The sequence below is a fragment of the Notamacropus eugenii genome, chromosome 3, assembly GCF_028372415.1.
Source record: "Notamacropus eugenii isolate mMacEug1 chromosome 3, mMacEug1.pri_v2, whole genome shotgun sequence".
Lineage (NCBI taxonomy): Eukaryota > Metazoa > Chordata > Mammalia > Diprotodontia > Macropodidae > Notamacropus > Notamacropus eugenii.
Window position 1 is genome coordinate 466,235,914 of NC_092874.1, and position 277,541 is coordinate 466,513,454.

The 277,541-nt window shown below is 39.7% G+C and overlaps 1 protein-coding gene, 1 non-coding gene and 1 pseudogene across 12 annotated transcripts; 2 read left to right on the top strand and 1 right to left on the bottom strand.

Moving 5' to 3' along the window:
• The first annotated feature begins 661 nt into the window (after positions 1–661).
• On the top strand, positions 662–215,813 carry CFAP20DC (CFAP20 domain containing). Of its 11 annotated transcripts, none has more exons than XM_072598796.1 (17): positions 662–950; positions 11,160–11,249; positions 12,314–12,407; positions 16,279–16,351; positions 60,564–60,678; positions 65,416–65,566; positions 71,352–71,516; positions 97,251–97,387; positions 98,758–98,902; positions 104,026–104,142; positions 105,537–105,668; positions 108,192–108,526; positions 131,728–132,111; positions 153,229–153,432; positions 170,233–170,294; positions 208,955–209,046; positions 215,207–215,813. In XM_072598796.1, exons 1-17 carry the CDS (start codon positions 930–932, stop codon positions 215,317–215,319), a joined length of 2,430 nt encoding a protein of 809 aa, XP_072454897.1. In that variant the 5' UTR covers positions 662–929; the 3' UTR covers positions 215,320–215,813. The 11 variants fall into 11 exon arrangements, with proteins under 11 accessions (XP_072454897.1, XP_072454898.1, XP_072454904.1 ...); XM_072598797.1 differs by having other exon boundaries at positions 104,062–104,142; XM_072598805.1 differs by lacking the exon at positions 662–950 and adding an exon at positions 46,771–47,022 and having other exon boundaries at positions 11,162–11,249; positions 104,062–104,142.
• LOC140531174 (plasma alpha-L-fucosidase pseudogene) lies at positions 108,649–112,448 on the top strand (annotated as a pseudogene).
• Positions 215,814–239,430: 23,617 nt separating the features above from the next.
• Positions 239,431–239,553, bottom strand: LOC140497935 (U6atac minor spliceosomal RNA). Its single transcript, XR_011964937.1, has one exon. It is a non-coding gene; the product is annotated as a U6atac minor spliceosomal RNA (small nuclear RNA).
• Between the last annotated feature and the right edge of the window lie 37,988 nt (positions 239,554–277,541).

Consider the following 277,541-nt stretch of genomic DNA (forward strand, 5'->3'; position numbering starts at 1 on the left):
GAGGGCAAGGCTAGCAGGGGCCGGACCACCGACCGCACATGCGCAGTCCAGAACCAGCCTATGCCACGGGATGCCGCTGTTGTCACTGGGCTAAAACCTCACAGAACCAGAGACCCTAAGGTTGTGGGCATGAGCTGCAAGAAAGCGCTCTGGTCCGTCCTACCAGCCCCACCCCCTGGCCAGCGGTCTGCTGCTCCAAGGCCGAGGACTCCCTCCCGATGCTCCGCCCGCTCTGGCTCCCTGACTGTGCCTGGGAGCAACCTCGGCCGTGCGCTCTGACGTCATCGCGCGGCGCCCCTCTCGCTCCGCCCCCTGGCCATCCACTCAGCGCCCCTCCCAGTCCCCCGCTAGCGTCCCGCCCCCTGCCTGTTGAGCCGCGCCCCTCTAGAGCGCGCGCTCGCTCCCAGCCCCGGCGTGGCCGCCGCGGGGCGGCCCCGCGTGTTTACGTCATCGCGCGGCGCCCCTCTCGCTCCCCCCCGCCCCCCCCCCGCCATCCTCTCGGCGCCCCTCCCAGTCCCTCGCTAGCGTCCCGCCCCCTGCCTGTTGAGCCGCGCCCCTTGAACTCGCTCCCAGCTCCGGCCGGGCCGCCGGGGGTTGGCCCCGCGTGTTGACGTCATCGTGCGGCGCCGCGCTGGCCCCGCCCCTCGGCGCCCCGGAGCCCGGGCGTTAGCGGGGCGGGGCCCTGGCGGCAGCACTCGGCGTCGCTCGGAGGCGGGGTCCGCTGGGGCGCGTCTCCGCCCGGCCCTGCGCTGGCGGGCATGCGGTTGGTTTCCCCGGGCGCCTTGTTGTCCGAGAGTTAACAGCCGCCCGGGCGACGCGGCTTCCCCCCAAGATCCCGGGGCGCAGCGGGCGGGCAGCCGGCCATGCACCGGCGCGGAGGCCGGAGAGCAGCGCTCTGAGGCCCCGGCCCCGCCGCCCTCCCTGCAGGGATGTTCAAAAATGAGTACCAGGTAACTGGGAGCCTCCCCCTGCCCTGCCCCCGCCGGGCCCCGCCTCGAACACGTGCGGAAACTGAGGCCCAGCAAGGCGACGTCTCCGTCCGTAGCGGGGCTGGGATTTGAACCCAGCGCCGGTGGGCCGCAGCTCGGAGTTGTGCCGAGCGCCAGGGGGCGCAAAGAAAGGGGACCGCAGCCCCCAGCGCCTTCCGCGCCTCAGTTTCCCCACCGTGGCAGAGAGCGGCGTCTGAAGTCACCAGAACCCCCCCCTGCGGCGGTGCTGGGGCCCCGTAGGACCGTGGATAAGTCACCTTCGCTCCGTGGCGGGGCAGAGAGAGGAGGAAACGGACCTCGAAAGGAGTGCGGGGCGCCTGGGATCGGGGGCCAGAGTCGGAGCCCCAGCCGGGCGGAGAACGAAGGGGAAAGCCTGGGCTCCGCGATCCCGGCCTCCCCCACCCGCCCGAGCCCCCTCCTGTGCGGGGAACGAAGCGCCCCCCTGGCTCCCTGGCACCCGCCTCCCCCCACCCCCACCTGTCTGCCTTGGCCAGCTCCCAGCGATGCCCGTTCTTTACCTGTGTGTGGGTTGTAAAGGCAATTGTGGAGAATTTTGTGGGTTCTGTAGGGGTGGGGAGTGTCCGTGGTGAAAACGCCGACTTTTAAAGCCTCCTGTGTTCTTTCAGCTGGTAATTCTACCACCAGTCCAGTATTATATCCTCCCCGTAACACCTCAGAAGAGGGAGAATTAAGTTCCCTAGTTCCATGTCCTCTCATAGCTGTTTCTACCTTTTATCTTAAAATGACCAGAAACATGTCAACTTTGGGGGGAAAACCCTTCTGTTGGAAAGTACAAATAGCGCTTAAAAGATTTATTTAGTCCACAAGCCTCTATTAAGCACTTACAGTGTGCCATTAGGTTCTTGTAGTAGACGCTTCTCTTTCTCCAAGGTGATTACCATTCAGTGTTTAATTCCTGTGATTTATCATTGAAATTGTAAGTTAGGCCACATCTCCCTACTTTTACCTCTTAGGTTTCCTATGGGGAATGTAGATTTTCCTGAGCTCTGAATGCTTTTTCACACATTTCTGTGTAGAATTGAAAAAAGAAACAGACATGTTCTTTGGTGGTTGGCCATTGCTTTGGGGGGAGACTAGAAACACCATTTTGTTTGTAATTTAAAAAAAAAAACAACTTGTCTAAGAAATGAGTCCAGAAATAGGTGAAATGTGTTTGTGCTTCGTTAAGAAGCAGGTGTAGAAGATGTGAACTCAGCTAGTAGAAGCAGCAATGCTTAATCACATTTTTCTGATTCAGTGGTGGCCCCTGGCGATGAGCCTCTCAGAACAGGCCTCTTATATTCTGAGCTTTGCCAGGCTGGCAGAATCTGCCCAACATAGGGCTCTGCTGCTGATGGCTTAGGGGCACTTGATGCCATGGTGAGACATTGAGCAAGAACATGTAAACATGATCAAACCCCTAAGCTAGTTTTTGGATCTTGGATCTCAGCAAGTTTTATTAATTGGAATGAATGAGAAGCGTATTTAAATTAGAGATTGAGAAGGAATTTCTAGGGCCAGGATGACCCCTCTTTCTTGTTTCCTATCACTTAGTTGCCTTCTGCTGCTATCTCCTTCTTTACCCTTGTCTCCCATGATGAGGTGACCTTACTCCTTACCAGCAACGCCCACCCCACTTGCACAGACATCCCATTCCATCCTTTCTCCTCTGACAGATTGCCCCCTTTTGTCATTCGTCCTCCCTGACTGCTGGTTCATTCCCTACTGCCTATAAAAATACCCATGTCTCCCCTATCCTAAAACACCCTCATCCAGCTGTCATCCCATACCTCTTCTGCCCTTGGGGTCTCCACTTTCTCCCTTTTCCCTCTCTTCTTAACCCCCCAGAATCTGGCGTCTGACCACTTTGTTGCACCTTCATTCCACTCTCTCCAGATCCAATGTCCTTTTTTCAGTCCTTAGTCTTCTTGACCTCTCCTGGGTCTTTTCTCACCTCTCTGATCCCTCCTTCTCTATCTCCTTTGCTGGATCCTTATCCAGGTTCTGTCCTGCGTCCTCTTCTAATCAGCTCCCATGAATTTTATTACTGTCCTTATGCTGATGATTCTCAGATCTACCTGCCCTTATTTCTCTGCTGGCCTCTTTGCAGTCTTGCATCTACAACTGCCTTTCTGAATTTGAGATGTTCTCTAGGATTCTATGTCTTGAACCAGACATTGAGTAGATATTTTAAAGTAAACATCTTGCCCCCTAAACCCTCCGTCTCCCACAGTCCACCTTCCATATGCATGTGAAGGGCATCGCCTCAACCTAAGAATCATCCAAGGCCTCTCACTCACTCCCCATATCCAAGCTGTTGCCAAGGTCTGTCAGTTTCAGCTTTGTATCTGACCTATCTCCAATAGGTCTCTTCCATTGACATGACCCCCACCATGAAGAAGACCTTTATCACATTATGCCTGGACTATAGCAATGGCCTCCTGGTAGGTCTGCTTGCCATAAGTCCCTCCCTACTCCAATGCATCCCCCGTTTAGCTACCAAAGTGACATTCCCAAAGTGCAGGTCGGATCATGTTCCACTGCCTTCCCCCCAGCTCATTTGCCCAGGGCCTCATTTGTCACCCCAGAGCCCTCCAGCCACTCACTACTCTTGTAGGATCTTTTTGATGGTGGCTTTCTCTCCTCCATGTTCACTAGCTGTTCCCTAAATATTGCATTCTGTTGTTTGGCCTTCCCTTTCTCCTTGACTTTGGCTAACTAATCAAATTGGTCAGTTTTTTCTGCTGTTAAGGTAACTTGAGCTCAACAAGGGTAGCTAAGTGCTCTTCTACTTCCTCCCCACCCTGCTCTTTTTTGGGCACCTTCCCTTCTTTCTGGTCCCACCATCATTCACCTTGACAGGGAAGAAACAGACCGAAGCGGAGTAAGACTTGAGCTGCTTTCCCCTTTCTGCACTCAGATTTCATTCTTCCATGTTGTGATTCCAGCCTTTCTTTGACCTTTTCTACAGTGTGCCTAAGAAACCCTATCTTTTTGTTGTTATCACATTTCTTTGGAAATATTTGGTGCATTCAGAGCCTTAATTTCTTGACATTATTTATCCAGCACCATGATATGCAGGTTATGTTCATCTCCATCACCTGCCTTTCTTTTCATCTTTAGGTGTCTTTAAAAAAAAAAAAAATCTTCATTAATTGATGAGTTCCCAGTCATCCTCACCAGTCACCTTAAACTCTCTCTTTTTTTCAAATTCATTAGAATTGTTTGACTGTCTTCAGGATTTCACTCTTGAGATGTTCTCATTTCTTCTGGGTTGACTTCACCTGTAGAATTTGTCTGCAGAATTCTACTTATGTTTCATTTGAACCCTTTGATATCACCTCTGCATATGTCTAGAGTGCACGTGATATGATGTCTAACTTTCCTCTCCACTATCACAAACTCTTAAGAGAGGGACTAGTTGCTTCCCCACAAGGTTGCCATGATTACCTAGAAGTCAATTGTTTCTTGTTAATGAGAATCAGATATAGAGTAGATTTTTCACTTGTTGATTTTCTTTTTCACAAGATGAAAGATCGGTAGCCATGACAAGAAAGTATTAGCTGCTCATGTTTGACCAGTAGGTTGTCAGTAGTCTCTGACTGGTCTCCTGTCACCACTATATTATCTCTCTGTGCTAGGCATCAGATATTTCCTGAACTTATATATTCTCTTTTTCCCTCCAGGTGGTCTGTAGTATATTCTCATGATCAAAATGGCTTCTTTTGTACCTATAGTTGATGTACATGTAAACATTCTCCACCAAGCTTCACCCTCTTCTGGTTCCTGAATTTCCTGACAGGGATATTTATCTTTCTAAAGACCCTGTATCAGGCACATATAGTGAACATGATCTTGTAACAGGCACATGTAATAAAACAAATTCACACATTGGCCATGTCTGATAATGTACATCTCATTCTGCACCTCTTATCTGCCACCTCTCTGCTAAGAGTTGAGATGTGAGCTTCATTAGTCTTCTGAAGTCATACTTGTTCATTTCATTGATTAGAATTCTTATATATTTCAGAGTTGTTCTTTTCATTGCTATAGCCACATTGTGTAAATTTTCTCCTGTCCTCCTTACTTTGATCTCCTTCAGTACCTGCAGATCTTCTCAGTATTCTCTGAATCTGTTCCTTTGGTTGTTAGATTGTAAGTTCCTTGAAGGCAGGAACTGTCTTTTGCCTCTTTTTGTATCTGTAGCACTTAGCACAGTGCCTGGCACACAACAGAGGGTAATAAATGTTGATTGATTGATTCTTTTGGTATAATAGCATTCCATTTACATTTGTATACCATGATTTGTTCACCTGTACCCTACTTTGAATGGTTATTTCTTATACTGGTTCTTTCCTATAATAAAAAGAGCTCTGACAAAATTTTTTTTGCAAATATAAGAGATTTTTATCTCCGCCTTCTTTCCTTTTTGATGTGAAGCTGTCTGCCTAGGTCAAAGAGTAGGCACGGTTGACTTTGGGTATAGTTACAAACCCAATAGGTTTGGACCAGTTGGACCAGTTCACAGCTTCCCCCAACAATAGATTAATGTGCTCCTCCCCTTTCACTTCCTAAATTGCCATTTGCCTTTTTTTAATTATCTTTGATAATCTGATAGGTGTGAGGTAAATCTTAGTGTTGTTTTTATTTTCATTCCTCTTATTTATTAGGCAGTTGGACCATCTCCCATATGACTTGATAGCTTACATTTCTTCTTTCAAAAACTGACTGTTCATATCCTTTGAGCAATTTTCTGTTGGGGACTGGATTTTGTATTTAAGTATTTATATCGATTCCCTGTATTTCTTGCCTGTTAAATATTTATCATAGAATTTGCTGTAAACTGTTTTTGTCTTAGTTAACCAACGTATCATCTACAGAAAAATCATTTTGTTTCTTCTTTATATTTATTCCCTCAATTTCTTTATCTTCTCTTATTACAATAGCTTGCATCTCTAGAACAACATAAAATAATAGAAATAGCAATACAAATCTGCTTCATCCTTTATGTTTTGGAAAGGCTCCTAGTATTTATGAGAAGCAATGCTAGTTCTTGGTTTTAGATAGTTAACAGTTTAACATATTAAGGAAAGGTCCATTTATTCCTATGCTTTTAAATTTTCTCAACCACAAGTGGGTATTTTATGTTGTTAAAAGCCCTTTCTACATCTGTTAGCATAATTGCATGATTTTTTATTAGTGTGATCCTTTATGCGTGTAACTTGCTCTGCATTTCTGGTATAACTTCAGGTGGTCATAGTGTACCATCTACTTAATATGTTGCTGCAGCCATTTTGCTGGGTCCAAGCCCGGCATCTGCCACATAAGGCTTTGTGATCTTGGGCAAGTCCTTTCACTTCTTAATACTCTAGAGAGTCTCAGTAATAATAACATTAATAATAGCTAGCATTTATATTGAGCATTAAGGTTTGCAAAGTGTTCTAAATGTTTTCTCATCTGATCATCACAACGGTCCTTTGAGGGGAGGTGCTATTATGAAATATACCAAGGATGTCACTAGTTCAGTATCTAAGGCAGGCCTTATTTCTATCCCTAGTCATTAAAAATTTGGTTTATAGTTTTAACTTCCTGCTTTTTACCTCCCTGTTTTAGTACCAGGACCATATTTATGTCATAGAAGGATTTTGGTAGGATACCTTTTTTTCAGTTTTTCAAATAGTTATAATGTTCGAGTTACTCATTCTTTGAATGTTGGGGAGAATCTACTTATAAATATATCTAGTCCAATTTTTTTCTTCCTTTGGGAGTTTATTTGTGATTTGTTCAAATTCTTTTTCTGAGAACAGGTTATATAAATGATGTTTTTCTTGTTCTGTTAAGCTGTGTGTTTTATATTTTTGTAAATATGTATCCATTTTATGTAATGATCAATTTTGCGCTTATTTCATTTTATGTGAATTTTCCTTTTGGTTTTGAATTTGCCTCTCCCCCTTATTAAATTAATTAACAGTTTGGGTATTTTTAATCATTTTTAAGGGTTCCATTTTCATTTTATCAATTTTATGATTTTTTAAATCTTTTCTTTGATTTTTCATAATTTTTTAAGAAATGTCGTTGTCCAGTTTCTTAAGTGCATTTCAAAACCTTTGGTATGTTGTCTCATTATTTTATTTGGTGAAATTATCTATTTCTATGATTTCTTCTTTGACTCTTGTCATATTCTGTAGGTTAAATTTGTTTAGTTTGTTTGAGTCATTTCATCAAATTCCTTTTGATTGTAATTCATATTGTATTATGATCAGTAGAGCATGTACTTTTCTTCTTTTCTTCATTTGTCTGGATATTTTTAATGCTTTAGTCTCTGTGGTGATTTTTTGTAAAAGTTCCACACACTGCTGAGTCTTATCTACCTTTTCTAAAATCTTTTTCAGGTCTTCAGTTTCTGTAGTAATTCAGACTTGATTCATGCCTGTCCAGTAATTCATATACAGGACTGGACTGAAATGAGATACTCATAGACTGTCTTAATAGTTTAAAAAAAAAAAAAAAGCAGATTACTAAGCAGATTGAGGTAGACTCAGTTCTCCCCAGTTTCCCAAAGAACAAAAAAAAATGTGTCTGGTTAATAGTGTATTGTCTGGAACAGCAGTAAAATACAGTCTAGGTCTGAAGGCCCCGATTCCTATTGGATTGATTTTTTTAATGCTCTGGGCAGCCAGGAAGACTTGTAAATGGCTCAAGCCTTAGCCACGCAGGCCACTCAGGTGACTGCACATGGGAACATTTTTCCACATTGTGGCAGGATCTTAGTAGACAACACTCCTTTCACAACTTCCTTCTTGTTTTTTTTTTTGTTTTGTTATTTTTTGTCAGGTTTATCTAAGTCTGACTGGGATACGTTGACTTCCCCATCTATTATAGTTTTTCTGTCTGTTTCTCACTGTAATGTGAATTAGCTTTTCCTTAAGTTGTTTGGATGCTGTGCTATTTGACACATATCTCTTGAGCATTGTCATCATTTTATGTTCAATGATGTGTTTGACTCTGATCTAGTTTCCCTGCTTCTCTCTTTAACTAACTAGTGGTGCAGTGGATAGAGCACCAGTGCAGGAGTCAGGAGGACCTGAGTTCAAATCTCACCTCAGACACTTGAGACTCACTAGCTTGGGCAAGTCACTTAACCCCAATTGCCTGATCCTGGGTCACCTCCAGTCATCCTGATGATTATCTGGTCACGGGATTTAGATGGCTCTGGAGGAGAAGTGAAGCTGGTGACCTGCACAGCCCTTCCTCACTCAAAATAAAGTCAAGTGCAAGTCATGTCATCATCTCTCTGATGGCATGGTCTTCTTTGGCAACAAAGGACGAACGTATCATTTTTACCATTGCTTTGTCTGAGAGCATGATTGCTACCCTACATTTTTAGGTTCACCTGAGACACAGTAGATTCTGCTCTGACGCCCTAATCTTAACCTTGTGAATCTTTTACATTTTAACTGTGTTCCTTGTTCTATTCTTTTGGAATGGGCATTCTGCCCCTTCACTTCCCTTAGTATTCTAGGAGGTGGCATTGACCCTTGTTGCAATTCTGATGGGATGACAAAGGTAGGACACCTCAACCCTGAGATCTGCCTGGGAGGAGCTGTCTTGGGCTCTATGCCCTCTCAGAGCCAAGATTCTACTCACTTTTCCAGAGATCATACTGGCTTTTGGCACCCTTCCACTTCTGTGGCCAGAGTGAGTGAGACCTTCTAGAAATTTTCTGCAGTGTGAGTCTGGATGGAGGAGCTTACTGATCATCCCATGGCCTTTGCTGGATATATAGGTTTGAGGATCATCTGCAAACAAATGCTAATTGAACCCATGGAAGCTGATGATCTCTCTAAGTGAGATAGTATAAAATGAAAAAAAGGGATCAAGACAGCTTTGGAACAGCCTCATGGTGCTGCTAGGGTGTGACATGGATGAAAACCAGCTGAGAAGACTGCGAAGGAGCAGTGTGCCAGGAGGACTGGGAGAGTAGTATCATAAAAACCTAGAAAGAAGAGGGAATTGAGGAAAAGAGGTGATCATCAGTTCACGGGCTGCAGCGGTAACCCTGCCTGCCCACGCTGGCCTTTTTACATGTTCTCTTCCAGCATCTCGCAGACTCAGCCATCTCTCCCCACCCCTTTAATCTGTAATCTTTTCCTTTTCTACTGCTCCTAAAAACATGCCATCTCCCTCATCCTTAACAGACCCTCATAAGTCTCTCTGCAAGCTTTCCTCCTCTGTCTCTCCTTCCTTTATCAGCCAAACTTTCAGTAAGATATTCTCTTTGATTGCTTTCATATACTCTCTTTCTGCTCACTTCTTCTCAGAAGTGACCTCATCATGCAAGTGAAACTGCCTTTTCCCAAAGCCACTAATACTCACTTAGTTGCCAAATCTGATTGTCTTTTCTCATTTTTTAATCTTTCTTGACTTTCGCAGTATTTCACGCTGTTGACTCCCCTCTCCAACTAGATACCGTCTATGTTCTGGGGTTTTGGAACATTGCTCTCTCTTGGGTCCCCTCCTACCTTTCTGACTGTTTCTCTTCAGTCTCCTTTTTTGGAACATCATCCACATCATATCCCCAAATTATGGATACCCCCCTAGGGTTCTGTCTTGGACCCTCCTCTCTCGGTGAAATCAGTTCTCATGGCTTTAATTATAACTATGCTGATGATTCAGATCTATAATTCAGATGTATGTATCCGGCCCAATGATCTCTTTAGAACTTCCAGTCTTGTGTTCTTCTGTTTAGATCTGGATGCCCCATAGGCATTTTCAAAACTGAACTTATCTTTCTCCTCAAATCCATGCCTCTTCTAATCTTTGCCATTTCTTTTGTTTGTTTTAAATTTATTTGTTTTCAGTTTTGTACAATCACTTCCATAAATCTTAATATTTTCTCTGACTCCCTACCTCCCTCCTCCCTTTTGGAGACGGCATGCAATCTTATATGTGGGTGGCATTTTGCGTCAAGAGTCCTTTGAGAATGTTTTAGGTCCTTGCATTGCTATGAGAGGCTAAGTCTACCAGAAAAATTCCTTGCAAACTGGGGTCGTCCTTTCACTCAGCATCAGTTCATATAAGTCCTTCCAGGCCTCTCTGAAATCTTCCTGTTTGTCATTTCTTATAGCACAATAATATTCCATTACATTCATATACCACAAGTTGTTCAGCCATCTCCTAATTGATGAGCATCACCTTGATTTCCATTTCTTGGCCACCACAAAGAAAGATACTCTAAATATTTTTATACATGTGGGACCCTTTCCAATTTTTATGATTTCTTTGGGATATAGTCCTAGTAGTGATATTGCTGGATCAAAGGGTATGCACATTTTTATGGCCCTTTGGGCATAGTTCCAAATTGCTCTCTAGAATGGTTGGATTAGCTCACAGCTCCACCAACAACGAATTAGTGTTCCAGCTCTCCCACGTTTTCTCCAACATTTATCATCTTCTTGTTTTGTCATGTTAGCCAATCTGATAGGTGTGATGTGGTACCTCAGAGTTGTTTTGATTTGCATCTCTCCAATCAATAGATTTAGAGCATTTTTTCATATGACTATAGATAGCTTTAATTTCTTCCTCTAAAAACTCCCTGTTCATATCGTTTGACCATCTATCAGCTGGGGAATGACTTGTATTCTTGTACATTTAACTCAGTTCTACATATATTTTAGAAATGAGCCCTTTATCACAGACACTAGTTGCAAAAATTCTTTCCCAGTGTTCTGCTTCCCTCCTAATCTCGGTTGCTATTTCTATCAAGAGTACCACTATCCATCTAGTCCCCTAGGTTAGAAAGTCCAGACAGGTGAGAAACCTGCGGTGTTGAGGTCACAGGTGGCCCTTTAACTGAATCCAAACTTCATAGAACAATCCCGTTAATAAAAGAATTTGTCCTATAAACTTTGGATTCAGTCAGAAGGCCACATGTGCAGGAGGTCAGGTTCCCCACCTTAGTCAAGAATGACGCTGACTCTCTTGACTCTCTCTTGACTCTAACTCTCACTCTTCTCCACATTCTCAAGCTAGAGTGTAATCTACTTTAGGATGGAGAATTTTGTCTTTTTATTTCCCATAGTTGGTCAAGGTTCCTGACGCATCATACATGTTTGATCAATACTTGTTGATTAATTTATTGTTGATTGTTTATTTACCTTTATTTTGTAGGGGGGGCCATTTGTTGAAATCTTCAGTGCCCAGGGCAAAAATCCCGGAGCAAGATGGAAGATCTTTGGCAGTCCATCTGTAATTTGGAAAGTAAGTGTTATAATTTAAATATAACTTCAACCTATAATTTCAACCCATGTAAAATCATTTATGAATGTTAAGAGTGAAAGATAAGAGCTATGAGTGACTTGATTGTAAGATAAACTTATTACTTGCATTTCTTCTAATTTCATAATAAATGAGCATTTATATTTAGCTTTTTTCAAACTTAGCACATTTGAAATTCTTATTGTACCTTGTATACTTTTATTTAATAGGCCCAGATTAATTTTGTTTATAGCAACTTTGTTGTTAATCAAAGGTATCTTAAGTCCCCTTTTGAGATATTTATATCCCTCCTTGTAAGGAAATTTGATAGGTCAAATAAAGTAATAAATTAAACTTTAGGACTTTTCAGTCCTAAGTATATCATGTTACTTGATCACACAATTAGTAACAAAAGATAACATTGCAATTTTCTTTCATTACTTCAAGGATCAGTATGATTACACCTTCTACAATAAAGATTGCAGCTAATATATCTATCAGCCTTTGTCTTTGTGAGTTGCTGTGGTCAAAAGTTCACCGACCAGTACAACCCTCTAGCAGTGAGCTGCTCCATGCTGAACTTTTTAGTCTTTGGATGATAAGCACACAACCCATTGTCTGCTCTGTCTCATCTGGGAGAGCCTTTGAGAACCTGGAGTCCTCCAAATCAGTTGGGGATTGAAGTGAAACCTCCTTTCACTTCCTTATTCCTCTTCTACTAAGTGTAGATAACCCAGAGTAAAGCAGAATTAGAATGAATTAAATTTCAAGAGCTTCTGGTTAGGAATTAGAGGATTTGCAGCAATGGAAATGTTCTTCTAGTGTGGAAAAAAAAAGATTCTGCCATCCAAAGAGAGATCCAATCATGCAAGCCATACATAATCCAGGAAAATCTCATTTGGTTTTTGTGCTTTTTTGAAAACTTGGCCTATTGTGGAAAAACTACAACACACCCTTCTAGTTTCAACTCATTAAGTAAATCTGTCTGTGAATTTGTATCTTTGATTTTATAATGGAATTCAAATGGAAATATCCTTTATTTTTTCTTTTTCTTTTCCATTCTTTAGGAGTTTGATAAAGAAGTTAAAAGTTTTGTCTTTGTCCTTGAAGGCAGTAGTCAGACCAATAAAATTCAGTTACCAAAGGAGAATAAACAGATTCGTAAGTATTATACCAATATGCTAAATACTGCATTCCATTTCTTATTTATTGTTCTGCTTTTCCCACTAAGGGAAATTGAATTCATACTCTTTATTTCAAGGAGAATAATTTTTTCAGAAAGTTTGCCATGATTAGTGGATCACTTTATAATTAGACTAGACTTTGAAATATTTCCCAAACAAGAATTGAAAATCAAATGGAAATTTCCTTGTGCAACAAAAAAAATTGGGGAAATAGTAAATTAGGGATTATTTTGCATCAGCTTTCAAAGAGAAATAAATTGCGGTAGGCATGAGATATACAAAGACAAAAATGAAATAATACCTACCCTTAAGGTACTTGCATTCTTACAGTGTAGGGAACAGACTTTCCTGGAGCATGTTTCTCTGAACATTGATATTCTTCATCATATCAGGGATCACTGAAATTCCAACTCTACATAATTCCCCCCCTTTATTATATATTAAATTATTTATTTCAGTTTTTCTTCAAAGTTTCTATGATTTTTTTATTTATTATTTGTACCTCCAGCAATGCAGATTGCACCCTCTCTCCTTCAGAGATGGTTTTATGAGTTGCTCTGTACAAAAAGAAATATTATTACCTAATGGCCAACCTCTTGTGATGATCTTAAGCTACTCCTTGGATGACCATCTGTCTGTTACTGGACAGTTCCAGCTTGGTAGAACCTTGCCAGATATTATGCTTTGTTAAAGTAGCCTTGGTTCACTTCCACAGTAGTGACAACAATAACTGGCATGTCCATAGCATTTACTGTGTGCCAGATGCTGTGCTAAGCACTTTACAAATATTATCTGCTTTGATCTTCACAGCCATCCTGGGAGGTAGGTGGTGTGATTATCCCTATTTTACAGATGAGGAAACTGAGGCAAACAGCATCAAGTGACTTGCTCAGTGTCACACAGCTACTAAGTATCTGAGGCAGGGTTTGAACTCAGGTCTTTCTAACTCCAGACCTGGTGCTCTCTCTCCTATGCCACTCAGCTTTCACAGCACCATGAGACATCAGAGTAGGACTTGATTGCAGAGGATGGAATTACATGTGTATCAAAAATATTTATTCTATATGGCAAAATTTTGGTGTGAAAGTAGGCTTTAGTTCAATTCCACAAGAATATGTTAAGTAGTATTCCATCAGTCAGTTAAAATGGATTTATTAAGCATCTAGTTATCTGCCAGGCACAGTGCCAGATGCTAGGGATACAAAGACAGTGGGCTTACTATCTGTTAGGGGAAAGAACAGACATATAAATAAATAGGATATATAGGAAATTGTGATAAGTCTGTGTGAAATTTGCAGTGGGAGTCCTAATATTCACCTGACAGTAGGGATGAGGTGACAGGGAAGGCTTCAGGGAGGAAATGGCTGCTGATTTAGCCTTTGGAAGAAGGGAACTGGAACAGGTAGTGTAGTGCTGATGTGATATTCACAGGGCCTATGGCAGCTACGAATGTGACAGCACAGTTCTGAATCGCTAAGTATAACAGCCACTCCATATAGAAGACAGAACCAAAACATTTATTCAGACACTAGAAAGCCAAATCCATCATAGCAACAAAGAAATCTAGACCCAGTAACAATGCAGGGAGCACCACCATCCCCAAGCCTTCCTTCTGTTAGGCTTCCCACAAACTAGCTGTCCCACTCACGCCAGTTGTGGACTGCTCTTTCCCAGCGCTGACTAGTCTGACCAACTTCCTCTCAGCTCTGTTCCAGTTCTGCTTCTTCCTGTTCCAGTCAATCAGCAAGCTCCTCCTACCACAGGCTTCATGTGACTCAAATTCATGTGATTTGGGCTTCTGTGTGACTTAAGCAGGTCTCATAGGTCTACTAATGGATGAAAAAGATCTTCCCATCCCATTAAAAATGCATTAATTCCATTAAAGATACATTAACAATACAGGTAGGAGATGACAGAAGATCCATGTTAGACAAAATGTGTCAAGGCATGGAAATGGTAAAGGACAGGGGGTAGTAGTACCAGGAGTACACTTTAGCTGAAACCTTATATGTGGGAAGGAGACTAGTAGTCAGTAGAGCCAAATATTTAGGTTGGAGCTCCGTTGTGAGAGTTGGTATGCCACAATCAGGAATTCATAATTTATTTGGTAGGCAATGGGGAGTCACTGAAGGTTCTTGAGTACACAATGGAGATGATAATAGTAATGTGTTAGGAAAGGTAGGGTTGGGTTAGATGTGGATGATAGATTCGGGTCAGGAGGATGAGTTAGGTATTCCTTAAAATAGTCCATGTCAGAAGAGTTGAGGTCTAAACTACAGTAGTTGTAGGCTTAACTAATTCTATTTTGCTTTAGAATACTTTTGACCACTCTTTATTTCAGGAGTATTCTATTGCCTAAGGCCTCTTCTGCACTTGCCCCAGATAAACATTTATGAATTCTGTCAATACTGGGTAGCCCAGCCTCTGAAAACTTCCCTAAGACTTTTGGGCCACCTTGTATATATCAAGCTCCAAATTGCTGCATGGTCATGTTTTGGGGGGGAGATGATACTTCATAGGAATCCATCAGTCATAACAACCTAAAAAGAATCATTCCAAAGCACTTTCCAAGTTGCTTTGACCAATTTGTATCTCAGCCTACTGTGCGTGATTGTGCCTGTCTTTTCATAATCCCTTCAACATTAACTATTTCCATCTTTTGTCAGCTTTGCCAGTTTTCTGAGGACCATGTGAAACCTTAGAGTTGTTTTGATTTTTACTTCTCTTATTATTAGTTATTTGGAGCATTCTTTTAAGTAATTGTTAATAATTTGTGATTTTGAGAGCTGTTTGTTCATACCTTTTCACTGCTTACCTACTGGAAAATTAGCAGTTATTTAGTTTTTGAAAGGACAGTGCTGCTAGTGTAATCACCACCAACAAATTGGCATAATGAGAGCCCTTGAAGACTTTGCTTCTTTGGGTGCACTTTGACCTCACTGCCTAATAGTGTCCTGTTATGCTGCATTGAAAGAGAACTGCAGACAATACTCCTCTGTCTCCCACCTACATCAGCCTCCTTGACCTCATAACAGATCTTGGCCTAGGAAGAAGGCAATGTAGCTCGTGGACTGGTCTGAGATCTAAACGAAGAACTGAATGCTTATGTAACTAAGTCCAGTGCTGCTTAGCCAAATCATAAAACATTGTTGCTTTTCCTGATGTCTTTGACTCAACTGAAATTAGGGATGAGGAATCATATTTAAATTCTGAAATTCTAATGCCGGATAAGATTGTGATTCATTTACCATGAGCACATTTGAAGAAGTTGGCATTATAAATGAAAATGTAATTCTCCATTTCATTTGAGTTTGGAAACTTAACCATATGAGCCAGATATGGCTCATCAAGCTTTGGCTTACACAGTTGTCCTAATTGTAATTCTTTTTGTGATTGATTGTTTTTTATTAAGTTGTTTAATAAAGTTAAAACTGCCAGAGAATGAAAATAATTTCCCCATGTTTTTTATGGTAACTTTGATGGAATTCTATAGTTCAGGTTTATGTGCCTATGGGGAATACAGTGCATTGTGTTCATTCTCTTATAACCTAATAAAAATGGTAAGTAAAAAATTAGGTTTTTTTATTTTCATAAAAATTTCACTAAGACTACATATGAGACTTTAAGAAAGCAATGTTTTGGTTAAAGTTTGATTTTATTTTTTTGAATTCTTATTTGCTTTCCCAGGGTTATGAGGCAGCAGCAGTACTATTAGAGCACTTAGTCTATACTGCCAAAATGCTAAGAGATTTAGCCTGTGTATGACAGGTGATTATACTAAAGTGTGTGTGTACACGACTGTCCTAGTTCTCATGACATTGTCCGTTTCTTTTCCCTTCTTATTCTAGTTGGCCTGATCCAGCGGTTTCTTGTACTTCAGATTTACGTGCCCTTGGGACAAGACTTCTCTACTGAATTGCTGTAAGAAAGACCTCATTTCCCTGAATGTTTCATGTGTAGTAGACACTTGATCAATTGAAGCTGGACCAACAGCCATTAATCGCAAGTGGCAGTTTTTGCATTAACGAACAGTGACTTATCAAGTCAACATGAAGTAATTAAGTTAATTTAATCGTAGTTCTTAGATGCCCAGTATATTCTGGTATTTCCTCAGGGATAGAAAGAATTCCTTCTCTTTAAGGAAATAAAAAAGAATTATGATTGTGACAGTAAAGAGCACATAGTTTTAGGGAAAATATTCAGAAAAATTGAGCTACCCATTAAACTGCAGGTAATCAAGGGTGACTTGTATTAATGTTTATTTCCTGTTACTTGCACATATAGAAATATACATATTTTAAATTGGTTGTAACTCTACATTTTAATATAATTTATGTTATGCTTAGAAATATTGTCACTGATCAAGGAGAATGGGATTAGAATAGTCATATTCTTGCAAGGTAGACTTGATGATTTTCTGTTTTAAAGTTTGCCACATTTAAAATCTTGGGGATCATTGCTAGGAGGCGTGGAGCCAAACTGGAGATGAGAGATCTCCTTGAGAAATGGATCATGTGCCTAGTAAGAGTGCCAATGTCCTGGTGTTGTGCTTGAGCCCTGCAGAGGCTAACCCTCTCTAGCCTTGTCCAAGACTGTACTGAGGCAGAAACTAATGCTGGAATGATCAGGTGTGGGCAGCACTGCAGTTTGGCTTGCACCCGTTTTTGATAAGAGAACATGTATAGTGTAAGTGAGGAACCAGGCAGTTAACGGAGGACATCGAAAAGTTTTTCTTACTGTTTTCAGTCTCCTGAGATTCTCATGTAGTCCTCTCTTTTCATTGCTTGAATGGTAGTTTTCCCTACTTATACATTTTTTAATTGAAGGTTATATTCTTCAAGACTATCAGATGCAGTGATATTTCCCGTTTAGCAGAAAAGTAGAGAAATGGGAAAAAATTATCTTTACATTCATATTAAGTATTGGTACGATTAGTGCAAGTTTTTGAATAGCATGTTATTACTACATAATTGGTTTCAATTTTGGTCAATAATTCCCTGCTTTGTTAAGCTGAATGTCAAAGGATGCATTAAACAATCTGGTCCCCAATTTTAATCAGTTTTAAAAGTTTCTGGTCTTTAAGACCAGTGCCAAATGCAGTAAAAACTTAGGTAGCCATAATGCTAGTTCTATTTAACATAAACCTATTTCGTCTCATCCTTGTTGAAGATTTTGTACAATGGTTTAGTAAAAATGGACTCTGCAGACAATAATCTGATTAAAGATCTTATGGTTCCTCTTTGGGTCATTACTCTGTACGTTTATTATGATGGAGTGCGCAACCTTATTGGCATTTGTGTTGTCCCTCAAGGGTTGCAAAGCCCATGCTTCTCAGCCTCACAACTGTATGACATACCTTTTCACAGGTATTATGCCCATATTAAAGATGAGTAGAAAGAGGTTTAGAAGACTCAAATGGCTTCCAAATGACTCACATGGTTAGTAGGTGTTAGGTAATATTTGAACCCAGGTCTTCCCTGACTCCATGACATCACGCCCTTGTGTATTGAGTCCAAGGTCTAACAGGGAATTAGTGTTTTTAAATAAGTCAGATTTCAGCTTGTTTTCTTAAATCATTTCTCCTTCAGAAAACAGAAAAAAAATCAGATCTAATTGAGGTTTCTTGATAGGCAGAACTATTTAATGAAGATTTCACTTAACCATATTTGAAAAAAAACAAACCTGTTTTGTCATTAGAAAATGTTTTTTTCTTTTGGAAATTTTCAGTTAGATAAATCTTAAAGCATTGAAACCATAACAGTAGCTCAAATTCTTGTATTGGCCCAATGCTTTCTCAAGTTCATATAGACTCATTAGCCTCTTGGCCTATCAGATTGAAGAAAGGTCTTGTCAGACCAATTTGTAATTTACTCCCCAAGCCATTTAATTGTATAGGGCTTTCTGTCTTCGTTGGTCAAGTTAAAACCCCCAAAGGTGGAATCATGGATGCCTGAAGGGAAGTAGCAAAGGAACTTTTTAAAAGTTCTTAATTGTCATCACAGTACTTTCTCTTCAGTACAAGGGAAAATGAATGTTTGCCAAGGGTTTTTGTTGATTTGTCTTTTAACTGGATCTGTGATAGGACCAGTGAGGAACTCCATCTACATTGGTACCTTCTCTGCACCTTTTGGTCTTAGGGAATTATCTGGGCATGGGAAATTCAATGACTCATCCAGATAGAACTAGTCAGAATGTGTCAGGGAAAGGCTTGAACCCAGGTCTTCTTGACTTTGAAGCCAGCTAACTATCTGCCATCCCATACTGCCTCTCACTTGACAAGCAGAAGGTTATAACTTTTATTTTTAATCATCAAAAATGTTATTGAAAAAAAGACAAGGTCGTAGAATTGAAGAATTTTAGAGTTAGAGGGACCTTGGAAATGATCTAGTCAAATAAATCCATTATCAAACAAACCTTGAATTGTTCTTTTCAGAAGTAGTGATAACGTATAATCAATTGTCTTATTTTGTTCTCCTTGTGCCAAGAAAAAAAATAAGCAAAATGACTGAGTCTCTTGGAACACAGTCTCATAAAATACTCCTTCTCTTGTCAAAGCTTGTCCTAGGGTCCTCCTGCCTGAAATCTTGTTCTGTCATTATTTTGGTTTTTAGAACAAAACAATTGTATTTCTACTATAGATACAGAGGATTTTGTAGTACCGATGGATGTTAAGAATAACAAAATGTTTTATTTTGGAACAAAGTATGTGTAAGTAATGAATGGGATACTTTGGAAACTGTTTCTTTACCTTATTACTAAACAAAAACCATGTACTTTAAGCACAGACTTCTTCTCTCACATGTGTATTTGGAGATGAGACTGAGATTTTTTTTTTTTAAACACTGATCTCAGGTTAAGGCCTGCTCATAGAAGGGTCAGCAATGTCCAGTGAATTCCCTGTGTTGTTTGTGTGCCTTGAGATCAGTGGACACGTACCTGCTCTCACCCTTTTGGAAGAAGCTGCTACAGTAGTTTAATCTGAGTTCTTGGCAGACTGGACTGAACAAGAATCATGTCAAAGAAGTCATACAGACTATTTCAAGTAAATCATCAGCGTTTCCCTGAAGTACATTGAGGAATGGATCACAGTAAAAAGACTGCTTAGAAATAAGTCTTTCCACTTTGGTGCAAATCTCATTTTTCATACAAACTCCAGTTCTCTTCCTTCAAAGCATTTAAGCTAAATCTGCCTATTATTCCTTAGGCATCTGCATTTTTCAAGTTTTTATATTTGTTACACATCTAGATTGTCAGCAGTTCTTGAATACAAAACATAAATAAATGAGATAACTACATTTTAAAAATGAAGGTGTCTGCAAGAGCCATGGTATGAGGAGGAAGGAGACTTTAGAAAGGAAAGAAAGTATACATTCACAGGGAGAAAATGTGGTTCAAGTCTTTGGATTCAACAACAACACGCATAAAAGCCTTGCCCTTTCCCCAGAGGCTAGTTTTTCCCCAAGCTCCGTTTTCCATCAAAGGAACCTTATAAACCCTATTCCAGGTATTTTAAAAATCAACAGCTATGGGATGCCTTTGAGTCAGGAGAGAAAGGATGAATGAATGAAACATCCAGTAAGCACTTCCTGTGTGCAAAACACTATTCTAAGCAGTGGAGATATAAAAAGAGAAGCACAAACTGGCCTTGCTTTCAAGGAGCTCCTCTTCTAATGGGGAAGACAACACCTAGGGATAGGTTCAGGTACAAGTCAGATGGAAAACTCCCATGTTCTTAAGGGGCAGTGGCACAAAAGATAGTCATGCTTTTTCTTTAACGTCATTTCTACCAACGAAGTCATCAGTTTCTGATATTGCACCATTGAACAGAGTCAAGGTCTTTGGTGACAAGAACTTTCCTTTCTGGGACTCCAGTAGCTGTAGGCCTTGAAGGAGCAGTAACCAGGATGCATCACCCCAGAGGTTGCTTCTCAGGATGCTTGCCAAGGGCACTGGGTTGGAGCCTGGCTTCCCTCAAGGCTCCTGAGGTCAGGTTTCTGGGCTGTCTCCATCAGGATCTGAGGGGAAATGGAGATCAAGATGATGGCAGTGGTGGTTTGCCTTGCTTGACCCACGCTGCTTTCTATCTCTTTCCTGGGACCCTTGCTGCTTCAGGTAGGCTTCAGGTGTGAGTGGCAGCTGTTTGGCAGATGGTACGGATAGCTGGCCCCCTCTGCATAGGCGTAGCTCTGCAAGATGATGACTGTGAGGGCTGGGCTGGAAGCAGGTGTAGTGGTCTGGAGGATATTGCCACTTCCAGGACTTCTGTGCCCATCATCTTACTGGTGGCATTGGCCAGCAGTTATTGCTGGTGGTGAAGAAGATAGGCCCTATCTCCACAGTGATTTCTCAAGCACGCAGATACATCTTGCTGTACAAAGACTTCAGCTATTGGTTGATCAGTACAATTCACCAGAATACCAGAAGTACTACTTTGGAAACAAAGTAGATGTCCATCAGTTGGATGAATGGCTTAACAAATGTACATGAATATAGTGGAATGTTACTGTGCAGAGGGAAATGACAGAATGAATACAGAGAAGCATTGAAAGACTTAATGTGAACTGATGCAGAATGAAGTCAAAGGAGGCAGGCTATGTGAGAGGACATTTCCCTTTACTCTTTTTTAGAATTGGAATTGGGGTGGCAGCTTTCTTAGGTATGGAACATTGAGTTATTTATCAGATTTTTTTCCTGATCAATGTATTGATCGGTTTTGTTGATTTATCTTCTTTCTCTTCCTCATTTTTCTTTAAAATGTTTTCTTTGACATATGAGATGGCTCTCTGGGAAGGGAGAAAGGGAAGGATATAGAATGAGACTTAGGGGATTTCAAAACAAAACTTCTCCATAAAAATATATTTTGAAAAATCCCCCAAATGTCTAAAACTATTGTTACTAATACTGAAATTCTTTTCATCTGCTCATGATAGACTTAGAACTGCTGCTAGAGGTGAGTGTTACATTATTGACTTAAAAACTGGTCTACTTTATCTAATTTTTGAAGTGATTCCATATAAAGTTGAATTTTAGCCATCAGCATAATTTGAGGCTTAACATAGGGCTCTTTCTGGTAAATTTAACACAATAGATTTCCTAAGAGTCAAGCTTGAGGTGCATCGTGGTGGGATGGAGAGAGTCCTGACTTGAGAATCATCAGGCACCTCGTTGGCTACACCACCTATTACTTCCAGTGTGTGACCTTGGGCAAGTACTTCACCTTGGTCTAGATACGTGGTGTCAGACACAAATAGAAATGGATCACATCGCTTGTTGAGTTAGAAAACCACAAATTAGCGTTATATATGTTATATTTTTATTTAATTTTTAAAGTATTTTCCAATTACATCTTAATCTGGTTTAAGTCGGCCCAAGGGAACCTTACATGACATAGCTGGTCTAGGTGGTCTCTCAGGTGCTTTCTACCTCTTAAATCCATGATTCCAAGTTATTAAGTACTGAATAGCTTGAGGTTTTTGTTGACATCCTCTGCTCCAGTTCTGAAGTAGTGATAGATTCTCTAACCAAAATCAGTTCTACAAGAGAACGATGTCTTTAATAGATACCAAAATCCTTCAAAGTTTTTTGAATTGTTGACAAAAACTATTATTACTTTGGTTTTTACAGGGTGGAAAATAGAATAATGTTGATTGATTCAATCTCTGGCTTTCCAACTTTAGTCTTATTTTTTTGTTTTGTTTTTTTTTTTAATAAAAAGTTTTTCTTCAAATACATGTGATGTTATATCATGTTTTTTAAAGGATAGCTCAGGGCAATTTTGAATAATACAACTATCTAACAAGCTTGGGAAGATCTTTTGCTTCTTAAATTTCCTATTGTCAGGATATGAAAGGCATTTTATTTCATAAATATATATTTATACATTGGTAGACTTCTATTATTAGATTCTCACTCCTTAGGGTATGGATTTGGGAATTGCTTTCTCAAAGATTTGCCTTGATTTTTTAATTTAAAAATACATATACAAAACTCAGAACTTGAAACACCAAGAAAAATAGCATTTCCACATCCAGTGTGTGTTCATCCTTCGTTGCCGAAGAAGACCATGCCGTTAGAGAAATAATGACATGATTTTCACTTGACTTTGTTTTGAGTGAGGGAGGGCTGTGCAGGTTACCAGCCTCACTTCTCCTCCAAAGCCATCTGAATCCAGTGACCAGATATTCATCAGGATGACTGGAGATGACCCAGGATGAGGCAATTGGGGTTAAGTGACTTGCCCAAGGTCTCACAGTTAGTGAGTGTCAAGTGTCTGAGGTAAGATTTGAACTCAGGTCCTCCTGACTCCTGCACTGGTGCTCTATCCACTGCACCACCAAGCTGCCCCTCCATAGGCAGTAGAACACAAAAGGAGGAATTCTGTATGAGACCTTGAATCTTCATCTTGCTCTACTTGCTTTAAAAATATGTATAAGAAACAAACTTTACATGTTACTTTCAGAACTGACCTGTTTAGATATACTTCCTTCTTAACTTCTTTCTCTTATCTTCTGTGCCTTTTAGGAAATATTTCAATAGCCCTCTTTCTGGGGGAATGGGGGAATCACTATTGCTGCCCCTGCCCCAAGAAAAATAGAGAAGAAAAACGTCTTATAGCAAATAAACAGTCAAGCAGAATGCATCTGTGCAATGACCATACCCAGAAATGAAAGTCTCTGTACTTTGTGCCCATCACCTCTTTGTCAGAGTAGCGTCATGGTCTTGTAGAAACATGGTTGGCCGGTTTTCAGGTCAGTCTTTCAGTCTTTCAGAGTTGTCTTTATATAAATTGTTCTTACTCTACTTGGCAGTAGTTCATGCTACTGAAGATTCGATAGAAGTGACTTCTGTCATTCCTTATGATGCGGTAATGTGCCACTGCCTTTTGTCAGCCCTTCCTCTGTTGTCCAAAAGGCAGCCTAAGGCACCTTCTCAGCTGCAAGTTCTTTTCTTCCTCCCTTTAAGTTGTAGTTTAAGGATCAAGAAGTTTGTTTAGCTCGTGTCAGTTCTCCCTGTTTTTATCCTTCTCAAAACCTTCCCCTTATACCTGCTCATTTCCCTGTTGATGTTTCTACCCCCCCATTCTGTGTATTTCTGACCCTTCACTCTCCATCTCAGGTAAGAACAAGGTTTACCTGAGGCCTGCTCCCCCTTTCCTCCATGATGAGATGTCCTCACAGCCCCAGTTAGGAGAAGAAGCAAGCACACCCCCTTTTCCTCCTTTCTGCAGTTGTATTTCCCCTGAAAACTCTCAGACCAAAATTAGCCCCTGGGCCTCTGTCTTCTTCTATGATTCCCTCAGTAAGCTTTGAAGATATTAAGGTTCTGAAGAAACTGTTGCTCTTCTCCCCTCCCTGGGATGTTGGCTCCATGATGGTTCAGCTCCTTGCGGCACCTTTGAGGCTTCCTTCTGTGCTTCAGTTGGCATTTCAAGGCTCCTCTACCTAGGGCATTTCTTCAGTCAGGCTTCTGCACACATCCTCTGTTTCACAAAAGCTCTGATTGGTTTTTCCTGTTGGATTATATTCAGCTTTTCAGTTACTCCTGGTTGCAAGCTTGTCTTGTTGGTCTTTTAGGATACTGGGTGTGAAAATCTTCATTTTCATTCAAGCTCCCAGATCTTGTGAGATCCTGGCTCCACTTCCTTGGTCCTCCAGTTCCTTCTTTCTGGATGCTTGCTTTGGATTTGGCTGAGGTTCCTGAGCACTGGGGCTTGAAATCAGGAAGGCCTGCATCCAGATCTGGCCTCAGACACTGACCAGCCGGGTGCCCTCTCTCTGCCTCAGTTTCCTCATCTGTAAATGGGGATGATAATAGCACCTGCCTCTCAGGATTCTTGTGAGGATCAAATGAGATCATAATTTGTAAAAGCTCTTTGCACACCTTAAAGAGCAATTTAAATGTTTGCTGTTGTAATTACTCCTTTCAGAAGGCAATCGATAGATTCTTTCTGTCTTTATACTCTGGCTCTAATAGGTCTAGGCTATGTTCATTTATGATTTTGTGATACACTGTGAACAGGCCTTTTTTAAAAAAAAATGTGATATTAATGGAGTCCAGTGATTTTAAATTATCTCTCCTTGACCTGTGTTCTAGATCAGTTTTCTGATATATCTTACCATATATGTATGTATATTTATATGTATATATGTAGTTATATACGTACAGAAATAGTTTTATGTGCTCCTTATTCTGCTCCCACCTCTCCTCTAGAGTTTTTATTTTTTTTAATATGTCACTTCATTTCTTCTAGGTATTTATGTAGTCCTGTAATCTGCCTATTGTTGTTACGGAGTTAGAGTTGCAATAAGTTTTGATTTTGGATGGTATTTACTTTGATTTATTCATTGCCATAGCTTTCCTAAATTGGGCTTTGTGTCAGGGCCAGGCCCCCCCTCCCTCCTTATATTTTCTGTTGGAGCTCTTGGCCAGGTTCTTAGCCTGGATCTTTGAGGTTGAGAATACTGGTTCTGAAGGACCCCATTTAGTGTCTCAGGCCAGAGCATCCTGGACTTAGCCTGGCCTAGTCTCCACACTGGCACCACCATGCTGGTTGCTGCCTGATAGCATTTCCTTGACTTTCTGACCTCCCCTCTTCCCACCCTGGCCTTTCTCAAAGGGATCCTCTGCTCTGCTTCTAGCCTTGGCTACCTTGTACTGGCACTGGATTTGCTAAGCAGGCCTGGCATGGGGTGTGGAGGTAGGCCAGGCTGCCATTTTCTGCAGTTCTGAGGTGGAAGAAAGCACTCTTGAGTTCTCACTGGGTTTCTTTATTATTTGCTCTGGTATGAACTTAGGGTTTTGTTGAACTAAATCTGTGGGAATTAGGTGGCCATCTTGGCCACCTAATTTCCTTTATGATAACGCTTCCTGAATGGATAGATTACTTTGTATGTAACTGGTCCTTTGAACTCAGATCACCCTGGCTCTGAGGCCAATTCCCTCTCCCCTGCACCACACTGCCTCCTATGTAACAGTGGCCTTAGAAATTTCAAGAACATCAAATTTGTATGCTAACTTCCAACTTCTGCTTTTATTTTTAATATATTTAGTATTTAATTCTCATTATTTTAATTGTATCCAATTAAATGAATGTGCATAATCTGTATATTTCATTACATGCATTAGTAAAATGAGTATTTTAAAACCTTTGCATATTGACTTTCATAATATAGCAATTTTACATACCTTAAAATAGGCTTTATGTAAGAATTTAGATAATACTTCTACAAAGAATGTGCTGCTTCAGGTGGCATGTATCACAGCCACTCTGCATAGGTTCTGTGGAAATATTTTCCTATTCATTTTTATAAAACTTTTTAGTTAATTTTAAATTCATTTCTTGAAGAGAGACAAGAACCCTCAAGCTCTAGCTGCCATGTCTTGTAGGGCTCAGCATTTTCATTTGCTCTGTTCCTCCAAGATGATGGAATGAAAAAAGCAAGCATTTATTAAGTATCTTCTGTATGCAAGGCACTGGGCCAAGCACTCTATAAAAATGATGCCTTTTGATCATGGCAACAACCCTGGGAGGTAGATGCTTTTGTCACCTTCATTTTACATTTGAGGAAACTGAGGCAGACAGAGGTTAGAGGCCTTGTTCAGGGTCACACAGCTAGTAAGTGTCTGATGCCAGATTTGAACTCAGATCTAACAGACTCCATACCCAGGGCTCTACATAAGAGACTACTTCGCTTTTCGTAGAAAAAATTTTGGTTCTTTTGTGTGTCTCTTTTTGATAAGAAATAATGACCACATTGGTTGATAATCTTTCATTCTAACCGGATATTAAATTAGAAGTAAGGGAATTAATGAGGAAAAAACTCACCTTCCCATTTCCCTCCTCCTCATCTTACTGTTTTAACCTCCTTGCACCCAGGCTCCAAGGACCCCTTCTGACCTCCCCTGGGTGCCTCTGCTTCTCGCCAGTGACAGAGCCCTATCTGTTGTCTCCCCCTGCCCCCAGGTCATTTGCCTTAGGCTCACCAAACCTATTCCAAAGCAACAGCCTGTGGCCAGCCATCAACCGTAAACTTCTGGGGCCTCGCTGCCTCGAGTGTCAGGCCTCCACTCATTAGATCTGTTACTAGTTCTGCGTGACCCAGTGGTGTAGTATATGACTCATAATTATCTCTTAGAGTCTCTGCTTAGTGGACAGACCAAAATGTAATCTTTTATAGTCTGAATTTGGGATGTTTGCAAATAATGTTCCATTTATAATGCTCTGTATCTTAAATGCCTCTTGTACCTGTCATTCACTGAGAGCCCGACCCAATTTTATGAACTGAGGCATGGCTACATATTTAATGATAATTCATTCTGTCACAAGGTAGAACACACAGCAAGAGAGTCACTAATTTTGGCCTGATTCTGACCAAAAAGGAAGAAGGAATTTGTTGCTAAAATGTTGTCCCCTCACAGATCGTGCTTTCAAGTTTCTCAGCTCCATCTGTTGTTATGACCTCAGCCGCACACAGGAATGGTCAGCATTAATCTTGTCATGACTCCATCCCTCCCTGAGCTTCACTCTTCTATACCCTGGTTTCTGTTCCCTCTCAGCCTCCAGGCACCGCTTAACCCATCCTTGCTTTTCTCCGTTCCAAATCGAAACCTTTTATTTAGCCCATTTCTTTAACTCTGGACTCCTTGCCATCTTGTCCTTTTGCCCTTATCCCTTTCCAGACCCTGATCCTTGATTCTTCTCGTCTTCCATCTGCTCCACTTTTATTAACATGCCACTGGAGGAAATCACAGCCATGTCGTCTGAGCCCACAGGACCTTAGTTAGGCTGTACTTTCTGAGCTTCCATTGCTGCAGGCTGCTTCTGCTTTTGATCCAGGATTTCTCTAGAATGTGCCCAGAGCCTCTGGTCAGACCTTCGCTTCTCTGGCAGCAGAAAGGTGGGCAAGAAGGGAAGGTTTGGATTCATGCTCGGAGCACACTCCAAGGAAACATTCAAGGAAGAGTTAAATGGTGTTGCCACATATCTAATTAAACAAAGCTGAGGCTCTTTCCTTCCCACTGCCCCATTTTCAATGATGTCTGTCTCCTTTACTCTGCTCTCATGGATATCTCATTACTCCCTGTCTTGTGGCCTTTCCTCAGCCCTCATCATTCTGGGTCTGTCTCTGCGGTGTTTGATACTGTTGGTCACACCTTCTGTACAGATGCTTTATCTTCCCTGGTTTTTCATGACTCTGTTGGCATTTTCTTTCCTTCTTTGTCTCCTTTGTCGTATCATCATCCATATCCTGATCTCCTCCCCTCTGCACAATTTTACACCAGGGCTCTCTCTGCCTTGCACCCTCTCCTCTTCTCTCCTTAGACTTCCTCTGATCTCATCTGCTCAAATAGTTCAGATGAGTATCGCTCTGTAAGTGACCCCCAGACTTCCCTGTCTGACCCTTATCTCTCTCCTGACCCACTTCTCCACCTGTGTGGCCCATAGACATCTCAAATTCACATATCCAGAAAGTTCCGCTTGCAGCCTCATCTTTGTGCTCCCCCCAATTTCCCCATTTCTCTCTAGGGCTCCATCACCATATTTACATTCCCCCAGGTTTGCTTTGTTCTTTACTTTAACTCTTCCTTCAGACCCTACCATTTATCAACCCCTGACAATTCCACCCTGTGGTCTGTGATAAATACTTAAAACTGTGCTCAGTGCCAGAAACGCTACCATCAGGGAGCTTACCTTTGAATGGAGGAGACGGCATTTAAGTAAACAGGTACTTACCAAACTCAGTTGGAAGGGAATTTGATTAGTCTTGAAGGAAGGAAGGATTGTAAGAAGTGAGAGAAAGAAGAGCCTCCCAGCTATTTATGGGATGGATGCTCACTTTGGGGAATGTTGTAAGGGTTTTTGTTTTTTTTTCAAGAACAGAATAGATAGCCTTGAATTTCCTTCTTGGATTCTGTTTCTTAAAGCAGGAAAGTAATTGTGAATCATGGAGCTGAGAGAGACCTTAGATTAGAGGTCACTTTGTCTTAGGACTATAGGATGGTTTGTGTGGAAGGTATCTTAGACATTTTCTCATCCAACCTGAATACATTGTGTGATTTTCCCCAGTTTTTTGGTGGCAGTTTGTGGCAGAGTTGGGAATAAAATTGAAATCTTCTCCATGCAAGTCCAATGTTCTTCCTGAAGATATTAGTAATTATTTGCAAGGCTGAGCTAATGTTAAATACGTTTTATTCATAGATGAAAACTTTTGATTACAGGCTTAAAATGAACTTTCCATCAAATAAAGCAATTAAAAACAAGGAATCTGCACCCTTTTGTTGGCATACACTAGTGATCTCACATTTACGTCTGCTTCATACTTAAAAAGCTATTGTAATAAACTGCAATGATGACAGTTATGTAAAATTTAGTTAAGTTCTGTGCTGAGCACATTGCAATTCTCTGGAACAGGACGAGCGGCTCGGCCTTTTGACATCCATAGGTATTACCATTACACTTTCCCTGAGGTTCAGTGCCACCAGTTTCTAATTAGGGAATTAGAATAGATTTCCCATTGCTCACAATATTCCGTAATTACTTTGATACCACAAAGTGCAGTCTTTGAAGGATGTTTAGAAGTTTCCTCTTATTTTTTCATAATTTGAGAGTAGCACAGATATTTAAAAACTTCTCAATAATCCCCTCATGGTTCTTTTGATGGATAGACATTGTTAATAATAATAATAATAATGATAGGAAGACATTATTGATACCTAGCAGTTAAGTGCAGTAAAACACCAGAACAGCATGTCACCTAGCTAAAAGCAAAATGATTAGTAAAAAACAAACCATGTTTTTAAAGACTTACTCCATGCCTAGTACGACACTAATGGCTGGGCATGCAAGTGGAAGTCTTGAAGGATCTTCCATTCTAATGGGGGAGACGTTGACACTGATAGGTACAAGATACATAGAGAAGAGAAACATGCAGAAAGGAATTTAGAAAACAAAAGAATGTCAGCAATTTTCAAATCCTTTCATTTGCAATTGAAAGTGAAAGTCAAAAGTTAAAAACAATCTAAGGAGTCTAGGAAACAAGACAAAATGAATAATTTCACACTAGTCAGAAACTTAACTGCAGAGCCTTAAAAAGTAAAAAAAAAATCAGAGATGAGAGAAAGCTGCCAAAAGGAGAAGAATGTGGACAATTTATTCTTTGTATTCTCACAAGAAGCCCAATATAATGAAAATGTGAGTTGGATTAAGTAAGAAATGAAAAACTTGTTCACTTTTCATGAATAACAGAAAAGTTGTGTTAAAAGGGGTGACTGAAAACTTCTTTGTAAAACTGAACAGCACAATGGTCGGAGATGACCGATAATTGATAGCTAAAACACTTGATGGTACATGGATTCCTAGCAGTGGACTTTGCCAGTCTACTGTAACATAAAGCTATAATTCCATTTTTCTTAATGGAAAGCCCTGTGTCTTTTACCGAAAGATAAGATGTATGCATTGGACAGTTACATGTTTATGTACTTTATAAAAAGCATTCAGAGTGTATAACAGGAAAACAATCTTTGAAGAAAAGAATATACAAAAAAAAGTTTGTCAGAAAGTTCCAGGGGGTATAAAGAGCAGCTTCATTTTTCATTTGATCATTAATGAACAAGTAGCCCCAAAGTACTGTACAATTTATACTCCCTTTGTTGATTATGGAAAATCTTTTAGCTTCTTTCATCACTTAATCATGTATGTGAAATTAGATCCAGTTGTAGTGATAACACTAGAGTGGTTGTTCACATGGAAAATTAATCTATTTGAAACATGTCATCAACATCACAAGATCAAGAACAATTGATCAACATAGTATTTTTCAGTAATGTAATCTAAGCTTATTATGTTTCTGCCTAACCTTAAAACTGTTATCATCTCTCCCAAATAGTGGTAAGTACAGTTTCCAAATTAAAAAGGGAATTGAACCAAAATATTTTGTTAGTTGATCCACGTAAATGACATCAGACTTTATGGCTGCACTGAAAAATACAGTAAAAAGCTTCTGCTTCTCATGGAAACTCTCTAATGATCTGAAGTTTTAACTTTGACTCTAGAAGTATAAAATTCTTTTAGAAATGAAAAGGAATGATAGTGACTAAATGCTTTGATCTTAAATCTGGAAGTTACATTGAGCCATTTGGTATAAGTGATACCTACACAGACTTTTGGTCTCCTCCAAGAAAGGTACTTTGAACATAAAAGTGCCAAGAAGGCAGTGGCTGAATATGTTAAGGGGTTTGGCAAAACCTGAAGTTAAAATTGAATGGGAAGAAAACCTTTAAAGCAAGTTAAAACTACTAGTATTGATACGCACTTTTGGAAATGTACTATGTACCATGACATGGAGATCCTTTCTATCTTTTTTCTTTGATGCTGCTATGACTGGTTCAAAGGACATATACAGTTAGTGACTTTCTGAGTGTAGTTCCAAGTTGCTTTTTAGAATGACTAAATCATTTCATAGCTCCACCAACAGTTCATCTGCCTTCCACATGTAGTCTAATAATTTTTATTTCACTTTTTGTCATCTTTCTTAATCTGATATGTATGAAGAAGAACCTCAGAGTTATTTTAGTTTATACTTTCCTTTTTGTGATTTGGAATATTTTTTTTTCAAATAGTTATTGAAAGTTTGATTCTCTCCTTTTGAGAACTGCTTATTAATATCCTTAGACCAGTTGTCTACTGGGAAATGATTCTTGTTCTTATATATTTGAATCAGTTCTCTCAGATATATAAATGTACATATATATGTATGTATAGAATATGAGAACTTTATCAGAAAAATTGCAAAGATATTTCCCCAGTTAACTATTTACCTTCTAATTTTAATTGCATTGATTTTGTTTATGCAAAGCTTTTCAATTTTATTGAATCAAAGTTGTCATTTTTATTTGCTGTGATCTTCTCAAATCCTTTGTTTGGTCAAGAATGCTTTCCCTATTCATGGTTGCTAAAGTCATTTCTTTCCCTATTCTTCCAGTTTGCTTATGAGATTCTCTGTGTCTAGCAGACTTGTAATTCATTGGCATAGGGATCTCTGATGAGGATATTCCCTCTGGCTTTGCAGACTGATGTCTACTTTCCATTTTGTATTGGACCCTGAGAGTTGTAATGACTTCCTGGAGGTCATATGACACAGACAGGTTATCTGATAGTTGATACCCCATGAGCTAAAAATGAATGTACTGTCACCAACTGGTGGGAGGCCAGATTTGGCCTTCAAATCATAAAGAGTTTGCCAGCCCCTGCTCGGTACCAGGAAATGCCTTTCATTTAATCACCTCTATTCGATAATTTTAAGAATACAATGTTAATTGATGACTGCATCATGTGTTGACATGCTCTTTACTCTCCTTAATTAGCTATGACGAAGTCATAGAAACAAAAACCTATCATTTCATCATTTTCATTTTGAATGATATGAGCTGGGCAGGCAAGAGCTTAGAAAGTGAAGTTGTTGTGTTTCAGTTTTGGGTTTTTTTTTTTCATTTTACTGTCCAGAATAGATTGTGGGAACAAGAAGTTAACACAAATGATCAAAAGATAAGTGACTTGTGAATAGTAGCTACTTCCTAAATTCTTGTTGATTCATTTAGCTTTCTAGTCTTCTCTAGAGCTTCCACCTTCTTCATGAGTTTGAGGTATTAGGATGAATGCTAGTTGTACCCATATTCAGTTCTGGGGACCAGAAAGCGTTCCAAAACCAACTCGATACCAGCTTCACTCTGCTCTCTCTTTTGATTGCCTTTTTATTTTCGTGTGTTTTATAAATTATAGGTATCATGCAGTTCACATATCAGAATATCTCCTAGACAACAATTTCAGTTTGGGGACAGACATCTTGGTTTTCTGAAGAGCCAGGCTTTAAAAGCAACTTCATTAGTCAAGAAATAACTGGATAAAAGCCTGCCTAAGTCATGGAGCAGGGAAAGCTGAAAAAATCCCTGCAAATTAACATCTGTGTTAATGATTCTTATCTAACGAGCACTTAACTAATAAAATGTTAATGAAAGTAACCAATATAGGGAGACAAAGATGTCATTTGAGATAACTCTCTTTTTTAAAAAAATAAATGTCATTAGTATTATATGTTTTAACATCACTTAAATTTCCCAGTGTAGTCCTCCTCCCATTTCCAGAAAGCTGTCCTTTCAGCAAGATTTTAAAAAGAGGATGAAACAACTCAGGAACATTATGAAGCACATCGGAACAATCTTACCTTATTGCCAGCGCTCAGGCCAAGGAGCCATTCTGTCTTTGCTTGAAGCCTTGTATTGAGACCCACTTCCAGACAGCACTCATTGTTAGGCAGTGTCTCTTTATATCATCCCTGAATTTCCACTTGGTAATGTCTGCCCGTTTCTCCTAGTCAGTCAGTATCGTTGTTATCTTTGTTTTTCAGTTGTTTCTGACTCTTCATGCCTCATTTCTGGTTTTCTTAGTAAAGATACTAGAGTGGTTTGCCATTTACTTGTCCAGCTCATTTTACAGGTAAAAAAACTAAGGCAATCAGGATTAAGTGGCTTGCCCAGGGTCACACAGCTAGTAAATATCTGAGGTCAAATTTGAACTCAGGTCTTCCTGACTCTAGGCCTACCAGGTATGTTTCTGGTGCTGTGTTATGTGCTGGAATTGCAGAAAGCACAGTGGAAGGGTCAGAGAGTTGAAGACTACTCCTATGCCCTTCTTCCTTCTCCAGGCTAAACAAGGAGTTCTTCAACTCCTCTTCATATCGCCCAGCTTTCCAACACTTCACCAACATGGCATCTTTTCTCTTGGTGTTGTCCAGCTCGCCAATGTCTTTCATAAATGGCAGTGACCAGAACTGAACGTGATGCCCATGTGCACTTTGACCAAGACAGAAAACCTGGACTACCACCTTCTTGCTCCTCTCTTAATGATCTCTGGCCAACATGCTGTAGAAAAGGGATTAGGTTTGCTGTTGTCACTCGAGAAGGCAGAAATAGAGATGCTAAGAGGTCAGTGTAGGTTTGACCTGAAGAAAATTTCTTAACATATAGAGCTATAGAAAAGTGAACTAAACAAGCTGCCTTCCACTGCAGCAGATCCTCTCCCCTCCATCTCCAGATGTTTTCGTGATACAAGAGCCTGGACGGCTACTTTACTACTTTGGAGTGGGGATTCTTTTCTTCCAGATGATGTGAGTCTAGAAAGTCAAGGAGCTAGGTGACAGAGTGAGGTAAACCTGGCAAGGTGAAAAGGAATCCTAGAGATAAAGATCAAAGTCCTGAACTTGGACTAATCAACTGTGCAAGTGCACTTGGCGAAGTGCAAGATGAGGAAGGTCTGGTTAACCTGCTGATATAGAGAAGACCTGAGGGCTCTAGTGAGCTGTGTCAGTGAATAAGTTAAAAGCAAGCCAATTTCATCTTCCATATGATAACCTTTAAAATACATCACTGGAATTGTCATGTGCGTACTGCCCTGCCCCCGCTCACATTCTCTGCATCAAACCTCACTTCATCTGAGTGACCATCCTATTACATGCTCTCCAAAACCTGCAGACACTCTGTTTGCTTTTCTCTGGGTGCCCTCTAAGTTGTTTAAAATATGTCATTTCAGGGCATGGGTTGAATTTAATGGCTGCCAAGGAGCCTTCCAACGCTGAAATTCTGTGATTCCCAGACTGTGTCAAAATATCACATATAATCGATGACAATGTATTTTAGAGATCATAAAATTAGTTCAATAATATAGTTAGTATCCAGGGGAAAAGTTGAATTATGTTACCAGTCACTTTGTCTTTTCATCTGTCTTTAGTGATGACTTTAAAAAAAAAAAGGATCACATTATGTTTTATTGTACATATTTTCACAACATATTGTTGCATACATATGAAGTCATTAGGAATCCAGATTAAGGCTGGTTCTTGCATTCTGTTATGTGATTGATCTGATCAACAAAGAAGAAATTTTTCAAGGCTATTCATCACTTTGGGCAGCAGCTGAGCTAAACCTTCTAACTCACTGCTTCAGGCCAGTCATGCAAGATTCCTGTCATAAATATTGAATATGTAAACAACTGTTTAAATTAGTCATCCTATCTGTTGTAAAACAATTTCAGTAGAAATAAAAACTGATCTTTTGTTTACTGGTGTGAAATGGAGAGTGAATGAAGCATTATCCCATGATAAGTCAATGTATTGGTCTTATTGGAAATATTTGAAATGGTTTGATTGAGCTAAATAATTTTCCCCCAAATTAAATGAATAAGGTACCTGACCATGAAATTTATACCATTTTTGCTTTTACATTAAAACAGCAGCAATAAGACTGTAATTGTTAATGCAGCCATCTGTTGTGGATACAGTAGCCAGTTGTTAACTGCTTAGTTCTTTGAGTTTTGTTACCTCTTGGAAGTAGCAAAAATAGCTTAATATTTGGAAATCGTAAAATAGCAGTTGACTTGTACTTGTATCTGTGGTACGAGCTGTAGGACATGGAGTGCATGCAGAAGCAGATAATGGTACTTTTCTGGCTCATGAGGGTGTAAGAAGTATGACATACACTCCCTCCTGTTTGGAATAAGTAATAGATCAAATACCAGCCATATGCCTTGATATCAGAAAACCGTTGTCATGAATTTGGATAAGCTTTAAAAATGGATAACTTTATCCTAAAGGACTTTCTGGGAAATAGTTGTATTTTCTGAAGTCTTTCTTCCAATAGAAAACATGTCTGTAAGGCTACACAAATAACCAACTTACCCTATTTTACAAAGAAAACTAGTATTTACCATTGTAGATATAGTGAGTATGGATTATTCTAGGATCCCAGCTAAAATCTTGAAATAAAAATCTGAGCAAGGATTGACATCATTATCAGAGTTTTCAGAAAATTGAGGATTTTGTTTTTTAAGTATAATCCACTTTGATAACTACTAAATCTTTTGGCTAAGCCCTCATTTTAAGATATATTATACTAGCATAACTATTAGCAAATTAAATTTATAAGGATAAATTAGAAGGATATATAAGGATAATTAATTATGATTGCATGAGTCTATACTATAATATATATTATATGTAATTATATTATTGTTATATTGTGATATAATGCTATAATATAAATATTATAATCTGTACATGCCTTCTCATCCTCTGTGATTTCTGTCATTTCACTTTTTGAAAATTGTAGAATTACAGGGGTAAAGTGACTTGCACAGGGTCATGCTGTTAGTAAGTGTGAGGTCAGATTTGAATTCAGGTCTCCTTGACTCCAGGCCTGGCACTCTATCCTCTGAGGTGTTTAGCTGCCCACCTAGCTCCTAATTCACAGGACTGAGAGGATTAAACAAAAAAATAAAAATGCTTAACACAGTGCCTAGCACATAAAAGGTTATCAAAAAATGTATATTCCCTTTCCCTTCTCTGTTATTTGAAATGAAATTCTATTGTATTCAGATATCATGCCACTGGAATTTGCACTTCATTGGTGTACAGAGGTTTTGAAGGGAAGTAGTAACAAATATGATTGGAAAGGTTGGACCGATCCAGATTCTGGATAGATCTGAAAATCAGCATCCACTTCTGCCAGTTGATTCAGGACCAGGGGGGATGGTGTTCATCTGGACCAGGAGACTTGAATTCATCAAAGACAGTTTAGTTCTCTCTTAGTATCTTTTTTTTCTTGAGCATTCAAGCAACAAGTCCCTGAAAGATGAGGAAAAATGAGAAAGGTTCCACAAGATTGGAGAAAGGGAAATGGCCTGATTTTTAAAAATGGACAGGAACAATCTGCAAAGTAGAGACCAGGGACCTTGATTTTGATTTCTGGGGTAATTCTATACCAATTCAATAAGGAAAAAGGATGATCACAAAGAGCCAGCATTCCTCCCCAAGAGAAGTCATGCCACACTCACCTCATTTTTTGTTTTGTGAGGATTGCTAAAATAGTAGCAATTTTTTTCAAGGCTGCTTTCACTGATTGCAGTGATCTTTGAGCCCAAGAAAAGAAAATCCGACACTGCTTCCATTTCTTCTCCCTCTATTTGCCAGGAAGTGATGCAACTTTAGTAGATTAGTGGTGTCAAACTGAAAAAGAAATAGGAGCCACTGGTCTGTACATAAAGATCCTTGTAGGCTGAATATTAACTTAGTTTAAAAATGCATATTGCATTTTCATTTATTTTATTAAATATTTCCAGGTTACATTTTCATTTGGTTTGAGCTACCCTCAGAAGTATTGTGGGATGCTCACAGCCCATCAATTTGACATTTTTATTGTAAAGAATCAATGAGGAGGCCATAACACCACTATGTTATAGCTGTAGCTGGAGTTTTGTGTCCTGGAGATTACACTTGGGAATTCAAATCAGTAAATGCTTATTAAATGCCTACTTTGTGCCCAGTACAGTAAGTACTGGGGATCCAAAAAAAAAAAAAGAAAGGCAAAGGATAGTCTCTACCCTCAAGGAGCATACTGTGTAACAGGGGAAAGAACATGCAAGCATATAAAAATGAGCTATATATAGGATAATTAGGAAGTAAGAGTAGGGGAATGCTTTCTGTAGGGATTTTAGTTGGAGCAGAAATGGGACAGCATTCCTGGCATAGAGGACAGCAAGAAAAAATGCTCAGAGTTGAGAGAATGGAGGGTATTGCAAAATGCATGTCAAGGAATAAGGTGTAAGAAGACTAGAAAGGTAGGAAGGAACCTGGGGCAAACAGCTTCGAATGCCAAACAGCAGAATAACATCCAGAAGAGGGCTCCAAAATATCCAATATATAGGAACTAGGGTTATTTAAGTGGATATATGAAAGCTTTCTTCAGATAGCTAACGTTTATATAGCTCTTACTATGTGCCAGGCGCATTGCTAAGTGCTTTGCAAATATCTCATTTGATTCTCACAGCAGCCCTGGGAGGTAGGTACTGTTATCATCTTCATTTTACATTTGAGAAAACTGAGAGAGAGCTGAAGTGACCAGGAGTGACTGGGGCTTGATTTGAAATAAGCTGTTCCTGACTCCATGCCCAGTGTTCTGTGCACTGTGATGCCCCCAGATTTTTCTTGTATGGAACACAGAATGAATTCGTTTCAGTCTAACTAGTCACTTTTTGCATTTGGCCAATTCTATTTTTAAGGAGTTCTCTTCAGTGAATTTCTGTATATCTTTTTCCATTTGACCAGTTCTGCATTTCAAAGTATTCTTCCCTTCATTGAATTTTTGTGCCTCTTTTACCATTTGGTCTATTCTGTTTTTTAAGGTATTAGTCAATAACTCCAATTGTTAAGAATGCCTTGAAAAGAATTAGCCAAATGGAAAAGGAGGTACAAAAGTTCACCGAAGAAAATAATTCCTTAAAAGTTAGAATTGGGCAGATGGAATTAATGACTTTATGAGACATCAAGAAATAATCAAACAAAATCAAAAGAATGAAAAATAGAAGAAAATGTGAAATATCTCATTGGAAAAACAACTGACCTGAAAAATAGACCCAGGAGAGACAATTTAAGAATTATTCGACTCCCTGAAAGTTATGATCAAAGAAAGAGCCAGACATCATCTTTCAAGAAATTATGAAGGAAAATGGCACTGTCTAGAAACAGAGAGTAAAATACAAGTTGAAAGAATCTACAGATCACCTTCTAAAAGAGATCTCAAAATGAAGACTCCCAGGAAAATTATAGCCAAGTTCCAGAGCTCCCAGATCCAGGAGAAGATACTGCAAGCATCCTAAAAGAAACAGTTCAAATATATGGAACCATAGTCAGGATAACACTAGATTGTAGCAGATTCTACATTAAACGATTTGAGAGCTAGGAATATGGTATTCCAGAAAGCAAAAGAGCTAGGATTTTAACTAAGAATCACTTAACCAGCAAAACTGAGTATAATCCTTCAAGGGGAGAAGTGGGCATTCACTGAAATATAAAGGATTCTCAAGCATTCCTGAAGAAAAGACCAGAGCTGAATAGAAAATTTGACTTTCAAATGCAAGATACAAAAGAAGCATAAAAAGGTAAACAAGAAAGAAAACTCATAAAGGATTCAATAAGGATAAACTGTTTATATTCCTACATGGGAAAATGGTATTTATAACTCCTATAAACTTTCTCATTAGGGCAGTTAAAAGGAGTATACACAGACAGAAAGCAGAGGAGTGAATTGAATGTGATGGTATGATTATCTGAAAAAAAAAATTAAGGGACGAGAAAGAAGAATTCACTGGGAGAAGGAGAAAGGAAGAGGTAGAATGGGATAAATTATTTAACATAAAAGAGGCTTGAGATTTGACACTAGAGGGGGAAATGCAGGAAGCTGGGAGGGGAGCCTGTGAACCTTACTCTCATCGGAATTGACTCAAAAAGGGAATAATATACATTCTTAGTTGGGTATAGAAATCTATCTTACTATATTTGGGGCAGCTAAGTGGTGCAGTGGATAGAGCACCAGGGCAGGAGTCAGGAGGACTTGAGTTCAAATCTCACCTCAGACACTTGACACTCATTTACTGTGTGACCTTGGGCAAGTCACTGAACCCCAATTGCCTCATCCTGGTTCATCTCCAGTCATCCTGATGAATATTTGGTCACTGGATTCAGATGACTCTGGAGGAGAAGTGAGGGTGGTGACCTGCACAGCCATCTCTCACTTGAAACAAAGTCAAGTCATTACTTCTCTGATGGCATGGTCTTCTTTGGCAATGAAGGACAAACATACATCTTGCCATATAGGAGAGCCCGAAGTGAAGAGGATAAGAGAAGGGGGTAGGGAGTTGGCTGATAGAAGGGAGGGCAGTTTGGGGGAGGTAAAAGTCAGAAGCAACACCCTTTTCAGAATGGACAAGATAAAAGGAAAGAGAAAGGGAGTAAGATAAGTGACAAAAGTAGAATGAAGAAAAATATATAGTTGGTAATCATTACTGTCAAAAAACAATTTACTGTGAATTTCTCTGATAAAGACTTCATTTGTCAAACATATAGAAGACTGAGTCAGATTTATAGAAATAGGAGCCATTCCTCAATTGGTAAATAGTCAAAGGATATGAATGGGAGTTTTTCAGACAAACTAATCAAAGCTATCTCTAGTCATATGTAAGAAAATGCTCTAAAGCACTGTTGCTAAGAGATATGCAAATTAAAATAACTCTGAGCTACTACCTCACATCTGTTAGATTGGCTAATATGACCAAAGGAAAATGACAAATGTTAGAAGGGATGTGGGAAAATTAAAACACTACTGTACTATTGGTGAAGTTGTATACTGATTCAGCTATTCTGGAGAGCATTTTGGAGCTATGGACACATACTCTTTGACCAAGCAATACCACTACTAGATTTTTATCCCAAAGAAATAACAAAAAGGAAAAAGGCCTAAGTGTACAAAAATATTTATAGCAGCTCTTTTAGTGGTGGCAAAGAATTGGAAATTGAGGGGATGTCCATCAGTTGGGAAATGTCTAAAAATGTTGTTGTATATGATTGTAGTGGAATATTATTGTGCTTTAAGAACTGATGAGCAGGAAACTCAGAAAAACATGGAAAGACATATATGAACTGATGCAAAGTGAAATGAGCAGAACCAGGAGAACACTGTACATAGTAACACCAATATTGTATAATGGTCTGCTATGAATAACTTAACCATTCTTACCAATAAACTGATCCAAGACAATTCTGTAGTACTTATAATGAAAGGTTCTATTTATCTCCAGAGAAAGAACTGGTAGAGTCTGAATGTAGGTCAAAGATACTTTTTCTTTACTTTCTTTATTTTTATTGGGGGTTTTTTTGGTCTGCGTTTTCTTTCACGGAATGACTTCCATGGAAATATATTTTGCATGACTATACATGTATAACCTATGTCATTGTTTGCCTTCGCAAGAGAATTTGGAACTCAAAAAATTTTGTAAAATGTTAAAAGTGTTTTTACATGTAATTGGGGAGAATTAAAATATTAAATAAAAAGCTAAAAATATTGGAGCTGTTGAAAAGTGGAATTGGGTACTCCAGGAGTAATAATTTTGTCCATTACTCGATGTCTCCAGATAGAGCCTAGATGACTATTTGTGGGGATAGTTTGTTGGATAGCCTCTTAATGCCAGCCCTAGTCTAGGAAAATGGAAAACAGGAAAGGGTTAAATTGGAAACTGTAGAATTATGGGAGAGAGCCTCTTCATTGGTCTCCACAAGAATTTTGATATTATGGAGGAGACATTTTGAATTTTATTTTATTTATTTATTTAAGTTTTCAACATTCATTTCCACAAAATTTTGGGTTCCAAATTTTCACCCCATTTCTCCCCTCCCCCCACGCCAAAACGCTGAACATTCTAATTACCCCTATTACCAATCTGTCCTCCCTTCTAACATCCCTCCCTTCCTTTATCCCCATCTTCTCTTTTGTCTTGAAGGGCAAGATACATTTCTGTACGCCATTACCTGTATTTCTTATTTCCTAGTTGCAAGAACAATACTCAACAGTTGTTCCTAAAACTTTGAGTTCCAACTTCTCTTCCTCTCTCCCTCCCCACCCATTCCCTTTGGGAAGGCAAGCAATTCAATATAGGCCATATCTGTGTAGTTTTGCAAATGACTTCCATAATAGTCGTGTTGTGTAAGACTGACTACATTTCCCTCCATCCTATCCTGCCCCCCGATTTCTTCTATTCTCTCTTTTGATCCTATCCCTCCCCAAGAGTGCTCCCTCCTCTCACTGCCCTCCCTTCCCTCATCCCCCCCCACCCTGCTTATCCCTTTCTCCCCCACTTTCCTATATTGTAAAATAGGTTTTCATACCAAAATGAGTGTGCATTTTATTCCTTCCTTTAGTCAAATGTGATAAGAGTAAGCTTCATGTTTTTTCTCTCGCCTCCCCTCTTTTTCCCTCCATTGAAGAGTCTTTTGTTTGCCTCTTTTATGAGAGATGATTTGCCCCATTCCATTTCTCCCTTTCTCCTCCCAATATATTTCTCTCTCACCACTTATTTTCATTTTTTTAAGATACGATTCCATCTTATTCAATTCACCCTGTGCTTGCACTTTCTCTCTCTCTCTCTCTCTCTCTCTCTCTCTCTCTCTCTCTCTCTCTCTCTCTCTCTCTCTCTCTCTGTGTGTGTGTGTGTGTGTGTGTGTGTGTGTGTGTGTGTGTGTGTAATCCCACCAACCACCCAGATACTGAAAAAAGTTTTAAGAGTTACAAATGTTGTCTTTCCATGTAGGAATGTAGGTAGTTCAACTTTAATAAGTCCCTTATGACTTCTCTTTGCTATTTACCTTTTCATGCTTCTCTTCATTCTTGTGTTTGAAAGTCAAATTTTCTTTTCAGCTCTGGTCTTTTCATCAAGAATGCTTGAAAGTCCTCTATTTCATTGAAAGACTATTTTTTTCCCCTGAAGTATTATACTCAGTTTTGCTGGGTAGGTGATTCTTGGTTTTAGTCCTAGTTCCTTTGACTTCTGGAAGATCATATTTCACGCCCTTCAATCCCTTAATGTAGAAGCTGCTAGATCTTGCGTTATCCTGATTGTATTTCCATAATACTTGAATTGTTTCTTTCTGGCTGCTTGCAATATTTTCTCCTTGACCAGGGAACCCTGAAATTTGGCCACAATGTTCCTAAGAGTTTCTGTTTTTGGATCTCTTTCAGGAGGTGATGGTGGATTCTTTCAATATTTATTTTGCCCCCTGGTACTAGAATATCAGGACAGTTTTCCTTGATAATTTCATGAAAGATGATGTCTAGGCTCTTTTTTTTTCATCATGGCTTTCAGGTAGTCCCATAATTTTTAAATTGTCTCTCCTGGATCTATTTTCCAGGTCAGTTGTTTTATGATTTCTTGGTTTCTTATAAAGTCATTAGCCTCCATCTGTTCCATTCTAATTTTTAAAGAACTATTTTCTTCAGTGAGCTTTTGAACCTCCTTTTCCATTTGGCTAATTCTGCTTTTTAAACCATTCTTCTCCTCATTGGCTTTTTGGACCTCTTTTGCCAATTGAGTTAGCCTATTTTTAAAGCTGTTATTTTCTTCAGCATTTTTTTGGGTCTCCTTTAGCAGGGTGTTGACCCGCTTTTCTTGCATCTCATTTCTCTTCCCAATTTTTCCTCCACCTCTCTAACTTGATTTTCAAAATCCTTTTTGAGCTCTTCCATGGCCTGAGCCCATTGAATGTTTATTTTGGATGTTTGGGATACAGAAGCCTTGACTTTTATGTCTTTCCCTGATGCTAAGCATTGTTCTTCCTCATCTGAAAGGAAGGGAAAAGATATCTGTTCACCAAGAAAGTAACCTTCTGTGGTCTTATTTTTTTTTCCTTTTTTGGGGCATTTTCCCAACCAGTTACTTGACTTTTGGATCATTTGCCAAGAGTAGGGTATACTCTGGCAATCTGTCAGATCTCAGTTCCTCCAATGTGGCACGATCAAGGATGTACTGATCTGGATGCAGAGAGGGATTTTTGTGCCCAGAATCTTAGCAGTTACCTCTCCACAGCCACCTGGCCTCCAGTTCCCAAGTCAGCAGTGGGAGCTGATTTTCAGATAAGCTGGATGGGCAGGGCCACCATTCAGTGTGAGACAAAGACTAGCTCCCCCAGGGCCTCCACACAGGACAGAGGCAAGACTCAGCTCCTCAATGCCCCCAGGGGTTTTTAGGCTAATATAGGGGCTGAGAACTGCTGGCACCTGCCCAATGTGGCCTCTGCAGGCTATTGCCTAAGGCCAGAGCTATGCAAGGCCCTCATCCCTTCCTGGCCAGCTGAAAAAACTCCATCACTGACCTTTGGCGCCTGTGGGTTGAGGGATCTGAGAACCCGCTGCTACTGCGACTGGGAATTCCGAGACTGGAGATTCCACCCCTGAGGGCTGTTCGTGAGCCCCGCAGCAGGCCCAAGGCTGGGCTGGACTCCGCTCTGAGTCTGGTGCAACAGACGTTCCCGTGGGCCTTTAGGTCACCCTGGGCTAGAAATCTCCTCCACTCTGTTGTTCTCCATTTCTGCTGCTCCAAAATTTGTTGAGAGTCCCTCTCTACAAGTATTTTATGGGCTGTATGGGGAGACCCTGTGTATGTGTGTCTTTCTACTCCGCCATCTTGGCTCCATCCCTCACCTTTTGAATTTTATTAAGTCATTTACAGTAAAATCATTAAGTCATTCATAAGTGAAATACAGCTTAGTGTCGCTACATTTTTTAAAATAGGCATCAAGGAGTACTGAGAGGGAAGAGAAGGAGCATTAGGGTCTGACGGATAGAACCCTGGGGACAGACTTGAAAGATCTAAATTCTAGCCATAGTCTCCCTTATTTTCTGGGAATGTTGAACGAGTTACTAAGCCTCATTTTTGGTTTAGTTTTTTCATTTTGTAAATGGGGACTATAGCTTAGACTTTTTGATTGTCTTATGGAGATCCTAAGTAATAAAGAGCAAATTACATTCATATCTGTCTGTATCTATATATGTACACACACGCACACACACTCTCAGAATCAGATTCCCCAAACCTCAACTCTGGGGAATGAAAATAGAAATTGCAAAGTCAATCTTAGTTGGGAAAAATACCCATAATTTTACTCCATAGGAAAGACCTGGAACTGCTCGTAGACCAAACTATATTGATTTGGAATTTAGCTTAATTTACATTGCTGATTTAAATACATATAGTTTAGTTTTTTCTAAGTTACAGAACTTAGTAGATTATCAGAATGAGGATCAGTTTTGAGTCAGATTTGGATCTGAATTCCAGATGTAAGACTTATAAGCCCATTAAGGTTTTCAAAGGTGATCTCCAGATCTTGGGAAAACTTACTCATTTAGAAAATTTCATTTTCATATTATTGGCTAAATGAGACATGATAGTATTATATGGATTTTTAACATTCCTGAGAAAGGAGCCTTATTCAAATTAAAAATCTTTTTTCAAATTTAAAATCCTTGTTTCTTTCATCTTAATATCTGGTTTAAACTAAATTTCTTCTTAATATTCTGTGCCTAAAAATATATTGGAAAATTCATTCTTACTAATTTTTCACTGCAAGGTAGGAAAGAAATAGAAAACTTTTTTTATTCTATTCTTTTAGGGCTTAAAAAAACAAATCTGTGCTCTTCTGAATAGATGTAAAAATATAAGAATATATGGTGTTTGTTGATATTTTAGAACTGTGGTTATATGGACAACGATTCACTAAGGAAGGAAGTTATATAGTTTTAGGAATATGTGTGTGTGCATGTATATGTGTGCATATGTATGTATGCAGTTATATAGTGCCTAATATATGCCAGGAACTGTCTGTCTATTAGTATTCTCAATTAGTTGTTTTTTCCCTGTTTCTTTGGAAAGTCTTGCTAGCAGGGATTCAAAGGGTTTTTTTTTTAATTATTTCTGCTTTTCGTGTTATAAATTTTACTTTCATGATTTTTGTTCCTCCCTTGAACCATTCTCGAACATCCTGCCGTGGTTCCATTCTCACAGGACCATCTCTCTGCTTCATCAGCTGTTGATTCATTTCTCTTTATCTTGCAGTATTTATTCATATATATATTTGGACTCATTCAGATATCCTGGAGTTTGTCTTCCCTTCTGTTATTAATAGTTTTCCTGTTGATTAGTGTGTTTCTAGAAGCCCAGGAGTTTTCTGTTATCTAAGATCTTTGGAAATTTCAGTCTTTTTTTTCTTTATAGTCTCACTTTTTATTGCTCATTTTCTGACTCCTTCCCCTTCAATGGCAGATCCCCAAAGGATTGAACCTCAAATCTGTCCCAGACCCCTACCATACTAGGGAATATAATTAATTTAGTTTTTAATTTTCAACATTCACTTCCATAAGATTTTGAGTTTAAATTCTCTCCCTCTTTCTTTCCTCACCCTTTTCCAGGATGGCATGCAGTCTGATAGACTTACACATTCATAGTAAACATATTTTCACATTAGTTATTATTATGAAAAGAAGAATTAGAACTAATGGGAAGAACCACAAGAAAGAAGAAACAAAACAAAATAACAAAAAGAGAGTGAATAGTATCTTCCATCTGCATTCAGACTCTAAAGTTCTTTCTCTAGATGTGGATGGCATTTTCCATCATGAGTCTTTTGAAGTTGTCTTAGATCCTTGTATTGCTGAGAAGAGCTAAGTATCAAAGTCATCACACACTGTGGCTGTTATTGTGTACAGTGTTCTCCTGGTTCTGCTCACTTCACTCACCATCAGTTTATATGTCTTTCCAGGTTTTTCTGAAGTCTGCCTGCTCATCATTTTTTGTGGCACAGTAATATTTCATTAGATTTATATACCACAGCTTGTTCAGCCATTTTGGTAATTCATTTTTCACTGGCCTAGTCCCTACCCCCAGGTGACTCCTCGAAGGGACAAAAATGACTATAAGTAGGTCCTCCAGCTGATCCTCATATGACATGGACCATCCTGATTACTCTGTTCTGAATGCCTTTCAGCTTGTTCGTGTCCTCACTAAACTTTGATGCACAAATCTAAACACAGTAGTCCAGATGTGACCTGGCTAGCCCAGAACTGTAAGGAACTTTCACCTTTGTGTGCCTGGAATCTGTGTCTTCTTTCAGGAATCCTTCTACTTCAGTGGCATTTCCTTTGGCTCTCCAAAGCCTTTGCTCTTCTTGAATGTCTTCTTCTCTGTAGGTTTTCATGACATTGCTTCATTCTGGGTCTCTTTCTGCCTATCTGACTGTTCTTTCTCAGTCTCCTTGACTGGATTTTTATCTGGGTCTCACTCTTTAACTTTAGGTATTCCTCAAGGCTCTGTCCTGGCTCCTCTTCTCTTTTTCCTCCCTACTGTCTTACTTTGTGATCACAATAGCTTCCATAGGTTCAGTTATCATCTCTGTGCAAATGATTCCTAGATAAACATATCCAGCACTAATTTCTCTTCTAAGCTTCAGTCCCACATCACTCCATGTCTTTTGGGCATCTTAAATTGCATATCCCATGGGTATCTCAAAATAAGCACATCCAAAAGTTTTCACTGTTCCTTGTTCCCAGTTTTTCTATTACTATTAAGGATACCATCATCTTTCCAGGCTAGCAGCCTTGATGTCTTTCTTGGCTCCTCACTTATTCACCCCACATATTCAGTCTTGTCTTTTGTAAAAAATATTGTGGAGATACTGTTTCCCAGAGCTAAGGCCCAGCAAGCAGGCCAAATTGTTTTATTAAACAGTTCCTCAGATAGGCTGAAGATGACTATTACCACATGAAAAATTTTTAAATAAAAAAATCTATGAAGAATATTTTATTGTTAATAAATGTTAGTGCACAGAGTGCTCTTGAGCACTTTGAAAGAAAGGGGTGGGGCAGAGCCAAGGTGTCAAAGTAGAAGGAAGCACATACACTTAGCTCTTACCCCACAGCTCATAAAATACCTGTAAAGAAGAACTCTCAACAAATTCTCGAGCATCAGAAGCCACAGAACAATGGAGTGGAGGAGATTTCTGTCCCAGAGACACCTGAAAGACCGACAGGAAAGGTCTGTCACTCACCGGAGGTGAAGTAGAGCCCAGCCCTGCCTTGGCCACAAGACACCAAGAGGAGCAGAACTGAGCAGGCTTCAGGGACAGAATCTCCAGCAGCAGCGCAACTCCCACAACCCACAGGCTCCAAAGGTCAGTGAGAGAGTCTTTTCAGCTGGCTGAGAGGGGAGTGGGGTGTTCCCATAACTTAGGCCCCCTCAGGTGGCAGCAGTAGAGGCAGCAGCAGACGGGGCTCCCAAAGCAGGCAGTAGCCTGCATCCATTGTTGAAGGTCTCATCGTAAACCCACTGGGGGAACTGAACCCTGTGTGGTGGCCTTGCCCTCATCTGAGCTGCTGATCTTAATCTCACACTGAATAGCAGCCCTGCCCCCACTGAAAGCCCCTGAGGCTTGGGAGCAGCTCATTTGAATCCCAGCCCCCAATTGCTGGCTTGACAGAGCTGGAGACAAGCTGACTGTGGAGAGGAAACTCAGAAATCAAGTAACTGGCTGGGAAAATGCCCAAAAAAAGGGAAAAAAAAATAAGACCATAGAAGGTTACTTTCTTGGGGAACAGGTGTCTCCCCCCATCCTTTCAGATGAGGAAGAACAAGGCATACTGTCAGAGGAAGTCAAGACCTCTGCCTCCAAAGGTAACTTAAACTGGGCCCAGGCAATAGAAGACCTTAAAAAACAAGTTGGCAGCTTACTAAAGGAGAACCAAAAAAATTCTGAGGAAAATAACAGCTTTAAAAAGAGGCTAACTCAATTGAAAAAAGAGGTCCAAAAAGCCAATGAGGAGAAGGAGGTTTTAAAAAGCAGAATTAGCCAAATGGAGGAAAAGGTTCAAAAGCTCACTGAACAAAATAATTCGTTGAAAGAGAGAATTGAGTTCAGGGAAATGAATGACTTTGAGTTAAACCAAGCAGTTAGTAAACAAAACCAAAAATTTGAAAAAATAGAAGATAATATAAAACAACTCATTGGAAAAACAACTGACCTGGAAAATAGATCCAGGAAAAATAATTTAAAAATTATAGGACTTGGAATGAGATATTTCAGAAGTCAAAGGAAGTGGGATTGAAACCAAGAATCATCTACCCAACAAATCTGAGTATAATACCTCAAGGGAAAAAATGGTCATTCAATGATATATATGACTTTCAATCATTCATGTTGAAGAAAAGACCAGATCTGTATAGAAATTCAAATATAACTTGCTGAATGAGGTCCCTGATAAGTGGAGAGAGCAGTTTCTGTTGAGTATGAGCAGTGAGTTAAAAGAAAGCAAATGCAGGCAACAAGTGACCCTTGCTTTTGGGGGATTTGGTAGTGAAAGGGAGAAGAAACGTGGGGCAGCAGTTTGAGGGGATGGTAGACAAGAGGTTAGGGGATCAGAGGTACGTACTGGCCAGGAAACAATCATTTATTAACCACCTACTGTGTGGACAGTGTTGTGGAAAAAAGAGCCATCTCCTCTAGACACCCTAACAGAGGAGACCATGGGGGGTGGTGTAAAGTAAGAGGAGAGATCCTCTGTTGAGAGGGTGGGAGTGAAGAGCGCTGGGGGAGGTTGAGACAGCTCTCTAAGGAGTGCAATAGAGAAGGAAGTAGAGAGGAGTAAAAGTATTACCTTGGGCAGGGAAGCTAGTCACCATGATCTCTTTCTTGAGCCTTGGAGGTGGGAAAACCCTGGTGCGAATTCTGACTCTGATAGTAGCTATATGATGATCTATCCCGTGTGAGCCTCCGACAGCTCCCCGCTTAGACTGATCTCCTGGAGGCCAGGGACTTTTTTCTTTTTTGCCTTTCTGTATCTTCTGCTCTGAGCACCATACTTAATAGTAGGTGCTTAATAAATATTTGCCGACTGAGGGTGAACTCAGAGCAATTCTGAGCCCCAATCTTTTCACTCCCCCCAACTTGAGTTTAGAAATACATCTCAATTCTAACTCCTAAAGAACTTCCATTAACTTCCCTCTCCTGGCCCCCTTTTTCTTACCCACAGCACTCCATGCCTCTCACTCCAGACATTTACTGGCTCTTCCCCCATGCCTAGAATCCCCTCCCCTCAACTCTTAAGTCAATTGGCTTCGTTCAAGTTCCAATGAAAAACCACCTTCTGCAAGAATCCTTTCCTAGTTCCTTCCTACTAGTGCCTTCCTCTGGGGCAACTGCTAGTTTATCCTGTCTGTATCTAGTTTGTACACAATTGTTGTCATGTTGCCCTCTCTCTAGATTATGAGTTCCTTGAGAGGAGGGAATGTTTCTTACTTCTCTTTGTATCCCTAAAGTTTAGCACAGTTCCTGGCATGTAGTGGGTGTTTAACAAATGTTTGTGGCTGTACTCCACTTGAATTTGGAGGCAGTAGAGAGAACTGAGTTTGAATTCTGCCTAGGAAACTAATTTTAAGAATCTGAGGAAGTTACTTGCTGAGCCTGTCAACTAATCTATAAAACAGGGAGAAAATATCTTACAAGGTAGCTGTGAAGATCTAATGAGATGGTATATAGAAAGGATTTGGCAAATCTGAAGACCTTAGCCAGTGCCATTTATTACTGCTGCTGACAATTCAGCCGTAGTCTCCCACCCATTTTCTTACTCACCAAATGCCTCGATACCACCTTGTTGATTGAAAATTGCCTTGGAGAAATTTGATTTTTAAAGTGTGTGTGTGTGTGAAATTTTCATTTTACAGTAAATTTTAGCAAAAGTAATAAGGATTTAATCATTTATATTGAAAATTAAAATGAGCTTAGGTTTGCTCTTGGATATCCAGATATTCAGTCCTGAAACGTCTCTCCCTTAGACTTCGGGAAGCCTCAACATAGGCTTTGAAATGACATTTGTAGATATCACAATGTTCTCTTATATCACAGACTCCCAGAAGCATAACGACTCATGTTCCTTCGTGTTTCTTTAATAAAAAAGGAAGCTCTGCAAATGACTGATCTGCCTGTGGCAGGAGTCACAAACCAAACACGTGATTTTATGCTATTGATGTAGAAACAGCAGTAAAAAAATAAATGGGTGTAAACCTTTCATTTAAATGGTCCAATTATTTTATTTCAGTCCTCCGAATATTTTCTAACAGATATTTTCACTTTTAAGGAAATGGGGACATGGAGCATGGCTTTTTTTCTTCTCTACAGATAAAAATCTCTTATGCAGAAACAGAAAATGACCAAATAATAGATTTTTATAGTATTTATAAGAGTTTATCCACATCTTTCTATATATGCTATTTAGTGGGGTGCGTTTTTTTTTAATTGAGCTAAAAAAATGACCCTTTAAAAAGGCAATCTCCCTAGAATCACAATTTCAACTTGCTCTTAAGATGTCAGGGAAATAATTGCTAGAAATGTCCATTAAAAGATATCAAAATAAACATTAGAGACCTTTGAGAAATCAAACCACAAAAATAGCAGGGTTTTTCATTCTATACAATCTACCAAAAAATCTTGTCAGAATTATGTCAGCAGGAATCCTAGCTAAGTGTCATGTTTCTAACTCCATAAATGTAGTGCTAGACAGGGCTTCAGTAGCTGCCTAGTCCAACCCCTTGATGTTCCAGATGAGGAAACTGAAGCTGAGAGCTTAGATGACTGACTTGCCCAAGGTCATGCAGAGAGCGAGCCCCAGAGGCACCTTCGGAAGCCAGGTCCTTTCATCCCATCACTCTGCTGTCTTCTCTGACCATACTATTGTCGTATGTCTTCTTTCATGCTCATAACCATGTTATTTGATCATTAACATTGCAAAATACCTGTGAATAGGGAAAGAACAGTGTTCAGTGGCCTTATGGACTTAAGATTTCATTTTCCTTTCCAGAGTAAGGAGATTTTGTTTCCCTTCTAGGATTAGCCCCTTCCCTCAGCACTTTGCTTCCCAAATGCTGCCTAATTCAATTAGGAAAAATATTTATATTTATCAAAACACAATCTATTTTCAATGAAAAGAAATTTTAAACTTGAAACTTTTACAAAATTAAGGCAAATTAAAGGATCCATCTAAAATACATCCACTAGTAAAATGAATAATTTCATCTGTGGTACTTTTTATGTCAAAACAAACACCAAACCTAAAATTAAATCTGTTCGTGTGTGTGTGTGTGTGTTTTCTGTCTTGTGTGCTTTTCCAGCCTTCTGCCCTTGCACTGTCATCTGTAGCATCACTTCCCTGGGCCCCAGTTTCCTCTTGTGTATAAAGATGGAGTTGGGGGCTGATGGACTTTTCCAATTCTTGATCTCAGACCCTGTAGTCCTGCCTCCACCTTTTCCTACCTCTCTTTGTACCCATGGACAAGTCACTTACTTGCTCAGAGTCTCAGGCGAGCTCTCTTGAGAGGATCCTCACCAACATGCAGCTGTTGGCCTCACTCTGTCTCCTCCAGCGCATCTTGTGTACAGGCCATCTGTTCTGTAGTTCACAAGTATTGATAAAGTATCATCTACACCTTTCCAGGTCCAGTGTTGATGCTGGGGTTACAGAAAATAACTTAAGGAGAATTCTGATGGAGGGGATGCACTGCATATCCATCTGAGGAAATGCCAAATAATTGCGGTATAAACATCGATGACTGGGCATGGGGAGGCAAGGAGAGGCCTCTTCTTGGCAGTGGTGCTTGAACTTGGCCATGAAGGGTCATTCCTGGTGCAGGGTGAGCATCCTGTGCAGAGGCCTGGGACGTAAAATAGAGTTCTGGGTGCAGAAAACAGAAAGAAGGAAACTTTAACTAGAACAAGAGTGTGAGGGAGTAGGTGAGGTGAATCTGGAGAGATGGGTGCTAGTTTGTGAAGGCCTTTAATTGTCTCACCAAGGAGGCAATAGGGAGCCACAGTGGGATTAGAGAGGGAAGAGACAGTAGACAGAAAACCATTAGGAGGCTCTTACGGTAGCTCCAATGAGAGGTGAGGAGGGTATGAGTGAGATGGTTGTGGTAGGACTGGAGAGGAGACAGATGACAGGGATGTGGTGGCAGAATTGCTAGGACTTGGCAGGTATTAGAGGGGAAGGGGAAGCAGTGAAGAGTCACATGGGCAACTGGAAAGAAAATGGCACTCGCCACAGCAAAGGTTGTCATGGAGATGGGCACGTGTGGGGGTTGGGGGGACTTGTGTTTTTGCTGCTTAGCTTAGGAACTCACTTCCTTGAGGTGTGGGGGAGGGGGTGTGTTAGGCAATTTTTGTTCTGTCCTTTTTAGTACTAACATCTCTTTGATTAAGGAAATGAAAGTAAATTAAGAGCTGCTCATTTCTGCCCTTCCACCTGAGTAGGGAGCCTGGCCTTTGGATTTCCCCATCTTTACCTGTGCACTTGAATGATCTCACTGACGTTGATATTTCCCTCCACCAATGCTGATCACAGTTCAGCCATGGCAGGTCTGACCTGGGCAAGTCATTTACCTCTCTCAGCCTCAGTTTCCTCAACTGTAAAATGGAGATAGGAGTAGCACCTACCTTCCATAGTTGCTGTGAGGATCAGATGATTATATGTGTCAACTACTTTGCAAGCATTAAAGCCCTCTCCTCTCTTCTCCCTCTTTTTCTTTCTCCCTTCTCTCTCCCTCTTATTCTACCCGCCCCCCCCCTCCATCATGTGAGTGTGTGTGTGTGTGTTAGGTATTATTTATTAAATTTAACAAAGTAGCAAAATTCTTCTGTTTACTTGTGGACCCTTCTATACTTCCTTTTGTTTCTTCTCTGTATTTTTTTAAAAATTTAGTGATGTTCTTTTTTTGGCATGTTCATCAATCATTACCCACTAATTCACCCTCTCCTCTCGCTTTTCCCAGCAAATAGATGCCCTCCCTGGTAACAATACTAAAGCAAAACAAATCAACTCATTATTCATGTCTGAAAATGCATGTGCTATGCATCATTCTCTAGGTGATCATTTTTCTTCCAAAATCAGTGGTGCCCATGCTTCAGCACGGAAGTCTCCTTCAATCATGATTAGTCATTTTGATCAGATAGGTGCGTTTTTTCAGTTGTTTTCCTTGATATTTTTGTGGGAATTGTATCAGTTGTCCTGGTTCTGCCCATTTCATTCCCCAGAAATTTGCACAGGTTTTTCCTGTTTCTCTGAATCTGCCACTGGAAGAAGTGGAATTCCAACTATTAAAGGGAACATGGCTCAGTGACTTAGGCCTGCAAGAGCCACCTGTTCCCTGCTGAGGCCAGAGCAGTCCCAGCCGGAGGGACCTAAGGAAGAGTTAAGAAAGAATCTCTCCCCCCCACCCAGTGAGGCTTAGGAAATGTCAGACCTGATTGATGAGGAAGGTTAAAGAACCTGCTTCTCCACTCACGTGTTTCCTTGAAGTTCTCAGCACCAGTTGATGTAGAGACTTAAACATCACATACGTATTTAAGATTTCATACTACATACTCTGCTGTTTGTTTGTGGTAGGGTATCAATGATAACATTTTAAATCCAGTATTATATAGAAATTGATTATTCGTTCACATTATTGAAAGATGGGCTTTCAGATAGGAGAAATGTATAGGTAAAGACATCCAAGACAAAGAAGAAACACTTCAGCTTTAAGAACAAGTCCACCCTTCAGCAGTGTGCCCTCAGACCTTTCTCACCCTCCCCCACACCAAGTTCATTCTATGCCTGGAGAGAACAGTAATAAATAGTGGGAAGTGACTGTACACACAGGAAGGAACAAAGTGAAGAGGTAATCGGAGCCAATGAGTTCATTCTCTTGGGTAGTTACCACCATTTATTCACATTCTCCCTACACATGCCATTGTGAGGGAAAAATAGTCAATCACAGATGAAAATATAAAATAGAATTGAAAATTGAATTGAAAAGTAATTTTACTTTCAAATGTTTTGCAAATGTAGATGTTAAATGTGAAATGAATACAGTTAATGACCATAGCTGAGAGTTATGCACCTGCTGATCACTAGAATATTATTATAAATGAGGTTGATTTTCTTGTTGACTACCTCATTTTTTCTCCACATGGTCTCATTACTTTTTCTAGCATATGCCTGACCCTTATATATGAATGCTCAAGTACAGAAATAAAAAAATGTATTAACTCTTATGTGACTCTAAAAATGCCTTTTTGTGTACAAGAGAAGTAATGCCATTGCTGGTTTCCCTTCTAAGTATATGAGGTCATGGGGAGGTGGGGGTGGGGGGTGGTTAGAAGAGACAGAGAAAGGCCTGGCCTGGCACAGTTAATGAGGAGCTGTTTCCCTGACAGGATCACTCTCATAACCCCCACCCCAAGAAAGCTCTTGGCTCTTCATCTGTAGTAGTTGGTCTTTTCTCTCCTATAAAGAACTAACTTTAGAACCCCCAATGAGCAGCTCAGCCATCTTTGAGAGTGATTGCATCAGTGACCTGACATTTCATTGGCAGTGCTCCTTCCTCCAGTGGAGGTCGCTGCCCCCCTGGGACAGTTACTGTGGCCAAGCATCACCAGGTTTAACAAAGCCATCCTCGCGGTATAGATTTTCAGTTCGTTGTTGGACCCATCATATTCTGTAACATGTCTTTATATCCAGAGACATAAAGCATTTTGCTGTGTTGTTGAAATGCAAAGGTTTTATGACTTCTTTATTCACTGGAAGAATAACAATCCCTCTCACCCATGCGTGGGATTCACTGCCACTGCTGTCTTTTGCCGTGTATGTCACAACTTAGAGATTCTTTCACAGGCTAGATTTTGTTCATTTACATTAATGTTCAGATTTAGACCGGTCTCCCTGAGGGCCATGCCCCACAAATTCCACATTTTGACCAGTCTTGATTCACCCTTTCAAACCCCATGTCCCTCTGCCTCACCCTGTGTCATCCACACATGGGGCTCTGAGCATCATCCATGAGCCTTTGCCACCTTTATCATCCAGACCTTTGAGCTTTCTGCTTCATTGCTTTCTCCTCCCTCTCTCTCTGTAGAGGATCTGACCTCCTATAGTGGCCAGCCATCAAACAAATATAGTTGAATTGAATTTTCTGATCTCACCAGTTATTAGAGAATTAACAAATGTAAATCAGCTTCTTGTGTGCCAGGTACTGGGGTTACAAGTATAAAGAATGAAACAATTCCTAATTGTCAGGAGCTTTCTTTCTAATGGTGGAAAACAGCACATAGACATACAAATTCATGGAGTGTAAATATAACATTAAAAAATACAAGTACAGCCTGAGCAGTGGAGATTAGGGCCCTGGCAGGGAGGGAGTTGGAAAAGGCTTCACTGCCTCTTAAAGGAAAGGCATTGGTGTGCATTGGGAGTGTCCGAAGGCGCTGGAGTCATATGTCTTGTGAGGCCAGTTTGGCTGAATTTTAAGTGTTCAGTAAGGGAAATGATGCCCCTTGAGGTCAGAAAAGATGATTTGGGGCCAGGTCGTGTTGGGCTGTTAAAGCTAACCAGGGGAGCTTACCCAGGTTACCCAGAAATTCCCCAGGGAATTTCTCCCCCTCAAACTCTCTGGACCTCAGTTAAGCTCATCTGTAAAATTCAGAAGTTGGACTAACTGACCAAGGGCCCCCCTTGGGTCCACTTCCTGTGATCCTGTGTGAAATACAAGCATCACTAATTATTATGCAAAATGACCAACACTAAATGAGGCGCACAAGTGTGTGAGTGTTGTCTCTGCTCCTGCACCCAAAGGTCTTGGCTGTTAGGCATTGTTACATGGTTCCCCTTCTGGTGGAAGTGACCCAATCCCTTCTGCGCTGTAATACTGTAGAACTTTATAATGCTAAGGTATTTTAATGGAGATGATCCTTACCTGTGAGCCTAATTAATCCCTCTCAGTAAATTGTAAACCCTTTGAGGGCCCTCCTGCATCCTGTTTTATATTTCTCCCAGTAATTTGCATAGCATATTGCACAAAGCAGATATTTCTCAGCTTTGTGATGACAGCATGATGAGAGAGTTTATGGAGGAAAAGATCTCCTAACTTTGGGTGTGGTGATGGGGCTGGGAGGGGAAGGGATCAGCAAAGGGTACATGAGGGAGCTAGGGTTTGAACTGGTCCTTAAAGAATCGGTAAAGTTTGAGAAAGAAGGCATGCTATGCTTAGGGAATGGTGTGAGGAAAAGCATAGAACAAATTCCTAAGTTCAGGAAACAACAAGCAGATAGATATTTAGTATTATATATATATATATACTTGAAAGAGAAAATACTATCAGCTAAGGTTCAACCAGTAATTTGTGGCCAGATTGTGGCAGGCCTTGAATGCCCGACTAAGGCATTGAGGTTTCCTGAGTGATGTTCTCAGCACTGGTTTAGCAGGATTCACCTAGCAACAAAGGGAGTATTGAGTAATGCATAAAGAGTAAGTGTCGAGGTCTATAAGACCTGAGTTCAGGTGCCACCTCCAACATATATGGCTCTGGTATGCTGGCCGCATCTCCTACCTTCTCAGTACCCTAGGCACATCTCTGAGAATGAGTTGCAGTGAAAGTATAGATGTGTATTAAGAGAAGGTCTTTGCCAATCCCAACACAAATAAAATCAGAGGTCTGTTTTAAAAGAAAAAATCTAGCAACTCTCTGTAGACTAAGCATGTTTCCAGCCTTCCCTTTCTATGCTCTTCTTTGTCTCTCCCTCACTTCTGCCTTCCCTTTTTCCCCTCGCCTCAGTCTCCACTGCTTTTGCTTTCAAGGAAAAATCAGATGTAATTTGTATGAGTTTGTCAGTGAGGTGGTTGCATTTTAAACCCTTGCTTTGCAAAATGAAAGCATTAAAGAATGCAGGCATCTCTAACCAGGTGTGGAGGATCTTGAGGGGCAAAAGATATCTGAATTCATGTCAGCTACTAGTTCTGCCAACAGCTAGACTAGCCCTACACTTACATGTGAACATCTCCCCAATCACAAGGACAGAGAACAGGGTTTTCTAAAAATAGAAAATGTAAGGGGATTTACAAATTATTGGAAAATGAGCAGGGTACTCTGTAATTATAGGAAACAGGAAAGCCTCAGTAACTTTAAAAAGATTATATTTACAGTATTCTAAAGACAATGGAAGAGAGATCTTTTTTATTTAAATTTATTTGTTTTCAACATTCATTTCCACAAAATTTTGAGTTCCAAATTTTCTCCCCATTTCTCCCCTCCCCCCACCCCAAAACACCAAGCATTCTAATTACCCCTGTCACCAATCTTCCCTCATCCCTGTCTTCTCTTTTGTCCTGTAGGGCAAGATAACTTTCTATACCCCATCACCTGTATTTCTTGTTTCCTAGTTGTATGCAAGAACAATACTCAACAGTTATTCCTAAAACTTGAGTTCCAACTTCTCTTCCTCCCTCCCTCCCTCCCCACCCATCCCCTTTGGGAAGGCAAGCAATTCAATATAGGCCATATCTGTGTAGTTTTGCAAATGACCTCCATAATAGTCGTGTTGTGTAAGACTAATTATATTTCCCTCCATTCTATCCTGCCTCCCCATTTCTTCTGCTCTCTCTTTTGACCCTGTCCCTCCCCAAGAGTGTTAACTTCTAATTGCTCCTTTCTCCCATTGCCCTCATTCTCCCCACCCTGCTTATCCCCTTCTCCCCCGCTTTCCTATATTGTAAAATAGGTTTTCATACCAAAATGAGTGTACGTTTTATTCCTTCCTTTAGTCGAATGTGATGAGAGTAAGCTTCTTGTTTTTTCTCTCACATCCCTGCTTTTTCCCTCCACTGAAAAGTCTTTTACTTGCCTCTTTTATGAGAGATGATTTGCCTCATTCCATTTCTCCCTTTCTTCTCCCTATATATATATATATATATATGTGTGTGTGTGTGTGTGTGTGTGTGTGTGTATATCTCACCCCTTAATTTCATTTTTTAAGATATGATCCTATCCTATTCAATTCACCCTGTGTTCTCTGTGTGTGTGTGTGTGTGTGTGTGTGTGTGTGTGTGTAATCCCACCAACTATCCAGATACTGAAAAAAGTTTCAAGAGTTACAAATATTGTCTTTCATGTAGGAATGTAAACAGTTCAACTTTAGTAAATCCCTTATAACTTCTCTTTGCTATTTACCTTTTCATGCTTCTCTTCATTCTTGTGTTTGAAAGTCAAATTTTCTTTTCAGCTCTGGTCTTTTCATCAAGAATGCTTGAAAGTCCTCTGTTTCATTGAAAGACCATTTTTTCCCCTGAAGTATTATACTTGGTTTTGCTGGGTAGGTGATTCTTGCTTTTAGTCCTAGTTCCTTTGACTTCTGGAAGATCATATTCCATGCCCTTCGATCCCTTAATGTAGAAACTGCTAGATCTTGTGTTATCCTGATTGTATTTCCACAATACTTGAATTGTTTCTTTCTGGCTGCTTGCAATATTTTCTCCTTGACCAGGGAACTCTGGAATTTGGCCACAATGTTCCTAGGAGTTTCTCTTTTTGGATCTCTTTCAGGAGGTGATGGTGGATTCTTTCAATATTTATTTTGCCCCCTAGTTCTAGAATATCAGGACAGTTTTCCTGGCTAATTTCATGAAAGATGATGTCTAGGGTCTTTTTTGATCATGGCTTTCAGGTAGTCCTATAATTTTTAAATTGTCTCTCCTGGATCTATTTTCCAGGTTAGTTGTTTTTCCAATGACATTTCACATTATCTTCCATTTTTCCATTCTTTTGGTTTTATTTGTGATTTCTTGGTTTCTCATAAAGTCATTAGCCTCCATCTCTTCCATCCTAATTTTTAAAGAACTATTTTCTTCAGTGAGCTTTTGAACCTCCTTTTCCATTTGGCTAATTCTGCTTTTTAAAGCATTCTTCTCCTCATTGGCTTTTTGGACCTCTTTTGCCAATTGAGTTAGCCTATTTTTAAAGCTGTTATTTTCTTCAGCATTTTTTTGGGTCTCCTTTAGCAAGGTGTTGACCTACTTTTCATGCTTTTCTTGATCTCTCTCATTTCTCTTCCCAATTTTTCCTCCACCTCTTTTACTTGATATTCAGAATCCATTTTGAGCTCTTCCATGGCCTGAGCCCATTGAATATTTATTTTGGATGTTTGGGATACAGAAGCCTTGACTTTTATGTCTTTTCCTGATGGTGAACATTGTTCTTCCTCATCTGAAAGGATGAGATAATATATCTGTTCACCAAGAAAGTAACCTTCTATAGTCATTTTTTTTCCCTTTCTTGGGCATTTTCCCAACCAGTTACTTGACTTTTGAGTCCTTTGTCAAGAGTAGGGTGTACTCTGGGAATCTGTAAGATCTCAGTTCCTCCAAAGTGGCACAATCAAGCCTGTACACTGGTCTGGGAGTAAGCAGAGATTTTTGGGCCCAGAATCTTAGCAATTTTCTCTCTACAGCCACCTGGCCTCCAGTTCCACCAAGCCAGCACTGGGGGGCTGGGATTGAGTCAAGCTGTGGGGGCAGGGCCACCATTCAGTGCGAGACAAAGACTAGCACCCTCAGGGCCTCTACACAGGGCCAAGATAATAATTAGCTCCTCAGTGCCCCCAGGGGTTTTTATGATCCAACAATGGATGCGGGCTGCTGTGGGGGCTGCTGTCAGAACTGCTTCCCCCTGCCCAATGTGGCCTCTGCGGCCTCTCCTTGAGGCCGGAGCTGTGGGAAGGTCCTTCTCCCTTCCTGGCCAGCTGAAAAAACTCTGTCACTGACCTTTGGCGCCTGTGGGTTGAGGGATCTGCAAACGCTGCTGCTGCCCCTGGAGATTCCACCCCCGAAGTGTCCTTCTGCCAGAGCTGTGCCCTGCGGCCAAGGCTGGGCTGGGCTCAGCTCCACATCCCATGCAACAGATGTTTCCCATGGGCCTTTCAGGTCACCCTGGACTGGAAATCTCCTCCACTCTTGTTGTTCTCCACTTCTGCTGCTTCAGAATTTGTTGAGAGTCCCTCTCTACAGGTATTTTATGGGCTGTGTGGGGAGAGCCTGCATTTGTGTATCTTTCTGCTCCGCCATCTTGGCTCTACCCCAGAGAGATCTTTTAATGAGCTTTTGCTAATTGTAGAAAATTACTGGTGTAGTAGAAATAGGATGGCTAATAATAATGGGAAATGAATTAATCATTGCTTCTAGATTAAAAAAAAAATCCTATAAGGAAATATTATTTCTCCAAGATAAAGCTATGAGGCAGGTAGGGAGATTGCCGGTCTTTGAGGTTGCTGCAGGAAATAAACCTCAATCCTCTTGAAGCAAACCAAATCTTTGTGTTCATGACTGTACTCAGTGTGGACCTGCAGAGTGAGCAGTAAGCAGATCCATGCTCATTCAGGCTTGGAGAGTTGTTGCACTTTCCCTGGAAGGGAAGCCAGCCATCCTGCTTTTATGTCTGTGTTGAAGTAGTTTGGATAGCCTATGGGAAACAAGCAGTGCATTTTCCTATGTAGTGAGTAACAGTATGTCCCCAAGGTCTCATAAGCTGAAAGGGCTGGAGCAGGTAAGATTATTAAAGGCCTAGTGAATTAAAGGTCTTTCCCAGCTGATGTGAATTGAATTCTTTCATAGGCTGTGAAAATCTCATGTGGAGTCCTGAGATAAATCAACATCCTAAGTGACCTTAAGCTGCATCCTTGTTAGCAAGTTTGAATTTAATGTAGAAATTTCAGTAATAATCATATGATAAGTTCCACATTAGCTTCCTATCCCTCCTGTAAAGGGTCACTTTATGAATTATATCATATTTTGTGGGATTTGTAAGGAGTTTTCCAAAGGTGGTTTGATAAATATTTCTTGTTCTTCTCCCTTTTTTTTTTTTCAGGATAACTGATTTAGGAAACATTAAACGAAGATTATATTTATCAACAGTCCATAAGGAGCTTTCTGCAACCCCTCTCCATGCAAAAATTCCACTCTTTATGATCAAGCGCAAAATTGTAAGTACCCTTTCCATTGTCATGTAATTGAAAAAAATTTATATCTAGTGCTAGAAATTCTTAAATTTTAAATGATAACAGTTTGAAGGAATAAGACCTTGTAAATCTCTCTGATCCTGTTGTATAGAGGAATTTGGTTTGTTCATTGGTTTCTAAGAATTAAATTATGTTACCATAACTATGAAGGAAGGAATTTAATAATGCTCCTTTAAATGTATAGGTTCATAGAGCAACATTTGTTAGTTAACATTTTGTTAATATGCAAATTTTGTTGAAATAAACATTAGTCCTTATCTAAATTAGAGTATATATACCCCATGATCTAATGAGAGCAGCGTTGTTCTATTTGTGCCCATTCGTATCTATCCAGCACCCATAAAGGTCCATAAATAATACTTGTGTTACTGAAACATACAGTAGGATTCAGGCAAATCTCTAGTTGGCTGCAGTGAACCTCACTGTTCATCCAAGAGTAATCATATGGTGTGTGCCTTTGCCACCCCTTTTAGCCTTGCTCGCCATGAATGCTTGTTGAATTAGAACCAAAGTGAATATTCTAGAAGACTTCCACTGTCAGTAGAAAGATGATATGGGCACTCTACCCACTGTCCCTGAGGCGAACAAAGGACTGCTTTTTGTGCCCCAGAAGACAGGGAGAGATTTTAGCAGCAAGTGTCTTGTCTCATGAAGCATTGAGAACACTGATCTAGCAAATGCCAAAATGGTTGACCATATGCCTAGTAATTTGTCATTATTTCTCATATTAGATTTTTGTTTCACAGTTAATATTTGTGGCAAATCATTTAGCACTTAGTAATGAGGCTTCTCTGTATTCTTCACTTTCTTTTTTCTAGTGTAATGTCACAATTTGTTTGCCTATTCTCCAGTCATCTATATTGTTTCTGGTTCTTTGCTGTTATAAATATTTTAGTGTATGTAAGTCCTTTCTTTCTGTCTTTGACCTTCTGGAGACAAATGCCTAGCATGTGCTCACTGTTCTGTTCTGCCTTTTAGAAGTTCCAGCTTCCTTGGAGGCTTAACTCAGGTGCCACCACCTACATTAGGCCTTTCCTGATCCCTCTCATGACTAATATCTCCCGCCCCCAGTTGCTTTATAATCTATTTATATATGTACATGTTGTCTTCTCTGTAAGCTTCTTGAAACAAAGGCTCTTTTCTTTTTGCTTTTATTTCTAAGGGCCTGAACAATACTAGTTAATGCTTAATAAATGCTTATTGATTGAGTGGGAAAAATCAACACAGTATGTAGTTGTATCTTACTAATTCTTATCATTTGTCAAGCCATTGGCCCCTTTTTTTCCCTTAATCTTGGATTGTGTTGTCAGTATATTTTAATCCATCTCCTCTGCCTGCCTCTGAATTAAATGGTCAGTAGACTGACAGTTAATGGTAGACAGCATGATGGGGTCAAGAAAGCTGACCTTGGAATCACAGTGATCTGGATTCTAGTCCCATTTCTTCCACATACACACTGCATGAACCCCCAGGAAATTCTCTAAGGTGATAAATTGGAGAGAGGGTACTTGTAGAGGAAATTTGTCACAAGTTCCCTACCTAGTTGAGAATCCCAGGTTCAGTCCAAAACAAACAAACAAAAATTTGTATGTACTTATTAATGTGTATATTGTATCCCTCGATAGAATTTGATCTCCTTGAGGGCAAGGGTTATTCCATTTTTCTAAGACATTTATGATTGGATATATGCATGTTGTCAGTGTTATCTCCTAAAGGAACTGTTTGATTTTTCTTTTGTAGACCCAGCATTTAACACAATTCCTGAAATATAATAGGAGTTTAATAAATATTTGTTGACTGGTTGATTTGGTATGCTCAGATAATGGGTTATCATCCAAAGACAGGTCAATGTTGTTCACCCTTGCAAGGATTCAGTCGTTCCTAGGAGGGTATTTTGGATGTGTCCACATAGCACATGTCACATGCTTCTATTGGTCCTTCTCTGCCCTTGCCGTGGGAAATGGCACTGGAGTGTGATTCCAGCATAGCATTCTGGGTGTACCTACATTAAGGATCTGTATGACATTAAACATTGATCTGAAACAACTGCAGATCAATAAGTCAAGCATTTATTGAGTACCTACTATGTGTCAATCACAGAGCAGAAACTCAGTGAGGCCCTGGAGACACCAAGACAACCATGAAACAGTCCCCGATCTCAAGGAGCTAACAGACAATAACAGACACCAGGTAGCCCTGGATGGAAAGGCACTAACACCTAGTAGGATAAGACAGGACTGGCGTCCTGCAGAAGGTAGCACTTGATCCAACTCTGAAAAGAAACCAAGGACTTCCAAGTGGTGGGGAGAGAGGAGGGAGAACGTTCTAGACATGAGGAACAGTAAATGCCAAACCCTAAAACAGGGAGACAGTTTACTAGCAGTGAGTCATTCTTCTGAGGGATTGGAGGGGGATAGTGTGAGAAGACTGAAGAGGAAGTAAGAGACTAGCTAGGTGGTGAAGAACTTCAGGTGCCAAATGGAATTTGTAAGGAGCCACTAAAGTTTGCTGAACAGAGGGGTGATGTATTAAAACCTTCCTTTGGGAAAATCAGTGGTAATGAAATGAAAGAGTGCAGAGAGATTCAAGGCAACAGCATCAGTTAGGAAGCTAATGCAATCCTCTGGTTGAGAGCTGGAGTGGGCCTACACTAGAGGGATGGCTGTGGGGTGGAGAGGAGAGGATGTAGGCAAGAGATATTTGAGAGATGGAAAGAACAAGGTTTGGCAGCTGATAGATTAGTGGGAGGACTCAGGAATAACATCAGGGAACCAAACTCTAGTGATTACAAAGGATGTGTGCTTAAGATGGTTGTGTGACATCTAATTTAAGCTATCCTATGAGTAATTGGTGATGCAGGAGTAGATCTCTGAGAGAGTAGGACTAGATATATATAGATATCTCTCTATATATAAATGGGAGTCATCTGCAAAGAGGTAATAATCGAACCCATGGTTGCTGATGAGGTCATCAGGTGAGTGAGTGTAGAGAGAAGAGAGGAGGGCCCAGTTCAGAGCTTTGGGGTCCACTCACAGTTATTGAGCACAATATAACATGAAAGATGCCATGTGATGATCCAGCAAAGGAGACTGAGAAGGAGCCCTCCAACAGGTAGGAGAAGCAGCAGGAAAGGGCGATGTCATGAGAATCAAGAGATGAGAGAACGTTAAGGAGAAGAGGCTTCTGAGAGGGCAAGGATGAGGAGAGAGAAAGCCACTGGAGATGAATCTGGAGATCTCCTTTTCAGAGATCGGTTTCACTGGAGTAGTACTTCTGAAAGCCAGATTGCTGAGAGTATAGAGTGAGAGAAGAGGGAGCAGAGGCATCCAGTGTGGATGATAAGGAGAGAGAAAAGAAGATTCTCAGCTTCATGCTTTTGGCCCATTCTTTACCTGTTCTCCTTCCTTAGATCTAATATATAATGTAATTGAGATACCCTGAGTGGCTTTAACATTAAGCTCCCCTTCGAAGACACAGTTCTCACAGCTCATCTGTTGGTTGCCTTTGATCCATTTAAACTCCTGCATGGCCCGTAAGGCTCAGGGCCTACAGTGGTCCCAACCCTGAACACCGTCATCTTGGGAATCTTAATCCTATCCCAAGGGAACAGAGATTAATGTGACTCTTAAAGGTGAGGAGATTGAAGCTTAGAGAGTAGGTAGACACTGAGTAACTGTGAGGGGCAAAGCTTGAGGACCTGTCCTGTCCCCCTCTGCTGCATTGCTCACATCGTCAGATGGGTGAGAAATGACTTCGATTTTCAGCACAGCATGCTTCAGCTGATATACATAACGTTTATAGATAGAAATATTGCAGTTTTGCTTTGTAGAATGACAGTAATTGTGAACTGTGATGAATTAACACATTAATATAATTTGTGTTTTTATATTATCATTAGAAAGTCCTTGTTTCACTTTAAAAACAGGTATTGACATACAGTGCTTAAAATCTTTAAATTTTAAATATTTCTTCTATATAGCCTTTGCCAAGATACTGGGCCTTTTTGTATCCCCAAGTCCTGGTGGGGGGGGTTCTTAATATTCTAGTTAAGTGATCATTTTCTTCTTTTCCTTAACACAACCAGGCCATTTGGAGACTGTTTAAGGAGTCATTTTTGTGATTGTTGAATGGAGAACATTTAACTTCAAGACACTTACTAGCTGCTCAATAAGAAGAACTCTTACCAGGGGTGAAAAACAATCTAGCCCTAGGATGCATTTGGTTATCTGATTACAAATAGCCATGACTCTACTCCAATGCTTGTGTTTTTAGGTGGTTTTATAAATGAATGTAGTCCCTTTGCAAGAACATTGAACTATTTCCCATTCACTTTCAGTATGCCAGTGGTCAAACATGTCGATAAGTAGCTTCCCAATAGCACCAGGTCTCTGCATCCAGTTTTATTTCCCCAAGTTTGCTGGGACTAAGTATAATGAAGGAAGCACGTTCTTAGATGACCAGTTCATAATTGGGATTTACAGTCATCAAGGCTTTGTTTCACACAGAGACATAAAGAAGAGAATGGAGGCTGTTACTTAGGTCATCATCTTGACCAAAATTATCTGGGGAGAAGGTGGGAATTTTCAGTTATTTGAAGTATCTCAAGAATACCTCCATTCCATTTTCTTTACTTTCCTTTTGTCATTGTCTTCAGTGCATGTGTGATTAATGACATCTCTGCGTCTGGCCTCTTCGTTTCAGTGGTGCAATCTGTGCATTGACTTGGTAGCTTTCACCAGTGACATTTTCAAGGGAGCTGTATTCCAGTCTTTGGATGGAATCATTGTCTCTGCAAGCTGCAAACTCCGGAAGATCTTCACTCTGAAGTCCAAGCCTCGAGACACTGCTGATGGTGTGTTTGAACATACATCCACCACCCCCACCCCATTCTCTCTCGTTAGTAGGTTGCTATCCAGTCAGCCAGGCCTCTGGTCTAGTGAGGGAGGGGCAGTGTTACCGGAGGAGCGATCCCTGCCGTGGTGCCATTGATTTCTTTCTATACTCACCTAAAGCATTTCACAGCAGAGGAGAATGTGTACAAGTAGACAGGCAATATTTCTTTTATATCTTAAAGAGTTTTCCTTAAGTTAACAGCTATTATAATATTTTGAACATCTTTATATACATTTTTAGGAAATCATTTGAGAGAGAACATCTTTTCTAATCATGCTAAAATAGAAAAAGGTTGGGGATTATTTTTCCCTCCAAAATTGCTTCAGGGGAAAGTACATGAAGTTAATGCATTCATTCAGTTTGCCTTCACATCTCAGACCCACACACTTACCAGTTCTGCTTCAGCAGCTTTAATCAAGAGAAATGTTATAGATACTTAATGGGCACATACTCTCCACAAAGCACTGGGCAGGGGGTTGTGGAGCCTAAGGACGAAATAGCAGTCATGATAGCTAATGATAGCTGACGTGATCATAACTGGCACCCAGACAGGCCTGTCAGGTTGGCCAACCTTGCATTTGAGCCCCACAGCAACCTCCAAGTAAAGCACTACAGGTGTTTGCCTAGGATTCTGTAGTGAGGACACTTAGAGGGGGATTGAAACCAGGGTCTCTGGTGACTGAGTTTACCGTTCTTTCCCACGTTCCCAGCTGCCTCCCTTGTAACTTTCCCTCTAGTGTTCCTAGGATAAAGCTGTCTGAAGTAATCAGGACTTAGTAAATATTGTTTGCTAGTCCTGAGAAGTAGAGAATCTATCACACAAATAGCAGTGATGATACTTACTGCAAGCATTAGTGCTATCCAGTGACATGGCACCTTGGCAGGAATGCTGGGTCTGCAGTCAGGGATCTTGACTCAGAGTCTGACTGTGATTTTACTACCTGTGTAATCTTGGACAAGTCATTTAAGGTTTTGAGGGACCTCAGATATGTCATCTCTAAAATGAGGGCTTGCACTCAATGGCTATCGAAGATCTCAGAAGGACTTTGATCCCATGGCCATGATTTCATTGATAGCATTCCCTTGGTTTTGGCTCCTCCATAACTTAGTTGTTTTGTTTTGGTTTTCTTAATTAGTCACTAAGACCAAAAACATCATTCCATGGTGGCCAGTCTTTTGGTGATAGGCTTCTCTGTATTTAGCTAAGTTGGACCTTGGACATCAGCTGAACTCTGGTGCCAGGCTGATCCTTGAAGCCTTTCTAACTTGGTAGAACCTAGTAGAATTACTTCCTTGCCTTGGTGGGTCCAGGGTCGCCCTCCTCCCATTCCCCAGCCACCAGGATGAGGCATCAGGATCGTAAAAGAGAAAGTGATTTTATTCATTTTATTATGATTTACCTTTTAATGATTCTCTTCAAAGGTGCTAAGCAATTGTGAAATGTTCCATTTGATTATTTATTTGGGACAGAAGAAAGCAAGCATATATGAAATCATTCATGGTCTAATGATATACTTTCCTTGTTCTGGTGGTCATGGCCTTGAGGCACTCACCCTAGGATCCTGTTTGTTTGCCGGTCCCCATGCAAACTGTTTCCTTTGTGTGCAGTTCTGCTGTTCTCCATTTTAGCCCATGCTGTCCCCTGGGGTTTCGATCTGTTACCTAGATCATCTGAACAAATAATCCGTTTTACTTTCAGGGTATGGTGTGTGCTTAATGGAATACCGCCTGCCCATGTGTGCAGGCTGCATCCACTCCATATAGCATTCCTGATTCGATTGGTTACTTGTGATTTAGGGAGAATATTGTCCTGCCTGAATTTTTATGTAGTGTTTTTTAGATGATGACAGCTTAATGAAGGCCTTACCAGTTAATGAAAAAATCAAAGAATTGACAGTGACATTTAGTTTGGACTGCTCTCAAGTTATTTTATTTACATATAGGATTTCTGCCACCTTGGGATGAATTGCAACAGCTTTAATTTTTAGCATAGCCAGTAAATAATCAAAAGATGACTTAATGGCCTTTGAAGGTGGTGTTTAAGATGGAGTGGAACCTGGTTCAGTTCCATTTGGTTAAGTAAATCATCCCACTCCCCAGCAGTCAGAAAAATGACCAGTCAAGGAGTTTTAGGTTTTGGTTTTATGTGCTAGGACTTTGGAGTTCTTCTTTTTCTTTTGGAGAAGGAAGTGAGGAGCCATTTCACCTCTGCTCCTCATTTCCCTCTGTAGTTACACCCCTGTACAATCAGGCAGCTGGGTAGCTCCGTGAACAGAGTGCTGTACCTGGAGTCAAGAAGACTGGAGTTCAAATTCAGCTCAGATACTTCTTAATTGTGTATCCCTGGGCAAGTCACTTAACCGGTTTGCCTTAATCCACTGGAGAAAGAAATGGCAAACCCTCCAGCATCTTTGCCAAGAAAGCCCCATGACAGCGGTGGTGTGCTGCTGGACGCTGCTGAACAACCACGAAAGCTAGTTGGCTAAGCCGGAGGAACTCCATGAGCTTTTCCAACTCTCTTCTGAGGCTTACAAATCCTTCCAATGTTTTCCTTAAATCTAGGAGAAAGTTCTAGATTATTACGTTTAGGAAATAATCAACTGGATTTAGTCATTGTGGTTTGATTCTTACTTTGATCTTGACTGTGCCCACTTACCCACAGCCAGATCAACCCTTTCATTCCATGAGAAGTCTCTGTAAACACAGGGGTAAAGAGGTATTGCAGAACACAGCTGGATCCTTTTGATGTGAGTTGGAATTTGTTCTGGTCTCCATATTGTGGGTCTGAGACTTAGAGGCCTGAAATTTGATCTGCTCTGTGTTGCCCTGTATCAAAATCTGGTGGATTTTGTCAGGTTAGTGATAGCATTTCACAGGCTTTTTTGAGTTTTTGTGACAACATCTGGAATGGGGACTTAAATGCATTTAAAATATGGGATTTTGACTGTGGGTTTTTTTTCCTTAAAGATCTGTGGAATATACCATAAGAGCAGTCTTAACACTTGAGTTTACATGATTCTTTTTTTAAAGGAATCAAAATAATTCATTCTTTTTTTCTGTGATGCCCTTCAGTATAATCTCCAGAAAGTCATCCCTCTTCTACAATGAAATCTGAATTTACTGTCTATATTGGAATTGAGAAAGAATATATTCTTCATAACCTCAGTAGGGACTTGGGTTAGTGTTTTTGCCAAATGTTTTCTATTTTAATAGTTCATTTGCCCAGTGGTTCCATGTGGTTGGTACTCTGCCATTCATTATGGTACAGCGGGAAGAGTTTTGGACTAGCTCATATGAGAGACACAGACAGACAGACTTCCCTTCCAAAGTGCCCCCCTGGTGCTGGTGTAACTCTGGGCACCCCCTGAAAAGTGCAGATAATAGCCTTGACAACCCTGCATGAAAAACTTTCAGAGCTTATTCAGTGTCTAAGCAGCAGCTTTCTGTGAGGGTGCCATGCATGTCGGAGATGCTCAACAAACGTTGAATTGAGCTATGGTAGAAACTCTGTTGGTCTACTGCACTGTCTTTCTTTGGGAACCTGGCGCTTTATAGTCTAGACAACTCAGAAGTTCAGCTGATTTATACTAAAGTGATTAATTTCTCAGCCTCCATATAGACACTGCTCAGATGCCTGCTCGGGGCATAGAGGTAAAGCCCCAGGAGGGCAGGACCAGCAGAGTAAATGCTTCAGCATCTCCTGCCAAACTTGAGAAGCTTCACACATGGCACGAGTGACGTTGTCTGTGGAGCAAGGTTCACAAGGAGTTTGGATCCAGGCTGAGCATCTTTTAACCACGACTCTCTGTCTAGCTGTGTGACCCTGGAAAAGTCACATAACCATATTCAAGGTGGCTCAGATATAAAATGAGGATAACAAAGCAGCCACCTGCCATGTGGTGGTGATGATCAAATGAGATAGTGGCACCTGCTTGTTCTTCCTTCTCCTTCTAAGTTGTTGTTGTGTTTGTCCTTCGTTCTCCAAGAGGACCAGGACATCAGTAAAATGAGGGTGACATGACTCATACTTGACTTGGATTTGGAGGGGGAGCTGTGCAAGGTCACCAGCCTCACTTTCTCCTCCAGAGCCATCTGAGTGCAGTGGTCTGACTTATCATCTCCCTCTCCTTCTCTCCAAAGGAAGATAAATTTTGATGGCCAGAAGTTTCCCAGTTAACTTGGGCTTTACTGGCTAGATTTTTTTTCTCTCCCTCTCTCCCTCTCCCTCTCCCCTTGTTTCTTCTCATCCATTTCACTCTCAAGCTCATAGATTGGACCACAATAGGTCCCTGCCTAAGCTCCACTTAATGGCTATATTTTGGGCCCTCCTGCCTCAGAGTGAATGTCAGTGGTAATTGTTTCTCTTTCAACTAGCAACCCTGAGGGTCTTCTCCTCCCAGTTTGATGTTTTTTCTTTTTTCTAATTAAAGGGGCTATCCCTTGATTGACTTCTTAAAAAGGCCTATACATTTTGATAACCAGAAGCTCCCCAGTTAACTTAGGGTTTATTGACTAGATTCCTGCCTTCCTGTCTTTCTTTTTCTTTCTCTCTTCCTTCTGTCTTTATTTCTTGTCACCCATTCCACTCTCAAGTTCATAGATTAAACCACAGTAGGTCCCTGCCCAAGCTCCACTTAGTGGCTATATTTTATGCCCTCCTGCCTCAGAGTGAATGTCAATGGTAATTGTTTCTCTTTTGACTAGCACCCCTGACGGTGTTAAGGGCCAGCATCTCCCATTGCATCCTGGGTCATCTGCTGAGTAATATTGAACCAGAGATCTGTATTGGTAGAGGGATGGCTCACACCACTGCCTTTACAGATCTCATAATGTATTGCAGTAAAAATACTAATTTTCTTTATTGAGATTAGAAAATTCTATAAATAGGAAACTGTCATCATCTATCTGTATCATGAAAGTCAAAACATTAACTGAGGTTGTAGACTTATCATCACTTATTCATATTTGTAAGATGCTAAATTTAGAACTGGAAAGGGCCTCCGAGGCCATCCAGTCCAACTGTAAATATTCTTTGTATCAGGCTACTGAGGCCAAGATCCCAGAGGCCAGAAGTGGCAATGATTCCAGTTTTTCTGACTTGCAGTCTGTGGTTTTAGTGTTGCTGTCAGGAATTTCATAAAATCATCACTTTTCTAAACTGTCTTTACACAAAGATGCTTGTAAGCAAAGAATGGTTCAATGATACTTTATGTAAGTCTTCTATTAGGATTTTTCATCAGATTATAGAGAGGGACATCATTTGGGGTTATTTCATTATTGTGGTAGATTTTAGTTATTCACATTTAGCCACTTTGTCTAATTCTAACGATCTAGTAATCAACTGCAGTTTTCATTAATTTTGAGAGCACATCAGAAATGATGCTTTAGGTTCTTGATTCCATTAAAGTGGGTCCCCATCCCCTCCACCAATGCAGCTCATGCCCTCTCCACTGTAGAGGGGGATTTTTATCGTCACGGAGGGCCTTTGATGCGCCCAGCATGCGGTGCATCTGTTGGCGTCTCGTTCTTTCTTAAGTTACACTGACTTTCGTTTTCACATCAGTGTTCAGATCTCACTTCTGACTTTGTAGTACATAATGGGCAAGTCACTGTACCTTATTGTGGTAACCTTGCGAGAGAAAGACAAGGAAAGAGACAGACATAATTATAGATCTGGAGGGCTGTACGTATGTGTTTATTAGTCAATTCACCATTGTAAAGTGAATTTTTTTCTTTATTTCCAGATATATATGGTGCTCCCTTTACATCAGACGAGCCTACAGATATCATTCCTCGAAGTTGCCAATTAACTACAGATGTACCTCAAGTTACCCAGCTATTAAATATGACTAAGCTTCGCCAAACAGAAATGAAAGTTGGAGGTCAACCCTTAACATCAACAGAACCAGGTATATTTTTAGAAACTCAGACTAGAGATGCAGTCATTTATTTAAAGTAAATGAAACACTTGGCTTTTACATTTTGTTGTATAATTGAAGTTAAAAACTGAAATATTAAGTTGTTTGCTAACCAACTAATAAAAGTGGGAAAAAAATTGATTTCATGCTTCCTCTTCATTTAAGCAGGGTTAATTGATTTTTGCATTTATGAAATTTTGAAATTGAGAAAATAATATAGGCTAAAGGCAACCCTAAATAAAGCATTCAGTGTTTTTATGACAGGCCTATTTATTGTTGGTCTATAAACCTGGTGCCATGACTTCATGTTCACCATATGCCTCCAGGCTGCCTTCTTCCTTGTTGTCCTGATTGCTGACCTTTTCCCTCTTTTGAGGAATGTAACTCAGCGTTTCACTTATCTGGTGGCTCACATCTCTGAGCCTTTTGTTAAATCCAATGGATACTCATTAATTGTCTTCTATGTTTTCAGTGCTATAACAGGTATTTGGGGGGCCCTGGTTCCTGTTCTAGAACCTTCATAGGGTTGGGAAGAGAGACAAGAGATACATGATGGAAGTACTGTGCTATAAATACATAAAGGAGAATGGAAAGGGAAAAATCACTCTGGATGATGGCAGGCAGAGAGATTGTACAGGAGCAGCTTTTAACTGAAGACGAGCCATAAGCATGGATTGTGTGAGGGATGGTTTGAAGGCGCCTAGTGTCCTTGAACTAGAGGGTCTGTGGTGGAGAGCCATTAGAAGCAGCCTACCTTGCCTGGCCCCTCCTGGCAGGTCAATTTTAGTTATAGACTGTAGAATGCTGTGCTTGGGAAATGCTTGTGGGTGATCACTGAGCTCTTGTTCTTTTCTAGCTCCATGTTGGGTCTGTTATCTGGCATTCACCTCCTGAAGCCTTTGCCTCCTGATGCCTCCTGTCTTAGAACTTGTTAAGTATGTCTGGTTTTAATGCTCTTTCCCTTTGTGCCTCTTGCACTGTGTCCCGTCTCTTGTTCTTCTCTTTTTGACTTGTCTGTTTCTTGATAGGGGTTTAGAGTGTTCCATTATTGGTTATATCTGTTGGAATATCTTCTCTAATCTTTGGCCTATTCCACAAGAGAGGGTTTAATGAGCCACTGTCCTCCACCCTAGATAGTCAAGGGGAGACTATTGTGTAAAGGGCCTTTAATGTCTGAATGAGGACTTTAGAGTGTATCCGCTGCACATAGATCATTCTAGGCCAGAAATCTACTGAAAGTTGCACAAAATCAATCTGGTGGCAGTGACCACATTGAATTAGAAGGGATTGAGCCAGGTGGCCAGGAACAACAAGAGGCTGTCATAGTCATCAAGGTAGGAGATGGTGGTTTGTGACTGTCCCTGCTGTGATGCTGGCTGTGAGAATAGGAGGGTGTGAGTCTGAGAAAAAAATGAGAACTGGAAAGAAACAGCATGACCAGGGGTCTTGTTACTGTTGTTGAGTAAACCAAAGGCTAGTCAGATGCACTTGAACGTTGTAGAGGAATAGGAATGTGGGAGCATCATTAATGAAAATGAGCAAGCTTCTGTAAACATTTATCTGATGTCTGTTTACTGTAGAGATAGCATGACTTGCAATTAGGAAGACTTGGGTTCAAATTCTGATTCTTCTTAGCTGACTACCTCTTTCCATGTGTGTAGTACCTGCTTCACAGCATTGTTGTGAGACTTACAGGGGATCCGTTTGTTGTCTGTAATCATCGTGTCTGTAAGTGTATTTTTGACACTTTAGGCCTCATCTGTCACCTGTCTTAAACTCTTAAGATAGGGGTAGTAACTTACCTTTGTAGCCAATGGTTGGCATGGTAACTGGCCTTAGTTTAAAGCTTCTTGAGTGCTTTTGCTTCTTTGTGTGATTAGATAGATCTTGGAAATAATCCCATGAGTTGGTGATAGCAAGGACTGTGGTAATGACTAACCTTAGAGGGTTTTTTCAAGAATCAAAGGAGATTCTCTAAAATAGGTAATACAGGTGAGGACTAATACAAAATATGCCAATATAATGCCACCTGAGATGAGTTTAAAATGTTGTATCCTAATACCTGACATTCATAGATCAGTTGGAAGTTTGGAAGGCATTTTTCCAGACATGCATGACCTCCTTCGAGCCCCACACAAGGCCCAGGCTTGTCCAGGGGTCCCACAGCCATTAAGTCTCAGACCCAGGATTTAATCCTCAGGTTCTCCTGACATCAGGCCCAGTTCCTGGGCCTGGGCCTCCATTGTAACTCCCTCTGGAGTCACTAGCATGGAACCAAATGGAAACCATCAAGACTTAAACATTTTTGATGTTGACATTAGTCAGCCAGTCAACGGGCATTTATTAAGTGCCTCCTAAAAGAATTGCAACAAGTTTCTTTTTTGTATCTAATGATGATTTTCAGTAACAAATATTTGTTCAAATGAAATTAGATAAAATTCAGATTTTTAATGCTTTCATTGGTTTTGCTCTATTTCATAATAACAGATGTTTATTTAAATAAAAATACTGCCCTACAATGAGTATTTTTTATGTGACTTTTTACTTTAAAGTTCAAGGAAGCTGTTCTTATGCATTGGATTAAGAGGGCATTTGGGTGTTACCTGCCCCATTAATTCAATTTTCTACCTAAACCAAAACTCCCAGAATTTACCTCAGCCTGTCCAAGGGGACATTAGACTATCTGTGCAGGGATGTAAACATGTTATGTTAATGAATAAACATAAAAATAAAATAAAAAAATAAAAATGTTAAAATGTTACTAAAATTAGCATCTTACTTAAGTTATATACATAAGAGAAGGATTAAAGATGGTCCAGACAGCATATACATTCCAAGAAGCCTTCTTGCAGCTGTCCTCATTTCTGTCCATGCAGTGTGATGATGGCTCTTAAGACTCCTTCACTTAGGAAGCTCACTCAGGATTGGGTGAGCATCTGCTCTAACTTCTAATAGGCTTTGCCACATATTCTGACCTTTTAGCATTTGTTATCTTTTCATTTTGTGCAGTGAGTAATTGTTACACTAGTTGTAGAAAGATTTGGTTTGAAAGCAAGTAGTGTGTGATTCCAGAGAGGTATCACAAGTTAGTTAACATCACTGCATAGGGAAGAGGTCATGTGATACAGGCATAGAAGAAGCTGGGGTTAGAGGCCAGTCATCTGCTCAGGTCCCATCTTTCCACTTCCTTCCTTTGGGACCTTGGGTAAAGTACTTCCCAGCCTCACTTTCTGGTAACTCGAGACCTCTTCTAGCCCTAGCCTATCATCTTGAGACCCAGCACCAATAGTCCATTCCTCTAGCTGACTTTAAGGAATCTCTTTAATTCTCCAGGCCTCAGTTTGACTATCTGTGAAATAGGAATGAGACTTAGACTACCTGTTTTGTTGGATGGCTCTGAGAAACCTGTTCTATAAACCTTAAAACTATGGAAATATAGGAGTTACTATAAGCATATTATTATCATGAATAGTAACATTTTTTAATCGTGGAAATCCCAGAAAGTAATTTTTTTTATTTCAAACAATTTGTTTTTGCATGTCCCAAAAGCTTGACTCCCTACAATGATTGAACTTCATGATGGAATGAATGTCTGCTCTCATGATTGATGAATAAGTGTGGTGAGGCAGTGTGAAGTAGTTGACAGAAAGCTAGCCTTGAAGCCAAGAAGACCTGGGTTCAAGTCCTGCCTCTGACACAGCAAGTCCCTTAACATCTTGGTACTCTCTGCAACTTTCTAAGACTAAGTTGTTGAGAAGCTGCCCATGTGCACTGGTAGAGTGTTTCCTCACCAGGGAGGTCCCTATACCAATGAAATCCTCAATTCAGATCTTGCCCTTCTGAGTTCATTGCCAAAGAAACCCCAAGACAGCAAACAATAGCATCTTGTTTTAAAAGAAAGCTTTTCTTTCTCTTCTTTTTTTTTTTAGTAAGCACAAATACTCCAAAGGTTCTAGAGCTTTCCAGTATTTTGGTAAATGTCATGGAACTTGATAGAGAACACAAATATTTTAAACACATTCATTTATATTTTAAAAATCATTTTATTTCTAGTGAGACATGATATGTGCAGTATTGTTAAAAATGAAAACTTTTTTCCTTCAGTCCCTCCCTTATGAGAGCTAAGGACTGTGAGTAAGCAGAGAACTAGTCCCCAAATGTAATGGAATTGAGAACATGAGGTCTGATTATTTTAATTGAGTAGTTGGCTCACTAATGACAAGATGTACTGGTCCACTAAACACAAATCAAAGCTAGTAATTTAATTAAATGTTAGAAAGTAGTTTGAATGAGCTTCTTTGTTCCTGGGCAGCAACATTAGTGTGTGTCTGTTGGTGGGTTGGTTTTTTGGGGGGTTGGGGGAGGACTTTTTCCCTCTCTGTGGTTCTGGTAAGATGATACTACCTTAAGGGAAAACAATATTTTCCTCTAGAACCATGATGTCATCTTCCTTCTATCTCTCACATTGACAAGATCCTTATTGGTTTAGAGGAGGGTCAGAAGAAGAACAGCAGCTCAACCTATGAAGTATAATCTAAAAAAGAGATGATAGTATTTTATGTTACTGACACTGAAAGAAAATAAACAAGCAGTAACTTATTTCAGATCCATTTCTTACTGTCATTTAAGTTGTGAATAAAATCAATAGCACACTTATTGGGTACATCACTTCACAACCATTGAAAGTGAAAACTTCTACTGCCCTTTCATTCTGAAGAGTTTTCTCATTAATTTGCCTGAAATTCAGTCCAACAAGCATCTATTAAGCTCCTACTACATTCTTATATAAATGTGAAAATGAGATTAAACCCAGGGTCTAAATTAGGGCTAAAAAGTTTGTTATGTGAAAGGTGTCAGTAGCTGTTTTTCAGGGTCACATGAGCAACAATTATGTTGTTATGTGCCAGAAATGAAGCAATTTCATCTGTTTCTGTGGTTTAGGATACTTGGAATCCAAAAGAAGGTTAAAAAAAAGTAAAATCCAGGAACTCTTCCTCCCTAAGCACCTCTTCCTGACCTCCCATGCTATTGGCAGCAAGGCTGCACTAGCAGATTCAAGGATATGACACAGGCTTACATCAAAACCCACTTCTACACCCTGGTCATTCTTTTCTTTCTGTTGCTATAGAGACACGAGCTCCAGGCTGTGGAAATTTCTTCAGGCCTTGGCAGCCAGGGTGGTCAAAGCCCTTCAGAAACAAAAGCCAGCTGGAGGGTACAACCTGAAAGCACCAGTGCTGCAAAGCTCTGAACTTCAGTAGCTCCAGGGAAAGCAAGCTCCGAAATGTAAATGCTGGGACAAAGAACTAAGGAGTAAGCAGAGTGGGACAGGTCACCAGGACTGAACACTGTGCTTGTGGGGAACTATATAACACTCCACAAAGCCTGAGGGAAGAGCACAGCACCTAGTTTGGACCAATTCTGTCTACCCAAAAGCCAAATGGGGCAGAGACCTAGGCTGGTGAACTGAAATGTCAAGTGTTGAGAAGATGCTGAGATGCTTTGAGATCTAGTTTCCAAAGAAACTATGATCAGAGGGGAGGCATTCAGAAGTAAATAATAAGGAAAATAAAAGGGGAAATTACCAAATAGAAATAAATAAATGGAAACAAATATGGATTCCACATCTAGTAAATTAGTTTAGGCGTCTTTGAATAAAACTACAATATGAAAGAAAATGATCTAATGCTTGATGAGGCCGAAGTCACCAACGAAGTAGAGAACATGGAATCACAACACGCTGTTCTTGAGTGGTTTAAAGGAGAAATGAAAATTATGAGATCAGAATTTATGTCCTACACAACAAAAATAATGAACAGAATAGAAAAACTTGAATCTGCAATAGCAAGCCTCACCAAAGAAACAAAAGAGAGAATAATACATTGGGAATGCAAACACACAAAAGAGAAAGACAACCCGAAAGAAGAGAAGCAAAAAATAAAACCTTAAAATGTGCTCACTACACAAGCAAAATATATAGATTTCAAGGCAGGATATGTCGAGACAACCGAAGGATCATAGAGCTCCTAGAAAAACATGCTAGGACAAAAAGTCTTACTACTATAACAAAGGAAATAACAGAAGAGAGCTGCCCAGAACTTGTGGACGTAGAAAATGAAATTCAAATGGAAGGAAATCACAGATTGCCTCCAGGGGAAAACAAACAAAACATAAACAAAAAGCTCATGAATTAGAACTCCAAGAGCCCTAGTGATTAAATTTAACAATTACACTCAGAAACAATTTCTCTAAGACATCAAAAGAAAGGTCTACAAAAGCAAAGAAACCATTCTATTCTGCACCCACTAGAAAAAGAAGGAGAGAATGGAATGATGCACTCTGAAGAGCACTGCAGTTTGGAGTACGGAAGACCAAGGTAACCTGTTCTGCAAACCTGAGCCTAACTATAATAGGACAAAATATGGACATTCAATATAAAGATAATTTTGAAGCATTATTTAGAACTAAAGAAATAATTTGCTCTTTGACTGTCCTAAGCAGCAGAAACAAAGGAAGATTTCATAAATACAGCCAATGATGGCACCAGAATAACAAGTGTGATAGAAATCTGAAATAAAGAAAAATTGAGTTAAAAAAATTCCAAGCATTGGTCAATTTATTAGCAAGGCAATAGTGGACAATAAATGGGATCCTTGGCTCCTCAGTAGCCAAGAATACATCTGACAGGGAAGTTCTTTTGTAGTCAGAAAGAGGAAAATAGACACACAGACTCCTCTGGCACAACAGAGGAGTCACTGCTAAGGACACTTAACCACAATTTGCAGCAGTTTATCACCAAGTGGATTAATATTCTCTAGATTGTCCCATGTTTGGCAATTTCTGAGGATGAACAGGACACTTGCAGTTTACATGCTAGGCAATTCTAACAGATTAAAATATAGCTGAGGATATTGAATCTGGAAACTCCTGAGAAGGAGAACATGTTGGGGGGAGGGTGGCTTGTGTTACAAAATAGGGGATTAATAACTGCAGGCTTAAGGAGTTCAGAGGGAGTTCAAGTGGAAAGTAATACATAGCAGTTTGATTATTAATACATAGTGAACTGCTTAAGCCTTAATAAAATAATACAAAATAAAGTGGAGTATCAGTTTTCAATTCCATAACAGAACCACCAGAAAGAGATTTCTTTTTAAATGTACCCAAGGAAACAAGGGTGAAAGCAGAAATTTAGTAGAGGTAACAGTGAAAAAAAATAAACTTGGAGCATCATGGACAGAACCTGGAAGCACCTTGTCTTCTAGTGAATGCTTCTTTCGTGAGACTACATTACAATACAGGAGGGTACATGAAAGGGAGCTGGGGATTAGAGAGGAGTGAGTGGTAGCTCAGGGTTGACTCACAGGCTAAAAATGATGGGAAGGTGACCACTGGTCTCAGAAAGAGATGTGCCTTAAGTAGAGTCAATAAGAAAGGAAGGGAAAGACATTGAGAAGTGGAGAAAAGGAAGGAGGCCTTACTTTGGAAATGGGAAGGAGTTCCAGTGGTGAATGCTCCTATGGGTGAAAGGAGATGAGTTTCTAATACTAGATGAGCTCTGGAGGAATTTGGTGCCTGAAGTCTTCTTGTCCAAGGAGGGGAGAGTTGGAACCTGTGGGGGTAACACTTGGAGGAACAAAAGTGCATAGACTGAGGGAGATTTCTAGGCAAGTGTAGAGGGGGAACAGATCAATAAGAGACAGTATAATCAGTGGGGTGGGGAGTGGGAAAGGTTACCCACATGGGGCAGTGACCTCTTTGACACCTGCAATCTTAAGCATTGTTCTGAGAGCAAAGCACAATGGGAAAGGGGAATTCATGGAGTAAGCCCTATCAAGTAGCAGAAAGCTCCTGCAGGGCAGAACCTAGAATAAATACCTTGGAAATTTTGATTGTATAAAGAATACTGAGAAAAGAGAGAAATCAGATAATTATAGTGACCTCTAATCCAAGAAAAATATTCTGGAATAGACAGAGAAGGTGGACAAGGAAGAGAATAAATGAAATCTTTTTTTTTTTTTGAAAGGTTGCAAAAATTTGAAATTTAAAAAGCTGATGAGACTAGTTAAAAAGGAGGGGGGAACTTACCATACTAAGAAGAAAAAAAGGGGAGGAGAACTAGATAACCTGATAAAAGAGAGAAAAGCTAATTTAAAAGAAAAACCCTAACCGGAAAAAGGTGTAACAAATGAGAAGAGAGGATGAGCGAGGGAAGAGCCATGGGAACAAGGCAAACTTAAAAGATTAAAGTAGCTGAAGGAATATAATCCTGTGCTTACAGCAGAAAAGAGGGAGGAGGAATCATAACCTGAAAGAAAGAAACAACTTTAGGGATGAGGAAAATATAAATCTAATCTATAACATCAAATATGAATGGATTAAGCAATCCAAAAAATGAAAAAGAATGACAGATTGGATAAGAGAACAAAACTCTACAACCTGTTGCTTACAAGAAATGCATTTTTAAAACAGGCATCAAACAATAACAAAATGAAATAAAACAGGGGGATGGGGAAAAAAATTATTGCAACATCAACTGAATCCAGAAAGCAGGAGTAATCATCATTCTGCCAGACAAAACAACAACAAAGATATTATGCTGAAGTGAACCATATATAAAAAACGAATGTCAGTACTAAACTTATACTCTCCAAATGAGTTAGCATCCAAATTCACGAAGGAAGCAGCTGAACTTCAGTAAGACAGCAATACACAATAGTGACAGGAGGTTTTAATATCCCTTTCTCAGTTTTGGATAAATCTAACAGAATGAGAAACAAAAGGGGAAATATGGAACTGAACAAGATTCTGGAGAAACTAGAGTTAAAAGACTTAGAGCATCTTCTCAATGGAATAATAAAAAAATACATTTCTCATTAACTTTTACAAAAACAGATCAAGTACTTGAGTAAAGAGATGTCACAAAAAAATGTAAAAAGGCAAAAATAGTTAATCCATCCTTTACAGATCATAACACAGTAAAAATAATAATTGGTTTAGGAACCACACACAAAAAAAGTAGAGACCCAAAAGGAGACTTAACAATAAATTTTTAACGAATGGGTTAAGGAACAAATCACAGAAACGATAGTTATGTAAAAGAAAATCATAAGGATAAAATGCCATACCAAAATGTCTATACAACTAAAGCAGTCCTCTGAGTAAAAATCATAGTCCTATAATCATACATTCAAAAAATACAAAGAGAGAAGACTAATAAACTGAATTTGCATTTAAAAAATAGAAAATGAACAAAGAAACCTATAAGCACAAAAGAGGAAACATTAAAAATTAAAAGGGAAATAGATAAGTTGGAATCAAAAAGCCATTGAAATGATAAATAAAGCTAAAATCTGCTTCTAATAGACTAATAAAAGATTAATGAAATTGTTAAGCCCCTAGCTAATCTAAATAAAAAGAAATCAGATGAATAAAATAGCTAATGAATAAGGTGAAATCACAGCAAATCCGGAAGAAAAAGAATAATCAGAACATATGCTTTAAAAAAAACTGAGAATACAAAAGAAATAGAGGAATACCTTATATAAAATAAAAATTATCCGGAGATCAGATAGAGATCTTAAATAATCCATTCTAAGGAAAGGAAATAGATCTAGCTGTAAAGGAACTACCATCAAAGAAAAACCTCCTGACCCTGATGGAAAATTCAGTCAAACTTTGAAAGAACCATTACTATTTCTCAAAGTTACTCTCAAAACCTGAGAAAGAAAACATTCCACAAGAATCATTTTATGAAGCAAATATAGTGTTGATACCTAAAAGAGGAAACATGGAAAGAACCCAAAGGGCAGTATCGTTAATGAACATTGACTCAAAAATTTTAAACAAAATCTTGTCAAATAGTTTACAGCCACTTATCCAAAAAATCATTCATTATAATTAAATGAGATTTATATCAGCAATGCTAAAATAGTTCAACATTAGAAAAACGATCAATAAAATTAATTATATTAAATACAAAAACTTCCAAAACCACATGATCTTCTCAGTAAAGGCAGCTGGGTGGCACAATGAGTAGAGCGTCAGGTCTGGAGTTGGGAGGCCCTGAGTTCAAATGTAGATGCAGACACTTACTAGTTGTATGATCCTGGGCAGGTCACTTAAGTCTGATTGCCTTTCCCCTTCGCCACCCCAAAAAAGCCTTTGACCAAGTATGTCACTGTTTTTTCTTTTATTTATTTTATTCCCCCCCAATTATATGTTGAAACAAATTTTAACAATTTTTTAAGGTTGTGAGTTCCAATTTCTATGCCTCTCTCCTTCCCCTCTCCTCCTCTCTCCCTGAGATACTAAACAATCAGATGTAGGTTATACATATGCAGTCATGTAAAACATTTCCTTATTAGTCATTTTGCACAAGCAGACTTGAATAAAAAAAAAAAGAATGGAAGAAAGTGAAAAATAGCATGCTTCAGTCTGTATTCAGACAGAAATCACTTCTTTCTCTGGAGGCAGGTAGTATGCTTGATCATTGGTCCTTTGAGATTGTCTTGGATCATTGTATTGCTGAGAATAGCTGAAGTCATTCCCAGTTCTTCATCACACAGTATTGTGTTACTGCGAGGAACTTCACCTGGTCCTGCTCACTGTACTTTATATCAGTTCATTGAAGTCTTTCCAAGTTTTTCTGCTTGTCATTTCTTATAGCACAATAAACTTCCCTAGCCATTCCCCAATTGAGAGGCATCCCTTCAATTTCCAGTTCTTGGCCACAACAAAAAGAGCTGCTGTAAATACTTTTTTACAAATAGGTCATACCCTCCCTTTTTTTAATATCTTTGAGATGTAGACCTAGTAGTGCTATTGCTGGGTCAAAGAGTATGCACAGTTTTATAGTCCCGGTTGTTCTCCAGAATGATTGTATCAATTCACATGTCTACCAACAGTGCATTAGTGTCAATGGTACTCTTTCATGATAAAAATCCCGCATTGTATACGCATACAGGGACCTTTTTTCTAACGTCATAAAAGGCATCTATCTAAAACTGAAAGCAAGCATCATAGGCAATAAGGACATACTAGTAACTAGTCTAGTCATTATGGGAATAAAGCAAAGATAACCTGTTTTCCCCAGTATTATTTGATATAATTCTGGAAATGCTAGCAATAGCAGTAAGCCAAAAGAAGGGAATTAAAGGAACAAACATAGGTAGTCAGAAAAAACTATCCCTATTTGTTGGTGATATGATGGTTTACTTGAAAAATCCCAGGAAATCAGCAGAGATGCTAATTGAGATGATTAGTAGCTTAACAAAGTTTCAGGCTACAAAGTTAGTTCTTCAAAATCATGAGCATTTCTATATAATAATAACAAAACACAAGAAGCAACAATAGAAAAGGAAATCCCTATTCCAAATAACTATGAAATGCATAAATTATCTGGGGATTGGCCTCCTAAAGCACACAGAAGATTTATATACTCAGTCACAAGATACTCCTTGAAAAATTAGAAAAAAACCCACATAATGGGATGAGTATTCAGTGTTTGTGGCCAGGCCAGGCCAATATAATAAAATGGTAATACCATCAAAATTAATTTATAATTTTAATGCTATACCAATCAAATTCCCAAAGGGGTACTTTGCTGAGCTTGATAATATACTAAATTCAGTTGAAAAAATGAGAGATCTAGAAAATCAAATCATAAAAAGAAGTAAAGATGAAGGGGGAGTAGCATTTCCACACCTTCCCAAACTGGCCATTTTCTTCCTTGCCAATCTTACACTTAATTCCCGCCTTCTCCTCTCGATCCAGCAGCATTGGTCTTCTGCTTCTTACCCATGATATTCCATCTTTGGACACTTGGCCTTTTCTCTGATTGTCCCCCCTACCAGTCAGACTCCCTCTTCTCACTTCTGTCACCTAGCTCCCTTTCTTTCCTAGTTCCCAACCCCTACGTTGGTGCCTTGCCTCTGAGATTATCCCCCATATATGCTCTGCATATCTTGTTCAGACATAGTGGTTTGCAGGCTGTCTCTCTGGAGATCAGGGACCAGAACTCAGCCCAGGGCCTGCCACATAAGAGGGGCTTCATGTGCTTGTTGACGACAATGATACTCTTCTCCAAGAAGCCTTTCCTATTCTTTATACTCTCTGGAAACTCTCAGTTTCATATAATCTGACATTACTTTTTCCTATTCCATCTGTTCTGTTCTTTAGTTTGCTGACCCATCTATTCTCATAGCAACGATTTGAATTATATTCATGAAATTCTACTAATTATATGAAGAAATCTTAACATTCACTTGATATATGATAGAATGAAAGTCTTGGTTAAGCAGTTTTATAAAGTTACTTAGTAAGTGTAAGAGATGGAAATAGATTCACATTATCTAATCACTAGATTCTATTACTTTTCGTGTAGTGAAGCTTTCTGGGTTTCTTAAGATGATACAATTCTTCATGAGTTAGCATATGAAAATAATATGAAAGTAACCAAATTCAGAGCCAAACATCTAGTATCAAATTTACTACTGATTTTACTGTCAGATAGCACAAGGAAGCTGGAAGCATGACCCCCTCAGTGAGTTGAACATTTAGCAGATTTTTATAGGTTAAGCTTTGAAAACCGTAGAAACTTAAATGACTAAAATAATTAGAACATTGTATCTTGAGACAGAAATTAATGTTTATTTTTTCAAAAGACAATTAGGTTTTACCATTTAACTGTGAAGGCAGGTGCCCCATCAAAAAGTAGCAAAATAATTAATGGTAATATCTTTGACCTATACCAAGTTCATTTTCAATAAACGAGAAAATGAAATGCCTAAAGCAATAATTTAATCTGATCTCTATTTTTAACCTTGTTATTATGTATACTAATTTCCATTCTTAAGGCTATCCTTTTCAGACTCCAAAAAGTGAGAGATTTTGCACCTAAAAATTTCTGTGATTATAAGTTTAATGATTTAGAAACTGTCCACTAAACTTTTTATTTTGATTTGCATTTTCTTAAAGGATCAAATAATTATATTCCAGCTCTGACAATTTTATGATAATAGCAACCTAGCTCCATATGTATTTACATACTTCCTTAATACTACAGTAGTTCTGTAATCTCCTTAATGTGTATATGTCTTCCCTTGGTGCACATGCAAACTGTTCATGTCTTTTCATCTGGAGAAAATCTTTTCTATGTTCTTCCATAGTTCCTCTACAGAATATCTACCTAGTTTTCTGGCTCTTGATCTTTTTCCATTGGGTGGGTCTTGTTGCAGTGTTCAGGCTATTTTCATTGTCTTGTTGTATAATCAGCTGACCCCCATTTCCAGTTGTGCATTTTCTTTTATGTCTCAGATGTAGGTGTCTCTCCCCTGACCTTTAGGTCACTTTGAGTCTTAGGAAGATTATGGTGTTTCCAAATTGGTAACCAGCATCAAAAACAACATATGTGTGAGATTATTTTTATGCCAGAGAGTTCTGGCAGTAGATGAAGCACCTTTCTTTGGCTTTCTTTTTAACTCAGGTTTCAACTCATCACCCATCCAAAATGCCAGCCTAAGATAGCAAAACTTTTAGGCTTGGTCAGTGGACTTCTAAAAGTATGGGATTGCATGGAAAATAAGTTTTTTTCCTCTGTGGCTTTTCGGATTGATCTCTTAATTACAGGCAGCTAGTTGGGCAGTATATAAAGCACTGGATCTGGAGTTAGGAAGACCTCATAGCTGTGTGACCCTGAGCAAGTCACTTAACTTCTGCCTTAGTTTATACATCTGTCAAAAATGGGGATAATAATAATATTACCTACCTCCCATGGTTATTATTTGGATCAAATGAGATCATGTTTGTGAAGTGCTTTGCAACCTTCAAAGCGCCATATTATTATTATTCATTAATATTATTATTGTTAATAATTGTTAGTTAGTTAACCTGATTCAGGGTTGCTTGGCATGGTAGATGGAGAGTAAGTCAAGAAAAACTGGGTTCAAGAAGTGCCTCTAGTCCATACTGGCTGTGGGATCCTTCTCAGGTCACAGGCTCTAAATAATAATGGTCACAGTAACTGTAATCATAATGGTGGTAACTGGCATGTGTATTGTGCTTTAAGTTTTGCAAAAGAACTTTACGTGTATTCACTCCTCTGATCCTTGCAACAGCCCTGTGAGATACAGATGCAGATGGGAAAACTGAAGTCCAGAGCTGCTTGCCCAAGGCTACATGGCTGGTATGTGTCTGAGTCAGGACTGGAACTCATGCTTCCTGACTCTTCCTGTGCCTCTCTAAGACTGTGAGTTGTAGAAAAAGCTCCAGCCTGCATTGGTAGAAGTAGTTTCTTCAGCTGGGAGGTTCTCATAAAATAATATCTACACTCAGGGCATTTACATTCTAGTAGAGGAGATAGGTGCACATAAACATTTATTTTGCCTAAATGTGAAGCTAATATTTAGTAGAATCTCTCTCTTGAGGAGAGGACTGTATTTCATAAGGTATTTAAGGAGAGTTTATTTGGAATAATATTTTAAGCCATGATCTTTGGATTTAAACATAGTTTTTTTGCCTATTTTCAGAAACCCTAGGGAATTTTCTTGTATTATAGTCAGGTTTTTTCATTTGTCATATTCTTCTTGAAGATCTGTGATACTTAATGTATATCTTTAAGTACCATCTTGAAGATCAGTAGCTTTGGTTAATATGGAATTCATGTGTTTTTTTTTAAAGAACATTGTTGCCTTTTCTACCAAATTTTCCTGTTTTTCAATATGTTCATTTTCAAATTTAAGAATCTACTTTTTTGGGAAAGTTCTGAATATATTTGGTATATATCCATTTTTCCTACTGCCTGATAGTCAGGTGGTACAGATAAAGTACCGAGCCTGGAATCAGGAAGACCTGAGTTTAGGTGTGGTCTCAGGCACTTTTTTTTTAATTGAGAAATCATTTGCATATAAAACAGAAACAGGCAAAAATGTCCATTTGTCCTTGTATTTACATTATTACAGTATTTGTCAGATATTTATATTATCCAGCATTTTAGGCAGTACAGTTAAGGCTTTATTTGCATCAAGCTGTGTACTAGTATAGACCATGACTGATAAGAGTCCAAGGTCAGATTTGTGTTACCAAATTACTCTTTGTGTTACCATGGGCAAGTCATCTAAACCTGTTTACCTCAGTTTCCTCATCTGGGGATAATAATAGCATCTACTTCCCAGGGTTGTTGTGAGGATCAAATGAGATCCTATTTGTAAAGGGCTTAGCACAGTGCCTGGCACCTGGTAGGAGTTTAATAAATTACTTTATGATTATTTGTTATACTTATTACTTTGCTGTTTATATCTTTTGTTTCTGTATTGAGAGCTCTGATTTCCAAGGTAAATTTATTTGATTTCTAAAAGGTTTTCTTTTAAAATTCCATTCTGAATTTTTAAAATCGTTTTACCATGATTTCTGGAGAATTCTGAGGATTGTATATTTTATCAGATAATTGTGATAAATTTTCCTTTATAATACATACTTTTTTAGTGTACTTTGTTTTCTTTGGGGATTTATTCAGTTTTCCTTTTGTTTTTATGACTTTCTACTGCTTTATCAAGTTGTGAGCTAGGTTTTTATTTAGACTTTTTCTCTCGTTTGATTTGTCAGCCTTTCTCTTATATTCTCCATCACTCCCTCTGGTTTCCCTCTTCGTTGTTTGACCTCTCCCTCTTCAGTGCTACACAGATGACCGGAGATGTGTTCCTGCACATCCTTAGTTTCTTCACTTTGGGGGAGGGGTGCCTTTCCTGGATGAATTCTCCAGGGAAAGAACTAGCCCAGCTCTAGGATTTCTAGTTCCCTTTCTCTAAAGTCTAATTTTTCTCCTCTGAGCACAGCTCTTCTTCTTTTCCTCCCTTCCAATATATCTGCTCTCTTCCCTTCCCCTTCCTACATACCCCAGTAACTCTCCCTTTTGTTCACGTGGCTAAGTAGAATCAGTGTCTGATGCTGCACCCAATGTAATTTGTTAGAAAATGTTAATGGTACTTAAAACGATAACTTTAGAAAGAAGACATTGACTTGACCAAATATATTCAGGAAGTGAGGTTTTTTTTTTAATTAATTTATTTAACTTTTAACATTCATTTTCACAAGATTTTGGGTTCCAAATTTTCTCCCCATTTCTCCCCTCCCCTCACCCCAAAACGCCAAGCATTCTAATTGCCCCTTTCACCAATCTGCCCTCTCTTCTAACATTCCCCCCTTCCCTTGTTCCCATCTTCTCTTTTGTCCTGTAGGTCCAGATAACTTTCTATACCCCATTACCTGTATTTCTTATTTCCTAGTAGTAAGAACAATACTCGACAGTTCCTAAAACTTTGACTTCCAACTTCTCTTCATCCCTTCCTCCTTGCCCATTCCCTTTGGGAAGAAAGCAATTCAATATAGGCCATATCTGTGTAGTTTTGCAAATGACTTCCATAATAGTCATGTTGTGTAAGACTAACTATATTTCCCTCCATCCTATCCTGCCCCCCATTGCTTCTGTTCTCTCTTTGGATCCTATCCCACCCCAAGAGTGTTGACTTCAAGTTGCTCCCTCCTCCCACTGTTCTCCCTTCCATCCTCCCCCCTACTCTGCTTATCCCCTTCTCCCTCACTTTCCTGTATTGTGAGATAGGTTTTTATACCAAAATGAGTGTGCATTTTATTCCTTCCTTTAGTCAAATGTGATGAGAGTAAGCTTCATGTTTTTCTCTCACCTTCCCTCTTTTTCCCTCCACTGAAGAGTCTTTTGCTTGCCTCTTTTATGAGAGATAATTTGCCCCATTCTATTTCTCCCTTTCTCCTCCCAATATATTTCTCTCACCGCTTATTTTCATTTTTTTAAGATATGATCCCATCCTATTCAATTCACTCTGTGCTGTCTGTGTGTGTGTGTGTGTGTATGTTGTGTGTAATCCCACCAACTACCCAGATATTGAAAAGTTACAAGAGTTACAAATATTGTCTGTCCATGTAAGAATGTAAACAGTTCAACTTTAGTAAGTCCCTTATAACTTCTCTTTGCTGTTTACCTTTTCATGCTTCTCTTCATTCTTGTGTTTGAAGGTCAAATTTTCTTTTCAGCTCTGGTCTTTTCATCAAGAATGCTTGAAAGTCCTCTATTTCATTGAAAGACCATTTTTTTCCCCTGAAGTGTTATACTCAGTTTTGCTGGGTAGATGATTCCTAGTTCCTTTGACTTCTGGAATATCATATTCCACACCCTTCAATCCTTTAATGTAGAAGCTGCTAGATCTTGTGTTATCCTGACTGTATTTCCACAATACTTGAATTGTTTCTTTCTAGCTACTTGCAATATTTTCTCCTTGACCTGGGAACTCTGGAATTTGGCCACAATGTTCCTAAGAGTTTCTCTTTTTGGATCTCTTTCAAGAGGGGATCGATGGATTCTTTCAATGTTTATTTTGCCCTCTGGTTCTAGAATCTCAGGGCAGTTTTCCTTGATAATTTCATGAAAGGTGATGTCTAGGCTCTTTTTTTCATCATGGCTTTCAGGTAGTCCCATAATTTTTAAATTGTCTCTCCTGGATCCATTTTCCAGGTCAGTTGTTTTTCCAATGAGATATTTCACATTATCTTCCATTTTTCCATTCTTTTGGTTTTGTTTTGTGATTTCTTGGTTTCTCATAAAGTCGTTAGCCTCCATCTGTTCCATTCTAATTTTTAAAGAACTATTTTCTTCAGTGAGCTTTTGAATCTCCTTTTCCATTTGGCTAATTCTGCTTTGGAAAGCATTCTTCTCCTCATTGGCTTTTTGAACCTCTTTTGCCAATTGAGTTAGCCTATTTTTAAAGCTGTTATTTTCTTCAGCATTTTTTTGGGTCTCCTTTAGCAAGGTATTGACGTGCTTTTCATGCTTTTCTTGCATCTCTCTCATTTCTCTTCCCAGTTTTTCCTCCACCTCTCTTACTTGATTTTCAAAATCCTTTTTGAGCTCTTCCATGGCCTGAGCCCATTGAATATTTATTCTGGATGTTTGGGATACAGAAGTCTTGATTTCTGTGTCTTTATCTGATGGTAAGCATTGTTCTTCCTCATCTGAAAGGATGGAAGGAGATATCTGTTCAACAAAAAAGTAACCTTCTGTGGCCTTATTATTTTTTCCCTTTTTTGGGCATTTTCTCAACCAGTTACTTAACTTTTGGGTCCTTTGTCAAGAGTAGGGTATACTCTGGGAATCTGTGAGATCTCAGTTCCTCCAAGGTGGCACAATCAAGCGTGTACTAGTCTGGATGCAGAGAGGGATTTTTGTGTCCAGAATCTTAGCAGATACCTCTCCACAGCCACTTGGCCTTCATTTCCGCTAAAGTCAGCAGTGGGGGCTGATTTTCAGATATGCTGGATGGGCAGGGCCGCCATTCAGTGTGAGACAAAGACCAGCTCTCCCAGGGCTGAGGTAAGACTCTGCTTTTCAGTGCTCCCAGGGGTTTTCACGCTCCTACTATGGGAGCTTTTGTATGGGCTGCTGTGCACCCTCTGTGGCTGCTGCCTGCTGCCAGAGCTATGGGAAGGCCTTTCTCCCTTCCTAGGCAGCTGATATAACCCCGTCACTGACCTTTGGCACCTGTGGGCAGAGGGATCTGAGGACCTGCTACTGCGACTGGAGATTCCGCCCCTGAGGTGTCCTCCTCCCAGAGTCTCTTAGCGCCACCTGGCCAAGGCTGAGCTGGGCTCCACACTCAGCTCCGCGTCCGACACAACCGATGTTTCCGTGGGCCTTTCAGGTCACTGTGGGCTGGAAATCTCCTCCACTCTGTTGTTCTCCACTTCTGCTGCTCCAAAATTTGTTGAGAGGCCCTCTCTACAGGTATTCTATGGGCTGTGGGGAGGACCCTGCATAAGTGTGTCTTTCTAGTCCGCCATCTTGGCTCTGCCCTGACAGAGTTTTTAAGAATCAGTATTCAATCTTCAAAGTAGCTGAAAAAGAGGGAAGATTCTAAAATACTAGAAAAGACTTTGGATGTTGATTTGTCTTTCCTCTTCAGTGTGATCAGTATAGAACGACTTGTCCACTCATCATCCTCTGTAATTCCTTCCTGCTCTTCATCACTAATTCGCACTAGAGGATTGCTCCCGTGCTTAGAGGGCTTTTTTTATAATTAGCGCAGCCTTTCAGCTGCCAGTCCCTATTTCATAATAAGCCTGATCATGCCCTTCATGCATAAATTTTGAAAAAAAAGTTAAAAGAAATATGCTGCAACTTACTTACACCTACCGTAGTCTGCCCTTTGCCTTTTGGGTCCTCTGCAATTTATTCAGTATCATAGAGAGAATATCTACGTTAAAATGTGTGCCAAGGAACAGTTTGAAATTGTTGAAAACAATGCACATTTTTAATGCAAAATGTGAGTTGCGACTCAGGATGCTTTTTGCACTAACAAAAGAACCAGTTGAAACAATTAACAGCCCATATACCTGCTTTTCTCTCTTATAAATCTTTATGAAAATGTTGGTGCCCTATATCAAAGGGTATCTTCATTGAAAACCTGAAAAAAAAAAGCAGACTGCCGACTGTTTCTTTACATTAATACATTGAACTGAAACAAGCAGGTCATATCCTACTGAAGTCTGCAGTCAGGCTTATGATAGAAACTTCAGCTCTAGTGTGGACCAGCTAACTCCTGACCTTCCTGTTGCAGACATCCTTATCTTCCCCTTCTATTACTGGTCTCCTCACATGTAAACCCTTTATCTCCTCCTCTGTCATTCTGTACGGCTCCTCCTGCTTATGTATTCAAGTTCTATAGAAAGTTGCTCAAACTGATGCTCTGGACTCACTGACTGATTGGTCAATGTTCTGTGTAGCCTGTGCTTTGGGGGTAATAAAACTGCAGTTTCTACCTGTGTATCATTGATTTGGTTATTGGCAACAATACTTATATTATGCCCTCAAATAGTCTCTTTCTCAACTACTGACAACCCAGAGGGAACAGAGGAAGTTGGATCAAGATTGAGCTTTCTGACCTAGTAGTCCTTCAGCATGCACAAGGTAAATTTTACCTAGGGAGATTTGGGAACAGGAAGGATCAGCTGACTGTAAAAGTTTCAGCCCGAGCTAGAAAATCACATTCATTTCTGACTTCTTGTCTGTATTGTCTGTGTGTCTCTTGTGCCTGAATGATCTTTTAGACATAAACCGCTGGACTCTGGGGTGACCAACCAAGTGGCTACACTGATACCCTGAGGAACAGAGTGATTAGGATTTGAAAGCAAAGACTTTGACTGAAAACTTTGTGTCTTAATTAAAGGGCCTCTTCCCTTTCACCCCATTTCCTGAAGGCAAATAAGCAAGAAACTTGTCTGTCAATAATCATTTATAATTACTTTGCTGTCTTGCCTACCCTCCCTTTCTAAATTCCTAGGAGATCCTATTCTGGTCTGATCTGATGTAAATCTCAAGTGGTCAATAAGATCCCTTTCTGACATCTCATTCTGCCTTTAATAATCAATGATCTTTTATGGATTCCCACGAATTCTATTCATTCAGACCTAGTTCTGATAATTCTGGTTTGTGACAATTGTAGATTTGGAAACCAAATTATACCTTGTTAAATCTACTCCTAATATGAGAACTCTGGCCTGGTTAAACTCTCTTTTTAAAAAACAACAACAAACTATGGTCTGCATTAAAAGCCAAAATACAACATTCTTGATCCTGAAGATAATCTTTTGATTTTGAAATATGGCTTATACTTAAGTTCAACTTGAAACTTCATTCTCAGGTCAGTTCTCTCTGATGTCTATAATTACTATGAGAGAAAGAAAGAGAGAGAGAAGGAGAAGAAACTTTACTTATACGTTATTGAAAATTTGTTTATATTATTTTTGAAAACTAATTGGGGAATTCATTTTTGAACTGACAAGAAAGTGTTTATAAAGCATTTCCAAAACTCATGGTGGAAATGTGGTTTGGATGTTTTGGTAAATATCTTGGTAGGGGGGTTGCAAGCCCTAGGGCTTTTTTTCACACAAAACAGCACACTTCTGTATCATTCTCTCCCTTCCCTGGAGAGTGACAGATTGACAGATTTATTGTTTTAGGGCAAGAGAAAAGGGTGATTTTACAAACTAGAAAATGAACGGAACTGAACCCAATTTAAAAGTTTTATCCAGTGAAGTACAAAAGTGGAAGAAACAAATAGTTTTCTAGTCTGCAGTTTTTAAATTTATCTGATGCTTAAGAACTACCTGTCATTAAATCTTCCCTCCACCTTGGAAAGGAAGAGACTTTTTAAAATCAGAAATCAAATACTTTGAGAATAAGAAAATTTAATTTTAGATGAATGCTTTACTTTAGCATTGTGTTTCTTGTGTGAATTATTTAACAGAATTTAGTTGTCTGGTAAATTCGACCCAAAGGCCCTAAAAGGAATTGGAATAGGGAAGCTCTTAAGAACCTCATTTGGAAATGTTTTGCCTGAATTTTGGAGGTCTCAGGAATTGGATAAGTTATGTTTATTCCAGTAAGGCCAGAGATTTCTTGAAATAGTGGAGAGGTATTTCAAGATAGAATCAGTGGGCTTACCCAGGTGTTGAGTAAAATGCAGGCAGGGGAGAGTCTCTTATTTCCACAGCCTCATAACTTTGACCTGGGAATGCTTTTTCTGGGGAGATGATGTTATTTCTCAAACTCACAGAAGTTTCACTTTCGATAAAGGAACAGTAAAAGTTTTGCAGTTAACTGGTATTTCATAAGAAACTTGTGCTAATTTGCAAAGGGGTTCAGTGGATGAAGAAAAACAGTTTTGTAAAGAGATTTGGATAGGACTGGGAAATATAAAGATGTGAGGGATAGTGAAAGTAGTGAAGTTAAGTGAGCTATGGAATCATTGTGCAAAGAGAACTAGCATTTTGAAGTTTGCAAGACTTTAATCAGAGTCCACAGGAAGAAAAAGAAGTTTGAGGAGGTTTTGGATCTCCTTGAGATTAAAGGAGTATGGAAAGAATTCTATGCTTGTAAATTTGTGAATAATATTTAGAGAAATGCTGGTTAGAATTAGTTTTGAGATTTCTTATGATCTCTGAATTTTATTTCACTGAGACATTATCATTGATGTAGAAAAACAGCTCAAATGATGAGCACAATTTAAAGTTCACAGGATTCTATCTAGTTACATTTACCCAGTGAATTTATTATTTATAAAAATATATTTGCAGAGGATAACCATCTAAATTATAAAATCATGTCCTTGAAGGACCAGTAAGGGGCATATTCTAAATTTTATGTGAGGAATATGCATTCATGTTTTCTATGTAAAAAAAGATTATGTTTGCAACAATTATATTTCAGGAGAGCTGAAAATGTACTTTGAAATGGAGATTTGAAAATCCCAAACCGCCACATTAATCTTTGGCAGTAAACTTAGTAAAGTAATTTCTAATTTGAAGTGGGGGCAGTGAATGGCCCTTGGAAAATGGGAGACTTTGTACGGTGCTATTTATACTGTAAATCCAAACCTGATTTGATTGTCTATCCTCAACAACATTGTAATATAGCCTCGTTTAAAGTGAGATGTGTTTTTTCTCTTAGGACAGTTGTGATGTTTGAAGCAGATCATGATTGAGAATACACTTAAATTTGGTATTAAGATAAAATATTTCTAGACTGGAAGAATAAGAATTATAAGTATAATCTTTATATTAATATTAAGCCATATTGAAATTATTAGAGATCTCTGATATACTATATACCTTAAATGCAAAAATTTTAAATTTATTTTGATAAATTAATTGAGAAAATTGTTATTTGCAGCATAGTTACCATGTGGCTTGAATGGTCATGCGTTCAGCCAGCTTTATAACTCTAAGTGTAACTGGATTATAATTACTCTGTATTTGCCACTAGTATAGAAAGTCAGAATTGATAGATGGATTGAATGAGCTTTTGATTACAAGATAATTCAGAATTGCATTCAGCTAAATTAATGACCAGCAAAAGCTTGTGTGTATGTTTAAAATCCATGATACTGTTTTATATTAATATTACGTTCATAATTTCTTGCATTGTGATTTTCAGGAAACCATGGCAGAAGCAATGCTCTTAGTTTGAAAAATGAGGATACAACTATGTCATTATCAGGGGATACAACTGTATTATTAGAAGATTAACTCCTTTTTTAATCTGAACATTGTGAAATTATGAATTTAAACTATCATTAATAGATTCTTTTGTTATGGTTAAAAATGTCTGAAGTATTTGCTTGGTTATACGTTGCTTTAAAATTAATAATGATGATAATAATAATAATAGATTTGGGGGGAAAGTTTCCAAAAACCTTGTAAATTCTCAGCCATAAAGTTATTTAGGAGCTTACCAAGTCCTTTGGATCTTCAGCCTTGGCATGGTTATAAAATCTTAACAACTTTTGAAAGAAGGAGCTATAAGAACGTAAGCAACAAAGGATATCTTTGTAAAATTTAAAATAGTGACTTGATTTACTGAGAAACTGAGATCCCCTCCTTTCCACCACAAACATTCACAGTCAAAGTGGGGGATGACTTAAGTTTGCTTGTAATATAGAAATGATTTAGATGATAAATTTTCTGACTGTTGACTATGAAAAGTGTAAAATTGCACCTGGAATGGTATATATTGAAGTTATACCTTTACAACGATTTAGTGTTATAGACCCTAGTTTTAAGGATGTTTCCTTTTTACTCTAGAGGTTGTTATCCATGCTTATATTATTTTTCTGGGTTATGAATGAATTATCATGTGTTCCCTTCATGGGTAAAATGTTACAATGTGATTATTTTCTTAATTTTTAATGATTGGTTTTTGCATCATGATGTCTTTAAACTAGAAAAGGCAATGATGAATGAATGCATTTGGAAAGGGATTGTATGTATTTAATAAGTACTGAAGATAAATGTTTTTTATTTAGTTTTAAGAAAATGTTATTGCAACTTGAAAAACAACCTTACCTTGGTAAGGGATGGGGAATCTGTGGCCTCGAGGCTACATGTGGCCCTCTAGGTCCTCAAGTGCAGCCCTTTGACTGAATCCACATGTGGCCTGGAGGTCACAGGTTCCCTACCCCTGAAAACATTAGCAGTTGAACTTGCAATGTGAATTAAGGGTGTTTTGTCCTGGTATGAAAATTGAATATTGTCTAGCTGGTAGCATTCAGTTAAATAGGGATCCTGTTGAATCAGTCCATCAGTACATAGGTTGTGACATCAAAATTAAACATAACGAGAATTGTATTCTAGATCACACTTAGGATAATTCCCAGAGCTTTAAGGATCACAAGCACCTTCTGCCAAATTCTTGTCTTCTTAATGTTAAAAATTTTCCAGTGATGGTTTGTAATTGTGAGTTATGGGATACCATAATCTCATAAAAATAAAAATTTTTAAATTTTTTAAATGAAAGATTGTCCTCAAAAAGATGTGTGGTATGCATAGGCTTTTAGCATGTTACTAGCACTCACTTGTTAAGAAATTAACAAGATGGAGAAAGAATGAATAGTTAGCCTAAGTGGTACATAGACATTCCTGAGATAATAAATGGATAGATGAAGGAGGGAAAAAAGCAAGGGAAGGAGAAGAGGGAAAAGGAAGGAAGGGGAGAGAGGAGACAGGACAGGAGGAGGTTGGAAGATTTTCAAGTGCCAGGCATTGTGCTATGAGGATACAAAAAAGACAGACTGTACCGTGAAGGAGCTTACATTCTAATGGGGGAAGAAGCTAGCATATTAAAGGAAGCTGCAAACCAGTGGAGGGGAAATTGAGGAAAATATGAGGAAGTATGAAGAAGGGAGCATGGTTTTGAAGTCCAGAAAGTCTGAGAAAAGGCCAGAAGAAAAGTAAAGGCAGGCCAGCAGGGCTCTTCCACAAAATAGAAGCATGAAGAGGAGCTCACCAATCGGAGAAGGAGACAGCCTGCTTGAGGAATATCCCAGGGTGAGCAGGCCACAGAAGTGGTTGACTGTTCCAGGGCAAGGAAGACCCAAGGGCTGAGGGTGGTCCAGGAGGAGCAGCAGTAGAGAAGCTGTGGTTTCACAGTCCAGAAAGTCAGGTACAGAGCCAGGAGGAGAAGAAAGGGAACAGGGCCTGCCTTTGTATTGCCCCAATTCTCTGTTCAGGATTTAAGGAAGTCTGAGTACAGATAGCAGAGGACAGATGTGGAAAGTTACAGTCTGTGTCAAATGGCGTGAGTTCTCTCACACCAACAAAATAGTGGATCCATTAAAGTATGTTTTATCCTTTGTTCTGCCTGTCTGCACTCCCAAAGCATTCAAGCCCCTTTCTTCCATCTACAGACTTTTTGTAGCCTTTGAGTCTCAACTAGGTCTTGGCTCTGTCACAAAGCTTTTTTAAAACAAGTTGCCCTGGCTCACATCTCATTCCCCTCTGATTTCATAACACTCTCTTTACTATTTTTCCAACAATGTATCTTTGTAATTTCTCATTCTTTTCTTAAGTGTCTTACAGCTTTGCTAAGTATAATCTGTTTTTACTGTCCAAGACTCAAAAGATTTTTGGTGATTCCAAACTGGGATTTATATTAAGTAACTTCAGGGAATTTAGAATTTGACTTCTTGTGAAAAGACAATTCTAGAGAAACTGCATATCAGCTTGATAGTTATTAGTTTTAATGTAAATTATTTTCAACATATACAATTTAAGTTATTAACGACATTAAAATGTTGAGTAATGTGGAATTGATCATTCTTATTTGTTAATATCTTCATTTTTTTTTTTCAAAAAAAACCCCAACAGATCAATTTATTAACAGAGGATCAGGTAGTACACGGAACAGTAAGAATCAAGATGTCTCTCACATTGCGTTTGGATCCAAGGTGCTTGGACCACCTCCACCTTCTGGTAGAAGACATAGCTTAAGAACATCTGGAGAGGTATGGGAACAGTTCAGAAAACTATGTAAACAGGAGTAGCATGTTGGTTCTGGTATTGAAAAGCCACCTATAATATGCCTATAATATACCCCAAATAAATGCTCAGGAAGCTCTACTTTATGAGAAAAATACAAGGAAATAAAAAAGGTATCTTTTCTGTCTCACATTTACTGTTCGTTTACTGACCCCCTAGTTTGTTACAGTGGGTCAGAATTCATTTACTGATGCCCTTATCCTTAAGGAACTTCCCCCCCACATTGCATTTTTTTTTGCAACTCGTTAATGCTCTTACAATATGTGATTGCATAATACCATTATCTCTGTTTGCACTCTAGGTAGTAATCTCAGTGAGGTTAAAAATCATGTTTTTTCCTAAGCATTTTATTTCCCTCAACACCTACGAAAGAACTCTGCACATAGTAGGGGCTTAATCAATACTATAAGTAAAAATCAATTAATCCAATACATGTCAGTAGCTCAAAATGAACTTTTAGACAGTGTTTTAATGCATATATATGAAATAGGCAGAAATTCAAAGATAAGACTCTACCTGCTGACATATTCTTCCTTTTACTTTAAAACTGGGTTAGACATCACTATCTAGTAAACAAGCACTTTTTTGCACGTTATAATTTTTAGTTCCCCTGAAAGTCTTGCATGTGAAAAATTATATACCTCAGTGATTTTTGAAGTTTCTACTTCTTAAAGAGAACTAAGTACATTTTCATTTTCATTTCTGTCTCTGCTTTTTTCCCCTTCCTACTTATATACAATTATTTACTTTTGCTTAACTTTGTGGTCTTCCTTAACTCTGCCAGAAATGGAATAAATAAAAAAACCTTGTCCTGATCTTTCTACTACTGAGTATGATTTATGCTTTCAAAAACGAAATATATGGAGCAGGCAAGTACTGCAGACTCTGAAAATTCCCACAAGCCTTTCTTAAACATACTTACAAATTCACTGCATTCTTGGAAAGTTCAGACCTTACCAAATAAGCTTAGAGTAAGGTAGCTTTCTCTCTGTGTACTTGAAGAAATCTGGAGATATAGAAAGAGCACTGAATATTTCAGAAAAGAACCTGTATTCAGAACCTTGCCCTGTTACATACTGTGTGATCTAGGGAAAATCATTCACCTTTCAGAGACTCAGTTTTCTCATTTGTAAAAATTGGGAGATAGGACCAGATGATTTAAGGTCTTTTCCATCTCTCCATGTATAATCTTGTTATCTTAAGCAGTTTTTTTGTTTTTCTTTCCATCTAGGTTCTTTTAAAAGCTAAAAAGCTTTAAAATATATTTTGTGAAGGTAAAATAGGTTTCATCAGTTATTTCATCTGACAGTCTCTGATGATTTCTCTTTTCTTATAGACTGTGAAGTCCAGAAGTAGCAGAACTTGTCAGCAGCCTGCTGTAGAAAAACGTATTAACAGGTCAGAAATGTCAGGGCTAGAGTCAGAAGAGCAAGGGGACAAAGAAAATATTCATCTGGAAAAGCAAATTTCATCCGCTAATGGTAAGAAAGAATTCATAATTTCAGCAGTGGACATGTGCTTCTGTTAGGAAATAAATCAATAGAAATATTATTTTAACATTGGAAGGAGTAGGGAACTGTTATTGAAACATGTTTAAAATTCTTAACAATGCACGTAGTTGTTAGTGTGAGTAGTTCACAGTTTTTATACTTTGTTTTCAGTTTGCCCCTGTGGAGAATCTTGTGTTTGGAATAAGAATTCTAAATGAGAACAAATTGCTGCTTTTTTAAAAATCACCATGAATCGATGATTGATGCTTTAAAAAAAGCACAGCAATACATCAATCCATTCTGCTGAGGTTGGGAAGCACGCTCAGAGTTTAAGGGAGTTTTGTGTTTTTTAAGATTCTTAAAAATGATGTTTTTAAGTCTACTCATTTTGAAGAGGCAGCAAACTTTTGAAATTTCTTCATAGAAACTTAATCTTAGTTGAAATGGATATTTTGCTTGCGCTTTATTTTGCAGCATTTGCATCTAATTAGTAACCATTATCATTACAAATATATCCTATGTAAAACAGATATAATGTGTAATAGAAAAGTGATAAGAAAAACAAATATAAAAATTTTAATTGCTTTAAAATTCTGTCCCCTAATCATATGTATAAAAGTTTTTCCAATTTCCTTCTAATCCTAATTTTCACTTCCAGTATCAAACAATCAAATGAGTATTTTGTTTTGAATGTTTTATTATGGAACATAAAATTGGGATTCCGAAGGAATTTGGAAAACCTCTTTATGTATAGTAATTGTTGAGGGCAGCAAGGTGATGCATTGGCAAGTCATGAAGACTTAAATTCAGATCTAGCCTCAAATACTTAATAGCTGTGTGACCTTAAACCTGTCACTTCACTTCTGTTTGCCTCAGTTTTCTCCTCTGTGAAATGGAGGGAACAATAGCACCAACCTCCCAGGGTTGTTGTGAGAACCAAATGAGTACTGTAAAGTACTTTGCAAACTGTAAAGCTTTATATAAATATTGGTTTTTATTGTTATTCTTGTTATTATTTGTTATTTTTATCATCTCATTCCAGAGTATAATATAGTTGAATGAAAATAGTATCCCTTAACTTACAGTTTTTTCATTACAGCAAAATATTAGGAATATTAGAGTTCACAGGTGAAGCTTATCTTTAGGATAGAATTTCAGTTGGAAAATATTTCTCCATGATATTTTCAGATGCTTTTGAAATTTATTGCTTTCCCATTATGTATAAGGAAGTCATTTCAGAATCATCTTCTTTTGTGTAGTCAGCTGGTTTGGACAGAGGTAAAAATCAACATCAGTTTAGAAGAAAGGTTAAAGATGAGAAGACAGCATAGTGAAAAATTGCAGCAATTTTCATCTGACCTATTCATATGATCCTTGAATACAAAAAAATTTAGAAATGGAAAGATGAAGATTTTACCCTTCATTACCACCTTTTACTTGTGGAGTTTTGCTAATGTGAACTGTTACGATAGAGGGAAAGCTAAAAGAACTCAGGGACCCTTTTTCCAGATAACCCTTGATCTCTTTGCCGAGCCTCAAGACACAGCAGCCAGAAACAACCATCATTTAGAATACAGACTCATTTGTCAAACCCTACAGAGGATGTTGGGCAATGTTGCCTCAGACTGTGGTGATAACCAGTGGCTGACAACATGTCTAAGGAGAGCTCAGCATGTAGAAAAGGAGCCCTCTCAGCCCAAGAGCATTCGTCTGTGAATATTGGTGGCAGAAAAACAAGTATAGACTCAAGAGAAAGAATTTATCATTGATTCTCCAACAATCTGTTATCACTATCAAGGATGGAGAAGCCACCATTATTGTACTCATAGCATATCAATCCAGAGAGGCAGAAATGTCACTGAAGAAGACAAAATTGAGAAGCGTGGATGGATCAAACTAAGTACATGCTGAGGAAATCCATGCTGGAGAAGAGTCTTGAAAGTGTTGGTTTTACAAGATGCCAAAAGAGTGGGGAAAAAATTCAAATGATATTAAAATAAAAAAAATTAGAGATGACATCAGTACTTATCAGCCGTATGCCTACTCTTATGAGAATGATCCACGTGTCCTTGACAAAAAGATGAGATGGAACCTTTTGTGAATAGTGCTCTGTAGAAAACTGTATCTTTAGAGTTAGACAGTTGACAAAAAGTTCAGAAGAATACAACATCCTCTTGTGCTCTTGTTTGTTGTTTGTTGATTATCAAAAAAAAAAAAATGAAAGGGAGGAAGAGAGAAGAGGAGGGGTCAGTGAAGCAAAATACAAATGAGGGGTTTTCTTGCCTATTTTAGGGATGTACAAAATTTCTTGACAAATGTAACCACTGATATGTCTCCATTCAGTGACACAATAATTATTTATGTCAGGCAAGGCATGAAATAGAACAGTGCATGCTTACCCACTGTCATGGTAGATGATACTGTTTGTGGATAAAATTATTTTAGATACCTTGGGCCCCAGAATATTTTGGGGACCTTTCCAGTGAGATCCACATTTATTTAAAAGCATGTGATCTAAGAATCATTCTCAAAGCATTAAGAGCCTACTGAGTGCTAGACACTGTGCATTCCACATGGGAAAAACTAAATGGATAAAAACTTCTCTTGTCAATCATATATACAGCATTTTAGCAACACTTTGTGGTGGCAAGAATTAGAAATGGAAAGTGGAAATTCTAGTATATGAATGTAATAGACTTGTAATATGTCATAAGAAATTTTGAGAATCAAAAATTCAGAGAAACTAGGGAAAACTTTGTGTGAAATGAACAGAATCAAGGGGACAATTTGCATGATGACCAGTGTTGTATTTTTTTCGTTTCTAATAAATTTAATACTCTGTTTCCCCCAATTACATGTAAAAGCAATTTTTAACATTCACTTAAAGAAAATTTTTTTAATTCCAAATTCTTTCCTTCCCTTCCTTTCCTCTCCCCCTCGTTGAGAAAGCAAGCAATTTGATATGTTTTACATGTGCAGTCATGCAAAACGTATTTACATGTTAGGATAGCCAGCATTGTAAAGGAAAATAGCAGACTGTAGAGCTCTCAGGTCAATGCAATGATAAGACCAATGAGGAGGCATTTGCTTTCAGACGTGGCCGATTCGTTTACTGTACTTACTGGTTACAAAGGGGGAATTTCTGTCAGGAAATGGCATGTTGGTAAGTATTGATAGAGATGCAAAAGTAGAGACATAAAAACTTTAATACAAAAATGAACAGAATAAAGCAGAAGGAAGTTTGGAAGGGTGCACTAACAGCAGCTTTGTTACTACCATGTTAAACTTAGTATACACTCAGAAAACTATGTAACAGAAGTTCACAGTTTCATATACAATCCCCCTTTTTGATCTTTGTATACTAACACATTCAGGTTTCTTGATAATTATTAAATTCATTATTTTAAAAAATTTAAAGAAAAAACCAGAAATGCCTGTTGTCTAGAGTGATGTTAAGTGAGACGGTGGTCCGCTGAGTTGGTACACCAGTAGATGGATTTGAGATAGTGTCTCAAACAAGACATTGAGTTTAACTCGGATTTGAATGAGAAAGAGGATCATGGATTATATTTGGGACTATACAATGCTTTTAATAATCCTAATTTGAAAGCTTTCTATAATTATATGAAAAAATGCCCTCAATCACATTTGATTAGAGAAATGAAAGCTAAAACAACTCAGAGGTACCAGCTCACACCTATCTGATTGGTTACTAGAACAGAAAAAGAAATCCAACCATTTGGGAAAGCAATTTGGAACTATGCCCAAAGGGCAATCACATTGTGCATACCCTTTAATCCAGCAATATCATTACTAGGTCTGTATCCCAATAAGGTTATAAAAAAGGGGACAGGACTTACATATACAAAAATATTTATAGCAGCTCTTTTTGTGGTAGTAAAGAATTAAAATTGAGGGGATGCCCATCAGGTGGGGAATGGCTGAAAAGTTGTGGTGTAGGAATGTAATGGAATACTACTGCTCCATAAGAAATGATGAGCAGGCCAACTTCAGATTTACATAAACTGCTGCTGAGTGAAGTGAACTGAGCCAGGACAGATTGTACACGATAACAGCAACATTGTGCAGTGACCGACTTTGATAGACTGAGCTTTTCTCAGCAATACAGTGATCCACGACAATTCCGAAAGACTCATGGTGGAAACGCTGCCCACATCCAGAGAAAGAACTTTGGATTCTGAATGGAGATCAAAGCATATTATCTTCACTTTTTTTCTTTTGTGTTTTTTATGACTTTTCCTTTTTGTTCTGTTTCTTCTTTCACAATGTTACTAATATGGAAATATGCTTTTGTGATTGTATAGGTATAATCTATATCAGATTGCTTGTCTTTTTGAAGTGGGGGAAGGGAAGGGAGAGAGGGAGAAAAACTTGGAACTCTCTTATAAAAATGCAATTGGAAAAAATGAAATACTGTTTACAAAAAAAGAATCCTACTTTTCTCCATGGTATAAAAAACTCATTTTTCAATACCACTGTTCTCTTGTCTTCATTGCTAAACTCCCTACCGTGCAATGGAGAGATGTAGACTAGATTCTGATTAGTTGTGCATATTTCCAATATGACCTATGTTCAGGAAGTGGCATAAGGAATATTGAAGTAATATATGACCAGAAAATTAATAGACTCAGTCATATGGCATAAATCAAGGATAGATACCACTCCTGACATAAAAAGATCTACAATGCCTTCAGCACAGTGGGTGGATCTTCTGTAGAAGAACACAGATGAATTACACAAGCTTCAGAGGTATGGATAGGTTTCACCAAAGGAAGCTAGGCACAATTGATGAGATGACGGATCTATTGAAATGAGTTGATTTACATATTCTATCGCTAGGTATTATCTATAAAAATACATATGGTGATAATTCTCCTTCAGAAACGTGATTCCAGAATTTAAGAATGAAAGCCTGTTTCCTATCTAGAACTAAGGTATGCTACTTCTTAGCCATGAGAATATTTAAAAAATAATACTATTAGGTACCTTGTTTTCCTTTTGTAGCATATAATTGTGTCATTTACTAGATTATCTCAAATTCTCATAGTATCCTGTATTTTTGCCTTGTGTTCATTGCTATGGTAATGGTACAGCTGATCTTCATGTTATGCATCCACGTCCCCCTTCAGAACCATCCACGGATAAGAGTAACAGTAGACGAAGATTACGGCTGAAAAGCACCAGCAAAGACAGAACAGAGACGTCTAGTGGTAAGGCACAAGTTTGACACTATCTTATATCTGTCATTTATTCAGAGCAATGGACTCTCTCTCTGCATATTGTAAAATCCAAAGGATGATGAATCAGTTCACTTGTGATATAAATGTCTGTGCTACAGGGATTATGGAAATCAAACTTCCTGTACATAATTGCTTTGTAGGGCTAACAGAGATTTGCAGGATTAGAGGGTGCCATGAGTAATACAGAAGGAAAAAGCTTTCCTCTTTACAAAGGAGAAACCGAGGAAATTTCACTCATTATTTTTCAACATTACATATGTGAAGATGCTGCCAGCAGGCTTTCTTGAAATCTCTGTGGATCACCATCATTTTCTTTTTATTTTCTCTCCTTTTCCAAAGTGAGCTAATGTTTTTTCTCTGGTTGTTGCCATTTAGGCAACTTAGGTAGCTCAATAGATAGAGTATCAAACGTGGAGTCAGAAAGACCCTGGTTCAAATCCTGCCTTGGATGCTTAGTCGCTCTATGACAGTGGGCAAGTCACTTAACCACTGTTGGCCTTCATTCCCTCATCTGAAAAACAGAGCTAATAATAGCACCCACTTCCCGGGGCCGATCCTCAAATCAGTCAAGGCTTTTTATTTCCAAAGTGCTTTGCAGACCTTAAAGCACTAGGTAAATGCTGGCTATCATCATCATTAAAAGGGAGAGGAAAAAGCACTTGACAAGTTACTGCTGTGTGCCAGGCATTGTGCTAAGCACAGTTTTCATTGTTAATTGGGATTATTTCTGGTGTGTTCATTTCCAAACTAAAATGCTTTTTAAAACAGAAATCTGCACATGCACGCGTGCCCGTGCACACACACACACACACACAGAGTCATTCTTATACTGCACTTGTTTGAATATTTAGAGTTGGTAGACAAAAGTCTTAACTCTGCCTTGCTATTTCATCAATCTTTTAAAGGCATTGAACAAGAGTCACTCCTGGAATGCCTTCTTTGCTCAGAAATCACAGCTTAGAAACAGCTGTAATTTAAAAATAACAAACTTATTCTACTGTCATGGCACCAAAGGAAAGGAATTTAAGAGCTTTTTGAAACTTTTTTGGCATTATAAGTGATAAATGTTTGGAGTTCTTATGAATGTTTAATAGTTTAAAAAGTTAGGAAAAAAAGGATCTACTTGAAATGGTTCATTTGATTTTAAAATGGCCTATGAAAGAAAAAAGGAAGTAAGAATCTATAAAATTTAAATCATTACTTAAGAACCACACAGTTGCCATTCTAAAATAATTTTATACTATAATTAAGAAATTTGTAGCAGTTACAGATTTCAAGGGAATTAGGCCTTTCATGTTGTAGGGACTTAGTAAATGTTTGTTGAGTTGAGTTAAAGGTTGTGGAAAATGTTTATTCCAATCAAGGGAGCTCCTCAGGAAACAGCCATAATGAAGATATGACACCAGCCAAGCTCACCACTGTGTCCCATCAAAGAATGAACAGTGCAGTCCCATTAAATGTTAGCAGACATCAGCAGCTATCTCCTCATCAAACAGGTCAGCACCTCCATTCTGTTATATCTACGAGCAAACACCCAGCGAAAAATTTCTCTGTAGCTTGGTGGAAGTTAGATGAATTTGAAATCACAGGAGCTGAACTTGAATCCATTTCTCCTTACTATCTGACCGTAGATCAGTCACATCACTTTTCTGGGCCTGTTTCTTCATCTGTAAAATGAGGGTTGCAGATGACCTTCCAAGCTCTTTCCACCTCTAGACCTTAAGACATTTCTGTTATCCTGTGGGGGAAAAAATGAACACCATCTGATCACTGTATTTTTTATAAATTTCATTTTCTAGGACATAAATGTCTTTCTGCAATAAATACATTCTTGCCCATTGCTATGATAGACAACACAAGCCAAACAGTATCTTGTTGACCTACTCAAAATAAATAGTAAAATGGTAGAGTTTTCTGACTTTTTTTAATTTTTTTATTTGTCACTCCTTCCAAAGATTATCTGTTACTCTCTTTCTGCCATTCTGTTGTAGATCGAACATGGCTGAGATCTGTGGCAGGGCACATCCACATATCTTGCCCAGCAGGTGTGCAATACTTGTAGAAAGGCAAATTGTTTTTGAGCAAAGGGAAGAGGAAAATGAATGAATATTGTTTGTAGTTTGTCAGTCTTATTTATGCAGCGTTGAAACCTTCATTAAAATGTTAGACGCAATTAGAGTCTCTAGCATAAATCTGACTGTGCAGGGAAAACTAATTAGATGTTTAGGTGATCATTCTTGTATTTATCTTGTTTGCTGCAATATTGTGATTACATAGTAATTTACATATTTTCCTAAGAAAACACACCAAATTATTCATTTCAATTGATATGGAAATAATTGAGGTAAAAATAAAATTCCAAAGTAACATGTGGTATTCAGATAATAGAACTTGGAAGATAACTTAATTTTTTTTTAATTTTTGTTACTCAATACTACCTTTGGCACGAGGTCACCAGATTATTTAACTTTATAACCAGTATTCCCATTATAGTTCCTTTACATTCTGTCAGTGTTTCTGGCAGCATGAACATGGTATAGTTAGTTGATAGAGACCCCACCTTCAGAGAAGGGTAGACCTGGATTCTAGCTCTGTCCCTTAAAAATGCTCTGTCTGTGACCCAAGTCCTTCTCTCAGTGCCTAGTGCCCTCAGCCATATTCAGAGTTGTAGAGAAAGTGCCAACATACATTGATAGAAAACTCCCTATGCCAGTGATCCCACAGTAAGCCTCCCAATTCCTGTCTCTATCCTTTTATTTTCCAGTTTAAAGTATCCATTTTAGATATCAATTTAGTATTATAATATACCAGCTTTGTGAGATTTATCTTTGTATGTCAGCCAAGAAAAGTTTTTTTGAACACCTTCAAGGTACCCAGAATCATACAGAGAGGCATTGAGATAGGGAAAGTCCCAAGCTTTTGAAAAATGCTTTTTCCATGAGTCTCTATGTCCCAAATAGACAGGAGCCCAGCCTGGGTAGCCTCTCCCTTGTCCTGCATCAGCCATGTTCTCCCATTCCCAGCCAGTCTCATATTCTTGTGGTCCATGTAGGTCCAAACTGCATTGACTTCCCACAATTACAAGAGGAGACAAAGCCATGGAGAATGTACCAGCCTCCATCGCAAGCATCAGGCATCCTGAAGAGAGAGCCCCTCTGCCTGCCTTTGCCAGCTTTTGTAATATTCCATTACTTGCCAAAGAAAGGGGGAGTCTGTTTGCTCAGTGACCGTAACCATCCACTTACCTCTGCTTAACTTCAGTTTCTTCATCTGTAAAGTTTATCATTCTTACCCTACACAGAATTATAGTGAAGAGAGCCCTTTTTTACTCCAAGAGCCTATAGAACTAGAAAGATAGGGAATGAAACAAGACCTAGGGTTTCCTTCATATAGAGAACTAGAAACACTCCTGTTGCTAGGATGGCACCTTCTCTGCCACTTAGCATCTTGGAGAATGACTCGGAGCCTTCCCTGAGAGGTAGAATAACTTGGTTGGAGTCACACAGACAGACCCTGTGTGTGTCAGAGGTGGGAGGGTGAGCATTTGGGTGGTGTGGCAGGGGGGTGGGAAGCTCATGAGTTGAAAATGATGAGGTGATGCTTTAACTAATACCTGATACCCCTAATTAGTGTCCCCAGTTGGCATTAGAGCCCGTCTTCTGATTCCAAGTGAGAATATTCTTTCTACTACAACCTTCAGTGTAATGCAGGTGATAATTGTTTTAGATGTCTGAATTTCTTGATCAATTTTTCTTCTCTTAACTGAACGAGAATAATGAATTAATTGCTTACCACTGTGGTCATTGATCTGTTGATTAAATATTTGGCACCATTTTAGATGGCTGACAATATTATTGGACTTGTTTATTTTTCTAATTGAGGATGCAGTAAACAATTGTTGCTCTAGTTCATCAGTAGTTCAGTAGGACAGGGTATAAGTCTCAGACCCCTTGCCTAAAGTAACTTTTTATTGAGTAATCTACTAATTATTATCTTCATTTTTTCTTCTGTACTGTCAGATGAGTGGGTATTTCCTGAAAATTATAGAGATCATTTTCGCTTGGACTCCAGCAAACAATCCATAACACTGGAAGGTGATTCCTGCAATAATTCACACCAGTTGCCAGAAAACAGCAAAGAAAACGAAGATAGCGATCAAGGAGAGGAAGCCCAAAGTGTTCCAAATGAGATTTTTACATTTTCCTCAAGGCCAAGGTCCTTGCCTCCCGGAAGGTGTCAGACCATGTGTGCAGAAGGGGACCCCTTTCTGCTGGATCTAAAGGAGGAAGACAGTGGGAAGAGAAGAGGAGCCCAGCTGGAAGACGATTTTCGTGGATGTGACAGCAGTGAAGAGGTACACAGCTTTGTGAATAAATTGGAGGGAGAGTAGCCACCCTTGTTCCTTTAACTTAGCCCCCAGATCAGTGGAATGAGGGGAGAAATTTCCTGCTATTTATAAAAATGCAGCCAATCGGAATGGCCATCAATAGTTACATCTTGTTATTATAGTAATTGACTTTTGCTAATTTTTTATTAGCATTCATCATATTTAGTTTTGGTATAGAAGTGGTTTCAACATTTTAATCTTCATCTCAGAATAAAACATAAAATTCACCTGATTTATTTGATAATAAGACTGATCAAACCTTTCAAAAACATTGTTTTTTTTCCTCTGAGAGTGTTACATTGCAGCTGCTAAGGATACTGAACTAGAAGAGCTTCTTACTCTCATGTCCTTGTTTCATCTTAAACCTTTTCAGGCTACTTATTTTCTGTATGGTCCCAGTGTCTCTGAGATAAACCAGTTCAAGTTTAAGTAATGAGTCACGGATCAGTATAGGATGTTATCTGTTTTAGAATTATTCAGAATATAAGTTTTTAAATATCAATTATGCCCATGGAAAGATTTTTAAGCTCATTAAAATCAAATAACTACACATGAAAAATGATTTTTTAAGAACTTCTTACAGTAAGCTTACAGTAAACTTTTTTTCCTATTTTGAAATGAATTTACCTTTGAAACTGCTTCTTGTTACTTAATGATGGAAATTTATTTTTCCTGCAAAAAAGTTATTAAAAATAACTATAGGCAGTGGACTGTTCCGCAGTTCCCTGTGTAAAGTAGTTTTTATGTAATGCTAAATTACCTGTGGACATGAGAAAGGGAGGAATGGAAGGAGGCTGTTGGCCTACGGAGGATGACACATGGTTCAAGGAGGTGGGGGGGGAGGGCCAGGGACAGAGAAGCAGGGTCAGAAGGAGGAACATGTAGGGGCCAGGATGGAACTGAGGGGAAGAACCTGTCAGGAGCAGACATGTGGTTCTCATGTGGGCAGGTGGATGGAGCAGAACAGAGGCCTACTCTCTGGGCTCAGGAGGTCTAAAACCAACCCTCTGACAGCAGCCCAGTGGTTCTTGCTTTCCCTTGAAGGAGTTTCTTGGTTATTGTTTTTATTCAGTGGGGAAGGGAGGCTTCAGAGTACCAAGTCGAAGGACAAGAGTAGGGAGACAGAGAGCAGAGTACTGTACTGTAACGTTAACATAGGTGTTTTATGGAATGCGGATTTCTTTCCTAAGCCTTTACATAAAGTCAAATTTGCATAATGTGAATTTATATAAAGAAATATCTTTATATAAAAACTGATCATATAAATGTTGGAGATGTGAGAAAGCTGGAACACTGATTCATTGTTGGTGGAGCTGTGAGCTGATCCACCCATTCTGGAGAGCAATTTGGAACCGTGCCCAAAGGGCTACAAAACTGTGCATACCCTTTGACCCAGCAATACCGCTTCTAGAGCTATATTCCAAAGAGATCATAAAAATGGGAACAGGACCCACACATACAAAGATATTTATAGCAGCTCTTTTTGTTGTGGCCAAGAACTGGAAATTTAGGGAATGCCCATCCACTGGGGAATGGCTGAACAAGTTGTGGTATATGAATGTAATGGAATACTATTGTGCTATAAGAAGAGATGAGCAGGCAGATTTCAGAAAATCCTGGAAAGAGTTATATGAACTGATGCTGAGTGAAGGGAACAGAACCAGGAGAACACTGTTCATAGAAACAGCCACAGTGTGTGATGACTTAATTTTGATAGATTTAACCCTTCTCAGAAATTTAAGTACTCTAAAACAATTCCAAAGGACTCATGATGCCGTCCATGTCTAGAGAAAGAACTGTGGAGTCAGAATGCAGAGCAGCAGACTATTTTGTTTTTTTGTTTTGTTTTTTCTTTCTCATATTCTTTCCCATTTGTTACAATTTTTCTGTGCAACATGACTAATATGAAAATGTGCATAATGGGAATGTATGTGTAGAGTCATATTGCATGCCATCTTGGGGAGGGAGGGGGAGAAAATTAAAAACTTATGAAAGTGAATGTTGAAAACTAAAAATACATAAAATTTTAAAAAGATTTTTTGAAAATTAAAAAAAACTGTTCATAAAATCAGAGTTGGAGTGGGAAGGGCAGCAGCCTAATGTCAGCTGGAACTTTGCAGCTCAGGATCCCAGGACTCACAGAGGTGGAGGGACTTGTACCTGACTTGTAAATTCACAGAGCTTCTATTTGAACCCAGGGCCTCCAGCCACATCCAGTGCACTGTCTTGTACATCTCGTTGCCACAGAGGTTAAGTCGAAATAATTATAGAAACATTTAACAGACTGTGCAAAAAACTGGTTGTGAGGGGTAACGCCGCTCGGTCCTGCCCGGGTGGAGAAGGCGCGCCTGCGGTGGACTGCGGCCCCGCTCCGACGGAACATGGGTCTGGGCGAGAGCTGTGGGCACCCCCCACGGCTGCCCTTGGCCCGGCGCTGCTGCTGCTGCTGCTGCCGCTCCTGCAGGGATGCCCCGCGGAACCCAAGTGCTATGAGCCCACCTGGGAGTCCCTGGACACCCACGAGCTGCCCGCTTGGTACGATGAGGCCACATTTGGGATCTTCATTCACTGGGATGTGTACACCGTGCCCAGCTTCAGGAGTGAGTGGTTCTGGTGGTATTAGAGACAGTTAAAATTACCAGAGTTTGTAAACTTTATGAAGGCTAACTATCCTGCCGGATTCACATATGAAGAATTTGCAGTGGAATGTAAAGGAACATTTTTTAATGCCAGCACCTGGGCAGATATTTTGGAGTCCTCAGGTGCCAAGTATGTTGTTTTAACTACCAAACATCATGAAGGTTTCAACCTCTGGAAATCTAATAATTCATGGAACTGGAATTCTGTTGTTAGGGGGCCAAGAAAGGACATTGTAAAAGAAATGGAAATAGCCATTTGAAATAAGACCAAGATGCACTTTGGCTTGTACTACCTTTTTGAATAATTCAACCCCGTTTTCCTTGAGGATCAAGCTAATTCTTTCCAGACAAGATATTATCCACCCTCTAAGTCCCTGCCTGATCTCTATGAATTAGTGAACACATACAAGCCAGAGATTCTCTGGTCAGATGGTGATGGAGATGCACCAGACACCTACTGGAACAGCACTGGCTTCTTAGCCTGGCTATATAATGACAGCCCATTTCAGGATATAGTTGTAACCAATGATCACTGGGGCCTTAATAACATCTGCAAACATGGTGGCTTCTTTACCTGCACTGATCATTATAATCCTGGACACCTCTTGCCTCACAAGTGGGAAAACTGTTTGACAATAGACAAGGAATCTTGCAGTTACAGGAGGGATGCTGAATTCTCTGACTACCTCATAATTGAAGAAATAGTGGAGCAACTAATGGAAACAGTTTCATGTGGTGGAAACTTTTTGATGAATATTAGTCCCACAAAAGATGGCGTTATTCCTCCAATATTTGAAGAACATTTGAGGCAGATAGGAAGCTGGATGCAAGTCAATGGGGAATCCATTTATGGAACCAAACCCTGGTGAGCACAGAATGATACAATCACACCAAGAGTCTGGTATACATCGAAACCCAAAGAAAATCTGGTCTATGCTACGCTCCTTCAGTGGCCATCATCAAGGCTAGTGGTACTTGGTCAGCCCACAGCAACTCTTGGGGCAACAGAAGTGAAATTACTGGCTTATGAACATCCACTTAAATGGACTTCTTTGCCAAATCATGGAATAGTGGTGGAACTTCCAGAGCTAACCCTTGATGAAATGCCATGGAAATGGGGCTGGTCTCTAAAATTGAAAAATGTAAAGTGAATGATGCAAACATTCTCAAATTTGAGGTTTGCCTACATTCTGCTCTTTGTGGAAGAGGAACTTTCTACAAATGAATCTAAGACCGAATCCTTCCACATTCAGTATAAAAAGCAAAATCGAGAACCAGAAGAACAGCCAAAGAGTAGAAGTTGCATCTTGTTGATAAGGGTTTGTTTTGACCCTGAATTGCCCAGTTAATTGCTTCAGTTTTCTAATGTGCTTGGTCATCAGAGAGTTGCTCATGTTAGATTTTGTGTGGGGGTTTAAAGGTAGTGTTTATTTCCCCAAATGAGCTGGCAGTTGATTTCCTAGAAATTTTCACCATTTTTTTCTTAGTTTTAATCCTTTGTACAAAAGCCATCTAGGGCTAATTTAAGCCCCAATTTCTGACCTGAGTGGTAACTCTTCTGTTAGAAACCAGGAAGGCTATTTTTCTGATCCTTTGATCAGAAAAAGTATACTTCATTCTGACATAGGTTCATTATTAACTCAAGAAGAAAATTAAGAAATTACTACTCTTTGTTGCTGACTGGACCAATGTGAATAGCCTCCATTTTGAATGTAGATGTTTTCAATTTGCTCATATCAATCAAATAAATCAGCTACTGGGAACTTTAAAAAAAAAAAAAAAAAAGACGGTTGCGGGTGAATTGTTTCCTGCTTTCTTACTCCTTTGTGGAAGGTATAAGATAAACAATTGGAGTCATACTGATTCTCAAAGCTCCACACCTGCCACGCTCACAGTTAATCTCCAGAAAAATACCCTGATAATTAGCTGAAAATGTCTTTATTTTTTTGAGATTGTTTCTAAAGCAGAATGTATGGCAGCTTCCTTAATCCACAGCATTAATGAATCCATCAGCACTTGCTATATAGTCCAGGCTTGAGGATACAGATACAAAGAATGGAGCCATCCCCACTTCCACAGAGCCTGTATTCTAACAGGGAAGACAGCAAAGATATTTCTGAGTCTATGCCAGACCATGAAGAGGCTAGTAAAGAATTCATGTAAAGAGCTTCCAAGAGCCTGAGGGGAGGAGGTGCACCGCAAACATGGCAACCAGCCAGCATAAAGGATCTCATATGGGCACTGGTCAGTGATTTCCAGTGAAGGTGGAAGTTAGGTTGGGTCCAGGTTGTGAAGGGCTTTCTCAGCTCAGCAGAGGAGTAACTATTTGATCCTAGAGCCTAAGAAGTTAAAAGAACTGGACCTTCTTTTTTAAACTCTGAAAGTCATTAAATTCTGCCAAACAATAATGAGCATTTTTAGGGTTAGGGTTAGGGTTCAGGTCCTGGGGATGCTGGTGCTTCCTTCTGCACTACCCTCTTTTGCCCTCTCCTCCATCCCTATGTGTCTTCTACAGGCTAAATATTTTTTAGATCTTTTCCAGTCTGTCCCATCCCATCAAAACCTGCCTGTTCTTTGTCTCTTTCTCCATCTTACTTGTTCTTTATTTTTCAAAAAGATAATCCACTAATTTTGATAATAATAATAATAACAGCATTTATATAGCGTTCTAAGATGTGCAAAGTGCTTTTCAAATGCTGTCACATGTGATCCTTACAACAACCCCTGGAGGAAGGTGTTGTTATTATCTCCTTTTCACAGAGGAGGAAATAAGCTTTAAGAGTTCAAATGACTTCCCCAGCTACTAAGGATCTAAGGCATAATTGAAACTCAGGATTTCTTACTCCTAGCACAACACAGCCCACTGAACTAATTTGCAATAATGCATTTCTTTTTAGTTTTCAGCATTCATTTTATAAGATTTTGAGTTCCAGATTTTTCTCCCTCCCCTCACCCTTCCCCAAGGCACCCTTCCCCAAGATATAGGTTGTACATGTACAGTCACTTTGAGCATTCCACATTAGTCATGTGAAAAAAAAAAAAAGAATCAGAACACAAGGGAAAAACCACAGGAAAGAATAAAAAGTGAAAATAGTAAGCTTCAATCTGCATTCGGACTCCATGGTTCTTTCTTTGGCTGTGGATAGCATTTTCCATCATAAGTCTCTTGGAATTGTCTTGGATCATTATATTGCTGAGAAGAGCCAAGTCTATCATAGCTGATCATTGTACACTATTGTTATTATGTACAATTTTCTCCTGGTTCTGCTCACCTCACTCAGCATCAGTTCATATAGGTCTTTTCAGGTTTTTCTGAAGTCTGCCTGCTCATCACTTCTTATAGAGCAACAGTATTCCACTACATTCATATTCTCCAACTTGTTCAGCCATTCCCCAATTGATGAATATCCATTCAGTTTTCAATTCTTTGTCAACACATAAAGCGTTGCTATAAATATTTTTGTATATATGAGTCCTTTTCTTTTTCTCTTTCTTATGAGCTCTTTGGGACACAGACCTAGAAGTGGTATTGCTGGCATACACACTTTGATCGCCCTCTGGGCATAGTTCCAAATTGCTCTCCAGAGTGGTTGGATCATATTCACAGCTCCACCAACAATATATTAGTGTTCCAATTTTCCAACATCTTTTCCAACATTTATTATTTTCCTTTTCTGTTATGTTAGCCAATCTGATAAGTGTGATGCGATGTCTCAGAGTTGTCTTGATTTTCATTTCTCAAATCAATAGTGATTTAGAGCATTTTTTTCATATGACTGTGGATAGCTCTAATTTCTTCATCTGAATACTTGCTGTTCATACCTTTTAACCATTTATCAATTGGGGAATGACTTGTATTCCTATAAATTGGACTCAGTTCTCTATATTGAGAAATGAGACCTTTATCAGAAACACTGGCTATCAAAATTGTTTCCCAGCTTTCTGCTTTCCTTCTTTTCTTAGCTGCATTGATTCTGTTTGTGCAAAAACTTTCAAATTTAATGTAATCACAGTTATCCGTTTTATATTTCATAATGTTCTCTGTCTCTTATTTGGTCATAAATTCTTCTCTTCCCCATATATCTGATAGGTAAACTGTTCTCTGCTCTCCTAGTTTGTTTTTGGTATCATCCTTTATATCTTAATCATGTGCGCATTTTGACGTTATCTTGATATACAGTGTAAAGTGTTAGTCTATGTCTAATTTCTGCCATGCTCTTTTCTAGTTTTCTCAGCAGTTTTATTAAGTAGTGAGTTCTTATGCCAGAAGCTGGAGTCTTTAGGTTTGTCAAACAATAAATTAGGATAGTCATTCACTACTGTGTCTTGTGTATATAACCTATTCCACTGATCCACCGCTATTTCTTGGCCAGTACATAGGAGTTTTGATGATTGCTGCTTTGTAATTTAGTTTTAGATTTGGTATAGCTGGATTACCTTCCTTTGCATTTTTTCATTAATTACTTCAGTATTCTGAACCTTTTGTTCTTCCAGATGAATTTTATTATTTTTTCTAACTCTATAATTCTTTCATAGTTTGATTGATATGGCACTGAATAAGCAAATTAGTTTAGTAGAATTGTCATTTTTATTATATTCTCTAGGCCTACCTGGGAGCAATTGATATTTTTCCAGTTGTTTAGATATGACTTTATTTGTGTTAAAAATGTTTTATAATTGTACTCATATAATTCCTGGATTTGTCTTGGCAGGTAATTCAAGTATTTTATATGGTCTATAGTTATTTTAAGTGGAATTTCTCTTTCTATCTCCTGCTGCTGGGCTTTGTTGGTAATATGTAGAAGTACTGATTATTTATCTGAATTTGTTTTGTATCTTGCAATTTTGCTAAAGTTGTTAATTATTTCTGGTAGTTTTTTAGTAGACTTTCTAGTATTCTGTAAGTATACCATCCTGTCCTCTGCAAAGAGCAATAGTTTTGTTTCCTCGTTGCCTAGCCTGATTCCTTCACTTTATTTTTCTTATTACTAAAACTAATCTTTCTTGTACAATAGATAATAATGTATGAATGGGCTAAATTGAGCTCCTCCTTCCTAATATCCTCTGATAATTTTTGTGCATTTTAATTGTCACCTTAACCTTCATCCACCATTAAAAGCGCCTCTGCCTTAGGAGTTCTTTTGCCGCAACACCATGCCTTGTGCATCGTTCTTATGGCTGTGACATTAAACCTGTTTCCATTTGCTTACTGACTAAAACAGTTGGATTTAAATGAACGTTTAATGTTTAATTGTTCCTTCATCTTTAAGGACAGGACAGTGTCATCTTGTCCCTGTGTTCTCAAAAGCTGGCACAGTGCCTGACACACTGTAGGAGCTTAATGCGTGCTTGTTGCCTGATTGGTTGGTCTGCCATGTCTGACTCTGTGATCCTGCATGGACTTTTCTTGGCAAGGATACTGGCATGGTCTGCCATTTTCTTCTCCAGTGACTTACCCAACATCACCTAGCAAGTGAGTGTCTGGGGCTAGATTTGAACTCACATCCTCCTGATTCCAGGCCAAGCGCTTTATCCACTGAGCCACCTGGCTGCCCCTTGGTCCCAGTTGCTCTTCTATAAAAACACTGGTGTTTTGTGGGTCTTAAAATGTAGCTTGCAGAACAAAACAAAGTGGATATTTCCAGTTAACTCTCTAATTAGATGTATGTAAAACACTTTAGAGAATTAAAGCCAAAAAAATCTACCATGGGACTGTCACTTAGATGCGCCTTCAAGTTGTAAAACTGCCAAATCTTCAGTTCATTTAAGTCATATGAGATTGTATTTATAAAGTGCCTGGCACAGAGTAGGTACTATATAAATGCATATTCTCTCCCTTTCCCCCTGCCTGCTGTGTTCCAGTCAAAGTGTCCATCTCTGGTGCCCCAGGCCTGCCATTCCACCTCGCCTCTGTGTCTGTGCTTGCCATGCTCCTGCCTGAAATGCATTTCTTTTCCCCTTCCCCTTCAGCACTTAAAATAGGTGCCATGTGGGATGGGAGAGGTTCTGATGCCATTCATTGGTGCCTTTACAGTGACTTCACATATATTTTGCATATAATTTTCTGCACATATTTCTTACCCCTTTAGAATATGAGTACCTTGAAAGTGGGGGTTCTTTCACCTTTATCTTTGTGTCCCCAGAGCTTAGCCCAGTGCCTTGCAAATTGTATGCACTTCATAAATGCTTGTCCAATAAACCCATGCATGGATCCAAAAAGAAGAGTGTCTTCAATGTTTATTTACTCTGTTCCAAGCACTGAGGGTGCAAGCGCACACTGACAAGATTGACATTTGAATAGTGAGACAGTGATTAAAAGATCAGTGCCTACAGTGGAGCATTTTAGAGTGGGACATCACCAGGGTCCTCACTGGACTCGCTGGCCAATTTATGACTGCCTCCTGAGGAGTGACAGTGCTAATTGGTTACATTTCTCAGAGCTAAAGTTGAAAGCATCTGTGGAAGAAAAGGGTACATAGAGTCAACAATCAATATTTATTAAGCACCTTCTGTGTGCCACACACTGTGCTAAGCACTGGGGATACAGATTTTAAAAAAAAAGGAGCTTATAGTCTAATGGGGAAGATATCCCACAAAAGGAAGCTGATAAGAGGGATGTGCCACAGGGTGTCCTGAGCAGGAGTTTGGACCAAGCAGGGCAGCTGATGGGAAATGAAGTCAAACTTCTGGCTGACTTTATGGCTGCCTTCCAGGCCTCCAGGCAGAGGGGAGGGAGAACAGGGAGTGCTGAGGAGATATTGATTATTAAAGCTGAATCCATCACCATGGTGATGAGCTTATACTTTGGTATATATGGGATAGAGTGATAGAAAGGGGCCAAGAGTTAGTATGAGGAGTCTGGGCCCCTTCTTGGCCAAACTCCCCTCTATTCATTGTTTCCCCTGTGATACTGTCTTGTTTGCTTGTGTTTATATCCCTAACCCTTAGTACAGTGCTTGGCACTTACATAACACCTAGCAACTACTCATTCATTCATTTGTTCATTCATTCATTCACTTATTGCTAGGAAGTACCATGGTTGGAAATGGTGAAACTAACCAAGGTCCTAGAACAAGTGTTTGAGTTGAGTTATTCACTCCACAGAGTGGACAGGCCTGTGGTAGCTCAAAGTGAATGAGTGAAGGAACAAATGGTTGAGAAACCTATCAGGATAAGCGTTCAGTCAGTGAAAGGGGGAAAGCTTGGACAGAAGTTAGATAGAGCACATGCTGCCTTGCCCTAAGCTCTCACTCTCCAAATTAAAGTTATCTTCAGAAATGTATAGGCATGTTACAGGCTTGCTTGGACACATAGCTTTTAAATAAATCATAACTTTTTTCATGACTGACATAATGAAAAGAGTAGTGTAAAATAAAAATAAACAATACCATCCACTTTGACAGAGACTGAAAAGCAGCTTCTGAGTTGCAGAGTATTAAAGTTGTTGGGTATACAAAAGAAAGGGTTTCCCATCTGTTCCAAGAAGGTAGTCCTCAAGAATGCTTTTTAAAAAAATTACAGTACAGCAAGAGCAATTCAGTTTTGTGTATTCTGAAGTTGTTGTCCAAATGACCATCTGCATGTCCTTTTAAGGAATGGGGTGTAACTATAGAAGTGCTCTTTCCTGGGGGAAATCATCTCATTTTCAGGATACATATGCTGCTCCAGTTAATCAGGCAAACTGTATTGATGTTCCTGGCACAATCACACAATTGAATGTTTAACAAACAAATGTTCCTTGGCCTAAAAGAAATATAATCCAAGAGATTTGGAACTTTAAGAAAATGTATTATGTTAAATCACTATATTTTAAATTTCTGATTTAGAGAATCAATTTGTATTTGCTGGATAAACAGCATGACAACTTCTTTAATACTCTGAAAAATTACACTAACCTGTAGGATGAGAATAGAGCATGGGTTTTTAAGTAGCATATAATCAAAAAGAAGAATGTCATCATCTCTGAAATTCATACTAAAGTAGAATTTATAACTTCAATGCATTTACCTTCTAATAACAATCAACAAATAAATTTTTAAAATATATTAGGTAGTTAGAATTTATTATATCACATTTGTAGTTTTCTTATTGCGTCTATCAAAGTAGCATAAGCATTAACAATAAAGAAATATATATTTTTGGAGGCACAGTTCAGTTTTATAAATTTCATGTTGTATCAGAGTTTTACCAGATTATTTTTATTTTTCTTATCTTTACTCCCCATCCCCAAAAGGAAGTCAGTATAAACTAAAATATTATCCAGTATTCATGTTAGTCTAATTTGTTGAATTGTCTTTTCTTTACCCTCATTTTTTCTATTTGACTATAGGGCATATAAGATTTGTCTTGGAATTTATAGGTAAGAAAACTTCTCACCCTTCTTAAATTCCCATGCAATTGACAGTTTCCACCACTCACGTAGATTGGTGGATTTGTGGCCTCATTGTTGTGATAACTCTTCCCAAGGCTCAGATCCTGCTGGAGACACACCTTTAAATTTTTCATGATTCTTAGCAGTGGCCGTCCCACAAATCTTCCATTGATCTGCTATTGTACTAGAGACCTTCCTTTAACCTGGCTTTTTATGACATTAATATGGGTCCCTTGTTATCCTTTCCACTCATCTATCTACCAGCTCACCTCCTTTTCCAGTCCTGCATTTCCTAAATACTGTCTTCGAAATTACCTCTTGTACGAGTCATCACTGATACATGCTGGGATCTCCTAATGCCTGACATCTGCTCTCCATTGTTATTTGGAATATCCCATTTTGATTCTTAGGATGTTGTAGGAGTTGATGATTGCCATTTGGCATCGGCAGATTAATATTGATATTGAAAAAATAGGGTTTTGTATCAGAGGACAGCTTGGGATCATTGAAAGCACTGCTCATTTTTACACTTGCAGTCTAGCTTGCTCCTTGAAGAACTAACCCAGGGTTTTGCCCATACAACATACATGCCACATTCTTCATTCAATAACATGAAACAGTGCCTGAGCGATGGTGGCACTACACAGTAGATACTGAGTCCTGCATGTGATGAAATCAAACATCACTCTACTTAGGCATAGACAAGCAGAAATTGTTTCTTCACCCATGAAAGGAAATATGTGTGTATACCCACATAGACATATATGTAGATATATGTGCATATATATAAACATATACATACACACATGCATAAATGACTTGGGCAAAGAAAAAGTTTCTTTGGATTGGAAATTTCCTTTTTAATGAACTTAGGGGTGTGTGGGTGGGTGGTGGAGGTGGTTTATCTAGTGCCCTGTGATTCTGTTACAGAGGAAGAGAAAGCTTTTCCTCGTTTTTTTCCTCTTTTAGACACCATTGTTGTGGCGCCATGTTTGCTCCGTGTTGGCATCCAAAGGCTGGGGGAGAATAGCTTCAGGTCTCGGTTGGACCCACAGTTCTAAGGAGGAGGAGGAGGCGGCCGGGGCTGTATCAGGTCTGCAGTGAGCAGCAGTGCAGGAAGAACTGAGGCAGAAATCAACAGTCTGAGAAAAATTCCACTTTCTAGATGGGAACCAGTGAAATGGACGTTACCTGCTAATCCTCATGTCAGGAAGGGAAACCAGAGATATTCTGTTCTAGCATGCAACTGATCATATCTGGGAATGGTATTCTATAGAAAAATGTACATCAGTTTGCAGCTAAAATGGCTCTATAAAGATATGAAAGGAACTATGACCCCAATTAGAAACGAAGTGAGTAGATGGAAGATTTCTCACAGGGTGCCCGCCTTCCCTGTCTGGCACACCATCATGATGGTGTCTTGTCTCTGGGATGGAAGGGAGGCCATGATGAAGTCCAAGGATACCACCATTCATAACAAAGCAGGCATAGCTGGTATCACTTCATTATTTTATTGACCAAGTCCTTTACTCTGCCATAAAGCTCATGAAATAAGACATAACAACTTAAGTCTTATTGATTTGAGTAGAGGGTACCTAGTCCAACATGACCCAGGGCCAGCTGTCGTTTCAAATCTTCCTCTCACTAGAAGCCACACACTATTGGCATTTTATACATAAAAATCCATCATACTAGGATGCCGCGTTTTCAGAGGAGGCAGAGTGTTCTTATTAGAAAGACAGACAATCTATGAGAATTGTGGTGGCCACTGTCAAAAGAATTCAAAAGATGAAGTGATGGCAGGGGGACTGTGGTGTTCTGAGAAGGCCCGAGGAGGGCATTCTTCCCAAAGAGCCCCTGAACTTTGATTGGCACACAGTACATTATTCTACAATTTCGTTGCCAGGTAATGGAGGTAGATATAAAATTTAAATGGGCCAAGGAAAGAAGCCCCCTCAACTCAGCTCCATTCCTGGTTGAGTTTTTATACTTACACAAAGTACATGATTGTCTCTATACATATTGGGTATTGGGTACCTTCTAGCGCCAGGTCTAAAAGCCGACCTTGATCCTAAGAAACCTCTTTTCCAGGATTATATAATCCCACACCAGTGAGAACAGATGCAAGGCACAAAATGAGATGGACCTCGTGTTGGTCAAAACCAATTACCAGACACCTGAGCTGTTATACAGTTGCTGCATCTGCCTTGTCACTCCAGTCCATCCTCTCTATTCAACTACCAAAGTGATTTTCCTAAAGCATAGGTCCAATCCTGTCATCCTTACCCAGTAAATTCCAGTGGGTTCCCTTTGCCTCTAGGAGCAAATGTAAAATTCTCTGTTTGGCATTTGAAGAATCTCCTGGCTGTTCCATAAACAAGATATTCCATCTCTTAGCTCCAGGCGTTTTCTTTCACTTTCTCCCATGCCTGGAATGTTCTCCCTCTTTCACTCTGATCGCTGATGTCCATGGCTTCCTTTAAGTCACCACTAAAATCCCACCTCCCCCAGGAAGCCTTCCCTAATCCCTCTTGATTCCAGTGCCTTCCTTCTGTTAGTTATCTCCTCTTTATTCTGCATGTAGCTTACTATGTATGCTTTTGTTTGCATGTTGTCTCTCCCATTAGACTGTAAGCTTCTTGAGGGCAGGGATTGTCGTTTTGTGCCCCCAGCACAATACCTGACACGTTACAGTCATTCTTCAGTTGTATCCAACTCTTCATGACCCCCATCTGAGGGTTTCTTTGGCAAAAATACTGGAATGATTTGATATTTCCTTCTCCAGCTCATTTGGCAGATGAGAAAACTGAGGAAAATAGGGTTAAGTGACTTGCCCAGGGTCATACAACTAATAAGTGTCTGAGGTCAGATATGAACTCAGGAAGATGAGTCCTCCTGATTCCAGGGCCAGCACTCTATTCTCTAGTCTCCCAGCTGCCCCATCTGACATATAGTAGGTGTTTAATAAATGTTGATTGATTGACGGATTGTTAGAGGATGACTCCGAGTCCTCCCACAAAGAAATGGTGGAGTTTTGGATTGTCTGTGGTATGAGGGATGGGGAGAAGGATTGATGCATCTTAGAATGCATAATTGTTGCTAACTTTGTGAGACTATTTCTTTAGAAAAGGTCTCTTAGGAGCTGAGCACCCTGGCACGTCCTCAGCATAGCCAGATTTCTCCCAAGGGCGCATCCACTTGCCAAAGGATGAGGGAATTTGTTGTAGCCGTAACTCAAGCCAAAGTGTTTCATGTCTTAGCTTTCTCTCAACGTAGAGAATGCCATCTTGTTCTTATAGAACGAATGACTTGGCCTCAGTTTCTATGCTGAGACCTAGCTGAGACCAGTGATGGGATCGGGGAAATTGAGAAGGTAGGCAGTTCTAGCATAGTCATTATCAATACGGGACAGTTAGGTGGAGTTCTTGAAGTGCTCTTAGATGGCACTGGCTTGAAGGCAAATCCTTAGTTGTACAAGAAGCCTAAGCTGAAGTAGGATCACTAACAAGGGGGGGAGTGGAAGGAGAATTCTTGGCTAGGATCCAAAGCACAAAAGAGTCAGTCTCATCCACTAGGATCACTGTGGCCCAAACAGATGGCGAACAGAATCAGGAACATGGGATGGATTGCCTTAATTATGATGTAGTTCAAACAATTTTAAAAATACATACTGAGGCAAAACACTGTGCTCAGTGGTCAGAGATGAATAGTGACAATCCCTATCCTTAGGGTGCATTCAGTCTAATTGAAATGAGATGCTTATTCAAGTAACTATAATGCAGTTTAAAACAGTGCATCAGAGAGGTCAGAGTAGCATCAAGGAGGAAGACAGAGAGAAGAGATTACTTCTAGCTGTGAGGAGGAGTTCGTAAGTGTTTCATGAAGTATGTAGTACCTGAACTCAGCCCTAGAAAGAGGCAAAAGGATTTCAGCAGGAGGAGTAGGGAGGACAGTTTCTTCCAAATATGGGATGTTGCATGTGCAAATCCATAAAAGTAGGATGAGATTAAGAAACATGTAAGATATATTGAGGGAGTAATGTGAAATAAGTCCTTTTCATTTTGCTATACACTGGATACTCTATATATACCTTCCACTGTCCCCAGTATTTTTGTCAATAAAACCTCAGATAGGGGTCATGAAGAGTTGGATACAACTGAAGAATGACTGTAACGTGTCAGGTATTGTGCTGGGGGCACAAAACGACAATCCCTGCCCTCAAGAAGCTTACAGTCTAATGGGAGAGACAACATGCAAACAAAAGCATACATAGTAAGCTACATGCAGAATAAAGAGGAGATAACTAACAGAAGGAAGGCACTGGAATCAAGAGGGATTAGGGAAGGCTTCCTGGGGGAGGTGGGATTTTAGTGGTGACTTAAAGGAAGCCATGGACATCAGTGATCAGAGTGAAAGAGGGAGAACATTCCAGGCATGGGAGAAAGTGAAAGAAAATGCCTGGAGTTGAGATATGAGAAATACATGATTTCTCATTTCAATAGAAATTGACATGACTTAAAGCCCATTTGGAGAGTTCTAGATTTCCCAAAGATGTATCATGAATTGTTTGAACAAACTTTATGGAGATTTTCATAGTCTGCATTATTTGCCTGTTACAGATTTCATACGTTTTATTCAGCAGTACAAAGGAAATAAGGACAAATAAGCTTTGTTTTTATTTCATTTTTGAACAACAACAAAAAGAGTAAAGAAGGCCAAAAGTTATGAAATAATTATATAAAAGTGGCAAAGAGAAAAAGACACTTAGTCTTTGAAATGCAAAAACTCCCCAAATCTCCGTCATAAAACTGTTCATAGGCAAGACATTCAGAGAAAATGCAGATCTTAATGTCCTAACATTTGCTCATCATTTCCTGGGATGGTGATACCCAACCCAATTTTCAAGTGCATGGTAGGATATAACAGCAAATTTCTGTCTTTGCATCTTTACCTAAATGTTTATCATCCTGCTTCCCCAGGAAAGTGATTGTCTTTATTATCGTAAGTAGGTTATTTTTTCTCAGTTGCATGTAAAAACAATTTTAATATTTTTTAAATTTGTTTCACATTCTCTCCCTCTTTCCTCATTGAGAAGGCAAGCAATTTGCTACAGATCATCTGTGTGTAGTAATACAAAACATGTTTCCATATTGGCCGTGCTGTAAAAGAAAACAAAACAAAAGAGAAAACAAGAAAAATACAGTTAAAAGATATGCTTTAATCTGCATTCTGACTCAATTAATTCTCTCCCTGGAGATACGTGGTATTTATCATCATGAATCCTTTGGAATTTTCTTAGATCATTGTATTGATCAGAGTAGGTAATATGTTGAACATCCCATACTTGGAATTAATTATCCTCTCAACTGCTCTTGCTTTCCTCTAAGACTGCGTTCAGGTATTATGTACTTCATGAAACACTCTTGAACTCTCCCTACAGCTGATCACCATCCTGTATTGCTGTTACTATGTGTATTGTTCTCCTGGTTCTATTTACTTCACTTTGGATCAGTTCACATAAATCTTCCTAGGTTTTTCTGAAACCATCCTGCTCATTATTTCTTATAGGACAATGGTATTCCATCATAATTATATACCACAACTTGTTCAGCTGTTCCCTAATTGATGGGCATCCCTTCAATTTTCAGTTCTTTGCTACCACAAAAAGAGCTGCTATTAATATTTTTATACATGAAGGCCCTTTTCCTTTTTTTAATTTCTTTGGAATACAGACCTAGTGGTGGTATTTTGGACATAGTTCCAAATTGCTCTAAAGAATGGTTGAATCACTTCACAATTCTACTAACAGTGCATTAATATCCCTCTTTTCCCATATCCCCTCCAATATTTATCATTTTCCTTTTCAGTCATATTAGTCAGTCTGATAGGTGTGAGATATTACCTCAGAGTTGTATTAATTTGCATTTCTCTTAATCAGTAATGATTTAGACCGTGTTTTCATATGACTGTAGGGAGCTTTGATTTCTTCTTGTGAACCATTTATCAATTGTGAACAAATTGTATTCTTAGAAATTTTGAGTTAGTTCTCTATATATTTGAGAAATGAGACCTCTATCAGAGAAAATTGTAAAAAACATTTCTCAGTTTCCTGGTTTGGTTTCCTGCTTTGGTTGCATTGGTTTTCTTCATGAAAAAATACTTTTTAATTGAATGTAATTAGGGGGGTGGAGCCAAGATGGCGGAGTAGAAAGATGCATATACTCTAGCACTTCCCCCACAGCCCACAAAATACCTGTAAAAAATGACTCTTAACAAATTCTAGAGCAGCAGAAGCCACAGAACAACAGGGTGAAACAGATTTCTAGCCAAAGATAACCTGGAAGGCTGACAGGAAAGGTCTATCCCAGGGAACACTGAGCAGAGCAGAGCCCAGCCCTGGCCACGCTGCACGGTGAGGAACAGGACCTGAACAGGCCTCTGGGGCAGAATCCCCAGCAGGGAGGATCCCAGATCCCTCAACCCACAACCAACAAAGAAAGCTTCAAAGGTTGGAGTGGAAGGGCTTTCCCAGCTGGGTGAGCAGGGAGCAGGGTCTCCCCAGCACTGGCCTCAGGCAGTGGCAGAGGTGGCAACAGCAGCAACAGTGAGCAGCAGGTGGCTGTGGTGGCAGTGGCCACGGAAGCAGCCTGGGTCCATTGTCCAAACAGCTCAGCTTAAAGCCTCTGGGGGTCCAGTGGCGGTCCGGCCCCCACCTAAAGCCCCTGGAGGAATTGAGCAGCTGATCTGAACCTCAGCCATGAGTGCCAGACCCTCCCCCACCCACTGCCCCTGGGGGAATTGAGCAACTGATCTGAACCTCAGCCCTGAGCACTGTCCTGGGGGGAGGAGGAGCACTTGGACCCTCCTCTTGACAAAGGATTGCGAAGTCAAGTAACTGGTTAAGAAAATGCCCCCAAAAGGGGAAAAAAAACAAGACCATAGAAGTTTACTTTTTTGGTGAACAGGTATCTCCTTCCATCCTTTCTGATGAGGAAGAATATGGCATAATGTCACAGGAAGTCAAGGCTTCTGCCTCCAGTACCTCCAAAATGAATATGAAATGGGCTCAGGCCATAGAAGAGCTTGAAAAGCAAGTCAGCACCTTGCTAAAGGAGAACCAAAAAAATGCTGAGGAAAATAGCACCTTTAAAAATAGGCTAATTCAATTGGAGAAGGAGGTCCAAAAAGCCAGTGAGGAGAAGAAGGCTTTAAAAAGCAGAATTAGCCAAATGCAAAAGGAGGTTCAAAACCTCACTGAAGAAAATAGTTCTTTAAAAATGAGAGTGGAGTTCAGGGAAGCTAATGACTATATGATAAACCAAGAAGTTACAAAACAAAATCAAAAGTTTGAAAAACTAGAAGATAATGTGAAACATCTCATTGGAAAAACAATTGACCTGGAAAACAGATCCAGGAGAAGCAATTTAAAAATTATGGGACTACCTGAAAGCCATGATCAAAAAAAGAGCCTAGACATTATCTTTCATGAAATTATCAAGGAAAATTGCCCTTGTATTCTAGAACCAGAGGGCAAAATAAATATTGAAAGAATCCACCAATCACCTCCTGAAAGAGACTCAAAGACAGAAACTTCTAGGAATATTGTGGCCAAATTTCTGAGTTCACAGGTCAAGGATAAAATATTGTAAGCAGCTAGAAAGAAACAATTCAAGTATTGTAGAAATACAATCAGGATAATATAGGCTCTGGCAGTTGCTACATTAAGGGATGGAAGGGCTTGGAATAAGATATTCCAAAAGTCAGAGGAATTGGGATTAAAACCAAGAATCACCTACTCAGCAAAACTGAGTATAATACTTGAAGGGAAAAAAAATGGTCATTCAATGATATAGAGGACTTTCAAACATTCATGATGAAAAGACCAGAACTGAATAGAAAATTTGACTTTCAAACACAAGAATCAAGAGAAGCATGAAAAGGTAAATAGGGAAGAGAAATTATAAAGGACTTTCTAAATCTGAACTGTTTACATTCCTACATGTAAAGATAATATTTGTAACTCTTGAGACTTTTCTCAGTATTTGGGTAGGTGGAGGGATTGTGCACACACACATATAGACAGAGAGTACAGGTTGAGTTGAATCAGAAGAGATGATATCCGTGAAAAAATAAAATTAAGGGGTGAGGGAGGAAAATACTGGGAGGAGAAATGGAATGGGGCAAACTATCACTCATAAAAGAGATAAAAATCTTTTTCAATGGAGGAGAAAAGGGAGGAGGTGAGAGGGAGAAAGTGAAGCTTACTCTCTTCAGGGAATAACATGCTCACTAAATTTGGTATGAAAATCTGTCTTACACTACAAGAAAGTAGGGGAGAAGGGGACAAGTGGGGTGAAAGGGATGATAGAAGGAAGGGCAAATGGGAGAAGGGAATAACTTAAAGTAAACACTTTTGGGGAAGGGACAAGGTCAAATGAGAGAATAGGAAAAAAAGGAGGGGGACAGAGTAGGATGGAGGGCAATATAGTTAGTCTTATACAACATGACTATTAAGGAAGTCTTTTGCAAAATGACACATATATAGCCTATATTGAATTGCTTGCCTTCTCAGTGGGGATGGGTGGGGAGGCAGGGAGGGAGAGAAATTGGAATTCAAAGTATTAGAAACGAATATTGAGAATTGTTATTGTATATAACTGGGAAACAAAAAATACAGGTAATGGGGTATAGAAATTTATCTTGCCCTACAAGAATAGAGAGAAGATGGGGATAAGGAAAAGGTGGGGTGTGACAGAAGGGAGGACACATTGAGAGAAGGGGTAATCAGAATGCAAGGTGTTATGGAGTGGGAGAGGGGAGAGATGGAGAGAAAAATTGGAACTCAAAATTTTGTGCAAATGAATGTCGAAATCTAAAAATAAAACTATTAAAAAAATTGAGTGTAATCAGAATTATCCATTTTACTTCTCATAATGCTCTCTATCTCTTCTTTGGTCATAAATTCTGCCAATATCTAACAGATAAACTATTCCATACTCTCTTAATTTGCTTATGATATCACCTTTTATATCTAAATCAAGTACCCATTTTGACCTTATCTTTATATATAACATCTTCATATACAATAGTTTTCCCAGCAACTTTTGTTAAATAGTGAGTTCTTGTCTCAAAAGCTTAGGTCTTTGGGTTTATGAAATATGAGCTTAATGTAGTCATTGACTACTAGATATTGTGTACCTAATCTATTCTACTGATTCACCCTTCTCTTTCTTAATTAGTACCAGATTGTTCTGATGATTACCACTTTGTAAGATCTGGTAGGAGTAGGCTGCCTTCCTTTACATTTTTTTTATTGATTCCCTTGATATTCTTGACCTTTTGTTCTTCCAAATAAATATTGTTATTATTTTTCTAGTTCCATAAAATAATTTTGGTAGTTTGATGTGACCCTAAATAAGTAAATTAATTTAGGTAGAATTTTCATTTTTTTTATATTGGCTCAGCCTGGCCATGAGCAACTAATGATTTAGCTTTATTTGTGTGGGAAGTGTTTTATAATTGTGTTCATATAGTTCCTACATTTGTCTTGTCAGGTAGACTCCCACGTATTTTATATGGTCTGCATTTATTTTAAAGGGAATTTCTCTTTCTATCTCTCCTTCTGGACTTTGTTGGTAATATATAGAAATGCTGAAGTTCTTAATTATTTCCACTAGTTTTTTTTTAGTTGATTCTCTAGGATTTTCTAAGTATACTATCATTTAATCTACAAACAGTGATAGTTTAGTTTCATCAATGCCTGTTCAAATTTCTTTAATTTCTTTTTTTCTTATTGCTATAACTAGCATTTCTAGTACAATATTGAATAATAGTGGTGATAATGGGCATCCTTACTTCACCTCTGCTCTTATAATTAAGGAAGCTAACCTATTGCCATTATAGGTAATGCTTGCTGTTGGTTTTACATAGATAATACTTATCATTTTTAGGAAAACTCCATTCCTATACTTTCTAGTGTTTTTAATAAGAATGAGTGTTGTATATTGTCAAAAGTTTATTTTTACCTCTGTTGAGATGATCAAATGATTTTTGTTGTTTTTATTATTGATATGTTCAGTTATGTTGACAGTGTTCTTAATATTGAACCAGCTCTGCTTTCCTGTTATAAATTCCACCCGATCATACTATATAATCTTTGTGTTATATTACTGTAATCTCCTAGGTAGTATATTATTTAAAATTTTTGCATTTATTATTCATTAGGTAAATTAGTCTATAGTTTTCTTTATTTGTTTTTGCCCTTCTGTAATAAAAGGATTTTGATAGGACTCCATTTCCTATTTTTCGTTTTTTTAAAACTTTTTTCCCAATTGCATATAAAAACAATTTTTAACATTTGTTTTTAAAATTTTTTAACTTTTGATTCTCTCCTTCCTTCTCTCCTTTCTCCCTTCCCTGAGATGGTAAGCAATTTGAAATAGTTTATGTATACACAATTATAATAACATTGTTCTGTCTTAGTCATGCTGTGAAACAAAACAGTAGCCACCATTTTGTACAAAAAAAGGTCCTTTTCCCTTTTTATAATCGCTTTAGGATACAAGCCTAGTAGTGTATTTCTGGGTCAAAGAAGATAAACAACTTTACCATACTTCGAGCATCTTTGCCTATTTTTTCAAAATAATACCGGAATTAATTTTTTTGTAAATATTTGGTAGAATTCACTTGTGAATCCATCTGACTTGGGGGATTTTTTTTCTTAAGGAGTTCATTGATGGCTTGTTCAATTTCTTTTCTAAAATAAGGTTATTTAAGCACTATATTCTTTTAATATGGGAAATTTATATTTTTGTAAATATTTTTCCTTTTTACTTAGATTGTTAGATTTATTGGCATACAGTTGGGCAAAATAGCTTCCTCTTCCTCTCCATTGTAAAAGCTCTTCCTTTCATGCCTTTTTTTATGTGAGATAATTTTCCCCATTCTATCTCTCTTCCCCATTTTTCCAGTGGGTCTCTCTTTTTCATCCCTCTATTTTTTCTAAATCATCTCCTAATAGTTAACTTACACCCGTGACTTCTGTGTCGACTCCTTCTACCTGCCCTAATAATGAGAAAATTCTTAGGAGTCACAATGATCGCCTTCCCATATAGGAATGTTAGCAGTTTAACCTTATTGAACTCTGGATGACTTCTCTTTATCTCTCCCTCTTTACGCTTCTCATGAGTCGTGTACTTGGAAGTCAGATTTTCTGTTTGGCTCTGGGGTTCTCATTAGGAGCGCTTTACAGTCTATATTTCATTAAATGTCTATATTTTCCTCTGAAGGGTTATACTTGGTATTACTGGGTAGGTGATTGTTATAATCCTAGCTCTCTTGCCTTCCTGAATATCATGTTCCAAAGCCCTCCTACCCTTAAAGTGGAAGTTTGTCTTGTGCTGGAAAATTGTTTCAACCTGACCTTTTATTGATTCTGCTACTGCAGAGTTTGATTTGAGGCATTATTTTAAAGTTGTTTGGAGAGGAATTTGTGAGTTCAGATGAGTTCCTGCCTTTATTCCACTATCTTGACTCTGCTTGATAAGTAGAGTTTTAAATAATAATTAGACATTAGCTTACCAACAGGCAGTTAATATGGCTTATGATTTGGGGTCACATCTCTTGCCATAATTGAAAAGATAATAAGAAATATAATTATTCCAACCCATTGATCTTCAGAACTGTCTCAGGATCATTGAGGGGAAAAGGACTAAAATGGGTCCCTTAGTTTATCCTGTGGCATTTTCATGCCTGTGTCAGTGATGACTGGTCATTTCATTTTCCATGTATGTTCAGATCACAAAACTGAAGATGGAAAGCATGTGTATTTTTGGTAACAAGAATGATTCTCTTTTCAAATGGGAATAAATATATTCATGGACTACTATGTGTTACATGTTTCTGGTATCAGAGGTAGCAAATATGGGATGCACTGAGAGGCTGTATACAGAGAATGTACATCCAATGAGCACATCCCAGGGCCCTTATTTAATTTTAAAAAAACAAACAAACTTATTTCTAAAGCAACCATGTTATTATGAAAATCACATGATTCATAAAAATCATAAATTGCAAACTGGCATAAGGGCTTGTACATGATAAGTTGTCCAGTACAAGCTTCTGCTCAAAATTGTTTTCACTTTGTTCCCATATTTTAGGATAACCAGAGTCTATTCATCCATGATACGCCAGGCCCAACAGCTAGCCTCAGCACATCAGGGTTATGTGAATTAACAGTTTCATCAGAGCTGCTCTTAGAAAGGATTCTAGGAAAGGCTGGAAACAGGACATATAAAGGATATATAAAAAGTGCCTGTGTGGAAACAGCAGTATCTGAACCCCAAGACAGTGTTCAGAAGAGTGTGGGGCCTATTCCATGCCTCTCTCCCACTCTAAGAAGGCCTAACTTGTCTAAGGAAACTCCAGGCACCATCACAAAACCAAAGGACTTCCCAGTTTACCACCAAGTTACAGCATCAATAAACAAAACATCCCTAAAAGAAATCCCGGTGGACAGTGCGGGACTGATCGCTGACACACCTGTAAGTGATTTTCCTTTGGTTTACCTGTGTTAGTGTTTCCTTCCCCACACTTTTCCTAGGGCCTCTTGTCCATCATTAGGAGAATTAACATCTGTATTCTTTTCTGGCAGGAAAGCAGCATATTGACAGTTAAAAAATAAGGTAGACTGAGGCACAGAATTACAAGCACAGTCAACTTATTAGTAAACCCAGATTTACCATGAAATAGAATCTCAGATTTCCCAGCTACACTAAGACCCTGAAGTGGGGAATGGCTGCCCTTTTTATCGTTTTAGGGGAGAACAGAACAGGAACATGACTTCTTAGGAGAGAACAAGTTATGACTGGTTAGCAGTCAGGAAATGAGGCTTGCAGAACCCCGCTCCTTTCCCTCCTACAACTAAGAAATGTCCATTGTTTGAGTCCACCTGGGAGGTTAGAGACAGTGGACCAGCCTTCAAGGGTAACAGATTTCCTTGACACAAGAATAGAACGTTCATTAACAAGAGAACTGGATTTCTAAACTTAACTCCTTGTAGACCAGCTGAGTTTCTGAGCTGAGTTCAAAGACAAAGAATCATAACTTAGGCAGTTACAGGACAAAATCAATTAATTATAAAGAAGATCAGTTTTAAAAAAGACAGAATCATTCTGTTTCAACATAAAACATGGATTTCATAGCCCAAAATTGATATAAATCCTTGTATTTTGTTAAACAAATTAATTTTCCCATGTCAGGTTCCCCACAGTGGTGCCTACTCATTGCCTGTGAGTTATAAATACAGACTTTCCTGAAAGGTGAAAACCTGCAAAGTGAAAGTGATAGACTTTCAGTAACAATCTGCATTTAAGCCATATAAACATCATTAGTCAGGGCCTTTGATAGTCTCTTTATAGCATTCCAGGAAAAGAAAGGAACCACAATTGAAGTTTTACAGGAAGCCCGTGTCACAGCCTGAATCCCAGGGCTAGTGTGGCAGCTGTGTGCATGCCCATCAAATTGATTTTTTTCTCTTGTAGTCTAGTTTTTTCTTCTTTTCCTCTATAACTGTACCTAGTAAATTGTGAACAAATGGAGCTGCTTCAAACGTGACATTCAAGCTCTTTTTTTTAAGTTAAAGATTATCTTCAGAAGTCTTAGCGTATGTATCCGAAGTTGAGTCACAGTGTAGAATGATATATATTGAAACATCTGAAGCAGCCTACCAGGGATTACCACGTTCAGCCCAAAAGATGCTAGCAAGGAAAAGACAATGCCTTTCCCCCAGTGGACTCTCAAGGAGGTCATAATGTTCAGTGTAGAGCATGATTCTCTGTTAGGGGATCTTCTCTCTCTCTCTCTCCCTCCCTTCCTCTCTCCCTCCCCTCCTCTCTCCTTCCCCTCCTCTCTCCTCTCTCTCTCTCTCTCCTCTCTCTCTCTCTCTCTCTCTCTCTCTCTCTCTCTCTCTCTCTCTCTCTCTCTCTCTCTCTCTCTCTCTCTCCCTCCCTCCCTCCCTCCCTCCCTCCAGCAAATCATTCAGTGGTTTTAGGTGAGGTGGCTCTTTCCTCTCATTTTCTAAGAGGTAACATAGTTTGGAGTCAGTAGGCATGGGAGTCCTGACTTTGACAGAAGCCTTGTGACAACTGACGTGTTACATAACCTCTGTAAACCTGTTTTCTCATTTGTAAAATGGGAATGGTAACATTCATCCTACCTCTATGACCTAGCTGCTATCATCAAGGTGCTTATCGAGGCACCATAGAGAGACGTCCAGTTAGTGTGATTTTTATTAATTAAAATCTTATCTAAGAAGAAATAGATGATTTTGTTATTCTGTATACCTTCTCTGGCAGTTTCTCCCTCCCTTGTTGATAATCAAGGCTCCCTGGTTGACCGGGACCTCATCTCCCCAGTTGTTTATCAGAAAGAAGTCCCTGCCTCCATGCTGTGTCTTACTCAGAAGGTATGACTTCAGTGCAGCTCAGGAATCTCCACATACCATGCCACCTCTTGTTACAGTAATCCTAAGAATAGCTAACATTTGAGATTATTATCATCCCCATTGGACAGATAAAGAGACTGAGGCAGACGGAGGTGAAGTAAGTGCTTATCAGGGTTCTCCAGCTGGTATGTGTCTGAGGCTGGATTTGAATGCAAGTCCTCCTACCTCCAGACCACTGTGTCACCCCTTTCCCACCCCCACTCCCCGCCTTAGCTTCCCCTTCTTGATTGTAGCTCTCCTCAAACTCATGCTTACAGAGGAAGAAAATTTAAACTAAGAGTACACTGAACATTTAGGGGAAGCTGACACCTGAGTTTCTCTCTGGTCTGTGGATTTTCCCTTGGGTTCCATTACTGATAGTGAGCCAGCTCAGTGGGGTACAAAACACTGTATTTGCTGACATGGCAGAGTGGACCGCACTGAAGGCTGGAGTTCATGCCCCAGTTGGAGATCCCCACCCACTTCAGGATAATGTACACATCCCAGCCCCCAGATAATCTGGGTTTGGGGAGCAGAGGGGAGGGGAGTGGGGGTGGTGATGCAGAAGCAACCTGTACCCAAAAACTTCCCAGCACAGAGGCCTGGGTTTGAATGCCACCTCCACTGTTTAGTTAGCAGCAGGGAGACCACAGGCAAGTTTCCTTGTCCACACAAAGTAGAGAATCCTGCCTGTATTCTTCCTCTTCCCCCATAAGTTGCTCCATCTGTGTGAATGGTTAATAGTCACACTAAGGACACTGCTCCTTAAGACTTCAAACTGCATCTGCACAGAGGGTGGAGAGTTTCCTCACTGAGAGTTCCCAACCCCTGTGAATCCTGTATTTTTTGGCCTGAACCAAAAAAATACATTGGTGTCAGTCCCATACCATCTGTAGAGACTGGATGCGTGTCACAGGAGCACAAGACTTGGAGCCAAAAGGGAACTTAGCTGTCTTGAAGGCCAACCTCCTCATCTTCCATGAAAGACAGAAATTGAGTTCCCAAGTCCACTGTCCAGGGTCCTATATAACACATAGCAGGACAATCATGTGAGGTCAGGGCCATCCCTTCCAAACCCACGCTTAGTTTTCTTTTCTGCTGCCATAGCATTTCTGAATTATGGCTCCAAGTGTCAAACCAAAACTTACTCTGCCCCTAAAGCCTTCCTCTCTAACCTCCCAGCAAAGCAATTGAAACAAAATTTTAAACCCTCTAACCAGTCCTAGAGGACTCCTTCACTTTGTCATTAATCTTTGCAAACTTCTTTTGTGTACAAGAATAAAATGACTTCTCCTGGGTCTAGAGGTCCCTCTGATATGAATAGGAGATACTTTGACATGTCTTTTGTTAGATGGGATCTAGTCCGGTCACCTGTAGGTAAGGATGGCTCAAGCTGCCACTCAGGCAAAGAACCTGGAGCCTGGCGGCTGCAGAAATGAGGAGGTCAAGAGAGTTAGAGGTAGAGGCCCTACCTTTGCTCTAAAGAAAGGTATTCAAAAGAGGCAGCAACAGACTGAGGATTACTATCCTTGTGAAAACCAAATGGCAGTAGAGAATTAGAAGTGAGTGTCTCTGTTCTCATTCAAAATCTATGACTAAGACTCAAGAGAGTGGCTTTATGACATGGGAAATTTCCCATCAAAAGTTTTTATGGTGACATTGAGCAGAAAACTTACCTCTCCCAATGGCCTGATAGAAAGCACAAGTAATCCTAATGCAACTCTTAATGAAGAGGATTTGATGACCCCTTAGTAAACTTCCTACTTGGAATATTCAATTCATATCTTAACAGAGAGCTATTATTAACTTCAAATGATTTTAATTAAGAAAGAACTAGAACCCTTTAGGTTATACTGCTCCCGTGCAGATAGCTGATAATTAAACTTTTCTGCACGTATAACTATGTTCAAACAATTTTGAATGAATCACTCAAATGTTGTAAAATGCAAATGTCATTATGTGCATCTTAAAGATTTAAAGAAAAGATTTCTGCAGTTGCATTTGTCATTTCAACAAGATTGAACTTAATATATGATTATAAGAGGATATTTGGATGAAAAAACAAGCTACAAAGTACAACTCAGATGGCTCATTTAGAGAAAAAAACAACCCTTTTTTACAGAAAAAAAATTGTTTTATGAAACATTAGTTGTATTCTCCATTTTTTATTTCTGTTTGTGGGAATCCAAATTGAATTATAATAGAGTGTTTAGTGATGTTAGCTTGTGTGCCCTATTTCTGTTGCAACCAACTCCTTTAAACCATGAGTCATGAAAATGTAGGAGTAGGTAGATCACATACTTCCATTTTCTTATTAGACTCCAGCAAATTTCTTTTTCTTAAAGTGTTTGTCAATATATTTTAGATTTTAATCACTTTGATTTTCAGTTATTTCTTCCACCTCCATACCCCTCCCAAGGGGACGATCTTCCCTTGTGATGGTAGATACGGTAGAGAATAGTGAATTTTCATAGTTGTATCCAAAAGCAGTTCAGTGTTTCCCATATCTGTAAAATACAGTACCCCAAAAAAGTACTTGATAGGAAATAAAGTAGGTTTATAAAATAGGTTTGGGCTTTTTTTCCCATGATATATTTCCCTAAGGGTAATTGTGGGAAAATAGTCAGGGTCTCTTATGATTGTGAACATCTGAATTTTTTCTCTCCTTCTTGCACTGAAAGATCCTATCACTATCAAGTGACTATTTAGAGGAAAAGACATTGGCAAAATGAGTGAAGAAGCTTCATAGTTTATTAAATGGAAAGGAAAAATCTGATTCTTAGCAGCGTAAATAAAGGGCCCATGTAGACACAGCTTGGGATTAGAACGACTATAGTTTGCTTTTTAATGCAAAGACGCTGTGAAATTTTTACTTGTGTTTTTGATCTTTAGCTCATCATCGTTCCCATTTGAGCATGTGACTAGCCTTTCTTTGAGTGAGTTGTTGTGGTCAGTCTGCAGGGTCTTGAACTCTGCCCTTCCCTGTGTGGGCTCTGAGATCATCAGATTGGAATATCTGAGCAGAAAGGGACATTAGAGTAAAAGTTAAGTAACTTTTCCAGGGTCACTCAACTGGTAAGTGGAACACCTGGGATTTGAATCAAGATCCCAGCACATAATAAACACTTAGCAAATCCTTGTGTCTTCCTTTCCTACCTCCTTCCCTCCCTCTCTCCCCTATTTTTTTCTTTCCTTCTATACTGCGTGTCTCCTTTGCTCAGAGGGAACCTCTTTATAGTGTCTTTCTTTTCCTCTGGTCTGCCAACAGCAGCTTTTTTTTTTTTTGCTAAGTTGTTTAAGATTGACCTCACTTGAAGCAATTTCACTTGGTGACAAATGAAAAGCCCAAGAGACAGTTTCTGGCCAATTAATAATGATTTTATTAATTAGACTAACAGATAATCAATAAGTTGATGGTCAATGGTCTATCTCAGTAACTACAAACAAAGACACAGACATGAATACATAAATACCTTTAGAAAAGGGAGTGCCCCTAAGAGGTAAATAGCCTAATTGGTGAACAGTTGATGGGGGTGGGGGGGAAACTTTCAAATGATGAGTTGGACTAAAAGTCTTCAGCTCCTCCTGCTGAGAATGTGACTTCATTGTGAGACACAGCTGTGTCCAGCAGTCTAGACAAAGGAAGCCATCCCTACTCAAACCACTCGGTTTGGTTTTCTGCTTCAGGAGCTGAGTTACCTTGAATGTAACCTTGAATGTAACCCTAATGGAGGGTTCTAAGGACAGGAGCTTATTTCCTAAGGACCAGAGTTCACCTAGATTAGACACTATTTGTAAGGCCTTTGAGTTCAGTGGGATCCCGCCCAAAACGGAAGAGCATGTACCCAGAGGATTTGGACAATCTCATCTGTCAGCAGTATCCTTCAGAGACTGACTGGCCTACAGGAGCTGGTCCCTGAATGAGGAAATAGAGAGAAAAGCCCTCAAGCCTATTTTATTGATTAGTTATTTTTTTAAAAGGTATTATGTTTTTAATTCCTTATCTCCAAGAACATAGCAATATTCATTGTACAAGTTTGCCACTTAATAAATCTTTGAACTAATGGAGTATGCTACAATACTTCTTTGGGTATTCCCCTAGTAGAGTCTATCAGCTTATTCCTGTTCAGCTTATTAACTGTCACCCACATCAATTTCTGATTTGATAGATATCTTTGACATTCCTTGATATATCTGGGTTCACTGTTCAAAATACAGAACCATAATAATGAAAGAATTAATGTCATTTCCAATATGCCTAGTTGATTACAAAGGAATTTCTCTTAACTTGTTTGAATATTTTGGCTTTTGTCTTGGTGTGCCCTCTTTTACTTTCTCTTTGTTCATCCAGCTGATCCTACTTTAAGTAACACCATAAAGTCACTTTCTGTAGATCATAAACGTCTTGAGGACAGGCACTATTTGGTTTTGTTCTTGCCTTGTGTTCTCACCATCTAGCAGAGTGCCCTGCACACAAAGAACACTCAGCCTCACCTTTCAGAGACCTCTACACAAGTGACTGGGGGCTGTTTTCAAGTTTCCCACCACACATCTTCTCCATCTCCCTAAACATCATTCCACTCAAGAATTTCTCTCTTTGTGGGGGGGTGAGGGCACTGATGGTGATGTTCAATGCTAGTGAGGGCTGTATGTTCACCTGCAGAATATACATTGCTGTTTGGATCAACATGGCTCTATAATATGTTCATAAATCAGAGGTTTTTCAGGTGTGCTCCATGGGAGCCCCAAAACCCTTTCAGGGGGTCCATGATGTCAAAACTCTTTTTATAATAACACCAAGAAGTTATTTATTGGCCTTTTTTGCTCTCATTTGTTCATTGCTATTGGCTTCAGATTCCTCCTTGCAACTCCTTTTAAGAAACTAGCATTTGTCAAAATCAAGGCCACTTAATTTTTTTAAAATATAGTTATTTTTTCATTTATAAAATTCTATTTTAATATGGAATAGGTTTATTTTTGGCATTTTAAATGAAAGTTTTGTGGTTTAATTTATAACACAGTAAATAGTAATAGATATAATAATAGATATGACAAAAACTCTTTGGGTTCCTCAATAATTTTTAAGAATTTAAAGGAACCCTGAGATCAAAACTTTTAAGAACCACTATCATAAATTATATTTAGATTATTTGGGGATATTTTCATGATTGGACCAAGTCGTCTATATCAAATTAGACATTACTACCACTTGGTAATTCTGTAAATGAGTTTAAAAGATTGGCTCCTTTGCTTTATCAGTCAGTCAACACATTTATTAAGGGTATGTTATAGTCCAGGCCATGGGCTAGGTATAAGTTTACGAGTTTAAAGAAGAAAACAGTATCCACCACCAAGGAGCGTACATTTAAATGGAGAGACAGCGAGTGTACAGCATAAATACAAAGTTAATAAACAGAAGTATATATGAAGAAGTTAAACATAAAGGGAGTTTGAGGCCAAGGTACAGGGGAGGAGAGATTAGCGATTCAAGGCACCAAGAAAGGCTTCATTCAAAAAATAGTGCCACAAATGGGCCATTGGCCAACCCAGTCCTTCCTGCTTTCTCACCACCAAATTTCTGAGTATATATACTTAGCTATGTATATATTATATCGCCCCGAGTCGAATGTAAGCACCTCGAAGGCAAGGATTATTTTTTGTTGGATCTTTGCAGTGCCCTCAGCTGATTATTTCCAAGATAGCCTGTCGAAATCTTGTTTGTACATAATTGTTTGCCTCTTGTCTCCCCCATTAGAATATGAGATCCTTGAGGGCAAGGGCTATTTTCTGCCTTTCTTTGTGTCCCCAGTGCCAGGCCTGAAATAAGCTCTTAATAAATACATATTGGATTGGACTGGATTAGATTTGGTGGTAAACTTTGGTTCCCCTTCATCATCAGTGAAGGTATTTACTTCTTCTTAGAAGTAGTCTGCATGATGAATGGGAAAAAACTCCCAGTATTCTTTCTTCTTGAGAATGATGCCTTGCTGACTGCCCAGTGGCCCAGCCCTCTCATTTGTATGTAGGCACAAAAAAGACTGTTTTCTCAGTACAAATTGTGCAAAGACCAGATTATGTCTGAGGGCCTTTTTCATGCTCGCAGTCAAGAATTCAGAAGAAAATTCGGAGGGTGAATGATTCTAATGTCTTTAGAAGCAGTGAAAGGACTTTATGTAGAAGAAAGGACTATCTGCTGGGGGATCTGATGTCACATCCTGTAAAACCACAAACAACTGATAGCATAGTAGATATGGTACAAGTAAGAAAAAGACATGCAATCACAGGTGTTCCCAAAAACTCTCATGGGCTTCCCCTCTCCCCACATACACACACATACTTATACAATTTTCTAAGAAGGTAATAGAACCTTGGAGCAGTGAGATAGCTCAAAGAATAGAGAGCTAGACCTGGAGCCAGGAAGACCTGAGTTCTGATCTGGCCTCAGATACTCACAAGCAGTGTGATGCTGGGCACTTAATCCTGTCTGTCTTAATCTGCTGGAGGAGAAGGAAATGACAAACCATTCCAGTGTCTTTGCCAAGAAAACGTCTCATTGGGAGCATGAAAAGCCAGACACAACTGACCGTGAACCTTATCATTTGAAGCCTGCACAAAGCTAGCGTACTAGCTTTAAGACATTTGTCTTTTTTTATAATGCCTTATTTTTCTAATTTAGAGTGGCAGCAAATGATGTTTTGCCACTTATACATTTTAGTCTATTTGCTAAGCAAGTAATATTTGCAAAGCACCTTGAAATCCACGACTAAGAAAGATGTTATCCTTGTGTAAAGTTAGAAACCATTAAGATAATGCTATTTATCTGGCAACAGTGTAACTGCTTCTAGAGTTTAAATAAAATTTTTCACTGAACAAATGTTTATTAACAGTCAGCCTAGTATAGTCAAAAGTTCTCTGGACGTCAAGTCAGAAGACCTTAATTCAATTATCACCTCCCACACTAGTCATATGACTATGAAAAGGTCATTCATCTTGCTGTGCCCCAGTTTCCTCATCTGTACCAACTTCCAGGTTGTAGGTGGCAAGTGTTCTGTACTCCTTAGGAGCTGTATAGATGTGAGCTATGAAGCGTTGACTGTGTAAGTCTCTGTGCTCAGTGTCATGGGTTTATGATGGGGAGAACAGAATATTCCCTGTTCTCATGGAAGATCTAATCTAGCTCTTAAGTGTATCTGTCATCTCCTCAATGAAACTATTCCCATCATTGGTGCAGATTTCAGCCCAGGAAGGGCCTTCTTGCCCTCTGTTTTCCCATAGATTCTGTGTTAAGGAACTTTTGAATTTGCTTGAAGCCTTCCTCAGGGTCAATATTTCTCTAAGTTTTGAGTCCCAAGACCCTGTTACACTCTTCAATTAAAAATAATTTTTAAAAACATTCTGAGGGGGGCAGAGCCAAGATGGCAGAGGAGAAAGACTCATATACTCTAGCACTTCCCCCACAGCCCACAAAATACCTGTAAAAAATGACTCTCAACAAATTCTAGAACAGCAGAAGCCACAGAACAGAGCGAAAGAGATTTGCAGCCAAAGGTAACCCAGAAGGCCAGCAGGAAAGTTCTGTCTCACAGGATGCTGAGTGGAGCGGATCCCAGCCCTGGCCACGTAGCACTGGGAGGAACAGGACCTGAACAGACCTCCAGGGCAGAGTTCCCAGCAGGAAGAGTCCCAGATACCTCAACCCACAACCAACAAAGAAAACTTCAAAGGTTAGTGTGGGAAGGTTTTCCCAGCAGGGCGAGAGGGGAACAGGGTTCATACAGCAATAGCCCCAGGCAATGGCAGAGGAGGCGGCAGCAGACTGCAGGCAACTGTGGTGGCCAGGAAGCAGCCTGGGTCCATTGTCCAAGCAGCTCAGCTTAAAATCTCTGGCAGTAGGGAGCAGCTGATCTAAACTTCATCCCTGAGTGATGGTCCTGCCCCTACCCAGAGCCTCGGGGGAATCAAGCAGTTGAGTCGAATCTCAGCCTTGAACATGATACTGAGGAGAAGAGGGCCAATAGGACCATCCTTTTGACAAAGGATTCAGAAGTCAAGTTGTTGGGATTGGAAGCTCAATTCCGTGTGGATGGTCTCGGGCGGGTAAAAGTGGGACTTCTAAATCTTAGAGTCTTACGAGGCCCTCCATGAACAGCGGGGATTCGAGAAGGTCAGACTGAGCTAGCTCGGCTAGCTCGGGTATTTCCGCCTCTCCCCGGGAGATACGTGATGGGTGGAGTCTCCCTGCCCTCGAGATTGTCCCGGATTGGAGCACACCTAGTTACCTAACAGCACGGTATTTAGATGCAAACTGTGTGGCTGAAGGTTAAGTAGGATTGAGGAAGCCTGAAAGCTCTCTTAGCACGTAAGGAGCCAAGAGGACAGTAGGCTCCGTTTTCTTCTTTCCTCTCTCCCCTCCCCCTCTCTCCCCGCTTGTACTTCTACTTCCAATCCCTTAAGATCTTAGCCTCCTTAGGAAATCTCCCCCTCTTCCTCCTAAGGAAGATCCCCCTGCACTTGTAACTAGACCCTGAAATAAAGCTCAACCCTTGTTCGACTCTGGAACGTCCTTTCTCTCATATGTGCATCCGGCGTGGCCAGCTGAAGACCTCGGAGGTGAGGTAAGAAAGACTCGGGTAGCCCACACAGGCCTCTAGGTCTGGCATCAAGTAACTGGCTGGGAAAATGCCCAAAAAAGGAAAGAAAAATAAGACCATAGAATGTTACTTTCTTGGTGAACAGGTGTCTCCTCCCATCCTTTTGGATGAGGAAGAACATGGCATAATGTCACAGGAAGTCAAGGCCCCTGCCTCCAGGGCCTACAAAGTGAACTTAAATTGGGCTCAGGCAATAGAAGAGCTTGAGAAGTGAGTCAGCTTACTAAAGGAGAACAAAAAAATGCTGAGGAAATAACACTTTTAAAACGAGGCTAACTCAGTTGGAAAAAGAGGTCCAAAAAGCCAATGAGGAGAAGGAGACTTTAAAAAACAGAATTAGCCAATTGGAGGAGAAGGTTCTAAAGCTCACTGAACAAAATAGTTCTTTGAAAGAGAGAATTGAGTTCAGGGAAATGAAAGACTATGAGATAAACCAAGGAGTTAAAAAACAAACAAACAAACCAAGAGTTTGAAAAAATAGAAGATAACGTGAAACATCTCATTGGAAAAACAACTGACCTGGAAAAGAGATCCAGGAGAGACAATTTAAAAATTATGAAAGCCTAGATCAAAAAAGACCTTAGACATTATCTTCTGTGAAAATATCAAGGAAAACTGTCCTGATATTCTAGAACCAGAGGACAAAATAAATATTGAAAGAATCCACGAGTCACTTCCTGAAAGAAACCTCAAGAGAGAAACTTCTAGGAATATTGTGACCAAATTTCAGAGTTCACAGATCAAGGAGAAAATACTACAAGCAGCTAGAAAGAAACAATTCAAGTATTGTGAAAATACAATCAGGATAACACAGGATCTAGCAGCTTCAACCTTAAGGGATGGAAGGGCTTGGAATAGTGTATTCCAAAAGTCAAAGGAACTGGGATTAAAACCAAGAATCACCTACCCAGCAAAACTGAGTATAATACTTCAAGGGAATAAATGGTCATTCAGTGATATAGAGGACGTTCTAGCATTCATGATGAAAAGACCAGAACTGAATAGAAAATTTGACTTTCAAACACAAGAATCAAGAGAAGCATAAAAAGGTAAACAGAAAAGAGAAATCATAAAAGACTTTCTAAAGCTGAACTGTTTACATTCCTACATGAAAAGATAATATTTATAACTCTTGAGACTTTTCTCAGTGTTTGGGTAGGTGGAGGGATTGTACACACACACACACACACACACACACACAGAGTACAGGCTGTGTTGAATCAGAAGAGATGATATCCACAAATAAGATAAAAATTAAGGGGTGAAGGAGGAAAATACTGGGAGGAGAAAGGGAGAAATGGAATGGGGCAGGTTACAAATTATAAAAGAGATAAGAAAACTCTTGTTCAATGGAGGAGAAAAGGGAGAAGGGGAGAGGGGAAAAGTGAAGCTTACCCTCTTCACATGACCTAAGGAGCTCACTAAATTCAGTATGAAAATCTATCTTACACCAAGAAAGGGGAGAAGGGGACAAGTGGGGTGAAAGGGATGATAGAAGGAAGGGCAAATGGGAGAAGGGAGTAACTAGAAGTAAACACTTTTGGGAAGGGACAAGGTCAAATGAGGAAATAAAAAAGTAAGGGGGGATAGAGTAGGATAGAGGGAAGTATAGTTACTATTACACAACATGATTATTATGGAAGTCTCTTGCAAAACAACACATATTTAGTCTGTATTGAATTGCTTGTCTTCTCAGTGGGGATGGGGAGGGAGGGAAGGAGGGAGAGAAGTTGGAATTCAAAATATTAGAAATGAATGTTGAGAATTATTATTGCTTATAACTGGGAAATAAGAAACATAGGTAGTGGGGTATAGAAATTTATCTTGCCCTACAAGAAAAGAGAGAAGATGGGGATAAGGGAAGGGTAGAGTGTGATAGAAAGGAGGGTACTTTGAGGGAAGGGGTAAACAGAATGCAAGGTATTATGGGGGAGAGGGAGGGAAGAGATGGGGAGAAAAATTGGACTTGTTCCAAAGTGATGTAAAAGCAATTACTATTAAATCAATTGACTGAATTAATTACTGAAACTAAATCAGAGACATCTTTAGTTTGGGGAAAAAATTTTAGTCTTAAGTTTCCTAGAGGCAAGTAAACTTGGGTAAAATTTGTCATAGATGGAAAAGTTAAGGTTTTAGTGGTAAATTTGGTTTTATGATTGTTATTTAATCAGGAACTAGAACATGTAGAGAAAGGCATGTAAGCCACTTAAGACTTCCCTCAAAAGATGTTCTTTAGCCAATGTGAAATTATAGTCATGTCTGAAATCTAGTTATTGGAACTTGCTATTTTAAGATGCTATGGGACTGTTTACCGACTGTTCTTCTGAGTCTAACTCCACATATGGATGGCAAGAAAGGCAGTCTGAGCCTTAAATCCATGATGCCAGTAAGGCTGTGAGATGCTGGTATGAACTGCAAAAGGTGATCTCATGGGAAGGGTGGGAGAGTGGCTGTTCAGCCTGGGCTGAGGTAGGATTCTCCTGACTCAGTTTCCCCACAGACACCTGGCAGACTTTAAGCCTGACTGAATGCAAGTGGACAATCTACTCCTGCCTGGAATTGACATGAGTTTGGGGAGATGTTAGTTTCCTGCAATGTCCCTACTCTTAGTGGCAATTTCCTATACTCAAAAGGTTTGTAAGCTTAATACCAGATCCATTAAATTATAGATTTTTGGTAGGGAAACATCCAAAGTAAGTCTAAAATTAAGCTTTTAGGCTTAGGACTTTAGACCAACAACAACACGTTAGGGTCCTTTAATTCTTAGTAACAGTGTGGAGGCAGTTAGGTGAAGGGCTTGTGAAGTCAGCATACATGGTTATTATTTGTGTCTCAGGTGGTTAATGTTATAAAAAAAAAAATTTGTGGTCTATATTGTAAATGCTTTAAAAGAAGTATCACCTGACCGAAAGTTGGAATTGTGCTATGTGATATGAACTATGTTAAAAATGAAAAATTTAAAAAAACAAATTCTAAAAAGAGTTCCCTTGGTCTCAATAGCCTGCCAGAGGGGGGCCATGATCTCAGAAGGCTGAAGTCCCCTAATCTCAGCCTTTTCACGTGGTATCAGCACCAGGGCAGCCACGTGGGCCTCCACTCCTCTTCCTGCCACCCATTTCCTCAATTATATCCCTTATTCTTTTGTTCTTTATCCATCCATTAACAGCAAGGCCCTGGGTTCGACAGCAACAATAAAGACAAAAGCAAAGTAGTCCCTGCCTTGCTTGAACATGGAGCATGAGGAATGTGCTAAGGCTTGCTCTGCCCACCCTGTATACTACCATGTCCCATGGGGTTTTGTTTTCAACATTTGTGTCTTCATGGAATGACTGGGGAAACATCTGTGTTGAAAAGATGGGGTTTGTATCTAGGAGCAGCTTGAGATCTCAGAAAGCCCTGTATGTTTTCATTTCACAGTCCACACTGAGTTGACTTTTCAAACCTGGACCACTTCATCATTTAGTGCCTCTTCTCAGACACGTGCACACAGAAGCATACACACACACGCGCACACACACACACACACACACACATCCCCACAATATTATTCACAAACAGAAGCTTCTGGAATATTTCTCCCTCCATAGGGACACCCACAGACACCTGGAGCAGGACATTTTGCATGAAGGTGGTAAACACCATTGGCCAACATGTTTCCCTATTTCATACTCTGCTTGAAATTAAACCTGAACTATGGAAATACCCTGATTTTAGCAGTAAGCTGCTGAAAAATTGAAGATTACCAAACTACTCTTTCAGTGTAACATTAAAATGAAAAGTTCAAATCAATGCTTTTTTAAGGAAATGAATTCTAAACCCTGGTAGTAAGCTGAATTTCAGAATGAACTATCATAGCAAAATATAACTAACGTGTTTCCATTTAGGTCATTGATTGTGCGTTATTTTTATAAAATATATCAGTATGTCAAGGCTCTCTGATTTGTGAAACAATGATACTAATAGCAGTTGCCTGTGACTTAGTAACTAAGGCTTAATTGCCTGTAACTCAAAATTAAGTTTACTCACTTGCCAATGGTCACACAACTAGTACATGGGAGAGGCAGGATTCTAACCCAGTTTTTCCTGAATCCACATCCAGCACTCCATTCACAATGCTCTGTATGCTACATCTCTCTTCTACAAAACTACAGCCACTGTGATTCTGGGTCCTTCCCTCCAGTGATTATCTCCATTTGGGTTTTAGATGCTGTTTTACCTTGAGCTTCTTGAATGCAGAGAACTGTCTTATGCTGTTCTTGGTATCTCTATCCCTTAGCACAGTAAAAGAGTTCATTACTAAATGTTTACTAAATGACTGCCTGAATAAAATAGTCGATGTGGTCTTAGAAAACACATTTCAAAATACTTAGGAGCTATTGCACTGTCGCTTGTAAAAATCTCCCCAGAACATTGACATTGTTGCTTTGGAAAGGTGAACAAATGTGAATGGAGTAGAATTTTTCAAGGTTACTCATTTTAGAAAGGAAATTACCAAAGACAGAATTGGGTATGAGTATGCTTAAGGCAAGCTGAATGATACTGACCTAGCACATGTCCTTAGTTCTGTCAGATGGCCTGCCTCCTAATTGATGCTACAGGCTAGAACATTCTTTATACTTAGCAAAACTCTTAGTCCAGCACTCTGGTTTCATCTTCCATTGGTTCTGCAGTTTTTAATCACCCATTTTACACACTTGGAACTCAGGCTAAAAGGTACAAGATATTTTCAGTTGAATTGTGATTGCTTATTTGCTATTACCCTCCAATCTCTGTATGTAGCTACTGTTTTACTTTTTATTCTTATCATTAGTGGATTTTATTCTCCAATGAGCTAATCAGTAAATTACTTTGTAGGAGTAAATTGCTTATCTGTGTGAATTAAGTGAACTTTTTCAGAACCCCATTTGGTAAATGAAAAGTATTTTACTAAAAGTAGTTTAGTACCCTGACAAGACTGTTTTGTATTATTATTATGAACAGATTTGGGGGTTAAGCAAGTTTAGTCAACATTAAGAAAAATAGTACATAAGGCCTAAAATTATTTGAAAATGGCAAGGGAAATTTGAAAGACTTTGGGTAAATGGATATCTCTGTCTTTTTTCTACCTATTATATTTGTGTTTAAAAAACTGGACAGATCACTGTATGCACACTTTAAAAAATTAGTAGATGGAAACTTCTGGATCATGCAGGCAGAAGGATGGAGGACTGAACATTTCCCCTGATTTCCATAATCTCTTACACCTCTGTTGAATAGAAATTATGCACCAAAGGTAAAGCAGCTTAAGCTATTTCCATGGTCTAGGACACCCAGAACACAAAAGGAGTTTTACAAAAAAAAACCAAACTAACCCAAAGCAACAAATTGATACTCACTGACCCTGAATTCACATAGCATTCATTCCCCACCTCCCATGCTACCAGCAGCAAAGCTACACTAACAAATTCAAGGACCAGATACAGACTTAGAACAGAGCCTATGTCTGTACCATGTCCCCCCTCACTCTTCCTAGTATTGTGGAGACCCCGGCTTCAGGTGCAGAAATTTGCCCTAGCTATGATAGGCATGGACCCAGCCCTTCAGGAGCAAAACCTACCCCATAGCAAAAATACTGTAAAGCTCTGAACTTCCAGTGCTAAACCAAAGAACTAAGGAACAGAGAAAGTGGGGGCTGATTACCAGGAGAGCATACTGTGAATGTGGGGAGCCATGCAGCACTCTACTACCCCTGAAGGAAGAGCACATCATCTAGCCAGGGCTGGTTCTGACCATCCAGAAATCAACTGAGGCAGAGACCTAGACTGATGAACTTTAAATTGCCTAGCATGGGAGTAGGCTGAGATGCTGTGATCCAGCCCCCAAGGAAACCATAGTTAGAGGGAAGAAAGAAAGTGAACAAGAGGGGAAATAAGATAGAGGAAAGAAACAGACTGAAATCATCAAAGTCTTACAGAAGAAGAAATTTCAAAGACTTTGAATATAAGCAGATAAATCAACAGGGAAAATAGTATTAGCAGAAGGAAATATGGCCTTCAGATCTAGTAAACAAGTTCAAGCATCTGTGAATAAATACTGCAAAACAAAGAAAAATCATCCACCTCTTGATAGGACAGAGGGTACTATGGAACATGAGGAGAACATGGAACCACAGCATCCTGTTCCTGAGTGGTTCAAAATCTGAATCATGCGAGTAGAATTTATGTCCTGCATAGCAAAAATTATGGATAGAAAAGAAAACTGAAATTTGCAATGGCAAACCTTCCCAAAGAATCCAAAGAGAAAGCAGTAGATTGGGAATACAACTACACAAAAATGAAGGACAATCTAGAAGAAGATAAGCATAAAACAATAGCATGAAAATATGCCAACTGTGCGAGCAGAACACACTGGTCTTTAAAGTAGGATACATAAAGACAGCCTGAAGATAGTTGGCCACCTGAAAGAGTACACCTTGTAAGAAACAATAGAAGAGAATTGCCCAGATCTTCTAAAAATAGAAAAAGAAATACCAACTGAAGGAATTCACAGATAACCTCTGGAAAACAAGTAAAAACAGGGCTGCAAACTCCTAGACGTATAGTAGTTAAATTTAACAATTCAATCTTAGTAACAAGTTCTGCAGATGAACAGGAGAAAGACTTTCAAATACAAATGAAAGAAAATTTAAATAACATAAGACTATTCTGCCACCACCATAAGACATAGGAGAGAATGGAATAATGTCCAAAGAGCAGTGGAGTTCAAGATTCAGCTCATGATGATCTGTCCTGCAAATCTGAAGTCAACTATACGTGAAAAAAAAGATGGACATTCATAATAAAGAGGTATAGGAAGCATGTTCCAAAGAGCTGAAGAGATTATTTGCTTCTCAGATACCCCAAACAGCAGAAATGCAAGAGTAAATAAGTGCAACAGGCACGGATAGCGATAGCGACAGAGTGACAGCAGAGAGGCCAGTGAGAGACATCTTTATACACTATATATACATATATACACATATATACATATGCACATATGTATATATGTGTGTATATATATATATATATATACTTATATACATATGTGTGTGTGTGTGTGTGTGTGTATACACACGAGATACACAGTATGGCAGGGGAAGGCAGAAATCTAGTGGACACAGTGAAGAAGACAAGGGCCCTTATGGCCAGAACCTGGTGCACCCTGACTACAAGAAAGTCAATGTTCTGTTTTGTTTTTAATGGGATAACAGGGAAAAGTACATGAAAGGAGTGGGGAGAAGAGGAAAAGAGAGGACTGTGTGCTGAGATCAGATCAAAAGCTAGTAACAAGGAGAAGGTGATTCCTATGGTCTCAGAAAAAAAGTCTACAGGGGGATGGGGGAAGGATTGAAAAGGGGAGGAAAGGAAGAAGGCCTTACTTTGTTTGGTGGGATGGTGTTCTACTGATGAGTTTTTCAGTGAGCAAAGACAGGTGGTCTATGAAGGGTAATAGGGCCTTACTCTGGTTGTGTTTTAGGGGACTTTGTGTTTGAAAAGTCTAGTCATCCTATATCAGGAATGAGGTTAGTTAGAAACCCTGGGAGCAACTGGACCCAGGGAGGAGAAATTTTGAGACAAATGAGAAAAGAAAGGTAACTAGTGATATGGGAGGTGATATAGATCAATGGCAGGCTGCATAATCGAAGATTGGGGGTGGGGTAGCATGGGATAGTATTCTCTCTGACACTTGCAATAATTGGTATTGTTCTGAGAATAAGGCAGAGTGGAAAAGGGGAATCCACGGAGTAAGTTCTACAAGACAGTGTCAGAAACTGCCTAGTAAGGAGATCCTAGAATGGATACCTTGGAAGCTTTGCTTGGATGAGGAATACAAATAAAAGAGAATCAAGCAGTTATAGGGGATATAAACCAGAGAATAAGCATCTGAAACCAACAGAATGGTTAATGAAAAGAATAAGCAAAATCTTTTGGAAAGGGATAAAAAATGAAATTTAAGAAACTATTGTGTAAGACTAATTTAAAGAGAAAAGGAAGGGGGAATCTGCTTATCTAATTGAGAAGGAAAGGGGAGGATTATTAAAATAGATAAAAGCATGAAAGAAAAAGGAAAGCAAGCAAAAACCCAAAAGAAAAAGAGTAGTAAAGGAGAAGAGGAGATGTGCAGAAGAAAGAACCAGTAGGAACAGAGCCACCTTAAAAAAAAGGTTAAGGTACAGTAACTGAAGGAACATAATCCTGTGTTTACAGGAGAAGAGGAAACTTTTATTTATTTATTTATATACATACCTGTGATACTTTATACGTGTGTGTGTGTGTGTGTGTGTGTGTAGGTATATGTATCTTGGGAAAAACCCAATATTAGAGATAGAAAGGTGGAAGAGAATATAAACGTAACTCTCATGTGCATGGATTAAACAGTCCAATAATAAGGAAAAGAGTGACAGATTGTATAAGAAAACAAAATCCTACAGTTTGTTGCTTACAGGAAACAAATTTAAAAACAAAGAAATACACAAAACTAAGGGGGTGGAAAAGTGTTTTTACCTTTTATCAAATTAATCTCAAAAAAGTAGTATCTGCATTCGTGCTATCTCATACACCAGAAACATAAACAAAAATTTTTTTAAAAGATAAAAAGGAAGCTATATTATGCTGAAAGGAACCATAGGGAAAGAAACCTTCGAAGTCATCTAGTTCATCCCATATGTTTTAAAGATGAGGAAACTGAGACCTGGGAGAAGTGACTTACCCAAGGTCATATAGTTAATTGACAGAGCTGAGATTTGAACTCATGTCTTCTGACTCCAAGTTCTGTTTTCTCACTGTACCACATACCATGCAGCCTTCTGAGAAGGCTAGCAATTCTGACTTAATCATCTTTCATGTGGACCAATGGGAAAGTTACATGAGTAGGACAATTAGCCTCTTGATCCTATGAGACCTCCAAGCCTTCTCCAGAACATTACCCTTATATTTTTTAATATCTCAGTGATTCAGGTAAGAAGTAAACCCAACTTGTCTGTCTTATGGTATAGCACTAGGAAGCAAGTACCCCTCACATTGTAGTAGTTAAAGTATATTTTTGTCAAGGTGTGGGTAGCATTCTTTACCCTAAACAATTTCCAGCCATACAAGCAACATTTTAGAAGTTCTTTAAAATCCAGTTTCATGGAAGCCACGTTTGTCTGTAATACTGTGCAGTATGTCCTACAACAGTAGCAACAGAAAAATGGAGCATTCTGCTACCAGATGTTATTGGAACCAAGAAAAAGGCAAGAAATCTATCTTTCACTTAAATTAAAATCCTGCATCAATTCCTGATGTTAGGAACTATTTACTTTCTCTCTTAAAGATAATGGGTTATAATAACATCCTTGAAAATGCTATATTACTTTGGCACAGTAGAGCACAGCTGAGTGTGGTATTAATCTGTAGTAATAAAGTGTAATGTATACGGTAGCATCAAAGTATAGTAGAGTGTAGCGCCCTATTAAAATAGTGTAATATAGTGTGTTGTACTAAAGTACAGGTATAGTAAAGTATGATGTAGTGTAATGTACAGCATAGTGTAGCGTAATAAAGCATGGAACGGTAAGGTGTAGTATAGTACAGTGTCGTTTTGTCAAGTGTAGCATAGTATAGTAACATACAGTAAGGTACGGTATGGTTAGGTATGGTACGGTGTGATGCGGTGCGGTGTGGTATGGTATGGTATGGGTCTTTGTTGCCACAGATCTTTCTGGAGTCCAGGTCTTAGAAATTCATACCATTGTCTCTTGCCCTTTGATAGCTTGGCCCCAGCAACTGTCCACAAGAGTAGCTTGGACTTGTTAGGTAAAAAGTCTGGGCTAGCTTTAATCCCCATTCAGTACAGCAGGCCCAGAAAGACTCACAGTTTGCTCACCAGCAGGCAGATCTTCTTTTAGCCCCTTGACCTTTCACCTCAAGACCTCAGTTTCCTTCTAGAATGACCCTCTTGTGGCCTGTATCTGTGCCATTGGTACAACATGACATGACATAACAGTCCTCCCACCCCCATCACATACTATCATGTTAATGCCAAATGCTTTTTGATGGCTTCTCAACATCATTCATGCTCCATCTTAATCTGATATGACTTGAATGTCCTTGCTCCAGCCTTTTTTTTTCCAAGTATAACTGCATTTTCACACATTCCTCATTCATACTGCCCCTTTTACAATTTTTGTTTCTGTATGTGGCTGACTTCTGAGATGGGCTTGTATTCTCCACAGAAAAAGAAAAGTGGTATTCAGTAAGTTTTTGTCTAAAGAAATTATGATAATAATTTATTTTTACCAGTTGCTTTAAGACTTACGAGTAGTGTGTACATTATTTCATGTGTTCTGATTTGAACTATTTGTTTGTTGGCAGTTAATTTAATTTGAAACCAAGTCACATTGTATTTTCTGTTTTCTTAATTTTTCCTTCTATGTCTCCTCACTCTCCCTCCCTTAATATCTCTCTCTCTCTCTCTCTCTCTCTCTCTCTCTCTCTCTCTCTCTCTCTCTCTCTCTCTCTTTTGGTAAGGAATATGACTGGACAAACTACCAGCCAAGTCAGATGAGTGAATCGGAGCTGCAGATGCTGGCCAGCATGAGAAGGCAACAGATTGAAGAACTGGAGGATGTCGCAGCATCTCATGGTCTCAGTGCATCTCAGGTCGACAATTGTAACGTCAGCATCAGTAGCAGCAGTGATGATACCACCACCTGGAACTCCTGCCTGCCCCCAGTGAGTCCAAATGTTCTTTCTCCATCTTTGTTTTGCACTGCCCCAACTCAGAAAGTCAGAGCACAAAGGAAGGGTGTTTACCAGCTGGGTCCGTGTTTTTCATTCTCATTCACCATCATTTATTTCTTAATTGTTCAAAGGTATAGGATTTATTCAGTTCAGCAAGTTTTTGTTAAATGTGGACCGGAGACAAAATACGAGCAGGAACAATCCCTGCCCTCAGAGTACTTATGTTCTGTGCAAGGAAGCTGCTGGTCCACAATTAAGTAAATGCAAGATGCAGAGAAGGGCTTTTTTCCAATTGGGAAAGGTCAAGAAAGTTCTTCTAGCAGGAGTGCCATCTGAGCTGTGACTCTGAGGCAGAATTGAGGAGGGGGAGTAGACAGGGGAAGAGCCAGTGATGGAGAGCAGGAGCTGGGCCAGGTGGGAGTGCCACAGGGTATAGGAGAGGAGATAACTTGAAACAGCCTGGGAAGTTGCCTTCACATGTAGAATCAATATCAAACTACTTGCCTTCTCAAGGAGGAGGGTGAGAATTTGGAGCTCAAAATTAATGTTAAAAATTGTTTTACATGTAATTGGGAAATATTTAATAATGAAATAAATACTTTAAAAGCTAAGGTGAAGACAGTTGTGGAAAGTTTTAATATTATACATAATTTTAAAACTATGTACGAAAGACTCATGGAATTAAAAATCCAAGATGTGAACCTGCCCTCAAGGAGCTGGCAGTCTGGTTGGATGTAGTCATGTAACATATCAAATAATCATCAGTTCCCCACAGCAGCCCAGGCCAGCATGAGATTGATTGCCAAATGATTTGAGCAGGTAGAGAGGGCTGGGATAGGTTGAGGAGATCTTGAAAGAGGAGGGCTTGGAGGATTGGAGGTGAAGTCAAGATTGTCCTCCTTCATGGGGTTTTCCAGTTTTCCCCCGAGTGGTGTTCCCTTATGTTAGTTATGCTGTCGTTATAGGAGAAAGATTCAAGCAGGTACATTCCACTCAGCAGTCATGCGTGGAACCAGGATATGAAAATTGAGACTAGAGCAGCAAGTAACAAAGGCATCACCTGAGAGTTGCAAATATAATTTGCAACAGAATTGAAGTCTGGCCTTATAAAAGCCATTGCACAAAAGCAATTTGAACCCCAAGAAGAAAACTGTGGACTCTGATAAATTCTCTTTGTGGAGCAGTTCCCAAAGTGACAGAATAGAGGAGGAGCTAAAGGCAGGATTATTTATGCCCTAAGAGAGCCAGCCAGATTGTTGCCTTGGATACTGTGTCCTGCTCCTCGCAGTTCTGTTCTCTGGCAGCCGGGCTGCATGAGTGCCTTCCTCTCCCAGTGCTGCTGCTGTTGTGTCTAATCATATATGTGTCTTTTGGACAAAATAAGAAGATTGAAAATAATCCATTGTTATACAAAGAAAAAACGTAAGGCCTTACCTTTAATCTTAGAAGATACGTTGGTTATTCCATCAAATTCAGGGTCTTCAGAAATCAGAACTATGTGATCTGGAGTGCAAAAACGCACTAGCAAACTCTGCATCTTGTTCTTTGTCTAAGGCCCAATACAGTCTATAAATATGATCCAAATTTCACTGAGAGTCACAGTGGAGGAACATTGGAAGGGGAGTCATCTAAGAGCTCATCTCTAGCTTCAAGGCAGTGATATGCCAAGGGGTAATGAGATAGTGTCTTTAATTGCTTTGAGTAATGAAGGAAAGTAACCCAGTAATAATATTTGTAATATTCAGTCCTCTAGAGAAAAGCAAAAATAGTCACTGTAGGAATTCTTGTCATCTAGTCATGGGCATTTCTAGGTGGTTTGTTTTTTCCCTTTGTCAGGACCATGATTTCATTGGTGTACAGATCTCCCAGTGTGGGAGTTCCCTCTGCTGGGGCAGTAGGGCCACTCCTCTACAACTTCTAGTCTCCAGGAGTTTCCCGAGCCTCCGAGTAGTCCAGTGACTTGTCCAGGGTTCTACAAACAATGTAGGTCAGAGACAGGGTCTGCCCTCTGTCCATACTCTTCTGCTCTGTGCTATTCAAAAAAATAACACCAACCATATTTAAACATCAGACACTCCAAGAGTGTACGCTTGTGTTGTCCTCAGTGTTTTCCCCTCCAATATATTCCCAGAATAACGATCTCCCTCATCACGTGGTTCAGCGATCAGCAGAGAAGCAGTGACTTGGGGAGGTCAAGCTTGGTTCAACATTTTCCATCATGACTTCACACACATCCCGTCTGAAAATGGAAATGCCCACCCAAAAGAAAACATTGCCTCGCAGAATGTGGGCTTCCCAGCTTTCCACAGCATACAATGAAATGTTTATGAAACAACCCCTGTGCAGGCTCTTAAGATTGAAGTGATACAGTCCTCATTCTCAGGAAGTTCATGAGCTTTTGGGACAAGACTTGCACACAGAGAACCAGGGAAGGTGCTGGGAACAACTTGACTAGGGAGACATCACTGGGGGATTCTGGGAAGGCTTCCTGGAGGAGATGTCACCTAAGATGGGCCTTGAACGAGGGTCTTTGGCAGAAATTGGAAGGAATGAGGCTATTCCAAAGTTAGTTCATAACAAAGAAAGTCCCAGAAGGAGATGGAGAAATGCCCTGTTTTCATTATTAGCAGTATCATTGAGAGTAATATGTGTAAATTAAAATGTGTTTAGATACATTTGTAAATTTCTCAATTAAGATAATTGACGTAGTTATCCTTGTTGCAAATTGTCTTTTTTGGGCATCTCTAAGTACATCAAGTTCCCTGGGAAACCCATTAGACTTTGATAGACAAATTTTTCAGCATTTCAACTTGTAAGGAAATTCAATTAAAATAATTCTTTGCAACTTCTGTGAAAACCAGATTTCAAGTAATCAGTTTTGTTCAGTTTCTGTTCAGTGGCATTCATGACAGCCTGGAGAAAGGAGTAGTGAGAGAGTTCTAATGGATTTTTAAATGAATTTAGAATTTTGAACAATTTTTATTGACATGAATAGAAAAATTAAACCCTGTTAACTCATAAAGCTTTTTTTAAAGAGCAATTAAAGGATAAGATTTTTAGAATAATCATAATGGCAGGTCGAATATCAGGAAGTGTAGCTGAGCTTCCTTACACTGCCCAAGCTCTCCATATCTCCAAAAAAGATTTAGAAAATGTACCAGACTGAGTCCTTATTGGGAAATCCAAGAAAAAAATCACATTCAGTCATTTTTCCAGGCCAAATCCACATAGGGAGAGAGGCAGAAAAATCTGTGGACTCTGGAGATGGAGGTCTATCCTGGCATGCCCGTATGGAGCATTCTAGCTTTGTGCACTGCCTAGTTCTCCATTACAGATCTACGGCTGACTGAGGAGGGAGCCTGTGCCTATGGGTGGCAGTCCAGGCTGAGCAGTGATCATGAGCCCTAGGCTGTATACCAAGCAAGGAGCAAGGCCAGAAGTTTTATGGTTCTCACCCCAGGAGCAGAGTGTGATTTCTATTCAGACTCCAATTCAGTCTGAAGCCTACAATATAATAACAAGGATAGGAATCCCAGACCACAGGGACCCTGTAATTGTGTCATTCTGAACCCCTGCTGATGCACTACAGCAACTCCTCTGCAACTGTAATCTTACAGAGTTGCCTATGCCACTGACAGTCTCAGTGACTTGCCCAGGGTCACACATACAATATGCCTTGGAGATGGAACTTGAATCCAGGTCTCAAGGAATAATAGTCACCTGAGTCCAGCAGCAGTCCACCAGAACTCCGAACAGAAGAAACCCATAGGCATATTCCTCAGACCCAAACCAAGGTCAGGAACTTACAGAGCTCAGATAGCGATGAAGGTATGAGCAGTGAGGAGAGGATAGAAGAGAAGGGTGTACAATGATCAGACTTGGCCCTAGATCAGACCGTTTTGAGAACACTGAAAATTTGCAGGTCCCCAGACTGAGCTGTCCCTGAGATTCTAGACTTACATGATTCTCCAATAAAATAGTAGTGAGACCCTCCCCAAAATTCCCTCTGAGTGCACAAAGCCTGGACCTGACATAAAAGTCTGAAGCCAGAAAGTAAACTAGAAGAATGAGCAGACAAAAAAAAGAGAGAGAATCTTATGATAAAATGTTATTGTGGCAACAGGGACCCTCAAGGCACCAATCTAGAAGAGTGACTCCAAAACAGCTATAAGCAGAGCCTCACATGAGGTCTGAGTTATAAAACTCATTATAAAATGCAGCTTGGGCACAAAATGTTTTATATAAATTGAATGAGGGCACAGGAAAAAAATGGAAAAGAAATGAGACATGTAAGAAAGAAAGGAATTAAGAGCTTGGGTCAAGAGGTACAAAACCTTACCAAAGCCAGAAAATTCCCTGGAAATTAGAGTAAACTAAATAGATGCAGTGACACCTTGACACAGCAAGAAATATTAAAACAAAATCTGAAGACTGAAAAACTAGGAAAAAATGTAAAATACCTAATACCAAAAATAACTGACCAGACCTGGATATCCTGAAAGCCATTACCAAAAAGAATGAAATCATAAAAGGAAACAGCCCAGATCTCTTAGAACTAGGGGACAGTGTGTAAGTAGAAAGAATCCACTGTTCATCTTCTGAAAGAAACTTCCAAGTGAAACTCCTAGGAAAGGATACTCAAAATCCAAAGATTAAAGGTCAAAAAAAAAAAAAAAGATGCTACAAGCAACCAAGAAAAAAAATTCAAGTCCTGAGGAGTCACAGTCAAAATCACACATGATCACACATGGGCACTGTTCTAAAGAAGTGGAAAGCTTAGAATGTGATAGTCCAGAAGACTAACAATCTTAAACTGCTTACATTCTAATTTGGAAAAGTGTCCATGCTTCTGTTCCCTCAGAACCTTATCATCATTAGGTAGTGATAAAGGATATCTAATTAGAGGACTGGGAGTGGCTCTCATATTTTGATGATTTTAAAAAGAAAAACGGAAAGGGAGGGGAAGAGGAACATACTAGGAAGGAAAGAGAGAGAAAGATAGAGAAAACCTTCATCCCACACGTCTGCCTTAAATAATCAGGGAATGTTTCTTCTCTGCTGGTAGGAATATCACAGGTGTTGAGATCTGTCCTAATTTTAACATTGAAGAAGATTCATTCTCTGCTTTGCTGCTGCACCTTTGAGACGGTGAAGCCTTTCCATCTGACTTGCAACTCAGACCTAACGTCTTCATTCCCTACTAGAATATGAGCTCCGTGAGAGCAGGAAATTGCTTTTCTGTTTGAATCTCAGCTCTTTTTCATTCATTCATTCATTCATTCATAGATTTAAAACATTATTCCATTGTAAATAAACCATAAGACCAAACCTCATTACTCTAAGATAATCATTGCTTCAAGACAAATTTTGGAAAAGAATGCTTGACATACATGTAACATAAGCAAAGATGGCCATCCTTCATTCATCCAAGTTAAATAATTCCTCAGCCTAATAAAGAATTAATTCATTTGTGCCTTCAATTCAGGGAAGTGACATGGTACCTTTATCTACGTATCACATTGAATCACTCCCTTGAATTGAAAGTTGGAGAAAAAAAGATGAGTTTCACAAATTGAATTTAGTCAGATGACTGGCATATGGGGGAGGTATTTAAAAATTATTTGAACAATCCTAACTAATAACCTTGGAACATTCTTGCCGTTTTTAATTTTACTTAGTAACACAAAAAATATTTCCTTTGCCTTGTAACACAATAGCATTTTTAACAATGTTCTTTGCAGTCCTTTCTTAACATCCTTCCCACCCTTTTCCAAAAGCAAAGCTCTCTAATCTCAGTGGCCATTCATTGGTGCAAATACTGTTTCCTTGGGATTTGTGCATAGCAACAGCGCCACCCAGAGGATGGTTTGCTGAGCTTCTCGTCTTTGCTGTACCATTTGCTGATTGTTACCTAGCATAGGGCAGTGCCATTTTCTGTGGTAACCTTCTGGTTACATGTATGTTACATGCTAGCACTTGGGCTCTGGCTCATTATGGCTGATTTAGAATTGCATTTCCTCCTTTATGTTCAGGTTCATTAACTGCTCACTACTTTTGAGCTATAATGAGGTTTAAAAAATTGTCCAGAACTGAAGAGAGAGTTGATTTTGCTGAGCTGCAGATAAATCAGATGAGCAGATGTTCTTATGCAACTATAAAAATGACAGACTAAAAACTGTATTTTATGGTTAGTGTAATATCTGTGCTGTCAGAGAAACTGTTGAAGTCTGCAAGTTTCTTAACGGTTGGTTTAAATTCAGTCAACACCTTAAACAAAAAACTGTTTCTTTTTTAGCCTGTTACTTAATTTCTATTTCTGTCACCTCTGATTAAACAGCAGAACTTGATTAACTTAAATATCAATATCTGGATATGTCAACGAGAAGCTTTAAGTTGTAAATCAGTGAGCATCGCGAATGCGTGTCCGCCGTTCATGTTTTGTACTTTTGTGCCTGGACTGAGATGGAAGGTGTTGCTCTTTGAGAACTGAAGCAAGGGTCATGTTACTCCTGTGGCACATTCCCTCCAGGGTGATGGGCTACAGTGATTATGAGCAGTAGGGCAGTGGAGTGGATGAAATCCTCTACTTGGAACCAGGAGGACCTAGGATCAAATCCTGCCCACCTATTAGCTGTGTGACCTTGGACAACCCATTTAACCTCTTTGTGTCTCAGTTTCTTCATCTGCAAGAGAGGATGAGAAATAATCACTGTAGTGCCTTTTCTCACAGAGTTGTTGGAGTTTCAAATGAAAAAAATCTTTATACAGTGCTTTATAAAGCACCCTACTATATAAATAACATCAGCTGTTATTATCATTGTTAATATAATAATTCTAAGGCCATACCCCCTTGTTTCTGTTATCTAAATTACTATAAAAATCAAGGTCATTTCTCTTTATCATGGCTCTTGCCCTGGCACCAAATGAAAGCAAGTCTTTGCGCTATATGTATATGCATACATTCCTGTTTCATGGGGCTGTGTACATATGTATGGAGGGAAAAAGTGGGGAGAGGGAGAGAGATATTTCAAAGTATACTTAGTGACAAGGTTATCAAAATAGTTCATAGATGAAATAGCCTTGTACTTGAACCCTCAGAACACTATTATATCCTTAGTGAAAGATACGTTAATGGAGAAGAGATTGTTCTGACCATCAACGTTGGAAAAAACAAAGTGGATGAATATGACATGACCAGATGTGTAAGCCTACCAGAATAGTGACGACTTGGACAAACTTTTCAGAAGAATAATGAACCAGGCCAAGAGCTCAATAGGAGAATAAATCCAGGCTAGATTGAACTGGAGAAACTGAAATTTTTCAAAAAATATATATATTGAATTGAGGGGAGTAGAGATCCTAGAGTGCCTGAAGGAATCAGATACTTTCCCAAGAGTGCTTTAAGGTTACAAATCATAGCACATCACAACATCAGAAGAATTAAAATGACAGTAACTTAAAGGGATATGAGAAGATGACATATGGTGATTTTAAGCCGGTATGTTACCAGTTACATGTGAAATGGCGTATGAGACATTATCAAGGAAATGAATGACTAGAAAATGGAGGTGAATAATTCACACAGCCTGACAAAAGAGTTGAGAGAGGGACAGAACTGATTGCTTAATCCATTGTTGTTCTCGAGATACTAAAAACCCAAGAGGGAGGCCTTCGGCATTTAGGAAAATGGCTCCACTGATTATGACCAGCATCGATGGAAGAAGCTCTCCCACCAACGACTCACAGATCTAACTGGTCTCTGCATGTTCTCTAGAGCACAGACACAGAAAACTGCCCATTGACAGATCAGAATGCTACACCCAGACGATTAGATGGGCCCGTGGCTAACAGGTTCAATAGACCATTTAAAACTATGAGGATCCTTTAACCCTAACTAAGGCTGCAAGAAATAATGTTCTGTCTTCCGTAGACATTGGTTCAGTGGATACTCTTTGCCTGTCAAAACCAAATTCTTACAACTGAAGTTTCTCAGAATTACCTCTTAGAAAGTATATGGCTATTGCTGTTATGGATCGGTTTAATTATTGCTATTATCAATTTGATTATGATATTAAGGTTAGGGAGACTTTTCATTAGGCAGGAAACCAGCACCCATGAAATTAACCAGTCTGTATATATGTATGTGTGTGTGTGCACGTGCATGCGTGCGTGTGTGTGTGTGTGTGTGTGTGTATGTGTGTGTGTAGGAAGGAAGGAAGGAAAGCTTTATTAAGCACCTACTATGTGCCAGGCACTGTTCTAAACACTTAATAAATATTATCTCATTTGATTTTCACAGCTCTGGCAGGTAAGTGCTTTTATTATTTCCATTTAAAGTTGAAGAAACTGAGGCAGTTTGCTGATGTAAGTTTCCTAATATAAATTGATGTTTAAGACAAAGTAAAAACCTCTTTTAGGCCAAATTTCAGTTCTTCCATGTCCTTCTAAGCTATATTATTTAACTTAAAAGTGTTGACAAGGCCAGACGCTGACTTGTGTGTTTCAGAAGAGAAGACCATTGAAGTCTCTTCCAACTCTGAAATTCTTTGATTCCATTTTAATGCAAAGTTTGTTGCTCAGTCGTTTTCAGTCATGTCTGAATCTTTGTGACCCTATTTGGGGTTTTCTTGGCATTTCCTTTTCCAGCTCATTTTACAGATGAGGAACTGAGGCAGGGTAAAGTGACTTGCCCACACAGCTAGTAAGTATGTGAGGCCAGGTTTGAACCCAGGAACATAAGTTTTCCTGACTCCAGACCCAGCAGTCTATCTACTGTGCCACCTACCTGCCTTTAATACAAAATATTAGTTTTAAATTTTCATAGCTTTTATAACTTTATAAAGTTTTTGGTAATACAAAGTATTAGTTATAAAGATGCATATTAAATCAGAAGTGTCAATCACACAACCCATAAGATGTAATTAGGAAATATTTAGCAAAATCAATAAAAAATAGAATAGAATGTCAGTATGGGGTTTTCTGAGTCTGTATGCCTTCTACAGGCATCCTTCTGTAAGAATTACTGCCCCCCCCATTCTGTCTGAATTTGACAGTTTGAAATATGAATAAGGATTTGCATGTTCAATGATAATCTCAGCCTTGTCATTTTTATTATTTATTATCGTCCTGTTTTATTTTGTAAACAATTACTAGAAGGAAAAAATTCAGAAAAAAAAGTTGAGAGAATATTCTTGACAACATAGCTAGATTATCATTCAGCAAAAGGCTTGATAGAAGTCTCCAAATGCTTTCATGGCTGAGGGAAAAAAAAGAATTATTTGGTCTGGCACAGGGGGGTGTAAACACAATTAATAGGACAAAATTAAGAAAATGGAAATTTTGGCTCAATGGCAAGAAGTCTCCCTGACAGTGAGCCAAAAATGAATTATGGGCATGTCTAAAGTCAGGAGGTGGCTGCTCCATCATGCAAAGCTGCATGTGGAGCCAAGGACTAAGCGGCAGAGCCCACCGAGTTTATTGCCGGAGAGACAGTGATCCTGAACTGGGCCTTTCCCAGACGAGATGATAAGTTAGGACCTTTTCTTAACCTCATTTCTCTTTTTGTTCCCCTGAGAAATAATAAAACCTTAATGACACAACTACTTAGTATCTTGTTCAGGGCAGCCATAAAACTAAATGTGGGGTGTTGCTCTTCTCTACTACGCCCCCAGCTGCTGTGTTATTACACTGTCATTGCTCTGGGGTGCCTCGATCCTCGTTGCTCATGTTGCTCTCAGAGAAATGTCTTTGAAATAAAATACTAAGGATTACAACAGAAACCAATTCTATTGAAGTACAGTTATCAAACTACCAAAAAACTAAGTCCATGGACCCCTGAATTAAATAGGAATATTCAAAGAAATAATAAAGGGAAAGGATTCACTATAAGGAACTTATATCATCTGTGTCCTTGATACATCTAAGCCCTATTAAAACCTATTCATAATGTGAATACATGCCATTATACACTAGTCACTGCATTCTGACGTAAAGGAGCAAGCATAGGACTCTCTAAAGTCAGGAGCATGTTTAGTCCTGGTCCTGACCCCGAGTGCAAATCACTTTCCCTCTTCAGGCATCAGTTCCTTCATATATAAGAGGTAGAGTGCATTAAATAAACTCCAAAAAGTCCTCCAGCTATAAGGTGCTCTGGCTCTACAGTAGACAAGGCTCCTATAAGGGGTCACAAGTGGAAAAAGTTTTAAGAAGCCCTGCTGTAGTCCCTCAATAATTTATTTAGTTTTCAAGCCCTTTGGATGAAGTCTGAGACACACCTACCTGATTCCAATCTCTAGATGATTGTGACTGTGGATTTTTGTATGGGGGGCTGATTGAAGCAACAGCAATAATGATACAACAAGTGCACTGGGGCCTCAATACATTGTTCCTAGAGTAAGGCTGTTGTGAGAGGTAACATTTAGTCAATGTTGAGGCATGTTCCCCATTTATTAACTTCAAGAGAAAAGGATCAAATGACCAATTAGGGCTCAAGATGATCTTGGCATCCAGCTACTTGTAAAAAATAAACCAAAGCCTGAAGGTTAGCCTACGTGATCAGACTCTATAGTACCAGATGTTTTTTGTGAAATATCCTTTTTTAATTCACTCATCAATGTTCAGTGCTCTGTCATCCACTCAGGGCTAATGCCTACTTTTCAGAGAGCAGCCACTATAATCCCCACTAACTATCCTAGAGAAATTGCTGAGATTGAGGCACAAATGTTTATCTGTGTCTTTGAATCTGCAGTGTCTGATCGTACTTTCATGTGCCTTGCCACACCTACAATTTCAGTATGAATATCATAGAATCATCTAATATCATATATTGAGGATCCATAATTTCGTCGAGAGAACTCTCCACCAACTCAGATCTCAGTTCTTCTATACCTTAAATGATTGTCATGAGTGATTAAAAATAGCATGGCTCTGTGGTCAGGTGTGGTGGTGAGCTTCCAAATGTAGCCAAGTTGGGTCACCAGTGAATGGCTTCCTTGAAGAAACAGAAAGCTGCAGCATTAAAATCTAAATATACCAACACTCCATTACGGATGAACTTTGATAACTCTGGAGGGAGCATAGTCTGCCTACATGTAGCAACTTACACATCTGCCTTTGGACATGCTTTTTGTTATTGCTATGTGTCCATGTGTCTCTACAGACATTGACATTGCTATAGATAATCCTGGTAGTTGTAAGTATTGCTTTGGAGGGCACAACTGACCTGCACTACCCTCTCCTTCCCAGCCTCTTTATCTCTGGAGAGTTTAATCAGTCTACTTCAATCATTAGCTCTGGGTTTGTAGCCTGGGGCAGTATAATGATCCATTAAGTCCACATGGTCCCCTTCTCTACTGCTTTATGAAATTTATATTAAATGAAAAGTTAGAAGTAAAATCACAATATTGTAGAACACCTCCCCCACCCCCACCACCACATAGAAAATCTCCTAACGTTTGGATAGTTTAGGCAGAGGTTTGGCTTTCTGTTCCAACTTGAGCTTATGTTTATCTAGAAATAATTCTTGGCCTCTTCGTGGTCTAGACAAATCAAGTTTCAGTAGAAAAACAAGCAGATCAGGCTGTGGCATCTGTAGAAATACTGAGAGAGTTAAGGGGAACTCCCTCAGCCCTTGAAGAGATGGGGACAAGCTGAGATCTGTCTTCCAAGATGGCGACAACGATGGCCTTCCTCAGGCTGCCCCTTTTCCATGGCTGCTCCTCATTTGGGTTGTTGTTCTGTTCTTCCCCATTTAGCTCATTAAACCTAGATAAGGGTGGAAAGTTGGCTCCATTGCTGTACTGCCACTGCTGTTCTACTTGGCTGTTGAGGCCCCTGCTGCTCCCACTAAGTCTCTCTTTCACAATTCTGTGTGTCTCCTTAAGAATACCAGGGCATGAACCAGCTAGAAAATCTTGACACTTGCAAATCACTCTCAGTTTTGAAGGGCCTATATTTGTCCCTCTGACCTACAAGTCCCAAGATGTAAGTCATAGTTCCCAAACTCAAATAAGGGTATGGTTCTCAAAGTCTTTGTCTCAGGACCCCTTTATACTCTTAAAAATTGTTGAAGTCCTTCCCAAAGAGCTTTTGTTTATGTGGGTTATATCTATCAATATTTACTGTATTAGAAATTTAAATGCCATAATATTATTTTGAAAATAGTTTTGACCTCATAGAAGGTCTTGGGGACCACCAGGGGTCTAGTGTAGAGTTGTCAAACTTTTGGGAATCCCTGTAAAACTCTCTAGTGCTGCTGAACTAGATTAAAATGTAATTGGAAGACGTTTAACAAATAAATAAAATGACAATACTACATAGATAATGTTAGCTTGTGGGTTTCCCAAGTCAATATGTGGCCTGTAAGAATCCCTGTTTTATTTTAATTTGACACTACTGGTGTATAGGATACATGAACCAGCCCATATGTTTAAGATTTTTAATAGGGAGATAAAACACATGTACAGAAGAAAATTTTAACAGTGAATAAAAGGGGGAAGTAGAGTATTCTGCAGTGTCAGAAGAAAGATCACTTCCAGCAAAGACATCACAAACAAGCTGAAATCTGTATCTGTGCATATATGGTTTCCTTTCAGACCCTCGTCTCTCACCTGGACTCTTGCAATCTCCTGACTGGCCGTCCTGAACACAGCTATGAAAGGAGTTTTTTGTAGGTGTCACTCTTGAGTGGCTCCCTATTATTTTTAGGATCAAATATAAATGCCTTGACTTGACTTTTTAAAGTCAATCAAACCCTAAACTGCCTTCCCAATGATGTTAGACATTACCCACCTTCCAGTAATCTTCTTTCCAGCCGGACTGGCTTTCTTGATATCCATCACTTGTGGCACCCCATGTCCCTTCTTTTATATTGATTAATGCCTCTTCCCCCTCATATAGAGGTAAGAAATTATAGATCATAGTTAAAGTATGGCAGGTGATCCATAAAGGATAAAAATGGGTGAATAACATGCCATAAAGGTAGATTGAGGCTAAATTATGTCAGGCCTTGAATGCCAAAAGAACTTGGGCTTTATTTCACAGGAAATGGACAGACTTTGAAGATTTTTGAGCAGAGAAATTAGGATCCAAGATTGGCTTTAAAAAGATTAATGTAGGGCAGAGCCAAGATGGTGGAGAAAAGGCAGGGACTCACCTGAGCTCTCCCAAATTCCTTTTCAAACAACTTTAAATAATACCTCAAAACAAATTCTGGAGTATCAGAACCCACAAAAAGATAGAGTGAAAAATTTTCCATCCCAAGAAATGTTAGAAAGTTAACAAGAAAGGTTCCAGAGTATACCAGGGTGAGAGTGTAACACAATTCACCACAGTATGTGAAAGCACACTTCAAACCCCAGCAAATAAGCAGCAGGCCTTGAGAGTGACTAAATCAGCAGAAGCAACACCAGCTTCCAGAACCCTCAGCCTTTGAATGGTAAGGGGATTGGAAAGCTAGTCAGAAGGAGATTACAAGGGTCCCTTTGTTGGGGCTGGGTGCAGGACTCTTTTGCATCACCCACACTGAGATCCAGGTCATAGTCCCAGGATGAGGCACTAATACACCAAAACTTGTCATAATCATAGAACAGAGACCCTGGTCACAGTTTCAGGAAGGAAAAGAGTGTTTGTGGTCACTCATCGACCAGAGATAATCCACGACATCCCTTAGATACCATACATCATCCCACCTTGGAAGAACTAAAAACATACAGACAGACAGAACTATCTTTGAAAACCGATGAGCAAAATACCTAAAACTTGAGACAGTGCTCCCTCTTCCCTGGGAGCAGAGTCCAACTTTAGTGTAAAGTTAAAAGTCAGGAATGGGGAAACAATAAAAAAAAAAAAAAAGATCCTGACCATAGAAAGTTATTATGGTGACAGGAAAGATCAAAAACTCAGATATGAAGACCACAGAGTCAAAACCGTTACATCCAGAGCCTCAGAGAAAAATGTATATTGATCTCAGACCCAAAAAGATTCCTGGAAAAGCTCGAGAAGGAATTTAGAAATTAAATAAGAGAGGAAGAGGGAAAATTGGGAAAAGAAATGAGAATGATGCAAGAAATCATGAAAAAAAAGAGTCAACAGCTTGGTTTATGGTGACACACACACACATAAAAAAAAAACTGAAGAAATTAACACCTTAAAAAGCAGAATTGGCTACATGGGAAAAGATATGCAAAAATTCTTGTAAGAAAAGAACACCTTAAAAAGTAGACTTTTCCAAATGGAAAAGGAGGTAGAAAAGATCACTGAAGAAAATAATTCCTTAAAAATTAAAATTGGTCAAATGGAAGACTTCATCACACTTCAAGAGAAAAATCAAACAAAATCAAAAGAATGAAAAAAATAGGAAAAAATGTGATATATCTCTTGGGAGAAACAAATGACCTATAAAATAGATCCAAGAGAGATAATTTAAGATTTATTGGGCTACCTGAAAAGCCCTGCTCAGAAAAAGAGCCTGGACGTTATATATCAAGAAATTATCAAGAAAAGCTGCCCTGGTATCCTAGAACCAGCAAGTAAAATAGAAATCGAAAGAATTCACCAATTACCTCATGAAATGAAAATGAAAACTCACTGGAATATTATAACCAATTTCCATTGCCTCCAGAGCAAGGAGAAAGTATCCCAAGGAGAAAATATCCCAAATATCCCAGAAAACTCAAATATTATGGCACCACAGTCAAAATAACACAGGATTTAGCAGCTTGTACATTAAAGGATCAAAGGACTTGGAATATGAAATTCCAGAAGGCAAAAGAGCTAGTGCTATAACCCAGCAGAGCTGAATAGAAAACTTGACTTTCAAATACAGGACTCAGGAGAAGGATAAAAAGGCAAACTGGAAAGAGAAGTCATAAGGGATTCAATGTGGTTAAGCTGTTATCTATTACTACATGGGGAGATGATACTTGTTAACTCCTAAGAACTTTATCATCATTAGGGTGGTTAGAAGGAAGCACATGGGTGAGAGCTGAAGAAAATGGGATGGTTATCTAAAAAATAAAATAGGGAGGGGAGAGAGAGGAATGCACTGGAGAAAGGGGAAAGGGAGGGATAGAACAGGGTAAATTATCTCACATTAAAGAGGTGCAAAAAGAGCTTTTACAGTGGAGGGCCAAATGAGGGAGGTAGGGGGAGGGGAGTGATTGAACTTTACTCTCATCAGAACTGACTTAAAGAAGGAATATCATACATACTCAAGGGGATATGCAGGCAGAGGGGGTGCTGTGTGGTGATAGAAGAGAGGATGGATTAGAAGAGGAGGTAATCAAAAGCAAAACATTTTTGAGAATGGACAGGATGAAAAGAGAGAGAGTAGTATATATGATAGGAAATGGGATGGAGGGAATTACACAATTTGTAATCGTAGCTGTGAAAAAATTTTTACAGCAAGTCTCTTTTTAAAAAGCCTCATTTCTCAGATATATAGAGAACTTATTTATAAAAATAAGAGCCAGTCCCTAATGGATAAATGGGCAAAGGATATGAACAGGCAATTTTCAAATAAAGTAATCAAAGCGGTCTATTGACATACGAAAATAGTGTTCCAAATCACTATTGATAAGACCTCATACCTATTGGATTGGCTGATATGAAAATGGCAAATGTTAGGGGGAATGTTGAAAAAACTGGAACATCAGTGCATATAGCAGCCCTTTTTGTGGTGCAAAGAATTGGAAATTGAGGGAATCAGTTGAGGACTAGCTGAACAAATTGTAGTATTATGATTGTGAAGGAATATTATTGTGCTAACTGATGCAAAGTGAAATGAGCAGAACCAGGAGAACATTGTACACAGTAGTTTTAATATTGTACAATGACCAGCTATGAGTAGCTTTAGCTATTCTCAGCAACACAGTGACCCAGGACAGTTCATCTCCAGGTAAAGAATGGGTGGAATCTCAATGCACATTGAACCATACTTTTTCTAACTTACCTTATTTTTCTTGTTTTTTGTTTGTGGGTGCAGGTTTTTTAGTTCCTGTTTTCTTTCACAACATGACTAATACAGAAATATGTTTTTCACAACAGTACATGTATAACCTATATCAAATTGCTTGCCATCTCAGTGAGGGGAGAGGGGAAGAAGGAAGAGAATTTGAAGTTCAAACTTTTTTAAAGAATGTTAAAAATTGTTTTTACATGTATTTGGGGGTAAAAAAATATTTTTAAAAGATTAATGTAGAATATGTATGAAGAGGAAGTAGGGAGAGAGAGAGAGAGAGCCTAGAGACAGGAACACCAACTCCAGTTATCCCAGCAACCTAGGGAAGAGATTATTAAGACCTACACTACATAGTAGCAGCTGTGGCTGAGAGATTTCAGATGCAGATATTAAAAGGAATTAGTCAAGGATTGGCTGTCGAGAGAGGGAGTGTAGAAATAAAAAGGACACAAAGTTTTCAAAACTAGACCACTGAAAGGATTTTCAGAAGAAAAGAAGAGGTTGCAGCCCCATCTCCAAACTTCCTCTGCTAACACCTCCAGTGCAACACCTCATTTTTCTAGATGATGCAAGGGTAAACCACCCTTCCTCCCGAAGGTGGCCCCCCAGAGCAGCTGAACTTCCTCTCCATTTAGGGTTCCAGCAGTCACCCTGAGAGGTTGGGGCTAGTTTTCAATACAGTCACTGATGACCCAATATCAGTCAACCAGTTGATAAAAGTGAGGAATTAGTTGATGAATTCCAAGATGGAGTATGTGCCTAAGAACAGCACTTTTTCAAATAAAACATTTTCAGCAGTATTTTCTAAGTACTCCTTTCACTATGTTTTGCAGCCTGTCAATCAAGGACGTCACTATCAAAAAGAAATGGATCCTCCTTCTCCTTCGAACCCTCGGTAAGCAATCATCAGCTGTCTTAGAGAGGAGAGTGTAAACTCCTTAGAGGATTGACTTGGGTTTTGTCCTGTCTGTTTATCTTAAGAATAAATGCTAATCACAACTTTTATTTTTAACTGGCAAATGATAATCATTATATTTTAAGACTTTTTCTATAACTTTAAAGCATTTAACATTTACTTCTGTGAATTTAGATAATCATTTCACGTTTCAGAATTTCTTGGGTTCGAATATTTTTAAAACCTCAGATTTATAAGGGAACATTGAATAATTTAATAAAACCTCATCATCGTTATTATTCATGACTTACATGGACATACTGTTTTCAAGTTTACAAAGTGCTTTGACAGCATTGCAAGTATTATTGTTCCCATATTCCACATTCTACTCAGAGCAGAGAAGTCCCACAGCAAGAAAGGACCAGACAACTTGGAGAAAGCACAGTCTAAATTAGACACTTACAGATAAATGAATTTGTTTTACTTTCAGTTACACAAGTTACTCAACAAAGCTATTTGTCTTACTTATTAATAAGATCCATAAACTTATCTAATATAATCAATAGATGAAAAGGCTATGAAATTAGTGTCTGCCAACATTGTCCTTTCCTTATAAATAGCCGTTTCTGAAGGACTTCAAGGCAATTTGATTTCTTTAGAATAAATGTTTTTTCCTGCCAATTTGTTTATTTCATTCATTTCTTAGAGGTAGCAGCACAGAAAGGGTAGAGGAGCACCCTTGGAATCAGGACTTGATGCTTTACGAACCTAGTGAAACCTAGCACATCCAGACAACTGTGAGACTCCAAGTTACATGGGAAGTGCCGGTCTCCATTGGGGAAAGGAGTTCCCAGACAAAGAATTCCCCCCTTGCAAGTTAAAACCAGAAAAACAAATGGATTTTCTGAGCAACACCTCATTTTTCTAGATGATGCAAGAGTAAACCACCCTTCCTCCCAAAGAGCATAGACCCTCAGTTAATAACATTGGAATACAAGGGAGGAGCAGTGTGATGTGGGGGAAGGAGCCTTGGATGAGCACCAAAGTGCGTTGGAGCCCAGCTTCTGGGCTTCCCTGCACCACTAGGTAGCAGGGAAGCTTTGGGCCAATCAGTACTGTCTTTGGAGATTTATTTCTTTCCATGTAAATCAAGGGGCTTAAGATGCTCTCAAAGGCTCCCCCCCCAACCTCTGTTGCTGTCTGCTTAGAGCCGCTGTGCTAGCTGAAGCATCAAATAAAGTAATAAGGCTGAGCATCCAAATAAGACACAAAATAATCTCATTACTTTATAATCAGACGTCATATTTTCTTTTGTGGATGTTCCTCATTTGTGGCGAGGAACCTTCTGTATTTAAATTCTTTTAAATTTAAACTGAAAATACTTTCTGCATAAAAATTTAATGTAAGATAGTATACTTGTGTTCCAGAAAATAGCTCTGCAGGTACAAGATTGGGAAGGGGAGGTAATTATAGGTACCTGGAAAAGATGTGGAAGAGTTTCAGAGGCCAGCAAGCTTCCTTGGACAGCAGCCTGACTTGGCTCCTAAAAATGCTTATGCCCTCTGAAGCCATCTGAACAGAGGCACATCTTCCAGGAATAGGCAGGTTCTGGGATCCTATGGCCCTCTGCCCTGGTCAGACCATGCCTGAGGACTATACTTAGCCCTGCGTACCCCCTTTGGAAAGGACCCAGAAGAGGATAGTCAGAATGGTGAAGGGCCTCATCAGCAAAATAGATCACATGCTTTATATCACTCAGAAAAGGTCATTTACATTTTCATTTATTGAAATTAAAAGTCAAATTTCTTCAGAAAGAAAAAAAAAGCAGTCAACTTAATTTGCCATTATGTTATCCACCAGTTCCCCTAGAAAATTGTTTTACAGTCAATCAGAGAATCGGTAAATTACCTATCAGGCTGTTGTGCCATAAATTCAGCAGCCTTTGTGATTTACCAAGAAGGCATTATTGGGCCATAAATATAAAAGGTGATAAAATTATGAGGTCAGCATGTATCATCATATAAAAATTGGAGAAATCGTATCTTGTTAAAAAAAATTTATAACTTATAATTGAAAGCCATGCCTCATGTCTTGACATTTATTTATTTTATATCTTACCAACTATATCCTGGGCTATTATACCCCAGAGTAAAGAACATACTTTAAAGGATACAGATAATTAAAATGGAAAAAATAAAAGAACTCTGAAGGAGCCATAAAAGTAGGAGCCTATCATTCTACGCACTTAACTCAGTTGCCTTTCCAGGATGAGTCTTGGACTCCATCCTGAAAGATCAGCATCTTAGGCCTCAAGAGGAAGAAACATGAGTCTCTGTATGAAACTTGTACACTTTCTACTTCTTCAAATTTGATATTTGGTTATAATGGAAGCAATGGAGTTGACTGTACCTTTCTTGTGAGGGAGAAGCAGCTATCATTGAGGAAACAAAGGCCCATGTACGCAGTGATCCAACGTGGCTCATGGCTGAAGTGTGTTTTTCCCATCATCCACAAAGTTGATGACCTGAAGGAGCTGCCTCCGTATCTGAGTTCTGAGATGAAAACCACGCAGATGTAACAGATATCATCAGGAAAGTGAATGATGGAAAGAGAAGACAGATGTCTCCCCTCAGAATGTAAACTTGTTGAGGGTAGCCATTAAGTAGAGTGTTAGCAAACATTAATATCTCAGCCTTCTTGTCTCATATTAGGAAACTCGCCTTGTTGAGTAACTTGTGTAGCTGGAAGTATTGAAAGTTTATTTATTTAAAAGTTGTCTAATTCAGACCTTGGCTTTTGCCCTTTGTACACCAGGGCCTGGCACACAGGCAGCACCTAATAAATGCTTGTTGATGGATTGGTCAGCCATGTACAAGCGCTAACAGCAGATGGACGACCAGAGTGTTGAACTAGTATCCTTGTCATCGGGTCAGGAGAAGTGGAGTGAGACCTCCAGCGCGTTTGATAGACATTGCTCACCCACAGTACTTGTGTGTGGACCTGGACATGATCAGTCTCCCTGCGATCTCCACTTTTTGAGGGGACTCCCAAATCAGTGAGATCCCACAGCCAGTGGAGTACTGGAGAACGTGAATGAAATCCATCAAACAAGAACCTAAGTAGGGGCCACAGTACATAGAACGTGGGGCCTGGAATCAGGAAGACCTGAGTTCAGATCCAGCCTCAGACACTTCCTAGCTGGGCAAGTCACTCAGCTTCTGTCTGCTTCAGTTTCCTCATCTATAAAATTGGGATGATAACCTCACAGGCTTGTTGTGAAGATCAGATGAAATTCTTATAAAGCATTTAGCACAGTGCCTGGCACATAGTAGGTGCTCTGTAGTTGTTAACTTGCTTTTATTTATTTCTTCATTCAGTTATTTACTTGTTTCTCATTTATTACCCTGTACTATATGATTAGAGTTGTTAAGCCCAGAGCAGGAATCAGGTGATACAGGCAAGAAGAGAATACAAGGAAGTAGAAGAGATGGAGCAGGGAAGTTGGACATCCATCTTGTTAGAGTTGGGTGTCTCTGTTCCAACAGTGTGGCCCTAGGGACCAAACAGGATCTCAAGCCCTGGGTGTCCACACTGTCACGTTACAAATGGCACTGCCTCTTAGAACGGCAGTGGCCTTGACTAGATCCAGAAATGTCTCTTGCAGCCCCAGACATTTGGAGAGAGTGGGTCAGGGAGGCAATGCCACCATCCTCCACACAGAGAAATGCTGCCTCCCTAGACTCAGACATTCTGCCAAACCAAGCAAAATGGATGCCTTGTTCAGGATAGCAGTTTATTTTCAAATGCCTTTTCCTGGTATTCTAGGCTTTGCTGTGTTCTCAGAGCAGCAGGCACATTTATTTATATGTTTGTTTAGAGTCCTCCAAACAGTCAAGGATATTTTTGCTTAGTCCTTGATTTTACAAAATAAGCCATGATTCCCTTCTGGGCAGCGGCTCCTAGAGATGGAGCCCATAATCAGGGCCTTCTTTCAGAGTATGATGACATTTGCTGTTCTTGCTTCAGCTTAGATAAATTGGGAGTAAGAGTAGTGAGAGGCTTGCTAAGTTTCTGGGGGGAAATATCTAAGTAGTTTAACAAATAAAAATTTTGTAAAATAACTCTAAAATACCCAAGCAGAAGTAGATAGCACAGCCTTTAAAAAAAAAATGCATTTCTTATCTCTGTTCTAAAAATGTCACTGTTGGTTGTGTTAGGGCTGGAATTCTTGGTAGCTCTGTCCCATGTTTATGTGCTATAAACGTATTTCTATCTATAATTGGCCGATAAAGGCCTCCAGTCTTTGACAAATGATTAATACGCGCTGACCCTGCTTCCCCAGCTCAGCACAGGCTGACTGAAGCCAGCGCTCTTCTCCTCGGCCCCTACATGGATTACATCCAACCGATCTTATTGTCATCGTTTTTCTCTTCTCTGCAGGCTTGGGGAATTTCCAAATGGAGTAAATTTTATGTCTTTCCTTTCTATTGGTTAATATTTTTTCCAAACAGAAAGAAAATGTATCAAAGAAAATGTATTTTAAAGCCATTATTAAGTTTTATATGCATTTCATGTTTTAACGGTTACCTTCTGTTCTGAGTAGCTTCAAAAGTAGCACTCATTAACAAGTACAAGATTTTAATTCATTTTAATCTGCCAAAATTTTATTAATAACAATAGCTAACATTTCTATAGCAATTTGTGGCTTATAAAGTGCTTCCGAGATTATCTCATTTGATCCCTACAACATCCCTGGAAGTAGGTGCTGTTATTAGCCCCATTTTACAAAGGAGGAAATTGAGGCTGAGAAAGGTAAAGTGACTTGAACAGGACTGCACAGCCAATAAAGGCCCAAGGCAGGATATATTTAGGTCTTTCTGACTCCAAGTTTGTTACTCAATCTCCCATGGCACCAACCTGTCTTTTAAGAGCATATTATATACATAATTCTTGCAGACCATAGTATAATAAGAAGTTTTCATTAAGTCATCAGGACAGATTTTTTTTAAAATACATTACATAGGTTGTCTTTTTTCTGAATCTCAGTTACAGCCGGTAAAATGCCCAGTGCTTGAAGGCAGGGCCTTAGATCAGTTTCTTCTTTGTTTTCTAAGACCTAGCCTACTAGTCTTGCCCACAGTGGGTATTTAACAATTGCTAGTCAAACTGGATTGGATTAGGCTAGGTTAGATCAGATGAGATGGGATGGGATGGGATGGGATGGGATGGGATGGGATGGGATGGGATGAGATTGGATTGCACTAGATTAGATCAGAGTGATTGGGCTGGATCAGACTGGATTGGATTGGATGGTTTGAACAGGTGCCAAATGTTAAGTTAGAACTCTTCACCACAGACCAAGGGCTTGGGGCCCTGCAGTCATCAAATGGAATTCAGTCGGTGAGACCCTTTGAGGAAATTTTTTACCTAAGCCTCTGAACAGATGCAACTAGTGATGTAGTTTTGATTACACAGATTTCAATTTAAGTTATTCTTATTTGGGGAAGATTTTATAGAGGGGTTTTTTTGTCCCTTTGCTGCCACAATAGCTATAATGTAATGGAGCCAAACTCAGCAAAACTGCATCTTCTATCATTAAAGTGAATTTTGTGGAATGAGAGAGGTTTGTTTGGAATTTGCATTTTCACATGTGATTTGAATCAAGACATGCCTGCGATCCCAGAGGACGCTGGGGGGAATCAGTTGAAGCGAAAGTCAACAGGTGGGGGCAGACCACCAAGAAGTCATTTTCTTCTTTAAGAGCGTAAGTGTACAGGAATGAAACACATTTTTTAACTTTGCTAATGTGCATCACTTTTTTCTGTACTATGCCTGTCATTTCCCTTCTCCAAGATTGTCTGCAACCTGACAGAGATGCCTTGGAGTGCTAACAAAGCACTCCTTGCCCATGCTTCAGGCCAGTTCAACTTCAGGCCTTTTCAAGTCTCAGAGAAGTTCCTCATGATTCTTGGGCAATCCCTTTTCTGAAAGAGGTTTCTTATTGATCTGACTTCATCTGGAAGCTCTGAAGAACTTGCCTTTTTCATTCTGCTGGATTCTAATCTTCTTTTCTTGCTCACCCAGGATCTCTTGCTGGTTTCAAAATATTCTCAGGCCTTAGTTACCCAGGGATAGTTTCTTCTTGTCTAGTGAAGTCCCAGTCTGGTCTTCTGCTATATCCAGTCCAAGCCCATGCTCCACCTTTATTCCACACTATCTATGGGCTGTGTAGTTTGCTATTATCATACATATTTAAAAAACAATCAGTGAAGGTATTCAGTGCAAACGAGCTAACATGAATCCTTACTATGCCATGTGACAGGCACTAAGAATTCAAGAACAAAATAGTCCACACTGTCAAGAAGCAGGAAGCAAATGTCCCAACACATGTATGCACAGAGAAATAATTACAAAGTGTGTAGGAAAATAAGGGAGTAGTTTCTAGAGGGAAAGAAGCTAAGGGGGATGGGGAGAAGATTGGCAAAGACCTTCTCTAGGAGGACCTTCTGTCTGACTCCAGAATAGTGCTTTGAAGGAAGCCAGGGAATTCCTGAGTTGTTACTGAGAAGAGGGCCTGGAGGAAGCTCTGGGGAAGAAGCAGAGTTCAATGGCTCCTGGTCCAGACGCAACGCACAGCCATGGCTTGGGTTTACACAGTCTTGTCTTGAACCAGGCCTTCTGAACCGTATTGTGTTGTGGCCCCTGGACAGTCTGGCAAGTCCTAATAAACTCCGTTACAGAACCGTCCTGATTATTGCATAAAGAAAATACAGAGGTCTTCAAAGGGAATCTGAGCTATTGAAATATGATTGGAACTAGAGAGTGCAAAGCAAAATGTCAATGCCAGTGTCTAATTGCGGATTCCGCCATCTTTATAAAAAGTTTACATTTTTTCCCCTATACTTTCATCCAGCTTGGGATGCAAACCACTAATTATGTTAGCTGGGGAGGGAGGAGAGTGAATGCTTTGTCCTTGAAGCATTCAGGGCCTCCTGCATGCTCTGGATCCAGTGTTTCAGGAAAACATGGCAACTCCAAAAGATAAGTTCAGGGGACCCATTAACAATCCTTAACAATATTTACCTGCCCATCTCTCTACATTCTATAATCCATGGCTTACAAGACGCCTAGGGCAGGAAGGAGGGGGCAGAGCCAGGGATTGGGGGAGTAGGAGGTAGGAAAGGAGTGCCAGAAGCCACTTACTTGTACAAAGGCCTGAAGGCAGGAACCCAGATGCCTGACTCAGAAAACAGCTGGCCAGGTAAGAACAGTGCAGTGGAGTCTGCGACAGGAAGACCTCAAAAATAAAACTGGAGATGTGGTTCAGAACCGGATTGGGAGTTTTTCTTTTAGAGATGATGGAGAAGGAAATCTGATATACGTTTGAAGAATATCAGTTTGAAGGCTAAACTAAATCTTTTCAGAGTAACAGATATACTGTTACCCATATCTTATTAAAGGAAAGGCAAACAACTTTTAAAAGATTTAATTGTATTAACCATAATCTTATCATAGCTCTAGTGATTCTTCCCTGTCTATTCATTTAAAAAAACTGCTTTTCTCCTAGCCATCTATTAAGACAAACCTGCCAGAATCTGCAGCTCCAGGCAGTGGAAGGTTGTTGGGCATCGCATGTGTAAAGAAAATAGGATGGTGCTGAATAAGACTAGTTAGAAATTAACTTCAGGTATTTTGTGAAAGACTGTGCCCAAAATAAATGACCTCATTGCATTTGATAAGCTTGAGGTTAAAAAAAAAAACAAAACCACCCAGCAAGCTGATGGACACTTTGCCTAAGTACATAAGTATTTGGACCAGAAGAACAGGAAAGCCTAGTGATGGTTTATAACTGATAAGCTTCATTATCCTTTATGTGATGGGCTTTGAATGGGAATGAACTGGAATTTTGCAGAAGAGCTCCCCTCCTTTCTCAAAGTCCTTAATGCAGTTTATTTGCCAAACTAATAGACTTATAAACATATGAATCAAAGCAATTAAGGTAGAGAAGGGTTTAATATTTTCTGTTAAATTAGGTAATAAAACACTTTCCAGCTTTTTTTCAATTGGCCCACTCAATAGTGGGCCACAAAAACCTACAATCTGGGTATCTCATCAGCCCTACAATGAAAAGAAAGTCAACTTTAAAAGGAAAGCAGCACCTGCCTGTCATTAGAAAAGAATTGTCTGCCAACTAAAATTTTATCTTACCCCCTTTTAGTGCAATTCATCTTTATACAGCTTAATGAAATGATATCTTCTTCCCTGCTAGAGGCTGAGAAAAATCTATTCATTCGCCACAGACATTGGCAGAAAACTATTATATTTAGTGTTTGGACTCCAGGACTGGTGTATTCTCTCCATGTTTTATCATTGCCCTTTTTTTGACCTCTGTAACGAGGTTTGCTAAAACCTGAAATTAGCTTACTTTGCAAAGTACAATTAATTTACATTAGAAGTCCGGGGCGGGGAGGGGAAGTTTTATTTTTATTGCTAGAATAATGAAAGGGATGGGAACAAGTAAGAACCCAAGTGACATTCTATAAATTTGCGATTTTCCAAATCTCAATGCTGGCAAAAAGAAAGTCGCACCAAGGCATACAGTAAATGAAGATATTATGTATTAGGGATGGAATGAATCTGTCACTTTGACGGATTGTGTGGCAAAGAACAGATTAACAGATTACTCATAGTCAGAATGCAGCTCAGTGTGAAAAATGGGCAGGAAATGATAAGTGTTGGTTTGTGCAGATTTAATGATATTTTTAAACTACAATAACACTCTCAGAGTGTAATGTAATAAAGCACTTGCCTTGCATTTTTTAATAATCAACATATTGCCAGTTTGACCTTAAAATAATTTTGATATCCTTCTTAAAATACTTCACTTTCAAATCAGTAAACAGTACTGTCTGAAATACCAGAAACAATGACATTGCCGAAATCTTTAGAAAGCTTTATAGTCAGGATCTTTTCTAAAGCTAGTATTGAAAATGCAGATTTTAATTCATGGGTTTTGCATAATAATGTCACATCTATTTCTTCAGAAGATTACATTTTTTCAACAGAAATTGTGACCTTCCATTTAGAGTTTACATAAAACCCAAACCATTTTCTCAGTGAAAATCCACTGTCAGTGCTGCTGAATTATCTTCACATTTCCAGCGCACTTTTTATACTTGGAAATATTGTTGTATATCTAAGAATGGTTCATATATTTGAATTTGTGTCATTAGAAGCCATGGACTATTTGAGAGTCAAATGACTGAATTATATAATGGAAAGAAAGGCAAGTGAGATAATTCTGGATTCCCATTCGAATCCAAGACCCTGGATTCTTGGGATACAAAAAGATGAACTTAAAAATTCTGTAGAAAACCTTGGTTTTTTAATGTGTGTGGTGTTATTGTTGTCATTTTTTTACTGATAGACATCAAAGCAAAGCCTACTGTATTTTTCAAATAAATTAAAAATTATAATTTGTGTAAAATGGTTTCAATTACATAAAGTGACATGGATGTTTACAGCATTGCCAAGTGTCCAGAATAAAATCTCTGTTGCATATAAACTGTCTAACTATACAACCAAGTTCATATAAAGATTTTAATATGAGGCTTAGGTTATTTTGTATTGACTAACCCTCTCACTCAGCTTCTGATAGTTTTACATAAGATACAATAAACCTTAGAAGCAAAGATTACTCTCCCTTTTGAAGCACTTTGATAGACTCCAAACGCAAGTAAGTAAATACAATCCATTGGAACTCATCCGGCCTCCAAACTTCTCCTAACACAAAGCATACTTAGGTTCCAGGCAGTCATGTTTTACATCCAAGTGAAATTTAACCCAAGGGCTCAGCAGGTTCTATTTGTTTCTGTCTCCCTCAGTGCATTCATATGCAGGTCTTTGGGTAAAGAAATAGGCTTTAAGATGAAGATATAAGATCACAGAGTATCACCCTTAAAAGGGTCTAAAGGTGCCATCTAATGCAATCAAAACCTGAGCAAATCTCCCTCTAATTCCATTGCTAACAAGTTGCTATCTTTCCTTGACACTCTCCCAGGAAGGGGAACTCAGTACCTGCCAGGGCAGCCAGTCGCATTTTTTGACAGTTCTAGTTTCCCTCCTAAACTCTCCCCTCTTTTCAACTTCCCTGTTTCCTTCCCTGCTAATCCCCTCCCCCAGGTCTAAACCAAAGTGTCAGCCTCTACTCCTCACACTCACTCCCCCCATCCAATCTGTTGCCAAGGCCTCTTGATTCTATCTTGGCAACACCTCTTGTAAACGTCCCTTCTCTCCTCTGACACTTGCACCAGCCTGGTGCAGAACCTCATCACCCCAGGCCTAGACCATCACTGTGGCCTTAGTTCCTTTGTACTTGGTTCATCCTCTACTCAGCTGTCACATGGTCCTCCCCAATAAACTCCAGTGACTCCCTATCCCTTCTAGGTTCAAATAGAAAATCCTGTTTGCCATTTAAAGCCTTTTCCTGCTTTCCAGACTTTTGTACCTTACTCCCTTCCATGTATTCCATGAGCCTTATTCTTTCTCTGGTCGAGGACAAAATTCTCCATCTTCTGGCATCATAAACTTTCACTGGTTCTTCCCCATACCTGGAGTGCTCTCCCTCCTCCTCTCACCTCCTGCCTTCCTTCAAATCACAGCTAAAATTCTGCTTTCTGCAAGAAGCTACGAGAAGCCCTCTAATACTTACACATCTTATTTGTACAGTTGTTTGCATGTTGCCTCCTCATTCAGTTGTGAGCTCCTTAATGACAGGGACTGTCTTTTGTCTTTTTTGTATCCCTAGCACTTAGCACAGTGCCTGGTACAGAATGGGCATCTAATAGATTCTTACTGACTCGATTTGAGTCCTATCATTGGAAAGATTTCCCTTACATCAAGCCTGAATTGCCTTCTATAACTTTTACCCATCTTTTGCTAGTTGTTCCCTTTCTGACCAAGCAGGAGCAATTTAGTTCTTCTAGTGGGTGGCCCGTCAAATCCTAGATGTAGATACAGCTACCTTATCCCCCAAGTCTTCTCCATTATAAATAATGCTACTTCCTTCAGCCACATAGACCTTGGTATGGCTCACCCTCCACTGAACTCACTCCAGTTTGTCAGCATTTCTCCTAAAACATGGCATTTATAACTAAACAATACTGCAAACACTGCCTGACTGAGGCCAAACCATCAACCCCCTCCTTCTGGACTGCACAGCACCCTCAGGCAGCCCTTCCTAGGCTCCCTAATGCCATGCACTGCCAGAGTGCATGCATATCTTTTTTACCCTTCCAGTAGAAAGGCACAGTGCTTATAGACCACAGTATTCTTTACATTGTCAAATAGGGACATTGCTGACTTTCCTGTGTCACAGGGGAGGATGGGAAACTATTATGATGGGAAGACAAAGGGTCAGTCAAAATGTTCACATGAAGAGGACCACACACAGCTCTCCATACGCCTCTACTAAATCTCCCTCCTTAGAATGCCATGGACCCTTTAAGGGTAGCCATGATCTTTGTCCTCCTCTCTGTAAGCCTAGCACTTTTTGCATAATATCTTTCAGAGACCAGGCATTTAATAAGAAAAGCTATGTTAAATTTGAAGTAGGAATCAAATAACCATCAGGGTGCTATCCAATTAAAATCTAACTGCCCACCTTGTTTCTTTCTGCTGAATCTCACATACCAACATGTGCTTCTCTGGCTAATTTGCTCTCAGTTTTGTCAGACTTATGGTCAGAAATTTTGAAAGAACCAATAAAATTTTTGATGGATTTTCTTTCTTTGTTTTTAGCTGATGTGTTGACATTAGTGAACTGAGTTATGTTTTGTTACCCTTGTTGGGGGGAAGTATTTTTTTAAAATTTCATAGGATCATAGATCTAAATTGAGAAGGAACCTCAGTTGTGCTTTGAAGGAGGCTGAGGAATTCTGTGAGGTGGAGATGAGGAGGCCGTCCATGCAGACGTGACAAACAGCCTGTGCAAAGTCAGAGATGGAACTGAGGCAATACCCTGTATGGGGAACAAAAATCAATTTGATTTGTTTGGGAGGGAGAGTTGAATGAGGGGAGTCCAGAAAGAGAAGTTGGAGGTAGATCAGGAAGGGCTTCAGATGCCACAGTCTGCATTTGTATTTTTTAGCCTAGAAGGTTTAGAGAACCACCAGAGCTGCTTGAGGAGGGCAGGGGTTGGATCAGACCTGGCCTTGAAGAATGTCAATTTGGCAGTTTTGATTCAGCAAGTTATGTGAGTGGAAATATGGTCTTCTAAAAAGCTGTGTCTCCTGGGGTTAAGAAATAGACAGTTATCCACAAAAGCAGCTGATCATTGAGTCAGGAACACCTGATTTGAATCTAGACTCAGATCATTACTAGCTGTGTGACTCTAGAAGAGTGATTTAACTTCTTCTGCCTCAGTTTCCTCCACTGTAAAATGGGGGTAATAATAGCACCAATCTCCCAGAGCTGTTGTGAAAATAAAGTGAGAATATTTGCAAAGTGCTTTGCAAAACTTAAAGCACTCTATGAAAGAATGTCTGTCCCCTTCTCGTTTCACATCACAAGTACCCCCTCTTTCCTCAGTCAACTGAAGATAGAAACTGCAGGTCTTTTCACATCAGGATCCTTTACTTTACTGTCCCATTACTGTCAGCTAGTCTAGCCATCACTTCCATGAACTGAGGGGACTCTACCTGGGATTCACTGTTGCAAAGATACTCACTTTTTTCATTCATTTCAGTTGTGTCTCACTCTCCATGACCCCATTTGGGGTTTTCTTGGCAAAGACACTTAAGTGGTTTGCCATTTCCTTTTACAGATGAAGAAACTGAAGCACACAGGGTTAAGTGACTTGCGCAAGGTCATACAGATAGTAAGTGTCTGAGGCCAGATTTGAACTAGAAAGATGAGTCTTTCTGATTTCAGGCCCAGTGCTCCATCTCTTGCTCCATCTAGCTACCAGAGTGACATCCTCACACTAGCATTCTAATTAGAACTTGAGGTTTGATTTTTCTCCATAAACTAATCCATGTTTGATATTTGCCGATACTATCTGTGCCCAACCCGTGGTAGAGCATTCTGAGCTCGTAATGGTCTGATCAGCCACAGTTAAACACAATGAAATCATGGTGATGTTATTTTGGTCCTTTTTGAATATGAAGGACAACAGCCACCAACCAGCTATACTTATACTTCCCTCCTTGTCCTCCAGCATGTGTCACAGCAGTGGGAGGAACTGTGATGGCAAGCAAAAGTAGGATATTTTGCTGTTTTTGTTTTAGTGTAATCAAGTGCCTCTGATTGAATCTTACCTTTATCAACTAAGAGTCTTTACTCGGAGTAAAGTACAGAAGCAAGAGTTTCTTTAACTAAAAACAGTATATGTATTTGTATTGTTAATTATTTTAATGTGATTAAAGATCTTCCCCACCCATTAATGGGCCTGTCCATTAAGGGGAGTTTGATTGGGGAAAATTTGTAGGAAGACCCACACCTTTTGTTAAGTTTCTAATGAGGCACTGGTTCTCAAGGGTTGTGATACCCTCTGGCTGTAAAAAATGTATAAATATTCTGAGGGTGAGGTTTTACATTGGGGTTTACTGACTGGAAGTGTTTGTTCTGCCAGAGGAGATTCTGGGAAGCCTCTAAAAAGCCCCTCCTCCCTTTGAAAATCCAGATGTTGGTGCTTTCCTCTCTGGTAACTATGGTCAGACAATTGGTTCTGTCTGTTGATCTCTCAGGCATTTGGAAGCATGTCTGTTGACCTTTGATTTCTCTGTATTTTCTTTGAAGTTCAGGGTGCTGACTTTGTCCCCTGAACTAAGTGAATAATACATGTGCTTGTTGACCCCTCAAAAGTTGCCTTTCCTTTTATAAATGCAGATCTAAGAACCTGTGATAGCAGCCCCCCCATGTATATTGGGGTGCTTACTGATATAACAAACTTCATGGCCTTTTGTATGTTCAACAAGTACTTTGGCCATGTGTAGATCTTGCTAATTGAATAAGGTAAATGTTCCTGCTTGCCTTCCGTTACCTAGGTTTCTGTTTTTTGTAGTAAATGTTTTAAATACCTAGGGCACATGCACATGAAACTGCTTCCATTGTCTCAAAGTGATATAGTCAGCCTTCATTTAGTTCAGCTGGAAAAGAGGAAGGAAACCACCTGCTGTCCAACCTCTTAAAGTCTGGTTTCCATCCCTAGCCCTCACATGAAACCAGTGTCTCCATGGTCCCTCTGCCCCTAGCCCAGTTCCCCAGGCTTAGAACATCAAAGGCAGAAACTTTCATTTTTAACTTCATAACCTCAGAACCAACCCAGAGCAGGTGCTTAATAAATGCCTGCTTGATTGAATGACTCTAGTGATGTCCCCCTTCTAACATTACTTATGTGAACTAACAGAAGGAGATTTCTGGGCTCACAGTCTGATTTTGCCACTTCTTAACCATTTAGGTGAGGCCTTTAGCCTCTCCAGCTTCCTCATTTGTAGAGTGGAGCTCCGCCTTCCTCCTCCATGGGGTTGTGATGAGACCACGAGATAGAAAATATATTAAAATGCTTGGAAAACCAAACAAGGTTTAGTTAAAAGTAGTAGCAGCAACAATAATGGTCATATCATCATCATTATTATTGTTATTTTCTATACCCAACTCACTAAACACTTCAGTGCTAAAAATTAGAGTTAAATGATATGGGAGAAATACATAACATTTCCTATATGTGGGTATATGCTGCATCTCTCAGTTAGTTTACTTTGCATGTGTTTGCATGTATTTGTATATTGCTCTGTGTGGGTACATCTTGGAGTGTAAGCTTCCTGTAAAACATGTTCTACAAGCAAGTTACCCAGCAGCCAGAAAAACACAGTGCATCAGTGTGGTTAAAAAAGAAGGGCAGGAGGAACCCCTGACCGTGGCGGCCATAGTGATCTGTGACTTGGCCGAGCTGATGTCCTTCCCAGCTTATTCATTAGAACGGCAGTTCTGAACCTTTTTGTATGTCATGAACCCCTTTGGAAGTCTTGAAGAGCCTGTAGACCTCTTCTCTAAATAATGTTTGCTTTTCTAAAGTACATGAAATAAAATATATAGGATTATAAAGGAAATCAGTCATTTGGAAATCAATCATGTCATCAAAATATTTTTTAAAACCAAATTCACAGACCCCAGCTTAAAAACTATCTACACCAGAAAGACCTGGTCCTTAATGAAATTCTGAAATTATATTCTACTAGTATGTTCAAATAAGATTTTTACCCTCATATCTAGTTTAAGAAAACTACCCAATATTCAGTAGTATCACTGTGTCACAATATTTTTCATTAACTAAAACATTACAATTAGTATCACATCATGCAACAGCTGAGAAATAATATGAGCCCAGCTCAGGAGCTTGTCACTTTTTCCAGGGCTTTGTTTTCTTTTGCATCCATGCCAATATTGGGTAAAATTAAATTGTCATTCAGATAGCAGTACTTTCCTTTTCTCATAACACTTTGATTTTACTATTGAATTGGGGCAGGGGGGTGCATGTAGAAAACAAAATCCAGTCAGTTCATAAGTGGAGTGGTTTTTTTTTTTGTAGTTTGTCAGCATTGATGGTAAAATTGCTGTCCCTGCTTCATTCTTCAAACTCATACACTTAAATTAAAGCATTCAGTTAAACCCAGACTGCCCTTTCTTTTCCATATAACTACCTCAGAGTCACATTGCTCTTTCAAAAAGAAAAAGTTTGGATGTCATGTTCTTTTTATTCTAGCTGTAAGGTAATGAGCTATATTTAAAGTTAGAAAAATCATTGACGTTTCCAGTTCCTGATGTGACATGGCTTACATCAGGTGGCTTGCCAAAAATTACCATCAGTGCTGTGATCCTTAAAATACACAACTGTGGAATTACTTCAGACTGGGTCTTTTTTTCTGTAATTTGCAGAGTTACTCCTACTCATTTAATCATCAGAATGATTACCATTCAGTTTTATAATTATGCCTCAGTCTTTTGGTTTATTTGAATGCTCAGGGAGAAGACAGGCAGCTTGCAGGGAAAGGTGGAAAAAATCTTGGGAGATAGAGGGCCCAGAATGAACACCCAGCTGTTCTTTCTACTCACACCAAGGGTGACCTTAGGCAAGTCACTTCTCCTCTGTGGTGAGGTGTGGTGTCTCTTCATCTGTAAAAGGCCACCAGGGAGGGTTGTACTCTGTGACCTCTGAGGTCTTGTACAGCTCTAGATTTATAAAACTCTAAATATTCTGGAAACTCTATCTTTTACATGTGAGCTCTTCTTGCTGGATCTGAGGAAATTTGTCATAAAGACCTCAGTGTTCCATCAGTCCCTGGTGAGAAATAGCTTTGCCTCTGTAGGTCTTTTTAGGATCACAGAATTTCCATTTGAGAAGGACCTTGGTGTCTTTCTAGTCCAAACCATATTCTCCCCCATAACATATCCAACAAATGTCTTCATTGGAAGATCCACCCTCACCTAATCCAGTCATTTCCAGTCATTCCAGTGGGGAATAGAAAGAGAAAACAAAAACCAGAGCCTGCTCTCGAGAATACAAGTCTTTCGAAGCCATGTCCGTGTTAGCTTGAAGAGGAAAGAGAAGGGGAGCGAGCACCCTCCTCAGCAAAGGCAGCATCCATTTATCCTGCACCTGGTAGGTGTTAGTAGCTGGAGGAGAGAAAGATAGATCCAAAGCATTTCAGCCTTCAAGGAGATGAAATTCTACACATAAACAGGTATATACATGTGTGTATACACACATATGTAATTATATACATTTAATTATAGCATGTGTATGTATGTATATTGTAATTAGAGGGAGAGAGGGTGAGCACTAAGGGCTTTGGAAAAGCTTCTGTAGAACTTAGAACATGAGCCAAGCTCTGAAGGAATCGAGGGATTCCAGAAAGTGGAGGTGAAGAGGGAGCATGAAGTCCAGGATGTGGCGGAGGGAGGAAGGCAAGGGGGCAGGGAGGATGGGGGGAAGTGGGGAGGCCTGGAAGCAGGAGAAGGAGAGTTGATTTCAAAGAACAGCCCCTAGGTCAGTTTGGCTGGGATATAGAGTATATATACAATATATAATCAAATGTAATGATACAGAGTTGACTTAAAGAAAGCTAAGTCAGGGACAGAATTTTTTCCCCATTTTATCTCAATAATTTCCTCTTTATGAAGAGTTATAGAACCTTGTATTGTTTGTCGCAAAGTTCAAAAGGACGAAGTCCTACTGGAAATCCAGGATTTTGAAATGATTTTGTGAAACTTGAGACAGAGGCTCCCAAGGGAAAGCTTTGCAACCTCTAAGGCAAAGAGTCTGTGATGAAAAGAATGACTTCATTCATTGCTTCTGGCTAAGCCCCAGTGGTCCAAAGACAAAGATGAAATGGTCCCTGCCCTCAAGGATCTGGCTTTATGGGGAGGGAGGAAGCAAAGTCAATATGAAATCTGGGAAGGTAAATCATAAGGAATGTGGACAAGAAGAGGCACTTTGCAACCGTGGGCATCAGTGACCACAGCTTAGCAGCTAAACTGCGATGAGCACTGCTGGGAGGCTCGCTGGCATGTCCTGTCTGGTCTTTTGTATTATCTGCAGGTCAGCAGTCTAAATTTTCACATGAACTACATTGTAAATACTTGGTGGTTCACATTTATTTCATCCACCTCTTCAGACTAGCAGAAGCAAATGGAGTCTTTCTCATTTTTGTATATGGCTTTCATTACCTCACTGTTTCACAAGAATTCTGGAGCCAACTAGAAGCTACTGAATGGAACCACGGAGCAGTGGCATTTCTTGAACCACTCTTTAGAAGATCTTTCTGGGTTGCTGCTATCAGTGCCCCTCCTTGAGAGAGGTCTACTTCCTGTGCATTTTGACAAAAAGCCATTTACCCTGATGAAAATGCTAGGAAAAAGAATGAAAAGAAGTTGGAAGCATTCATTTCTTTGTAATCCACCTTAAGAAACAGTTATGAAAGAGAACGGTAACATTAAATTAACCTACCTTGGAATAGTCAGAGAAAATAGCTAGTTTCCAGTTGCTTTAGAGAGTGGCCAGTACACGTCATTCTGCTGTTTAACATTCAACTCTGTTCATCTGGAAGGCCATAGATTGTCTCTTTTCATGGTGATTGAATTGATTAGAGCCCCAGGCCTTGATAGCCAAAAAAAAAAAAAAAAAAGTGTCTCTAATTAATCAGACGATGCTTGATTAGTTTTTCTGTTTTGAGGAGATAAACTGACTGCTTCTTCAAGAAATTTCACCCCATATAATTCTCCTTCAGGGAAAAATAAAGGGTAAAGGAGACTTATGTTGAATACCATTGAATACCCCATGGGGCTCTCTTATGTTCTAGCAAGTTTAAAAAATATTTTTAAAAACAGCTTTCAGTTTGAATTTCTTCCTCTTTGTACATACACACGAATGCACTCCTTCTGTGGCTCTCATAAGAGTTAGCATGAAACCCTAGAGTGTGGGGTTTGGGTTTGAATCCCAAGTCCTACCATTTACTGCCTATGGAGTCTTGGGCAGAATACCCTCTGAACATTTGTAAAATAAAAAGTTAAACTAAATGACCTCCCAGCTCCAAATTTTATGATCCTATATTTCAGGTATACTTTTAGTCCATCTCACTCTCTATTGTAAAATGTGTCCAACTTTTCCTGCATCTGCCTTCTTCTTCAAGGTGAACCATCAAACTGTCAGAACTTAGCATTGTAGATTTTAGCCCAGATGCCATTTTGTTTTCAAAACCAGGCTAAGGAGTATATACATCATATGGAAAGAGCCATCTTTGCAACCATGCCAGCCTCTAGATAGCGCTTTGATTTTCTTGAGTTTTCCAGTGGAAAATTTCTGAGCACACTTATATTTAATTTCTTTCTTAAAAATATTTATTTTTTTCATTTTTTTTATTTTTAGTTTTTAACATTCACTTTTATAAGATTTTGAGTTTTAGATTTTCCCCCTCCCCCATCTCCAAGACAGCCTGCAATCTTAATATAGACAATACATGTATGATTATATTATACATATTTCCATGTTAGTCATGTTGTAAAAGAAGAATCAGAACAAAAAAATATTTTTTCCAATTACAAGTATAAACAGTTTTTAGCTTTTTTTTTTTTAATTTTGAGTTCCAAATTAGCTCTTTCTCCTTCACCTTCATTGAGAAGGCAAGCAATTTTGATATTGCACATGGCATGTGCAGCCATGCAAAACATTTCCATATTAGTCATGTTCTGAAAAACATACAAAATGCACACAGAGACACACAAGTAGATTATTGATCTGCATTTAGATTCCATCAGTTCTTTCCCTGCTGGTGGATGCCATTTTTCCTCATAAGTCCTTTGGAATTTTATTAGATCTTTGTATTACTAAGAATATCTAAGTCATCCACAGTGAATCACCATATAATACTGCTATTACTACTTGCACTGTTCTCCTGGTTCTGCCTACTTCATGCTGCATCAACTCATGTAATTTTTCTGAAACCATCTTGTTCATCATTTTTTATAGCACAGTAGAGTTCCATCACAATCATATACCGCAACTTGTTCATCCATTCCCCAATTAATGGGCATCCCCTCAACTTGCAAAAAGAGCTGCTGTAAATATTTTTTGTACGTATAGATCCTTTAAAAAAAATCTCCTTGGGATGCAGACCTAGATATTCTATTGCTGAATCAAAAGGTATGCACAGTTGTATAGGCCTTTGGCATAGTTCCAAACTTCCACAATTGTTAAAACAGTCTCAACTATTTTACAATAGTGCATTAGTATCCTACTTTTTCCACATCCCCATCCAACATTTATCATTTTCCATTTCTTCCTTATTAACCAATCTGATAGGTTGTGAGGTGATACCTCAGAGTTGTTTTAATTTGCATTTCTCTAATCAATAGTGATAGAGCACTTTTTCATAAGCCTATAGAGCTTTTATTACTTTGTCTGAAAACTGTTCATATCCTTTAACCATTTATCAGTTGGAGAATGACTTGTATTCTTATAGATTTGACACAATTCTCTATGTATTTGAGAAATGAGGCTTTTTTCAGAGAAACTTGCTAGAAAAATTTTCCCCGTTTTCTATTTTCCTTCTAATCTTGATTATATTGGTTTTGTTTATGAAAATATTTTTAATTTATTGTAACCTGAAGTATCCATTTTACATGCTTTAATCTTCACTGTCTCTTGTTTGGTCATTATCAAAAAACTTTTCTGTAAAAAAATTTCCCCAGTTTTATGCTTTCCTTCTAATCTTGGTTGCATTGGTTTTATTTATGCACAACATTTTTAATTTAATGTAGTCAAAATTATCCATTTTACATGCTGTAAATGCTCTGTCCCTTGTTTGGTCATAAATTCTTCCCTTAACATGGATCTTACAAATAAACTATTCCATGCACCCCTAATTTGCTAATGCTGTCACCCTTTATGTCTAGATGATGTGTCCATTTTGAACTTATCTTGGTATATGGTGTGAAATGTTGGTTTCTGTCTAGTTTCTGCCAAACTGCTTTCCATTTTTTCTAGCAGTTTTTGTCAGAGAGTGAGTTCTTGTCCTAAATACTGGGGTCTTTGGGTTTATTAAACACTAGGTGACTCTGGTCATTACCAGTGTGTTGTGTACCTCATTTATCCCACTGATCCACCACTCTTATCTCTTAGTCCGTACCACCATGTTGTTTTGATGATTATTGTTTCATAATACAGTTTGAGATCTGATACAGCTAGGCCATGTTCCCTCATTTTTTTCATTAATTCACTTTTTGTTCTTGACCTTTTGTTCTTCCAGATGAATTTTGTTTTCATTTTTCCTAGCTTTATAAAAAAAAATTATTTTGGTAGTTTGATTGGTGTGACGCTAAATAAATTAATTTAGGAGGAATTGTCATTTTTATTATATTGGCTCAGCCCATTCATGAGCAATTAATATTTTTCCCAGTTCTGATCTGAGTTTATTTGTGTGAAAAGTATTTTGTAGTTGTGTTCATAGAGTCTCTTGACAGGTAGACTCCCAAGTATTTTATAATGTCTTCAGTTCTTTGAAATGGAATTTCGTTTTCTATCTCTAACTGCTAGACTTTGTGGATAATACATAGAAGTACTGATGTGATTTATTTATATTCTACAACTCTGCTGAAGTTGTTAATTATTCCTACTAATTTTTTAGTTGATTCTCTAGGTTTCTGCAAGTATACCATTGTATCATATGCAAAGAATGATAATTTTGCTTCCTCACTGACATTCTAATTCTTTCAATTTATCTTTCTTCTCTCATTGCTATAGATAGCATTTCTGGTACAATATTGAATAATAGTGGTGATAATGGGCATCCTTGTTTCACTCCTGATCTTATAAAGAAGTCTCCTAGCTTATCCTTATTAGCGATAATGCTCAGTGATTTTAGATAAATACTACTTATCATTTTAAGGAAAGCTCCATTCATTCCTATGCTTTCTAGTGTTTTTAATAGGTATGAGTGTTGTATTTTATCAAAAAAATTTTCTCCTTCTATTGAGATAATCCTATGATTTTTGTTGGTTTTGTTTTTTGTACTGTCAATTATGCTGATAGTTTTCCTAATATTGAATCAGTCCTGCATTCTTGGAATAAATTCTAACTGGACATAGTATATATAATCTTTGTGATATATTGCTGTAATCTTGCTTGTATTTTTTTTTTTTTTGCATCAATATTCATTAGGGAAATTAGTCTGTATAGTGTGCTTTCTCTGTTTTTGGTCTTCCTGGTTTAGGTGTCAGAACTATATTATGTCATCAGAGAAGTTTAATAGAACTTCTTCTTTGTTTATTTTTCCAAGGAGTTTATATAATATTGGGATTAATTGCTCTTTAAATATTTGGTAGAATTCACTTGTGAATCCATCCTGGGGATTTTTTCTCAGGGAGATCATTGATGACTTGTCCAATTTCTTTTCTAATAAAGAGTTATTTATTCTGTTTCCTCTTCTTTTAATCTGGGCAATTTACCTTTTTGTAAATATTTGTCATTGGGTTTTTTGCGTATAGTTGGGCAAAATACCTCCTAATAATTGCTTTAATTGCTTCTTCGTTGGTGGTGAGTTCATCCTTTTCATTTTTTTATACTGGCAATTGGTTTTCTTTTTTTTTTTTTTTAATAAAATTAACCAGTGGTTTATCTAGTTTATTATTTATTTTTTTCTCCATAGAACCAGCTCTTAGTTTTATTTATTAGTTCAAGTTTTTTTTCAGTTTTATTAATCTCCTTTGATTATTCAGGATTTCAATTTAGTGTTTAATTGGGGGAGTTAATTTTTTTCTTTTACTAGGTTAATTTTTTTCTTTTAGCTGCATGCCCAGTTCATTGATCTGCTTTTTCCTCTCTTTTATTGATGTAAGCATTTGGAGATAGAAATTTTCCCCTAAGGACTACTTTGGCTGCATCCCATAAATTTTGGTATGTTATCTTATTGTTATTATTCTCTTTAATGAAATTTTTGATTATTTCTATGATTTGGTCTTTGACTCATTCACTCTTTAGGATGAGATTTTTTAGTTTCCAATTAATTTTATCTGTCTGTCCATAGTCCTTTGTTGAAGATACTTTTTATTGACTTAGGATCTGTAAAGGGTATATTTAATATTTCTGTTTTTGAGCATTTGATTGTTAGACTTTTTATGCCATAATACATGATCCTTTTTTGTGCACATGCCATGTACCATTATATTCCTTTCTACTCCCATTCAATTTTTTCCAGGGGTCTGTCATATCTAATTTTTTTAGAATTCTATTCATCTTCTTAACTTCTTTCTTGTTTGTTTGGTTTTTGTGGTTATATATATCAAATTCTGAGAAGGGAAAGTTGAGCCTCCCCCCCACTAGTATAGTTTTACTATCTGTTTCCTTCTATAATTCATTTAATTTTTCCTTTAATAATTTGAATGCTATACCTTTTGTTGCATATGTGTTCAGTGTTAATGTTACTTCATTATCTATGATACCTTTTAGTGAGATGTAGTTTCCTTGATTAACTCTTTTAATTATATCTGGTTTTGTTTTTTCTTTGTCTGAGATCATGTACTATCCCTGCATTTTTACTTCCAATGAAGTATAATAGGTTTTGTTCCAGTCCCTTAACTTTTCTCTGCGTGTGGCTCTATGATCCCAAGTGTGTTTCTTATAAACAGCATTATGTCAGATTCTGGTTTTTAATCCACTCTGCTATCCACTTTAATTCTGTGGGTGAATTCATCCCATTCATATTCACAGTTATGATTACTAACTGTATATTTCCCTCCATCATGTTTCTCTCTGTCTCTGTCTCTGTCTCTCTCTCTCTCTCTCTCTCTCTCTCACACACACACACACACACACACACACACACACACTCATTTCACTTTGTTCCTTTTCGAAAGTGTTTTACTTCTGACCACCTGCATGCCTAATCCATCCTCCCTTCTATCAACTTCCCTTTTCCCCTTTATCTACCTCCCCTCATGTTTCCCTGTAGGGTAAGATAGATTTCTATATCCTGTTGAGTATTTATATTATTCCTTCATTGAGCCAATTCTGATGAGAGCAAGGTTCAAGCATTGCCTACTACCCCCACTTATTCCCCTTCACTATAAAAGGTCTTTTGTATCTCTTTTATGAGATAATTTAACCCATTCTACCACTCCCCCTTATTCCCATGTATCCCTCTTTTTTCACCCCTTAATTTTGGGGGGTTTTTGGATAGCATCCCATCATAGTCAACTCACACCTGTGCCCTCTACAAATACTTATATATACATATATATATACATATATATACATACACATATACATACATACATACACACACACACACACACACACACACACACAAAATGAGGAAGTTCTTAGGAGTTACAAAATAATCTTCCCATGTAAGAATGTAAAGAGTTTAGTCTTATTGGAATCCCTTATGATTTCTCTTTCCTGTTTACTTTTTTATGCTTCTCTTGAATCTTGTATTTGGAAATGATATTTTCTGTTCTGATTTGGTCTTTTCATCAGGAATGGTTGGAAATTCTCTATTTCATTAAATATCCATTTTTTCCTCTGCAGGATTATGCTCAGTTTTGCTGAATAGGTAATTCTTGGTTATAGTCCTAGCTCTTTTGCCCACTAGAATATCATATTCCAAACCTCTTGATGCTTTTATGTAGAAGCTGCTAAATCCTGAGTTATTTTGATTGTGGTGCCACAATATTTGAATTGTTTATTCTGTTGGGTTTTTTTCGGTATTCTTTTTTACTTGAAAACTCTATAATATTGAGAGTTTTTATTTTGGACTCTTTCCAGAGGTGATCAGTGGATTCTTTCAATTTCTATTATCCTTTGGTTCTAGAATATCAGGGCAATTTTCCTTAATCTTCTTGAAAGATGTTATCTAGACCTTTGTTTTGATTGTGGCTTTTAGGTAGTCCAATAATTCTTAAATTATCTTCTCAATCTATTTTCTAGGTCAGTCTTGATGTCTAATGGAGTCATTAGCTTCCACTTTCCCAGTGCTAATTTTTAAGGAATCACTTTCTTAAGTTGCTCTTTTGTGCTTCCTTTTTTCATTTGACTACTTTTGCAGGGGTTATTTTCTTCAATTAATTTTTGTACTTTTTTTCCATTTTTGTGCTTCCTTTACCAAACTGTTGACTTTTTTTCATGATTCATTTGCATCACTCTCATTTCTTTTCCCAATTTTTTCTTTACATCTATTTGATTTTGATATTTCTTTTTGAGCTTTTCCGGGAATTCTTTTAGCAATTGACACCAAATCATTTTTTTCTTTGAGACTTTGCATGGAGGTGTTTTAGTATTGTTGTCTCCTGAATTTGTGTTTTGATCTTCCCTATCACCATAGTAACCTTCTGTGGTCAGTTTCTTTTTTGTTGTTGTTTGCTCATTTTTCTAGTCTATTAATGTTGAACTCAGCTTCTGGAGTAAAGAGGGCACTGTCCCAAGCTTCGGGGCGGGGGAGGTTCCTGCTGTTTTCAGAGTTAATTCTGGGTGCTTGTTTGATAAATCATTCTTTATTTGAGCCTTAAGAGAAGAATTATTTGCCACACCTGATGGGTGACAGGCTCATAACTTGTCTCTGGATATTATGTGTCATTAATATCTTCTGAACCTAAGAGAAAATGCTGCCAGAAAGAAAAGAGGCTTGAGGTTGTTGAAAATATAGAAAAGCATGTTATGCAGTTATACTTAGTTAGATGCTGTGATTTCTTGAATGACTTGCCACCTGGAGGGAGTTGAACCCTCTTTTTATGATGGTTTTTGCCAAGGATCTCATCAAGGAAAGAAGCTGTAGGAGTCACAAAAAGGCAGAGATTTTGTTTTCTGCTTTTACTAGGACTTGTGGCACACGTCCACCTGTATCATGGGCAGTGACTGTCTGGGCCTGATTTAACACTGACTCACCACTTTCTCCAGGAAGAGGCCCTATCATGTTGTGAATGTAACAGTAATAGAATAGCCCTCTCCAAGTGACATAAGGAAAGGAGAAGTGACTGGTCATCACAGCACTGGCTCCCCCAACAACCTTTGTGGTGCTGCTGTGTAGTCTGCCTACTTCCTAATGGTGGACCACCCTCAAGCTTCAAACCTCTAATCTACCCTGTTCTAAACTCTCCTCTATTCTCTCTCCATCTGAGAATTTACTGATTCTCACAACTGAAGTAATACTCAAACAAACTTCAGTTATATCCAAAACATATTCTATGCAAACCAAGCATGTAATCATTCACCTATCCAGAAAAGAAAAAATTAATGTCCTTACAATTCAAGCTTCTCCTCTTAGCTCCACCACCATTCACCTCATTTGTTGTCTTTGAGGCCTACCTGTCCCTCACCCTTCTTTCACTGTTTATCAATTTCTAGCACCTCTGGCAACATCAACCTAGTGTAGGTCTTCAGTATCACCCATCTGTATGCTCCCAATAGTTTCACAAGAGATCTTTCCTTTTTATTGCTCTTTCTAACCTATCCTTCATACTAATGCCAGAGTAATATTTCTTACGTCTAGGATCCGCTCGTGAAGTTCCTCTACTCAGACAATTTCTGTGGTTCCCTTTGGCTTACCAGGTGGAGTTCAGACCACTGTGCCTGGCATTCAAGATCCTCAGTAATCTGGCACCTTCTTTATCTTTAAGAACTGCCAAACAAAAGCTGTTCCTCATTTTGTCACCACCACTATTCACCATGTGGGCACATTCTACGTTCTAGCACAAAGAGGCTAACCTGCCCTACTGATTGTGCCTTCTAGTGGCTCTCCACCTTTTGTGGTCTTTGTGCGTGTTGGCTGTCACTAAACCTTCCCAAACCTCTCATGAATATGAAAGGAAATAAATTCTGGAACTTACCATGCATATGCACAAAAGAAACAAATACTTAATTTTAAAGAAAACTATTCAATATGTAGCATTTCTAGTGTCATGATGGCATTTTTTGTTTATTGTACACAGTCAAATTAGGAATTCCTTTATTTCTCAACAGTTTTATTGTTTTTGAAAGCTATATGCATGTGTGGTGGAGGAGAAGAGGATATCTCTACCCCCATATAAAAAGTTCAACCTTCAGTGTGTTTCCTGCTTAAGATTTGATTGAAAATAGGACTGAGATTTTCTTTCAATCTGGTTCCAGAATATCAGGGCAGTTTTCCCTGATAATTTCATGAAAGATAATGTCTAGGCTCTTTTTTTGATCATGGCTTTCAGGTGGTCCCATCATTTTTAAATTGTCTCTCCTGGGTCTGTTTTCCAGGTTGGTTGTTTTTCCAAAGAGATATTTCACATTGTCTTCTATTTTTTTCATTCTTTTGGTTTGGTTTTATAATTTCTTGGTTTCTCATGATGTCTTTAGCTTCCATCTGCTCCATTCTAATTTTTAAAGAACTATTTTCTTCAGTGAGCTTTTGAACCTCCTTTTCCATTTGGCTAATTCTGTTCTTTAAAGCATTCTTCTCCTCATTGACTTTTTGGGCCTCTTTTGCCATTTGAGTTAATCTATTTTTAAAGGTGTTAATTTCTTCAGCATTTTTTTGAGTCTCCTTTAGCAAGCTATTAACTTTGCTTTTCATGATTTTCTTGCATCGCTCTCATTTCTCTTCCCAATTTTTCTTCCACCTCTGTTACTTGATTTTCAAAATCTGTTTTGAGCTCTTCCATGGCTTGAGACCATTGCATATTTATTTGGGAGGTTTTGGATGCAGAAGCCTTGATTTTTTTAGGTCTTCCTCTGATGGTATGCATTGTTCCTCCTGATCTGGAAGGATAGAAGAAAATACCTTCTCACCAAGAAAGTCAGGTTCCAATCACCTTAAGATATGTATTATCTTTGTGATCGTAGGCAAGTCACTTAACCTTTGTTTCCCTCAGTTTCCTCAACCATAAAATGGGGATAGTAAAAACCCCACTTCCTAGAGCTATTGTAAGGATACAATGAAATATTTGTAAAGTATTTTGTAAACCTTTGGTGCCGCTAGTCTTTGGTGCTTAAGTCTAGCTAGAGTTAGCAACAGGAGTAGCCCTCCTTGTCATCCAAGTCTTTTTATTCTCATTATTTACCATACTAGTAAGAGCTTAATAAACATTGACTGCATTTAACCAAATCCCATTATGCCTCAGTGACTGCAGGGATCCCCTACTACATATATATGTATACATATATACGTATGTATACATAACCCTGCCTGTAGTCTTTGTCTTACTCCTATGCATTCTGCACAAGGTGACTTGTTTAATTTACCTAAAACTCCACTTTTGTCACATCATATTTCTCCTTAAGATTCTACAATGGCTCCATTTTGTCATTTGTATCGAATCAAAACTCTTCATCTTTGCACTTAAATATGGCACTACCTTCTGCTATCTCCCATAAAATGGACCTACCCCAATGAGTTTAGTCTCCTCACTGTCCCACACAGTTCATGCTCCTTCTCCCGTTCTCCCTCTTGTTCCCATTCTTTCCCTTGCTAGCCTCTCCTGTCTTATCTGCTCATTCAGATATCACTTGTCCTTCAAATTCTAGCTTTCAGATGGCCGTCCCCAGATATGCCAACTAAACCTGACCTTTCCCTGACTTCCAGGAGCACTTCAAAAAGGGGATACGTCTTTTGGCTCGATTATTTTCTTTATTGTTCTCTATGAACCTTGAAACTCAGCCCAGCCCGATCTCCCTGCCAAACAGAAAGATATGGTTACAAGGCAACATTGGTTTACAGCATAAACCCATTTTCAGACATCAGAAAGCTGAGCATGTATTTGTGAGTCAGTCCCAGTGTATTTATGGATGCAACTGAAAAGAAGGGAAACAAACAAATGCAAACTGAAACAGATTTCTTTGGGATGAGCATTTCCTGTTATCATTGAGGATGGAGAATACATTTGAGCTCTTAACACTCAGTTCCTGATGAGGAAATGGAAATGAATGATATCTGAGAACAGAAAGTTGGGAAGAGCTGCTGGCCCTGGCCAAGCTCACGTAGATATAGCCCATGTTAGAGGTGACACTGTGTTTCATAAAACTCTGAGACACATTTGCCAAAGATGTTTCATTCTGTCATAGAAAAGAACCTTTTCAAACTCCAAAAGCTGCAATTAAACTCTTATGATTGCTCTGTTGACATCACAGTGTTGATTCTATCAGTCAGCACAAATCACCAAGACCTCCTCAGTGGACTTTCCATTTGCGATTGGTCTAATAATCTACACAGAAAAAACTAAGTCAGTGAAGGCACTTCTTATCCAGGGGATATCTTGCAGTTAGTTAGATGGGAACCCCATCATGTATGTGTGTGTGTATCCATCCAGGACAGGCCTTGCAGATGGACAGCGAATTAGGTAGGCAGACCCAGAATTGAATATGATAAAAAGAGCTGTGTTTAATTGCATTTGGGAGATAATGCATCACAAACCATGCATGGGCACAAAAGCCTGTCTTTTGGGCACTTAATATCTCCTGATGATGCTCAATGGTGCAAGTCATGGAATAATGCCATTGTCTCCAAAGAATCAAAATTACAGATAGCCCAAAGGGTGGCAGAGAGATGAGCCAGGTACACGCAGGCCACAACATTCTACCAATGATATAAGTAAGATATCCATAATAGGCAGCATGAGACAGCCTGGTTGTCGTTTTTGTCCTTGCCTCCAGCTTGGAGCGGGCATGTAGAAGGTGCATATTGGTTGATGAAGTGAGTAAGAGAGAACCAGTGAACTCCCATGTGCTGGACCAACTTGGACCAACAAAATGTTAAAAAAAAAAAAAAAAACATGAGGAAACCCTGTGAGTTGATCCTCTGTGGAGTATATGTGGGAGGAACTAGAGAAAATCACAAAGGGTGGGGAGGTGTGAGTGGTGGGTAAAATAAGGTTCAAGTTGTGCCCACACACTAGTTCCATAACCTGTCCGTCAAAGTAGTATTCTCTATGTCATTAGCATAGTGCCACCCTTTCCCACCCCTTTGAAGATTAGGAGTTAGCCTTGTATAGTGGAAAGAGTGTGAACCTTTGGGTGCTTGCTGGCTATGACCTGGGAGCTGAAGTTTGGTGCACATCCCCACCATGTGGGGTGACCCCAGGCTGTGCCCCAGCTTGTACTTGTATGGAATGACTACCATCACTTAAATAGTGGTTGTGAACCTTAAAGCTTCATTTATCTGTTAGTTGCTAGCTAGTATCATATGCCATGGAAAGAGTCAGGTTGGCAGTTCCCTTCAACCTCAGTTTCCTCCCCTGTAAAATGGAGGCGGTACGTGTACTACCTTTCTTGTAAGACGGTTTTGAGGGGGAAAACAATTAGTAAGCCCTAGTGAGTTATGTTCACATAAAACATTATTATACTATAATCATCTTCCTCTAAGTATAAGCTACCTCCTTAACACATCTCCTGAAATGAAAATTATACAAGTAAGCATGGACAATTAATGCAAGCTCAGAACGGACTGAGATTTTATTTGAGCCAGATTGAAGGAAGGAGTGACACAGGCGACTCATTCCTTTTTTGTCCTTCCCTCAAAGTTAGCCAATAGATTTTAAAGCCCTTAGAAGGCATTAAATGAATATTTTTTAATTATATTGAATTGAATGCTACTTAGTATTCTGAGGAAAAATAAACAGAAGCCTGATACATGATGGGGAAATATTTGGAAACCTCCTAACTCTCCTTTAAAGATCCAACTCCAAATTAGATCTGAGTCTCCTGAAAAGATACTGGTGAGAACTTTCTTGTTATGTTCAGATTTGACAGAAGTCGAAGGGCTCTTTGGGGGGGGGGTGCTAAGGAGGATTTGTGGGTGCAACTGAGTGAATTTCTGCTCCAGCTTTCTCTTTCTTGAGTCAGAAAATGGGGTTTGCGCCTGCTGGTTGTCAGGGAGAAATTGCGTATAGCAAAACTGTGTGCAAATGCCAGGAACGGAGGGTGTGGAAACACAGGTGTGCTTGGACAGGGAAAAAATGAAAAAAGAGGTCAGAGGCGGTAGCTGCAACAACATTTGACATCATTGGAAAGACCAGTTGTTGAGTGTGAGGTGTTAAGTGTAGCCTTTTGAGACTACAAGGTATCCGGAGATGACTAGTCCTGCATTCAAGCAAGCTAGGTTTGAGGATGGGTGTTCACACTGGCAGGATACAGCCTAAGGTTCCTCTTAGGAATAAGAAAACACCTTCATCCTCCCTCCTTCACTCCATCTGTGGGAGGAAAGTGCTTTATCAATGTCCAGTAGTGGTAGAACACTTTGACAAGAGAGCCTGTGTAGCATAATAGGCATGGCTCTGCCACATCCTGGCTGTCAGATCCCCTGGGAAAGTGACTTCACTTCTCCGGGGCCCAGGCAGATCTGTGAGCCCTGCATTGCAAGAGTCACACATCTTCATTGGTAAAGGGAGTCTCTCTCCGGTTTTCTCTTCATTCACCAATGACATCATAGGCCTAGGCCAAAAACTACCTCTAACTGATCCTCAGGCCCCATCCTTTACACACTGCTGATTTGAGAAGCTTAGTTTACCACACAGTGATTCCCTCTTCACGTTTTTGTTCCCTCCCTGTTTACCCTGGACACAGATAGCATGGTCATATATTTAAATAGAGTTTAGGATCACAGACTTAGACTTTCTCATTCAACAGATGAGGAAGCCAAGTCCCAGAAAGGTTACCTGATTTGTCTAAATGTCACACAGGGAGTAAACAGCAGGGCCATGACTAGAGGCAGGTCCTCATCATGCCTTCCCTCCCCCAGCTTTATTTATTATCCTCCTCTCTCACCCCCAACCCTCTCCTCTCCTACCTTGGGGTCTGCTTCAGGGTTGCCTACCTCAGATAGATGCACTTTCATGTGATCTTTTCAGGAACAGGCCTCCACTTCCTGGTCATCTCTATACTATGCATGTCCTTCCACCCCTTTATGTGGTGTGCTCCTCATTAGTACATAAGCTGCTTGAGGGCTGGGCCTGTCTTACTTTCTTCACTGGTATCTCTGGCACAGTACAGGCACATAGAAAGCACTTAATGCTTTGTGTACCTGTCTCTGACTCCCAATCCCAATGTGCTTTCTCTGTTGTATCACATGGCCTCTCAGCAGGCCCCAAATTATGCATGTTTTAAAAAGCTCAAACATTCCATGCTAGGGAGATGGACAGATGTATAGAGAATTGTATCATTATTGGACCATTGTTGTACATTTACAGACGCAGGGCAATTAAGTGTTCAGTTTAGAATTACCTAAAGTATTTGCTCATGAACTCCTTATGGTCAGGGGCCATGTCGTATCCTCTTTGTGTTTTCCTCTACCTCTCTCTGAACTTAGAGTTCTATTTTAGGAAGTGCTTGATAGTCCCTTAGGAGGGAATGAATTAGAGCTGCTGGTGTGTGTATGGGATCACAACTTTTGGACAGCTTGGTTCTGATTGTTAGAAATGATGGTTGTGAGAAATAGTCTCATATTCAAAAGCTATTAAAAATTATCCTTAAAAATCGTTTAGCAGCACAAAGTTGCTGTGACCATTGCCATTTTTCACTAACACCGTTAAATTCAGTATAAGCAAATCCAACCTTAAAGTAGTAATTACTTTGTAGTAACATTGGCTAATCAACCATTTAGAATGTTGTTCCCAGGCTGCTGACTGCTCCTGGCAATGTGGGTTTGCCTGACGTGATGTTTTCGCAAAACCAGGTAACGGGGTCAGGAGGCTGGCGTGTATTCAGATGTTTTATTGTGGTGGAATTGGGAGCATAGGAACCAGAAGAATAAACATATTAATAATGGGATTTTTTCACATTATGTTGTGATTCAACTTATTCTGCGAATATATATGTACAGTATCTATGCTATAGCTAAAAATATTCTGGCTACTCTAAAGTGGCCAGCCTTAACATTAACGAGGAAAACTGAAAGCTGAGGTTACAGGGTCATCACATACAGAATGAAATTGCTGATAATTAACAGTCTTAAAAGTTTAGTGTTGCCAGTAAGAACTGTATAGTGCGTTTTCCTTGATTTTCTAAGCTATACTGTTAATGAATTGTTTAGCTAATGTTAGTACGGAAGGTGGCATTAGCATTCACCATACAGTATTGTTGCTGTCCTTTGTATTGTAAAAAAAAAAATAGGCTTATGGCTCAGGGTAATGCCTCATGTGTGAACATCTTGACTTCTAGCGTTTTCCACACTCCAGAAATGCATCATACATGACCTTGATATGAATGGGCAATGTTACTAGCTATATAAGTCAGAAAATATGTCAGAGAGAAAAAAGCCACAGTAAAATCTCTTTGTAGTTCTGTAAAAACAGCTCTGCCTTTGCTCATCTATACAGAAAGGTTAAATGAGATGATTTCTAGTGCCCCCTCCAAGCCTAAAAGCAATGCATACAGGGAACAGGGGTGAGCAGTTGGGGTTGTCATAGCCCTACTTGCTAATGCAGGTCTCTGCCTTCTCTGGGTTGTATATCTTACAAAGTTGCTTAGGGTACTCAGAGGGAAAAGGAAAGGATAAGGGAATAAGCTTTTATTAGGTGCCTACTGTGTGCCAGGCACTGTATGATCTCATTTGATCCTCACAACTGCTCTGGGAAGTAGGTGCTATTATTATCCCCATTTTACAGTTGAGGAAACTGAGGCAAGCAAGAGGTTAAATGACTTGCCCAGGATCACACAACCAGGAAGTTTCTGAGGCCAGATTTGAACTGCAGTCTTCCTGACTCTTGGCCCAGTGCTCTATCTCCTGGTTTAAAATCATAACTTAGTTAAGCTAAAGGAGCTCTAAGCTTTCAGAGTTTTGATGCTGAATAAAGGGGACTATATTAGTAGAGTTGTCAGATTAAGGAGAAAATGCTTTCTCTATGACCTTCCTTAGTTTTCACATTAATAATTCATAACCACCTGTAGTGAATTGTTTGAATTTTTGGTTGGACTCATGCATATGTTCCTACAGCAAATGCCACCAATGGCTGGACTTTATAATTTGTCATTGGGGATTCCTTGGTAGGATTATAGAACTTCCTCTTTTTGGCTGTGAATCCTTGCCCTGCATCATTTCTAGTGACTAATGCGGTCACTGTGTTAGCAATCTCTATGTAACCTTGGGAAATTTTCTGTAAAGTAGAAATGTCTTAAGTCTGCTGTAATTAAATGGACTAAATAAAGGTGCTTATCAGAAAATGCCCTATTAGCATGAAAGTCCAGGACAAATCCTTTCTGATTTCCTTAATGTGTTATTATGAAATTCAATTACACAGCATGCTCACCACACTCATTTTACTGTCTATAATCTATTGTTAGCAGTGGTTAGCAGAAAGAGAAAGGAATCCCGAGAGACGATGCCTCAAGAGCGGGTCATTTTCCCCTTCCAATCGTTCCACATTGACAGACAAGAAAATGGTATTTTAGGGAAAGCTGCTCCTGAAGACTCAGGGCCACATTGGCATCTGTAATTTAATTTGTTTGATTCCAAACCTGCAAATGAATTTAGGTAGACTTTGGGAGGAAATGGTAGAAAAGAAGGATTCGAGGCAGTTCACCACCAAATTACTCTGGGAACTGAATGATACGTTAAGTGAGAATTACAGGTAGTAAGAATTACAAGTAGCGCGGTAGGAATTTGAACCCAGGTGCCCGCTTTGGAATCATGGTAGAGATGGCGACAAAAATAAGGAGGGAAGAAAAGAGGTGGAAGGAGGACAGCCCTTCTGATGTGTCCAGAGCCCAATTCTCCCTTGCCTCCATCTGTCCTCTGACACCCTGAAGATATTTGTGCAAGGATGGGTCATCTGTGTAATAAACATGTGGCCATCCAGCAAATCCCTTTTTCTGTCCTGGCTTAGTCCCTTCTCACAGCTAAATATGATACACATTTCACACTGCCTCCACCCCCACAGTGGGAGAAGTAGACAAAAGACCTGTGATCTTTGCCTTTTACTATTCTGTTTCTTTCATCTATGCAGTCAATTCAATAAGCATTCATTAAGAGTTAGTTATATGCCAGGCACTTCTCAGTGCTGGGGATACAAAAGATGAATGAAACAGTTGTCAGCTCCTTGATTTAGAGTTGGAAAGGACATCAGAGGTCATGCAGTCCTGCCTCATCATTTTAAAGAAACTGAGGCCCAGACAGGCTAAGTAAGGGACTTTCTCCAGATATCGGAGTTCCAAGTAGCGCAGTAGGAATTTGAACCCAAGTACCCACCTTGGAATCATATTAGAGATGGGGATAAAACTAAGGAGGGGAGAAAAGAAGTGGAAGGAAAAGAGCCCTTCTGGTGCATCCAGAGCCCAATTCTCCCTTGCTTCCATCTGTCCTCTGACGCCCCAAAGGTATTTGTGCAAGGATGGGCTTCATTGGGTTCAGGCTACATGGTCACTAATGTATATTTTCCAAGCTATGACCAAAGTGCTTTATTCAGGAATCTGGATGCCAGAATACTTCAACTATTCTGATGACTTGAGGAGTGACTCTCCTCCCTCAGTCATTTGAACAGCTTAGAGATCTCAAAAATAAAGGCACCCACAGCCCACCCCATGCTTTCTTGTCTGTTAGGGTCTGTGTCTTGGTCTTCCTGTTCATCTTTCATAAAGGATCAATCTATGTGGCTGTAACGATGATCATTGGTGTCCAACTGACAGTTTCCCTAGTGTATTTCCATCATCATACCTCTGATAATAAGTATTTTGGTCATTCTCGTAAAAGTATCACGTAAATAACAAAATAGGGGTGTGAGTCAGGAGTTGCTAACATCCTCTAGATCAGTTTTTAAATGCCATATATGATTATTTCCCATCATTTGATGTCTTCCCCTTCTTTAGACAGTTTAAAAATGTTTTCAGAACCATATTCCTTTTGTCATGGTCCCTTCTGCGTGTCCTTGGTTTGTCTTGATACTCTTCCCATAATCTTTTTTTTGAACTCCATTTCCCACTTACTAAAGAGAATATCAAATGCTGGGTCTACATGGGGACTGTCACCAGTGATGGAAATGGAGCCTTGTTAAGCAGACATGGTACCTCTGCCATTTCTTGTCTGTAGTCCTCCACAACATTTATACGTGTGTGACTCATCTGGATGTATAGGTGACCTTGGATTCTTGAAGCCTCTGCCAGCAAGACATAAGCAGTGACAGAGAGCTGGAATAAAGAGCCCTTATTACAGTCCAGGTGACAGCATCTGCCATCCAAGGACCAGCCTACCAAAGTACAAAGTCGTTCATCACTAGCGGCCCCTGAGTGATGAATAATTCGGATGTGACAGTCCATGAAACAAAACTCTCATGTGGGAATTTAAGACCAGTACTGCTATGTAATAAGTGAAACAAAAAAATTACCATTGTGTCAAAACCTACGAATCTGAAGGTCATAAAGAAATTTCTACTTTATTTTTTCTATAACAGAAATTTTATTCTTATAATTAAGAATAATTTTGTCAAATGACAAAATTTTAATTGACAAAAACTGCTGTGAAAACTGAAAGACAGTGTGGCAAAAACTTGGCATAGACCAACACCTGACACCATATAGCAGAATAAAGTCTACATAAAGTCTAGGTATAAAGGCTGATGCTACAAACAAATTAGAGGAGCAAGGAATAGTTTATTTGTCAGATTCATGGAGAGTGGAGAAATTTATAACCAAACAAGAGATAGAGAACATTGTGAAATGAAAAATGGATAATTTTGATTACATTAATTTGAAAAGTTTTTGCACAAACAAAGCCAATGCAACCAAGATTAGGAGGGAAGAAGAAAACTGGGAAAGAACTTTTATTAACTGTGTCTGTGATACTCATTTCTAAAATATATAGAAAACTGAGTCAAATTCACAAGAATACAAATCATTCCACAATTGATAAATGGTCAAAGGATATGAACAGGAAGTTTTCAGAGGAAGAAATTGAAGCTATCTATAGTCATATGAAAAAATGCTCTAAATCACTATTGATTAGAGAGATGCAAATCAAAACAACTCTGAGGTACCGCATCACACCTATCAGACTGGCAAACAGAACAGGAAGATGATAAATGTTGGAGAAGGTGTGGGAGAGTTGAGTTGGAACATAATTCATTGTTGGTGGAGCTGTGAGCTGATCTAATCATTCTGGAGAGCAATTTGGAATTGTGCCCAAAGGGCTACAAAAATGTGCATACCCTTTGACCCACAATACTAGGACTGTATCCCAAAGAGATCATGAAAATAGGAAAAGGACTCACATGTACAAAAATATTTATAGCGGCTCTCTTTGTGGTAACCAAGAACTGGAAATAAAGGGGATGCCCATCAGTTGGGGAATAGTTGAACAAGTTGTGGTATATGTAATGCAATACTGTTGTGCTATAAGAAATGATAAAACAGGCGGACTTCAGAAATACTTGGATAAACTTATATGAACTGATGCTAAGTGAAGTGAGCAGAACCAGGAGAACAATATATGCAGTAATAGCCACAGTGTGCGAGAACTGTTTCTGATAGACTTAGCCCTTCACAGCAAGGCAAGGACCTAGAACATTCCCAAAGGGCTCGTGATGCAGCATGCCATCCACATCCAGAACTATGGAGTCAGAACGCAGAATGAAGCAGGCTGCATTCTCTTCTGTTATGTTTGGTTTTGTTTAATTTTTTTCTCATGCTTTCTCCCATTTGTTTTAATTCTTATGTACAACATGACTAATGTGAAAATGAGTTTAATAAGAATGAATGTGTAGAGCCCATAAAAAATTATAGGCCATTTTGAGGAGGAAAGGGAGAGGGAGGGAGAGACAATTTAAAACTTATGGAAGTGATTTTTGAAAATTGAAAACAAATAAACAAATTAGGAAGAGAAAAAGAAGAAATGACAAACAGGCAGACTTCAGAAAAACCTGAAAAGACTTCTATGAACTGAGTGAGATGAGCAAAACCAGGAACACATACACAGTAACAGCCGCAGTGTGTAAGAACTGATTTTGATAGACTTAGCTCTTCTCAACAATGCAAGGACCTAGAACATTTCCAAAGGACTCATGATGCAGAATGCCATTCACATCCAGAGAAAGAACTATGGAGTCAGAATGCAGAATGAAGCAGACTGTTTTCTCTTTTGTTATGTCTTATTTTGTTTGTCTCATGGTTTCTCCTATTCATTATAATCCATCTATGCAGCATGACTAATGTAAAAATGTGTTTAATAGGAATGTACGTGTAGAGCCCATATAAGATTGCATGTTGTTTTGGGGAGGGAGTGGGGAGGAAAGGGGAGAAAATTTAAATCTTATGGAAATAAATGTTGAAAACTGAAAACAAATTAATAATTTTTGGGGGGGGGGGGAGAAGAAATCATTTCATCTTTTGCCTGAACAGAGCAAGATAGGCCATTTGACGTGGTAGAGCAAAATCTATCACTGAGGACTCTCTTCCAACAAGCTGTTCCTCGTGCATTCGTTAAAAGTATACGAGATCCCTTAATAGATACAGCTCTGGAGATAGCTTTGATTATCTGTATCACAGAGTAGCCATTCATGGTTCACTGCTGACTCAGAAGAGGTCTCTAGTGGAGTGCCCCAAGGATCTCTGCTTGGTCCTGTGCTGTTTAATATTTTTATCAGGGTCCTGAATAACAACATAGAGGCATGCTTCTCCAGTTTGGAGATAATATAAAATGAGTCCCTGAGGCTGAGGGTCTAGAACAGATGGGAACCCATTGGGTTACAGTATAGTCTGACTTAGGATCAGAATATTGTGAGATTATAGCTACATAGTCCAACCCCTTTATATTAAAGGCAAAGAAACTGAGACTCAGAAAGGCGAAGAGACTGACCCAAGATCACTCCAGCATTAAATGGCTGAAAGGGGATTTAAATCAAGTCCTCCACTAAACATGATCTGGATTTTCTCTAGTAATAGATCCCAGGACTTGGAGTCAGGAGATAAGATTTAATTTCTCTCATCCTCAGTTTTGTCATCTGTAAAATGGGAATAATGATGCTTGAACTCCCTAGCTCCCAGACTTGTTACTAGAAAAGCATTTTTGAAACATTAAATGCTGTAAGAACATCAGTTGTCATTATTATTCATCATTAAATCAAGAGTAGTTTATTGAATATTTTCACATGGAATTGGACAGTTTTTAACTTTTTTTTGTTAATGCATTGGTATCTCACCTGCATGTGATTTCTTTCTTTTTCAGGGATTGGTTAAATGTGTTCAGTCCACCTATTGTCCCTCCTAGCCAGCAGCCTGTAGAGCACCTGGATTCCTCAGGAAGTTTGAGTGTTCAAGGTGGGAATTTAAATAGTACTGTTTACCGAAAAGGGAAGTAAATGAATTTACAAATGTTAAACAAAATAAGCTCAAGAGCTGGAGGGGGGCTCCTACAGTCATCCTCTCTACCTGCTCCACCCCACCCCCACCCCCCCACTTAAGGATGAGGAAATTCTGCCATTTTTCAGCTGTTAAATACCAGCCACCTAGGGTCATATCTGTACTGGGAAATATTGCCTTGATTTCTTCATCATTAATTTCAGTTAATATTTATTGTACTTCTGTAATGGGATATATGCATAACTGAAACAAATCAAAGAAGTACCCCCAACTTTCTAATTATGGCTTCCAGGAAAGTAATTCTAATATTTTAATATCACTTGCTGAGCTTCACAAAGTCAGCATGTTTTTATTGGAAGAAAATCCTCCATACAGCTCTGACAGTCTCTAGTGGAAGACTGAAAAGAATGAAGACAGATATGGAGGTCCCTTTGTCAACAATTTCTACTCAGGTGAACCATTTGTTTCTGGCTCTGGGATGAAAGCATTGCCATGAGGGACCCAGGGATAAAACATCAACAAAATAATTTTTGCTGAAAATTGAGAAATTTGAATGGTGGCAAAGGGAAATAAATATTCCCAAGCCCTTCTACGTATGCCCAGCCTTAATATCATGACTGTCTATAAATATTCTCTGCATCATCTTGAACAAGAGAGCCCAAGACCCAAAGTTAGGAAGACAAAAAGCACAGTTGAAACCAACCGAGGTGCCAGTTTTCTGTTGATTGCCCAAGGGAGAGAGCAATGATGCATCCACATTTGTCTTCAGGTCTAGAGAATTCAGAGTGAGAGCTCATAAATCTGACTTGTATACTTTGGCTGCCCGGGGGAGGGAGCTGTTTCTGTGATTTATAGTCTGAAATGGATTATGCCCCTCAAATTGGGCATCTTTTCAGAGGTGTACATTTATAATTACTTATGACAGAAAAATAGGGCCTTGCTGTCAAGAAGGGATCTTGCTAGGAGGAAACGTGCGATCTGTTCTGTTAAACGTCCTAAATAAGCCAAAGAGAACGAGACTGTGATCCTGGAGTAAAGGCACATGAGAGATAGATTTCTGATAATGCCTGGAAAGGCATCTTGAAGTCCCTGTCACAAAGGCCAGTACTGCCAGCAGCAACTCAGTTACATGGAACACAAACCGAGCTTCTGCCAGAGGGGAAATTCAAGGACTGCATTCAGATGAGTCCTTCTGAAATGGGCCAGTGACATTAACCCCTCATTGCTCAGCACCCCTGCTTGGTGCCTGATATCGTTGGTTTGCATTCTTCTAATTTGCATTTTTACATGTTACCAACCCAAAAAGTACCCCAGTAACAGAGTTGTGCTGTTCATGAACTAAAGCCATGTCTCCCTCTGTGTTCATGAAATGTCATTCTCTCTCTCTCTCTCTCTCTCTCTCTCTCTCTCTCTCTCTCTCTTCCTCTCTCTCTCTCTCTCTCTCTCTCTCTCTCTTGAGTTTGGAAGAATGGGGGTGGTACCCATATACACCCTCCTAATCACAAAGAAATGAACTTACACCACTCCAGGGCTTTAACCCAACTTAGAAGGTTGAGGAAGAAGAAAGGTTGTGTGTGTGTGTTGTTTTATTTTTTAACATCCTTTTCTTTTTAAGTTTTGAGTTCCAAATTCTCTCCTTCTTACCCCTCCCACATCCAGGGAAACAGTAGGCAAAATGATGTCAGTTATAGATGTGAAATCATCAAAATGTAATTCCATATTAGCCATATCACAGAAGAGGCAAGAGGGATTTCAATTTGCAGTCAGAGTTCACCAGTGCTCTCTCTGCAGGTGGGTGGCATTTTTTCATCATGATGCCTTTGGAATGGTCTTGTGTAATTGTATTTATCAGAGTAGCCCAGTCTTTCACAGCTGGTCATCATTGCAGCATTGTTGCTACTGTGCACAGTGATCTCCTGGTACCTCTCACTTGCCTTTGCATCAGTTCGTATAGGTCTTGTCATGTTTCTCTCTGAAACTAGCCCTTGTCGTTTCTGATGGCACAGTAGTACTCCCTCAGTCACATGCCACCACTTGGCATTCTGCATTCAGCCATTCTGCAGCTGATGAGCATCCCCTCAATTGCCAGTTCTTTGGTAGCCCATAAAGAGCTGCTAAGAAATATTTTTGTACATGTAGCTTCTTTTCCTTTGATCACTTTGGGATCCAGAGCTGGTAGTGACATTGTTGGGACTGAGAGCATACATAGTTTTATAGCCCTTTGGGCCTAGTTACAAAGTGTTGGGCAGAAGTATTGAACCAGTTCACAATTCCACCAACAGTTTATTAGTGTACCTAGTTTGTAGCTTCCTCCTCTCCAGCATTTGTCATTTCTACTAGATGTGAGATGGTACCTTAGAGCTGTTTTAATTTGCATTTAATTACAATCAGCAGTGATTTCAAGTATTTTTCACGTAATTATAGGCAGCTTTGATTTCTCCTTCTGAAAACGTCCTGTTCATGCTCTTTGACCATTTGCCAGTTAGGGAATGGCTCTTATTTTTGTAAATTTGACTCAGTTCCCCATAAATCTGAGAAACTAGGCCTTTGTCAGAGAAATTGGCCTTTAAAATGTTTGATATTACTTCGTTGTCTATAGTACCTTTTGGCAAAATGAAGTTTCCCTGCTCATGTCTTTTAATTAGGTCTTTCTGCTTTTGCTTTGTCTAAGATCAGGATTGCTACCCCTGCTTTTTTTTACTTGAGCTAAAGCATAATAGATTCTGCTCCAGCCCCTTAGCCACAAACAACTGAGGGGATTTTGGAAGGGGAAAGAGTGGAAACATAGTAGAGGAATTGGGTAAGGAGAAACAAAAGAATATAATTCAGATAGCCATCTTAAGAACAGGCAACATACATGCATGCATACATATGCACACATGTGAAAACACATATACATGTATATGCACAACTCTAGCACTAATTCCCTTGTATCAAACACCCCTCCAGGATATAGGGTTACCCTGGTTGAAATTTATACTTCATTTTCTCTTGGAAACAATGGTAAAAGTTTGTTAGATGTAGTTGAGATAATATGATGAGTGTTATATTCGAGGGGCATTGTGAGTTCAGCTGGAAGTATTTCATGTCCACGCATGTCCTGCCCTAATGCTTCATTGGGGTATGAGAGCGACCCTGGGATCACAAAGTTATGTCTGGGTTGTGAAGCTGTGTCTCACTATGTTTAGGATAGAGAGGCTTCATGGACAGGCCCAGCAGTAGATGAGGCCGGGTGCTTGCTGCCTGAGGACCAGCCATGTCATCAAGTTGACTCTGCCCAGCTAAAGGCCTTGGAGAATCTGCCTGTGGACAGGAACCACCTGCTGTGATGAAGTGTGGTTCTTAAAGCATTGAGGTCTGCGTACCTTAGATGTGCTTGGCACACACTGGCAGCTTGTCATAGCATCAGAAGGACCCCACAAGGAAGGCGCAAGCTTTCATAACTCACTCAAGACCATGTCTCGGGCCCAGGGCCTGTGCTCTTTCCACTATGCCAGGCTTTGGTTGGCTGGCCTAAAAACCTGGCAGTGGGGCCTGGGGCTGTGATTTAACTGGCATTTAGAAATCCCAGGTGAAGAAACACACTTCTCCAGTGCAGGTCCACACTGCATCATAATCCTGGTAAGCTACCCAACACACAAGGAGCTAATGTGACTTGACCAGGGTCACACCGACCACTGGGGTCAGCTCCCTCCACTGTGTGACTGCCTTTTGACTCTTCAGGGGACAGCAGTGGGCGCTTACCATTTATTTGTATGAGAGAATCTGTTACAAGGTCTCAAGAGTCCATTGATAAACAGACTTTGGGAACATAATCCTTTTAGAAATTGGAACTGCCTTTGTAAGAAATTGTTTACACAGTGAAATATTGATGCTTCAAAATGAAGCAAACCTTCCGAATTCCCTTTTAAGTGGCTTTTCACCAGAATAGAAAATTGCTTCTGGCTTCCACAGTGTCTGATGTACATGCTTTCCAGCTGACGCCTAAGAGCAATCAATACTCCCTGCCTGTCGTTCACTCACTTTCCAAGCAGCAGTAAGATTCTAATTCTGTATTGTCAAAGAAATCCTATCCGAGCCCTTCATTTATCTTGTTCCTCCCCTGGGCCCACATCTGGTGGGAACACCCGTGCAATTTCAAGGGAATTTCCCTCCAGGTGATGCTGCCTTGCTGGAGGAATACTCTGGGACACATGGAAAGCCCTGTATTCAGTGGAACTTTTCTCCTGCCACCCCAGGTGGAAATATTTCCCCTTGGAATTGTTTCACCAAGTGTGTTACTGTGCATGTAGGAAAGTTGTCCATCACTTCTGAAACTGTGTCTGGGAGCTGGGGGATAACTAGTCTCAGTACTTCTACACAGCAGAGTCAGACAATTGAAGTATAAGTAAAATCATTCAGAGATGTTCAAAGTATCTGGCTTCCCACACCAGTGACATTCTACATTGAAAATCTGCCTGGTTTTTTTCATGGGCTGGCCTTTTTTATATTGTTATAAATACCCTAAGTGTAGATGATTATTTACATTAATTGGCTTTCCATAGATGAACTGGAGAAATGACTCCTCCCAGTAACTCTTCACAGACAGATCGGTGGACGGCCAATATCACAGCATTAGCAACGGTTGATTGGTTTTTCTTCTGTCCTTGCCATTAACCAATCTCAGTGGATGAGGCTGAAACTCAATAAATTGATTATTAAACAAAAGGCAATTCTCTTTGAGCAGGAACCATTTTATTATGGGGTTTGGGCCCAGGTCTAGATGTTCTCCAAATGGTAGCAGGAAAGGATTTTATTGTTGTTAATATACCCTTGGCAAGGTCCTGTGGCTCGGCCTTAAACAGAGCAGTCTGCCATTTTGGGGAAGGACAAGCCCTGTGTGACCCAAGAATGGAGCTGAAAGTGTCTTAGAACTCATGCACAGTAATTACTTCTCATAACATTTCCCATCGCTATGACATCATAATGGGAATTGCTTAATGGCATTATCATTTCATTACATAGTGATCACAGTGGCAAAATGGCGTTAGTTGAAGTCTGTGAAAACTACATTAGAACCAAACAAAACCCTTTGACAGAGTTAGAACATTTCCATGTCAACAGTACTGTACCTGTTGTTCTAAGGATACCACTGTTGTTCCCATTTTTTAGTTCACTGAGGTTCAACGGAGATAATAATAATAGTTTTGTGAAATAATTAAAATCATCAAACTTACATTCAGAATATCCCAAACTGAGCACCGTGTCTGGGACGCAGGAAACAATAAATGCGTGTTCATTGATTAAGAATGATAATGTACATTTCTATAGGCCTTTGAACTTTACAAAGCAATTTCCTCAAAGTAGTCTCTGAGGAAGTTAGACTTCCTCTCACTGGTGGAGGCTGGGGGGGGCGGGGTTAATGGAGGGGAAAAGGGAATAAGTATTTATCTAAGAGTCTCCTCTGTGCTTTTGGCAAATATTCTTCCATTTGATCCTCACAGCAGCCCTGTGAGGAAGGTGCTTTTATGGTCCCTAATTTGCAGGTGAGAAAGCAGAGGCAAAATGGAAGTCAAGTGTCTAGAAACCCTCTGGAGCCTCACTTCTTCCTTTGTAAATAATAGAATAGCTGGTATTCAAAGTATCACCTTGAGATTCTTAAGAGTCAGATGCTCATTAAACTTCTGTTATTTTCTCATCCCTTCCTTTCATTCTGCTTTAAACATTGTTACGGTCCACCCTCAGAAGTGAATTCTTGCCTTGTTTGTCAAATGTTTTCATAACCTGTGTGACCCTTGGAAAGTCACATGACCTCCGAGTACCCCAGACCTCTCTGGGTCTTTCCCTGCTATGCCAAGATGGCCTGTGGTGGGCTCTAGTGACAGAGACTTTCCATCATGGGACCTCCCCACAGCCACAAAACCATCCATCTGATGTGTATTTTCATAAATAATAATTGTCAAAAAGACAGCGGTTTATCAGACTATAAACACCAGAAGGCAGACATTTTTTTCTGTTTTGTCGTCTCAGTGTTTAGCTCACCGGCCGGCACTTAAATGATTGATCCCCTCTATTGTATTCAGCTGTGTGAATTCTTTGGATGATTAGTGGTTCATGTCTTTCTTATTCTTTCACTCAGGTGAGGATGACTTAAGTGTGGAAGAGGAAGAGGAAGTGCTGACTCTGTTGTACGATCCATGTCTAAACTGCTACTTTGATCCCCAGACTGGAAAATACTATGAACTGGCTTAAGCTGTTATCTGGGACCCAGGACATGGCCTCCTCCAGCCACAGAGAGCGCATCTCATACTTTAGCGCTCTGTCAAGTATTCCCCCAAATGTGCCTGTGCGTTGATTGTGTGGTCACACTTGAAATCAGAATAGTTGGGCAGAGAATCAGAAATGTTTGTAAGTACCGCTGAATGTTCAGAAATAGCTACGTCGTTTTTACAGTTTTATATTCATTTAAAATCTTGTAAAAAACTAACATAAAGACAGAATCTTAGGATGTTGGAGGCTTTTTCTTATTTGTTCTGTATCAAATAGATGATTTTGTTTATTACTTATTATCATTCTTATGTAAACCAATTAAGCGTTATTAATTCGTATGTTTGCAGTGTTGATGATGGCTTGATATCCAGAAACTGTATTCTTTTCTTACCTGTTAAAAATCTCTTTGGGCACCTTCTATTTTATTATGTATTTGTATTGCCAGAAAGAAAATAAAGTGCACTAGTCAAAGGAAAGTCTTTTAAGCTGCTTCGGGGTTTGTAGTGTGTATGTTAGTCTTAGCAGAATATTGCTGTAGGGACTCCCCTTTCCTTAGTCACCAAGAAAGGCAAGCTCACTCCTAATCCGCTTAGTCTTTGTCGGTCGGCCTTAGAGTCTGCTTTTCATTATGACTCCTGCAGGGGATGCCAAGCTCCACATTGCTTTTTGCTTATCAATGCAGGCCACTTGGCTACTTAGCCCTGTCTTTAGAAAAGAACCTAAGTTCATCTTGTGGAATTTTTCCACCAATTATCTTGGAATTCTAATTGTAATGGTATAGTTCAAAGCCAAGGCTGTGGATCCCTTTTTTATCAAGTAATGTCCTAATTTGAAGACTCCAAGACCTGATAGATTCCCTGTCTCTGGCTCTCAGAGGTCAGTGTTTTTCTTCCATCTGCTAACAGTGCAGTTGTGAGATAAGGAAGCCAGTCCTGTGCTTCAAACGCTGGGGGAGAGAGCCTTCAAATAGATGCCACGTCTGTTCATCTTTAGCCTGAGGAAACACGTTAACTAGTGTATTTTTTTTATTTAATAAGGCAATTTTTTTAATAAAGGAAGGTACCTTTTGAAATGAAAAACGATGGGTTGTATGGTCTCAGGCTCTTAATAGTTGTCACTTAGTGTTAACAGCTCTGAGTAGAAAATGTGTTTGTCATTTAAATAGCAAATTGGGCCCACTGTTCAAGGGATGATCAATTATTTAAAGCCATATCCCTGATCATAAAATTTTAATTCTTTTGATCATAAAGAATAACTCTGGGATGAATAGCCAGCCAGGATTTTCCTGTTTACAGTAAGACAGTGAATACCTGTTACCAAATTTAAAACTTGGAAAGACCCTCAGAAGCCACTGAGTCCAGCTCATCCCTGAACAGGAATCCCTTCTGCAAAGTGCCTGACAGGTAGTCGTGCGGCCTGTGCGTGAAGGCCTCCAGTCAGAGGATGCTCGCCCCCTCTCGAGGCAGCCCATCCTATTTTGGGGTAGCAGTCATTGTCCAGAGGCTTCTTGGGGTTGTTCTGGGAGGGGACGGGAGAGAAGGGTATATTTGTTTCCCCAACATCAGGCCTTAAATCTGTACTCTCATCTTCACCCGTTGCTCCTGGTTCTGTCCTCTGAGGCTAAGCAGAACAGTCCTTATGTGATCTTGTGACAACTTTTTAAATGCTTGATGACATAAATCAATTCTCCACTAAGTTTCTCCCCTCCAAATTAAATATCACCAGTCTTCATTTGGAATGAACCTGAGGCTCTTTGCTCTCTGCCTACTTTCCAGTCATTCAATGTCAAGAGACCTCGAACATTACTTCCATCTTCTGCTGCCCTGATCATGGTAACAGAGCTTGTAGCAAGCCGCCTGAGCATGGCCTACAGAAATGATGCAAACCCTGCCTGGCCTCAGTACCTAAAGGAGAAATACCAGAAGTAGGACATCCAGTCATAGAAAATCCTTCTCATTAACTTCTCAAATGTCTCTTGTATTTTATAAGGAATCAGCCAAAGAATTATTACGGAACTTTAAGACAAAAACAGTGAAGGAATTGTCTAGTGCTTCATCTGGCCAACTTTAAAGCATCTTCAGAGGACTGGAGAGGGGACCAAAGGGACAAGGGAGGAGTGATAGCAAGGGATGCAGAAGAGGGCGGGGTATGATTGGATCCCATACATCATATCTCCTACAACAGTACATCATGCACCTGTGTTCATCTTCACTTAACATCCCTCAGATCTTGTTTTCTGCCTCTACAGATAATTGGAGATTGAGATATCACACCTACAAGTGCCCAGACTTTTCCAGCTGGTTGGAGGGAGGAGGGGGGACAAAAGCACTAGAATGAATTTGAGCTAATATGGAAATAAACATAATGATCATCATTCTTCTGATCATCATGTTCACAGCCTCACAATTATCCTTGGCTCTTTACTTTCCCTCAACCCTCATAGCTCATCAGTTATCAAGACATGTCTCTCAGGGAGAGACAGAAGGTGACATGGTCAAATGAGTCAAATTACCAGCACCACCTCCCCAGATACCCTGATGGAGCTAGCCCCTGGCTCTGGAAAAAGCAGCACACTCAAGACCACTGGGCCTGCCTATAGTGTGGCCCACAGCCATCATCAAGAGGAGTATTCCCTGTGGCAGAGCGTCCATGTCCTCACCATCACCAGCACTGACAAATTACCAACACTAGGCAAATAAACCCAAGTGTTCTGGGAATCCTGCTTCCAGTCTAAGCCCCACAGCCATCATCCCAGGAGGCAATCCCCATGGAGATGCTGCTGTCTAGGACCACAGCCACAGCTGCTACAGATTCAGAAGAGAGACTTCCCATCCCCTACTCTGTGGCCCTGACAAATGGTTCAGCCAGAAGAACTGGTATGAGCTTATCAGTGGAAACGACATTGGAGTAAAGGCATTCCCATGACCATTGGCTTTGCTGTACCACCCAGAGGTGGAGCCCATGAGGTCTCTTTCCTTCCATCCCTTCCTCCCTGCAGAGACTATTACATAAATGTTAAATGGAATTAAATGTAGGTAGCTCACGGTCGACAATTAAATAATGAAGTGAATTAAATGGAGGTGACACACAGTAGGCAATTGATATATGCTTGTTGAATTGAATGACACATAGGTAATAGAATAAAACCGTCTCACTGAACAATTCAGGGTACAGCCAGTAAGTAATTTTAAATTAGCTGCATTATTAGTCATGGCAAATCCTAACCAAAGGATAACCTGGAATCACTGGAGAAAACAAGTGTACCTGGCCTTAAATAAGTCACCCAGCGTCACTGGCAATCAGCACCAAGCATAGGATCCCAATTAACTGGAATGGAAAGTCATGAAGGAAAGCAGAGTTTTCTAATGCATGCAGAAATTATGCCAGATAAATTTGCCCAGACATATCTCGTCCCAGATTTTTACTTCTTCTTTCAAGCATATCTTGATTTTTCTCCCAGAAGTACAACGATATTTACTAACCAGAACTGGTCTATAAATGGGACACGAGTTTAGGAGTGCTAATTATGAAGTGATCCAATTGGCTACAATTAAAACAGAGGTTGGAATATTGAAGAAATGCGGATTGAACAAAAATATAAAAGCTCAGCTTTCAATCTTAAATCTAAATACTAGCACAATGTGTATTTAAGTATTTAAGTGTCTGCTGTGTGCCAAGCCCTGTACTAAGCACTGGGGATACAAATAGGAAAAAAGGACAAAAAAGAAACAATCCCTGCTCTCAAGGAACTCAGACTATACTTGAGCAAGATAACACATAAGAGTTCGTCTACATGGCAGATGGAAAAACCCAGCAGTCACAATGGTGTACCAGCAGGTCAGAGGTTAGTATGTAGGTAGAGACTTCAGAGCCCCTAATTAAGCCTGATGGTCCTCTGTCTCACCTGAAGGATTAGTGTTGGAGACCCCTTTTCATCCAAGCATCACAGGCAGTCATTGGACTTCCCACCTGATTGCATCATGGGGTCTGAGCAGTTGAGGAAAGGGTAAAGGGAGGATGACCCTGGTGGTGGGTCTTCCCAGGCACCCATCTGGCTCAGTGGGGTCAGGGAAAATTGGGGGAGTGGAAAAAGAGAAGGCGGAGAAGAGTAGCTTAGCTTTCTTTATTTTATATTAATAAAGTCAGTAATAAAGGACATTGAATTCTGTTTTCTCATTTCTGTTTTTTAAAGCATAGGTGGAACTAGAGACATAGAGTTAGGATCCCTTAACTTTACAGGTGAGAGAACTGAGACTGAAGGAGGTTAACTCACTTGCCCACGGGTCCCCTATTGGTACAGCTGGGACTAGAACTCTGTAGGCCCTTAATAAGTGCTCCCTGTTGTTCTCATTCCCAGTGTCACACTGACTTAAATGCAGGCACTGCTGTGAGTCCCATGCATGCTTGACTAGCTGCCATATATCTGTGAGGGGTTGTCTGATGTGAGGGGAAAACCCCCAATCACGATATAATATAAGTGAAGATCGGAAAGAAGTTTTATTCCTATTACAAGACATGTCTAAGAGAGGCTCCTTGACTCAAAGAACATCTGTCAGCCAAGAGAGCTTTCATTTCAAGTCTCCTCTCACAAATATATTAACAATCGTTAGCATTTATATAGCGCTTTGAGCTTTAACATGTTATCCCCTTCAATCCTCCCAAAACCCTGGGAGTCATGGTGCTATTTGCCCCATTTTACAATTGAGGAAACTAAGGCAGATGGAAATTAAGTGACTTGGTTAAGATCATACAGTCAGTAAGTATCACTAAGTCCAGAGCTACCACCCAAAGATTTCCATACACTCCTTCTGTTGGAGTGGGAAGGGTCGCCTTGGGTCCTGAAGTCTGAATTTCCTTCCACATGCATCACTTGCCCCAAGCATCAGAATTGCTCTTTATAGCACTACATTTATAAATCACTGAACATTTATTAAGCACCAGGATCCATCGTAAGCGCTGGAAACACAAAGATAGGCTGAAGTCAATCCCTGTCCTCAGTAGCTCAGTGTCTAAGCCCTAAATGCTTCATATATGGGTATTAGGTAAAAAGGTAAAATAAATTAATTTTAGTTTTAAAAACATGCTAAAGTTCTAACTTTCTCAATTCTCTAACTTACAACTATCTTCTGTGTAAAAATAAGGAAACTGTAAGAGAGAGCTGGGACAGTGCCTGCACATGAGAAGAGCAGAGAGATGAATGGTCGCTATCTGGGCTGTATCTCCATGAACACTTTATTTCTGGTTTACTTAGCTTTAATATGATCAGGCCTGCATTAAGCCATGATGCTGTGTACTCTAACAATTAAATCGTCAATACGCTTGGACCACAGATAACATTATTTCTCTTGCTGACATATTTTTCCTATAGTAAATCATTTATGATCCTGCAAACTATTACAAAAGGAAAGTCTGGTCCATGGTATCGATTCTTTCCATCTGTCCAACTTATCAATGTCAGGATTTATGCTGAATCTGGCAAGATTTTACCATCCCAACTTACTCCTATTAGTCACTAGAATGGCCGATAGATTGGGCACAGTGCCTGGCACATACAGAGACACTTAATCAGTGCTAGCTGATTGATTGATTGATTATCATAAAGAGAGTATGTCTGAATAATCTTAATGATTTACTTCTGAATTGGAGAGGGAGGAGGGGATCTTGTATTAAATATAGTCGTTCAAGAAAGTGCAGCCATTTAAAAGTAATAATTTTCAGAAAGTTCAGAGTAGTAAATTATTTCTAAGAAAGGTCATCGCTCTGAAATATAATCTCGGTTAATGAGAAAGTTTCATTTCTCAGCCAATCAATCTAAAAAATTTATTAGGCACTTACTACAGCTGTGCTAGGCTCTGGAGATACAAGGACAAGAGCAAAACCATCCCTGACCCTCCAGGAGCTTATATTCTAATGGAAGAGACAAGACATACATGTACAAATCCTTACAGGGAAAGTCCTGAAAGGCTTACTGAAGAAGGTGGCCATTGTTTTCATTTATTCATTCATTCATTTCATTCATTCATTCATTCTTCCTTTTATATAACCCATATCGTACCTATATTTTCAGATTGAAAGCCAAAGGCCTACAACCAAGTTTCTATGTTATCTATTGTTCAACCAATATAGTTCAATATTTCCACAGATGTTAACTAAGCATATTTCACAAGCTCTTGATGAACTCAGGAGAGGGACTGCCACTGGATATATAGATGTCCAAATCAAATGTCTGGAGATGGCCAGTAAATTCCTGAGAAGTACTGAAGTCACTAGAGAAATAGAGGGCAGAGAGAAAGAAGGGCCCGGGACAGAGTCTTAGAGGAGGTAAGGTAGGACACAGCTGTTGCTACAAAAGGACTGATCAGTCAGTCCAGAGGAGAACCAGAACAGAGGGGTATCGCAAATACTCAAAGGGTAAAGACTCTTCAGGAAGAGAGGGTGGTCACCAGTGTAGAATGCAGCAGATAGGTCCCAAAAGAATGAGCACTGAGAAAGGGCAATCTGGTTTGGCAATTAAGAGATTCTTGGCAAATTTGGAGAGCAGTTTCAGTTGAGTGATGATATTGGAAGCCTGATTGCAAAGGGTGGAGGAGTGAAATTGTGGCAACAAATGTCCATAGCTTTTTCCTAGGTGTCTGAGAAAGGAAGGAAAGCCAATACAAACTTGAGCTGAAATGTTTTTTCATGAAATATTTTTTAATGGTTGAAGGAGACTTAGGCATGTTTGAAGGCAGTAAGGCAGGAACCAGTAGATGGGGAACGGTTGAAGATGCCTGAGAGAGGAAGGACAGTTTAGGAGGCAATCTGCTAGAGAAGAGGGGAAAGAAAGGGATCAAGGGCATGTGTGGAGAGGCTGGCCTTGGGACCATCTCATCAGGAACTAAGAAAGGAGGGGAGAGTGATAAATATCCGGGCCATTTGAGAGGAAGGACTTAGTGCAGGGCTCCAGTTTTCTCAGTAAAGAGGTATGGTTCTCAACTGAAGGGGAGGAGTGGGAAGTTTGAGGACGGGACAGAGGATTTAAAGTACCTCTGAAGGTACAGAGGTAATACATGGGTAATGAGATAGAAAGCCATTTAGGGAGTTAGGGCCCAGTGGAAGGTGTGTGACATGAATGGATAATGTAACCAGCACACAGTCATTTGACTCCGTCCAGAGCATGTGAATAGGAACCAAAAAGGTGGATGATGAGGGGAGGGGTAATCCAGGGCTGGGGCTTGTCAAGGAGCAAGCAACAATGAGACAAAGTGAAGGGTTTGAGAGCAGAAGGCAGTGTCCAGGTGGGTTGTGGAGTTGAGATCGACAAGAAAGTGAACTCATGATAGGGAGCATGACCAGAGAAAATTCTGAGGATGAAGAGGTTAGAGCCACAGCAGCATGAGAATATCTTTAGGAAGGACAAGGGATAGATGGATGGGGGTGATGGTCAGAGGCTGCTTATTATCTGTGCCTCATGACCAGGGATGAGTCACTGCCACTCACTGGGCCTCAGTTTCCTGCTTTATAAAATAAGCATGTCAGATTAGATGACCTCTAAGTTCCCTTCTGCCTATAGAGCTATGTTGCTAGAACTATACTTGTATAGCCCCAGATTATTAGTGTAAACTGCACCAATAAAGTGTAGACTGCACCAATAATGGTGACAAGATAACCCAGCAGTGTTGATTTATTGGAAATGTAATGATTCTAAGGATAATATAATCATATTTCTATAGCTCCAGCATTTTATGGTTTGAAAAATGTTTTTTTTTCACAATAACTAGACAAGGTACGTAGTTCAAGGATTATAGTAGGCAATAAATGTCAATCAAAAATCTTATTAATAGGCATTAAGAGACAGGCAGCTAGAAGGAAAAAGAGTTGTACCTAAAGTCAAATCCAGCTTCAGATACTTACTAGCTGTGTGACTCTGGGCAAGTCACTTAATTTCTGTCTTACTTGAGTTTCTTCACCTGTAAAATGGAGATGATTCTAGCCTCACAGGGTTGTTGTGACAACAAAATGAGATAATATGTATAAATCACTTTGCAAACCTTAAAGAACTCTATACACACTAGCTATTATGAAGTTATATTCTGTATTAAGGGGCACATCTAATAATCATACCACATTACTTTTGTAATATAGTGTATAGTGCTTTACAATTTACAAAATGCTTTCCTATAAGTTAACTTATTTGATTATCACAAGATCCTCATGAAGCCAGTAGGGAGGACATCAATCATTAAATTACAAACTTCTTGAGGGCAGGGACGGTTTCTGCCAGATTTTTACTGATTTCTTTTTGTTTAGCACAATGTCTGCCACTCAGTAAACACTTAACAAATGTTTGTTGACTGACTGCTCAATTCTGGACCCAACTCACTGTCTATTTGCATGTGAGAGAGAGAGAGAGAGAGAGAGAGAGAGAGAGAGAGAGAGAGAGAGAGAGAGATGTATGTATCTGTAAATATAGACATATAGATATAGATGGACATGCTCCACGGGCTACCCATTCAATTCATATCATAGTCAGAATTTTGTTAACCATGCATGTTCTAAGCACTCAATTTCTTGTTGACTGTGTCTTCATGGAAGTCATTGACAAACACACTGAACAATTCAGAACCCTGTGGTCTTCCACTGGAAGACATTCCTATAGATTAACATTTATCCATCAATTCTCATTATCTAAAGCCCTGTGATTCAATTTAATTAATAATATTAATTAATGATAATAATTTAATTCTAAATCTACTCATTATACCAGGCCAACTAGGAAGCACAGTGGATAGAGTGCCAGGCCTGAAGTCAGAAAGACTCATCTTCTTGAGTTCAAATCCAACTTCAGACACTTCCTAGCTGTGTGACCCTGGGCAAGTCACTTAACTCTGTTGGCCTCAGTTTCCCTATCTGTAAAATGAACTGGAAAAGGAAATGGTAAACCCCTCCAGTATCTGCCAAGAAAACCCCAAATGGGGTCACGAAAAGTCAGACATGACTGAAACAACTGAGCAACAGCAACAATTATGCCATCATTCAGGTTGCATCTCACCACCTTCCCACAAAAGTAGGAAAACAGAGACTGTCAAACGCCATACTGCAACCCCAATATGCTAAACCTGTGCTATTTTCACAATCTAGTAAGTCCAAGAGAAGTATGACTTACTCTTGATGATCTCGCTTTGGCTCATGGTGATTAATTACCACTTCTTCAAAACCATTCTTTTAATAGGCTATTCATTCTAGAATTCTGTCAGAAATCAATATCAGATTCTCTGGCCTAGTTTTGAAGGCTCTGCCTTATCCCTTTTTCTGAAAATCAGCATATTTACCTATTTCCAGTCTCATTCAATCTCTCCCTCTCACCTTGTTTATTCAGAGATCGCCAACAAGAATTAGCAATTCTGTTCGCAAGTCTTTCTAGCGTTCCAGAGTGTATGTAACTCATCAGGCCCAGGTGGTTTCAAACTCAAGAGAAGTGAAGGGATGGTAAGACGGTATATACCCCAAAAAATACAAAGAAAGAGGAAAAGGAATTACGTGTATAAAAAGGTTGATCACAACTCTTCTTGTAGTAGCAAAGATTTGAAAACTGAAGGGGAGCCCATCAACTGAGGCATAGCTGGACACTGTAGCACATGAATATCATTAAATTCTACAAGATACGATGAAAGAGACGGTTTTGGAGAAACCCATAAAGATACATATTCATTGATATGGAAGTGGATAGAATCAAATTAATTTCATACAGTAATGACACAGAAAAGACAACTTAGAAGGAAACAAGTCACTCCGATGTCTTTGCCAAGAAAACCCCAAATGAGGTCATGGAGACTTGAGCATGACCGAAGTGGCTGAACGACAAGGAGGCAACTTGAGAAGACTTAAGAGCTCTGATGAATGCCATGACCAACCATGATTCCAGAGGACCAATGGCGAAACACGCTGCCCTCCTCCTGGTGATAGACTCGGTGTGTAGAATGGGACGTATTTTTAAGACTCGGCCAGTGAAGGAATTTGTTTTGCTTGAATCTCCATAATTGTAATGAGAATTGTATTTTTTTTCTTTTGTGTGCCATGGGTAGGAGAATTTTTTTGGTTAACTGAAAAAATATTTAAAAATTTTAAAGAGAAAACACTTTACTGACTTCAGTGAGTTCAATTTCCCATGTACCATTTTGGTTTTCCCCTTTTTCTGCATTCTTCTTGGCTGAAAAAAAAAGTAGAAATAACTCCCTGGCCACGTACCCCTATGCAAATCAGCCTCTCTGGGCCCCAGCATCCTCATCAATAACGATTTGGTTCGGCCAGGTGATCTCTAAATCCCAGTACGCTCCCAGTCTTCTATAACTCTAAGCTTCTTTCATGATGTTGTAATCTATCTGTGATGATCTAATTAGTCACATGTAAATCAGGGTCATAAAAAATCATTAAGGAAGAATGATACAGCAAGGATCACTTCATGATCCACTCCCAGGGTTGTTGGGTCAAGAAAGCAGAACACTTAACGTACCTGGGGTCGTCAGGTCTGTCCTACAATTCAGAAGAGCAATTACTTTCTTTTCCCGCAAAGCTTCGTCTCTGCAGCTACAATTCAAAGACTAGGATTCATGAAATCATAGGTGGATTTGGACTTAGGATTCTGTATTTTTACTACCAGGGGAGACAGCGTGAAGGGTACCTTTTGCCTATCCCATGATATACAATTGAATGGGCAAGCTGTAGAGCATGGCCATTACAAGAAGTTGGGCCCAGAAGGGAGCAGTCAGTCAACCAACATGTATTTGTTGTGTGTTTGCTGTGTGATTCCAGGGATACAAAGAGAGAAAAAACATGGTCCCTTCTTTCAAGGACTTCACATTCTAATGGTAGAAACAACATGTGGATAACTATGGACATACAAGGCATATAAATATAGAGTTAGAGACAGAGATGGAGATGGAGAGAGAGACGGAGACGGAGATGGAGATGGAGATGGAGACAGAGACAGAGACAGAGACGGAGATGGCAATGGAGACAGAGAGTGAGACAGATAGAGATATACATACGTAGCATAAATGATGAGCAGGCAGATTTCAGAAAAACCTGGAAAGTCTTATATGAACTGATGCTGAGTGAAGTGGGCAGAACCAAGAGAAAATTGTACACAATAACAGCCACAGTGTTCGATGACCAACTATGACAGACTTAGCTTTTCTCAGCAGTGTGAGGATCTAAGGCAGTTCCGAAGGACTCCTGATGGGAAATGCTATCCACATCATCTGGAAAAAGAACTATGGAGTCTGCATGCGGAGCAAAGCTGACAATTTTTCACTTTGATTGTTTTTTTCTTATGGTTTTTCCCTTTTGTCGTGACTCTTATTTCACAACATGACTAATGTAGAAATATATTTAACATGGTTGTATATGTATTATCTATAGCATATTGCTTGGTGTCTTGGGGAAGGAGAGACGAGATGGAGGGAGAAAAATTTGTCACTCAAACTCTTAAAAAATGAATGTTGAAAACTAAATGTAATTGGAAAAGGATGAAATACTATTAAATGTTTTTAAAAATTGCAAAGTTCATAGATTACAGGACCATGGAATTGAACTGGAAAAAACAATAGGAATCATCTAGTAGAACCCCAACATTTTGCACATATGAAAACAGAGGTTAAAGAAACAGAATTAAGGTTAGAATTTAAAACCCTCATTACAGAGAACTGAAGGGACTTGCCCAGAAATACCCAGTGAGTCAGTGTCAGGGCTAGGATTTGAACCCAGGGCCTCTGATTCTAAGTATAGCAATTTTTCCATTTCTTTCACTGCTTTCCACTACTTCGTTTTAGAGTTTAAAAAGAATTCTCTTGTTTTCTCTCCCTTCCCACTCCTCTCACCACAATTAGAAATATTTAAACAAAACTCATGTTAACACCATGCAGACTCTTACTGGTTGTGGGGTCAGTGTTTTAAAGGTCAGTCTTGTTCATGGTTCTGATTCCTTGAGCTGCAGATGTAGAAACTCCCAAGGCCAGAGAGCTGGCCAGACTTCTTGGGGTTCAGCTATGGGTTCCCCAACATCAGCTATCCCTCAGACCTGCCTTTAATGAGCACAGAGTGCTCTTAGAGAGTCAAGGGGTGGAAACCATCTCTTCAGTTAAGAATTTCCGGGGTCTTTTTCCTGACTACAGAAACTTAGTTCCATCTCCACACCATTTTTCACACTGAGGGTTCAGAAAATTATGTCTCCTTCAACGTCTCCTGAACATTCCAGGGCTAGTGATTAATTCTCATATGTCAAGGACTTTTATGCCCCTGATACTTCATTATATGATATAGGCCTATTGTGAATTGCTTTTTCATTAACTTACCTCATTTTTTATTAATAACCATTTGCATCTTCATTTGTATTATGTACTGTATCTGAATATGTTTAAATTGCATTTTTAGATTGGATTTACAAAAAGTCTAAATTGGAGAATCTAAGCATTCTCCCCATCCCCCACTGTCCTTGTAGCCTAACTTAGCGAGGTTTTAAGTTAGTTGGAGAAAAGAAAGACTGAAAAAAATGAGAGCAAGAAAGGGTACAGAGAGGGCTGGGCTGAGAGGCACAAATCCCTGAGTCCCAGCCCTGCCTTTAACATGGACTGTGAGACCCTAGGTAAGTCATCTAATCTTTCTCAATGACTCAGACAATGAAGTCTATATGTTATAGATGTTTTGCACGCAGAAAATATTTAATAAATGCATTTTTGCATTTATTCTTTTTTTTATGAATTGTTGATGGACATCCATGGAGGCAGTGTCCATCCTGAGGGTTTCCTACATGAATAAAATCGCAGATTTAGGACATCTACACACACCTACACACATGTGCATGCGTGTGCACACACACACACACACACAAACTAAATATTTCCAGAAAACTATGATTCTTTGCAGTCCTTCCCACATGTCATGTCCATTTTTCCTTTCTATTCTTGAGCCCTTTTTTTTTTGAAGGTCAGCCAGCTCCAAAGCTTTCCCATCATACAAGGAATAGTAGATTTAGAACTCGAAAAGCCCAAACCCTTCTTTTTAAAGATGAAGAAATTAAAGCCCAGGTAATAGTGACTTTCCCCAGATTATTGACTCTAAAGGGCAGAGCCAAGAATTTACAGCAGTCACACCACACTGCCTCTGCCATAAGAATTAATTGCAGGTGCAATCAATGGGTCATTGAAGAATTACCAACATTCTCCCAGAGCCCAGCTTGTACATAGAGCTTTTCAGGAGTGTGGCTGCTCTTCAGAAGCTCCAAGAGTCAGCCCACCTCTGTCCCCATCCATAGCTGCTTTGGGGGCAGATCATATGCTAGATTTAAATTGAATAAATTTAAATTAGTGCTATTAAGCACTAATTATGTGTTGGGAGCTGTGCTAAGCATTGGAGCTACAAAAATGGCAAAAGACAGTCTGCCCTCAAGGAGTTTATAATCTAATATAACTGGATATAACAAACCCTCAGGATTGGGGTGGGGGGAAGCAGGTTTCCTGGGATGAGTTTACACTTTGTTGGCAGGTGTCCTTTAATCCTCTCTCTATCTGATGTCATTTCTATTTCCAAGACCAAGCCATATAAAATTTAGGAAACTGGCATACTGTTGAATACACTTGTTTCAGCTGCTAAAGCAATGTTAGAAAATATCTAATGAATTGCTGCTTCTCCTCAGTATGGTTATTACAGAGAGTAACTCCAAAATATCTGTTGTTTGTCTTGAGAGTTTTGAGATTGGACAGAATTAGGAGATATTGTCTCAGCCCCAAATTCTCTGGTTCCTTAAGCCACATCTGTCTCAGCTCACAATAATGGGCTCACATTCCTAGAGAGCAGCTGAGGATTCCAAAGCACTTTCCTTATAGCCCTCATGTTGTCCACAAGCAGAACAAAGATTCTTATCCTCAGAATGTGGAGGAGAAAACTGAAACTCTTAAGAGATAAGGGACTTGCCCATGATCCTCTAGTTAGCTAGTGTCTAAGGTGGGATAGAGCCCCACGTCACCACTGTATCATGGTGGATTAATTCATGGCGTAGTGCATTAAGGTCATAGACAGGAGGCAATGGGGATCTCACGTGCCAGCTGGTCCAACTCCTTCATTACAGATAAGGAAACTAAGACCTAGGAAGATAAAGTGACTTGCCCCAGGACATCTATAGGATTACAGACCTAGGTCTGGAATAACCTCAGCAGTCATTTTAGAGATAAAGAAACTGAGGTTTAAGGGAAGTTAAGTGACCTGCTCAGTGTCACACAGGGCACAAATGTCCCAGGTAGAAGCTGAAGCCAAGTCCTCTGGCTCCCAAGCCAATTTATTTTCTATGGTACCATATTGAGGACCTCCTAGGACACCTAATCTATCCTCCTTCTTTTACAATGGAAGAAACTGAGGCACACAAAGGAGAAGTTACACATCCAAGGTCACAAAAGAAGAAGAACTGGGTTTTGAACTCTAAAGCCAAAACTCTTTCCACTTCACCAATAACAATCATATGGGTTCTTATCATAGCACTTATTATTTGGTTACTTCAGGTTTATCTTTGTTTTTGTTGATTCCACGTATGAAAAAATAATTCCTAAAAGATTTCTGCTACACCCATCAGCAGCATTCTTAAAAAGGAGCTTTCAGAGAAGTTCCATGAGAGCTGCCTACAAGTATTTGAGGGGTTATCACATGACAGAGGAATTAGACTGGTTTCCCTGAATGGCAGAAGGAAGAAGCTATAAAGAAGGAGGTCTGGGCTAACTTTTGGAAGGATTCCTAACAGAGCTATCCCAAAGCAGCCTGGGAAGGTTCTGAGCTCCCCATCACTGGAGGTGTACAAGCAAAAGCTGGATTATCCCTTGTTGGACATGATGTAGCAGGATTTCTTTTCTCAGGTAAAGTTGAACTAGCTGCCTCTGAGGTCCCTTCTGTGATTCTGAGGAAAGTAACTTTTCCATCAGATGCTTTGTTTGTAAGCTCTAGAATCTTCCTTTGCTAAGTTTGAAAACTCTTTTTCCACCCTTGAAGTTCTACCATAGGATATCTTAGCTAAAATTATACCCTAAACCCTCCTCAATAAGTAAAATTAGCATTTTTTCTTTTTATCATTTATCTTGACTGGAAGTATGTGTTATGCTTGATACCACAAAAATGCATCTTGCCTGCCAGGTACATTTACCCATTATCCTTTTGGGGAGACCAGAGCTAGGATTTCCTTGGTACTGGGAGGCCCCAGGGAAGGACATTGCCCCTCCCAATGCAGGTTCTCTACTTTCTCTGCAGCATGGCGCCTTGGGAAGTTGCCTGAAGCATTGACAAGTGAAGCCCAGACTCAGATAGCCAGTATATGTCCAAGACAGGTCTTTCTGTCTCCAAGGCTGGCGCTATCCATTATACCACCCTGCCTCTCTATTCATACTTTATATTAAGCATTAAATGTTCCATAAGAATACTAGTACCTATTTTTACGTGCATTTCTGTATATCACTCATTGATATGCTCAATAGACTTATTATTTTCCACCATTGTGAATTATATGTGGAAAGATTTAGATGCAATATGCAAGGTACCATTTTAAAAAAATCATTGCTTCTCTACACCACCTCTTTCTGACTTTTTCCCTTTCCCTAGTGTTTCCATAGTAACCTGGCATTGAGCATAGATACCACCTTTTTTGTGCATGTGCTAAAAGAACATTTCTAATCAACCCTTCACTTGTTCTGAAATGCGCCCTTCAATCTATGACATAAAGAAGATCCAGTGTCAGTTTAAGGGACCTGCAGCCAATCCAATCCTGGGCGGGGCCCGTGTGGTAGAAGGGGCAAGAGCAGTGAGCTATATTTCCCAGGCTTAAAAATGATCAAGAGATCCAAGAAGGAGGATTCTGAGATTTTAAAAATCAAAGCAAGTCCTCCAAGCCAATTTCTTTTCTGGAGTCAGAAGACCTGAGTTCAAATCTTACCTCTGACACTTACCTGTTGACTTGTATCTCCCCAAATGGACTGAGTTCCTTCAGGGCAGGGACTGTCTTTTGCCTCTTTTTGTATCCCCAGCACTTAGTGTAGATCCTGGCACACAGTAGGTGCTTAATAAATATTTACTGATTGAATGATGAACTACCTGTGCAATCTTGGGCATATCTGCAACCTTCCTGGTTCTCAGCTTCCTAATCTGTAAAATGAGCGGATAGCTCAACTGCTATGATCTCATGACCCTGATAATATGATCCTGGGCAAGGTGCCCAATCTCTGTGGGCCTCGGTTTCTTCATCTGTAAAATGAGAGGGTTGGACTGGTCAGCCTTGGAGTTCCCTTCCTACCTGAGATCTGTGGTCCTGTGATTGCCGCCTGAGTTGTTTATGCAAGGGAAGAAGATGATAGCTGACCAGAAATTTCTCGCTGAATCAGAAAAGTTTCAGGGATCAATGGTCTTTCAAAAGAATGTTAAGGTTTGCAGCCTTTTTAGAGAGAAGATAAAGCCTCTTTTTAACCAGAAAACCAAATAAGGTTTGCCAAGATTGTTTCTCCTCCAAAGATCATAGGTACATGTTGAGACTTAGGAAAGCAAGGGAAAAAAGGACCCCATCTCTAAAAAAGGGGGAGAGGGGTGTGAAGGGCAGAGAGGGGTTGGGGGAAAGCTGTCTTTATTATGAAAGGCAGAACTCAAGTAACTTGTTCTGAGATGCCATAACAAGGACAGGACAACCAAGGCTTTGTCTCAGGGATCCAAACTTTAGAGGGTGCTAGGTCTAATCCTCCTAATACAAGTAGATTCAATTGAGTACAGCACCTAGAGAGCAAGAATAATTAGCTAAACCAGAAGTTTTAAACCCAATTCCTTGATGGAAGTCTGTCGCTGATTTCAGTTTAAGCAAGTACATTTTTCCCTCCCTTTATTAGAGTTTAGTTTTAGCATTCAGAGTAAAAGATTTGATAGATATTCTTCAAAAATCAACTAATGCCCAAGGATTCACTGAATGATGGAGGATAGATAGGAATAGAACTCATTATTTATTCTAGTACAATGTATTACTGCTACTAGTAATAATGCCGAGCCTTTATATGCTGCTTTAAAGTTTGCAACGCCCTTTACTAATATTATCTCATTTGATCCTCACACCTCTGTGAAGTAGGTGCTGTTATTATCCCCATTTTACAGATGAGGAAACCAGTTGGAAGAAGTTAAATGCCTTGCTCAGGTTCACACAGCTAGTAAGCATCTGAGACAAGATTTGAACTCAGGTCTTCTGACTCGTGCACTTTGCTCAGCATTGAAGGCCCTAAGGATGTGATCTTGAAGCTAGCTCCCTCTCAACTATAAATCCTATGATACCTTGACAATAATTTCCATCTTTCTCACATATCAGGTCCTGATGCTTAACCACAAGGCAGCTCAGGGGTCTTTTATAAGGGTTTCCATGTTGTAGGAATGTAGAGAGCACACATCCAGAAACTGCAAAGAGAATCCAGAAAGTTTCTTTCTGACTCCCAAGAGAAGAATGATTTAGCAACTGGCTAATCTTCCAACCAATGCCTTGCATTCACCCAAAGATGATGAAGAGAATCAGGAGATTTAACACCTCTGAGCCATTGGTGCCCCAACTACATTTCACCCCTGATGCCTCATTGTATTCTTAGAGATGACCCAGGTTCTCATCAGTAAAATGAGAGGTTTTTAATAAATCATCTCTAAAGCCCTTTCGCTCTCTGTGTTCCCAGGAACCAGCTGACTTCAGGGTGATGGTGTTTTTTCTTGTCACTGTGACTCTGGAACACTTGATTGAAAAAGAACTCTGGATTTGGAGTCAGAGGACAAGCATTCAGATTCTACATCTATTATCTGCCTCCTGTGGTCTTGGGTGAGCTATTAAACCTGAGGCTCTATAATGATGAGATTAGACCAGATGACATCTGAGGTTCCCTCCCCATCCAGATTCACTATCCAATGACCTACAAATACCTAGAGGGATGGCAATCTATCTGCACTAGTAAAGGAAGAGCCCTCACTTATAGAACCACAGATCTTTAGAGAATTGGGGAGATAGCATTGTAAATAGATAATCTATAATATACATTATATGTGCACATATAATAATATACACAGATATAATGTATTATGCATATTATATATATATGCATATGGTTGATTGATTGGCTGTTGTCTTTTGCTCTCGAAGAGGACCAAAACGACATCACCATGAAAAAATGAAGTTTCAGTGTGTCTGACTGTGGCTGAGCAGACCAGTAGAAGCTCACCATGCTCTACCACAGGTTGGGCACAGATAGTCCGCATGAATATTTGGGGTGGGTACTCCAAATTTGCGCATCCTACATTTACTTCGTGCTGTCTCAATTCTGCTTTGCTCACAGAGCACAGCACCCTTTCTGATGTGGGCACACCATGCTGAGCAGTCCTGTGCCAGCGTCTCCCATGTTGTACAGTCAAATCAAAAGTTCTTGAGAGAGACCTTGAGAATGTCCTTATATCACTTCTTCTAACTATTATGTGATCACCTGCCTTGTGTGAGTTCTCCATAAAATAAAATAAATAAAAAAGATAGATAGATAGATACTATACAATTTATACACACATACTCAAGCATACATATAGACATATATACATGTTTGCATCTATGTGTTTATATACGTTTGAACATAGACCAACTGAAGGTATAACGGATGGAAATATCTCTTTAGATCCTTCGATCTGGAAACAGTCAATTTTCTTCTTCATTGTGCCAACAACTCCCTTTGAAAGAAGCCAGTGGCCCTCTAGCCTTCATTCAGAGCTTCTCCAGATAGTAAATCTTTACCCATTCATAGAACACTTGGCTATTGAGTGTTGCCAGAGTTTCCAATAAATTTCCCAGTCAAAAAAGAGTTCTACAATAGATGAGGCAAATACTCATTTGAACGCTCAGTCACAGGACTGCTGTAATGGAGCCAGCTGCTTTTTAAAAATGTAGGATGTTTTTACACGATGTTTTCCCTCATTAAAAAGTATGATATGAGGTGACTGTGTGTTTTGTTTGTGTCAAAGAGGAGAAAGGGATCTGAACCCTCTGAATTTTCTAAGATGCTGCATATTTACTAGTCCATCTGCTACTACAGCATTAAAAGAGAATCTTACTACAAGCAATTTATTCACAGTTACAGTTTTACCACCTGATGTGCAAAGGAATGCTACTTGCTAAGCATTTATTATCGTGCTGAGTAATGTTCAGTTGACTAGGTAAAGCTTAAGGAAGACGTAGTTAAATGCAATGTTGCTGGTCAAACTTTGCCTTGTTTTTATTTAGGGGGACGGGTTTCACCTTCGGGCTGATCCCTTGGGCAAATTAGTGGTCTTTAGAGACTTATTTTGATCAATCAATCAATAACATTTTTTGTTGTGATATCATTTTTCCATCATGTCCCACTCTCCATGACCCCATCTGTGGTTTTCTTGGCAAAGATACTGGAGTGGTCTGCCATGTCCTTTTCCAGTTCATTTTATAAATGAGGAAATGGAGGGAAACAGGGTTAACTGACTTGTGCAGGGTTTTACTATTAGTGTCTGGGGCCAGATTTGAACTCATGAAGATGAGTCTTCCTGATTTCAGGTCCATCACTCTATCTATTGGGCCCTCCAGCTGTCCTCAGTAAGCATTTATTCAGCACCTATGATGTGCTAGGCATTGTGGTAGGTGCTGATTTGGCTCTTGACAAACCAAGTGATGAGAATAGCAAGTGAGACAAATGCTCTTAAAAACTGAAAGTCTAAATATTAGAAAAATAAATTGGGATCAGGGTCTTTGGGTAGTAGTGGTGGCAGCATTGTGCATCATGCCACAAGATGAGATTCTTTTACTCTTGGCAAAACACTAATCATGTGTGTGCCAAGAGAACCTAAAAACTTCTGACAAATATGAGGCAAAAGTTACCTCTTGCCCCCATAATTACCCTATGTCTTGAATATTTTTTGGGATATATACATTCAATAGAATGGAAGCTGCTTGAGAACAGAGATTGTTCTACTTTTATCTTCATGTGCCTAGTATTGGGCCCATGATAGCTGCTTAATAAACTCTTGTTAATTTATTTAGATATGTACTTGTTATCTCCCCAGAATTAATGTAAATCCCTTGAGAGCAGAGGCTACTTAACGCTGTATTGTGTGTCCCCCAGTGCCTAGCACAGTTGCTGGCACAAAGAAATTTAATAAATATTTTTTGATTGATTGATCCCTATGTGTGCAAATGTTGTCCACCTTGATAGAATGTAAAGTCCTCAAGGGTGGAGGTTGCTTTGCTTTTGTCTCTGTCTCCCCAATGCTTGACTGGAAGTGCTGTTTAATAAATATTGGCTGATTGATCTGTTGATTGATGGACTGATATATATCTAAATGTCATCCGCCTTAACAGAAAGTACGTCCTTGAGTGCAGGGACTGTTTCCTGCTTGTCCCCAGAACAGCGCCCAAAACAGTGCCTGACACAGAACAGGAGTTTCATAAGTGCTTTCTGTTTGATTCTTTACTTTTCCACTTGATTAACGATAAGAAAACCACGTGTTCCAGTCTGGCCTCGAGGATGCCTGGTAAACAACCTTCCCATTTCCCCCCATTGATGGAAAGGTTATAGCACATGCCGAAGCTTTTGAATCACTCCCTAGTCACTTTCTTTCCCTAGTCCACCACTTTCAGAGTTACAGTTATGTAAACAAAACATCCAGATTAAATCACCAAGGGCAGCCTGAATTCTATCAGTGGCTAGAGATGTTAGGACAGGAGAAACACCTCATAGGATTAAGGCAGCATGAAACCCTTGTAAGTAACCTCATGGACCACCCTTGTGACCCTAGATTTAGTCATTTCACTTACCTTGAAAAGGCGTGACTCACATAGAATCCAGTAAAAGGGGTCAAAATTAGACTCATAGACCTGGAAGAGATCTGTGAGACCCAACCCACCCATTTTGCAGAAGAAACTGAAACCCAAGAAGGTTCAATGTGTCACCCAAGGTAACAGGGGTAATAAGTTGTGAGAGCGGAGCTTTGAACCTCAGGCTTCTGTCTGCAAAGCTAGTCCTCTCACTAGAACTGGCGTCCCAAAATGAATCAGGACTTTCCTGGGAGAAATCTAGAAGAGAATATACAAGATCTGTTGAAGGAAAACTAACCCTCTATCTGGCACCTATGAAAAATAGGTCAAATTACTAGATATTGTTACATATAGACCCTGAAGAGTTGTGAGGGCTGCTCTGAGGACACAGTGTCACAGCCAAGCAGCAGAATAACAGAGCTAGAACTAGAAGCAGTCTCAGAGGCCATCAGTCTAATGCTTCCATTTTACAGATAAAGAAACTGAGGCCCAGAAGTAGAAAAGATCTTGGTTGATGTATCTGCCTCCTGCTAAGTTTGAGGAGAACCCAGGCTTAATTATGGGCAGGGTTAGCCCTGCCCTGGGAGATTTGTAGGGGAGATAGATGGCAATCATTTGGAAATGAATGCCAGGACAGTTTGGTTCCTGATTCATGGTAATTGCCTGTTAGCCTGTTTCATTCAGTGCCTTTGCTTTGAATTTGGCATCATGAGGTTTGACTTAATGAAAAAAAAACAGTAAGGGCCCATGAGCAGTGTGTTTAGGTGGTAAAAAGATCTAGTAATTCTGGGCATAAGAGGGGCTAAGTGAGAAAAGATAACACTGTAAATGGGTCCTGGGCAGCTATATTTGGAAGCTAAAACTTAAAATTTTGTAAACTAAATCTAAATGATGTAGAAGTAAATGAAGAAGCCGTGTTCTCCTCCTTGAATTGATTAAGGCCCCAGTCACACACTCTCAAGTATAATCACAGGATCATAGATGAGAGCTGGAAGAACAAACCATTCCCCCATTTTACAGATGTGGAAACTTAGGCACAGAGAGGTTACGTGAATTACCCAGGGACGCACAGCTAGTAAGTGACTGAGGCAGGATTTAAATTCAGGTCTTCTTGACTCCAAGACCAGCCTTCTACTCACTTTACCATCTTGTTGACCCTTGAGGAAGAAATAGTCCTTCCTTAGTTTGCATCTTATAGTCTCTATGATTGAGACCCTGAAGACAGTGTCCAATTTCTGGGATGCCAATAAGCTTTCAAAGAATAGCCATTCCCAGATACTGCTCTGCCCCATTCTACCGCCACCCCTCCATGAGCGTTGGCCATAATAAATGTTTGTTGTTGAATATATAGACATATCAGTTGCATGTATCTTTATCACACACAGTTATACTCTGTTGGTATGCCTTTATACTGTATCATAGGCTACGTTAGTATAAAAAAAGCTTAAATATATATTTCAATGCGAAGTATGCTGCCCAGTACAACCACATGCGCTAATTAAGTTGAATGTAATAGGTAGAACACTGACAGCGTTAAACTTAATGAACCATCGCTTAAATAGGGAAGACATTTATAGTGAAATTGATTGTCTGAGTCGTAATGTGGACTGGTATGAACACCACAGAGTAGATTGTTCCAGAATGCCCTGAAGCACCATCTTTGAAATTATAATAATGAACAAATGGCCATACTATCCTTTATGTAATTAATCGTTTGCAAGAAAATTTCTTCCGCTCATAGACCATACAAGTGTCACAAGGTCAAGCTGAAAATGATTATGTCCAATAGGCTCCAAAAACTATGTTAGATGCTTTCAGAGTCCAAAAATTATTGGGCAGCCAAGGAGGTCTTTCTGGTCAAAAGAAACCCCCCACACAAATACACACACATATGTGTGTGTGTATATATACATATATGTATATTTATGCATATACATATATAGATATACCTATCCACACATACAAATATTTACATAGATACATATAGCTGTATACATATGTATATATGTATGTATATATACACACATATAAATACACACAAATATATACACATAAGCATGTGTGTATGTATATAGATGTGTGTATGAGTATGTGTAGATATACATATGTGTATATATGTGTACATGTATATGTGTGCATATGTGTATATTATGACTGGATACATATATAGATACTATTTTTTAAAAAACAGATGAAATGCTTCTTTCTGCAGAGAGGTGGGGAACTTTGGGTTTGGAATGTTGCATACTCTGCCAGATGGAATCACTTGATTGGTTGATTTTGATTAGCACTTGTTTTTTGTTAGAAATGAAGGCTTAATTGGGTAGAATATATTAATAAGTGATTGTGATATATTTTTAAGAACACCAAGAGGTTTCTTAACTGGCTCTCAGGAAGAGACAAACCCTTTGAAAGCAAGGAGTGGATTTCCCTTGGAACCACCATGCCCCTAAAAGTGACCCTAGAAAGAAAATGCAAAAGAGACAAAGTCTACCAAGTTCAATCCTCAGTTATTTCACCACTATTCATTCTATAAGAGAAAACCATTTCTCCACTAGATTAATGAAGATTCCTACATGCAGAATTCTATGAAAAATATAACCCAAAAGATACTTGACCTTATCAATATGGCTATTCCCTCACACAATGCAGATCGCAACCTATCGCTTCCCATCTTACTTATATATCTCTTGCCCATGTTTTCCCATACATTTGCCATGGGAGCCCACCCAAAGTGTTGGAAGCCATTCTCCAGTTCTCTTGAACTATCAAAGACAGCAATGGAATGCACAAGCTGCATAGCTGTAATGTCTCACTCTTCTTCCATCCCTTCTGATCAAATTTTTTAATGAAATCCATTACAGAGATAACTCACAAACATAAAACAACATTAGACAAATATTGAATATGAAAAAAATGAAAGAAGGAAGGGAAAAAAGGAAGGAAGGAAGGAGGAAAGGAAGGAAGGAAGGAAGGAAGGAAGGAAGGAAGGAAGGAAGGAAGGAAGGAAGGAAGGAAGGAAGGAAGGAAGGAAGGAAGGAGGAAGGAAGAAAGAAAAAGAAAGAAAAGGAGAAGAGGAAGGAAGAAAAAAGAGAAAGAAGGAAGGAAGAAGGGAGAGAGAAAGAAAAAAGAAAAAGGAAGGAAGGAAGGTAGGAAGGAAGATAGAAAGCATCTGTAGTTTGAGGAGAAACTTGGGATAATTAAAGAGACTTGGCAGTTGCCTAAGGGCAATCCCTCCAGTTCTCCTCTTCCAGTTTAATAGATTTCACAGAGTAGGTGGCAATGCATTAACCATATATATATTGTAAAGGCCACTAGGACCTCTTCCATCCTTATCAAGGGGAGTGCTAACCTTCTCTCCTTTCATACAACACAGTAAGGGGCAGCTAGGTGGTGCAGTGGGTAGAGCACCAGTGCAGTAGACTGCAGGACCTGAGTTCAAATCTCACCTCAGACGCTTGACACTCACTAGCTGTGTGACCTTGGGCAAGTCACTTAACCCCAGTTGCCTCATCCTGGGTCATCTCCAGTCATCCTGAGGAATATCTGGTCACTGGATTCAGATGGCTTTGGAGGAGAAGTGAGGCTGGTGACTTACTCAGCCCTCACTCACTCAAAAACTAAGTCAAGTGCAAGTCATGTGATCATTTCTCTGATGGCATGGTCTTCTTTAGCAACAAAGGATAAACACACATCTTGTTTAATTCAAGGCCCTATTGAACAATTGGACATTTTAAAAGACTGTCCATAGTAGGGGACATCTGACATAAAACTTTTATAAAGCTACTGAATTAGGGATCCCATTATTTTCCAGGTTCACAGTTTACCCTTGATGGCCATCATTTATGGGAACCATATCAAGGAGTTTTGGGGGGTTTTTTTAAGTCCCTTCATAAAAGAGGATGCATAGGGCTTCAGGAGAGAGAATGTCTCCAAAGGACCAGGAGGTCAGTCCCACCCGGGCAAGCCTTGTCAGCAAAGCATTCTGACTTCCTTCCCCATCGCCCTCCTCTCCAGGATATCTCTTTCACTTTGTTTTATGACTGTTGATGTTATGTCTTTCTGGGGCCATGATTTCCGAGCTGCCACTTCTCTGACTTGGCTCTGCTGACCTCCGGGCCACTAGTTGTTGATCACATCAGCCCATTGGTTCCTAGAAATTTATTCTGTGGCTGTGAATTCCACAAGTGGCCCGGGGATGCCAAAAGAAATGATCTGTCAAGTCCAAGGGGTGAACACGGGGCATCTCTTCTCTGAGGCAACAGACAATCCATCACTGAGCTACAAATGGGGCGAACATTTGTTCACTTATAATGCCATGAGCCAATTAATTTTCTTTTCATGCTTGGTTTGTGGATATAAGCTTAAGCCAAAGCAATATTTTGCATGTGTATGTGTGTATATCTGTGTATTGAGGGAATAAAAACTAGGGAGACTGAAATTCCAGGAACAAATACGCCATCTGCAATGGCATGAAAGCTCATAGAAAATGATATAAATTCAATTCAACAGGCATTTATTAAGTACCTAGCTTCGTGCTAGGCACTGGATATATAAAGTCAGAAATGAAAGCCTTCCTGTGCTCAAGGATCTCACGTCTTATCAGAGTGGAAGATATGTACCTAAGTATGTACAAAGTATACATAAAAATAATAACTATGCCATGGGCAGTGGGGCTCAGACCATTTGGTTTCCCTGTGGAAAAATGTAGGCAGCCTGCTTCGTGATAACCTATCGGGGGCTGGGAGGGGCACTACCCCCTGATCTGGAGCAGATATAGACTTTCTATAACTGGCATTCATCTGTTCACTATGTGCTGAAGAGGTGGACAGCTGACTGGCTGTGTGGCTTGAACTGGCCAAAGTACTACTTGACCAAAGGCAGGGTTCATCCTCATTCTTCTGTGGGTATATTCTAGTGGAGAGGGAAAAAATATCAAAAGCCTCCAGTGGAGGAGGCTTTAGTCCTTTATCTCCCTCCATGGGGTATACCACATGGCCTGTGAGGGTATTCTCCTGCCATTGTTTCCGACTCGGTGGTCTATTCTTTCTTATGTTTGTTAGGTAAGGGAGTATTGAATATAACTATGGTCTTGTGATGTTCAGAACGTCATGATGATAACCAAACCTCTAGAGGTCAGGGAACCAGCTTTCATTGTGGCTTTTGAGGCAAAGACCAAGAAGCAAAGAAGGAACTTTAATCGAGTCAGTAAAAATGTATTAAATGCCTACTTTGTACCAGTCTCTAAGCACTGAGAATGCAAATACAGAAAAGAGACAGTCCCTTCTCTCAAAGAGCTTACTGTACAATGGAGGAAGACAAAACACAAAAGAAAGTTGAAAATGGGGGGGGGGGATTGAGGGGGAGATGGTCGTGGAGAAGCAAAGAAGTCCAAAATAAGTACAGCAGGACCTACCTCAGCAGCAAGGTCCTGCGCTCCCAGTTTTCCATCTCAGGGTTTTATGAAGTGTGGTCTTTTCAGCCCTAAGGCAGCAGAGAAGCCGTCTAAGACTAACTGGCTCATTTCATAAACTGAGATGAACTTTAGGAGTTTCCCTGAAATGATCGAATTTCTTCATATTTGAACTTTGTGCAAGAATATTGCTCATACAGCCAATTTCTTTTGCTTCATCTACCTTCATGTCAAATTCTCATCGTCTGTTTGTAGTGGTTCATTTTATTCCCAAGGGATATCGAACTACCCTGACAGAAGCAAACAGTGCAAATGTTATGCCGATAGGTAATAACAATCATTGTTCACATTTAGAGAGTGATTTAAGGTTTGCAAAGCATTTTACATCTGCTGTCTCTTTTGGTCCTCACAAAAATCTTCTGAGCCTCAGTTTTCCCTCCTATATGTTGAGAGAGAAGCAGTTTTGTACCTATCAGAAATGGAAGGTGGGAGTGGGTAAAAGGTGACTACCTCCACATTTAGCTAAGTGAACTCCTAAGTGATGAAGATGGACCTAGTTAGAAAACAGAGTCATGGTGGTAGTTGAAAGAAATTTTCTTACTATAACATAAAAAGGAGAGAGACAGACAGACAGACAGAGACAGAGACAGAGAGACAGAGAGATAGACAGAGAGTTGTAGGAGCAGGAGTCTAAGGTAGAAACAAAGAAATTCAAAGACCAGGTTTAATCTAAGCCTGAATGCTTCTCTTGACTTGGGCTGGCTGGGCTGGCTGGGTGTACACGTGTGTCTGACTTGAAAAGGGCTAAAATAAGACTAGATCTTGAAGAGTGCAAATCACCTCCCTCTCAGGGAAAGGCTGTGTTAAATCTACAATACAGTTGAAGACCAGCAAATGGCAGCAGAAAGCCAGTCAGTCAATATACATTTATTAAGTACTTACTGTGTTCCAGATACTGTGCTAAGTAAGCCCTGGCATTACAAAAAGAGGCAAAAGATAACCCTTGACTTCTCATGATCTGATGGGAGAGGCAACAAGGAGACAGATATATGCAAACAAGGTGGATAAACAGGATATGTAGGAAGTAATTAAAAAAGGGGTTGAGAAAGGCTTCCTGGAGAAGAAAAGATTTTAGTTGGTATTTGAAGGAAGCCAGAAGGTAGAGATGAGAAAGGAGACCAGACTAGGCATAAGGGAGAGCCAGTGAAAGTACCTGGAGCCAGAGATGGAGTCCCTTATTCACAGGACATCCAGGAGGCTGGTGTTACTGGACTGGAGTATGTGTTGGGGTATAAATGTAGGAAGACTGGAAAGGAAGGGGAGCCTCAGTTATGAAGGGCTAGAAAGCCAAACTTTGAATTTTGTGTTTGCTTCTAGAGGCATTTAAGTCAGGAGTTCAGGTCAGACCTGAACATTAGGAAAATCATTTTAGTGGCTGAGTGAAGGATTAATTGGAATGGAGAGAGATGAGGCAGGCAGATCCACCAGCAGCTATGAAGTGATAGGGGGCTTGCCCCAGGGTGTGGGCAGTGTCAGAGGACAGAAGGCAGTAAATTTGAGAGATGCTGCAAAGGTGAAATCAAAGGGCCTTTATAGACCAGAAGAGACAGAGAGAGTGAGGAGTCAAGGATGATACCTTGGGCCTGGGAGATTGGGAGGATAGTAGTTCCAGTAACAGGTATATTTGGAGTGAGGGAGGGTTTAAGGGGAAAGGTAATGAACTCTGTTTTGGACATACTGAGTTTAAACTCAGAGGACTTGAACGGATGAGTTCTACAGAAACCCTAAACTATAACAGACTCTAAATTAGCCCCATGGAGGACTATTTGTTGGGAGCACTGTGGAATAAATGGCTCAATAGTTCATTCATAACCACCTTGCTGCACAGCAACCCACCAGCCAATCCCATCACCTGATCAGCAAATCACATCGGTTTCCCAGTGGTTAGATCAGCCTGTAATGGAAAGTGTTGCAGTTGGGGTGCAGCTTTAGAAGAATGAGGATATCAACGTTCCTTCTCATGTAGTCTCTCCTAGTGTTCTCTGAGTGCACCTTCTTCCACATGTGCCCACATCAGTTTCTCACGAATAGAGATCAGTGAAAGATCTCTGTGTGAGGAGAGTTTTCCTACTCATTTATTTGGTTATGTTGTTTAATTAATTAACTCATTTTACACAAGTACATAAAGGTCCTTAGTTTTGTATTAGTGTGTCTTCTGATTGGTTTGGTCCAAGAAGCACCACTAGGGGCCTCTAGATTTGCATAGATGCTAAAAGAAAGCATACCCTGAACTTGGGATAAATTTCACAGGGCAAGCAATAGAGGAAGGTTATAGGCTACATATAGAATTAGGATAATAGGACTATTCCGCCTGGTTTTGGTGAGTTACACACTTTGAAAACTTCACAGTTTATTTAAGTAGGAATTATCATTGTGAAACAAAAGGGAAATCTCCCAGTTTCACCCATAACAATGAATAAAGTATTCACCGAGATGAATGGGGGACCTGATGAAGACACTAAGTGGCCTGTTTTTCAAAAGCTGGTGCAGCTGGCACAATAGCGAGCCAAACCAGCCATTTTGTATTCCACTGCCGTTAGACCCAGTTTCTTAATTCTGGCAGGCTCATGCTTGGAAAGGCAATGAGAGCCTCCAGCCATGGCTCCAGAATGCTGGGAACAAACTGCTCTCTCTGGTCCTCACCCACAGACCTCCAAGAACTCTGTGGGAGCGAGGGGGTAACCCTGGAAGGCTGAATTTTAGGCATCGAAAATGAGCTAACAATCAAAGCAACGTTTCCCTGAAATCTTGCCCTGAGAGTGGTGTTCATGGACGCCCAGGATCTCTTGCCAACCTCACTTTGGAAGCTGAAAGAATGATGGCCCAGACTGAAGCGAGAACACTTTATTTCCCTGTTATCACTGTCCTCTCCCACCTCCCGGCCTACAAAGCCCATGTTTGCTCCTTCTGTGCCCCCAGCACTAAAAACTCTTCACTGTGAGATTTAAATGTCTACTATGCAATGCCTTATAAACCATAAAATATACGATCTGACAAGGTCCTTTTGCACGGCACTATTCCGGCAGGAAATCTTCAGACAGTAATTCAATCCTAGGTCCCTTCTCCTATTAAAACAGGCGAATGACGCCACCCGGAACCCTGGGCTAAATTATAACCTTGTATTTATCGCAGGGCATTTTTGTCTATGGGTAATGGATTTTATTTCACCCAAAATGAGTGTGATGGCTTCTGAGGAGACACCATCATGCTTAATGATGGTTTTGTTTGCCTTGGAAAATATGAGACATCACAGTGCAGTGATGATCACCATTAACTCTGGGTTTATACCAGGGTTAATGGATTATTGTTACACCATGGAAAATTATTTTCCAATAAGTATGGAATTTCTTTATCCCCTGAAATGTTTCCCCTTCTTTTGCCATTCATTTTTTTCTACTCCCACACAAAAGACATTAAGATCCCCGATAAATGAACTGATAAAGACTTCAGAGTTTTCTTCACTGTTTCTGGGGCAAATTTGTGTCTGTCTTGTCTCTCTGTAAATCATTAAGAGATGCAGAGAAAAAGAACTGTATGGCGTCATTTGAAAATGCGTCAGGGTAGCTTTCCCTCAGAGAAGCTTCTTGAAAACTATTCTAAGCAGCTGTGGGGTTCGTATGTTACAGAAATTGGCAGCTCCAGAAAAAAAAAATTCTCAGGTCCAACCTAATGGACCAGAACAGCTCTGTTGCTTCCCTGGGCTCTGATGGAAATCCTTTTTAATTCATGGATTATTTACCATAATGGCCTGAAATAATTCTTTCAGGACTAATCTGACTGCTCTGGAAGGGCACAAAACCACCTGCCCAAGAGTTCTGGCAAACTGGCAGCTGTCAGTCCTTCACTGACAAGGATTTCTAAAGGGGGTTCAAGAAAGGCTACATCCTCCTCTTCTTCCTTTTTCCTCCATCTTTCCCCTGCTCTACTTCCCGGGAATGAATACTGTGACACCCCATCGACCTTCAGAAAGCTCCTAAGGGCTCTCTGGTGTGCCTCTATAAAATGTGCCTTCTCGTTATCCTCCCTAGTTGGCATCTGAAGCCATGTTGCCCTGAAGGGCATTCTCCCAGATGGAAAAAGAAAATCCAGACCAATCCAGCATGTCTGATCTATACATCCTGCTTCCTGTAATGATCTCAGTGAACATCAAAGTAATAGATCATGGGATAGGAGCTTTAGAAGTAAAAGGAATCTTAGAGGTTATCCAGTGCCATTATTTCCTTTTACCAGGAAAATGAGGCCCAGAGAAAGAAGGTGATTGGTCCAAGATGACAAGGTATATTTAAGTGGCAGAGCAAAGTTCTCTGACCCCAAATTTGATCTTGTTTCCACTAAACCTGAAATTCTTAAACTGAGGTCCCTAAAACTCCAAGGAGTCTGGGAACCTAAGTGGAGAAAATGACATTTTTTTCACTAATCTTTGGTTTCCTTTGTAATCCTACATATTTTATTTTATTCATTGGAAAACATAATTTTGAGAAAAGTTCCATAGACTGCCCAAGATATCTATGACACAAAAAGTTCAAAAAACCATACATGGAACCATCGTTTGGCTGTGAAGAAAGTATCTCTGGCCTCTCTCCTGTCACAAGTAACCAGTTTGGGGTGCTTCTCACCTGAAGACTCAGTAGCAAATTTAATGCAGCAAATATTTGTAAAGTCCCTACTTGATATAGGGCACAATGTTAGGCACCCAGGGCACAGTGACAAAAATGTAACAGAGACAAGCATGTAGACAAATGAATTTAATACAAAGAAAATTTAAAAGAGAGAGACTTCTCCAAAACTTGGAGGTTTGAGGAAGAGAAAAGCATAGTGAAAGGATGCAGCTCATTATATGGCAATCATTCCTGGCTTTGAGTCACCCAGTTCAGCTACTTCCTTGTCATAGACTCTTGGGCTACTCATTAGTCCCACCCAAGCTTCAATTTCTCCTTCTGAAGAGTAGGGATAAAAATTACTTCTGTTGATAGGAACACTGGAAATAAACAGTTGGTAAATCATAAAGTAATAGGATGGGCCATTCATCTCCAGACAAAGCCAAAATATTGAATTTCTTTAAATTTGGAGGGTTGGTGAGTAGTGGTGGTGAGGCAATGGGAGAAGAGCACCCTAATGACTCCTTTTTAAAAAGTGAACACAAGAGAGAAGAAGTTCAAAAGAACACAAATAAGCAGGACAGTCTTATTAAGGATGTGGTGACACCTTCTGCCTCCAGGTGGGGCTTCCTGATGTCCTGGGACACAGCATATTTAAGGGCTCTGAGGAGAACTCAAACTCCAGCCAGGGCTAAGAAGGGAACCTGAACTTTCCAATCATCAGCCTTTCTCAGTTTAGCTCCTCCTGTCTACTACTACTGTTTGTGGACTCTTTCTATTTTTTTTTAAGGTGTTCATTTCTTTAGCATTTTTTGGGTCTCCTTTAGCAAGCTGTTGACTTGCTTTTCATGGTTTTCTTGCACTGCTTTCATTTCTCTTCCCAATTTTTCCTCCACCTCTCTTATTTGATTTTCAAAATCCTTTTTGAGCTCTTCCATGGCCTGAGACCATTGCATATTTATTTTGGAGGTTTTTCCTACAGAAGCCTTGACTTTTAGGTCTTCTTTTGAAGACCTAAATTGTTCCTCCTCATCTGAAAGGATGGAAGAAAATACTTGCTCACCAAGAAAGTAACCATCTATTATTTTATTCTTTTTTCCCTTTTTGAGGCATTTTCCCAGCCAGCTACTTGACTTTTGAGTTCTTTGTCAGGGCTGAGCTCAGGGCTGAGATTCAGATCAGTGACTCAATTCCCCCAGGGGCTTTAAGCAGAGGTCTTCCAGGGTTGCCACTCAGGGCTGAGATTCAGATCAGCTGCTCAACTCCCCTGGAGGCTCTAGGTGGAGGGCTCCAAAAATGGAAACTGCTGCTGGAAGTTCAGACCAAGCTCCTCTCTCCTGGGTGAAGGGGCCCTCCCATTGACCTTTGAAGCTGTTTGTGGGTTGAGCAATCTGGGAAGTGGTGCTGGGAAGTGGTGCTACAGGTGACTCTTTGAAGTCTGTTCAGGGTCCTGTCCCTGCCACATCAGGTTGCAGTCCACATTTCCTGGGCTGCTCTCTGTGCTTCCTGGGTTGTGTTGCATGTGCTATGCCTGTTAATGGACTCTTTCCCCAGTGGTTGGCTTGCTCCTATCCCCTTTGGTCTCCCCATCCCCGGGATACAGAATCCCTGATCGCCAAAGAATACGCCCCAACACCAACTGACCACCCCCTACCTCATCCATCTCAGCCACACACAAACACAATCCAGATTTATCTACCTATTTTACTGTGCTCCCTGGATACCTTGCTCTATAATGAACACATTTTCTTTCCTCTTGAATTCCTTCCTCTCTTTTTTCTCTCATCTCCTGACACTACTTGAGATTGGTTTACACTGTATCTTTCTCTCTAGTATTGGCACTAGTCCCTTCCCCACCACCCAACTCACTGGTTGGGAGGGAATGGATCAGAATACTCATTCCTCCTCACTGACACTTCCAGCTTCTTCCTGTACTGCCATTACTCATCTTTCTTCCTTTGAGGTTCACTCTATTCAAGTTAGTCATCCAATTGAAATACTACTGACAGTTATCTATTGACCCTAGTGACAGTCTCCCTTCTTTCTCAATGAATTCAGCGTCTGGCTCATAATCTGTCTCCTGCTCCACCTTAATTTCTGCACTCACACTATGGAATTTCAACACATATGTTTAGGTTCATTCAAATACCCTAACTGCCCAGTTTTTCAATCTATTTTATTCCCATGATTCACTCCTCTGCTCCATCTTAGCTACACATGAAGATGGACATATCCTCTGATCACCCAAAAGGGTTCCATTTCCATAAGTGATCTTCCAAATTCTTTCTTCTAATCATTATCTTTCATCATTCCTACTTTCCCTACTCCCTACCACTGCAACCTATCCTTTGTCTTTGCTATGGCTTCTAGTCTCTTCCTCCCCTCACGTTCTCTCAGGCCATCACTCTGACTTTCATTATATTCTTATCCCTTTCTGATTCCAATCCTTTGGTGAAACAGACCAGCTCTACACTCTCCTACCTTCTGGAATCCCTGATTCCTTATACTATCACTATCTCACCAAACCCACCTCTGGCTTACACCTACCATATACTGCTTTTTAAAATTATTTTTATTTATTTCATTAAATATTTCCCAATTATATGTAAAAAAGGTTAACAATCATTTTTTTTTGAAAAATGTTGAGTTCCAAATTCTTTCCTCCCTTCCCACCCCTCCTTGAGAAGGAAAGCAATTTGATTATTGATTAGATGTATGAAGTCAGAAAAATCCTGTTTTCGTATTAGCCATGTCGCAAAACAAAACATATACAAACATACAAACAAAATAAAACAATAAAAATAAAGGGAGTAAAAAATAATGTGCACTCTTTTTTGCATTCAGTTTGCATTCAGCTCCTCATGTACTGTTAAATGAAGCTGGAGGATGTCATATGACCCTACTGATTGTGTACACTATAAATTTATGTTAACTAATCAAAGCAATCCTATTCTTTCTTCCCTAATCATTTCTCTGTCCAACTCTCCACAGGCATTGTTCCAAATCTTTCTTCAAAACTCCACAATGGCCCTTTCACTGCTCCTACTCCGTACTGAGAATCTCAATTCTTAATTCACAATTTAAAAAAAAATATAAACTCCTGAGGCCCTTCAACTTGAATTTCTGAACCCTAACTCTTTCCCCTCATCTCATATCCTTCTAATACTATACCCTCCTATCTCATCATTCACTCCAATCTGAGATGAACTTTCTTCTGGTCAAGGCCAACCTTGGTCCTCATCTCTTCCTCTTTTTGCCAGGAGATTGATCCCACTACCTTCCTCTTTCTCTCTCTCTAATCTCCAAACTCTTATCTATTGATTCCTTCCTTGTTGACAAAACCTATATCATGTCTCCCTTATCCTTAAAAACTGTCACTAGTTTCTACCGTCCCTGCTAGCAATGGTCATATTTCTCCTTCCCTCTTCAAACTCTTGGGGAAAATCACCTTGCTGCCTCCACTTCCTCTCATCTCACTCTCTACTTAACCTTCTGTATTCTGCCTCTTGACCTCATTCAGCTGAAACCATTCTCTCCACTGTTACAGATGACCTCCAATATTGCCAATAATTTCCAGTGTTACTGGTGATATCCAGTGTTACCGATGATCTCCTAACTGTCTAATCTAATGGCCTCTTCTCAATGCTCTGTCCTTCTCAGCTTCCCTTGCAGCATTTGACACTATTAATCACCTGGACACTCTGCTCTCTGGGCTTTCAGAACACCCTCTATGTTGGTTCTCCCACCTACCTGAATGTTCCTTAGTCCCCTTTGCTAGATCTTTATCCATGTCACCCCTACTAAGCACAGAGCTCTGTCCTCTGTACTCTTATTTCTCTGTGCTCTCTCATCTAGTGATCTCATTAGTTCCATTAAATTTAATCATCATGCTTATGAGACCGCAGATCTCTAGTCTCTCCACTGAACACTAGTCCCACATGATTTATTGGACATTTAGAAATGAATATTCTGTAGGTGTATCTCAAACCCAACATGTCTAAGATGAAATTTATCATCCCCCCCTCAAGCTTCTAATCACCCATGTTTGCGCCCTTGGTGTCATTCTAGACTCCTTACTCTCACTCTCACTTATTTGATACATCCAATCAGCTACAAAATCTCCCTTCTATCTGCACAACATTTTCCATCTGTTCCCTTTCTTTCCACTTCCAGGATTACCATCACATTTCAGGCCCCTATCGCCTCTCACCTGGATTGTTACAATAGCTTCTAATTGATATCCCTACCTAAAGGCTCTCTTCTGCTCTCTGCCTTGGTTTCTTGGGTTTCCAGGGGTGGAAATCAGAGGTCCCTCAGGACCTTGACACCTATTCTCTCTGGCACTAGGATTCCTTCAGTGTTTCTCTTACTGGCTCTTTTTCTCTCTCTGGATCCCTAAAATCAATGCAACTCAAGCCATTCAATTCAAAAAGCATTTATTAAGTGCCACCTGTATGCAGAGCACTGTCCTAGGTGCTGTGGATAGAATAAAAAGTAAGACAAAACAAAAGAGATCCTGCCTTCAAGTAGCATAAGCACAGATAACTAAATGCTAAGTAATTCCAAGTAATGTCAAGAGAGAAAAAGAACTATTAGTTGGAGAGATTCCAATAATTCTTTTGTATTAATACATGAAAGGGCATTTATTAAGCAATTGCAAGGAAGGAAGGAAGGAAGGAAGGAAGGAAGGAAGGAAGGAAGGAAGGAAGGAAGGAAGGAAGGAAGGAAGGGCGGGGAGGGGAGGGAAGGAGGGAGGGAAGAAGTGGAAAACAGGAAGGAAGGAAGTATTCATTAAGAACATACTATGTGCTAGTCACCATGATAAGTGCTTTACAAATATCTCATTTGATCTTCACAAAAAATGCTGAGACAGGTGTTATCATTATTTCCATTTTACAGTTCAAGAAACTGAGACAAACATAGGTTAAGTGACTTGCCCAGGTTCACACAAACAATAAGTGTCTGACCCCAGGTCTAACTCTCTATTCACTGCGCCACCTAGCTTGCTAGGTGTCACACACTGAGCTAAGCCCTGGGATCATATATGGAAAAAAAAAGATAGCCGTTGTTCTTAAAGAGCTAACTGAAGGAGACATTTCTAGGAAGCATTGACTGCCAGTCCAGTGGAAAGGCTCTGGAGGCCCATGAGTACAGAAACCTTGCAGACTGCAAGAGCCAAAGATGCTTAGGGGGTGGAGTGGCTTGTCAACTATGTCTTAATGGAAGTTAGGAAGTATGCCATCTGATAGGTTCCTGTAATTAAATATTCTTGCTAACGATGCTAAATGCAGTTGTTTCTCCACTGATGGCATGCGAGTACTATTAGGGCTCCCCAAATTATAGTAGCCACTAAATCACAGTGTGTGGGGACAAAGCCCCAGTTGCCCTACCTTAGTTACTGCTATGAAAAGAAATACTGAGTCAGAACCCAATAACTGAGTTCCAAAGAATAGAAACCAGGAACCAGGATGAAGGAAATCCAAATATGAGAAGTCAGTCATGGAAGGAAGCAAGGGCTTGTTCCAGAGACCCAAGAAGGAGGATCTTGAAATTGGGAGAAGTGAAATAGAAAAATCAAACATTAGCGAATCAGAGAGTCAACATAGTATAATAGACAGGGCTCTAGTCTTGGTCCAGGAGGCCTGGGTTTGAATTCTATCTCAGGTACTTATACCTGGTCAGGTCACTTCGACAGTCTGGTCCTTAGTTTCCTCACCAGTAAAATGAGAGACTTGGGTTTAATGATCTCTAAGGGCTTGTCTACCTCTCACTCTAGGATACTTTGATCACTACCACTGAGGTTAACAATAGCTGTTTCTGGTGATGACCACAATTCTGTCATGAGAGCATGGGAAATACAAGGAATAAGATAAAAGATGGCAGACAGGGTCTTTAGTAGAGAATAAGAGTGAGGGGGGGCTGTGTTCTGAATCTTCATGGGAGTCTTTGTTCCTCACCGGTCTGCTGTTCATCTAGGCAAGGTCGCCATCTTGCTCAGCTTGTCTATCACCTGGGGGCACATCTGGTATATCCTCAGTCATTTTGGCAGTTGCCCAACCCAGAACAACAGTAGAAAATTCGTCAGTGATAATCTAGGCCCCCAGGTACCTGAGTTAACATCCTTGATGCCCTCCCAGTGTGCCCTCAGCAGAGTTCAGGGATCCTGCTAGCAAAGCTCTGACTGTGTGACACTATTGCTGCCAAATAAAATCCAAATTCCTTAGCACTCCAAGGTTGTCAACAGTTTGACTTCAAGACAGACAGACAGAGAGATACAGAGAGAGGGAGAGAATCTCTTGATCCTCATAGCAATTTGGTGGGTCACGTGCTATTACTAACCTAAACTGATGTTCAAAGAACATACATGATTTGCCCAGAGTCACACAACTAATAAGTATCTCAGGTCTTCCTGATTCCAAGTCTAGCCCTCTAACTACTATATCACCTTGCTTTTCTCTGAAGGATATTATTGCTTTCTAGAGAGACAACACAGAATAATACTGTACATCCCTGGAAGGGGCCTGAGAACAGTCACTTAACCTCGGAGGCTCTGTTTTATCATCTGTACAATGAAGACAATTGTGCTCTGTTCCTCAAAAGGTTATGGGAAGGGAAGAATTTTGGAAAGCCCTCTAGATGTAGGAATTCTTATTTGAGCATGTAGAAAATCTGGAGAGGGACTTAAAAAATAAATCATCATTCTCAAAAGTTGCTGATGAGAGCAAAGAAAAGATAATCCACAGAATCGTAGCTTTGGTTGTAAAACTGCTGGACTGGTCTAATTAATGAAATGAAAGATTTGCTCATAAATCACCCAATCACATTAGGAATTCAGGGGAATCTAATCAATATTTGTCAGCTCACACTAAATTCATCTAATTTTCTGTAACATGACATAAAAGCTTGATTATTAAAAAAACAAAGATATATCCATTGGAAGCTGTTCTGAGAATGATTCACCTATATGAGGGACTCATTGGTAGATGAGACACCATTTCCATAGATCACCAGGGCTGTAGATTAATTGATTCCTGATTGGTCATGGGAAACATCACACCTTATCAGAGAGCTGGGGAGGTCAGGATGGTTATACCTTGGGATGGGAACCATTTAATAGCTTAATAAATGTCTAAGGAAAGAGACAAATCAGAAATCAGGATTCACTCTCGAGCCAAGCTTGACCCACAAGAGAGGCTGGGATAAGCTAGAGAAGTAGTTGGATCTAAAGAAAACGGGTGAGAGTCAACAGGAGGAGACTTAACTTTGATATATGCTGGATGTATACTTCAGGGAGCAGCCATCTCTGATGGAAATAGAAGCAGAGAGAAATATGACTGGACAGGAACAAGGGAGGGAGTCTTCAGGCTTAACCAGAGCATGCAAAATGAGGTTGCTAGCCAACAAACAAACAAAAAATAACAAGGTAGCTATTCAGAGTATGTGTGGCTGAAGCTAATACCAAGAACCTAAAAGCCTGCTAAGGAGAATCATGAAGACTAATGGTAAATATGGATGTGTCTGGTTATGAATCAAAGGGACAGATTTTCCTGCATATATCCATCTTCTTTCCACCTTTGCTCCTGGTGCATGACTATCAAAGCTGGCAGCCATCTGGCCAGGTTTACCCTTTGTTTACCACAAAATCTCCCTATAAAAAACCCCAGCCAGCCCAGTTTACTCCCAGCTATGTATGCTAATCCTCATGGTAGCCTCCATTTATTCAGCAATCAGTAACTAAAAAAAGTTGTGGCATATTTGGAAGGACGTTCTCAGTCTTCCCAGCCATGGGAGAGGAAGGGGGAGGAGGCATGCACAAAGGACCTGGGAGACCAGAATCAGTGATGATTCTGGAGACTCTAGGTGAGTCTGGGAGAGTTGACAAGCCTGAGTTCCATGTATTATTGGTAACTTCTGAAATTGAGCAGACATCCTTTCTACCAGGAAGTAAATCCTTGTGGGTTCCTCCTTCTTCAGTGTCCAGTTGTCAGGGGTACTCCATAATGACAAAATTCTCCCTTTTGAGGAAGAGTTTAGGGCAGCTACCTTCATCCATTCCCCACTTTTCAACTCCCTTTTAAAATTTGTTTTAATTTTGTTAAATATTTCCCAATTATATGCAAAAAAATAACATTCATTTTTTTTAAATTTTTGAGTTCTAAATTCTCTCCCTCCCTTCCAGCCTTGAGAAGGCAAGTAATTTGATATTGATTACACACGGGAAGTCACGCAAAACAAATTTCCATATTAGCCATGTTCAACTCCCTTTTATTCATTTTCATCCCCCTTAGAAGGTAAGCTCCTTGAAGGCAGGGATTATCTTTTTGTTTATATTTGTATTCCAAGTGCTTAGTACAGTGCCTGACACACTATTAGTGCTTAAAAAATAAGTGTAAGTTGAGTTGGACATGTGATATTTTTGCCAAGAAAACCTCACGAACAATTAGTCTATGGGTTACGAAGAGTCAGTCTGACTGAACAACCACAGATGATAGAAAGAGCCCTGGGTTTGTAGTCAGATGCACTGGGTCCAAATCCTCACACTCCCATTCCCTAGCTATGGCATCTCAGGGAAGTCAACTTGTTTGGGCTTCATTTCTCCATCTTCAGAATGAGAGGATTGGATGAGATGACCTCCAAAGTCTATCCCAGCTCTACATCCAAGATCCTCTGAGCCCATGTTTTTAGCAGTGGTTCATGTGCATGAAGCAACCTGAGGAATACCATTGAGAAAATGGTGGAGCAAGAAGTTAGCTGGTCACCCAGCAAAAGGGAGGAAGTAGACCACCCAAGTCATACACTGAAGTCTATAAAATGTGGGGGAAAAAGAAGACCTGTAGGAGATTGGGATCCTCTGGGGAGATGCAGAGAAGAAGCTCCCAGACACAAGGATGTATGTTGATTGCAATGCGTGCCGGTGAAGGAAACACCCACTTCCCAAGAGAGAAAAACTCTTTGAGGGCCTAATTTGTTTCATTTTTGTCTTTTTTATTCCTCTACAACTCAGGAAAGTTAGGTGGTGCAGTGGATAGAACACAAGACCAGGAGTCAAGAAGACCTGAGTTCAAATTCAGCCTCACTCACTTACTGACTGTGTGACCCTGGGCAAGTCACTTAACCCTTAACAGTTTCCTCATCTGTAAAAAGAGTTGGAAAAGGAAATGACAAACCATTCCACTATCTTTGCAAAGAAAAGCCCAAAATGAAGTCACAAAGAATTGGACCCACCTGGAAACCATTTAACAACAGCATTCCTCAGCACCTAACATGGTACCTGGCACTTAATAAATGTCTGTTGATTGATTAATCTACAAACTCACAAATTCACTGAAGTGTTGGAAATACTGGTACGGGTCTAGTTCTACAAACACTGTAGACTGGCACGGCACCAAACCAGTAAATTCATTTAGATGTCATCATTGTTTTTATCATACCTACATGCCCCACCTATGAACAATGAACACATTCCCAATGAGTTGTTTTCTGCTATTTCTGTAAGAGTACTTCACAGCTGTATTCCTGTAAGTCCCTGGGGGAGGGGGGGGTCTCAGTAGGTTGACTTGAAGATAGTGCATCCATTTGGCATTTATTGTGAAAGGATTTTTTTCCCCAGTCTCTTCTATCTGGGTTTTGTCAGTAACATACTTGTTTTTTTGTGGATTTGGGTTTTTTTACACTGCTACTTTACTGAAGTTAATTGTTTCAATTAGATTTTCACTAAATCTTTAGGATTCACAAAGTACACTATCATATCATCTGTAAATTGAGGTAATTCTGCTTCCTCTTTGCCAATGTTAATTCCTTCCATTTGTTTTTCTTGCCTCTTTGCTCTAGCTGACATTTCTTGAATTCTACCAAAGAGCAGTGGTAGCAATGGATGAATGAGTGTATAAAGCCTTTACGAAGAGCTTACCAAGCACCAGGCACTCTGCTACACTCAGGGGATACCAAAACTGCTGAAAAAAAGACCACCCTACCCTGAGGAAGTCCATGTCATAATAAGGAAAGACAATATATACCAGGAAGCTAGGAAGGGGAAAGGGGAGGAAGAAGTAAAGTGAGCATGGCCATCCAGGCTCCTCAGGAAATGGTGGTTCATGCCAAGCAGAAGAGAGAGCTGCAGGACAGAGGCAGGGAGGCAGAGAAGCAGCCAGTGTTTAAAGAGTGCTTCAAGGTTAGCAAAGCACTTTACATATCACCTCATTTCATCCTTAAAACAACCCTGTGAAGTAGGTACTATGGTTGTGCCTATTTTGCAGATGGTGAAACTGAGGCTAACCAAGGTTAACTGACTTGCCTTAGGTTACTTGGCTCCTAAAGGTCAGAGGCTGGAGTAAGCAGTTGCTTAATATTGTGCCTCATACACAAAGCATACTGAGACAAATCAAAAGGAAGTTAAATTGGTTTGAGATTGAGGGAAAGGGTGATTGAGAGATAGGTGAGCAGAGAACATAGCACTGGTGACCTGGCCCAAGTTCCAGTGGTCCTGACCTGGTTAAATATCAGGCCCAGCAGTGGTTCTGCTGTAGCCATAGCATCCATTGAGTCTGAGCTTCTGTTATGTCCCTAAAGAGAAGTCTACAGGAAAACAATGATGAACAATTAAAAACTCGTGTGCTTCTGCAGGGTAAAGGAGAAGGGAAGAGAAGATTTCCCTGAGAATTTAAGGCAATGGATTAAAATTAAAGTAGAGGAAAAGTTTTCACTTAGGCATTGAGAAAATAATATTTCAAATGGAGGAGACCAACCAGGGAGTACATCAGCTTCCCGGGGGAAGTGTTTCAATTGTTGGTTCATCAGCCAAACCAGCACCTTGGAGGAAGACTGAACAGGTAGGACGGGTTTGGGATTGTGTCAATGAAGTTTCAGCCATCTGTATCAGGCCACTGAATGAACAGCATTGTGGTGACTACTTGTCCAGTAGCAAAATGATTGACTTATTATACATAATCACCAGCATGTGTAAAGAACTTTAACTGACACATACTTTATAACCAGTCTCATTTGTGCCCCACAACAATCCAGGTTGGCAAGGACTATGGGTATAATTACCCTGTTTTTCTGGTGACTGGATCTTTAATTTCATTGGCATATGAAACTCCTGTTGAAACTCCTTCCACAAACATAAATATTGGTACCTTGTGGGCAACTTATAATCCTAGAGAATCGCCCATGGGATACCAAAAGGTCAAGAGATTTGCCCATAGACAGAATGTATCAAAGGCAAGACTTGAAATCCTAAATCAGGTGTTTTTTTGTGCCATGGACCCATTTGGCAGTCTGGTGAAGTCTATGGGCCCCTTTTTAGAGTAATTGTTTCCTAAACTCTTACTTTGAAAGATGGGTTCAATCTCAGTTAGAGGTTGGTGAAAATGAAAACACAATTGTTTTCCCATCCAAGTTCATGAACTTCTTGAAATCTATCCCAGGATTCCTTGGTGGTCTATGGACTCCAGGTTATGAACCCCTGCCCTAGCTCTATCTATGGGTAGGAAGTCAGATATTCTGTTTCCCTCATCACAAGCTTTGTCCATAAGCCCAAAGGAATCATAACTGTGCCTAAATCTCCCAAGAAGTGACTGACAAAACTCAGCACATGAGCTATGCCCAACAATGAAGTCTAAGCCAATTCATCTGCACTCGTGATAAGACTGCTGTGACTAATGTACTCATAAAAAAATCTGATGTCTTACCGGACACACACTGAAAGCCCTGATTACAAAAGTCCCTGATGTGTTCTGTTAAAGGATATGGTCTAAAATCTAATTAAATTATTGTGGAGAAAAGCCTCAGGGTAAGCATACCTCTCCCACCACTAACAATGTGTTGTACTTTATGTTTTCTCTACCTGGTAAAAAAAAAAAAAAAAGGACCCCAATTTATGAAGTCTTAAAAAAAGAAAAAGTTTCAATAGTCAGGAAGGCAAGGTAACTAAGATTTGGGGACAAAAGGACAGCATCTCCTACCAATTGTCCAAACACGGGACATCAACAGTCTTCCCAATCCATCCACTGGACAGCAGCTGAAAATTGGGGTGTGGGGAGGGACAGAGCCTCTGGGTTGGTGTTCCTAGACTGGTCACTGTGTTTTGGTGGTAGAGATGATTGTCTTTGAATCAAGGAAGGAAGCAGTGCAACTTCTGGAGAAAGAAGAAGGGCTGGTGTTTGGTTCTGAGTCACTTTATCACTGTTGTATGTATCTCCAAGGAAGTCATGTTCTGGGACATGCTGCAGTTGACCAAGATCTTGGGCATAGAGAACAACAAAGAGTTTTGTAGAATCTCAGGATTAGAAAAACCATCTACTCCAATCCATACTTGAGCAAGGACCTCACTCTCTGTTAAAATAATCTTTTCTAATTTAGGACAGCATTAATTGTTAAGGGCTGAAGAATAATGATCTTATTACAAGGTCAGCAATGGATGTACCTGTGACAGTATCATCTGAACCCTTTTCTGTTTCTTCCAGCTATGCCTATATTAGAGGTCCCAGGTCCTGGAAGAAAATCTAGAAGTCATGGCTTCTTTTGAGGATCGTTGGAAAGGGACTTATTGAAAAGAAATCTTTTCCAGGGTAGCATGACTCCATCTTACGTTGGGCCACCATTTTGTGTAGAAATGTCTTTATTTGTTTCAACTTGTTTTTCAATATTAAAATAAGCATATGTGTGGCATGGGTTGGCAAACTATATGTTTAGGATTGTAAACAACTAGAAAACATATGGGACCCTCAGACACAGAAAACTACAAATGGGAAAATTTGGTAAACAACCTTGTCATCAGTTTATGTCATCAGGCATCAATCAAATTAGTTAGTAAATAAATGAAGTCATTGACTATCCATCACAATTTGGATATAACCAGCCAATACCCATAGCTAGAACAATAAGAAACATAACAAAGCCCCCTAGCCTCCTGTTTGATGTTGGGTAGTGAAAAAGGAGTTTGCACTGGAAACTCGAGCTTAGCCATGTTCACCTGAGTACAGTGCTGATTGGCTGACTGAGATTTTCTGACTTGCTAAACTACCATCTTGGAAGGAGACACAAGACCTAAGACAAGGCAGAGAGAGAACCTTATCACTAAATGCCAGTATGCTTACTGGTCAATATGCTTGCTGGGAAACCCCATAAGTTGTTTGTTCCTAGTGGAACTAATGTTTATATTGTTAAACAGAGAATGTGGGCAGCTAGATGGAGCAGCAGATAGAGTGCTGGGTTTGCAATCAGGAAGACTCATTTCATGAGTTCAAACCTGGCCTCAGACACATACTAGGTGTTTGACCTTGGGCAAGTCACTTCACCCTGTTTACCCCAGTTTCCTCATCTGTAAAGTGAGCTAGAGAAGGAAGTAGCAAACCACTCCTATATCTTTGCCAAGAAAACTCCTAAATAGGGTCACCAAGAGTTGGGCACTATTGAAATGACTCAACGACAACAACAAAGTAAACCATAGCAACTAATGTTTTGTGCAAATGATTAATAAAGTTTGATTGTTAATATTGCAGCGTTTAATTAATGATTCCATTGTACAAGTTAGGACAAGTAATGGTAAACAGGTTTTGTGCAGGCAGTATATGTTACCATCCAGGCATAGAATGGTGGAGAGTGATGTGTTTAGATCTTATATACATATGTTGACGTGGCAACCATAGATCAAAACTTCAGCGGATGTGTGATTGATCTCCTCACTATGGCTAATCCCTCCACAAATAGAGGGATCATCATCTGTTTCTGTGTGATTCTCACCTGTGTGCTTTCCCATAAATCCTCCATCAAAGATCTACCCAATGTGCTGAAGGATGGCCTGCCTCATTCCTTTTATATTTACTAGAGAGCCGGGGCTGTCCATTGTCCATCCTTCATTCTTTCTAGCTGATCAGCCCACCTCTGTTTCTGGACACATATGCCCTCAGTATCATAGCTAAGATGCTACAGCTTATTTCTACCCACCATGCACCTTTCCATTTGCCCTATGGGCCACCCACCATATTAGCTTTTTGGAGAAATAAGCAATGGTTTACTTATATCACCTGGAATATGTTGGTACTAAAGAAATGGGCTTTTATAGCATCAGTGGCAGTGACCAGACAGCCAGAATTTTATAGGATAGTTGTGATTTCAAAAAAAAATGTACTTTGGCCAAAGCTTTGTGAAAGTAATATTCTTTGTCAGACCATATATTCTGATTTATGGTTAACAAGATAAGGTCACCCTTAGTATTAGGAACATGAAAAAAAAAGTCTGCTTCATGCTAGGTCTTTGATAAGGTCACAAGATCATAGATTTTAGAGGGGAGAGAAAACTTAGAGGTCATTTAATTTGACTCCCTCATTTTACAGATGATGAAACCGTGGCCTAGACAGATAAAATAACTCATCCAAGGCTGCACAGCAAAGTCAAAGTACTTGGTGCTAGAAGATACATTTTATTTTATTTTTAAAAACTTTTATCACAAACTTGACAATCATTAACAAATATGAACTTTTCCACATACAAAGAACAGAAAAAGAAGATTATACATGGAACTATGAATCTCTATCATATCTAGTTCATACACACACACACACACACACACACACACACACAAGTATGCTAAGTTTGTCATGGTGGTACCAACATTATCTTGCTTGTCTTGCCCATTGCTGAAACATCCCAAGGTATTGAGGGCAACTGATTCCTTTACTAATTTCTTTCATTAGCAATAATCAATAAAGAGGGACTGAGTATTCAGTATTCTAGGAATCATGAAGAATGTGATGACTGAGATACTGTTCTTGCCTCTGAGGAGTTCCTCACCTACCACATTTCATCTCTTTGCACAAATGCATACTGTTTCTGCTTTACCCCTGCTTCCTGGAGCCCTTCACTTTCCTCAAAGTGTAGCTAAAGGGTCATATCCTAGATGAAGCCTTTTCTTATCCTCCCTGCTACCCAGGTCTGTCCCCACTCAATTTGTGTGTGTTTCTTTTGTATATGTGAGAGGATAGTTGATCTTCATACACACACACACACACACACACACACACACATACGGTTAATGTAGTCACAAAAGTAAAAAGCAGAACATCAGGTACTAAAATAATTGTAAATATTTGGCCAAGTTATGTCTAGCCATCCTGTTTCAAAGTGTGAACAAATTCAAGTGGGAATAGACAATGCTCTTGGTGAAGAGATATCTGGTCACGACCCCCCAAAGCTCCTTAAAACACTAAAGCTCACCAATTCTAAGTGAATCCTGGGGGAGCAGCTCTGTAGAATGCAACCCGTGAGTCAATACTAAAGCAGACTAAGGACAGGAAAATTCTTCTTTTCCCATGTCAGCATAGGATATAGCAATGAAGCTACTCACCCTGTAGGGAAAAAAATCTTCTCCAGAAGTTTAAGTCACTCACTTTGAAAGAGTTTGAGACAAGGTTAAGGAAGCAGAGACACATACTCTACAGTCATACACAGATACAAAGAGGCACTGACCTCAGGAAAGAAGCAGCATTAAGGATCATGATTCCTAGTAGTAGAGAAGAAAGCCAACTATAGATTAAATGGAGAGATAGCCTTGGCATTCAAGAATGAAGATGCAGAGAGGACTCCAGGCAGAGAGAAAGGACTATAGCATCAGAGGTGGGATTTTCCCTGGTCATAAAGATTCCTCAGACATGTAACTCATTACTGTCATACTCCAGGTTTATGCCCACTCTTCCCACAATCACTGTGTGTATTTGTGGAAAAATCCATCTCAGATGTACTGGGGGAATGTTTTATGTTACTGTTACTGCTATATTTTCTTAGTAAATCTTTTTGCTAGCAGATAGTTTCTTCTACTGGCTGACTAATAATGGAAAGCCCGCTAGTAGGGGCTCATGAAATGTAGGTTTAGGAGGGTCAATCCTAGAACTTGAGTGTAACAGCTGCCCTCTGTGCACCCCACCTGTGAGGCTAGGTGCTAAGTTGGAGAAGTAGCCCAGAGGCAGTGCTACATGCACTTGTTTTATCTAGCATCAGGTACTGTGCATCTAAGAATTATTTCATCCAACTCCCTCAATTTACAGATGAGGAAACTGAGGCCCAATTCTTATCTAGTACAACATCTAGTATAGTGCCTGGCACATTTTTCTAATGATGTTTAACACTTTAATCACTTGATAATGGTGTTTAATATGTTTAATGTTTGATTGATACATTCTGATCATATAGATAAAACACAATGGAGACTAACTCTTTGGCAGACCACTGACCATCCACAATATTTATTTTAAGGTTTTAGAGCTAAATCTAGAGCTGATAGGTATCTACAAGGCTGTTTAGTCTCATTTTGCAGATGAGAACATTGAGAACCAGAATGGTTACGAGTCCCCCACTCACATAGCAAGTATGTGATAGATTCAAACTCAAGTTATCCTGTGACTCACAGTTTACCACTCCCTGGCCTTTATGGTTAGCATGTTTTACTCAGGTTGTATTATGTGTGAACAGGAGGATGGGTTGATGGAAATGGGTGGAGGCAGCAGATGAGAGAGCAGGTGGAGTGGAAGTGAGATGTGGCACAGTGGTTCTGTCAGGAATGAGGCAAAATGTCACCACTTTTTTCATGTAGAAAATATAGTTTCTTCTGCTAAGAGACCAGATTTCTCAAATCCTTCCCATTCAGAGAAATGGACTTAGAATACTAACAAACTATGCCAATGGGAACTCCAACCTGCTGTTGTTCTAAGTCAGGCTGGCTCTTAGACTCTGCTTTCCCCTCCCTCCCAGGATTTCACAGAAGCTGAGAATTAGAAGGGACTTTGGCAGTCTTCTACTCCAACCCATACACAAAAGGAGTCCCCATTATAACATACAAGACAACTGATCACCTATCCTTTCTTTGAAGACTTCCAAGGAGGTGGAAATCTTTCCCCACCTCTCCCTCATCTGTTGCTCTCAGTTTACCAGAGACCTTTGCCCCACTCCCTTCTCCAGGCCACCCACAGACTCACAGGATTCCTTCCTTTATTTATAATCAATGGTCCCCTTGTCTAAAATCTTCAGACCCTCCTCTCCTGAAAGCCTTTCTTTCCCCTATACCTGTCTCATCTCCATTGCTCAGAATCATCTTCTTTCAAGGCTCAGCTCATCATTCACTTCCTCCTGCCTTCCCAAACCCTTCTCTGACCTCCCATCATTGTTAATACTCATCTTGTCCTCAAATTATCTGGTATTAACTTCTCTGTGTACATTTCACATCCTTCATGGTGGATGGCAAGGTCATTGAGGGCAGAGATTATTATCTTTTGGTCTTTGCCTCCCCAATGCCCAGCATAAGATTTGCTGAATTCAAATGATGGCTAAGGTTTTCTCAAACACCATTCTTTTAATCTGCAAACCTTTCTACTTGCTAAAACAGCAATAGTAGTGATGGCAACTCACAAATACATAGCATGCTATGGTTTACAGATTGTATTGCATACATTATAACTCTTCCCCATAGCAACTCTGTGAGGCAGGGGTTATGGTTTTTGCCATTGTACAGACAAGGAAACTGAGGCAGCAAGATACACATGGGAAAAGTATCTTTTCTGGCATTAGAGAAGCTGGGCTTATATACTGTCTCTGACACTTAATTCTCATGTGATCTCAGGCAAGCCCTTTAAATTTCTTGGGCCTCAGTTTCCTCATCTGTAAAGTGAGGGAGTTGGGTGAGATAATTCCTTTCAGTCTTAGAGCTATGATACTAAACTATGAGGTTTGGAGAAGTTATTTTAAAATGTAAGCTCAGAGGATCATAGATTTTAAGCTCAAGATCTTAGAAGACATTGCGTTCAACCCTGCCATTTGACAGATGAGGAAAATGAGAGAAACTTGCCCAGGTTACACAAGTAGTAAATATCCAAGATTGGATTTGAACCCAGGTCTTCTGGACCTCAAGGACAGCACTCTATACGTTATTCCTCACTCGGAACAGGGCTCTTACCCACTATACCACTTGTTGGTCTAGTGATCAGGGAGCTGGCCTTGGTGCTGATACCATGTGACCTTGGGCAATTATTTAACTTCTCAGCAACTCTAGGCAAAGTTATAGACTAGTTGCTAAGTCCCCTATACCAGTGAAAAGACTGACCTTGTACGTGTACTCACTTGTACGTGAGTCCCAGGCTGAGGAGATGACTAGCTCCAGAGTAGGGCAAGTCTTCAAGGCCAACAGTCTTTTTCAGCACAGATTGTGACAGCCTCAGTGACAGATAGAGCCATCCAAATGAAGTCCTACATGATGAAGGAGACGGCCGCTGTCCAGTATTTGTTTGGTGCATGTCAGCCAAGGACAGAAATGTGATTTGGCTGCAACCATTTCCAATAATTCTAGAGCCAAGTCGGTATATATGAGATAACATCTTTCTCAAAAATCTGTTGTCCATGTTTTAAGCTTTATGGCACCAGGTAGAACAGTGAAGGAATCACCAGGGAAGAAGGCAAATGTTCAGCCTGCCATGTTATAGAGGGAATCCATCACCAAGCCCTTTGCCTGGGACAGGGGGAGTGAGTAATGGCGATAAAGATCTGATTGCTGAGAAATAGCGTAGCCAGACAAAAGCTCTGCACTCTACATTAAATTTTATCTGAGAGGAAAGGACAATCCAGAGAAGGCATGTGGACTGGCAGAAAGAGGTCTGGCCTGGAGGCAGGAGACTGGCCAGATAGATGGATGAAACTGCACTTCGAGCCTCAATTTCCTCATCTATAAAATAGATAATAACCTTTGAATTAGCTTCCTTATAGGGATGTTATAAAACAAGTGCTCTGCGAGATGGAAAGCAGTATATAAATTCAAAGAAATTAAATAATATTTATTAAGAGCTTACTGTGTGCAAGGCATTGTTTTAAGTCCTGGGAATACAGACAAATACAGTCACAGATCATAGTCAATCAACAAGCATTAAGTGTTTATTATGTGCTAGATATAGTGTCAAGTACCGGGGATACAAAAAAAAAAGCCAAAATTCAGTCCTTGCCCTCAGAATTCACGTTCAAATAGGGGAGATGACATGCAAATTATTTTAGAATGTGTGTGTGTGTGTGTGTGTGTGTGTGTGTGTGTGTGGTGTAAATGAAGGTAATCACAGAAGGAGGTATTATAGAGATGTAAACAACCTCAGACACCCCTGGACCTCAGGGTATCCATCCACCCCAAAGGAAACATTTAGAAAGAAAAGGACATTGGGAAAAGAGCAAAAGGAAGGTTGAACTTGGAGTCAGATCATAAATCTAAATCCAGCAAGGCCCTTGCAGGTCATCCAGTCTCACCCCCTCCTTTTATAGCTGGGGAAACTGAGACCTAGAAAAGTTAAGTGACTTGACCAAGGTCCCTTAGCTAGGAAGCATCAGAGTTGGAATTCAAACTCAGGTTCTCTGTCTCTTGAGGCAGGGCTGGTTCTACTGTCCCAACCACACTGCCTCCTATAGGCTTCCTCTCAAGGACTCTGTGGTATACAAATGACTATGGCGTATATAGCATTCTAAATGACATTCAGGTTCTTAGAATCTGCTTGGGTTCCTATTCTTTAAATAAAATAAGTAAACGCTATTCTTTAAATCTTTTTTTCTGTATCTTTTGTTTTTATTTAATTTCCATTTCCAAATATGTACCTCTCTTTCCCAGGCAGGCATCCTTTGTAACAAAGAACGAAAGAGAGAAAAAAGTAATAGTTCATAAGAATGAATCAAGATTTTGACCAGGTTGGTCGGTGTGGTAGATTTCAAGCTTGTGGTCTCCCAGCTCTCTCTAGAAGGAAGAGAGCTACATTTTCTCCTTTTGGCTTTCTGTTCCATTGTTCATAAGCCCTCATTTTCCCTCTGAATCTCTTTCCCATGACAAGATAGAATTAATTTCATTATATCAAAATACTAGAAAAAATGACAAAAGGGAATAAGGGTGTTCAGGAGAGCCCCTTTATCTGCTAGATTGGGGCACCTCCCATGGAGCTAGGCAAGGACTTGTGTGCCCAGCACTTAATACAATGCCTGGCATACAATAGGTGTTTAATAAGCTTGTTGTGGTTAGCTCTATTATGACCAAAAGAGGAAGGCATTGCTGTTTGGAGACATTAGTCTAGAATTAGCACAGTTGGGACATTCCCTTAAGTTTCTCATTCCACAAGAAGCACTGGTTGGGTTGAATGACACACCTGTCCAAAGATGAGAACAAGACAGAATGAGTTTGGGTTCCTGATTCCTCAGAGAATGTTGGTGAGGCCAGAGGTCAGCAGAATGCATTGCACAAGAGAGAGGCTGATTCTGATTGGAGGCATTTGGGTTTGAATATTAGATCTCAGTATGGGGAGAGCCTGTATGGAGAGCCTGTATCTGCTGCTTCATTGCAAAAGAACTCAAGTACTCACCTCTCATTAGACTGTAAACTCCTTGATGGCAGGAACTGAATTTTTTTTTTTCCAAAAATGTCTTTGTTCCTTGTTCAGTGCTCTGCACATAGTAATAAACACTTGGTGGATTGAATGACTGGTTAGAATTTCATTACGGAAGTGGGTCTGCAAATACAGGTAGTTTTTGCTCCAGAAAAAGGGCTAGCAGCACCACCTGTTGGGGCCTGGGGAGAACTGCAAAGGGAACTGTAAAAGGAGGTCCAGAGTATACAGAAATCAGAGAAATCCACCTGCAGAGAACTTGTATTATACATTGGCAGGGAGGTGGTACCATGGATAAAGCCTTGGGTTGGAGTCAGGCAGAGTCAGACTCAAATCCTACCTCACACACTCACTGGGTGTGACCCAGAGCAACTGACCTAACCACCCTCTACTTCAGTTTTCCCACCTGTAAAACAGAGATGATATCAGCACTTACTTTCCAGGGTTATTATGAGGCAAAAATCAGATATTTATAAAGTACTTTATAAACATTAAAGTTTTATATAGGTACCAAGTGTCCTAGAACTATCAAGTTCATTATTATCATCGTCTCATCATCATCATCATCATCGTCATCATCATCGTCGTCATCATCATCATCATCATCATCATCATTATCATCATCATCATTATTCCCAGCTCTATAAATTCAATGCAGTTCAAGCAGCATTTACCAAGTACCTTTTATGTTCTAGGCGCTGGGGATACAGATAGAGATTAGACTCTGTTCTCAGGGAACTTGCATTCTATGGGGGATAATTGCACATCCCCCTTGATTTATTCCTTTCTGGGGCCCAACTCCCCCAGACCACACCTCCAAATCCTGCCGAAAGTCCTGCTTGCTTCCTTTGACATCCACAAACATCTTCCTTGAGTTTGTGGCTGTTTTGCTTGGGAGGGGGCTTGGCAACAACCCTAAGATGGGTTTGCCATGGTGGTGTTTTCAGATTTGTCCAGGGTGGGCATCGAGCCAAAGGTCACAACCACCCCCCCTCCAAAAATGTATCCAGACTTTGTGTCATTCAGCTCCTGCTAGCTCTTACCTCACATATCTGCATCTGGAAGGGACCCCAGAAGCCATCTGGGCCAGTCTCTCATCTTATAACTGAGGGAACTGAGGCCTCCATAAAATCAGAGAGAGGCTGGGAAGTAACTTGTCCAGGCTGGGATTTCCAATTCAATTCAACTCAACAAATATTTGTTATTTCTGTAAGAACTTTCGATGAAAGAGTTCCAAAACAATTTTTTCATCCAGACTAATGAGGTAATTTGTGTGGGGAATTCCAGGTATTAAAACTCCCTCCACCATCAGAGATCTATTTGTCTTAGTAATTACTATGTTTATCATTAATTATTGTGTTTATTATTCATACTAATTATTAACAATGGCTGATTATAAAGTATTTTACAAACATTATGTCATTTGATTCTTACAACAACCTTCTGAAATAGGTGCTGTAAAAATCTTCATTTTACAGAGAAGGAAGCTGAGGCTGAGAGAAATTAAGTGACTGGCCCAAGGTCATGCAGCTAGTGTGGTGCCTGAGGCATGTTTGAACTCCCCTCTTCTAGATTACAAACCCAACATTTCTCTCCAGTGCCAACAAACTGTCGCTTAGATCTATGTGGGGCACTTGGGAGTTGTTTGAATTGTTTTGGATCACAAAGAAACAGGATTTGAACCCAGATCTGCCTGACTCCATAATCAGTTCTCTCTAGCTGGGAAGATTTGGGATCAGATCCCGCCTCTTGACACATACCAGCTCTGTGACCCTGGGAAAGTCCCTTATCTTTTCTCTGCTCCGGGCAGTGATCTAGGACTTATGGATCTTTTGGAAGGTGTTTCCTCTTTGGGAATTCTCCAAACTAGTGAAACCACAGGTCTGGACACACACACACACACACACACACACACATACACACTCACACACACACACACACACATACCCCAAAGATTATATCATATTAATAACAATAACAAAATTATCTTTATTTTCCCCGTGGGTTGGGAGTCCACCTTGCTTTTTACAATCCATAGTGAGTTTCTTGTGAAATGGTTTTCAAGCAAGGTTCTTAATGACAATCTAAATTTATCTTCAAACGTAATAAAGACCAATTAATTTAGCTATTCGCTTTCCGTAGAATGTGCTTACCAGTTCTAATTAGAGCATTGTGATTAAACCAAGGAAACAAAGCCCCCCAACTAGTCCCTTCCAAGAACAGAAGCCTCCCTCCCGGGGCTGCTCTCCTCAAAGATCACCGAATATAGGGGACCACCGCACACATTCCACAAGGTGACTCTGGGAAGGATTTCTTCTTATCTTCCCTGGGCTTTGAAACAGAGGAAGTTTATTGGCAATGGAGTCAATCAAAAGGATGAGGAGGCACAGGGCAAAAGCTTTGGAGTCTGAGGGCTCGAATTCAAATCCTACCACTGCCACTTACTACCTGGGTGGCTTAGGCAAGCCGTCTTTCTTTTCTAGCACTGTTTTCTCATTAAAGAATGAGAGGGTTGAACAACATGGTCTCTGCGGTCCCTTCCATATGCAGCCAAACTGCCACACACAAGCCTCCGTCCTCCTCTCTAACATTTACAAATTTCCTGCTTAGAGAGGGTGCCGCCTCTGTCCCTTCTCCTTGTAGCTGAATTCACACTCCTACCCTGCCTACCTGCTGCTCTCGCACACACACAGGAGTATGCCCTCAGTCAGCGAAGTGCCAGGGACTCTACTATTTCCTTCCCAGCTCTGCAGCTGCTCAATTCCCCCAGATCTCCCCCTCCCCTCCATCCTTCTCCCATGAGGGGGAGGCATCCCGTTTGGCTCTTGCAAAATCTCTTTTAAATGCTTAGAGAGCTGAGCATCTGGCTACTGCTGCTTCTGCCGGCCCAGAGGGAGTGCCCAGGAAGAGACTCAGCTCCTCCCTGCCCAGCCTCCACTGCACCTTTCTTCAGTTCATCTGTGTCTCTAGAGGGGGGTGCTCAGGGCCAGAGGCTTTTCCAGTATCCCCATGGCCCTTTTGTTTTCCAACCACCCCTCCAAACAGCATTAAAAACTGAGTGTGGGAAGGGACCTCAAGGGCTGAAGCATCCTCATTTTGAAGATGAGCAAATTGAGGTGTAGGAATTCAACATAGGTCAATCAATCGAGACTATTGTTGTTAGAAAGGCAAATCAGCAAGCATCTATTTGTGGTTGTTCAGTGGTTTCAGTCACGTGTGACTCTCTGTGACCCCATTTGGGGATTTTCTTGGCAGAGATACTGGAGGGGTTTGCCATTTCCTTCTCCAGCTCATTTTACAGATGAGGAAACTGAGGCAAACTGAGTGAAGTGACTTGCCCAGGCTCACATAGCATTGTGTATGAAGCCAGATGAAGAGGAGGCTTCATGATTGCAAGCCCAGTGCTCTATCCACTGTACCACCTAGCTGCCCCCCAAGTATTTTTAGGTGCCTACTATGTGCCAGGCACTGTGCTAACTACTGGGGGTACAACTAAAGGGAAACACATATGAATCCTTTGGCTCTTTCTTTGACTTCTGGGAGGTTCAGACCCAGTAAACCACAAGTCCTTGAAAACAAATGAGGGGAGTGGGCAACTCCAGTCTGTCCATTTTGATTTTATTTATAAGGAAACATGCGATATGGCCACTGTCTGAATTGTTTGCCTAAAGATGCTAATCGGTTACAAGGATTTCCTTTTTTCTCTTTATTTCTTTTCATCTTCAATGGGAGTGGAGGGGAGGGGGTGCTTGGCAAAGCAATGCCAAAAAAGAGGGTCATTGGAACATTTTAATGCAATAATAGAACAGGACAATCTTCAGAAGGAAAGACAAACAGAAGGAAAGTTTTGAAAGTCATGTGTAGAATTTATTATATCCTTTTTAAAAAAAAAAGCAGAGTATGAAACTGAGCCTAGAACGTAGGTAGCAAGACTCATGTTATAATGGGAACTGGCCAGGACCTTCAAAGTCTTCTGTACATTTTTTAATGCTCCAGTGACTTTCTTTCATTCCCTTTTTTTTTTTTTGGCAGTTCCAAACCCAGACTCCTATTTCCCTCCCAACATTCCCCTTAACCTCAAAATGATCAGGTGGTGCTTCCTCCTTCCCTCCACCACACTCCTGGCAGCCATCCCTTGGCTAAAATGCCCACTCTACTCTCCTTCCCCAGCCTGGCCAAGCTGCAGACTCCCCAGCTGTGGTCTTGTGGTATCCTGGGTCCCTCCATGAGGCCTTGATCCCAGGGTCTCTCTCCCTACTTCAATTGAATTTATCTTGAAGCAATGGCTTAAATATTCATTTCAGGCTACTTTTCCTAGGCTCTTCTTTTGTGAAGCTTGGCCCAAGCACCAGAATATCTAACTATGGCTCTGACTTCAGGATGGGAGTGAAGGAAGAAGCCACAGTCAACCCAACAATTCAGGAAAGAGTTCATGAAAGAGATGGGAAATGACTCAAGGGTTTAGATTTTCTGTCTCTGGTTTCTATGCTTTATTTCACTTGGAAGGAAACCAATTTCTCTTGTACTATCTGGGGAAGCTTTGGTACCTGAGAAGAAAGACAAGCCAATTGTGAATCGTCGTGAAATGATTTTCAGTTTAGTTCAGATTTCCAGAAGCACATTGACTTTCAAGCCATTGGGATGTTTCACAAAGGAGAGTGTGGTATATAAATCGGGGCCCTTCCCCAGTCAGGAGGAGTGTTTAAATTTGTTGTCAATGTTCTGTAATCACAGATTGTTCGAACCTGAGGACACTCAGAGACCACCCAGCCCAATGCTTCTTTTTGTAAATAAGAAGCACAGAGGCCAAGGGACTGGCCCAAAGCTGAGGAGTTAATAAGCAGTGTCAGGTTCTTCATAATTAAAATATTTACTGCTTTTAGAACCTCATTCAGTTTGGAGCTTATCCAATAAACTGCCAGGCTCAGCTTTGTGAAGGATTTCTTTTCATAGTACAGAGGAAAGATTATCTCCTCTAGAGTAGGAGAAACTGGGTTGAAATCTCACATCTGGGATAGTGAAATAATGAAAGAGAACAAATATTTGTATCCCCAAACACTGTGTGCCAAGCATGCATGTCATTTCATCGTATCCTCAAAACGACCTTGTAAGAGGTAAGTGCTATTATCATCCTCACTTTACAATTGATGAAACTGAGGCAGACAAGGGCTAAATGATTTGCCCCAGGTCACACAACTAAATGTCTAAGATCAGATTTGAATTCAGGTCTTTCTGACTCCAGACCTAGTGCCCTATCCCCTGTACCACCTAGCTGCCTCTAGATAGCTATGCTAATACATGGCTGGTGGAGTTGTGAATTGGTACAACCATTTTGAGAAGTGATTTGGAATTATGACAATAGAGTGGATAAAATGTTCTTGAGGCAGCTAGGTGGCACCACAGTGCACAGAGCCACAGGTGTGGAGTCAGTCTCTTCTTCCTGAGCTCAAACTTGGCCCCAGACTCTTAGTAGCTGTGTGACCTTAGCAAAGTCACTTTGCCTCAGTTTCTTCATCTGTAAAATGAGTTGAAGAAGGATCATGAGTCTCAAGCAGTGGGGAGAATCTCAGGGTTTTCATAGGATTTCCAGCATTGGGTTGGGCTCATGTGTCTTTTCAAAGGCAGGTTAATCAAACAAGGAAAGAAATAAAAGCACAAGTCCAGTGCCTGTTTACAGAGAAGCTTTCTCTTAAGGCCAGTTGTACTGGAGTGTTTTGATTTGTATTTTTGCTTTTGAAGTTATTTTTTTCTCAATTAATAAACCTCTATTGTTCTCCCACCCCTACCCATTGTGTCTTTGGCCAAAGAATATGGCTATTGATTCACCTAGTTATGGGTGGGTAATGGATGGAACAAAGGAGGGAGGGATCCCTGTGAGTGTTCTGTGTTCTAGAGGCCCCCTCCAGGAAGCGGAATTGAGTTGTGTTTTGGGATGCTCACTGAGCCCCCACACTGAGCAGCAAATAAAATGTCCTGAATTCAGAAGTTTCCAAGTTGCTCCAAGTTTACCAGAGCCCCACAGCTGTAGGAATCAGGAGCAGTAAGGGTTAATTTTTCACACCCACATCATCTCTTCATGCCACCATTTTGAATCCTCCCAGATCACAAGGTTCTTTGACTGATGGCCATGTCATATCCTTGGGAGAAGATTGGGGTTAAGTAGGGGGTCTAACATGGGGATGGAATGAGATAAGGGATGTATAAATCTCTGGAAAGTAGAGAATGCTATGCAAGGCATTCTGGTGTTTAGAAAAGTTCTTTATAAAGTTACTGACAAAATCAGGATGGTAAACTTTGTAAGGCTCTTTGACTTTCTGATTCCTTTGAGGGGAGAAGTCTCACTGGGTCTCTCTGTACCAAGAATGGATTCTCATTTCACTGCAGGCTGGTGGATGTGCACTGCTCCCCATGTGTCCAATTGGAGGCAGAAACCTAAATGCATCTCTTTATTTCACAAGCAGATGGCAAGCCGTGATTTCCAAAACCGATGGAAAATAGCTGAACCCTCTTGGACTCTGTCTTGCTGTGCCTCGTTGGCATGAGTCAGATGCATGGTGGGTAGGCTGCCCAGGTCAGGTCACATCACCTGAGACAGGGCGATTCTCCTCAGAACTTTGAAGGTGAGGTCAATGGATCCAGTGTCCTCTTTTCTGGGCAAACTCTTTGGAACTGACTTGTTTCTTACTTTCCAGGGTTGACTGGTTTCTGTCATTATCTCTATTAGTATAGTTACCGCATTTTCTGGGGAGATTTCCATTAACAGTAGCTTTCAATTGTCTGTCTGCAAATGCATTTGACTGTGGTGTATAAAATTAAAATCCAGGAAGCTAAAGGCTCTAATGCCGTCCTTCTACCCAGGGAGTTTTCCACAGATTTATAAGCCCCCAATGTAAGACCCTGAGGGGCCACATGGCCAACAGAACCAGGAAGGGCTGTAGATTTACAAGCCACCTGTTTAGGGCCATTTCATTCAAGAGACGAGAATGTAGGTTTTGGCTTTAGGTCCTGTGAATATGTCTCCCTCGCCTTACGGTGCCAAGTTCCAGGCCCTTTCTTTCTCAGAGCAGTGGTCTGGGCTGAGCCAGGACATGGGGCTTTGGCTTTACTGAAGCCACCAAATGTTTATACATTCCTTCCAACTTCCCAGGCAAGCCTCTGCTTTCTAAACAAAGGGTACCTCCTTTAAGATCTGGTATTCTCAGACAGTACAAACTGGCTCATCCTCAACTTCTAAACTTCCCTCTCTGACCTTGGCAGAAGGAAAGGGGGAAAAGGAAGAGGAAGAGAAGAAGGAGATGTAGTCAGGAAGCATTTGTTAAGTGATTACTGTAGGCCAGGGCATTCTGCTAAGCACTGTGGTTACAAAGAAAGACAAAAACAGTCCCTTCTCTCAAAGGGCTTACATTCTAATCAGGGAAATAACATGTAAACTCAAGATTTGGGCAGAGAAGATGGAGGGTAATCCCATAGGGCAAGGCACTAGCAGAGTAGGGTATGGGAGAGGAGAGAAGGCCAGGGAAAGGCCTCTTCTGGAAGGTGGACTTGAGTTTAGTCTCAAAGGAGGCCAGACAAGAGAAGAAACAAAGAGTCAGGAGATAAAGTGCCATCTATGAGGAATGGCAAGAGGGTTGGCATAGCTGGACCATAGAGGAGAGGACATGGAAAAGGAGCAAAGTGTAAGAAGATGGGAAAGGTAGGAAGGAAACAGGTTGTAAAGACCTTGGAAAGTCAGAGGGCTTTGCATTGAATTCTAGAAGTAGTGGGAAGCCTGTGGAGTTTATTGAATGGTGGGGTGTGGTAAGATCTATGTTTCAGGAAGATCTCTTTGGTAGCTGAGGGGAGACTTTGTTGGATTGAGGAGATATTTGAGGCCAGGAGACCCCTCAGGAGGCAAAAGTCTAGGTGAGAGGTGATTAAGGCCTGCACAAAGGCAGTGAATGTGTGAATGATGGTTAAGGGGACTTGTGAAGGAGAAGGAAAAGAAAAGGAAAGAGGAGGATGGAAAGGAGGAGACAGCTTTCAGAGCAAGCAACACCTTCACAATACCTGTATTGATGTAGACCTTCAGAATAGAATAGGAAAATGGACTCCAATAGACTTAGAAAGTAACCAAAGATTTGTCTAGCCAGTGGAAGGTCTACCACCACTAAAAAAGAGAGAAAGCAGCTATAGAAAGGTGAACACTTTCTCATTAAAAGGAGGAAAAGGACAGTTAAATATTTTCAAACTCTGCGGCAATAGGTTACACATTACCGGAAATACTTTCTAAACAAACAGACTCCACTCCACAGAACAATAGGAGAAGTTGTTATTGGATGTAATTGTCAACTGTAAGCAGGCCAGTAGGTAAAGTCCAAGAATGAAACCAAAGGGTGAGCTGCCATAGGTGACACCCATGTGGACTCAACCAGCCATAGATCAACAAGTATCAAGGGAAACTCAATAGCTGAGTTCCAAGGATTTGTTTACAGAAATTCAGGTTTTCTAAATAGCTACAAAGAATCAGGAACTTGTTTTCAAAATTGCAGACACTGGGTAGTTAGGTGGTGCAGTGGATAGAGAGCTAAACCTGGAGTTGGGAGACCTCAGTTCAAATCTAATCTTAGACACTTACTAGTTGGGTGACCCTGGACAAGTCACTTAACGCTGATTGCCTCTAAAAACAAAATTAAAAAAGAAATTGCAGATATAACACATTCTTAAAGATTCTGGATTTGGTGATTAATGCAGACTTTCTGAGGAAATGATAGAAAATTGTGCCATATCATTATAGACTGCAAATAAATGGCACCTTCCAAACACCTAGAAAGATATGATCAAGTGATCAGAAATGTCTACCAGAAGATCACCCATCTTCATAAATGAACAGATGACAAATCCCTGCATTAGAAATCTGAACTTCAAAATACGCTTGATAATTGAACAAATAAACTGTATTAGAATCAGTATATTTTCACAGTGAAAGCTACTTCCCAAGATTGCCCAGACATAAAAATGTAAGAAAATGGTATCTTTGATAGATGTTATCACACCAAACTCTCATGATCCCCAAACCACATGGAAAGAAAAGCTCTCAAAACAGAGATGGAGGAGACAAAGTTAAAGCCAGATGGAAAAGGAAAGAAATATGTCATCACCATCTTCCAATCTGTAGCTAGAGTGGACCCAAAAATGTTTTCAACAATTCTCCACATGAATGTATATCCCAATATAAATAATAAATCCAATCATTCTATACATCTGCACAATTGTTTACCAAGCACTAACTGGACAGCAACAGTCCAGGACCACTGCTGAGTTCTATCGAGGATAAAGATGGAAAGAAAATAATAGTAGCTAGGATTTATATATGGCTTTAAGGTGCCTTATAAGATCTCATTCTATATTAAACCATACAAAGACACACACAATGGAACCCAATAACACATACATGGAGAATACCACATAGGACCTCAGATCAGTTCTTCTTGGTCCTATCTGCCAACTCCCTGCTCTCCTCCCATGTTGCCTCCCTTTTTCCTTGATGACTATAGCAATCCTTCTGATTGATTTCTCTGCCTCCAGTTTCTCTCCAATGCAGTCCATCTTCCACTTAGCTGTTAAACTTCTTAAAGCACAGGTCTGACCATGTCATCCTCTTAACCAATAAATGTTAGTATTTCCCTATCCCCTGCAAGATCAAACATAAAATTCTCTGTTTTGCTTGCAAAGCCTTCTATAACTGTGCCCTTTCCTACTTTTTCAGTCTTCTTATCAATTCTACCCCACCTAGTAGTCTGTTATCCAGTGACACTGGCTTTCTAACAGCTCCTCACACAAGACATTCCATCTCCTAGTTCCATGTATTTGGGGATCAGCCCAACATAATCAACTCACTCCCATATACACTGTCTATGTAGACTCCTTCTTACTGCCCTAATAATGATAAAGTTCTTAGGAGCTGTGTCTATCATCTTTCCACAAAAGAATGCAAACTGTTTAACCTCATTAAACCCCTTATGATTTCTCTTCCCTGCTTACCTTATTATGTTTCTCTTGAGTCTTCTGTTTGAAAGTCGTTTCCTATTCTTCTCTGACTTTTTCATTAAGAATGCTTCAAAGTCTTCTATTTCATTAAATATACATTTTTCCTCCTGAAAGATTATATTCAGTTTTTCTGAACAGGTAATTAGTGGTTGTCATCCTAGCTCCTTTGACTTCTGGTATATCATATTCCAAGTCCTCTGCTTCTTTAATATAGAAGTTGCTAAATCTTGTGTGATCCCAACCGTGACTTCATGGTATTTGAATGGTTTCTGGTTGGACTTGCATATAATTCAACGTTTTTTTTCACCTCTGACACCAATAGCTTTATGACCCTGATCAAGTCTCCTCTTGGAGCCTCAGGTAATTCTCTGAGATTATAAACTATAGATAGTTTGCAGCCTACCTCAGGGGAAAGAGTTTCCTTATCAGGACTGTAAAGCATAGGTTCTTGATGAATTGGCATATTTCTTTATTATGTAAAGGCCTTCCTTAGCCCACCTTCTGCAAGAGACCTTTCCCAGTCCTGCCCCCCCCCCACCTTGCCAGTATCTTCCCTCTAAGATGACCTCTCATTAATCCTTTGTATATATTGATGTACAGAATTTGTTGGCTTGTGTTCTTTCCACTTAGACTGTGAGCTCCTTGAGAGCAGGGATGGGTTTGGTTTTGGGGTTTTTTTTTTGCTTTTGCTTTTGGTTTTTTACTTTTCTTTGTATTCTCAGCAGTTAGCAAAGTGCCTGGTATACAGTAAGTCTTTAATAAACACTTACTGACTGAATTTTATGTGGTTGTTGATTGTTTACATGTTGGCTTTCCCATTAGATTATAAGCTTCTGGAGGACAGGGTTTTATTTTTGTCTTTGCTTGTATCCCAA

Excerpts from the sequence above, each read along its gene's own strand:
- CFAP20DC (XM_072598796.1), top strand. The coding sequence starts at position 930 with ATGTTCAAAAATGAGTACCAG. Across the intron at positions 951-11,159 it reads TGTTCAAAAATGAGTACCAG|GGGGGGCCATTTGTTGAAAT; the intron begins GTAACTGGGAGC and ends TTTATTTTGTAG. Across the intron at positions 71,517-97,250 it reads CTTAACATCAACAGAACCAG|ATCAATTTATTAACAGAGGA; the intron begins GTATATTTTTAG and ends AAACCCCAACAG.